The sequence below is a fragment of the Notamacropus eugenii genome, chromosome 1 (genome assembly GCF_028372415.1).
Source record: "Notamacropus eugenii isolate mMacEug1 chromosome 1, mMacEug1.pri_v2, whole genome shotgun sequence".
Lineage (NCBI taxonomy): Eukaryota > Metazoa > Chordata > Mammalia > Diprotodontia > Macropodidae > Notamacropus > Notamacropus eugenii.
The window spans coordinates 47,985,335-48,263,935 of NC_092872.1; the positions used below are offsets into that span (position 1 = coordinate 47,985,335).

General features: G+C 44.9%; 5 protein-coding genes and 2 long non-coding RNA genes across 18 annotated transcripts; 4 read left to right on the forward strand and 3 right to left on the reverse strand.

Moving 5' to 3' along the window:
* The first annotated feature begins 21,536 nt into the window (after positions 1-21,536).
* Positions 21,537-132,495, forward strand: PKD1 (polycystin 1, transient receptor potential channel interacting). 2 transcript variants are annotated; one of them, XM_072599516.1, is made up of 46 exons: positions 21,537-21,838; positions 79,906-79,977; positions 81,199-81,270; positions 82,014-82,183; positions 82,534-83,199; positions 83,594-83,777; positions 87,212-87,426; positions 87,690-87,808; positions 88,493-88,616; positions 89,052-89,299; positions 90,333-91,097; positions 91,656-91,787; positions 92,244-92,419; positions 93,022-93,155; positions 94,151-97,767; positions 98,267-98,416; positions 101,873-102,016; positions 102,228-102,507; positions 104,898-105,111; positions 105,812-105,971; positions 106,360-106,512; positions 107,056-107,200; positions 107,435-108,049; positions 110,087-110,243; positions 110,945-111,197; positions 112,452-112,647; positions 115,077-115,247; positions 115,362-115,505; positions 116,009-116,219; positions 117,692-117,818; positions 118,113-118,229; positions 118,871-118,920; positions 119,193-119,386; positions 119,731-119,824; positions 121,153-121,271; positions 121,349-121,551; positions 121,851-122,045; positions 123,098-123,237; positions 126,210-126,322; positions 126,586-126,730; positions 127,113-127,238; positions 127,723-127,897; positions 128,047-128,337; positions 128,505-128,639; positions 129,295-129,600; positions 129,812-132,495. In XM_072599516.1, exons 1-46 carry the CDS (start codon positions 21,552-21,554, stop codon positions 130,334-130,336), a joined length of 13,029 nt encoding a protein of 4,342 aa, XP_072455617.1. In that variant the 5' UTR covers positions 21,537-21,551; the 3' UTR covers positions 130,337-132,495. The 2 variants fall into 2 exon arrangements, with proteins under 2 accessions (XP_072455617.1, XP_072455619.1); XM_072599518.1 differs by lacking the exon at positions 118,113-118,229.
* Positions 132,496-132,601: 106 nt separating this feature from the next.
* On the reverse strand, positions 132,602-189,402 carry TSC2 (TSC complex subunit 2). Of its 9 annotated transcripts, XM_072599531.1 has the most exons (42): positions 189,191-189,402; positions 188,094-188,252; positions 187,531-187,617; positions 183,608-183,718; positions 182,501-182,645; positions 178,391-178,508; positions 178,048-178,096; positions 177,630-177,755; positions 177,127-177,200; positions 176,470-176,596; positions 171,213-171,356; positions 169,588-169,725; positions 168,742-168,845; positions 168,066-168,147; positions 166,443-166,598; positions 165,817-165,933; positions 160,110-160,232; positions 159,071-159,177; positions 158,494-158,647; positions 157,086-157,208; positions 155,830-155,964; positions 155,141-155,330; positions 154,369-154,462; positions 153,983-154,085; positions 153,414-153,508; positions 151,804-151,932; positions 149,602-149,766; positions 148,905-149,054; positions 146,765-146,877; positions 145,753-145,968; positions 144,262-144,477; positions 142,780-142,848; positions 140,755-140,909; positions 138,807-139,312; positions 137,930-138,005; positions 137,166-137,252; positions 136,477-136,663; positions 134,891-135,030; positions 134,544-134,622; positions 134,005-134,096; positions 133,719-133,817; positions 132,602-133,064 (listed from the first exon to the last, which is right to left on the reverse strand). In XM_072599531.1, the coding sequence occupies exons 2-42, from the start codon at positions 188,223-188,225 to the stop codon at positions 132,894-132,896; spliced, it is 5,484 nt and encodes a 1,827-aa protein (XP_072455632.1). In that variant the 5' UTR covers positions 188,226-188,252; positions 189,191-189,402; the 3' UTR covers positions 132,602-132,893. The 9 variants fall into 9 exon arrangements, 8 of the variants coding, with proteins under 8 accessions (XP_072455632.1, XP_072455626.1, XP_072455623.1 ...); XM_072599525.1 differs by lacking the exon at positions 142,780-142,848 and having other exon boundaries at positions 149,602-149,763; XM_072599522.1 differs by lacking the exon at positions 142,780-142,848.
* Positions 189,403-189,497: 95 nt separating this feature from the next.
* Positions 189,498-213,084, forward strand: NTHL1 (nth like DNA glycosylase 1). 3 transcript variants are annotated; one of them, XM_072599534.1, is made up of 7 exons: positions 189,572-189,722; positions 190,649-190,890; positions 191,454-191,624; positions 198,475-198,634; positions 207,960-208,065; positions 208,389-208,546; positions 209,244-213,084. In XM_072599534.1, exons 1-6 carry the CDS (start codon positions 189,608-189,610, stop codon positions 208,510-208,512), a joined length of 918 nt encoding a protein of 305 aa, XP_072455635.1. In that variant the 5' UTR covers positions 189,572-189,607; the 3' UTR covers positions 208,513-208,546; positions 209,244-213,084. The 3 variants fall into 3 exon arrangements, with proteins under 3 accessions (XP_072455637.1, XP_072455635.1, XP_072455638.1); XM_072599536.1 differs by lacking the exon at positions 209,244-213,084 and having other exon boundaries at positions 189,498-189,722; positions 208,389-208,661; XM_072599537.1 differs by lacking the exons at positions 189,572-189,722; positions 209,244-213,084 and adding an exon at positions 190,292-190,331 and having other exon boundaries at positions 208,389-208,661.
* LOC140498591 (uncharacterized) lies at positions 198,645-207,953 on the forward strand. The gene is made up of 3 exons (XR_011965139.1): positions 198,645-203,293; positions 205,514-205,598; positions 205,724-207,953. It is a non-coding gene; the product is annotated as an uncharacterized lncRNA (long non-coding RNA).
* Positions 209,711-240,204, reverse strand: NHERF2 (NHERF family PDZ scaffold protein 2). Its single transcript, XM_072599532.1, has 7 exons — positions 239,306-240,204; positions 230,369-230,596; positions 215,251-215,430; positions 214,615-214,768; positions 214,156-214,199; positions 213,698-213,760; positions 209,711-212,349 (listed from the first exon to the last, which is right to left on the reverse strand). Exons 1-7 carry the CDS (start codon positions 239,513-239,515, stop codon positions 212,191-212,193), a joined length of 1,038 nt encoding a protein of 345 aa, XP_072455633.1. The 5' UTR covers positions 239,516-240,204; the 3' UTR covers positions 209,711-212,190.
* Positions 230,525-232,294, forward strand: LOC140498599 (uncharacterized). The gene is made up of 2 exons (XR_011965142.1): positions 230,525-230,612; positions 231,959-232,294. It is a non-coding gene; the product is annotated as an uncharacterized lncRNA (long non-coding RNA).
* Positions 240,205-258,921: 18,717 nt separating the features above from the next.
* On the reverse strand, positions 258,922-266,566 carry NPW (neuropeptide W). The gene is made up of 4 exons (XM_072603579.1): positions 266,491-266,566; positions 260,785-260,885; positions 259,710-260,307; positions 258,922-259,263 (listed from the first exon to the last, which is right to left on the reverse strand). The coding sequence occupies exons 1-4, from the start codon at positions 266,564-266,566 to the stop codon at positions 259,190-259,192; spliced, it is 849 nt and encodes a 282-aa protein (XP_072459680.1). The 3' UTR covers positions 258,922-259,189.
* Between the last annotated feature and the right edge of the window lie 12,035 nt (positions 266,567-278,601).

Consider the following 278,601-nt stretch of genomic DNA (forward strand, 5'->3'; position numbering starts at 1 on the left):
ACTGCTGCTGGGGAGGAGGGGGAGGGTTGAGGGGGTGGTGCAGGAAAGAGTGCCAAGAGGGAAGAGAGGAGAAGGGAAACTGGGAGTTTTGACTGGGGAGGAGAGAGGGAAGCTGGACTGAAGGAAACAAGGAGACAAGGGGTAGAGGAAAGAAGTAAGTAAAGTAGAGGCTCTGACTGGGGGCTCTTGGGAGAGAGGTGTAGCTGTCTCATGTACATGGCACATGAGGAAGCCCCTAATAGGATGGGCACTAGGGAAGTCTGAGAGCTGGGAATCAGGGTCCAGGCCCCCAAATGTTTCTGTTGGTCCTGCTGAGACCACCCCTGACCCAATAAGGTTCCTTGGTGCCCTCTTCCTTCTCCCACTGTGGGCTGCATCCTGGACCTTTTCCCTCCCCTCCAGTGTTTCCAGATGGCATGTGTTGGCTTCCAGAAGGGACCAGGGGCCTCAATTGCCAAGCAAAGATGGTGCCAAGTCCCTCTCTCTCCTGGCAGGCAAGCACCTACTTTCCTCTCCCAATTTTGGAGAGCATGGTGTTCCTGTTATCAGATTGAAGACACCCTCTCCCAGGACCTGGAAAAGGGTCTTTACTGCCTTGGGGGATGAGGTTGGTGGGGCAGTGTCAGAAATCTTGCTGTTAAGGTAGCATGATGCAGGACTTCAATGGATCCAACAGCTTATTAACACATGTGCTTCTTCCAGGTTTAAATCATAACCAATCTACACCAGCTCATCATAACCATCTATACTAGCTCATTTTTGTCCATGTCCTCTTACAGAGGATACCAGAATGGCCTTGCTTGTAGAAGATACTTAAGAAATGTGTATTGAATTAAACTGGATAGGACAGAAAGGGAGTCCCAGATGATTGCCATAGGTCTCCAGTTTGTTAGCCACTTCTCACATATCAAGGATGTAGAGTTTATAATGAGTGAGGTAAAAGACTGCAGGTCCTCTGCCCTGGCTGGACCACAGCTAGAATATTGTGCAGCTCAGATTTCCATTTCAGAAGAGAATCTGATAAGTATTAGGAGGAGGACAACCAGGGAATGAAACCCTCTCAAACAAGAATCAATTGAAGCTGATAACATTTAACCTGGAAAATGTTGGTGTAATTGTTGATTCTCCTCTGCCTCCTCCCACATCCAGCTTGTTATGTCAGCAATGTGTTGTCGTCATGTCAACAATGTCTTTTGGATATCTCTCGTATCCATTCTCTCTTTTCCATTCCCACTGCTGCCACCCTGACCTGAGTCTTCATTTTCACTTTTTTTGGCTATTATAATAGTCCTTTCATAGGTGTCCTTGCTTCCAGTCTCTTCAACACTATACTGCACACAGGCTTCTAGAGTAATCTTCCTTATTGATAAGCCTGCTCTTTTCTGGGCTCAAAACCCTCCAATGGCTCCCTATTGCCTACTGAAAAAAAATCCAAAACACCTTTACCTGGTATTCAAACCCCCACCCCCACCCCAAAAAAAAGAAAAAGTAGGCTATGATCTGTCTACCTTTCCAGCTTTATCTCCTACTTTCCAAGGAATACACATATTCTTTTTTCTGGCCAAACTGGACTCCCTGTCATCCCACACATATCCCAATCTGACACCTCCCTGTCTTTACATATGCCATTTTCCAGGACTGGAATACCTTGCCTCTTTCCATTGCTACCTGTCAAAATCCTACCAATTCTTTAAGACCTTGGTCAAATGTCACCTCTTCAATGAAACCTTCTCTTACCTCTATTGGGTAACGATCTTTCCTTCATTGAACCTTACCTAGTACTGCGTTGTTCTCTTAAATTCTATTTGTAATATATTTATTTCTCTATTGCCATACCTACAGAAATATTTGTTTATAAAACCCTCTATGGGCAAGGATTATATTTTTTCTAAATCTTCTGTCTCTCCCAGCACCTAGCACAGTGCTCTGTACACCATAGAAGCTTAATAACTATTTATTGAATTAAATGGAAAAATAGGGCCAATGCCAAAATTTGTTTTGCATGTCTATACCTATTTGTAATGGTTTTTATTTTCCTTGCCTTCTCCATGGGTGGGGTAGGGGGTGGGAAAATGGAGGTATGACAAAGACCTTATTCACTATGAAGGTAAACATGTGACTCTCACCATGGGAAGGCATAAGTCACAGACTACCTTAATAGGATAGTTCCCCAAAGGGTCAAGATTTGGGTGTCCTGGTAGAATCAACAGGTAGAATGCAAACTGAATCTCAGTGGAAGGGACTGTTCATTCAAGTGATAGAACCAGGACTTTAAAACTGGAAGATAGCTTGGAGATCATCTAGTCTGGGGGTTCTTCACGATTTTTTGTGCCCTGGACCCCTTGAAGGGTTGTGCTAGAACCAATTTGAACAGGTATCCAAGAGTCGACTTTTATGAATACAAAAGAACTAGAAGAACCTTAGAGACCATCTCAGAAAGTCATCTGATGGATGAGGAAAATGTAACCCATAGTGCAGGTAGGACCTAGATTAGAATTCAGATCTCTTGTCCCTGAGGTCTGGGTTCCTCCCCTTGTCCCACAGCTTATATTTATGCTCCCTTAGGAGGAAAAGTAAAAACTGTCTGAACACAAATCCTGGTCCAGGGCCACAGGCAAAGTGGGCGTAGTGTGGTATGGTAGAAAAAGTATCAGAATGGGATTCAAGAGATCAGCTCCAACACTTAATATGTGATCGTAGGCAAACTATTCCTTCTCTGAGACTTAGCTTCCTCTCCTATAGAAACAAGATAGTAAGATTTATGACATCTACTTGACAGGTTTGTTATTAGAACTGTAAGCCTTTGCTAATGTTCGTATTATGCTTAACAAACACTTAATGTGCTTAATAAAACGCCTTTTTAATTTTGCCCTTCTGTTGTCTAGAAGGGACTCTCACAATTAGCCAAGAATGAGAGAAAATAAATTTTAGGGAACTTCCCAAGATGATAATTTTCATTTTCACTTAAAATGAAAATTCTATTTTCATTCAATAGATTTTATTGAATACCTGCTAGGTGTGAAGCCCTGTGTTCTGGGCACTGATCTGGAGATAGAAAAGATTGAGCCTTTCTTTACAGTTAAGGAAATTGAATCTAGAGAAAAGTTACAGTGCATTGCAATTAAACCGTCATTTCCCCTTTCCTCTCATCCTCTTCTTTCTCTTTTTTAATTAAAAAAAGATTTTCTTTTCACTTCCAAATTTTCTCCCTCCCTTCACCCTCTTCCCATTCATTGACAAGAAATACTACACTCTTCTCTTTTTTGCTCAAATGTTTTAAAATAAATTAAACAATAATGTTAAAAAGAAAACAGGGCAACAAGAAGGCCTTGTGCTTATAAGGGTTTGAAAATTGAGAGCCAAACTCTCTAAACTTTAAAAAATAACAGGTATTTCCTGACCCAGACAGAACTTCCCTCTACCTCCGTTTACTGCCTGCACTCCCAGCTTATTTATATTTCTAGAAAGCTGCTATGGAAGTTGATACCACTACCCCTGAATGGAGGCTGCACTCAATCATACTGGTACCCTGGAGAGGTCCCTCATCCTAGAACAAACCAACTCCCAACTCCCATTCACCTTTGGCCCATGATTTAATCACTACTTGCTATTGGTAAATATCTTATCCATCTGAATCTCTGTCTCCCTTCTATCTCTTCCTCCACAGTCCATGTCCAGGAAAGGGAGCCAAGATGGGAGAGTAAGGCAGAAACTTGACTGAATTCTCCTAAATTCACCTCCTCCAAACAACTATAAAATAATGCCTCAAAATGAATTCTGGAGTAGCAGAGTCAACAAAAGGATGGGGTGAAACAATTTTCGATACCAAGACAACTTAGAAGGTTGTCAGGAAAGGTCTGTCTCACTGGAGTAAAAAGGGAATGCAATCCAGCGCAGGCAGCAACCAGGCAAACCAGCAGCAAGGCCCCACAGCCCCATGCAAGAAATTGAAGGAAAAGAGTCCAACTTTAACATAAAGTCAAAAGTTATGAAATGAGGGAAAAAAAGAACTTAAGTTCTTTTAAACTCTTTTAACTTTTAAAAAGTTACTATGGTGACAGGGAAGATCAAAACATAAATTCAGAAGAGGACAACAGTGTCTAAATACCTACATGTGAAGCCTCAAAGAAAAAAGTGAATTGGTATCAGGCTCAAAAATAATTCCTGCAAGAGCTAAAAAAGGTTTTTAAAAATCAAATAAGAGAAGTAGAAGAAAAACTGGGGTAACAAATGAGAGTGATACAAGAGAATCATGAAAAAGGGCCAATAGCTTGGTAAAGGAAGCACAAAAAATGGAAAAAGATGCACAGTTCATGGCCTTTCCTGTCTTTTTATTCCATTCTAAAACACCGTCTTGTCAATAAACTCCCATTTATTTTCCTCACATTTGTTCATTTTCTGGTATGAACAGAAACCTACCTGGATCACTCCAGAAAATTCTGTCTCCCTGGGTCCTCCTTTCATACTCCCTGAAATGCTGGATTAGAAGGAGGAGCAGGTATACTCTGCTTCTCACTTATACTTCCAGAATATTCCTTTGTCACCATCACTTTGCAATCTCCTGTCCTTTGAAGTTCATTCTATCTCTCTGTATCACCTGACCCAGATCCTTGTCAAAGTCACATCCTTGTCGTATTCACCTGCCAACCTCCAAGACATTCTGCCTCTCACATTCTTCTCTGCCCCAACCACTGCCCTCCTTCTTGGGACTTCAGTTTACATTCTGATATCTACCTGACATCCTGGCCACACAGTTGATTAACCTCCTCAGTTATCATAACCTACATCTTTACTCAATCTAAACCACATGGAGGGATGATCACATCTTAACTCTTACCATCTTGTCCCATAACTATGCTGCCCCCCATGATCTTGAACTTAAAATCCTTCTCTATTTCTCTACCTTATTGTTCCTGAATTTATGCTTCCTCACTTCAGCCTTCATATTCTGCAGATCTACATGTAGATCATATTCTACACATCTACATGTTCTCCCCTTGATATGGCTTCTTTCCTTTCTTCACAGTCTTGGACTTCTGGTTGACCAGTTCAACCATTTTTGCTATCTCTGTTCTCTACCCTTGAAAACCTTACCCACTTGTCCTACCATTACTCATGCCTCACCAAGTCCAAACCCTGAGTGCTGTTCTCTCTATCTGCCTTCTCTGCTCCTACTCTCAAAATGTGAAGGCTGTTGGAGATGGTCATGCAATCCTGATGAGACCAGTCCTCTAACCACTACACCCCACTGTCTACTGTAAATGTGTTATCTCAATTAAGCCATCATGACTACATGGCAATCTTTACTTTCCTCTGGTTCACTCTCTATCATATTCCCCATAGAGTCTATTCCAAAGTCTTCCTTCTTCCTCATGCTTCCTAAACTACTGCTCACCCCTCCCTTTCAGTAAAGGATCTTGCCTTTACCTTATTGACAAAATATGTATGTTGTTCCTCTGGTTCTGTTTTCTTCACTTTGTATTAGTGCATGCAAGTTTCCCATGTTTCCCTGAATTTCTCCTATTCTAATCATTATTTCTTTTTGGGGGTGGTGGTGGTGGTGGTGGTATCCAAACCTGTAATTTCATTAGTTTAAAGAACTTCAGGTGTGGAAATTCCCTCCATTGCTGTAGATCAGCCCCTTGTCTATAACTGATCCTCTTAGAGAGGCTTAATGACTTATCTATGGTCACACAGCTCGTATGTTTCAGAGACAGGACTTTAACTCAGTTTTTCCTGACTTTAAGGCTCTACATCATGATGAGACATATCCTAAAATATCCATATACCATAATTTTTTCAGCTATTATTTGCTCACTGTTTCTAGTTATTTGCTACTGCAAAAAAGTGCTGCTATGAATATCTTGGCATATATAGGACCTTTCTGACCTCTTGGGGGTTAAATGTTTCTCTATGTCAAAGGATTTGAATGGTATGTAAACTTTTTTCAAATAATTACAAATTATTTTCTAGAATGACTGAATCAGTTCACTCTTCTACCAGCAGTGGAATATGTGCCTGTCTTCCCCCAGCCTCTCTCCCCCCAGCATTGACTGTTTCCATGTAACAAGATTTTTAATGCTTCTGGACTGTCTTCATCTCTGTTCCATAAAATGGTGAAGACTCCTTCACTTCTCCCCTCTGGACTATAAAGTCCATGAGGAAAAGGACTATATCTTATCTAGCCTTATACCGTTTAACCATAGTCCCCCAGCATTCCCAACTGCTCTGCATATGAAGTCAAAAAGTTATATGGTGTTTACCTGTGAACTTGTCATCTCCATAATGTCATAATGTCATCTCCATCTAGATGGTAAACTCCTTCCTCAAGGTCAGTCACCTTGCCCAGTTTATCATCTTCCCCAGTACCCTATATTGTACATGGAAGTTCTTTAGTTTGACTCAAGAGATGGAAACTCATTTTCATGTCAATCTCTAATAAACCCTCTCAGTCACAGTCCTGACCTTCATCATTTCCCAAGGGCAGCTCCTTCTTTGTTTCTAGATAAGCCCCTAACTCAGTCTGGCAATTCAAAGTCAGGGAACAGTACCTGTGGGACTTAATGAGGCAGAGCTGAGTCACTCTAATTAGTGTGTGACTAATCAGCCTTTAAAGCTTGCTGGGATAGAAATGACATGGTTTTGGTATCCTGCTGAAGCCTGATGAACCCTTTCTTTAGTAATCCCTTAAGTACAGGAAATGGGTTAGAGGAGAGAAGTTGGGACCCCTGGACCCCAATTGAGTTTGTAATCAGTGGAAACAGGAACTGGTCTGAAATATTGAGTTCTGCCAGCAGTTTTCTTTTGTCCAGTAACCTTAAAACTCATGTTGCATATTTGTTGTAAGTTTAAAGCACTAATGACCAGGGGCGGGGGAATCTGCAGCCTTGAGGCCACATGTGGCCCTTTAGGTCCACAAGCGTGGCCCTTTGAGTTGAATTTGGTCAAATGTCCACACTTGAGAATCTAGAGGACCACATGTGACTGCGGGTTCCCCTCCCTTGCATTTATTCCCACCTACTTTTTTTTGCCTATGATCGAAGGCTTTATTATTAAGACCCTCCTAAACTGAAATGTTAATTAGGAAATACTACTAGAATATCAGTTTTATAGGGATGTAGTACCTTTCCCATCAACAGAGGTTTTCAAGTAAAGGGCTGATATGTTTGGTATGCTGGAGAAGGTATTTTTTTTTCAGATCTGGCTTGGGAACAGATATTCACTACTCTGAAGTCCATGACTTTATCAGTGTTGGAGATTTCTCTCCCCCACTAAATCTCCCATGGAGATTGGGCAACTGTGTAATTTATTAAAGAAGGGTTCTTAACCTTTTTGTGGTCAGAGACCCCACTGGCAGTCTGGTGAAACTTATAGACTCTTTCTCAGAATAATGTTTTTAACTAATTGGAGAAAATACCAAACTTCGGTTAGAGATTATTGAAAATAAAAATGTATTTTTTTCCTGCCCAGGTACATAGAACCAATGAAATCATTCATAGATATCATGGGATTTCATAGACCCCAGGTTAAGAACTCTTGGCTCAGAAAGTAGCTTGGAGACATGTGTGATGGTATCACACATGTAATAAGTGTCAGAGGCAGGACTTGAACCCAGATCTTTCTCATTTTAAAGTCAGCCCTTTATTCATTTGCCCAGGCTACTTTTCTTGCATTTAAGTATGTCCAAAGGTCTGATTTTCCCTTTTGATGAGGGTTCCCTTTCTATTGATGCCAATGATCTGCTGTGCTCCCAAATGTTTCTAACCTAGTGGCCAGCCTTCCACCCATGAACCTCTCTGACTTGAGCTGAACTTGTCAATTTTTCACTGGATCCTTACTGGATCCTTTCTCCTAGTTTGGACCCATGAGTTTAGGATCTAGAAAGGGATCCTTTCTAACTTGGTAGGACTTGCTGGACCTTGAACTTCACTCTTAGAGCCTTAGAATCAAGGTTACCTTGGCCACCAGGAGGCAGCAGAGCAGGACTTTATTGGAGGCTATTTTCTACCATTTTTTCTTCATAAAGATTTATTAATCCAGTTGCCTATGCTGGGGCTTGAGGGCAGGGGGACGGCACAAGGGGATGACGAAGAACCACAAAATAAAACTGAAGAGATTGCAATTGACTTATTGAGTGTGGATGGTGGGGCTCAGGTCCCTGCTCTTAGCCTTGCTGGGATCTGGATGCTTTATCCACCTCTCTGACCTACCCACCAGCCTCTCCCCAGCTGAGCGAAGACTGCCCTCCTAGCCTCAGGATATAATTCTATTATTGACACTCTTCTCTCCACTGGAGGTCTGAATTCTCAGCTATTGTTTCACCCTCTGGCGGCTTCCTAATCACAAGTCAATTAACCAGCGCCTCAAGGGACGTGAGCAGTTTATGGGCTGACAGCAGCAGTCTGGCAGGGAATCAGACAGGATCTTAAATATAGGAAGAGGAGAAAAGTAGCGATGCCTGGGCATGGGTATCTGTCTCCTGGCTCCTTGTCAGTCTTCTTTGCTGAATCCTCAGCACATCCTGGCCTCCATGTGTGGGTGTGCCCCAGGGCTCTGTCCTAGGTCTCTTCTCCATTCTCTCTTTACTCTCTCTGGGTGATCTCATCAGCTCCCATAGGATTAATTACCATTTCTATGCAGATGATTCTTAAATCAGCAAGCGTAGCCCTCTTTTCTCTGTTACCTCAAGCTCTGTAGCTGACTCCAGCTGCCTGCTAGATATCTCTACCTAGACATCCCACTGACATCTCAAAACTCAGTACTTCAAAATAGAACTTAATCCTCTTTCTCCCAAACCCACCTCTCTTTCTATCTCTAGTTTTGTTTAGAGCACTATCCTTCTTACCCAAATTCTCAGCATTGACTTTATTATCCAATCCAATCAATTGCCAAGATTTGTGAATGGGGGGGGGGGGTGGAGAGGCAGTAACAAAAGAAAAGAGGGTCCAAATAAATTTTTTTAAAGCACAGAAGAGATCAGAAGGAAGTCCAGAAAAAAACCCCCACAAACACAGAGAGAGAGAGAGAGAGAGAGAGAGAGAGAGAGAGAGAGAGAGAGAGAGCGAGAGGGAGAGGGAGAGAGAGAGAGAGAGAGAGAGAGAGAGAGAGAGAGAGAGAGAGAGAGAGAGAGAGAGAGAGAGAGAGGGAGGGAGAGAGAGAGAGAGGGAGAGAGGGAGGGAGAGAGGGAGGAAGGGAGGGAGGGAGGGAGGGAGAGGCAGGATACCTGGAAAACTGCATGTTCCATTTATTATTTACTTAAAGAAAATCATAAGAAAAAATTAAATTAAAACTTAAAAGAATAAAAGAAAAAACTAGATGAATGTAGAATAGACTCACAGTTTTGTGATACATCCTTTTTTTTGGTTCTACTTTGTATATGGAGATGATTGTTCGATTTGGTATCTGAAGTTCAGAATTTAAAAAATAAAAGAGAGAGAATAGATCTGACCACGTCATTCCCCTGCTCAAGAAATTTCAGTGGTTCCCTATTGGGGCTAGAACAAAATATAAACTCCTCTATTTGACATTTAAAGCCCTCTATGACCCAACTTCTACCTATTTTGTATTGTACTCCCTCATGCACTGTAACTTACCCGCCAATTTGCTGGAGATCAATCTACTTGTTATTCCCTTGATATGACATTCCTTCTCCCTTGTTTACCTAGTTTTATTTTTTAAATTCAATTCATATTAGTTATTGAGTGACTGCTATATATAAGGCAGTGTCACATGAGAGATAAAAATAAACAATCAAAATAGAATGGAACCATGAGTCCACTGATGTGGGTACTTCCTCCAGTGGTGCAGATTGCAACTAATCTGCCCTTTCCCATCCTCTGCTAACTCTTGTCAGTATCTTTCCATTAAACCTCCATGGGAGTCTACCCAAAGTGCTAGAGATCATTCTATAGGACTTTCCCTTCCTCTCCATATATGTCTATGTGTGTGTAATCAACCTGAGATTGATTCAGTACTTAGAGATGCCAAACAGATCCATTATTATGACTTTAATATGTATTTCGTGAATATGTCTCATACTTTCATTGAGTAAGAGGTCTGCTGGCAACCTTCTTCTCTTTGTTGTTTGCTAATCATGAGTATGCCTACCATATCAATTTCTAGCCCCAATTTAATCTAACTTATTGAATCCAATAAAAGAGAAATAAAAATTTAATTTTCTAATTTAGTGAGTCAAATAAAAGAGAAATAAAAATTTAGTTATCTAATTTAGTATATCAAATAAAAGGGAAGTGTTTGATTCAATGTATTAAATTGAGGTCAAAATGAGGTAATATGCAACTGACAAAATTCAGGCACAATCCAAAAGAACGCTACCTTACTCACTAAGGGCCAACATTTATTATTATTGAAAGATACATCAAGAGATTTACATAAATTATTACGTTGTGGTTAACTATTTCCTTTTCTATATCAGGTTTAGCCAGTATTCAGTTAGTTTGCTGGTATAGCACAATATACAGCATTTATTAGATAATTCCTCTTTACCTATTAAGCTCTTAATAAGTCTCTCTAAAGCTTTGATCTCTTTTCTTTTCCTCTTAAGCTTTCAGCTTTCCAGAAAAGTCATCATTCACTAACTCTATATCCTCTCCTCTCTTGCCTCTATCCTTTGCAATCTGGCTTCACTCTCTCCAAAGTTACCAACAATTTCTTAATTACCTGGTCCCACAGCCTTTTCAGTCCTCATCTTTCTTAACCTATCTCACACATTTGCCACTGTTGACAATCCCCTTATCCTAGATATTCTTTTTTTTCTCTGGGTTTTCCCCTACCTATCTGACTGATCTTCCTATGTCTCCTTTGTTGGTTTATCATTCATAACGTGTTCCTTAATTATAGGTGTCCCCCAACGTTCTGTTCTGGGTCCTCTTCTGCTTTTTCAACCTTATCAGGTCCCATGGATTTTCTGTCACCTCTAAGCAAATGACTCACAGATTTATATATCCCATCCCAGTTTCTTCCTTGAGTTTCAGGCCCATACTGCCTAGGAAAAGCAGTCTAAATTCACTGTCTCTTAGATACTGCCTGTTGAATATTCAAACAGGAAGGACCAAAGATACCTCAAACTCAACAAGTCAAAGACAGATCTTTACCCTTTCCCCAAAAACCTTCTCTTTCCCAAATTTCCTATGTTTGTTAAAGGTACCACAATCCTTCTAGACTCCCAGGTTCATAACTTTGGATCCTGGACTCCTCACTCTACCTTACTCTACATGTCCAATTAATTGCCAAATTTTTTTATTTCTAACTCCATAAAATCTCTCACATATGTCCCCTTCTCCATACTCACACAACTACCGCCTTAATTCAGGCCCTCATCATCTCTTGCCTAGACTTTGGCAATGGCCTCCTACTTGGTCTTCCTGCCTCAACTCTCTCCCCACTACAAACCATCCTTCACACAGAAGTCGGAGTTATCCTTAAGTGCAAATCTGACCATGTAACTCCCCTATTCAAACAATTCCAGTGGCTCCCTATTTCCTCCAGGAGCACTGGTTTTTATGGGCTTTTCCATCTTGGTACTGATCTCTCCATCCTCATCATTCATCAATCCCATTCCTGCAGTTTGCAATCCAGTCAAATTGCCCTTCTCTTGATTCCTCGCTGCATCTCTCATCAAGTCTTTGCATTGTTGTCCTTATGTAAGCAATGCCCTTACTCCTCACCTTTGCCTTAAAAGAGTCTCTGTCTCTTCTTTCAAGATGAAGCTCATGCACCACCTTTTATGTGAAACCTTGGTATATACTGGTTGTGTAACTGCAGGCAAATCATTTAAGCTGTCAGTGATCTAATCAACTCTTTAAGAGATTATAAATTACTGAGAATCTACATTGGTAATGGGAATTTCCTCATCTGGGTATTCCCTATACCAAAGAAATACCATTTCTTTTCCCTACCTTTCATACTTGTGGGAAGCTTCTTGGGAGTAAGGATTTTAAAATTCTTTGTACTCGTATCTTCAGAGCTAGAATAGTGCCTGGCACATGGTAGGCATTTATTAAATGCTTGTTGATTGAGTATTCCTTTGGAAAGAGACCAGAGATCCACTGAAATAATCATCAGAATACATTGTTATTGGGATTAGTCTATTAGACAATCATCTCCTTGAAAGCAGGGCCTGTGTTTTGCCTTTCATTGCATCCCCAGTGCCCAGCACAGGGCTTCGAACATATCAAACATGTAATAAATGTTTATTGAGTGACGGATTGGGATAAGTAAGATTTAGAAACAAAATCATGTGCCAGTCTAGTGTTTTAATAGACTCAAGAACATCAATGACTGGGGAAGGAATATGGAACAAAACTTCTGAAGACACTATGTAGAAGCTTCAGATATATAGGGAAAGCACACTCCCCGCCCCAAGGCATCAGATCCCTAGAGCCATGATGTTCATCACTCAATAGTTCCACTGTCATCCTCCACCTGTCTCTCTAACTCCTAAGTACAACTAGCACAGAATTAACGGTGTGATTTGCCCAAGCTTCCAGCACCAGTAGAGAAGCCCTACTTCTACTTACTTTATGTGCCCAGAGCAGGCAGCCCCGGTGACAGAGAGAGGTTGGTATACTCATGAGGACTCAGCATACCAGGGCAGCTGTTGTCTTCCCACCCTCTCCCCTCCCCCAGTTTTATTGTCCTGTGGTTTTTACTTGAAGGAACTGTGTTCATAATTTTGTTGCCTTTTAAATGGATTGCCTTCTTTTTTGACATTTCTTTTTGTAAAATTTAATTAATTTGTTTTCAGTTTTCAATAATCACTTCCATAAGTTTTAAATTTTCTCTCCCTCCCTCTTCCTCCCCTCCCCAAGAAGGCATGCAATCTTATATGGGTTCTACACGTACACTCTTATTAAACACATTCTCACATTAGTCATGTTGCATAAAAGAATGAAAATGAATGGGAGAAACCATGAGAAAAAAACTAAACGTAACACAAAAGGAAATATTCTGTTTCATTCTGTGTTCTGATTCCATGGTTCTTTCTCTGGATGTGGACGGCATTTGGCCTCAAAGTTTGGGTTATGAATTGCCTTCTTGACTCTATCATCATTTAAGGTGTTATTTTCTTTTAAAATTTCTCCTGGTTTGAATTTTGAAAGAAAACAATACTTTAAATTATGGTAGGGTTAAGGAAGCTACCTGGTACCTTTATGGTTTTGTTCAGTTCAACTCAACAAACTTTTATTAAACATCCACCGTATGCCAGGAATTATGCTAGACGCTAGGGACACAAAATCAGAACAGTGCTTGCCTTCAAGGGGCTTATTTGCTAGTGATATTTAGTATGTAAGTACTTGTTAACTGAAAGGTGGTATTTATATCTTTGTCCTTTTTATTTACTGAGAGCTTCTAGTTGAATATTCAGTTTTTGTGAAGGATCCATGTATACTTGAAAAAAAAATTGCTCTCAGGTTTTGTGATGGAAATAATCAGCTCTCACCCCCACCATGTACTCTGGCTAGAGTTTGCCCCACAGATCCTTTGTGGGGCTGAATGAGTTCCCTTGGCCAATTTCACTGGGCCACATGTGCTCTGGCTTATTAAGCATAACAAGAGCTATGGGTTATTGTTTCATATTTGAAGTCTGTCGTTTAAGAATTTCTTTTTCTTGGAGGAAATAAATAGCTGTCATATATATGATCTGTGTTTCCTGTTGTTTTATTCCTTTTTGAGGAGAGCCTACATATGAGACAACTCTAAGCTTTCCATAGTGGGGGAATAAAGAGCCAGAAATGACAAGAAAAAATAGCTTGACCTTTGTCTTTACAGGTTAGACTGCTCTGGGCCTGAACAGGGTCCACATATGAGGCCAGAATTGGGGTCCCTTGGTGGAAGAGGGTTTCCCCAGCCCCTTGGGTCCAGTACCACTACATTGTTATACTCTGGGACTTGTCTGGGATTTGAGAAGCTGATTTCAGTAAACTTTGAGGGCTTGGTCCATTTTGGGGAGTTCTGTTTGGGTTCAGGGATCATATGAATTTGCTTTCTTTTTGAAGATAAACCCACTTATTCCATCACAAGTGATTTTGGCTCTGTGTTTGGAGTGTTCTATGTATTGCAAGAATATCTGGAGAAATTTGGAACAATCTGGACCTCTATCTAGATTATTCTATGCATTGGCAGAGGATCTGTTGGGGAAATACATAGGTTGCCCTATATACTGCAAGACTCATGGAGAAATGTTCTGTCAAACAGTTTGGTTTCCCAGCTGAGAGTGATCTGATTTTCAGTCTACCCCATGTGCCTAATCTCTACTGGGAAAGCCCTCCATGTGTTCCGGGAGCTCATTTGGAACTTTTCCTCTTTAATTTTCTCTATTTGTTCACTTTTGTTAATTTTTTTAAAAAAACATTGCAATTGCAATTTGAATTTTTCCTCACATTTGCTTATGTTGGGACAGTATAATAAATATTAAGCAGGTAGTAACCCATGATAAAGTTCGTAAAATTTGTCAAAATACAGTTTGAATAATTCTTTATTTTGTGATGATTTAATCTCTAGGCCCTGACAAGACACTATTAAGTTTGTGATCATCCAAGAACTGTTCGTTGAATGTCCTGCTTGAGACACTTTACATGGTCTTTAGGAGACCTTTCACTGCTGTGCCATGTAGACTTTACTGAAACTCTTTACAACAAGATATTTGGGAGACTCTTAAAAGGACAATGCTTGAGCCTCCCAGTTTCCAAATTGTTTTTCCAGAATTAGGAATGTGGACAAGTATACCAAATGAACCCTAGCTGACTTGCTGAAGATGACAAATATTTTAATTGGGGGGAAGTATATTACTGGGAACTATCCTTCCTCTCCCCCTCATGTGCTCTGGCTGGAGCGTATCCCATGGAGCATGAGTTAAGCTGAGCTCTTCCTAAATTGACTAATTTCACCTTAAATGTATTTGATGATCTCAGATTTTAAAAGAACATGTATAAGAGACAAAAGTACAAAGATGAGTGGGTAGCCCTAAGGGTAATGTCAGGAAGGCTAAATCCCAGAATGAACTGGAGCTTGTGAAGAATACTAAGGTCAACAAAAATAGGTCCGATTGCCCTAAGTTGAGAAGGGCTAGGCCCAGTGCCTGAGGCAGCTGGTGTAATGTTGACAGATGACAGAGAAAAAAGTGAATTAACTCAACCCTTAGTTTGCTTTCCTCTTCTCTATCAAGGAGAATGGCTAAAATAAACATGGTTAAGCAGGTTTTGGAACCCTAAGAGAGGGGATAGCAAGAGAGTACTTGCTTTAAGTAAGTTCAAATATTTAGGCCCACAGGAAGGAACTTACATATGTGATTGAAGAGTCACATGAATTTGAGGGATTCCAGGAGAATGGGAGAAAGGTCAAAAGACCGAAGATGGACAAATGTATTGAATTTCAAAAAGTGTCTGTAGGGGAGTAAGAGCTTGATTTCTCATTGATCCCATAACAAAATACCCTTCCCCAACCACTATTCTCCTAGGTGTTATCATCTCTATGGTGGCAGCCAGGTGGTGCAGTGGATAGAGCACCAGTGCAGGAGTCAGGAGGACCTGAGTTGAAAGCTCACCTCAGACACTTGACACTCACCAGCTGTGTGATCTTGGTCACTTAACCCTAATTGCCTCATCCTGGGTCATCTCCAGTCATCCTGAATGAATATCTGGTCACTGCATTCAGATGGCTCTGGAGGAGAAGTGAAGCTGGTGACCTGCACAGCCCTCCCTCACTCAAAACAAAGTCAAGTGCAAGTCATGTCATTATTTCTCCGACGGCATGGTCTTCTTCGGCAACGAAGGATGAACACATAACATACACATCATCTCTATGAGGATTCAAACTTCAAGAGCAGTGACTATCTCTCTTTTGTATTTGTGCTCATAGTAAGCAATTAATAAATACTTTTTTCATTGATTCGTTCATGTAATTATCCACTCAATTATTCCTGTCCGTATTTGGCAAAATTCTAAAATTCAATCCTATAAACATGTATTAACCTACTATGTTCAAGAAACTGTTGTAGGGGCTGAACTGTTAAATGAACTAAATTAATGAATTAAATAGAGTCTAGGTAATTAGAAAGGTAAGCAGTGATCGCTAGGAGGCAACAAGAGTTAACTAAGAACAACTCAGGCTAACACAGAGACCCCAGGATGATGTCTTGCATGTGGCAGGTGCTGAGTACATATTTATTTAGCTGAGTTAATTGAGAGGCAGTTTGAAGTAGCAGATGTCAGCCTTAGAGTCAGAAAGACCTGCATTTATTTTATTTTTTTTAAATTTTATTTATTTATTTTTAGTTTTCAACATTCATTTTCACAAGATTTTGAGTTTCAGATTTTCTCCCCATCTCTCCCCTCCCTCCACCTTGAAACACCATGCTTTCTGATTACCCATTGCCCCAATCTACCCTCCCTTCTATCACACCCCTCCCTTCCCCTATCCCCATCTTCTTTCTTTTCTTGTAGGGCAAGATAGATTTCTATACCCCATTACCTATATTTCTTACTTCCCAGTTACATGCTAAAAACAATTCTCAATATTCGTTCCTAAAACTTTGAGTTCCAACTTCTCTTCCTTCCTCCCTCCCCACCCAACTCCACTGAGAAGGCAAGCAATTCAATATAGGCTATATATGTATAGTTTTGCTAAAGACTTCCATAATAGTCATGTTGTGAAAGACTAACTATATTTCCCTCCATCCTATCCTGCCCCTCATTTCTTCTCTTCTCTCTCTTGACCTTATCTCTCCCCAAAAGTGTTTACTTCTCATTACCTCCCTCCTTGCATTTGCCCTCCCTTCTATCATCCCCCCACACCCCACTTATCCCCTTCAACCCTGCTTTCCTGTAGTGTAAGATAGCCTGCATTTATTTCTGAGGCAGTTAGGTGTGCAGTGGCTGGAGTGTTGGACTTGGAGTGGGGAAGACTTGAGTTCAAATCCTGTGTCAGACACTAGCTTTATGATCCATGGTAAGTCATTCAGCTTGTTCCTCAGCCTCAGTTTCCTCATCTGTAAAGTGGGAATAAAAATAGCATCTACTTTGTTGCCTGGTTATGAGGCTGAAATGAGATAACCTACGGAAAGTACTTTGTCAGCCTTGAAGCACAATACATATACTAGTCATCATAAATGCATTCTTCTCTTTACTCCCTTACCTGTACTTTGTACCAGCATTTTTGAGGTTAAGTAAAACCAGACTAGAAGTCAACTATTTGACAACATCTGTAATATTGTATACCCCTGGTTTCCCATCTCTCCAGCTGAATGAGGGAGATTCCCTTCATTTCAGTGAAAAGTTGTATTTAACCTTAACATGTTTCCATTGATCATAGTGGGCAGAAATATTCCTACCAAGCCTGAGGGTCTGACGACCTCTAAGACACTCCAGAAAGAGAGCCAATGGATGAGATCAAAGCCCTAACTCAACATTTTTCCACCTGGGGTAAGTGGGAGTAGTGGGAGGCTCACTTGGGATGTGGCAGGGGGAGGAACCCATATGATTTCTATGCTGCTGAAGGGCTGGATAGGGTTAGAGAGGAGGCTTCAGATGATATTGCTGGAGTTTCTAGGTTGTTGAAGGGGCAGAAAGTATGTTTTGGAATAAGACTGCAAGCCATTACCAAGGGGGCATGAGGCTAGAGTCAGGAGGAGACTTGTGGGCTGACACTACTCCCTGAGTGGGAGGAATGGAGGAGAAGCTGTCAGCACCCTCTAAATTTCTCACCCCACAGCAAAACCCCAGGAACTCCATCTTAGTTACAGCTTTGGGTAAGACAAACAGTTTAAATGGGACTCAAAACTTTAACAAACCAATAGCTTATTAGGTAAAACACATAAATAACAGTAATATGAAATACATATGAATAGATAAGAGGTACAGTCAAAACATTACATTTTCATGGCTAAGGTGGAGGGAAGGAAAAATCAAAGAAGGCTTCCTAGAAGAGGTAGCATTTGGCCTGGATGTATGGAAATATCAGTGAGAATGAGGAAAGAGGCGTCCCTCAGCATCACTAAGCTAGCTTATGGTGACTGACTCAACTTTCTCCTATTTTGCTTTGTCTGCTTGGAGTGACAAAACGGAGTAGGATGGAGTGGCCTTCATAATTAACTGGAAGTTCTTCTTAACCTTTTTGAGGAGGGCAGGGCTAGTGTAATTTAGCTGGGTGCCCATCTATTTCTCAGTGCCCCTGCTGCCCTCCTTCTGCTGCCCTCCTTTATGCCAACCCTCCCAGCTAAGGCCCCTCAGGCTGCCCCTATTCTATGTAAGGTGTCTCGTTCCCACATTCTTCTGTTCTTCTTGTTATCCTCCTCCTCCTCCTCCTCCTCCTCCTGGTCCTCCTGGTCCTCCTTCTCTTCCTGCTCCTTCTCCTCCTTCTTCTCCTCCTCCTCCTCCTCTTCCTTCTTCTTCTTCTTCTTCTTCTTCTTCTCCTTCTTCTTCTCCTTCTTTTTCCTTTTACTTTTTCCTGCCCTTCCCAACCCGAGTCAAAGAAAGGTGTTTGGTGATGGGGATGACAGCTGGTCTGAGCTGCTGGTATTGAGCAGTGACTCAGTGAGTCAGCATGTGCAAAAAAGAAATTATTTAGTTAGCTGGTGTCAGAAAAAAGAAAAGAAAAAAGGCCAGAGGCATATTCAGAGTATTCTAAAAAAGCCTTAGTGCAGCTTTAAGAAATATGTATAAATGAAATATATGAAATGTATACACATATATTTATGTGTGTGTGTATATATATACATACACACACACATACACATACATATATACATACACTCAGTTACAGTAACCCTTTTCCTTTCAAGAATACCTTTGTTAATTTTTTCTTTTTAATATTTTTTAATTGCATATAAAGACAATTTTGAACACTTATTTTTAAAAATATTGTTTCAAAATATGTTTAACATGATTGTACATGTATAATCCATATCAAATTGCATGTCAGCTTGGGGAGGGAGGATGGGAAGGAGGGAGAAAAACTTGGAACACAAAATCTTATAAAAAAATGAATGCTGGAATCTATCTTTGCATGTAATTGGAAAAAATAAAATACTATTTACTAAAAAAATTTTTTAAAAAACTTTTGAGTTCCAAATTTTCTCTCCTTTCCTCTCCCCTGACTGAGACAGTAAGTAGTTTGTTAGAGGTTATGCATGTTTGCTATTCATTCTAATTGGATTTCACATACACACACATATGAAAACAGAGTGTGAGTTACTAAAGCCCCAAACCTCCCTAGGGATGACTGTCCATTTCCTCTAATCCTCAGCCGACTCCTTGTGCCCAGCCAGAACTTCATTTAGATGTTAAGAGGAAACAGCCTCATTAAGTTTATCTCATGGTTGACATTTCAGTAAATGCAGTAGGAGCTTTCCTTTAAATTATACCTGTCCTTCCACCTACACATAAAGATGAGCTCCGGAGAAATGACCATTTGTGCTTCCTGTCATGAACAGGTCCTGTTCCAAACACGTCTTCAAAAGGAACATGGTGAAGTAAAAAGGACATCCCGTTAGGAGTCAAAGAACCTGAGTTGGAATCCTGCTTCTGCTTAGTCACCGGTGTGACTCTGGGCAAGTCTCTTCTGAACCTCAGTAGGCCTCAGTTTGAGTCATATGTAAAAGGAGGTACTTATACAAGATGACCTCTGACAGGTCTTCCAACTCTAGGCTCATTCTACCCCAGGGAAGCCCCCTGTGCCACTTAGTACATCCTTCCCAGTCGAACAGAAATCTTGGCTGTGGCAGCGTAAAATGCCAATTCACATAAATTGCTTAGTTGGGTGTCCTTAAATAAGTCACTTACCCTCTCTGAAACTCCATTTTATCATTTGTAAAATGGAATTGAATCTCTTGAAGGTTTCTTCTAGCTCCAAACTTCCATGATTCTTTTTAAAACACGAAGTAGCATAACCCTGGTTATGAGTTAGGTGTGTCATCTTTAACTCCTCCCTTCCCACACTGTCACCTGGTACTGATGAGTCTTTCTCTGAAATGTTTGTCCTATCCAGCCCTTCTTTTCCATTCCCATCTCCCTAGGAAACATCCCTTACAGCTAAAGGCCAGCAAAATTCAACAAGCATTTATTGTGTCTAACGAGTGAATTGGGAGTGATACAAGGATAAACACTAATCTGTGCCTTCCCTCTGGGAGCTCTTGTTGACGTCTCCCTTTTTTGAGCTCTCACAACACTGTGGACAATTAATGAGGACCTGACTCACAAGGCTCAACTGAGGCTCAGATGAGAATGTATAGTAAACCGTTAACAGCCTTATAAAAGTGCCACTTATTTTCATTATCACAGTATTGTCGTTTAGATATTTCATCAGTGTTTGTCGCTGACTCTCCAATGAGACTGCAGTTTCCGCAGGAACTGTACTTTGTGTTCGTAGGTTCACACACTCCGAGCTGGAAGGGTCTCGGAGGCCATTTAGTCCAAGTCCTGTTTTTGTAGATGAGGTAACGGGAGCTCACAGACATGACTTGCAGGGAGTGGGGAATCGAGGATTTGAATCAACTTCTTCTGAAGTTAGAGTCTCAGGACAAAGTTGCCTCCAAGATGCGGCTTGTTTCAGGGCTAAGCACAATGAATATCCTCTTGTGAATGTTTCCTGGAGCCAGAACTTGGGCTCCTTGAGGGCAGGGAATATTTTAATTTTTGTCTTTCTACCCTGGGTTCCTAGGAGGTGTTTCAAAATACTGGCAAACAAATAAAGGTTTTTGCGATTCTTGGAGAGGTTTGGACTGTATTTGGGGTCCAGGTGAAATCAGGGAAGGGTGTGGAGGTCGCTGAGCCCAGGGACAGTCGTGCTCAGAGACCCCTGCTCCTAGTCAGGGTAGGAGGAGGGTCCTGCGGCCGATCCCTGCCCTCAGAGCCCTAGGGCCCCATCCCAGGCAGGGCTGCATCCCTGTGGCCCAGAAAGCAGGGCGCGGGTACCCGAGGCGTCCCTTTCTCGGGGACAGGGACAGCTCGGGCAGGTTCCTGAGCCCAGGCCCCTGGAACACACGGGGCCATAAGGCACCAAGCTCCTTCCTTCCCTCGGCGGGAGCCCGGGAAGCCGGGAGCGCCGGGGCCGGGGCCCCCGAACCGCACCGCAGGGTCAGCCTGGGCGGCGAGGGTGGGCCCGGCCGGGCGCGGAGCCGACGCTGGCCCGAGAGGCGGAGGCGAAGGCGGCGGCGGCGGCGGCGGAGGGAGGCGGAGGCTTGGCTAGGTCCCCTCCTCCGGCCCGGCTCAGGGAGGAGCCCTAGCGACCCCGGCCCGGCACTGCACAGCGAGCGCGGCCTGGCCCAGGCGACGGCGGCAGCCGAGCCGGGAAGGAAGAGGTCGAGCCCGCCGCCGCACTCGCTGCCGCCGCCGTCCGTCCGCGCCGCTCTCCCCGCCGCCCGGCCCATGCAGCCCGGGAGCCCGGCGTGAGCGCTCCGGCCGGGCCTGGCTCCGGCTCCGGCTCCGGCTCCGGCTCTGGCTCCGGCCGCGGCTGCTGCTGCGGCTGCGGGGCGGCGGCCGCCGGGCTGGGCCGGGCCGGGCCAGGCCGGGGCCATGCGCAGGGTGCACTGAGCGATGCCGCGGGGACAGGGGCCGCCGCTCGCAGCCCCCTCCCCGCACGGTCATGGCGGCCCCCGGCCGCCCCCTGCTCCCGCGCCCGCCCCCGCCCGCCTCGCTTTCTGCCTTTGCCTGGGTCTCTGCCTCGGGGGCCTCTCCGCCGCCCCAGACCCGGGCTGCCAACCCTGCGGCCTTGAGTGCGATTGCACCCCGGGGCCCGGCGGTGCCTGCAGCGTCAACTGCTCCGGCCGCGGCTTGCGGGGGCTTGGGCCCGAGCTGCCCATCCCTCCCGACGTGACTTCGCTGTGAGTAACCGTTCCCCGCTCGCTCCGGCTTCTGGTCCGGCTCCAGCACCATCCTCAGCCCCTTGGCCTCCCTCTTCTCCACCTCCCTCCAGACCCCCAGCTCCTCCGGACCCCCCTCCACGCACAGCCTCTGCGACCCCCACCCCAGCGCTATCTGTGTTGTGATGCCCGGGACGGAAGTGGCACATCCCAGATGTCTGGGTTCACGTGGAGGTGGGGCACCCTTGCTGGGTGACACATCGTGGCTGCCTTGGGACAGGTTACAGTGTTTCAACAGGAGGTTACAGTGTTTCTACTTAGAGAGACTTTCGACTTGGAGATAGGAGGGTCTGGCTATTGCCCCCCTTCTCTTTTGGGGCACAGACCCACCCATAGGGAAGCTGTAAGCAATCTTGGAGGAGCAAGCAGATTGGGGATCTGGGTACCAGGGACCATCTCTGTACCAGTTGGCCCAGGGTAAGGGGGCCTACTCTCCCCTTCTTTCACTGCACTTTTCCCTGTTTTTTGCCAACTGGTCTTTGGCTGGAGATGCTGGCAGTGCTGTTGCCATGGCTTTGGGCCTGGAGGAAGGCAAGGGGGTGGGGAAGGACGGGGAGAACTGACTGAAAAAGTTGTGGGTAAGGCCTGACCATCTCTAAGCAGCAGGCCCGAATTCTGGTTCTGTGTTTGGTCCATGAAGGCCAAGAGAATGTTTGGTCTCCATGTACACTCCCGCTGTCTTCCCAACTTTCCCAGAGATCTAGATACAACCCCAGACAGAAACATACACACTTTGACAGCTGAACCTACATATCTATCTCCCTTCCTTACTTGGCTTGGCCATAGATATGTGGGATTTAGCATGGTTTTTTTGGGTGGAATTTTTGCAACGGTGTTTGGAAGATGGGGAATGTGTATGTTTGGCGCACTTAGATGGCAAAGACGTTATCACTAATCTGAAATGTATTTGGGCTTGCCCTGAAGTTAAGGGGGTCAAACCCCCACAAAATTCCGTTGGCACTCTTTGTCCCAGCCATCCTCTGTAGTTCACCCTGTAAAAGTGAAATTGTTATTATTTCTCTCCTAGATGGGGAGCAGGAGCTTGCCTGGCTTTGCTGTGGACAAAAAATGATGCATGTTAGAACAATGAAAACTTAGAACCATGTTTCAACTAAAGTTCAAACGTCTTTGCAGTAGAGAAGGAAACTCACAAGTCTTGCTGGGTGGAATTGGAGGAGAGAGGCCAATCTAGCATTCTGTCTAGGACTGCTCAGAACTGACTTTTCCCAAATTAGGAGATGTTTTGAGGGGGTTGTTTTAATCATTGTTGAATTGCTTCACTTGAACAACTGTCTGGTTCCTAACACCTTCCCAATTTTCAAGGTTAGGATGGTTTTGCTGTTCATGTCTCTAGTCACTTAGGAGTGTAAACTGTCCATTTGGATCCCTAGTGCCTTCTTTGAATTATGAGTCCCCAAGTCTAACATTCCCCCAGGATTCAGCCCTAGTGTCTAATGATCAGTTCTCTAGAGGTATGAGTCCAATATTCATGAGAATTATCTGTTCTGCTGCTTGAGAGATAACTCAAAGTATACTCCCTAGGATTCCTGCATCTAGATCAGTCTCATGTCTGGTGTGCCCTGGGGCCTGGAAGAGTGGCAGGTTTATCACCATTTGGCATATTTTTCATTATTTAATTATGCATTGTGTAATAGTTATTATGTACCAATTATTTGCTTATCGAATTGAGTTGTTTGCCTAACAATCACTATGTTGAGTAAAACTCATACGTACAGTTAAAAAAAAAGCCAGACCCCTGTGGCAGTGCTTAGGAGGAAATAGTTGGACATCTACCTGAAAAGGAGGCCAAGAAGGAAAAAAAATCTGCATACCTCACCTCTCTGTTATTGTCCATAGGAGCTTACATTTGTAGTTGGAAAGACTTTAGGCCAGAGGGATCAAGCTCAGGTCTGCAGGCTGCATACGTCTGGCCCCCCAAACTCGGCAGTGTGGCCTGAACCAGATTAAAATGTAACTAGGAAATGTTTAGCAAAATAAATAAAAATACAATAAAGATAATGTTTATTTATGGTTTTCTAAGTCAATATGTGGCTTTCAGGGACCTGCCTCTACTTTATTTGACTTTGATACTGCTTTAGGTTTTAGTGTCATTTTAGAAATGAGGAGACTGAGGCCCAGAGAAATTAGCTGGTGTGCACTGGGGTCTAGAAGAGTAGCAGGTTTATCACCATTTGGCATATTTTTCATTATTTTATTATGCATTGTGTAGTCGTTATTATGTACTGATCATGGAGAGTCACTGATGTAGTAAGTGATAGAGCTAACATTTGAATTCAGGACCACTGATTCCAAATCCTGGTAATAATGAGACAGATAATCTAGAAATCATTTTTGAATTTGGAATAAGTTGTGATATTTTGGAGCAGATGGACATTATGGAAACATTGTAGTGCAGTGTTTAAAATGAGCTTAAATGTTTTGAAAGCAAATGATCATGGTGTCAGGTGACCTAGAAGTATTCTGAGTAATGGAAGGTGACCTGGGACTCAACAATTGTTGTGACAAGCTACATGTGAATAACCATGAGTTGTTTGCATCAAGAAAAATACTTTCACTTTCTGGACGTTGGGAGAGAAAGTAGGATCCAAATCCCCCCTGTGCTTCAAGACTTAGAGCAAATAGTTCTTCCTTTCTAGACTACTCTCTGGCAGAGAGTCCCTTGTGATATTATTTCTACCAAAAACATGGTTGCTTTAAATTGTTATTACCCTCTGATATCATTTATCTTCGTACATATTTACGTCTTTCTTCCTAACTAGATTAGAAATTCCTTGAGGGAAGGTAATATCTCTTATTCTTCTTTGTGTCACCCAGAGCATTAAAATTAAGGATGTGAGGGGAGAAAGTTTACACGTAATGGACATGACTAAATATCGCTTTGAGTTTTTTGGGTGGGGTGTAGAGGGGAAGGAGAATAACCACCTTCTGTTGAGCCTTAGAAATCCAGACAGGAAATTTCAATTTGATTCTTCTGGGTATGTTTCTTTATGAGCATTTAATTTTCATTTCTGATGCTAATTATATGACTGAGGGAAACTCATCTCTCCTGTCCTGTGCCTCAGTTCTTTATTTTTTCAGTTAACGTTTACTTTCTTTCCCTCCATTGGGAAAAAAAAAGGAAAATAAAATCAAGTTGTGTAGTCAAGCAAAACAAATTCTCACATTAACCATGTTCGAAGATATAAATTGCATTCTGCATCTTGAGTCCATCACCATTTTGTTGAGAAGTTATCACCAGTCCCATAGAATCATGGCAGGGCTCTGCACTGACCACAGTTCTTAAATCTTTCAAAATTGTCTTTACAGTGTTATTATTGTGTAAATGGTTCTCCTGGTTCTGCTCATTTCACTCTGCATCAGTTCATATAAATCTTCCCAGGTTTTCTGAAAGTATCCTTTTCATCATGTCTTAGGACACAATAGTGTACCAGAACATTCCCATACCATAACTTGTTTAGCCACTCCCCAAATGATGGGCACCCCCTTAGTTTTTAGTTGTGCCTCAGCTTTTCAAAGCACAGCTTGTGTCACCTCATGCTTGAGCTTATTCCTGCTTCCCACCAAATAATTAGCACTCTTTCCCTCTTGAAATTACCTTGCATGTAATTTTTTGTTTACTTGTTTGTGCACTTGTTCCATCTCTCTAGTGGACTATATGCTCTTTGGGGTTAGTATGTTCCCAGTGGACCATCTCTAGTCATCCTTATCTGTATCCTGCCACTGGACCCATATGGCTCTGGAGGAGATAGTGAGGCTGGTGACTTTACACAGCCCTCCCCACTTAAATCCAATTCATTTGCAAGTCATGGCATCACCTTTCTGATGCCATGGTCCTCTTCGATAATGAAGGACAACCAACAATATCCCCGACACCTAGCACAGTGCCTTCCTTATACAGAGTAGGAATTTAGTCTGTTTTGTTGAATTGAAATTAAATTGGTAATCAATGAGCTTTACTTATTACAAATAATTGCTTTTATGATCTTCAGTTCCCTCATCTGTAGAATTCAACTAATGATACTTTTCAAGCCCTATGTCATACAGTTGTGGGGAAAAGCACTTTGCAAAACTCAAAGTGCTAGCAAATGTGAGCTTTTAAAGAGTATTTAAAACACAGAAGCCGTGGGGGCCTGCAGAAGTGCTGTTGTTGGAGATTGAAAGTAGACGGAGGAGGTTTTCATGTCTAATTCAATGAACATTTATCAAGAACCTACTATATGCCAGGTAGTGTTCTAAGCACTGAGGATACAATTAATAAAAATAAAGACATTCCCTTCCCCCAAGGAGCTTACAATCTAAAGGAGGATATAACATACTAAAAAGCAGGAAGGTGAGGAGGGGGGACCAGACATCGGGGATGCCTTGCCTGAGGTCACATTGTTGTGTGGAGTTGAAATCAGGCAGAGCAGCAAATGCAAAGTGGAGTGAGCTGAGAGTCCAGTTTCTGCCCTCTATAAAGGAAGGCATTGGAAGGACTTTGCCCTCCAGCCCTCCAATCAGAGGGTAGAGGAACCTGAGGGGGGTGGAGTAAATCAGGGCTTGAGTTAGCAGCATGACCAAGTCTCCTTCCTTAGAGTGGAGAGATGCCCTCTTGAGTTTGGGTGCCTTTGCAAAAATTGAAAATTAGAAGGTAGAGGATTCCTCATTAGGGATGGGTTGAATGGGGTGCCTGCTCAGGTGCCGATTGGACTAGCCTCAGGATTGCTTAAACTTTTTTCACTTGAGACCCCTTTTCACATTTTAGCAGTTAGTTGGCGTTGTGTGTCCTGACAGCACTCAGTACAAAAGTGGGCATGCTTTGTGTTCAGAACCAAGACTGCAGTGAAGTTGTTTGATGCAACACGGGCAAGTGCTGCCAGAAACACCTTGGATTCATTACATTTTTGATTTTTAATTAGTTTTTGGTTGTTGTGTGTTCAGAAACCTTTTACTGTTGCTAAATTTTTCAAAGTGGCAACCCACACTTTAAGAAGTGATGGATTTATGACCTCAGAGGTGTTTTCCAACACTGAATTCTAGGATCCTAGGTTGACCTACCAGCCTGTCCCAGGGTATATCCATGCTTTGAGCCTTTACATCTGGAATCATTCTTGTGTAGGGTCTCTGTAGATAGCTGTGGCATCCATCATGAGGAAGGTAGGATTTCCATTCCCTAAGGAAAGGAAAATGTATCGTGGAGAAATCAAGCAAGCTGTCCAACATCATATAAGTGAGTGAGTGAATGGATCAGGGAAAATCCAGCTGTCCAATTCCTAGTCATATTTCAGACCTTCTATACTTTCTTCTAGTGAGATCCAAGACTAAACATTCTGAAGGGCCTAAAACTTTGAGCCATAAAAAGATGTAATCTTTACTGTTAAACCTAATGATGAGGCAGTCTGGTAGGAGTGGCAGGAACTCTGGATTTGGAGTCAGAGAGCCTGTTTTAATCTTTACTCTGCCACGTAATACCTCTGTGAACTTGGACGAGTCACTTCACATTGATGGCCATCAGTTTCCTTGTCCACAAATTGAAGAGTTGATGCAAAGATGATAAAGGATGCATGTCCTGTCTGAGGGGATGGGAGATGGCAGGCACACTGCCAGTGGAGCTATCCATTGGTCCAGTCACTTTGAAAAGCAATTTAGAATTATGCTTTTTAAAAAAGTGTTTGAGATATCCAAAGCCATTGAGCAAGAGATTCTACTGTTGCCCAATACCCCATGGAGATTAAAGATAGAACGAATATCAAAATATTCATGTTAGCATTCGGTGCCTTTCCACATCTGACCTATTAGAGATAAGTTTATACTATACCAGAGTGAGAGGAGTGAACCTGAAAGGTTGTCAGCCACATTTCTCTGGCTGTAGGTATAAGATTCCCGGTGTAAGCAGACTGAGCCTGTGAGAATCGCTCTTCTCTCCTCTCCTAGACAGACGTTCTGGCCAATCCAATCCATACCAGCATCATGTTTTGGTGTGACTATAGATAGCCCTCAATGAACTGTTCACAGCCCCTCCACTTTGTATACTATTGATGCAGTTTTTAGTCCTGAGTACTTTCTCTCTGCTTGATGACTGTTTGCCTGAGAAAAGCCAATTCACTTAATTGTTTTTTAAAAAATGTTTTTTGAATGCATTTTTATTTTCATGCTGTATCCTTATAATTCTTTCCCATGGTACCCTCTCTTATAAAAGAAAAACAAAATAGTTAAGCAAAATTGGCCAGTATTAACATTCTCTACTTGTAATCCACCACCTCTCTCCTGAGAGGAAGGTAGTATGTTCCAACATTAGTAAAGTGGTGCCAGTTTTGGTTATCGTACTTGACTTGTGTTCTGATGTATTTGTGTTGTCTTCGTTTCTATCACTGTGCACCTGGTACTCCTGGTTCTGTTTTCTTCACTCTGCAGCTGTTCATATAATTCTTCCCATGTTTTCCTGAATTTCTCAGTTTTTATGATGCCATCATATTCTGTCTCATTGACACATCACAATTAGTTCAGCTGTTTCCTGCTGCAGTTTCCTCAGCTGATTCATTTTAATATTGGCTTGAGCTAAGCAGGGACAGGAGGATTAGGAGTGTCCCAAAATAGCCATATTACTTTTACTTAAATTATGCTTTTCTTCTGTGTTCCCCTTATCTAAGTTTCTTCCCGTCTCCATCTATCCAGGTTCTACCCATCCTTCAAGGTCTAGTTCTAGAGCCATCTCCTTCCTGATGTTCTCTGGACATACTCCAGTACACACCGATTTCTCCTCTTTGGAACTGTTACTTAAGGCACTTGTATTCTATACTACACACAATTTATTCCTTAATTATCTATCATCTTATATATCATTGGATCAAGGGTCTCATCAATGTAGGTATTCTTTCCTGAGGTCACAACTTATCTACTATATTCATGCCTGCCTCTCCTATGCGTCCATCCCTTTTCATAAGCCTACCCTACCATTTAATATGCTAGGGACTTCTGTCTAGTTCTTTTGGCATTGTAGGGGTACCAGCAGAGACCACTTGATCTGTTGGTAGCCTGTCCTTTGCTCTTACTGAATGACTGGCCCATTTCCCTTCCCCCCCTATGTTTCTTGGATGATATTCTTGATGCCCATTCTCCTGCATAATCCCTCTTTTCTAATTTGTTGCAGCTTGATTTTACCCACCATGTGCCTCTTCTTGCCCTTGGGTGATCCTCAAATTAAGTTCTTCAGAGACTGTGGTATTCATGACTCACAGCCATACTTCATCAGCAGAAGACTATTGCTATTACAAAGATGAACCTTTGTTTTTTGAAAGAAACTCTGGGTCATTAAGAGAAATGCAACATTTTCCAAAGAAAGACAAGTCTGCTCTCTTCCTCTTCAATTACTCTTTCTTATTATTTTCTGCTTAGGACTGGGCATACCACAGTATCCTCAAATACTTCATTGAGTCATTCATTGGTTAAAAGCAAGTAGTGATTGGTTCTTTGTTACTTTGAACTATCTAGTTCCCTGCTCCCTTCCATTACTGCAGATAAGTGAGGTATTAGTTGCTTTAAGAACACTTTGTCTACAAAAAAAAAATTAAGGAGAGGAGAAATTTATTTGATATTTATCAAACCTGTTTACTGCATTAGAACTAAAAATACCTGAGGGAGAATATTAATGGATAGGCTTAAATGACACCATTCTTTATATGTGCAATATTTACACAATTAGAAAAATTTTCACCTGGGACAAAACAATTTGGAGGGCTGCTGGTGGTGCCTTACACAGCACACAGTTGGGAGAGGTGGGGAACTGAGGTTTGCCCAAGGGATAGGGTAGGGGACATGAAGATGCAGTCTTGCCAGAAGAGGGGATGATCTGTCATTGCTTTCCTCATTCCTCAGCTGGTTCATAATCCTGCTCCCTTTTTTCTCTTCCTCTTTCTCTCCTTCTTCTATGGCTAACCTTCCTCCCTACTCCTGTGGGGAGACTGGCTAATAGACCTTGAAGTATAAAGCAAGAGGATGCCTGAATTAACACTTGGGACAAAGCCCTGACCTCCCCTCCCTAGTTATGACTTCACTTTTAAGTACACGTGCATGTACACACGTGGTTGGGATTTTTTTTCTGCTGCACATGATCTACTCTGGTGCTGAGCTGGGAAACACATCTTTCCAGACATTAATCAAAAAAAATTCTAGATCCTACTCACTACAATTTCTCTTACTCAGATATTCCTAGTGGAAGACATCGCTTGTCCTCATCTATAGCCATCTTCTGGTTGAATTCTCCTTCATGCAGCTTCCTACTTTCTCCTTTATGTCCACTGTTTTTCAGCTTCCATGCTTGTAGATATGGGCAGATATGTAGATAAAAGTTACTCTCTCCAGCTATCCTTCTCTGATCTACTTAGGTCCAGTTCACTCATCTTCCCAGGATCCTGTCTCTTGTCTCATGGGAGACACTCTGGGAGCACTTGGGACTTAGGATAGCTATTTCAGAGAAAAGAGTTTAGTATCTCTGGTTAGATTTGGTGGGGTAGATTTGAATGAGGAGGTAAAACTGAGGAGTGAAAAGGAGTGTGAAAAAAACAACCTCAGAAAATTTCTTTTGCTGAATAGGGAAAGAATTTCAGAGGTTTATAATTTTGTGGAGCTAAAGTTTTTTTTTTATTTTAATTTTTTGTTTTGAGTTTGTATTTGTAGCACCTAGTCAGTGAGCTGCACATAATAGGCATTTAATCAGTGCTAGTTGGATTGAGGCAATAAGCTGGCACAGTGGATAGAGCTCTGATTTTGGAGTCAGGAAGTCTCATCTCCAAGTTCAAATCTGGCCTCAGACATTTACTAGCTATATGACCCTGGGCAAGTCACTTAACCCTGTTTGCCTCAGTTTCCTCCTCTGTAAAATGAGCTCAAGAAGGAAATGGCAAATTACTCCAGTATCTTTGTCAAGAAAACCCCTAATGGAGTCATGAAGAGTGGGACACAACTGAAAAACAACCCAACAATGGTTGGATTGGACTTGATATCTGCTCTGCTTTTAGATGTAGCAGAGCACTAAGAACTATGAGAGAGAACCTGGGCGTATGTAAGAATGTATGAGCCCCATCTTACATACACCTAAGCCTGGTTCTGAGAAAGTGTCTGCTGAGAGTACATCAATCAGTCAGTCAATCAATGGATGGATCACAGGTGCAGCAGGAAAGGAAGAACCATTAACAGATTTATTAATTTTTTGTTTGGTTTATAATTCTGTGGTGAAGAATAACAACTTGTTCACTTAAGGGCCTGTTTCCAAGATTATGTGCTTATGTTAACTTAGCTTTGTCTTAATGAAATGCAAAGCTTGGCCTATGTGTATGTAATAGGACTTTATCAGCCAGACTGTGTCTTTTTGGCAGGCCCCCTCAAGACTAGTTTGAGGAATTTGGCTCAAGTCAACAAGTATTCAGTGAACTCCTCCTTGGTGCCATGGCACAAAAGAGAACTGAATTCACAGACAGAAGACCAAGGTTCAGATCTCAGATCCTTCCCTTATTGTCTCTTTGTGCTTTGCCAGCTCTCTCAACCTCTCTGTGCCTTCATTTCTTCTGTAGAATGCCTGAGGGGTGGGGAGGGGAGGGAGGTTGGACCAGATGATCATCTAAGGCCCCTTCGTGCTCCTAATCTGTCATCTTAAAAGAAATAGAAGATGGGATCCCCAATTTAAAAGAACAAAGTAAATGATAAAGGAGATAAAAGCAGAAGTGTCTGAAACAATTTAAAAAAACCCAATATAAGTAGATTTCTGTCACTTTCAGAATTAGGCTACAAGTGTTTTGTGAGTTCAGAGAAAGAGACGTGTTTGCCTTGTGATAGCCAAGGCGGACTTTGTGGAAAAGGCAGCTTTTAAACTTCCCCTGGAAGAGTAGGAACACTTTGGATAGGCAGAGAGGAAGGAGATAAGAATGCATTTCCTTGCAGAAGGGATAGATGGTAAAAAAGAAAAAAATGTGAATATACAAATTAGGCTGGCATGCATGCTGCCTGAGATGAGATTGTCCTGGCAGGAAGGGAGGATCTTTGTTGACCAGCAGTGCGAGAGAAGGCTGATTAGTAATAAAAACTAGCATATAGATAACACTGTACAAGTATTATCTCATTTGATTCTTACAGTAACCTTGGAGGTAGGTGCTATTATTATCCCTATTTTGTAAATGAGGAAAATGAGGCTAAGAGATATTCAATGACTTACCCATGGTCACACCGCTCGTAAATGTGTAAGACAGATTTGAACTCAGGTCTTCCTGAGTTCCTTTTATCCTATATACGACCCACTTTTCTGCCTAGCTAAGTTGAGGCCCACTGATGAAGGCCAAATGTCAGACTGAGGAATTTGGATTTGATCTAATAGGAAATTTCACTATTGTGATTTTTTTGAATAAGAGAATGATATGCTGCATAAACAATGTTTTAAGAAAATTAATCTGGAGTAGAATGTCGGATGGACTGGAGATGAGAAGAACTGGATTCAGAAAATTGCCCAGGAAGCATTTAGAGCAATATCCAGGTATGTATGTCCTTACAAAGGACAAGATAGATGTCAGTGGGGGTGGAGAGTAAATGATGGAGAGGAAAGGCATATTGAAGGAGAATCAATCATACTTGGTGACTCATCCGGTGTGGGATATTAAGGGGGGGGTGAAAGTCAGAGCCTTTAACAAGGTTTGAAGGTTGATAGAATGGTGGTGCCATGGACTAGAGTATCACAGTTGGGAAGAGAACCTAGTTTCAAGTGAAGATACTTAGTTCAGTATATAGGTTGAGTTGAGATATTCAAGTGGAAATAAAAGAATTGAAGTTGAAGGTAATCTCAATAATCATGTAGTCCATCCCTTACCTGAAAAAGAATTCTCTAACATCCCTGTGAAATAATCACCTATTCTCTTCTCTTCTTGATTGCTCCAAGAGCTCCCTCTTTTCTAAGGTGACCCATTCCATTTCGTGGCAGCTATAACTGTTGGGAAGTTTTTCCTAACATGAAGTTGAATGATATCTCTTTGGAAGGTCTGCCCATGGCTCCTCAGTTTGCCCTTTGGGGCCAAGCAGGGCAGATGTTAGGGACATCCCTTTAAAAACCTGAAGTCGGCTGTCCTCTTCCTCTAAGTTGGATAGGAGGGATTGGAGCTCAGTTCTGAAGTAGAAAGGGACGTTTGGGAGTCATCAATATTCAGGCAATAGTTGAAACCAAGAGGCATGATGAGTTCTCAGAATCATTGGGTATAGGGAAAAGAGCAAGGCACCAAGAACTGAACTTTAGGTGGCAGTTGCATGTTACCAGACACAGGAAGAACTAGTGAAAAGTCAGTGCAGTGGGAAGGAGTTTCAGAGAGAGGGAGGGGTTGGTGCAGGACATTCTACAAAGAAATCAAGGGAAATCAAGAGTGAGGTGTGAGGAAAGGCTGTGAGGTTCAACCAGTGACTTTGGAAAAGGCATTTTCATTGAAGTGGAAGATGGAAGCAAGGGGCTGGGGGGAGAATGGAGGACGTGTGTGTTGGCCTCCAAAGGAGGGAGAGAAATGGAATGACACCTGAAGGGCACAGTCAGATTAAGTCAAGCCTAGTGAAAATCGGCAAACCATTCTTTGTTTCCTTTTTTGTTGCTTGCTCCATTTCCCTAGGTTTCAGCAGTGATTTATTGGGGAAGGGGGAAATGTTTTTTGAAAAGTGGTTTTTTTCCCTAAGATGTTAAATTTTGACTTGGGTTTTTTAAAATCCAAGAAAAACAAACAATTTAAAAAATCATTTTAAAAAGACCATTCGCTTCTCTGTTTACCCTTTCCACTGATGGCTCAATCTGTCTTTTTCTTTTTTTCCCCCAGTGTTGACCCTCTCCCTGGGATCTAAGAGCACTCTCTCTTTTCTGTTGTTGGTGATAATCTGGCTTTACAGAAAAAAATGAGGGAGGCTCCAGGCCCAGTTCATGGGGGCTTGCGTCTATTCATATTCCCATCAACGAAACTGATGACGTTGAGTGTCTTTTCTGTGCTCAGCTGCTAGCTACCGTCTTTGCCTTCTGAGAACTCGTAGTCTAGTAAAGGAAGTAAGATGTAAACCCATGAAAAGCTAACCAATAGTACAAACCAGAAAAGGCAAATTAGAATAGGAGGTGTCTCTAGGTAGCAGGTGATTGATTGCCAAATCAATGGCACAGACAATAGTAATTAGTACTGTAGGAGCAGGGAGTGACCATCTTGGGGCAGAGTGCTCTGGGGCTGCTTCATAGAGGTCAAAGGACCAGCTGGTCTTAGGGCTAGCAGTCTGACTTTTTACCCCTCCCATCCCTCCCTGCCTTGGTTCCTTCTTTTGGCTTGTCTAACTTGCCTGATCCTCTTCGTAGCATCCATGAATGGCTCTGAGCTTTTTACCAGTCTTACTGGTTTTACCTTCTTTTCATTTAGTTAAGTAAGGAGAAGCCCCAACTGTGTGTTCTATTTCTAGCCTTAACAGATTTTTAGTGGTCATGACTGATTGGGTTTCCCTGGTTTTCCCAACTGTGCTCCTCACTCTTCTTGGTCACTGAGTTTTCTAGAAGATGGGGTATAATGTGTTAAGTGCAGAAGAGATACGGACAGAGTGTCGGGAGGGCCCAGAAGGAAGAACATGCAGTGGGTGGGGTCAGCCTCTCCACAGAGCCAGTGTGCAGAAGCCCAGACTGTAAGTCAGACTGTAAGATAGTGTCCCAGGACTCTAGCCATCATTACTACTTCTACTTGGGAAACGGTGAGCAGGGACAGGTGGGTCGCTTCCCTCCACATTCCTTTTCTGGGGCTCTGGCCACACAGCCCTTGGCTTTCTGAAGGATAATGCTCAGGCTTAGGCTTTCCTGGTTTTCTCTAGCCAGTGTTCACACCATCATAGGCTGAAATCTAGAGCTAAATCTAGCAGAGGGCTTTTTAGCTTGGGGTTTGTGAACTTTTTTTAAAATTGTATTTCAGCACAGTCAGTTTCCTTTGCCATTCTGGGCATTTTATTTTATTATTAAATATTATTTTTATAATATATTTTATTATTAAACATTATTTTATAATATATTTTATTTTAAAATATTATTATTATTATTATTGACATCATTAACAAGGGAGGAAGGGAATAAGTACCTATTCTATGCCAGGGACTTTACAAATATCATCTCATTTGACCGTCACAATAACCTTGTGAGGTATGTGTTTATTATTGTCCCCTTTTATAGTGGATAAACTGACAGAGGTTAAATGACTTGTCCGGGGTCACCCAGCTAGTAAGTGTCTGAGGCTGGATTTGAACTCAGTCTTCCTGACTCTAGGTCCACTGCTGTATCCACTGGATCATAATTATCTATGAGTCCATAGACTTCACCAGACTGCCAGGGGTCTTCTCTCCCCCAAAACCCCCAAAAGGGCAATAGTCCCTGATCTAGTCCAGCTGCTTTATTTTAAAGGCAAGGAAGCTGAATGTTGGTGAAAAGCACCCTGGTGGCAATGGCTCCACTCTCCTTACTGCTTTGGGTTGCTTTTAAAAGTGGGTCCTATAGTTCATATACCTTGAGGGATCTCTAAGGTACCTTCCATCTCTGAGAGTCATTCAACTTAACAAACATTCATTAAGCACTTACTTCCTGCAAAACACTGTGCCAGGGACTGGGGATGCAAAGACAGATCCAGTGAAATGCTTGATCTCAAGAAAGATTGGAAGAAAGAGCTGGGGGGAAGGATACAAGTATTCAAGTTACTGTGATATCAAGAAGAGTGACATTAGAGCAGAGGAGAAGTCCAAGTGAGGTGTTTGAGTTTCATGGAAGTGGTGACATTTGAGCGAGCAGTGACTGAGTGAATGAAAAAGCCTTTTTTAAATACCTGCTGCAAAGCAGTTTGCTAATCACCGGGGATACAAATGAAAAAGTAAGACAGGAGCTTGCATTCTCATGGGGAAGATGATAAACATGGAAGGTTCTAGCCATAAGTCCTATGGGAAGATTCCATGTTCCTTAGGACGCAGAAGCAACACCTCTTCATTAATGTCACATCCCCTAATATCAGCTATTGATATCGAATCATTTAGCAGGGCTTAGGCACTGGTGATGAGAATTTCTTTTTCTGGGATGTCAGTGGCCGTGGCTGCAGCCCCTGCAAAAGCAGGGGCTAAGCTGAATCTCCAGGGGTGTTGTTACTTGCCTAGGATGCTAGCCTTCAGGGCTGGACTGGAAGGAGATGGGTGGTTTGGGTTGGGAGATGGTGTTGACACTCCTAAGGCTCATGGGTTTACCTGCCAGTTGGTGGCAGTGGTTAGTATTTAGGGTGTTAGTAGTAGTGGGAAGGAAAGTTGAGCCCCCTCTGCGAACACTGAGGGTGGGAGACCAGCAGTATTTTTATGCCCCTGAGTAATTTCCTGATTCCGCCTAGTATTTGATGCTCCCCAATACTTTGAGTATATTTTATAATGACATCTATGTACATGCAATTTCCTCCAGAAGAATTGAAAGTCCTTAAGGACAGGGTCTGTTTCATTTTTGCCATTTTAACCCCAGTATCTTCCAAAGGCTAGGCCTCAAAATAAATATTCATTGAATGAAAGAGTGAATGCAGTTTGAATTATGAACTGAAGCACTTTTACAAAAAGGATTGCAGTTTGTTCTTAGAAGCAGGACTTACTCATTTGGATTTCTTTAAGGGCCATGTTTTCCTCGTGTGTGTATTATTTCTTGTCTCCCAAAACTTTAGACTAAGTGGACTTGGGCCAAGGTTAGAGTTCCCGTCAGACTTGCTTTGGGGCTGCTGCTGCCCATTGGAGTCATGGGACAGAATTTGAGTACCACTCCCAAACTGACATTCTGCCCCATCTCTGGACTGAAGCTGTTAAGATGGGTTAATCTGGCACGCTGCATCTTCCCTGAGGAGCCTAACAAATAATTGAGTCCCTTCTAGAAAGTGCTTGGAGATTGTGAAACCCAACAAGCAGGCGTGTAAGTGACTACATTTTAGTTATATACTTGAGAAACCATTTTGGGTAGGGATAAATGTTTCTTTCCAATACAGTTTATAACTGTCCAGTAGTTCCAGTGTAAGTACAATCAGACACACATACCCCTTACTTAGAAATGAAAACATATTTCTTCCTGTTTGGGCCCCAGAGATGTGTGTCTGAGTATGCACACACACATGTGTTTGTGTGTGTGTGTGTGTGTGTGTGTGTTCTTGTCTGTGTGCCAGAGGATGTAGGTTTATGTGTGTATACTTGTCTGTGTATGTTTTTTCTTTTTTTGGAGGTAGGGGCAGACTTGAGGATGTGTCCAAGTCTCTGTGCCAAAATGAGATCTTGGAAAACAAGGGTCATGTCGTTTATTCCTTGAACACCAGGTTCATGTTCTTTGGCAACCTCTAAAGGATGGGGGCCCAGGGCTTGAGAATGCCAAGGGGAGAAAGGGGCTTTGGAGACCTTAGGCTAGAGGAGCAAGGCCTAGTAGTATAGCCCAGTCCATCTTTGTGCTCAAGTGGAGAGTATTTTTTTTTAATGGGGAGAATCTAGAATTGTAGAATGTCTTTTGTGCTTTTAAAAATCTTTCTAGGCCATCCATTTATGTCTAGAAGAGTCCTTAAAGAATACCTAGTCTCTTCCCTCATTTTTACAGATGAAGAAACCAAGGCCCAGAGAGGCTAAGTCCTTTGCCCACAGTGACAGAACTAGGAAGGGAAGGAACTAGGATTTGAGCCTAGGTGCTCTGATTTAAAATTAAGACTTCTTTCCACTACAGCAGGAAAAGCCCTCAAAAGGTCAGTCACCTGGTCCTTCCAGTCGCTATTCTTCAGGAATCTAAGATAGATGCATGTCTCACCTATTCTTAAAGACATTCCGGGAAAGGGGTTCAGGAACCTGCTTCACTTTGGTCAAGTTCTTGTTTATACCTAACTTTTATCGCTCTTTGAATGAATTTTGTACTGATGTGCATACAGTAAATGGAAGGGCAATGTTTTTTCATTTTATAACTTTCGTAGATTTAAAGATAGTGACTACTTTTGCTTTATTTTCTTTAGAACAAATACCCTCAATTTTTAAATTTTTTTTTCTCTTTCAATTCTATTTTGGGGGAGGGGGCTATCCAGCATTCATTTTGTTTATAGTTATTTTAGGAGGATTGGCTTTGTGAATTCTGGATGCCCTTGAGAGAAGCCAAAGGGTCACACGGACTCTGTGGGACTTTCTCAGGACCAGAGAGTTCAAGAGGGGCCTGAACCCTGGACACTATGCCTCTTGACCTGGCTTCTTAGGAGTGTTCTCTGCTGTCTCCTCCATTAGAAATGTAAGCCCTTTTTTGCTTCTCTTCTCCACCACCCTCCCTTTCCTTCCCCATATGGTATGTTCTTGTGGAAAAGAATGAGGTCATTTTCCCCCCACATCTGGAGCTGACAGAGTTGATTTGCCCCCAGCCCAGGCACCCAAGAAAATTGGAGCATTGGGGAGGGGACTCTCCTTTCTGTCATATCTTTTCCCAGCTGCCCCTCTGGAGGTAGCTTGTCTGAGGCTGTGAGAAGGAAGGGAGAAGAGGAAGGCCCTGGGAGGAGATGGGCCTGAGTAGGTCTTCAATCTCTCCTCCACTCTCTGCAACGTATGTCTTTGGGCTCAGACCATTGATGCTGTCACTAAGGTTTCCCATGCTTTTAGATAGATGGGACAGGGGGATTTATGTAGGGTATGCATATGTGTGTGTGTGTGTGCATGTGTGCATGTGTGTGTGTGCGTGCATGTGTGTATGCTCAGGATTGTACCACACTAAAGAATCGGGGAGATTTTTTCACAGAAGCGTGGAAGGGGGTTGGGGGAATCTGTCTGAAGTGTGATGCAATGATTTCCTGCTGAGATTAGTTTCCATTTGGCAATTCCTGGACCTCTTCCCAGTCCTCTCTCCCTCCTAACATTGCAGACACTTCTTGTTTCCCATTACCTTCCCTCTGCCAAAAAGAGTTGGGGGGGGGTGTGTGGGAAGTGGGTGTCGATTAAAAAGCCCAGAGCCAGAGAAGTTCAGGGAGATAAGGCTTTTGAGTAAAGCATGAGGGGTTGGGAGCCACTGAGTGTAGTACAAGCCCTCTATCTGATCTCTGGCCACCAGATCCTGCAAAGGATGGACCTTAACTTTTCTGGGAGGATCTTTGCAGGAACCTCCTCTAGTCAAAACCCTAAAGTTAGCAAGTTTTTGAATGCTCTTCTCTGTCTGTCTGTCTCTGTTTCTCTCTCTCTCTCTGTCTCTGTTTCTCACCTTTCCTCCCCCACAACAAGAAGATGTGCATTTGCATACTTAAAAGAATGAATCCCCAGTGGTAAAATTTAGGCACTCGTGGGAAGAGATATTTTCAGATGAGGGGGCATTATTTTGGGCACCCTATGCCATTCCATACACCATCAGATCATAGATTTAGAATCAGAAGGCATTTCAGAGGTCATCTGGTCTATTCTTATCATTTTAAAGATGAGAAAACTGAGGACCAGAGCAGTGGAAGGACTCACTCACTGTTACACAGAGAAGTAAGAAGTGGAGTGAATGGATGATAAGAAAGTGGAGGCAACAAGTGTAGACTTAGACTACTCCTTTAGCAATGAACATATAAGACTATACCTTAAAGGGATGACAGAATCAAGGTAAAGTTTGTAGTCTAGTAGAAGGAAGGGACGCACATTCACAATGAGCTATAGTAAAACATGATGCATCCATTGGAGAAATACAAAGAGAATCTGAGTTCTGAAGGAAGAAATTTATTAAAAGGAGGTGATCTGGAAATGGTTTTTTGCAGTAGGTAGCATTTGAGTTGAATTTTAAAAGATGAGACCCATTACCGGAACATGGCTCTGGAGTAGTATGCTTTATATAAAAGGAGAATGGGATAGGAGGAGAAAAGTACAGTATCTTGTATATTAAAAAGACATTCTCATACGGAGATCTTAGAATGAGGAGAGGGAGGTGAAAGATAGTGGAGAACATCTGCAAAAAGGTCAATGCCGGCAGAAAGAAAAACAATTTTGTTGTCAGAATATACTATAGACCACCTAGACAGAAAGAGGAAATAGATGAAGAGTTCAGATGATAGATCTCACACCTGGAACAGAGACATGATGTAATGGTGATGGGGGGTTGTCTTCAATTATTCAAACATCTGCTGAACTTGTCTTTTTGCTCAAAATAGAGCAGCTTGTAATTTGACTTACCTTAATCATAGTTTCATCTTTTGAAATTCAGGGGAAGGAAGAGGGAAGCTGCTTTTCTGGTCCTGATTCTCACCAACAAGGAGAAGTTGGTTGCTGAAGTAGAAATGACCTTGAGAAGTGACCTTTGATCCCTTTAGAATTTGTGATAGGAAAGACGATGAAAGTTTGGCATAGTCTGACATGTATCCTAGATGTTCGAAGAACAGATTTCAAAGGACTCAGAGAAAGGATGGATAGGATCCACAGACTAAAAATTCTATAGGGAAGTCAGTCCAGGAAAGATTGGAAACTGTCAGGAATGAAATTCTAAAGATACACGAAGGGGATCAGTTCTGCTGAGGAAAAGAAGAGGAAGTAGTCTAAAGAGAAAAATATGGATGCATGCATTGACTAATATAGATCTTAAAAAGATTTACAGGAGAGATGTGAAAGCAAGACTAATATAGTGATGGATGAATATAATCATATGGCCCTTTAACAGTATCATCAGGGGCCCTAAAACTGATGATGAACTGAGGCTCTTGCGAACTGCTAAGGTCATCCAAAAGGGTTGTTTTTTCTTTTTGTTTTCAGCTAGGCTGGCAAGATGCAAGAAATTAAGGAAGGGGTGGGTGCACAGGGCGGATGGGATGATGATAATAAATGACAATGAGAAGTCAGAACTACTCAGATCTAATTTTGCTTCTATTTTCTCTGCCAAGGAGAATAATCTGGACTAGAAAGCAAAAAAACAAAAATGGCCATAGGGAGTTTCAAAAGGGAGTTAAAGCCAAGATGAGAAGGGAAGTAATGAGTCCTAAGATGCTCTTAGTTTGTCAGTAGTATCAGAAAAACTACATTCTGGGGTATGCTTTGCAGAGATCTCTGAAAGATCATGGAGAGTGAAAGATGTGTCACAGGAGTGGAAAAAAGCAAATACTGTTCTGAGTTTCAGAGTAAAGAGGAGAATGGCATCTGCAGAGTATAGGTCAGAAAGCTGGTCTTTAATTCCTGGCAAGGATATAGAATACTTTATTAAGAGAATGGTTATTTAATGTCTAGAAAAGAAAGCAATGTTTACAGAGAGCCAGTATGACTTCATCATGAATAGATCGTGGCAGACTAACCTTGATGCTTCTTCTTTTTTTTTTTTTTTTTGATAGGCTAACTATGTGCTAGACCAGGGAAATGCCATTGATAAAACTTACCTAGAATTTAGAAATTGGCAAAGATTATCATAATATTCTCATAGGAAAAAAATAGAAAGATGTGGACTGGGCTTGACAATAGTATAGCTAGGTAGATTTAGACTCAGTTGAGTGGCTAGACTGAAAGAGTTGTCATCAGTGGTTTAATGGCTACTTGAAAGGAGGCCCATGGTGTTAACCAGTGGGTATCATTTGCTTTAGGGATGTGGAAATGTGGTTGGGGTTTGAAGAGAGAAAAAAGTTTGGAACTATCTCTCTGAAGAATGAGAGAAGGACTTGAAAAGGTAGAGAGGATTTGATACAAAGATTTCCACCCCCCCCAATCTCCCACTTCCCTTCTTATCCTAGATGTATTAATTTTCATTTTTATATCATTAAAATAGTCTATTTTATCTTTTTAAAAAAAAGAAAGGGTAGAGAGGAAAGGAAGAAAAGTTCATTCCAAATGTTGAGGAATGATGTTGGAAAGGTGTAGAAATGAGAGAGGGTAAGTTCAGAATGTCTGACTAGAAAGTAGCACACGTGAAGGGGAGTAGTATATGAGGTATAGCTGGAAAGCTGATTAAAGCTAGCATGTAAAGGGCCTTGAATGTCAGACTAGTTTATGCATTATTTGGTAGGTAATAGGGACACACTGTAGGTTTCTGAGGAGAGGAATGCCATGATCGAAGAAGTATTTTAGAAAGGTAGCACCACAATGAAAGATGTATTAGAAAAGAGAAAGACTAAAGACAGGTAGACTAGTTTGGCAGCAGTGATAGTAGTCCAGATGAGAAAAGATGAAACCACTGACTGTTCCTCTACTATCTGTTCTCTGTATAAGGAGAGTATGAGTGGGAGGTTTCTACTGATTTAGCTCCTTGAATATGTACTGGCAACATGGGAGTCCTTTGTGGTGGTAGTCTCATGTTCACCCCAGGCACCATCTTGGGCAGTTCATTCCTCCTCACTAACTTCCTGTCCCTGAATAAGAGTGTCATCTTGGCTTAGCAATGCCTTGGTTTCCCTCCTTTGTTCCTTTAGGGAATAGTTTGGAATTGGGGAGTGGAAAGGGTCAAGTAGAAAGGTACCTGAACAAATTTCCTCGGATCTTGTCCCGTTAGAGGGACAAGATTTTTTTTTCTCTTTGAGTTACTGTAGGGTCTATTCTCTTTAGCTCTCCTGCTCCCTGCTTTAGGTTATTCTTTCCTTTTGGTCTACAGTCTTTGCCCTCGCTGGCCCTTTGCCTTTCCTGATCTGGCCAATTGGCATCTCTATGATGTACCGCTTAGGGATCCGTATTTTATCATCTTCCTTCCCCAGACTGGGTGACTTTTTTGTTTAATCTCATCAGTGCCAGAGGAGTGGCAGAAATGGGTTTGTCTGGACTCAGGAGTGCTCCCTTATATTCCTCTTCTCTTTATCTTTTGTTTTTTCTCCCCCTTTCATGAGCCTGTCTTGGAGAACCTTGGGAGCCTTGGAATTTGGGTATCCCAAAGCCACAGTCTCCGCAATTGTGGAGGAACCCTCAGTCCCTCTAATAGGTGTGTGTATTTAGATGGGCTGGGCACTCCCTTAAGGGTGAGGGAGAGAAAAGAAGGGGAAATATAAGTGGTGAGGAAACTAGGGGCATAATAGCAAGACAGAGGAGACTTGGGGAATGTCTGTGTATTCCAGTAGAAAATGGAAAACATCAAATGACAAATGCTTTGTAAATTAATAGTTGTTATCGTTGAGATGACGGTTTGGACACTTTTCTCCTCCTTTTCTGCTGGGCCCTGAGTCCTAGGAGAGGTGATTCTTTCTGACCTGGCACAAATGGAATGCTTTCGGCCAACAACCGTCCAAATAAGTTACCCTGCGGCTCTAGTCATCATTCCTGTATTTCCTCACACCAAATCACTCTTCCCTAGATTTCTATGTGTTGCCTTCCCCCTTTAGAAGGTAAGTTTCTTGAAGAAAGGGACTATCTTGCCTTTTGTATTTATATCCTCGTGTATAGCACAGTGCCAGAAATGTAGTAAGGGCTGAAAGCATGCTTTTTATCCATTCATCCATCCATTCAAATCAGATGGTGTTTTTAGTGGGTTGGAAGGAAGTAGGACCCTACGACTCTCTCCTTCACCTTTGTATTTATTTTTACTTTTCTAGAACTTAACTGCTGATTGGTTGATTGGTCCCTCAGAACCCAAAGGTGGGGATGGGAATAATCCTTCCTTGGCTGGCTAAGCAGGAGTCTTGCAGAAGCCATTTTCTAATGTCATTTTGATAACACTTTGCCCCCATTCCATGGCCATGTAGGCTAGTGAAGCCAGCCTTTGTCAAAAATGGGCAAGTACACAGCAGGAATTCTGGGATCTCCTCCATTTGTCAGAGGGAACAGAAGGGACTCCTGGCTTACAGGTGAAAATGTTATTAGGTGAGATATACAAAAGCTCTAAACTCCAGACTGACTCCAGAGTCACCATCTCTCCCACAGTCTGCCATGGAGGAAAAAAGACAGGAAATTTAGATCCTAAAGAAACTGGTTTTCTAAGAAGAAACCCTAGAGCAGGGGTTTTTAACCACTCTTTTGTGTTTTTGGTACAAATGAGATAATATTTGTAAAGTGTTTAGCACAGTGTTTGGCACATGGTGGATGCTTACTAAATGTTCCCCTTCCCTTCTCCCTTTTGCGGTTTAGCGGGACCTGTGGAGCCCTTCTCAGAATAATATTTTTAATTGCAAAAAAATATATACATAGGGTTCCAAAGGAAATCAGTTATATTGAAATAGTTATCTATTTAAAAAAAACAACAAGTTCACAAACTCTAGATTAAAGGCCTCTGACCCGGGGGACTCCAGGCTGTGCCCAGGGACAGCTTTCTCTGCCCTGGAGTGGAGGGGAAGGCCTGTTGAGTCTCACCTGTCTCTTTCCCCTATTTCTTCACCTTCTCTTTGTCCTGTGTCCTTTTCTTCTCCTCTGGCTTTGTGTGTTTCTGTTCTCCCTTGCAGGTCCTCCTGTCTCTTCCCTCTTTCCTCTGCTACTTCTCAGAAATCATTTCAGTATATTAAAACAGGGAATGCCTCAAAGGCTACCTGGTTTCTGGGACTACCCAAGGTACCTGTAGTAAATGTTTCTGGGGCAGCGTTCTGTGCCAGCTAGGCTGTTCACAGGGCTGTTCTAAGTTGGATATCTGTGCTAGGCTATTTGCTTTGGCCCAAGGCCCTCTCCTTTTTCAGTCCGCAGCCTATTTTTACTTGTGTTTGGCTGAAGACGTGAGTTTTTCTGGGTGGCTGTGGCCATGAACACTTGGGCGGAGGTAGGATATTTGGTGGGGAGGATGGAATTATTTTTTGAGGGGGATGGGGAAGTGTTGCTGTCGAAAGAGTTGGTTAAATGGGGATGAGCAAGATCTGCGTGTCAGGTCAAGTTATTGTCGTTGGAAAAACTTTTTCCCATCCAAAGCAGGTGTTCCTAACTTTTTGTGTGTGTCCTGGACTCCTTTTGTAGCCTGAAGAAGCTTATCAACTTCTTCTCAGAATAATACTTTAAGTGAGTAAAATAAAATACACAGAATTTCAAAGGAAACTAATTATTTTTGAAATACAGTTATCAAAATATTTTTTAAAAACCAATTCATGGCCCTGAGATTAAAGAACCCATGTTCTAAAGTTCTCCCCCCACCCTTACTTTTCCCAAAAGCTCCTAAGAATCACCCCTTTTCTTTGCTGGCTGGGATCAGGCTTCCAGCAATCTGTGTTTAAATGGGGAGACAGAATTACAGACCGGCTACAAAGGCTGATCTTAACCTTCTTCATTCCCCTGGGCGGGTTTCCTCCCTTTTCCAGAGGCCCCAAAATAATAGAGCAGCGGGTTCTCAACCACTACAACAGTGAATGGTTGTGTGGAGGGAATGTGGGTGGGGGAGGGGAGGAAGACTGGGCGTGTAAGAGTATGACTGTAACTGCGTAATTGTGAATTTGCATGCTTGGGTTCCGTTGTACGTTTGTCCTCCTTCAGGAGAGGCTACAGACAGAGGACATGGGGTGGAGTATATGCTCGCTCTCCCAGGTCAGGTAGCCCCTCTGCAGCTCCACAGGCACATGGCTACTGTTTATATGGGGCGTTCCCCAAAGACAATGTTTTCGGACATCAGTTTTCCTAACTTCTCTTTTTAAAGCCTTCCTCCATTCCTTACATCAATAACACACTCTCAGGAATCCCTTCCTTGGTGGGGGTGGGGTCAGGAGGGAAGCGAATCAGGAGTTGCCCTTAATAAAGGTGAGGTTTTCTAACCAAGTGTCCAGTTAGAGCCAGGGATGCCTCCTACACCTGGGCTCCCTGCTGTAAAGGTTGGACTGTCAAGTCTGGGTGTTTGTGCTGGCAGGCAGCAGTGGCTACAATAACATATGGGCCTACAGTAACCCAGGGACCCTGTTTGGTTTTGCTACTGGGGGAATGGGGGTAGGGTAGGGGGGAAAGGCTTTGCTAGTTTCTGTTATAATCTGTTTAATGGATATTTACAAGGTCATCATAGAACCAAAGGAGCCATCATATTCCTGGGGGTACTGTAAACTTGTGTGTGTGTGTGTGTGTGTGTGTGTGTGTGTGTGTGTGTGTGTGTGTGTGCGCGCGCGCGAGAGAGAGAGAGAGAGAGAGAGAGAGAGAGAGAGAGAGAGAGAGGAGGAGAGAGATCCCTTCCTACCCCCCACATACATACATAAACCTACTGCTGAAGACATAGTGCTAAATAAATATTTGCAGGGGGTTTAGCTGGAGGTCTGCTTTCTCCAGGAAGTCCTTTCTGGTCTGACAGCTCCTAATGATTCTTTTTCTCTGTCCTCTGAACTCCTATAGAATTTATTAACACAGAATCCTAGGTTTACAGTTAGAAAGCCCTTCACAGGTGTTTTAGTCCAATCTGTTCATTTTATAGATGAAGAAACTGTATAGTGATTTGCTCAAGGTCCCAAGCAGGGATCTGAACCCAGGCATCTGAATCCATGGCTCTTTCCTCTGCCTTGGGAAGCATCCCCTCCCATACAGTGCCAGATTAATCTTCCTGACATCTCACCGTCATCCTGTCACTATCTTTATTAAAAAAATCTTTAGTGCTTTTCACTTTCCACTCTTCCTAACCTTTGAGACCCTCCATCATTTGGCCTCACACTGGTCCAATGCAACAGATCAATCCAAGAGATGGTGACTGAGCATCCGTTGTGTTCAAAATCTGAGGAGCTGGGTAATGAAGGAGCAGCAGAGTTAATGTACAAAGCTACAGACTCTGACCCTGCCCTCAAGGAACTTACACTAAACTCAATCACTATGTTTGGTCCTGGGGATACCAAGACAAAGGTAAAACACTTCTTACCCTTAAGGAACTTACATTCTGTAGAGGAGATATCATGCCTGTGTAGAGATGTATACAAAATAAATACAAAATGGGTTTAGGGGGAGAGTTTCTAACAGTTGGAGACATTAGGAAAGGCTTCATGCAGAAGATGATGGTTAAACTGAGTCTTGAAGGAAACTAGGGGATAGTTAGTACAAATCAAGAACAAAAAGGGTGGGTAAGTAAATTAAAGAGGTACAGGGTACTTGTCTGTACCCTTCTGTAGAATATATGGTTGAAGGTCAATTTGCCATGCCATCTTTCATACAGGACAACTAAACTCAACTGTCAAGTCACAAAATTGCAAGACACCATTTGGCCCTTTGCTGGTTCATTCATAAGGTTATTTCATCTAAACTGTGTTCTCATAGACATGTTCTGTGATGTCCTGCTTTGTATTACTACCTAATTTTTTACATGTGTGTTGTCTCCCCAATGGGATTATAAAATCCTTAAGGGGAGAGGCTTTGATTGATTCAGTGCAATGGATAAACATTTGATGTTGAATTGAATTGTTGAAGGTTTATCTATAAATATGAGTATTTCTATGCTTGAGAAAAGATACCCAGGTGTTCCTGGATCATTAGATGACATACTGTTAACACCTCAAATTCAGCATGTCCAAAATGGAACTCATGACCTTCCCCCTCAGCCTGACCTTCCTCCAAGTTTATCTGTTTCGGTGGAGAGCCACACCATTCTTCTAGTAACCTGAGTCCTTAACTTCAGAATTCTCTTTGAATCTTTCCTTCCCATCATCTCTCATAGCCATTACTTGCCCAGTCTTGTCATTTCTCCATCCACAGCACCTCTCAAATTTATCCCCTTCTTTATTCTCACACAGCCATCACTCAAGTTCATGTCATCTCACTTGGACTGTTGAAGAGACTAATTAATTGGTCTCCTTGCTTCCAGTACCATTTACTCTGGCCCATCCCCCACAAATTTAGCTTTCTGAGGTGCAGGTCCGACCAGGTCAGTTTTCTGCTAGAAAGCCACCCTCCATGACTCTCCACTACCTTAAGAATAAAATGTAGAGAGAGCCCCCCAGTGTGGCAGTTAAGGTCCTCTGCTTCCAACTTACCTTTCCAGTCTCATTCATATTTTGTGGACTTTTCATTTTAGCTAATTTTGACATTTTGTCTGTTGTTTCTGTGTCTTTTCACAGGCTGTCTGTCATGTTTGGAAAGCATTTCCTCCTCACTACTTACTCTCTCCTGGGTTCTTCAGGTTGATTCAATGCTTAGTGCAGATATCTCGTCTTTGTAAAATGTTCCTTGGTCCTCCCAGCTGTTAGCACTCTCTCCTTCCTCAAATATTTTTGAAATTATTTAATTCTGCAAGCTGTTGTGTCCTTCCAAGACAACTTAGGATTCTTGGAGAGAGCAATTATCTCTCTCTCTCTCTCTCTCTCTGTTTGTCTCTCTGTCTGTCTCTCTGTCTCTCTCATCGTTGAATCCTGGCAAATAATAGGTGCTTGATAAATATTTGTTGCAATCAAACAAAACTTTGAAATCAGTTGCTTGGAGCAGCTACGTGGTGCAGTGGATAGTGCACCAGTACAGGAGTCAGGAGAATCTGAGTTCAAATCTCACCTCAGACACTTGACACTCACTAGCTGTGTGACCTTGAGCAAGTCACTTAACTCCAATTGCCTCATTCTGGATCATCTCCAGACATCCTGATGAATATCTGATCACTGGACTCATATGGCTCTGGAGGAGAAGTGAGGCTGGTGACCTGCACAGCCCTCCATCACTCAAAACAAAGTCAAGTGCAATTCATGTCATTATTTCTCTGATGGCGTGGTCTTATTTGGCAACGAAGGACAAATACACACAAGGTAATAAATCAGTTGCAAAATAATGGTTGGGAAGCTTTAATTTATCAAATGAGACAGTATTGTACCTGTTCTGGAGTCAAGAGGACCTGAGTTTAAATGTGGTTTCAGACAGTAGCTATGTGATCCTGGGGAAGTCACTTAGCCATAGGGGGTATGTGTGTGTGTGTGTGTGTGTGTGTGTGTGTGTGTGTGGTGTGTGTGTGTGTGTGTGACAGAGACAGAGAGAGAATATATTTGTGAAGGATTTAGCACAGTGCCTGAATATAGTCAGTGATAGTGGAAGCTAAGTGATAATGTCCAGTATAGTATACTGGTGTTAAAATGATGGCAGTGTGGTGAAGTTCTATTCCCTTGGCTAGCTAGCTAATTAAGCCTCTACTGAGAATGTGTTTGTGCTCTTCTATGTGCTGGGAGTGGTGGAGGATACAAGTGAAGTGGGAGATGGTCCCTGCTCCAGCAGAGCAGAGAAATCTAGTTGGGAAAGAAATTCATGGAACTGGATTCTATCTCAAGGCTTCCCTAACTCTTTAAGTCCATCCACTATGCCAATGAGTTACCATTACCTCCTAGGGCCTTAGTGTCTACATCTGTAAAATGAGATGGTTGGACTTGAGGGCCCTGTAAGGTCCTTTTCACCTTGAGATCTATGATGCTATGATCCTTTAAAGACCAATTCCCTTTAGAAAGCTTTCCCTGATCCCTTCCTCCCTTCAACAATGACCCCTTTCTCCTGTACCACTCAGAGCACTTTTCTTCCATCTCTCTTTTGCACTTATCATATATTATTTTGCATTGCAGTTGTCTTAGCCTTCTGTTAGATGGGTGGTAAGCTCCATGAAGGGAGAAGCCCTAGCTAAATTTTTTTTCATAGTTCATAGAATTTTATGAACTATGAGGAAATTGTGGCTCACAGAGGTAGAGTGAGTTGGCCAAGGTCACATGAATAGGAAGTCACAAAAACTGAGATTTGTACCCAAGCAGCTAACTCCAAATCCAGTGCTCTGGCCACCATCCCAAAATTATTATCCAAACTCCCAGCACGCTGCCCTGGGGAACAGTAGCTACTTCATAAAAAGAAAGACTTATTGAAACTGAACTAAAAAGAAGGGAGGATGTGATCATCAGTGGAATGTGTGAGGAAATGATTCTGACACCAAAGTGATAGAATGAGATCAACAAAAGGACGCACAGAGGAGGTCAGAAAACCAGCATGAGCAGCTCAGGTACCGTGGGCATCAAGAGAATGGGGACAAAGAAGACTGAGGTTCACTACTACTTTCAGCCCTGACCTGAAGAAGAAGAGACCAATGTGGGCTGGATGAATCAGGGAAGACTTTGTGGCAGAAGTGAGGCTTGTGTTCAGTCATAAAAGGTAGGATTTTTGGATAGGAGAAAGGGAGAAAAGGGTACCCTAGGTGAGGGAAAAGAGGATGAGTAAGAGGCATGAAAAACTCAGAGGCATTTGCAAGTCAGTGGTGAGATCAGTGCAGTAGCCGAGCAAGAGGATTCATTCAAACTGAGGACAAGGGGATGATAGAAACTTAATAATTGTTTAATCAAACTGATTTGTTGGATATGAAGGGTGTAGGTCAGATTATGGGTAGCCTTGAAGAATACTTTCTACTTCATCCTGAGGGCAGTGAAAAGTCACTGAATATTTTTGAATCAGGATAGTGACATTAAGAAAGTGATACTATGGGAAAATTAATTTGGAACCGTGTGTGAGGGAGTGTTTCCCAAGGCTGTGTTGTACCTGATACACAGCACACACTGAGTAAATGCTTGCTTCTGTATCTGTTCTCCTTTCTCTCTAATATCATAATTTGAGAGCTAAAAAATACCTAGTTTTCCCAGTCTAAACCCCTGATTTGTCAGATGAGAAAGTTGGGGGTCAGAAACTTTCAGTAATCTGCCCAAAGTCTCCTAGATCACAAGTGGCAAAGCTAGGGTAAATTCAGTAGAGATAAACGTAAAATCTTACACTTGAGGGGGCTGCTTAGACGTTGGTTTGGTGTACTGTAGTCTCAGTGAGTGTCAGGGGCGTCACTTGGCAGCCTAAGAACTTCCTTTGAACGTGGAAAGCATTAAGAGAATCCCAGCTTCCAGGATTAGGGAGGGGCTTGTTCCATGGTACAGTTCGACCTAGTCAAAGCATATCTATAGTGTTCTGTTCTGTTGCAGGAGTCACATTGTAAGAAACTGCGACTGATGTAGAGAGTAGCCAGAGGAAGATAGCTGGAGTGGTGAAAGACCTTGAGTTCATGAGACATGAATGCTAAGAGGAGTGCCAAGTGAGGAGATAGGGGTGGGGCTAAAAGACCATGAAAGGTAAAGGGGAAAATCTTTAGGTACTAAATCGGAATACCTTTATCACTTATTAAGAGGTCAGCTAGATCTTGAACTTGCCTCTATAGAGTTCTCCTGGGTTAGAGCACAGGCTGAATTCTATATCTTTGCCTCTCACCACTAATCTCTCCCTAAGACTCCAAAAGAATATGGGAGGTGAAAATGACTGAACTGAAACTAATTTCCCCAAGACATTTCCACTAAAGATCATCTTGCTTTTCCTGAAGCAGGATATTACACTTTGGGGATCATATCAAGTCAACAAGCATTGTTAAAAGCCTATTATGTGCCAGGCAGGGTGCTAAGCACTAAGCCTCAGCACTCTGCCTCTGTGAGAATCAGCTGAAGGAACTGAGGATATATTTGGAAAGAGGAGAAGACTTGGGGACTCATGAGAGCTGTCTTCAAATATCTGAAGGGTTATCATGGTGAACTAGGATTAGACTTGATCTGTTTTGCTTCCGTGGATAGAATCACAAACAATAGTGGAAATTATAAGGAAGCAAATCTAGGCTTTGGGCAGCTAAGTGGTGTAGTGGATAGAGTGCTGGACCAGGGGTCAGGAAAACTCATCTCTCTGAGTTCAAATCTGGCCTCAGACACTTACTAGATCTATGACCCTGTGCAAGTCACTTCACTCCATTTGCCTCAGTTTCCTTATCTCTAAAATGAGCTGGAGAAGGAAACGGCAAAACACTCCAGCGTCTTTGCCAAGAAAACCCCAAATGGGGCCACAAAGAATTGGACCCGACTGAAATGACTGAATAACAAAAAGAAATCTAGGTTTGGTATAGGGGGAAAGAAGTGGTAATTCTCCCTCTTTGGAGGTCCTTAAGTCAAATCTAGATGACTATTTGTTAGGAATATTGTAGTGGGGATACGTTTTCAGAAATGATTTGAATAAGATGCCCCTTCCTTCTCTATTTGGAGAGTGGGAGTAGATTAGAATAAGGGAGACCTGTTAGGAGGCTGTTATAGTAATCCAAGTAGAAGGTAATTAAGGCTCACACTGGAGTGAAGACAATAGGAATGAGGAGAGGGTGGATTCAAGGGATACTGTGGAGGTGGAATTAACCCGACCATGTGGTGACTAATCCTAACAGCATTTCCATCTAAGCCTCTGCTTCAACCCACCTGGTGTGTTTTGCTTTTCCCTAGACACCTCTTGTAATTCTCTCACCTCTTTGCCTTTGCTGTCTTCTCTCTCAATTCAGAAAGCCCTCATACCCCAAGTTCTTATCAAAATCCTACACATCCCTCAAGATTCAACACAGATGCCATCTCCTCTATGAAGCCTTCCCTGATTATCATAGCCAGTTCAGAGAAACACACACACACACACACACACACACACACGCAAACTCTAATAGGGCTCAAAAGGGATGAAACTCTGACCAAGTGATAGTTACTGAGAGCGAGAAGGGGGAGATAAGATATCAGTAGTAATGGTGCAATTACTGGGGTGTTCTAATCAGCTCAGTTTTTAGAAGGACATAAACAAAGGGTGAAGAGAAGCAGATCCCCAAGGATAGATACAAAAGAGTGGCAGGAAGCTGTAAGAACAGAGTCCAGAATCTCAGCCAGTTAGTTGAGATAACTGAGGGTAGTGTTGCATGAGCAAGGCAATGCCTTGGATCCACACTCAACAATCAATGAGAAGACAAACAAAGCTTCTCATTTGGGGAAGGCGTGATGGTAACCAAAGACAGAACAACCACTTACTTCCCATCTTCCTTCCGTTTCCTTCAGCTAGGAGCTGTTTTTCAGTGTTCTGAAAAGGTAGAACCAAAGTTGAGAGATTTTGAATCAACCAACCTTGGCTGTGAAACCTCAATGTGTCTTTAATCTCTGTGTGACCTTGGGCAAGACACTTAACCTTTCTAATCCTCAGTTTCTTCATCTGTTAAAAAATGGGGCGGGGGCAGAGGAGAGGAGAAATTGACCTCTGAGTTCCCTTCCAGTTCAAAATTCTGTGATCTTCTAAATATCACAGAGAGAATTAAAGGCCATGACAGTTGAGAAGGAAGCAGGGAAGCCATCAAGATTTATGGAAGGAGTTCATATCCCCTTTACTTGAATTCCCCAGAAACTACAAGAGTTTAATAGATGTTATCTCGGGCCACCATCACTGATCTTTGAGAACTCATGTAGAGCAGAAGAAATGACAAAAGATTTGAGCTGGGCAGATGTCCCGTTTTCAAAAAGTGGAAGGAGGTAGAAGCTGTAGATCATTAATATTAGTAATACTGGCCTAAATTTATATAGTTCTTTTAGCTCAACAGAACATTTTATACATATTATATCATTTTATCCTTACTACAACCCCAGGGAAGCAGATACTATTATTATCTCCATTTTACAGATTAAGCAACTGAGGTAGACAGAGGTTAAGTGACTTGGCCAGAGTTACACAGCTAGTAAGTATCTGAGGTCTAATTTGAACTCAGTTCTTCCAGACTTGAAATCTAGTGCTTTATCCACTGAACCACCTAGCTGCCTGGGCAGAAGATCCTTAATAATCCAGTTAACATTTGATCAGTGACTTAAATGAAGACATAGAATGTTACCCTATCATTTTAGATGATCAGAGCTGAGAGGGACAGTCCATACAATCAGGCTTCAAAAAGATCTTGGAGACAAGTCAGAAGAACACTGGGCTAGAACCATTGAGTTTAACTTTAAGAAGAGTAAATTTTTAAAAATTCAATTTTACCTTATTTTCAGGTCCATTTTCCCTCCTTCCCATCTCCTGCGCCCGTCCCCACTGAGAAAACAAGAAAAAACTCTGTTACAAAGATGTAGAGTCAAACAAAATAAATTTCCCCATTGGCCATATCCCCAAAATGAAGTGTCAGTTTGTAGTCTTGAGTCTATCACCTCTCTCTTTCAGGAGGTAAGCAGCATGTTTCATTATGAATCCTCTGGAATTGTGGCTGATCATCTGTGTGGAGCAGAGTTCCTAAGTCTTTCAAAGTTGTTTAACAGGATTAAACATAAAGTCCTGCATTTAAGTTTCCTTTAGCTTTGTTTTTAATCCATTTCCTAAGTGCAGGATAGAGAACTATCAGGCTTGGAAGCAGTTCATGTACCAAACGACCTGAAGGTTTTAGCTGACCACAGACTCACTGTGAGCCAGCAACAGTGTGATGTGGCTGCTAAAAGGACTAAGACAATCTTAGGCAGAATTAGTGGAAATACAACCTCTAAGATCCCCCAAATGATAGGCCCACTGTATTCTTCTCTGGTCAGATCACCTCCAATGTGGTGTGTTCATTTCTGGATTCTATATTTTAATAAGGAGTGCTGACAAGTGTCCAAGAAAGGACAGCCAATACTAATCGTATTCTACATACGTTGCCTTATTTGATTCTCGATAAAGCCCTGAGATGTATCTACGTAGAAATTATTGTTCCACACTTTACAGGTGAGGAAACGGAGGCTCAGAAAGGGTAAATGACTTACTAGCATGATTACACAGCTAGTGGGGAGGATGTGAACCGACATCTTTTTTGACTCAAAGTTATCTCACACTATGGAGACCATTGTCATTGTGAGGAAAGAGTGGTTTGAAGGAACAAGGCATATTTAGTACAGAGAAGAGTAAACTAAGGGGCGATGATGGCTGGATCTCTATTGTGCAGGGTGCAGAAGTGGGGTCTTTGGGTGGAGGCAGATTTTACCTCAGTGTAAGGAAGCACTTTCTAATAATTAGAGCTGTCCAACACTAGAAAAAAACCTCAAGGATTTGAGCAGTGCTTGGGTGTCTTCTGTCAAAGAGCCCCGCAGAGGGATTCTTGCATTACAAATATCTTGGACTTTTCATCAAAATCCCTCATTTTCCTAGAGCACTTTATCTCATTACTGAATCTGAATCGAGGAGACCTTAGAGGCCATTTAGTCTAATTCATACCTGATCAAAAATTCCCCTTTACAACATATCTTTCATATTGTTACCAAGCCTAGAGAGCTCTTCTCTCCCTGTCCTCTAAACCCCATCACTGCTTACTTTGTCCTCCTTCTTTGTGTTAATAGTGTCTGCTTTCCCAGTAGTAAACTGTAACTTCATTTAGGGCAAGGACCAGGCCATTCTGGGGTGGTTGTATCCCCAGCACCTTATGTTATACCTTTCACATAGTAGGCACTTAATACATATTTGTTGAATTAATTAACTAATTTTGGAATCCTTGTCTCTCATCTCTCCCATCCAGTTAGTTTGGTCAGTTCTTATCTGTAAAATGAGATGACTGCTGGCATCCTTTCCAATTCTAAATGCTCGATCCAGTGAATCTTTCTCTGCAGGATCTCTTGCCTCTATCCTTTCTTTTCCTCGACTACTGCTAACTCCCAATCTCACTCCCTCATTACCTTTGCCTTGGTCTTCTAATGCAACTTCCTGCTGTGAGTTTCTTTCTACCCGGTTCATCCCACAGAGGCTACCAAATTAATCTTCACATAGTTCTGCTCGGAGTACAGTCCCCTACTCAGTATCCTTCGTTGCCTACTGAACAAAAGTCAGATTCCTCAGTTTGTCATTCTGAACTCTCTATGTCAGACCCCTTTCAAGCCTTATCTCACATTGCCCCCTCCTTGTATTCTGTGTTGTGGCTAAATGGACTATTTTCTGTCTCCAAACATGTCCCACACTTTCCTGCCTAGGTGTCTTTTGTTAATTTGTGCATTGTGGTCATTTGTACACATTTCATCTGTACTAGCCTGAAAACCTCCATTATTGTCCCCTATTTTGCTGGTGAGGAAATTGGAGTTCAGAGAAGTTAAGTAACTTGCCAACATCATTGTAGATAGGTGTTGTGTCTTACATCCCTCACATTACTGAGAAAAGGGTCTCATGTAGGATGTATTAAGTAAAATGTGAATGAATCATTAGATTGTTGCGGTTGAGGATGGAACTGGAAGCAGAGGTACCAGTTAGGAGGCTATTGAGGTGGTATGAGTCTTGGTAAGGCAGGAATGAGAAGGAAAAGGGATGGATATGGGAGATATTCAGAGATGACAAGATACAGTAAGTTTTTTGAGTAGGAAAGTGACATAATTAGTCAGGAGCAGCCAAGAAGAACTTTTCTAGGTTTTATTTTTTCCCAGTTTCACTTGAGAATGAGACAGAAAAGTGAGATATTAGGTGGGACCTGTTTTAAGTCTTGCTACTAGGGAGGAAGGAAAGGACCTGTAACAGCTGGCAGAGATATGCTAACATCTCCAGAGAAAAGCTGTCTTACTGACAGGGAGATGAGTATTTAGCATTGTCCCTGTCGGCTATCACCTTGGGTGATTATGTAACAGACCTCCCAGAATTGTGGAGATGGAAGTAACTTTAAGTCAATAGCCTTGAAGGAGATTTCCCAGCAGTTGTTGGGAAGGGGAGAGGGAGAGAAGAAGGGGAGCCAACGACCCTCGTTCTGCCCTGGAGAACTCTGTCAAGAGAAAGTAATTTGACTATGGTTACCCCACCCCTAAATGAGTGGACTGGAACTTTGGGAAGGGGAAGTAGGGGGCTGGCTAGCAGAGACTGATCCTTGTAACAGGAGGAAATGCATGCTGCCAGCCAGATGGAAAGAAAAAGCGTCTTGGAAGTAAATTTGTCTATAGGTTTATGCCAAAGATGGAGAAGAATTGGTGTTATTTGATATCCTGGTCTTTCCAGGTGAAAGTTTACAGGAGTATGTAAAGGGAGACAGCTCCCACCTCTTCCTCTTCTCCCTGCTTCCCGGTCTGGGGGATTATGTCTTGGTTGGTGAAAAAACTGTATTTTATGTTGGGGATAAAGTTGGGAGAAGATCTTAGAATAGCTTTGTCTTGGGAACTTTGAAAGATAATTGAAAAGGACCCTTGAAGGTCATCTCGTATGGCCCCCTCATTTTACAGATTTGGAAGCTGAGGTGGGGGGAGGCTGATGGAGGAGGTATCATGTCCTAGGGCTTTGATGGTCGCTTTAAATGTGATAGTAGTAGAAAGAGTGCTGTATATGTTGATATAGTAGGTAGCCACCCAAATCTCTGGTAAGCTTGAAGAAACTTAGTTTATTAAGGTCTTTCTGAAAGCCTTTAGGGAAAACATGATTGCCCTTAGGTATCTTGTAGAAAAGGGAGATATTGAGATACCTTAAGTTAGCTTCTGGTACAAGTTAAGCCTCTCCCTACCCCATCCTTAAGTCCAGGATCCTGCTGTTGAGAAACATTGAGAAACAATTCCTTTTCTCTCGCCAAGCAATTAACCAACAAACAAGTGCTTCTTACACATGTTTTATACAAGAGACTCTGGCAGTAGAATATGGGTAGGATGGATGGATGGGGGAGAGGCTGATGAGGGAGAATCAGGTCTGCTCAGGCATTGTTATAGGCACCAAGGTGAGAGATGTGGCGGTAGGAATGAGATGAGGGAACAGAGACGAGAGCCATCTCACAGAATCGTAGAATTTTGAGAGTTAACAGGGTGCTTAAAGATCTTTTCATCCAACCCCCTGATTTTACAGATGGGAAAACCAAGACCTTGAGGTACTTCAGATGAATCCCCTCCCCCTCGGGCTTTGAAGCTATGCCCGTTCAGTTCCTCAGAGAATGGATTCTGTCATTTTTTGAAATTCTTCCCAGGTTCCATATCATCAGTCCTAATGACCTTAGACCACTTCCCAGGTGTTTTCTTTGGTCATTTGTAAAGTTAAATATGAGAGTGGTATGTGTGTGTGTGTGTGTGTGTGTGTGTGTGTGTGTGCTCGCGCGCGTTTGGGGGGGACCAGACTGGCCAATATGGACCCTGTCCTGGGACCCTGCACAATCTGCTCATTCTGATACAATTCACATTACAGAAACAAGAAGTAATATCCCTCCCAGAAGGCAGCCAAAGGGAGACAAGATTGGGAGTGCTAGATGAATCTGACCAAAGTCGAGACATTGAGTACCCATCCTCCCATACCCGTCTGGAGGGGTGGGTCTAATGGTAGTGGAGAGGATTAAAGTTAGACACCAAGAAAAAAATTCCCAGTGCCAAGGGGTACAGGACATAGGTAGGTTATCCAGTCTCATTTCTCAGAGAGGAATTTCTCTTCTCACACAGAATCATCATTTCCCCTCCATTGCCTGTGACAGTGAGGTTTGCTCTCCTGCTGGAGGGCAGAGCAGTGCCTGGGTCCAGGCCACGTCCCGGAGCCCTGCTAGTTCCTTGTCTCCTCGCCCGGAGGTGGAGAGGTTACATAACGCCCGGATGGGCTGGCTCTCTCTGAAGACATTTTCATGATTAATTTGAGGCCCTGGCGGCCCTTCCCCTGTAATAATATTTTAAACATGACTTTTCCACAGCCGGCTGCCAGCATGAGGCGTCGGCCCCTGGTGGCTGTAAACTCTCACGTCCAGGATGGTTTGCTCTCCAGTTACCACATGTGTCTGGAATGTGCAGATGTTTCCTTTGGGGGATTCGGTGGCCAATCAGCTCCAGGCCACCCCCCAAACCCCCACCGAGGAGGCGATGGCTCCCTCCACTATAGGACTCGATTCACAAAAACCCAAACACACACATGCGTGTACTCACACACATCATGGATCCATAGGAAGTTGGGGCTGCAAAGAATCTTGAGATCGTCTAGTTAGCCTAATTTCATAGATGGGGAAATGAAGGCTGAGAAAGTGATTTGCTTAGAGTCACACAGATAAGGGCAGCTAGGTGGCTCAGTAGCTAGAGCTCTGGGCTTAGAATCAGGAAGATTCAACTTCATGAGTTCAAATCCAGCTTCAGACACTTACTAGTTGTGTGATCCTGGGCAAGTCACTTAACACTGTTTGTTTCATCTGTAAAAGGAGCCAGGGAAGGGAATGGTAAACCGTCTTTGCCATAAGTCAGATAAAGAGTGGGAGTGATGGGATTTGACACCTAGTCTCCTCACTACCTCTCCAGTATTATTTCCCGCAATCACATATGCTCATCATCACACATTCACTTATGCTCCCTCGAACACTCACTCACACTCATAAATACAGACTGAAGAAGCTACTTCAACTCTAGAGCAGGGAGCAGGACTCGGTTGATGCATCTAAGGTTATGCCATGTTCCCCTGCCCCTTTGCAAACTCTGGTATGGGCTCCTGCTCCTGGACTCTCAGCAGCTCTCCTGACGTTTTAAGCTCACTAGATCATTCCCCAGTCTGTTCCATCTCTATATTCCTTCACTTAGGAACACGAAGGAGAGACATAACAGAAGTAAAGGCAGCATCAAGGCCATGAACTCCTGGGCCACTTGGCAGCAGCCTGCGTGGGGACATAAAGGTCCGAGGCCTCACCCCACTCCAAGGGCTTATAGTTTGTCATCCTCTTCATAGGAGCATCCCAGAAACAAAAGGAGCCTTCCTGATTCCACTAGGTAGTGCCTTTTGCAGACACAGCAGCCAATCAAAAGACTTTTCTTTGTATTGCAGTAAGTGGACAGGAAGCAGTCTTAGTATATTAGTATAGCACCTATTCTGAAATAGAAAGAGCCCTCCTTCACTACACCTATTTGGAATCGGGCTCCCCAGGCATACAAGTTTACATGCTCCCAGGACTGAGCCTCATTGGCCAGTCCCCCTGTTACAGAGAATATGGCATCGCTGTTGTTTACTCAGAGGGTTCACTGATACAGAATAGGTACAGCCTCTAGATGTGCTAATAGGTTCCAGGGCATGGAGACTTCTAAACCTGTCCTTGAGCAGAGTTGAGGTTGAGATTCCATTCTCCCAAGTCAAACTGAATCAACAAACATTGATTAAGTGTCTACTACGTGCCAGACGCTGCTTTAAGTTCTGAAGACACAAAGAAAGGCAGAAACAATAAAAAAATAAAAAAGGAGTCCCTGTCCTCAAGAATTTATAGTCTAATAGGGAATTCCAGTTCCAGGGATGGCAAAGAGAGAAGTAGATGCTGGTAGGCATTGAGCAGAAAAGGGTTCACTTTGGCCTGCTGCCACTCACATGGGCAGTAGGTACAATGGTGAACCAAGGCCTTTCTCTTCTGTCAGACACAGGGAAGAGTACGTATGTGTTGAATCTTATAGATCTAATCAAAAGTTTGGAACTAGCAGTAGAGAAAGAAAACTAAATACTGCAAAGGGGAGTAAACAGCATAAGATGACTGCAGAATCACCTAATAATTTATAATACTAAAAGGGGTACAGTGGTTAGAGCGCTTGGTCTGGAGTCAAGGAAGATCTAAGTTCAGATTTGGCTTCAGATACTTACTAGTTGTGTGACCCTGGTGGAGTCACGGAACTCTTTTATCTCAGTTTCCTCATCTGTAAGAATGAACTGGAGAAAGAAATGGCAAACCATTCTAGTATCTTTGCAAAGAAAATCCCAAATGGAGTCACAAAGAGTCAGACGTGACTGAAATAAATACAGCATTTTCAGGTTTGCAGGGGGCTGTACAAAGGTTATCTCATTCACTCCTCACAAAAGTGAAATGTGAAGTAGGTGCTATTATTATACTCATCTTATAAATGAGGAAACTAAGGCTGAGGCAGAATCCAAGAAAGAAGTCAACAGTAAAACGATAAAACTCTAGAATGGATGTTTCAACACAGAAGTACAGGGAACTAATTTGAATTCAAGGTGGCAAACTTGGCAGCATAGATATGTGTACATAGGAAAGACTTAGTGAGTGATATGGGACCTATGATTAGACCATGACTCTGGAATTAAACTGTATGAAGAAGGAATAGAGCAGTTAGGGGTGAGAAATATGTGAAGTAGCATTGTGTAGTTAGAAGCTATAGTAATGTGAGGAAATCCAAGAATGAGCAGGGCTCAATATGGCGGCAAGCAGTTAGTGAAGATTAGCGAAAGTAGAATGAAAAGCACTTACTTATTAAGCACTTACTTTTTGCCAAGCACTGTGCTAAATGCTTGGAATACAAATACAGAACTGAGGTAGTCTGTGCCATCCAGGAGCTTATATTCTAGTGAGGAGTGGAGAGAGACAATACCGTTAGAGGGGAGGGGCTTGGTGGTTTGGGAAGGAAGTCACCAAGATGATGAATTGAACCCAGAGGCAGTGGTAGTGTTGATTTGATTACGGTTCTCAGGGAAAGAAGGGGTCAGGGAAAGGGACAAAAAGGTCAAAATCCAGGTGACTTTCTAGGGTGAAGGTGAGGAGGATGATGATCTCAGGGAATGTAGAGCCCACAGTGGCCTCCAGTGGCCTGGTTTGAAAAGTGAAGTGGCAGCTGCAGCAGGATCCTCAGGGTGGAAAATAACCAAGGAGAAATAGAATTGATATTGTCCTGTGAGCATATACTACAGACCACCAGGGCAGAAGGAGGTATCCAGTCTAATCCACTCCAGGGAACACAGATTAAGCGCCTGCCGTGTCCAAGGTACTATGCTAAGTGTTATGGGTACAGAGACAAAATGAAATAAATGAATTTTTGGGGAACCAGACAAAATTTGGGAAACAGATCACTAGACTAGCACAGAGACACGACAGAGTGGGGGTGAGGGAATTTCAGTTATCTGGGCATCTGTTGGAAGGCTTCCTCTGCCAGAAGAAGAGTAGTTTATAAATTCTTGGCTTGCTTTAATGATAATTTTATCCTTCCAAAGGTGGAGGAAGCAATGAGAAGAACTATTATTCTGGACCTAATTCTGAAACTTGGGCTGAAGTAGAAACGATAGTAACCTTTCTGGAAGCAGGGAGGGGAGGGAAGGGGAAAGTTACCAATTCTCTCTTGAAATTCCTGATAGAGAAGAAGACAAGAGCTGGGCACAGTCTACCAAGCGCACTAGGTTTGGGGAGTGAGAATTTCAAAGGGTTCAAAGGTAGATTATGTCGGATCCAGATTCTGGAGATGAAAGACTCAGAAGGAAGAGAATCTCTCAAGAATGAAAATCTGAAACTTCAAACAAAAAATACCATTGAGGAAGAAAAGAAGGAGTTGCCTAAATATCAGATGGATGTAAATGCAAAAGAAACTCATAGGCTGACTCTGATTTTTTAAAAAGATACGTATAGAAGACAGAAGCAGAGTCAGGTAACAGATAGAATACAAAATCAGGACATGGTCTTTTAATTATAGTGTCAGGAATAGTAAAACTTGGAATGATCTGAGGCTCATGATGAATGCTAAAAGGAACAAAAAGGACTGGGTTATTTTTAACTATATTGAGGAAAAGCACAGATCAAAGAAGGGATAGCATCACTTCTCAGAATGAAGGATGGTAAGAAGCCTGAACTTGTATGTCCCTGGTTTCTTCTGTCAAGGAGAATGATTCTTGGACTGGAAAGGGCAGAATAAAAATGGCTAATATTGAGAGTTAAAGTCAGTTTTCCCTGATGAATTCCAATCACCAATCCTGGATAGACTAAATTTTAGAATACTGAACAAACTGGCCTATGTGATTGTTGATCTTGGAAAGACTGTGGAAAGTGGGAAGGGGAAGGTGAAGGCAAATCTTATTCTGATTTTTTACACCCTCCCCCCAAAAAGTACTGTCATTAGGGATAGGGACAGGACTTGTGATTTTATTGGTATAAGGAATTCCCAGAAGAGGAAACTTTCTACCAGTGCTTGTCAGCACCTTCCCTAATACTTAACGGTTTAAAACAGGGGTGTCAGACTTACTAATATCTATATATAAGGATTCGTAAAGTCATATATGGACTTAGTTTTAAAATGTTATCTTCATTTTGTTTTATTTTTGTTTGTTTTGCTAAATATTTCTCAATTACATTTTAATTGGTTCAGGCCTCAGTTGGAGTGTTGCTGACCCAGTTCTGATTTTAGAGAATGGCCTACAGTGGTGCTAACTGAAAGGTGAGGTGATTTGCAAATCTCCCAGCTAGTCTGCATTAAAGGGGAGACCTGAACTCAGAACTTCCTGGCTCTGAGGCCAGCTTTCTATCTACTACAGGATGCTGTCTCTCTATGGTTATTGCTGTTATAATTATCACCATATTTTAGGAAGAATGTTGTCAGAGTAGGGAGCATTGAGAGTCAGTCATAAACATTTATTAAGGATGTGCCAAGCTTCTCTGCTAAACCCTGGGAAGGAGAAGAAAGTCAACAGAGAGTTTCTGCTTTCAAGTCACTTACAGTCGAATGGGGGAGATAATGTGCAAATTACTGTGTACAAAACACACAACAGATAGGATTAATTGGAGTTACTCCATAGGGAAAGGGCAGTAGAGTTAAGGGGGAGTCAGGAAAGGTTTTCTGTAGAGGGTGGGACTTGAACCAGGTCTTGAAGGAAGTCAGGAGGTAAGAGATAAAGAGGGAAGGAGAGAAATCCAGGCTTGGGAAAAAGTCAGGGAAAATGCCTGAAGCTGGGAGATAGAGCGTCTTGTTTGACACGTTGCTGGATCACAGTGTCACTAGATCACGGAGTGGGTAGGCGAGGAGGACTCAAGGGGCAGGAAGAGTGAAAAGACAGGACAAAAATGGGGGAGATCAGATTTTGAATGACTGTAAACTTCAACAGAGAATATTATATTTGATCCTGGAGCTGATCATAGATCAAACCTATGATTTAGGAAGATCACTTTGGCAGCTGAGTGGAGGATGAACTGGAAGGGGGAGAGACTTGTGGCAGACCAAACCAGCAGGCTTTTGCAGTAGCTTGGGTGTAAAGGCTTGTGCCAGGGTGGTGGCAGCGTCCAAGGAGAGAAGGAGCCACATTCAAAAGACGTTATGTAGGCAAAACTGACAGGCATTGGCAACAAATTGGATACGAGGAGGTGAGACAATTTCAAGAGTCAAGGATGACAATTTGATTGTTAGCCTGTGTGACTCAACAGTAATAGGGAAGTTAGAAAGAGGGGAGGATTTGGAGAAAAGTATAATGAGTTCTCTTTGGAACATATTGAGTTTAAAACAGGAGGACCACAGTGGTTAGGGCTAGATAAATAGATCTGAGAATTATCAGCATGGAGATGATAATTGAATTCATGGGAAGCTGATGAGAACACCAAGAGAACTAGTATAAAGGGAGAGGAGAAAAAGGCCCAGGACCGTGCTGTGTGGGACACCCATGGCCATTAGGCATAGCTTTGAAGGAGATACAGCAAAAGAGACTGAAAAGGAACACCCAGATAGGTAGAAAGAGAACCAGGAGAAAGTCATGAAAATGTAGAAAGAAGGAAATACCAAGGAGAAGTGGGTGATCTAAAGAGGATTCCTGAGAGGTCAAAATGGATAAAGATTTTTAAAAAGTGATTAGATTTGGCACTTAAGAGATTGTCAGTAACTTAGGCAGCTAGGTGGCTCAGTGGATAGAATGCTGGTCCTGGAGTCAGGAAGATGAGTTCAAATCTGTCTGAGACACTTACTAGTTGTGTGACTGTTTGCCTTAATTCATTGGAAAAGGAAATGACAAATCACTCCAAGAAAACGCCGTGGACGAAGAATCAGAATTACCATATGTTGAAGTTTGGGAGCCATAATGATGAGGTTTGGGGTGCTTGGGTCCCCAAAATACCAACACACAGAGTCCTGCCAAATGAATTCAACTCAAGCCTTCTTTCAGTCAAAGTAAAACAAAGTTTATTAAAGATTAGCCATATTGGGTTGACTCTTAAGGAGCATAACCATTTGTGATGCTTGTATTGACAAGCGGGACAGATAGAATCTGAGGTAGACGGAGTCAGAGCTGGATAGGTCATGAAGAATCAGACCCAACTGAACAAGTCCCTTTGGAGAGAGCAGTTTCCATGAATGGTAAGGTTGGAAGCCATTATAACCATTACAACCTCCCTGGGAGGCAGATACTATTATTATCCCCATTTTATAAGCAGAGAGTTAAGGAGGGAGTGAGGCACCTGTGACACCTATGGCTTCCTCAAGGAAGGGACCAAGATTGTGAAGGGTTCTGTAGCTATTGTAAGTCAAGTAAAGAAATTGGAAATATTTAGCCTGGAGAAGAGAGGGCTTGGTGAGATGCTTGCTGAGAAGCTGACGCAAAGAGTAGATTTGTTCTGTTTGGCGCCAAGGGAAATTAGGAACGGTGAGGGAAAAATGAAAAGCAGATTTTTTTCCCTCCTGTAAGGAAAAACTTCCTAACAATTAGAGCCATATAATATGATGTAATGTGTATGTATGCAAATATGTGTGTATATGCATATATACATATATGCACACACATACATGTGTATATATGTTTGTGTGAATGTGTACATATATGTATACATACATACACATGTGTGCATGCGCGTGTGTTTGTATACACACACACACATAGTACTTTGCAAATCCTAAAGCCCATATGTAGGCAGCTAGGTAGTACGTAAAAAGAGTGAGGGAGAACGGAGTGAAAATTTTGTCTCAGACACTATTTGTATGATCAAGTCACTTCACCTGCCCGCTTCAGTTCCTTTAACTGTAAAATGGGGATAGTAATAGCACCTCTCTCTCTGGGATGCTGTGATGGTCAAACATGAGATCCGTGAAGCATTTAGCGTGGTAGCTGGCACCTGTTAGGTGTTTAGTAAATGCGTGTTTCTTTCCTTCCTCAGATACTTGCTGGCAGTGTGACCCTGGAGAATTCACTTCATCTCTCAAAGGCTCAATTTCTTTATCTGTAAAGTGAGGATAATTAATAAAACCTTCCTCCCAGGGTTGTTATGAGGATCACCTGAAATAATTTATGTAAAGTGCTTTCCAAAACTTAAGGCACCATATGAATATTAGATGTTATTATATGCATATGAGCTCTCATGATTATAGAGCTGCCTGAAAGTGTAATGGGCTACCTCAGGAGGTACTGGGTTTGCTTGAGCTTCCCCCAAAACAATTGAAAGACCACTTATGGGCGACATTGTAGAAGTGTGGGTTGGACTGGATGGCCGTCCTCTCAGGTCACTTTCAGCTTGAAGATCTTGGGATTCATTGACCAAAGAGGAGGTGGGAATGGGGCAGTAAAGAAGGCATCAGAATGGGGTTCTTCTTCATCATATCCATTATTGGGAGTATGTTGTGAACAGATTTTTTGGTATCTTGATCTCTCAGAAAAGAGCAGGGCTGAGTTCAAGAGGAAACCTTCTGACTGTGTCAGGTTTGTGAGACACTAAACATTCAACTTGGCAAATGTTTTTTAGGTGCTTACTGTGTGCAGGATTTTGACCTAACACTGTAGAATGTTATATACAGTGATAAATGGGAGACCCTGTCCTCCAGGAGACTATAGTCTATTAAGACAGATAAGACATGCACACAAAAAATTATGTTACAGAATAGAATGTGATCCAGTCCCCTAAAAGTGTTAGCAGCAGAGGTAACCACTGGAGATCTGAGGGAATCGCTTTGGGTGGGTCATGAAGAAGCTGCAGTTTGAACTGCACTCTGAAGGACATATAAGAGGCAGATATTGGCGGTTACATAACCTGAGATCTGGTCTAGCTCTAAGTCCATGACCCTGTGATCTCTGTTTCTTGTGAAGGGCAGATTTAAATAAATAGCCCTTTTCCCCAGCTCCCAGAACCTATCTCCTAGATCAGAAGGACCCTGAGGGCCTAACTCTTCAAAGCTTGGCTTCGAGTGAAGTTAGGGATCTGTAGAGTCCTTTGAGGTTCTGGAAGCCCCTCTCTCCAGTCACGTCACACTTTGGCTCTTCATCTTAGCCCTAGGTGACATGAGAAAGGAAGAAGTTTAGTGGTCAGTTAGCTGGTCTTGAATCTACCAGCCTTGGACAACAATATGTTGGTTCCTTCGTTTCTGATTGGATGAGATGGACTCCTTTCCTTTCTCACCCAACAAGCTTCAAGAAACCTGGAGAAATTGCCTAGCGGTAGCGACTGGTTTTTTCTATGTCAGTCTGTGGCCTTCTCTCCCATCACCAAACCATGGTAGAGAGCTGAGGGCTCTGTGCCTCCTTTTTCCCTTGTTCCTGCTGCCAGCCGGAGTTGGGGCGCCTGACTGTCCAGGCTGACTCCAGCAGGAAGCCACACCCCAAACCAGAGCCAAGCCCCAAACAACTCCCCTGCCAGACCCCCACCTCTGCTGTTCCACATTTCCCAGTTTGGTCACCTCTGGCCCAGATCTTGAGGGCCCTGAAGCGCAAGCGTGGAGATACCGAGATGCAATAAAGAACGTTGAGGACTTTGTGAGCTGTTAGGTTGAGGGGGAAAACCCAATCGTCTTTTCTTGAGATCATAATCCCCTTTCCTCCATGTATTGCACAGAGGAAAGAAAGAGACAAGATGGTACCCAAGAAAGTGCACTGGTTCAAATCCCATAGCTACTAATTTCTTGAGTGAACTTGGGCAAGTTGCCTAAGCTTTCTGTATCTCAGCTTCCTCATCTGTTAAATGAGATTAGATTAAATTACCTCTAAAGTCCTTTCTAGTTCTAACCCTATGATACCGTGGCCACTTAGCTAGCAGCCCCTTGACAGGGATCATACCTGAAGACATCCAAGCCTCAGGTGGGCAGATGTGCCCACTCCTTCCTCATTAGCATAGGCTTGGTGGGAATTTTCAAACTGATAAGTAGGTTCCAACCAGAGCATCCATGGATCTGGTGCAGGGCATTCTAGGAGAAGAGAAGTCACCCTGGGCTGTGCTAGGATGAGAGAGGGACCTCAGGAATTATGGCAAAGACCTTAAGGTTCCAGCACAATACTGGGCTTCTCTGTTGACTCAGCTGCATTGAATCTAGGACTCAAGTATTTTGAGATTTTAGAAAAGAGCCCAAGTCTTGTGTTGGTTTCCCCAGAGAAGATCAGCCCTTTCTGGGGAGTGAGTAGGTGTGCCAGAGGCCAGCTGTCCAGGAGGGTGTATGGTGGGAGAGAGGGGGTACTTTGGAGCTTGACTGGTCTTATCTCCTTATTTAACTGATAGGGAAACTGAGGCTGTGTGAGAAATTGGTTTGTTGGAATCTCAGGGATCTTGCCAGAGCTATCTTTAAAATGGGTATATGGAGAGACAGCTCCCTGTCTCCCTCCTCCCATGGCTGTCAATAATGAAAGGCTCCTCTTAGCAGAAGAATTCTTCCAGAAGCAAATCTACAAAGTGAGGGACTAGATGGGAATCAGGTAGATATGAGTTCCAGTCCAGACTAGGTGACTTCTCCCTTGGGATATAGTCTCTGATGGCCCTTCAGCAGCATGGCTCAAAACAAAACTCCCATGCCCAAACTCAATACATGGTGCTATGGGGGCGGGCAGCCAGAGAAATAGGAGACATGGTCCCTGGCTTGTTTTTGGTCTAATGGGGAAGTTTGCCATCTAATTGAAAAGACAGGACACAGACACATACTGAGAAGACATTTGAGTTTGCTTACTAGAATAAAAGAGAGGTATCTCATCATAGAGGTGCTAGATTTGGAGATGGAGAACCAGAATTCAAATTCTGCTGCTACTTCTGTAGGATCCTGGACCAGATCCTTCATCTCTCTGGGTTCCATTTCCTTGACTGTAAAATGAGGAATGTTGGACTAGAATCTGTGGCATCAAAACACAAATAGAAACGGATGCCTTTGGGCAGCATATTGACTTCGACAACCATAAATTTACATTATCCATGTTGTATTGTATTTATATTTATTTAAATACATAAATATGAAGATTTCCCAACAACATTTTGATCTGGTCCAAGCACCCTTGGGAGTGTTGGGCTGGGAGGTTTGACAAATCCAGAATAAATGGTCTCTAAGATCCCTTCTAAATCTATGAACCTGTAAGTCAGGTTCCTATCCCTCCTCTGACTGACACCCAGGGACCCTGAGCAAGTTACTTGGTCTCTCAGGGTCTTAGGCAACTCTCTGAGTTGCAGAGCGATCATAGATTTTAATTGGTAGAAATTATTTCCTCACCGAGTGTTCTCTACTCAGTGAAATCAAAGGTTGGGACCAAAACAAAACCAAAAAACCAAAAAACAAAGTTAATTGTGTAGATGAGTGCAGACTAAGTCCTGGGTTCCCACTGCAGCTCCTCCATTTTTCAAGATGGTTGTGCATGACTTTCGAGAAATCAAATAATCTCTTAAGTGCTTCAGTTTCCCCATCTGTGAAGTGAGTGTTAGTGCATGACAATTGCAACATTCTGTGATTCTGGGAATTCATAATTATAGTCAAAGAGCATACGGATAGGATGGGAATGGGTAATGAGAGAAGGTTTCCTGGAGAAAGTGAGTTTTAAATTGGACTTTAAAGGCTAGGTTGATGAAAAAATCCGTCTCCTCGACCTCTCTCATGGGGCAGGAAATGGGCCACTGCAGGCTCTGATATCAGAAACATGAAGAGAGAATGTCCAGGAACCTATAACTGGGAGTGTGCTGGTAAATGTGTAACAACCAGCTCTCCAGAGGGGAAAAAAAAGTAAAACTGTAAGACATACTGTTAAGTTTAATCTGAATTATTAACATTTTCGCCATCACTTTCCTAAGTCTACACAACCAATGAAGCAATAAATCAAGCCCAGATTTATAACATCTGAAGATTCCCAAGGTGTAAATGCTCACTCTGAAAATTTTCTTGGGAGCTGGTTTGAGTTGGTTCCAACATACTCCTACTTATAACTCAGCTAGAGCTGAAGCTGAAAATTCTCTGCCAGGGTTGAGATAGCAGTGCCCTGTGTTCTGATATCTGGTCAGTGTTCTGGAAAATCATGATTAAACCCTGAACAAGGAGAGAAAAGGCTCTTTCCTTAGTAAGAAGACAACGTGGATTTGGAAGGACCAGGCATTAACCTGATTGAATCACCTGCTTTTTCCATGGAGAGGAGTGTATGAAAGGGGGACAGTGAAGCTGCCACTGAGGGGCATCATGCCTCATTCCCCGTCATTCCTATATGACCTGTCTTCACTGGAAGATACTAGAGCGGTTTTCCATTTCCTTCTCTAGTTCACTTTTACAGATGAGGAAACTGAGGCAAAGAGAGTTAAGTGACCTTCCAGAAGATGATGGCAAAGCACTGTAAGCAGGAAGCTCCAATGTGAGCTGAGAGTGAGTTCTGTCTGCTGACCTCTCCTCGTACCAGGACATCCCTCTTCACTCCTCCCCTGTTTCCCATATAACTCACCAGGAGCTCATTTCAAGGAGAGAACTTCATTTTTTTTGTACTCCTCTCCCCAGTGTCAAGCGTTTGGCTCACAGTAAACACTTACTAAATGTGGATTAATTGACTGATTGACACCCTCAAGGCCTGGGTAAATAACTGGTTAACCTGCCTGTTGATGGGTGGGACATTTGGGCCCCAGCTCCATCCCCACCAGCCTCTGGCTTGACCACACGTGGCTGAGGGTGGTCCTGCTTCTGATTTCCTAGCAAGGCCTGGCCCAGGTTGAGGAGGAGAAAGGGAGAGGGGAAGTGCAGACTGGGGGATGGGCTGAATGAGGTTTTGAGGAGGGCTAGGAGGTTCAGTGGGGGAGGTGTTTGGGGTTACCACAGACTGCATTATCCTTATAAGTGTGAAGATTGCAGGGGAAGGGAAGGCCCTTCGGAGTCCTCCAGATTTTTTTTCAACTTGGACAGACTGGAGTGGGGTCCTTGGACAGGAAAGGCCCCCTGTCGCTGGGAGTAGCTGCTGCTGTGACTGAAGTCTGCTCCGGTTTCATGAGATGCAGTCAGTTCTGAGACTTTCCTGATTTTATTTTTGTAGCATCGCAGGCTTTACCCCCCCTTTTCCTGTCTCTGTGATTCCAAAGAACATATAATGTTAACCAGAATATGGGGTGGGGGGGTGGGGAGAGGAGGGGGAGGGAGGGATGGGCAGTGTGCTGCCAAGGTTGATGTCATGTTCCCATGACGTTATCTTGGGGCCGATTGGGCTGCGCTTTGTGGAGGCGGGAGAGTGAAGCGGAGGGAGCGGCCCGGAGAGGAGGACTGGCTGCCTGTTGCCTGGCCCTTCGGGACCTTGGCGTTCCCCCAGAACAGTGATGGGAAAAGCAGCTTGAGACATGGAAAATTGTCCATGCAGAGCAGAGGCGTCTGGCGGAGTTTGGGGATTAGTTCTGGGTGCAGACTGGCTCCCAAAGCACCGCTAAGGAAGGGAGTCCAAGGCAGGGGACTTCAGATGGCTAATGGGGAGGGGACCGAGGAGCAGATTTGGGGTGTCTGAGGGTGTAGGGGTGGGAGGGGGAGCCTCAGGTCCTGACCTAGCACCCTTTCCCCTTCTTTCAGTCCCAGACCAACCGTAGCTGGAGATTCATGAGCAGTCTCCTGGTAGTCGAGTTCCTCCAGTAACTCATCCTTTCCCTAGGAATCTGAAAGGATGGGATTCCCCACCCCCCCCTCTACCACTGCACCTCCCCATTCCCACACCATCTGCCAGACCCCTACTCTTCTTGGCATCCTGTCTCATTGGTTTGAGTTTGTGTTCCGCACAAAACAAGGTGCTATTATATGTTGTTCATCTCCGTACTGTGAGAGGCCATTTGGAGGGATGAGCAAAGTTGCTTGACAGCTAGCTCTTTGAAGTCAGTCTCTTCTGTGGCCCTGGACTCCAACCCCTTCAGAGTGAGTTGGGATAGTCCTGCTCTTGGTAGATGTCAGATAGAGATACTAGACCTGAGATTTCATTCACATTGGGAACTTCTAAGACAAGAAGCTCTCTCTGCTAGTACTGGTCAGCATTGCATGAGATAACATTTGTAAAGCCCTTAGAGTAAGTACAGTGTCTGGCACATAGTAGGTGCTCAGTAAATGTTTGTTTCCTTCCTTTTATTTTTGTCTAGAGTGGTGGTATTAACCTCAAATAGAAACAGGGGCCCCTAAACACTAGTAAGTGTCCCTGCTGGCCACGTATAGGCTTAGAAAAACCGCACGTTAACATCGTTATTGTTCAGTCATTTCAGTCTTGTCCTTCTCTTCCAGACTCCATTTGGGATTTTCTTGGCAAAGATACTAGAGAGGTTTTCCATTTCCTTATCTAACTCATTTTTACAGATGAGGAAACTGAGACAAAAAGAGTTTAGTGACTTGACCAGGGTCACACAGCTAGTAAGTGTCTGAAGCCAGATTTGAACTGCAGAAGGTGAGTCTTCCTGACTGAAGGCATGGCACTCTATCCGCTGGGACACTCAGCTGCACACACACTAGCATTATTTATATTCTATTCTATTTTTCTTTATTTTGTTGCATATTTACCAATTACATTTTAATCTGTTTTCTGTACCCTTTGCACCCTGTATTTGACAACCCTGGCCTAGAGAACTGAAAGATTAAGTTACTGAGAGTCCAGGGTTACATAGCCAGTATGTATCAGAAGCTAGATTTGAACTCAGGTCTTCCTGGCTTCAAAGCTAGCTTTCTAGCCTCTGCTTCTCATTTCTTCTCTGTCCTTAGCAGAAACTAATTCAATTCACTCTGAGTGGAAAGTAAAAAAAAAAAAATGTAACAATCCCTGTCCTTAAGGATAACATGTAATTAGATAAGTAAATAGAAAGCGTATAGAGAGTCAAAACCAGGTAATTTCAGGAGCAAGGAAAGCCTAGGAAAGACTCCTAGGGGGAAGTGTCACCTGGGCTAAGCCTTTAAGAGAAAATGGTTATATTCAAAGAATCAGAGGTGAGGAGGGAGTACATTCTAGGTGTGAGGGACAGGCTATGCAAAGTCACAAGAGGTTGGAAATGAAAGATCATCCTCTATACCAGTAGGACAGTTTGGTTGGAATTTAGGGTGCATGATGGAGAGGGAATAATATAAAATATGTCCAGAAAAGTAGGATGGAACCAAATTGAACAGGTCTTAAAGTAACAAATAGAGGAATTTTAATTTTATCCTAAAGGTAACATGGAACCCTGGAGGATTCATGAGCCTGGGAGTGATATAGTCAGACTGGAGCTTTAGGAGGATGATTTTAGCAGCTGTATGGGGGATGGTTTGAAGAAGGGATAGACTGGAAACAAGAGATCCAGTTCAGAGATGTTTGCAGTAGTCCAAAGGTGAGGAAATGAGGGATTGAACTAGAAGAGGACATGCATGAGAGGAATCATAGAGCTCTAATCAATAATCTGGCAAATGATTGAATGAATGTGGGAGGAAGAAGGAAGAAGAGTCAAGGATGATTCCAAGGTTATAAACCTGGATGATTGGAAAGAGGGTCATGTTCTTGACAGAAACAGGGAAATGCAGAGGAGATGTGGGTTTGTAGGGAAAGTATATGTCCAGTGTGCAAGGTGATATAAGGACTGGAACTCAAGAGGGGGGTGAGAGCTGGACATGGAATCATGGAGATAATTGAATCTATGAGAATGGATTCAATAGGATCAGAGAGAGAGAGAAGAAGAGAGGAGAGGAGGGGAAGAGAGGAGAAGAGAGCAGAGGAGAAAAGAAAAAAGGGGAGAAGAGGAGAAAAAGGAAGAAGAAGGAGGAGGAAAAGAGAGAGAAAGAACAGAAGAGGGGCCAGGACTGTCTTGGTGGCACACTCATGCTAGGGAGGTCAGGACATCGATGATGAACTTGTGAAGAAGGAACAGTCTGACAGGAAAGAGAAGAGCCAGGAAAGAGCAGGGTCACCAAAGGTAAGGGTAGACTGTTCAGGAGAAGGAGATGATCTACAGTGCCAGAATCTACAGAGAAGATGAAGGATCAAATGAGAAAGAATTCTTAGTGAAAGGTGGCTGCCTCAGGAAGGCAGGCAGCCACCAAATGTACCTGGGTAGAAGTAATCTTCTCTAACATGTTGGTGATACTCTCAGTGAGCTTTTATAGATATCTTGTTGGACCCTCAAGACCCTCAATCAAGAGTCAGGAGAACTGGGTTCTCATTCTGTTTCTGACACTAAGTCGTGTGACCCTGGGCAAGACATTTCACCTTTTCTGGGCCTCAGTTTTCTCTTCTGTAAAACCAAGAGGCTTAGACTAGATGAGGCAGTGTGATGTCCTGGCAAGAACACAGGATTTGGAGTCTGATGGCCTGAGTTCAAATCCTGACTATTGCCATATTGTCTGTAAAATGCAAAGTAATTTACTGATCCCTCTGGGTCTCTGTTTTCTTATCTGTACAATGATGGGTTGGTCTAATAATCTTTTCCAGGTCTCTTTAGTTCTTTTGCAATTCTGAATCTTAAAATCCCTATGTTCCTTTCCAGCTCTGATAATTCTTTGCTCCTGAATACCATGTTCTTTTTATTCCCCCAATTTTTATTTTTTTTAATTAACAAGCATTTATTTCCTCTCCCAAGTTCCACCCTTTCCCCACCTCCAGAAAAAAAAGAGAAAAACAAAACCCTTGTAATAAATATACCTACTCAAGCCAAGCAAGTTCCCACATCCCATGCTCTTTCCAATACACCACGCATAAATAAAGTATAAAGCCAAGCCAGGGTCACCAGAGACCCCAGATTGAGTTGTTGTCATCCTTTTATAGACCTTGGATCTGTACTTGGAGAGAAGTCAGTTGGAGTTTTAGGTTCTGGTTTCGGTCCCCTGGGTTCTAGCTTTCTTCTGCTTGTCCAGGATATGTGGTAAGGGCTGAAAGAGCCTGAATGGATGACTGTTGAACCTCCTCAGAGAAGTGGCTAGTCCATCGGGGAGTGCTGGGGGTGAGAGTGGGAGGGGATGCACCCAGTAGGGCTGGCAGAAAGGAAGATTGAATGCCAGAGAGGTTTAGTGATATACTTGGGGCATTGGTGACAGATATCTGGGTTCCTGTGCTGTGTGCTCTCTGTTTGGATTTGATGACTGTTTATCCAGGGAGCAGGCAAATAGGGGGATTCAGTTCTGCTCAGCGGGAAGCTGGAACATAGTAGAGCCCCAGTATTTGGCTAAGAAGCCAGTGAAGGCTCCAGCCTTTTAGCAGCAAGATAAACAGAGACTGAGGAACGGGTGACAGACAAGCTGTTGAAATACTCCCTAGGTAGCTGTGTGCCTTTGGCCTTATCTAACCTTGTAAGTGGTGTTGTGGGCTTGTCTCTGGGTTGTCTTTCTGTGTTCATCTTATTGAACTGATGGGGAAACTGAGGCCCAGAGACTGTTAGCCTCCCGTACCAGAGCTAAAATGAGAGCAGGGGTGGCAGTCATGTCATCTCTGCCTGAATTCTATTTCTATGATGTCACAGAGCATTTTACAGAAATTAGGCAGTACCCAGTGAGGAAAAGGGCGAAGGATTTCATCACCTATCATGACTTTAAAGGTGGTGGGTACCAGTCCCAGCAGAAGGAACAGACAGAATATTGGAGCTTCTGTGAGGTAGTGTCCAGGCTCTGGCATCCGTAATGGTTTTTCCAGAGAATAGGATTTTTTAAATATGATTTTTAAAGGTATTTTTTGGGAAACCTGAGCCAGGAAAACTCATTTTTTGCTGAACATAGTACATTTCTCTGATCTCCCCAAATACTGAGTGGAGGCTGTGCTGGGCATCTGACAATCATGCCACGTGGGGAACCAGGGATCCCCCTTCGTGTTTGGTCAGCCTGGGATGAGGTCCATGGGAAATGGTATAGAGGGATTTGGGGGCACCCATGAAAGGGACTATTTGAAGAAGCCGACAAACTCCTGAGAAAAGGGGTAAAAGTACCCCTCTCACCTCATCCCATGAGGGCTGTTGTACCCTGGGATGGAGGTCTCTAGTTAATGATGAAGATCTCTTTTCCTAATCTTAGGAAGGTTAGGAAGTGGGTAGAGAGAAGAGAGGAGCCAGTCACAAACATTTATTAAAAATCTGTCTGCCAGGCTCCCTGCTAGAGAAAGAAACAATCTCTGCTCTTATATACTGGCGGGGAAAATAAAGAAGTGCCTATATATCTACATAAAAAGCATGTGTTTGAAGTGAATAAATACAAGGAAATTGAAAAGGAACCTTAACCAGTATGGAAAAGCACATAACTGCATTCGAAATTGGGACCTATTCCTGTCTTCCTCCCCATCAACGTTGTTTTTCTTTAGCTTTCATCTCAAGCATCCCAATGCGAACCTTTCTGACTGTTTCTATGTCAGACATCTGAGTCCCCATCTCCCTACTTTCCAGCTTCTTATCTGCCCTGTTCCACCTGATGTGTCATAGAATCATGAATTTGGAGGTGAGAGGGACCTTGGAGGTCATCTATCCTATCACCAACCCTTATTTTTTACAGATATGGAAACAGATCTAGAAAAGTGAAATGACTTGTATAAGGTCACCCAGGTGACCAGCACGTGAACTGGGGGTCCTCTAACTCCAAATCTCACCCTCTTTCCAGAGTTCTCTGTGTCCATCACTACTTGTTTGGTGATTAGACTCCTTGGAAGTCTGATGGAAGCTCTGCTCTAGAATCATAGAATCACCAGGTGGCAAAGTTTTTTCCAGAGATCACCTGGTCAGTCCAGCCAGAGTTGCTTCTTCTTCTCTGGGCCCGGCAAATAAGGCTCTGCCTTAGGGCAAACAGTTTGCAAAGAATCAGATTCTCTTCCCTCAGCCTTGCCAGTGATTTGGAAAGTTCTTCCTTAAGTCTATCCTGAATTCCTCATCTTGCCACAAGGTAGACCCATTTCCTCCATTTGTGGCTTCCTGTTCTGTCTACTTGGCTGGCAGGTAGGAAACCAAGGGCAGAAAGTCCTCCCACCTTCCCTTCTGCCTGCCAGGTATCATCTGAATCCCTTTTCCAAGCCCCAGACCCTGACTCCTAGCTGGCCGTACCCCAGCTTCATCTTGTCAATGACAAGGATGACCACGCAGACACAGATGGCCAGCCTCAGGTTAGGGGCGTCTGTATTGACCACTGGGTTGGAGGAACAATCTGAATCCTGGACAGGGCTGTTGATGGGCTTTCCATGAGTGGATGGAATTTAGTTTAACATCAAAAGTGGGTGAGAGGGCCCCTTTGGTTTGTGTGTGGGAAAGACATAGCCTCTTCTTTCCTGAATATAGCAGAACTAAGGAAGACAGAAGCATCCAAGACATTCTCTTATTCAGGAGTGACTTCTTTGGAGACCTTAGGGATAGTCAGGGAGGTCTTCTGATTCTCCCAGCCTAGAACTTTGTCTCTGTGAAAACTGGCCTGGCTGGGAAATGTTTAACAAAAGAAATAAAAATATGATACATCATAGACAATGTTTGTGGTTTTCTCAGTCAACATGCAGCCTGCAGGGATCCATTTCAACTGGAGTTTGACACCCTTTGGACTAGATGGCCTCTAAGGTCCCTTCCAGCTCCAGCTCTGGGACATATTTCGTCAGTATATGCAATGTTAAGTGCCTGTAGTCCTCCACCTCTGCAAAGGGAGCAGATGAGGGAACCAAGGGAGGGAGGTTCATTCAACAAATATTTGCTAAAGGCTTAGGGGGGTGGTGGGATAGTGTTAGGTAGATAGAGTGCCATGCCTGGAATCAGGAAGACCTAAGTTCAAATCCAGCCTCAGACACTTACTAGCTGTGTGACCTTGGGCAAGTCACTTAACCCTGTTTACCTCAGTTTCCTTATCAATAAAATGAGCTGGAGAAGGAAATGACAAAACTGCTCTGGTATCTCTGCCAAGAAAACCCCAAATGGGGTCATATAGACTCAGACATGACTGAAAAATGACTGAACGCCAGGCACTGGGTATTGTATGAGATGCTGACTTCCTAGGGAAGGATCCCAGGGATGCATCGTATTACAGTGGAACACTGAACTTGGAATCTCCTGAAGATTCCAAATCCCAGCTCTGCCACTTAGTGCTCACATCACTTTGGGCAAACTGTTTAGCCTGTCTAGTCTTCAGTTTTCTCATCTGTCAGAAGAGGAGCTTGGACCACATGACCTTTGAAACTCCTTCTATCTCTAAATCTGTGAGCCCATGATCCCTGTGGATCATAGGGAAGAAGCCCTTTCCTTGATCCTCAAATTGGGAGTCAATCTGGTTTATTGGAAAGAATCTTGGCATCAGACCTGGATCCAAATCTCAGCTGAGACACTCACTTTGTGCAAATCATGGAATGGTTCTCATCCTAATAGTATCTAGTGTTGTGTTTGGTTGAGGTTTTCTGGACTGGATCTGCAGTTTCATCAGTGCAGTTGAAAAGTGTCTGGGGAACTGAAAGGTTAAGTGATGGTACCCAGGACCACATAACCAGCATGCGTCAGAGGTGCTCCTGAACCTGCTTCTCTGCCTTGGCCTGCTTTCAGCTAGAGATTACTTTGATAACATCTCCCTTGCAGTGCTGTTGTGAAGAAAGAGCTTTGTCCATAAGTGCGAGGTCATACCTTTTGTGCTCCCCAGGAATCTGTTCTGTCAGGGTCACCCAAAGGGAGCTCTGGAGGAGTGGGATGTCTCTCCTCTGGGCACTTCATGGGGAAATGCCTCATCCTTTTCCAAGCTACCCTGGATTCACTTTTTTTAATCTGTCACCTGGAATTTTATCTAATCCCTTTGAGAATCAGTTTGTGCCACCCCTGCAGTAATGAGTTTGTTCAACTTGCTCCTTTCAGGTGATAGGATTAGCTAAAGTGAAAGGAAAAGAAGGCAGATAGCCAGAGACCACCTTTCTGCCCCAACACACACACGTACATACACATACACATACACGCATACGCACACACACGCACAGGCACACACACGCACAGACACACACACATACACGCATACTTCTTTCCCTCTCTAACAGAAGGTTGGCCCTGGTCACTGTGGAGAGAAAGTAAATATTTGAGCTCTTTGTTGCTGTGGCGACCCAGGACAGCTGTGTCTCTAGGGAGACTCCCTAACTCTTGACCCAGGGAAGGCATCTCTTCTCTGAAGGAAATGAGAGTTCTCAGGGGAGGAAAAGAAATGGGAGCAGGTTAGACAGTGGAGGTAGCTGTAATGTTCAGGGGTACTTGGTATCGTTGCTGTTTATAAATGCATGTTTTAAGGCCCCAAAGTGGTACTTGTATTTATTGTGTGATTAGTACGGCTATATAGTCTGTCCTAAGTACAGTGAGATCTCAAATCCCCCAGTGGATAATTTTTTTAAAGCGTGCAGTTGTCAATGGTCCCAGATCAATCTGCATCAAATCAAGGCATGGATGCCTCTTCCCTTTGTAGGGCATGGGGGGAAAGCCATTAGTGTTCTCAGGGAAGGGAAGAGGTTTTGCTGCCACCACCAGAGGACCATTGTCTGAAGTAATAGCCTTGGACAGGTGCCCTTCTCATCCTCCCTGTGGGAGTGCGTCACTCAAAGCAACATTCTCAGGCCAATTGTCACTGTTGTTACAAAAACTACTTTTCTGGTAAGGATTGATACAGTCACAAAGTCTACAAAGACCAGGAAAGGAATGGGGCAGGAAAAGGAGATAGAAACCATCTTTACCAAGCTTAGGAGACAAGTCTCCCTGAGATCCCCAAACAGATGCCTCTACATCAAAGCCTGGCCCCTTCCCACTGCCCTGTAGCTTAGTCTCTTGGGGACAGGTTGAGCTGACTATGTATTGAGGCAGAGGAATCTCTCTGCTGGGACTAGTTACTTGACAATAGGAATGAAGGGACTTACCTTTAAAGAGGAAGCAACAGAGCTGAGAAGAAACATGCAGGCCTGTCAGCTGGCCCTGATCATCTGTGTTAACCAAGAGTGCCAGGAACTCCCTGTAAGAAAACTCTCTCCAATGGTGCAGTAGAAGAGTATCTGGGAACTCTGAGAGGTTAAGTGATTTGTTCAGGGCGACACGGCCAGTATGTCAGAGGTGAGATTTGAACCCTGGTCTTCCTAATGCTGAGGTCAACACTTATCCACTATAGCAGGTCCCCTGTCCTCTAGAGATTATACTTACCCACCATGCAGTGCTGTTGTGAAGAAAGCTTTATTCATAAGGGTGAGCATTTATTATAAGGATGGAGATCAAAGTGGCCAAAGGTGCTGAGGGGACTATGCCTTTCTCAGCTCCATTCATGGAACAGCCCTAGCCCTCTCTTGCTGAGGATGAGAATTTGTTCCTTTTGAGCTGCTCCATGGCCCTGGACCAAAGTTGGCTCTTCTGTGATCACCTCAGCTACCCTGGGCTCTGGACAGTAATTCTGCTTTAACCTGGGATTATTTCTATCACCTTGGGCCATGGAGGGGGTTCTTTAGCCTGCATCCTTTTCCTTTCCCTCCCTTCCTTCATGCCTCAAAAACTCACTCATAGAGAAGGATGGGCTTGAAAAGAGAACAGGAAACCTGCCTGTCTTCAGCATTTCAGAGGCATGCTAGCAGAAACCTGACATTCAGTGAAGCAGCTGTGAGCCTGATTCATGGAAGTGACCCAAGGACCTTATCCATGGTCCCTTTTGTTTCCCCAGGGACATCTCCGACAACTTCATCAGCACGTTAGAGACGGAGTTCTTTGAAAACCTCTCTGCCTTGGTACAACTGTATGTGACCTGCTCTGACTACCTTTTGTGACCACCCTCACTCTTTTCCTGTCATGCTTCCAAAACTTGTGTTGGCATCAATTCATTTTTAATCCAAACCACCCCTCAAAAAACATGCCCGGCCTTGCCTCCCCAACCTCCGAGTTCCTTAGGACTATTCTTTAGGGGTCCTACAAGTCAGGTGACACCAGGCAGTGAGATCCAACCCATTCATAAATGCCTGATAGCTCAAATGGAGACATTAACCCACATGGGATCTCTGCAGAGAAGAGCTAGATTTAGGGTTTATCAAAACCAAAAAGAGGAATTTAATTTAAAAAATGTTTTTATCAGAGTCAAAGAAAATTAAGTTAATAGTTTTTGTTTTTTACTAACTGCAAGTTTAACTCATTTTATAATTAGCTTTATTGTTTTGAGTTGGGGCATTCTTTTAAAAAGGTAACTTAATTGTTCTTAAGCAACTTCCACTCAGATCTTACTCCCATGCCTCTCCATGTCCCTTTTAAACTCCTCAAGGGTTGGGACTTTTTGGTTTTTTTTTATACCCTCAGTGCTCAGCTCAGTGATTGGCACATAGTAAGGACATAATAAGTATTTGAAGCTGATGGCATTGGAGCACGAGCCCTGGCACATCTCACCTATTAAGACACCAGTGCTCTGGACATGAACCTTGCTAACTTCACAGAGGTTCATCATCAGTGGGCTAGTTGGTGATATATTTTTTTGATCATGGCAACTCTGTGATCATCTTCTAAGCCAGAGAGAAACTAAACTGTAATCTGTCCAAGTGAAAGTAGTGCCCACTCCATTGAAAGTGGAGATCCCTGAAATATTGTGTACCTGTCCCAATGGGAGGTGATATAGGAAGAATGCACATCCCCTTCCCTTAGGAAGCCCCTTAGTCTAGTGGGGGAGACCAACCCTATACACTTGAAACAATTAAAAAAACAGAGCAGAACTGAGGATAATCAAATGTTAGATTGGTGAAAACAAATAAGTATTTTGGGAATTCATAAGTCAGTGGTATTTATTAAAAACAAGGCAGAAAGGGCTTTGACTTGCCCAAGGAAGCAGTGAGGCATTCAAAGAAGGGACCAACCAACCTAGGCCAAGCTAGCTAAGTGCTAGGCCCAAGACAGGGCCCACATCAGTCCTTAGTTCTGGGAGGGAGACGTTTCATTAGGACTAAAAGACCTTTCTCTTTCCTTTCCTGTCTTCCAGAGACATCAGCAACAACAAGATTTCGACACTAGAAGAAGGAATATTTGCTAATTTATTTAATTTAAGTGAAATGTAAGCTGGGATGATTTTCATTCAATAATGACTGGTCTGATTAGTTCAGGAATCACCCCCTCCCCCAACATGCGCACATACACACATGCATGCACACGCACACATGCACACACATGCGCACATACATGGACACATGCATACACACACACCTTTCCCTTTAGACACATGCATACACACACACCTTTCCCTTTAGACTGACCCTGAGTGCAGCTTCTGGGGGACAAAGAGGTTTATCTGCATATCTACTTCTTGAGTGGTTGGGAGAACCAACTGTGGTCTAGGCTGCAAGATGGGGCAGGGAGCAGGGATTTTGCCTCCATCTCTGGGGCTTCATGTCATATTTGAGGATTTCCTGGGGCTTCAAGTTGTAGGGTCCAAACAATAAGATTAAGCCAGTGTGGGTTCAGCTCTCCCTACATCACCCTTCTCTGTATGGTTCGGGATCCTCCAGGAATTCCCACACTCTAAAAAAATAAACAAAAGAGAGCTGTTAGCAGTATTCTCAGAGGAGTTTAGATTAGACATTTCCTGTCCACCATCAGGACTAGGTGACACTGCCTGGGAGGGTGCCCAAGGGAAGTGATGGAATCCTGATTCCTAAGGAACTTCAAAATCAGCTCTCTTCCCATTTTTTCCTCAAGCGTGGGCTACTTACTTAGAGACAAAAGTTGAATTAGGTTGCCTTTGCCCCATTTCCTCTTTGTTCGAGGTTCTCCTGATTCTCTTCCTTTCTCTTACGGCAGAAACTTGAGTGTGAATCCATTCGTCTGTGACTGCAACCTGTCCTGGTTTCCCATCTGGGTGGATGAGCAGAAGGTCAGTGTGGTTCAGCTGAGGGAGGCTCGGTGTGCTGAGCCACCACACCTGGCAGATGTCCCCATCCTCAGCATCTCCTTCTCTGATGACACCTGTGGTGAGTGGGGCAAGCTTCCTGGAGGGGTCAGTTGGCACTGCATGCTGAGTTTCCCTTCTGGCAGAATCCTTTTCTAGGTCCTGTGGGGGAAAGACAGGAGGAAGGAGGAGAGCCAGTCCCTGACTTGGGGAGCTTCTGATGTGGGAAAAGTAGGTCAGAGACAGGAAAATGAAGACTGAAAAAGCCACATAGAAACAAGTACAAATTGAGAAGGAACAAATTAAGTCCATAAAATAAGAAGTGGTTCAAACCAAGGGAGGCATGTGGATGGGGGAGGGGAAATCAAGGAAGGCTTCCTGAAGAAAGGGACCACCAACCCCTCATGCCACACGTTTCCCTGTCGCTGCCAGATGAGGAGTCCATTGCCTGCCTCCAAGATAACAGCTCAAGCACTGTGACTCTGGTCACCTTCTCTGCTATGCATGATGGCGTCCTGGCCCAGAACTTCTGCAGTGCCTTCTGTTTCTCCCTTGGCCAGGAATATGGGGGTCTCTCAGAGGAGGGCCACTGCTTCTGTGGTAAAGCACACTCCCCTAATGCCTCCTCCAGTTGCCTCCTCTTCTGCCCTGGGTTCACGGCATCTCCTGCTGCATGCCGGGTACCTGTTATTCTCCATAATGTCTTCCCTGCCTCCCTTGAAGCCTCACTTCTGGGGCCTGGGGTACCCCAGCCTGCTGGCCACCCTGTGGCCTTCAATGTAAGCACCCCACTTCCTGCCAACAACTTGCGATGGGACTTTGGGGATGGAGCCTTGGCATTGATCACTGGCCCTGCCTCATCTCACCGGTTTATTCTCCCTGGTCACTATAATGTGACTGCTGTTCTGACCTGGGAAGCAAGGACAGCCTCGCTGTGGACAGAGGTGCAGGTAGAGGCTGTGCCCACAGAACTAGAGCTGCTGTGTCCATCTTGGCTACGAAATAATGAAAGCCTTGAATTTGGTATCCGAAACAGAGGGGGCACTGGGCTCAGTGCCATCTACAGGATCATGGCAGAAAGCGAGCAGCCTGCCCGAGGTCAGTTCCATGGGAATATGCCCCTTTTTCTTCTTCCTGCTCACATTTACTCATTCCAGCATCCTGGGGTGGGATCTGAGGGAAGTGAACCCACCAATTCTGGTAGTTTCCCCTACCTTCTAGCTTCTTGGTCTGTATAACCTAATTCCCTACCCACCATGTTCTTACTAATGAGTCTAAGTATAATGGAATAGCCAGGAAGGAACCTTCATGACACCCCCCCTTGCCCTCCCCTCCCCACCCCCATGCCCCTACTTGTCTGGGTCCAGTTCCCTGGAGGAGACCAAGACATAAGGCAGAATGTCCAGGGGCTTTGGTCACTGCTATAGTAGGGTCTTCCCAGGTTTCCTTCAAGACAAACATTTACTCTTTCTCTTTCCACCCTCTTTTACAGTGGTCCACCCCCTCTGTCCCTCAGACACTGAGATCTTCCCTGGTAATGGTCACTGCTACCGCTTGGTAGTGGAGAAGGCTTCATGGCTCCAGGCCCAGAGGCACTGTCAAGCCTGGGGTAGGGGAGACCTGGCCATTGTGGGCAGCCCTGAGATCCAACACTTCCTGGTCTCCCAGGTCACCAGGTAAGGGCAGCATTCTCTCTGATTAGGAGAAATAGGATACAAGGAATCCACTTGGATTGGTTTCTGGGCCAGGGATGGGATCTCTGTTACCTAGGAGTCTGAAGGAAGGGTTAAAGTCAGTCTAAAGATCCTTAGCTCTTTGAACTCCAAATCTGAAATCTGGCAGGAGCTCCATAGACACAGGCATTCAGTTGTCAGCCCCCCTCTCCTCAAGCACTAAAGATAAAGGAGGGAGCCCTAGAGGCAGGGCCTAGTGCCATCACAGTCTCTCAGGTGTGGACTCTTCATTTGACTATCCACAGTTAAACAGACAGAAACCACTGATCCATCAATGTGAATATTGCTTCTAGTGACATAGATTGCAGCACCTCAGTGTGTTGGGGAGAATTTCTAAACCAAAACAATTTACCACCCTGTTGTCAACTGGGTCGTGATCCTTTTTGAACTTAGCTGGGCTTCTCATCAAACAATAGATAGTCACTGGACCCATATTTGGGATTTTACTAACTTGATAGAGCCTGTGCTCTATGTTGATAGATAATAGATAGACAAATAGACAGATAGATAGATAGATAGATAGATAGATAGATAGATAGATAGATAGATAGATAGAGCCTGGCATAACCTCTGGAACCCAAAGTCAAGTCCATACCACTATTAGCATCAAGGGAGGATTTGAGCACATAGATGTTGAAAAATTAGGGAACCACTTTTGGTCACTCTTATCATCTTCCCCCCCCCCCACACCTTTCCACACAATGCAAGGAATGTGTGCTTAACTATTGCCTAGTTATGAGCATTATACATCTAAGTTAGGCAGAATTAGGATGAGAATGCTTGTCTAAAATCACAATAGCACAACTCTGAAAGACTTAGAAATTTTTTTTTAATTTTTAAAAAATTTATTTTGTTAAATATTTTCCAATTACATGTAAAAAGTTTTTTTAACGTTCATTTTTTAAAATTTTGAGTTCCAGATTTTCTCCCTCCCACTCCTCCCCCACCCCTTGAGAAGGTGAGCAGTATGATATTGATTAGATGTGTGAAATCATGCAAAGTATATTTTCATATTATCTGTGTTGCAAAAGAAAACACACAAATTCCAAGAAAAGTAAAGTTTAAAAAAAGTACACTTCAGTCTGCACTTAGAGTTCATGAGTTTTCTCTCTGGAAGGGGATAGCATTTTTTACCATGTTTCATCTGGAATTGTCTTGGATCATTGGAAAGACTTAGGAACTCTGATCAACGCAATGACCAACAGCAGTTCTAGAGGACTCATGATGAAATGTGTTACCTATCTCTGAATAGGTAGGGGATGGACACAGAGTATAGATTAAGGCATATATGTCTATATATATGTGTGTGTATACATTTATAGACATATATATGTATATATACATATATGTATACAGAGAGAGATGACTAATGCTAAAATTTGTTCTCCTTGCTTATGGGGGGCGGGGTGCAGTGAGGGAGGTAGGAAGGAGAGAATGTGGACCAAAAATAAAATCAAATTTAAAATAAATCACTGCCCCCAAACCCGCAGACATATTTCTTGGATTATCCAGAACACATCTGTTCACTATAGTATGGATAATTGAGAGACTGCTGGAAAAGGGGTGGTAGGGAATTGCTAGTGGGGATTTCCCCCAAACCTCAGGGGACCAGGAAGCAGGACATAAGATATGTATACACTGGGTCTGGGGACTTTAGTCCCCTGGATGTAGTCAACTTTTGCAAATACCCACTGGAGAAGTCCAAGAGCGAAAAGGGGAGAGAATGAGAGCTGAGGTGGAAGAAAGGAGGGAGAATAGGAGGGGGCAGCTGGACTGGGCAGCTTGGTCCGGAGGTGGTTCTGTCCAGTTGGCCAGCTGCCATAGCAGGGCTATTATTGCTCTGGCCCTGGGGAGGAGAAGAACTCTTCCGGCCTGATGGCTTGCTCTTGTCAACACTACCAGATGCAGATGTTGGCCAGGGGCTGCTTTTATAAACATGTCTAGGAAAGCACACGGAATGGCCCAGATGTAGGGGTGGAGGGGTGTTTCCCAGTAGCCCCTCCCCCATCACCACCCAGTAGGGGAATCTGTTTCCCAGATGTATGGAGCAAAATGGAACAGTCCCTGGAATTCTCTGATGCCCCAGGCCCATCCTAACCTCACACTCAATATTCTCAGTGAATTTATACCCCAACCCTCCAATCTCAAGTGTCTCCTGAGGGCTCACATCCCTGGAGAGAAGAAACTCTTTCTTGGCTACAGTGTTTCTCGATACCAACTTCTCGTATTGAGTACTTGTATGATCTCTGTGACTGTGCGTCTGTCCTTTCCTGATTTCTCCCACCTTGGGCCCTGTATGCTTGAATATTCAGACTCTCTTAAACAAGTCCTGGTGAAAGCAGGTGTGACCAACTGTCTCTGGGAAGACACGCGTGGAATCACCCATTGTGAAGGCTTCAGATTTCTCAGGGAAATGAAGCAGAAATGTGGTTCCCATCAGCAAGAAGCTTTTAGTTGCTTGGTTGCTTTCTGACTGTTTTCTTCTCTCTCTGTCTCTGTCTCTCTGTCTCTCCTACCCTCCCAGGAGACCAAGAAACAAAGCAAAGTTATTTTCTAAAAGCCACTTATCCATATAAATACATGTGGGCATGTGTGTGTGTTTGTCCATTTATTTCCTAGTGATGCTACCCCCTCTCCCTCCCACTAGGACACAGAGAGGTTTTCAAACCCTGAACATCAGTGACAGAAGGGGACCTTGCATGGGAGACCCTGGGTCCCAGCCCTAAGGTCACAGCTCAGTACAGAGCTGAGCTGCTCATTCTCAGTCCATGCTGCAGTTCTACAGCTATGGGTCTGAATAGGGGAGGATTGGGAAGGGGCGCTTCCACTTTGGGAGAGAGAAGAAGCTTCCTTCCTCGTGATTCATGCACACGCCCATCCTGACGTGGTGTGGCAGGGAGTGCCAGCTGGGAGAAAACACTTGGAGAAGGCCTTGGCAGCTAGGGGACAGGGAAGTTATATGAAAGAAGAGGCCTGACTGTGACTAGGACTCTGTGGACATTAAGCTCAGAGTCCCCATAAGCACTGACTTTGGAGCTATACACCATGCTATATAGACTATAATCCTCCAGGACTTTGCTCTTAAATTAGTGACTCCATTTTTCCAACATGAGCTTTCTACCCAGGTCACGAGTCTGAGGCTTAGAAGGGACAGAGACACACAGAGTCTATACTTGGACATGAATAAGCGCCAAAGAAAAGCCGCTTCCCTTTCTCTCACCATCATGCCTTGCTCTGCCCTATGTGAAGGGAATTGATTTCCTGGTCTGGAGGACAGGAGAACTCTCTGTTTCTTGGGGCTTCTTGGGAACTTCTCACCCTTCCCCTGTCTCAAATGTCACTGGGGCCATAGGTAAGTGGACCCTAACTATTGACAGGAGCCTCGATGTATGGATTGGCTTCACGGCCTTGACGGGTCCTGGGGTGCCACCCCACGGAGAGGCTTTCAGCCTGGAGAGCTGTCAGAACTGGCTGCCTGGAGAGCCACACCCCGCCAACGCCGAGCACTGTGTGCGCCTGGGCCCCGCTGGCCAGTGCAATACCGACCTCTGTACGGCCACCCACAGCTATGTGTGCGAGTTCCAGCCCACAGGTATTCAGTCTTGGGAGATAGGGAGAGAACTCATACACACACACACACACACACACACACACACACACACACACACACACACACACAGACACACACAGACACACACAGACACACACACACACACACAGACACACAGACACACACACACTACAGGCCCCTTCTTCTCTCTGGCCATTCAAGCTATTGCTTCCTCATCTCCAAAATGGGAGACCTCCTTCTGACCCTCAAGAGCACGAAACTCAGCAGTCTCTTCTCCTTACTAGGCGCTGTGTCTAATGCAGAGAATTTCTTTGTGGGTGATGCCAGCTTGGATCTACCAGGACCCATGGTCCCCTTGGAGGAGCAGGATGTCCTCTCTGCCCCAGGACATGAGACTGTGGAGGTAACATGGAGCTTCTGCCTCTTAAATCTTTCCTGCCAATGCTGCTGAAAACTCACCTCTTCCAGGAAGCCTCAGCTGATTCACTCACACCTGACACGCGTTTGTCATCTCCCACCTCCATCTTTCACCCTTTTTTGATTGCCTTCTCGGATCTTTTTTATAAGTTCGCACCTTGTCTTTCTAATTAGGTTAAGAATCCCTCCCTAGAGGGCTGGGAACTCTTCCTCCCCAATCAGACTGGAAGATTCCTGAGACCTCCCTCCTCTCTCAATGAGACTAGCATTTACCTGACAATAGGAAGTGTCTCTCCGCCCCCCCCCCCCCCCCCCATCAGATTGGGTGTTCCCCTAGGGTGGAATCATGTTTCTTGTCACACTACAGGTTCCCTAAAGACAAGGATGGTCTCTGTCCTATCAGATTAGGAGCTCTCCTCTCCCCCCAGTGACAAGGATTATCTATACATCACACTGGCCAGTGCCTTTTCTTAGACTGGGAGTTTCCTGAGGTCAGAAATTCTTTTTCTCCCTCTTTCATACAAAGATCTCTCCATGAGTACAGATCCTCTCTCTTTCCCCTTTCCAGCTAGCTCTGAACAGAGTCTTCAACACACAGGACCATTCAATCCAGGTTGGCAACATACAGGTCTCTAGCTGTACATTGAGATTCATTTCCCTCTCTATCCAGGTGATGATTTTTCCTGGCCTGGTGCTGCAGCGAAAGGGTTTTCTCACTGCTGCTGAGTTTGGGACTCAGGATCTGACAGAGCCTGTACAAATGAGGCTTCAGGTGTATCGTCCTGTGGGAGGAGGTAAGATGCTGTCATATTTTTATGGCTTGGCCCAAGGATGGGAGGGAAGTGGGGAAGAGTATGGCTCACTAGGGAAAGGATTTAGAGGCCTGGCCTGGTCCCTCTGTGCATGACCAGTGCCCATGAGTTAGACACAACTGTTTGGATAATAGTAATGTTTATCTATTCAGAAACACAGAAAGGATGAGACAAGTCCAGCGTAATTCAGAAAGAGTATATTTGGGTCATGATTCCAGCCCATAATTTTTTGCCCCCTTGACCTCACCCACTTGGTCTGTGCTGAGACTGGGTCTTCATTATTTATTGCTTGAGAAAGATACCAAACAGTTTATCTTCTTGGGAGGAGGGCAGAAGGGTTAGTTGGGTGTGAGTGAGGTTTTCCCTTTAGGGCAAATGGGCCCTCCAGCTTATATCACCTTCTTACTCTCCTTCCAGGTATCCCAGAGAACACCAGCCAACTTTCATGCCCACCCTTAGACAATCAAACATGGGTGCCTCTTGAGTGTTTGGCTGGGGAGCACTGGTGCCCTTTGGCAAATATGTGCTTGCCCCTAGACAGTCCTTGCAGCATATCCTGTGTTAATGATTCCTCCTCTGAAAAAGACAGCCATTGGTCCAGCTACTACTCACTTTGGAGGGAGTTCCTGTTCTCCATCCCAGCAGGCCCTTCCTTGCAGTACTCAGTATGTATTCCTAGCTCTGGACCTGGGCCCTGAAGGTGGGGAGAGGAAAGAATAGAGGAGAAGGGGGAAGGGGAGGGGAAAGGAGAAAGTTCTTCTCTTCAGCGATGTCTGTTAGAGCAAGGGTTCTAAACCTGGGGTCTGTGAACTTGGTTTTTAAAAAAACCTATTTTGAACCCTGAGAAAATTTGTGATGAAGGGAGGGGAGTGGTGGTGAGGGGGGGGGGGAACCCCTGCTTCTGTAAAATGATTCTTTGAAACACAATTCACAGGACCAAAAACCCTGGAAATAACCCCTTTGTCCAAGGATTAGGGAATCAGCTGGGCAAACTAATATATGACTATGTGACAGCGATATTATGAAGAATGTGGAGTTTTGTGAGAAGCCTTACATGAAGGAATGCAGAGGGCAGGAAACAGAGTCCATATAGCAGTGTACACACTGACAACAACCATGAAAATAATAACAGAACGACCCAGAAGCAAAGGCAGAGAAAAAGAGTACATTTCTGGTCTTCATTGGTTAAAGTCAAGGCTTTTTAGAAAATTAACTAAGTTTCATGTAAAAATATATATTGGGAGGGGAAAAACTGTGTTTCATCATAATTATTTTCCTTTGTAATCCTATGTATTTTATTTTATGCTCATAAAAGTATCATTTTGAGAAGGGATACATAGGTTTCACCAAATTATCAGAGGTGTTTAGGACACAAGAAAGTTTTAAGGGCTCCTGTGTTTGAGGGAACAGACTGCTCTTATGCCACATTCCCAGGGATAGAGTCCCGACTGGGATGGCAATGAAGACATACATTGGGGGAGAAGGAGCAGTCGAGAGTCTGGGTCTGTCCTCACTGCCCTTCAGGGCAGTATCAGGGCAATAGGACTGAAGTTTTTCCAGGTCATCTTATGCTTCCTTTTGTTTCAAGGAAGGTTCTGCCTAACCCCCTTATACATCCTGGTAACTGCTTCCCAGAAATCAGTGGTGGGGGTCACTTGGGCTGGCTGGCATATCTAATAGTGCTGCTCTCCACTCCAGGTGAGCTTCAGCAGCAAGAATCTCTCTTTGCTTCCTGGGGACCTCTTCGGTATCCAACATGACGCAGGCCCAGGTGCTCTCCTCCACTGTCTGCCCCGTCATGAAGCACTTACCCACCTACACCTCCAGTCTGAGTGTTTAAGTGCCAACGTCTCCACTTGGCTGCACAGGCTGCCTGCTCACCTCTTTGGGGTGCCTACCTCCAATGGCACCACCTGTGCCCTACATCTGCTCTTTGCTACAGAACAGGTGACCCCTCTTCTTGGCCAGCCCTCTAACCCTGGGCTACAGCACCTTGGGCACTATGTGGTTCGAGCTTCTGTGGACAATGGTGTGTCCAGCCACAACCTGTCCTGCAGTTTTGATGTGCTCTCGCCTGTGGTGGGACTCAGAGTCATTCATCCTGCCCCCCAGAGTGGTCGATTCTATGTGTCTACCAACTGGACTTACTTAGTGCTGAAGATCAGTTCAGGGGTCAACTCCACAGCCAGTCGATTGGGCAGCAACCAGAGTGTGCCCTTTGAAGCCTCCTGCCCTCCAGGGGTGGCCCAGTTGACAACAGACTGTATCCGGGAAACCAATGACACCTGGTTTGCATTATTTGAACTTGATGGTCTTGGGGACGATGAAAGCCTGGTGGAGATTGTGGCAGAAAACCATGTGAGCCGTGAGAACATCAGCATCCAAGTGAAGGCAGAGGAGCCTATCCGGGGACTCAGTGCCACCCCAAATCCCCAGACCCGGGTGTTGCAGAGCACCTTAGTAGTGAGTAGGGATCCGGGAACAGATGGGTTGAGAGGATATAAGTACCATGTACTTAAAAGGATTCTTCTTTTCTCCTTTCTCAGGGGATTGGGAATAACAGCAGCCTTAGTCCTTGGCTCTTTGGGGTCTAGAATCTTGGGCAATACATTTAACTGGTCCTAAGTGGGGAGCATTTCTTCCTGATCACAGTTATAGACTGACTGGCTGGTGTTGGGGCAGAGAGGCAGGTTGGAGAAGAACTCTAGCCCGTCAGGCGGTTTATAGAAAGGACTGCATGTGCTGGTTAAGGGGGACGTCTGCAAAAATTATTTCATTTTTGACTTTGTGTCCTCATATAAGTGTTTAATGAATGTTTGTTGAATGATGAATAAAAGTCCTCATGGCTCTTACTGGAGCCAGGAGGAATTATGACCAGACAGGGTTGGGTAAAGGAGCCATAATTAGGTACAGTCTGGGATTCCCTAATGCCCTTCCTGGCCTGTTTTGGTAGGAGGGGGTCTCAGCTGGCTGCCCTCCAACTTGGGAACATGGAAAACATGACTGTATCCCTCATTGCAGAGATACAGCCCTGTAGTTGATGCTGGCTCCGATGTCGTCTTTAAGTGGACCATCGATGACAAACAGTCTCTGACCTTCTACAACATTGTCTTCAATGTCATCTATCAGAGTGCTGCTGTCTTTAAGCTCTCGGTAAATAGAAATTGGGCCCCGGCCACTTGTCCGTTCCCTGGGCTTTAGAGAGGCCGGCTGGCTGCTCTGGGCCTGGGCATCCCTGCTTCCTAAGCAGGACAGGCTGATGCAGCAACTGCTTCCTGTGATCTCACCTCTGCTTTTTTTTCTGCTTTGCTTCTGTTCCTGAAGGGTCCTGAAAAACCTAAGGGTGAGTGAGTTGGTTGGGAGTGTTGGGAGAGGGAAGGGGGAGGAGGAGAAGAGCTCTGTGGGTCTTTTCTCTAAACTTCTGCCTCTAACCTTCTGTTCGTGTGTGTGTGTGTGTGTGTGTGTGTGTGTGTGTGTGTCTGTGTGTCTGTGTGTGTGTTGCTCCATCTTTGAATTCCTGTCTGGCTTCCTTTTCTCTTACTCTCCCCTGCCTCCGCTCTGAGGACCTGGTTCAAGGTCTCTGGTCCCAGCCCTGCTTGTGTCCTACAGCTGACAGCCTCCAACCATGTGAGTAATGTCACCGTGAACTACAATGTCACAGTGGAGAAGATGAATAAGATGAGAGACCTGGTGGTGTCAGAGGTTCCAGCCGTCATTCCCCAGAATACCACGCTGCAGCTTGGTGCCAGTGTCCAAGTGGATTCAGCTGTGGAAGTAGCTTTCCTGTGAGTCTTCCCCCACAGCCATAGGGGACTGGCCACACAGGCTCTTGGATCCATGTTCCAGCTCAGCCCCTGTGCCACCCTGAGCCTCAGTTTCCCTGCTGGCCAAATGGGCACAGCACCTCCCTTTTGGGGCTGCCATTGCTGAAGCTGTGACTGGGGACATTCAGGATAGTCTGCCTTGGCCTGAGAACATGCCTCCATGAGATCCTGGGGATCTCCTCAACCAGAGTTAGGAAACCTGAGTGTAGTTGGTTACATGTTGGGCTGCAGGGGGTAGGGGGCAAAAATAGGGAAATCTGTTCAGCCTGAGCAAATTTCAAAGAGCCATATGAGCATTTTAATACCTCTTCCCCTTCCTTGTCATCTTCCCTGAGATAGAAGTGTTACCCCTCTGATCTGGAGGGAGTAGTTCCCCTCTCCAAAGTGCTGTGTATCAATTCCAGGTATTCTTGCCTCTTGGGCTGCTGGGACAGGAGGTGGTGGTGTCACCTTTCCCATGTTCAATTAGTCATGTGCTGGGCCTGTCTTATAATCTTGACCTCCCTTTTCTTGCTTCAAGCTACTTGCTCATTCCCTGACCTCTTCCTCTCCCCTTTCTCCAGGTGGACATTTGGGGATGGGGAGCAGGAGAGTGGTCACTTCAAGCCCCCATACAACGAGTCCTTTCTGGTTCCTGAGCCTGGTGTCCATCAAGTGCTAATTGAACACAATGTTACACATACTTACCATGTCCCAGGTAAGCAGTGGAGTCAGAGGTAAGGGTTTTCCTGCCCGTCCCAATTTTCCTGTGATATTTCCTAGACATGTACCCCCAAATCAGCAATTCTCTCCCTCTGGTTCCCTACTTATGATCCTTTCTGAGTTTATGGTGTTGTTGAGTCCCAAGGAAGAAACTGTTCCACCAGCATGAGGAGTGAGGGGACTGTGCCTCTAAATCCAGTGTGATTTCCAGAATTTGGGGCTCCTAATGAAACTCTAGATGTAATAACTAGTCACTTGCTTCTCATCTCCCATCTCTGTGTTTTTGCATAGTCTCTTCCCCTGCCTGGAACGCTCTGCCTCCTTACTTCTGCCTTGTAGAGTCTCCAGTTTCCTTCAAAACTTATCTCAACTGCCATTTTCTACCAAAAACCCCTCTTTCCTGACACCCCTAGCTCATGCCTACCTTCAAAACCGCCTCGTATTTATTTTGCTTACATTTTAATGTACTTGTATTTGTACTTACATAGGATCATAGAACTAGAGCTGCAAAGACCTCAGAGGCCATATAGATCAGTCACTTCATATTACAGATGAGGAAACTGAGACGCAGGGAAGTTAAGTGACTTGCCCATGGTCACCCAGGTAGTAAGTGTTAGAGGTGGGTTTTGAATCCAAGTCTTCTGCCCCCAGAGCCAGTGTTCTTTCCACTGCACTGTGTTACCTCCTCCAATAAAATAGGGGCTTCCTTTTTTTGAGAAAATTGCAGTTAAGTGACTTGCCCAGGATCACACAGCTAGAAAGTGTCTGAGGCAGGTTTTGAACTCAGGTCCTCCTGACTTCAGGGCCAGTGCTCTATCCACTTTGACACCTAGCTGCCCCAGAATGTGAACTTCTTGAGGACAGAAACTGTTTTCATTTTTGTCTTCATATCCGTAACACCTAGTATGGTGCCCGGCACACAGTAGGTTCTTAAAAATGTTTACTGAGTGACTGACTGATTCTTCTCTTTCCCATATCTCTCTCCTTCAGGTGACTATAACCTCACAGTGTTTGTGTTCAATACCTTTGAGAATCTGACCCAACAGGTACCTCTGAGTGTCCGGGCTTCCTTGCCCCATGTCACTGTGGAGACAGACAGTGGAGCCCTGGTGGTCGGCCGCCCCATCACCTTTACCCCATGCCCGTTGCCTTCTCCAGCTGGTGTTCTGTACACATGGGACTTTGGGGATGGCTCCCCAGCTGTCCTGAAGAGTGACCCAATGGTCAGCCATACCTATGTGAGCAGAGGGGTATATAACATCAGCCTGATGGTCAACAACACCGTGAGCAGTGTGAGGGCGCACCTCTTTGTCCGAGTATTTGAGGAGATTCAGGGCCTGCGAGTGAGTCCAGTGGCAGCCACAGAAAAGGGTATGGCTGTCACTGTCAATGCTTCGGTGGAAGCTGGGGACAATATTACATGGACCTTTGATATGGGAGATGGCACAGTCCTGACTGGTCCAGAGGCCTCTGTCCAGCATGTCTACCTACAGGATGAGAACTGCACCATCAAGGTGACTGCAGCCAACCCTGTCAGTTCCCTGTCCCAGGTCCTGCCCATCCACATTTTTGTCCTAGAAGTGCTGAAGATAGAGCCTTCATCCTGCATCCCTGAACAACCTGAGGTCCAGTTAACTGCCCATGTGACTGGGGACTATACACACTATGTCTTTGACTGGACTTTTGGGGATGGCTCATCTAATGCCACTGTTCATGGCCACCCCACAGTGACTCATAACTTCACCCGCAGTGGGATATTCCCTCTGTCGCTGGTCCTGTCCAGCCTTGTCAACAAGGCCCATTACTTTACCAGTGTCTGTGTGGAACCTGAGGTCAGCAACATCACTCTTCGACCTGAAAGACAGTTTGTGAAGCTTGGAGAGGAAGCCAAGCTTGAGGTCCAGGCCTTCCCACCATTTTTTTACCGCTACTCTTGGGATTTTGGGGCCAATGACTCTGCTCGCTCAGGAGGCACTGAGGTGAGCTACGCTTACAAGGTTCCTGGAATCTATCTGGTCACAGTGACGGTATCCAACAATGTCTCCTCAGACAATGATACAGCTTTTGTGGAGGTTCAGGAACCCATGGGCATCACCAGCATCGAGGTCAACAGCTCTCATGTGCTAGAGCTAAACCAGCCCTATCTTTTCTCAGTTATGGGCAATGGGAGCCCAGCAAGCTACAGCTGGGACCTGGGGGATGGCCAGAGACAAGAGGGCCTGCAGGTCATTCATGCCTACAACCACACAGGCAGCTACACAGTGAGTGTGGTGGGCTGGAATGAGGTGAGTCACAGCAAAGCACAGCTCAATGTAACAGTCAAGAGGCGGGTCCAGGGTCTGAGTGTCAACGCCAGCCGGACAGTGGTGCCGTTGAATGGCTCTGTGAGTTTCAGCACCACGCTGCAGGCAGGGAGTGATGTGCACTATTCCTGGGTCCTGTGTGATCGCTGTACCCCGATCCCAGGCTCCTCCACCATATCTTATACGTTCCGTTCTGTAGGAACCTTCAACATCATTGTCACTGCCGAGAATGAGGTCAGTTCCCTGCAAGACAGCATCTTCATTTATGTGCTGCAGCAGATTGAGGGGCTACAGATGCTGGGTGGTGGTGACGGTGGCTGCTTCTCCACCAACCACACCCTCCAGCTTCAGGCAGCAGTTAGGGATGGTACCAACATCTCCTACAGTTGGACAGTGCAGCGGGAGAGTGTCCTCATCCACACTGCCCAAGGCAAGGTCTTCCCACTGATTGTTCTTGAAGCTGGCACTTACCATGTCCAACTAAAGGCTATCAACATGCTTGGAAGTGCTACAGTCAACAGGACACTTGAGTTTGTGGAGAGTGTGGGGCAGTTGGCAGTGTCTGCCTCCCCCAACCCTGCTGCTGTTAACACATCTGTCAACATCAGTGCTGTGCTATCTAGTGGCACCAGCATCACCTATGCCTGGTTCCTGCAAGAGGGAGTATCTGTGGAAGCCACTGAACCATTTGTCATCCATTCGTTCTCCAGCCCGGGGCTTTGGACAGTCACTGTCACAGCCAAGAATCAACTTGGCTCAGTCAATGCTATAACCCATGTGGATGTGCAGGAGCCTGTGGCTGGCCTCACTGCTGGATGTGGGGAGTTAGGCAGCAGTTTTGTAGTTTCAGGCTCTGTTGTTCACTTCTGGGGGCGTCTGGAGCATGGGAGCAATGTAAGCTGGTCCTGGGAGTTGCCAGACAGCACTAGGAGTGGACAAAGAATGGCGAGTGTTTTTCCCAATGCTGGTGCCTTCTCCATCCGGCTTAATGCCTCCAATGCTGTCAGCTGGACCACAGCCAGCTGCAATATCACTGTGGAGGATCCCATCCAGGGGCTAGAGCTCTGGGCAAGCAGCAGGGTGGTAGAACCAGGGGAAAGGGTCCATTTCAGCATCCGCCTGACTTTAGGCTCAAATGTAAATTACCATCTCCTGATCAGTGGTGGAGTCACCACAGCTCTGGATGGGCCCAGCTTCTCCCACAGTTTCCCGAGAGTGGGTGACTATATGGTGACCGTGCAGGCAGAAAATCATGTGAGCTGGGAGCAGGTCCAGGTGCGCATATCGGTCCTGGAAGCCATTGGTGGGCTACAGATTGTGGGCTGCTGTGAGCTAGGTATACCTACAGGTGGGGAGAAAAATTTCACAGCCCGGGTACAGAAGGGGTCACGAGTCTCGTACGCCTGGTATTTCTCCCTGGAGAAGGTTCAGGGTGACTCTCTGGTCATCCTGTCTGGCCGAGAGGTTGCTTATACCCCTGTGGCGGCCGGACGACTGGAGATCCATGTCCGTGCCTTCAATGACCTGGGCAGCGTCAACCTCACCAAGACCATAGAGGTTCAGGACCTCATCCAGGCAGTGGCTCTCCGTCCTGGAAACTGTTTTACGAATCGATCGGCACAGTTTGAGGCAGCCACTACACCAAGCCCCCGGAGTGTGTTCTATCGCTGGGATTTTGGAGACGGGTCCCAGATCCAAGAGACCTCCACACCCTTGTCTAACCACACTTACCTACTCCCTGGGGACTACAACGTAAAGGTCAATGCCTCTAACCTGGTTAGTTTCTTGGTGGCCAAGGCCACAGTGACGGTACGAGTGCTGGAATGTGAGGAGCCAGAGGTGGAAGTGGCCCTGCCCACCCAGGTGGTGATGCGACGGTCTCAACGCAGCTACCTGGAGGCACATATCAACTTACGGGGCTGTGTCACCTACCAAACTGAATACCACTGGCAAGTGTACCGGGCAGCCAGCTGCTTACACTACAAGCCCTCTGCCCATGTGCCACTGCCTGGCGTGGATGTGAGCCGGCCTCAGTTGGTTGTGCCACGGCTGGCCCTGGCTGTGGGTGACTACTGTTTCGTATTTGTGGTGTCCTTTGGGGATACACCACTGTCACGCAGCATTCAGGCCAACGTGACGGTGACACCTGGCCGACTTGTGCCTATCATTGAGGGTGGCTCCTACAGAGTCTGGTCCAACACGCGAGATCTAGTGCTTGATGGCGGCAAGTCTTATGATCCCAACCTGGAAGACGGTGATCAGACCCTCCTCAGCTTCCACTGGGCCTGCGTCTCTTCCTCTAAGGTCAGTTAAGCTTCTGTGGGATTTCTATTCAGCATGGTCAGAGGATGGGAATGGGCAATAGGAACCGAAGGACAGTGGTGATTGGAATAGGCAGGGGCATTATCAGTGGTTTAGGACAGTTTGCCATATATATATATCCCACTGAATCTAAAGTGATTAACAGGAAGAGTGATGGATAACTAGTGGGAAACCAATTTAGCATTTACTCTCCACCAGAGACCCCTGAAAAAATTTGTGTGCACTGGTTAATCTTTATGCAGGAGACCCGAGGTTAATCTTTGCATAGTAACCATCCCCCTGTACATAGAGTCCAAATGAGAAGGGAAGTCTTTGGAATGACTCTCTCTTGGGGCAGACACCAGCTACTACTACTTGTCTTGGGAGATATTCCTCCCTAAGAGGACAGCTGTTTGGAAGAATTGCTCTTCTCCTTCTTGGGCAGGGTTGTCTATCTGATGGCTTCTCTCTTTCCCTTTCCATCCCATCTGGTGGCCCACAGAATCACCCTGGAGGGTGTCCCTTAAACTTTGGCCCTCGGGGGAGCAGCCTGATCACCATTCCCAAGGAGCGGCTCGAGGCTGGTGTCGAATATACATTCAACTTGACTGTCTGGAAGGCAGGAAGAAAGGAAGAAGTGACAAATCAGACGGTAGGTACCACTACTCTGGACCCCTCTCCAGGGAGGCAACACTCCTTGCCAACCCTATGCAAGTGATGAGTAAACATACCTAAAAAACGGTATCCAAGTCCAGGAATTAGAAGTGTATGTCCATACCCTCCAGCGTGCTGATCTCTTTCTGACAAGGTGAAAGAAGGGGGACAGGTCTTGGGGAGTATGATTTATGTTGCCTAGGGAGGAGGTGATATTGCCAAATCATGAAGAAGAAAAGGAAAACTCAAGTACGGATAAAGCCAAATGGTGGACAACCCCAAAATCTTCATTTTTCAGCCGTGCATTCAGATACAAACTCACGTTCCAACAAACACATTTCTGCTGTCTCCCCTTGACTCTCTCTGGGACAGATTCTACTTCTTTCTCAGCATAGCTTGGTGTTAGCAAAGGACCCGGCTAGATGACAAAGAAGGAAGGGGTTGTTGACCTGCAAAGTAGATAATTAAGAGATGACTTGTTAGTTTGGAGTGGGGGCTGGTGTTTCCTTGAAGGGGGTGAGCTCATTAGACTTTGCTCACATTTCTGCAGTGCTTACTACGTGCAGGCACTGTGTTAAGTGCTCTACAATTATGACTTCCTTTGATCCTCACAGCCCCCCTGGGAGATAGGTGGTGTTATTATTTCCATTTTACAGTTGAGGAAACTGAGGCGGGTAGAGGTAAAATGATTTGCCCAGGGTCACATGGCTAGAAAGTGTATGAGGTTAGATTCAAACTCAAGTCCTTCTAACTTCGGACCTGGCCTTCTAATCACTGCTTTACCTAGAAAAGAACTCAGAGCTCATCTGGTTCAGTGCATGCCTGAATAGGAATTTCATGGGACCTCCAAAAGTTCATTAAACTGTTTTCTCTTCTCCACCTCTCACCCTGCATATTTTTCATACCAACCATTACCTAGCAGTGCCCCTCCCATCCTGTCCTGGTCCCACTGATTCTTTTTTCACTCAAGTATAAATCATTGTGTTTATCCCTAAATATTTAATTTCATCTTAGAGTGTACCTGTTGTTCTGGACCACTGAGACTTTTTTTGGATCCTGACTGTCATCCAATGTGTTAAACTATGTGAGGCAGTGGAAAAGACTTGAGTTCAAATCCTGAACCACTTATTAGCTATGACCCTCTGTAAAAGTAGAAATAGTAACTTTATCACTCATTTCACAAGGCTGTTGTTAAAGGAGCACTCTGTAAACCTTAAGCTGCTTTGTAAATGTGAATTACTAATATTAGCCGGCCCTCCCAGATGCATGGCATCTTCAGATCTGATCAGTCTGCCTTCAATGCCTTCATCCAAGTCATTGATAAAAGTGTTGAGTAGAATGAGGGTAATAACAGCACCTACCTCCCATGGTGGTTGTGAGAATCATGTGAGGTAACATCTGTAAAGTGCGTGGTCCAGCTGTTATTGTGGTTCAGTCATTCCTGATGCTGTGGCCCCATTTGGGGGTTTTCTTGGCAAAGGCACTGGGGCAGTTTGCCATTTCCTTCTCCAGCTCACTTTACAGATGAGGAAACTGAGGCAAACAGGGTTAAGAGACTTGCCCAGGGTCACACAGCTAGTAAGTATCTGAGGCCAGATTAGAACTCAGATCTTCCGGACTCCAGGCCTGGCACTCTATCCACTGCTCCACTTAGCTGCCCCCATAGCTTGGCACATAGTAGGCATGTAATACATGTTTATTCCATTGTTCCCTTTATCTTTGCCTTCATCCAAATAATTGATTAAAAATATTGACTAGAACAAGGTCAAGGACCTCGCCTCCACGGAATACTTTTTCCCAGCTTGTCGGTGACCCATTAATCATTATTACTTGGGTCCATTTTTTTCAGAAACTTTGAAATCTACCTGACTGCCCACTCCTCTCTCCATTTGTTTGCTCACAAGGCTATCATGAGAACTTGTGTTGTGTGCGTGTATTACTGTATCTATAGCATTATCCTGATAAACCAACTTGGTAACCACCATGAAACCACATTAGTTCTTCATGATCACTACGTCCCTTTCTGGGTGCTCAAAAATCATCCCTTTAATAAGGCATCCTATAGTTTTTTCAGAAATTGAAGTCAAGCTCCTCTAGTCTATAGTTGAAAGGATTTACCTTCACTCAATTTGAAAATGAGAGCATTTGCTCATCTCCCATGCTCCATCATGTCCCTGATGATGGTTCAGTAATGACATCTACCAGTTTTTTCTGTACCCTGGGATCACAGAATTATACACCTTGAGCTTGATGCCATCTAATGCAATTGCATCATTTTACAGATGAGGAAACTGAGGCCCATGAGGATTGAGCAGCTTACTCAAGATCAAACAGGTAGTCAGTATCAGGGGCTGAGTCCAGAGTCTACCTTCTTTGCCTTATGCCTCTGCTACCATCTGAGCCTGTTGACTTTGAGTTTTGAAGGCAGCTGGTGACTCCCTCTGGCCAAGAACAGTACTCTAAATCTTTCCAACTCACTAAGACTTGCCCACGTTTGCCCTCTGCTGGTACAGTAGGCCTTACTAAAACAGAAGGCACCCTCCCTTTAAAAAAATTTTTTTTTTTCCTTCTTTACTATATGAAATGGCTCTATTGATAAGGGAGAGTATTCAGGTGAGATGTAAATGGGAAATGGACATGATATTGATAAAATTATACCAGTGTCAAAAATCAAAGACCAATATCAAAAAGATGCTTGTATAATTTTTTTAATGACCATAGGGTCCTTTCCACAACACAGTGGGGCTTTCAGTAAGGCTTTAGTGGAGGACATAGTCAAAACTGTGTGACATTACTTGTGCTTCCCCTGTCTTGACTCTCCCCAAAATGTTCACTTTCATTTTCCCTCCTTCCAGTTCATGGATTTCCACACAGAAGCACGGCTTCTTATTATAGAATGCTTCTCTACCATCTCATATACAATCACTTGTTTTTGAATAAGGTCTCTTCGCCCATCCATTGCTGAATTCCAGGGAAGAGTCACACCCTGCTGAGTCTCAGGGATACTACAAGGTCTCACTTTCCTCCTTACCTTAGACCAGACCTGGAGTTACTTTTCTGTGTTACCTTTACTCTGCACATTCCTACATAGATAGCAGAGGTCATGAATATCATTACTGATTCTCTTCCTGGATATTGTGGCCTGTGAATAGCTGGACCACTTACCCCGTGGAGGGTTTGTGGGAGAACATGGACAAGAGTGACTCATGAGGGGCAGGCATGGAGGGAGTACCCTTAAGGTCCATTGGGGTATATCATAATCTGTTGGCATGAATGATGGGAAGCTAATGGTACTCCCTTTCATCTGCCCTGGGGAGCTGGGCAGAAGTCCTATCATGCTTTACTGTGGATTAGCACTGATATAAAGGATAGTTTGGAGGGGAGAGACAATGGAGGCAGAAAGACTTTCAGGCCAGGGCACCTATCTCACTCTGCTGGTATCTCCTTCCTCTAGGTCCTGATCAGGAATGGTTTGGTACCCATTGTGTCGCTGGAATGTGTTTCCTGCAAAGCACAATCAGTGTATGAAGTGAGCAAGAGTTCCTACGTCTACCTGGAGGGGACCTGCCACAATTGCAGTAGTGGCTCTAAGCGCGGGGTAAGGAGCCAGGGATGAGTCTGGGACGAATATTATAGAAGGGGGCTGTGCAGTGACAGGACCTAAAATGGTTGGTTATGTTTTCTTCCCCCCTACTGGAGTCTGAATCTGCACGTTTCTGTGTGGCTGTGTGCGTACCTGTGTGTGCATGTAGCCGTCACTTGTGTATGTCTTTGTATATATACACATGGTTATTTGTCTCACCTGGCAGCGATGGGCAGCCCAGACATTCAGCAACAAATCCCTCATACTGGATGAGTCGACAACATCAACAGGCAGCTCGGGCATGCGGCTGGTTCTGCGGCGAGGTGTACTCCGTGATGGAGAGGGCTACACCTTCACCCTGACTGTGTTGGGGTGCTCTGGGGAGGAAGAAGGCTTTGCTTCCATTGACCTGTTCCCCAATCGCCCTCCCATTGGGGGTTCTTGCCGGCTCTTCCCCCATGAGGCTGTCAGGGCTCTCACCACCAAGGTCCACTTTGAGTGTACAGGTGAGAGCATTCCTTGCCCCCAAGCCATCAGCAATATTCCCCCTCAAAAGTTTTCACCCCACAAAATATTCCCATCTCTTCATTTATTGCCCTCATGTGGTCAGGAAGAATTCTGCCTGTTTTCCAAGAGACATACCGAGGCCCAGAGAGGTGAAGCAATTTGTCCAAGATCATATAGTGAATCAGGGTAATGGGTAAAGGAGAGAGCCCAGGAATTCTGATTTTCAGGTCACAAAGGACCACCTCTGATTCATTCATTCAGTAAACAAGGAGTATCTACCACATATAGGACACTCTACTAGATCTTGGGGTTATGGGGTGGGGTGTTGTGAATGCTAAGTTTAAATAAAATGAGGTCCCTGCCCTCATGGAGTTTATTGTTGAATGGGGAGATTGGGGTGAGAATAAAACACAACTACTGTAATATACAATACTACCCATTAAGTGTGTTAGATGCTATCAGCAAAGTCCTGTGCAAGCTTTTAGGGACAAGGTTGCTACTGAAAGAGAGAAAAGGCATCAAAGTAGGGAACAGTAGGAGCAAAGATGTAGAAACAAGAGAGCAAAGGACATGTTGGGAGATCAGAGAGTGGTTCATTGGCTAGAATACAGAGAAAGAGAAAGCTAGAAATGTGAAGGACTTCAGGGAGGGCCTTGAATGCCAGAGAAGGAAGTTTGAACTTGATTCAGTGGTCCCTGGATATGACCAGAGCCATGCACTCGGGAGATTATGCCAGCAGTGATGGATTAGCAGCAATTGGGATAGTCCAGATACGTTGTGGTGAGGATCTATAATAAGATGGTAGCACTGGGAAGAGAGAAGGGGTGTAGTACGAGAGATTTTACAGAAGTAGAAGCAATAGTGCTTGGTAACGGATTGGATAAATGAGATGAGGGAAGGAAGAATGAAAGGTAACCCCAGTGTTTCTAGCATAGGAGACTGCATAAAGTGGTGTCATGGGAAGAAGTAGGAAAGTCAGGAGGGTAAAGACATGCTCAGTTTTGAACATATTGAATTCCAGGTGCCAGTGAGCCTTCCAAGTGGAGATACCACGTGGTCAGTGGGAGATGTGGTTCCATAGTTCAGGAAAGAGGTCAGACTTGGGAGTTTCCTGCCTGACTGAAGCTATGAAAGTAAACGAGATTGTCAAGAAAAAGAGGACCAGTGATAGACCTGTGTTCCCCAATGTGGTCAACATGCATGTTAAGGGCCATGTTAAAGGACTGGTTAGATAAAAGAAGGAAGAATAGAGTGCGTATCCCAGAGGCCAAGAAGAAAAGAGAGTGTCCAGCTACTTAAAGATCATAGAAAGTGAGAACTGATTTTTAAAGCCATTGAGACTGACAATTAGGAGGTCACTGGTGACTGCTGAGAGCAGGTTCAGTAGAGGTGGTGGTGGAGGCAGAAACCGCACTGCTACAAACTGAGGACAGAGTGGTTAGTGAGGAAATGGAGGCAGCAGGCATGGACAGTTTTTAAAGAAGATTGATAGTGAAAAGAGAAAAATACAAGGTGGATGAATAGGGTAGAAGGATCAAGGGGAAGTATGTAAGTGGGGAGACCTGAGCATGTTTGTAGGCAGAAGAGGAGCCAGCAGAGAGGCTGAGTTGAAGACGCATGAGAGAGAGGGGAAGATGAGTTCTGGAACAAGGAGAGAATAGGATTTCAGTCTATCCAGGTTCTGAACTCTGTCACTGAGCTCCATCTTGTTCTACAATTTTTCATAGAACGGGATAACTCTACGTCATCTTATCACTGTCTTGAAAGTTTCTTTAGCTCATAATGTCACCATCTCAGAGCCAAAACCACGATGGAGCCACTGCTCTAAGAGGCTGACATTTGGGGGTTGCACTTTCTCCTTGAAGCAGTCTTACAGCCCCAGCCCAGAGGAGCCTGGTCCTCTCCCAGGGCCCATGCCCGAGCCATGATCCCCAACAAAGAGTGAACTATCTTCCGTCTCCAACCCTTCTGCTAAATTTGCCACAAGATTAAAAGTCATAGAGGGTGAAGACCAAAAAAAAAAAAAAAAAGCCATTGGAATTAATCATTAGGTCACCAGTGACTTTTGAAAGCAATTTTAATACTGAAAAGATACCCAAATTCCTAGTTACAGTTTTGATCCATTTCCTCATCTCCCCTTCCTACTCAATCTACTTCCCAGGATTGTTGTGGGGATCAAGTGAGATAATATTTGTAAAGTGTTTAGCACAGTGCCTAGCACATAGTAGGCCTTATCTTCCTTCCTGTTCTCCACCTGGGGTACTGACTCTTGTCATGGTGTACCCATGGTACAGTGTGGAGGAGGATGAGGCAGGGGGCGGCAGGATGAGGTAGGATGATCAGAAATTCCTGGCTCTGGAGGGACAATGCTGCACTATGGTTCTTCCAGGTTGGCGGGACACAGAGGACGAGGATGCCCCACTGGTGTATTCCTTACTTCTGCGGCGCTGCCGTCAAGGCTACTGTGAAGAATTCTGCATCTACAAAGGCAGTCTGTCTGCATATGGAGCTGTGTTGCCCCCTGGCTTTAAGACCCACTTCACTGTGGATCTCTCTGTAGTTGTACAGGACCAGTTAGGTGCTGCCGTGGTAGCCCTGAATAGGTAAGGGGAAAAGGGGCATTCTGAACCTCAGGGCACCAGCCTACCCAGGATTGTCTGTCAACCAGTCTGTTAGTCATTATACATTTATTAAACACCTACTGTATGCCAGTCACTATACTAAGTAATTTGAGGGCCCCTTGTGGGACAACCCCTGAGCTAGATCCCCAAGGAGCTGGCAGGGTTAGAGAGGAAGGATTGGGATAGATGGCATAAGATACCACTGGAGGAAACTTGATAATCTTTGGAAAGAAGTATATAAACAAGCCGTTTGACTTAGTGGAAGAATGCTGGTTTTTATATCTGAGGATCTGGGTTTGAAACCTGGTTCTGCCCCTTTCGATCTATATGAACTTAGCTGCCTAACTCCTGCAGACCTCAGCTACCTAATCTATTAAAATGAAAGGGGTGATTTTCATGACCCCCAGGGTCCCTTCCAGCTCTACATCTGTGATCCAAGTCAGATACATTTCAGGATGAGCTTGTGAGCATTGAAAGGATGAAAAGAAAATGATTATTCCATGTGGAGTGAGGCTAACTAATAATGGGAAGAGGTCTCTTGGAGAAGAGGGTGGGTGGAGTGGTTTTTTGAAGAGTGGGGAGGGTTGGGAAGATCTGCCCAGCCTAGAAATCTAGCTTCTCCTCCTGGGTAGTCTTTGCCACCAGGCTTCATCCTCACCCTTACCTGGCTGTCGCCTCCCAGGTCTCTGCTTATTACCTTGCCTGAGCCTTCTGCCAGCTTCCACTGTCTTACCCACTGGCTCTACAGCCTGACCGAGACAGTCCTGCCAGGGCTGGTGAAACAGGCCGACCCACAGCATGTCATTGAGTACTCCTTGGCCCTCATCACCGTCCTCAATGAGGTCAGTGCCATCTCCACCCCTACCCTGGATGGGAGACCAAGGGAAGAAGCAAGAGACTGGGCAGTGCCCAGAGCAGTTGATTGATGTCATGGTTGAAATTTAAGAGACCATTACCTGACTTACTTAGACTGAGTTCATAAAGGAGGGATCTCAATTGGTCACCTTCTTCATTCCCTGACCACCACTGTAGATCAATCGATCAATAACCATTTATTAAGCTCTATGTTAGGGGCTGGGGATGCAAAGATCAAAATGAAAAAATCCCAGTCCTCTATCAGTGGACCAGAGACTGGTTTTAAAGATCATGAATTGCTTGGGGGAATTTGAGGTATGTGTGAGATGTATACAAACTCCAAGGTTTCTCTGTGCTCTGATCCTGTCTCATCAGTATGAGCAGGTGACATCTTCAGAGGAAGAGGCCAGTCATGAGAGGCACCTCCGTGCGCTGATGCGAAGAAACATTACTGAGATCCTTGTCTCCCTTCGTGTCAACACTGTGGATGACATTCAGCAGATTTCAGCTGCCCTGGCCCAGTGCACGGTATGGCTGAGTTGCCGACTCCCTCTCCATATGCCTGTTTCCTCCCTAACAGCTCGGACCCATCCTGCAGGATGGATGCCTTAGGGAAACTGGCTAGGGCTAGAGGTAGCTGACGGCTCTTTTCATTAGTGTTTCTTTTAATCAAATTGAATCAGTGCTTCTCAGGTCTCTGATTATTTTACCTTATCTGAGTGTTAGGGTAAGCTCTTGGAGGTACAGAGGAACAAATGAAATTATGGTGAGCAGATGAGCCCACAATGGAAGAGGAGGGAAGGCAAAAATGAGGAGGGGATGGGGATGGGGAACAATGAGGTAATGATTAATAGTGTTAGGAAGCCAGGTGTGGGGGGCATATGTAGTAGTGGAGGATCATGCTGTGCATGAAGGAGATTAATAAATATGATGGTGAAGGAGGAAGTAATATAGAACCCCAAATATCCTTTTTGGAAAAAAAAAACGGCCACTTGTTTTCTCAGACATACTGGATATGGGTGGAAGGATGAGAGGAGGGTAAGCCGATGTCACTGGGCTTTCTCCCTGCAGGTAGCAAGTAAGGAGTTTGTATGCTACCCTTGCCTGAAAAAAACCCTGAACAAGTTGGAGAATATGATGGCCATCCTGCAAAATGAGACCATGCAAGGAACCGTGACCCCCACGGCCATTGCTGACAACATCCTCAACATCACTGGTCAGCCAGGAGGGAGGCCCGCCATAGGGAATGGGTGATGGCAGACGCCAGGGAAAGGGCTGGAAAAGAAATTGGGAAAGGGAAAGCGCCCTTTCTGATTAAGGGTTTCCAAAGTCAGTGGCTGTGTCTCCCACTTGCTACCCTTTCTGTTGAAGGTTCAGCTGAGTGCTTTGCATGCTAGGGCTCACACTATGGGGCTGGCACTAATTGCCTCACTTTTTTAATCTTCCTCAGGTGACCTCATTCACCTGGTGAACTCAAATACCCAGGGCTTAGAGTCTACAGAGCTATGCAACAAACCCCACACCTTTCTGGTGGCCTTCAAGGCTTATAACCTCTCATCTGACCTGATGCGAATCCTCATGAAGTCTCGAGTGCTAAATGAGGAACCACTGACCCTGGCAGGGGAAGAGATTGTGGCTCGAGGCAAACGTTCAGATCCGTTCAGTCTACTATGTTACGAGAACACCTCTGATTGCCAGTTTTCCATCCCAGCTGCTTTCAACAGCACCTTCTCGGACCTCACTGATGTTATCCAGCTCATCTTCCTCGTGGACTCCAACCCCTTTCCCTTTGGCTACATCAGCAACTACACAGTGTCTACCAAAGTGGCTTCCATGGCCTTCCAGACTCAGGCAGGGGCCCAGATCCCAATAGAACAGCTGGGCTCAGAGAAGGCCATCACTGTCAAAGTGTCTAACAACACCAGCGGAGGAGGTGGGGACCGAATCCTTTCCACTGACTCTGCCATCATCCAGCCTTGCACATCGGTCAGCGCCATCATTGACCCCCAAAACCACAATCCTGAGGCTGGTCTGCACTTCCAGCTTAACTACACTGTGCTGAACGGTGGGTATAGTGAGCTCAGCATTCTTAGAGGGTCTATGGCAGGGAACATGAGGGCTCAAGCCTGTAGGAGGAGGAAGGGCAGTGGTACATTTCTCTTGTGGGTTTTTTTTTTTATCCTTTACTACTGATTTTACATCCATTATGTTGTTTCTTCCTTTTAGCAGTCCTAGATATATAATTATCAAATGAGATAATGTAAACTTTATAAACCTTACAAATCAGTAAATCAGCAAGATTTATTAAGCACCTACTGTGTGCCAGGCACTTCTGGTAGGTGCTGAGGATACAAGTATGAAGGATGAAACAACCATTCCTTCCTACAAGAAGCACATGTCCTAATGTGGGACTACAACATATTTAAGTACACATCGAGTAACTGTGGAGAGAATAAGCACAAGGTATCAGACATAAGGTATTTAGGGAGAGGAGGCACGAACAGTTTGTGGAGGTCAGGAACCATGTTATGTAGAAAGTGGTGCCGGAGCTGTCTTGAAGGAGGAGAAGGATACTGTGAGGCTAAAGTGAGGAGGGATTTTCAGGCGTGAGGGACAGCCAAGAGAAAGATACAGAGACTGGAGATGTATTGCTGAGAGAGACGAAAGCTAGTTTGGCTGAAGTGTAGAGTTAGGAATAAAGAATTCCAATGAGGTTGGAAAGATAGGTCAGGGCAAGATTGAGGAGGACTTTAAAAGCTAGACAGAAGGGGCAAGAGGGACTTACCAGAGACTGACCTGGCCAAGGCTACACTTAAAAAGTCATGGCTGTTAACCATTATTATTAGGTTCGATAGGTGAAATCTCCATTTTCCAGATGAGCACATGTTGGTGCAGAGAGGTTAGATGATTTACCCAAGACTGATTGATTCACAGATTCATTCCAGCCAGTTGGCCTAGATCAAGAATACCGATCTCAACTCTCTTCATTCATTCTAGTGGTTTGTTGATTTCTTTGTTGTTCCTGCTGGTTTTTTAACACCACCATTTAAAAAAAAGCACCACCACCATGTTTCTGGAATTTGGCAAAAAGGCATATTTATTTTTTCCCCTGAACTAGGCAGCGTGGCACAGTCGATAGAGCATTAAACTCAGAATTTGAAAAGACCTGAGCTAACTTCTTGCCTTGGATGCTTTACCAGCTGTATGAACAAGTTTACTGAGACTCTTATCTCTGAAACGGGGATAATAACTGCACCCTATCTCATATTGTTGTTGTAAGGGTTATATGAGATAATGTACATAAAATGTTTCTTAAAATTCTATGTTAATGGGATGTGATTAATAAAGCAATTGGTTCTCCATAATGTAAAGTAACATGTATATGTATATATGTACATTCATTGGAAATGCAAAAGTAATGTCTCTTCAACTTTGGAAAGGAGAGAGACCTGCACACTCCCTTTATCCCTCTGGGCCTGGTTCCAACTTTTCCTGACTTGGCCCAGGTATCCCGGGAATCATCTGAAAAGCAAAAGGAAAAGGTAGCTAGGTGGTACAGTAGATGAAGCTCTGGGCCTGGAGTCAGGAAGAAATGAGTTCAGATCCTGTCTCAGATGCTTAACTAGCTCTGTGACCCAGGGAAAGTCACTTAACCTCTGTGTACCTCAGTTTCTTCAGCTGTGATATGGGGGTGATAATAGCACCTACTTCTTCGTCTTGTGAGAATTACATCAGATCATATATGTAAATCACTTAGCGTAGTGCCTGGAACACAGTAGGTACTTAATGAATATTTCCTTTTTTTAAAAAAAGGGGGAGAAAACTGTAGATCATTCACAGTGTTGTCTATGAAAGGCCCACTGTTCAAATTCTGACTCCCTCCCCCTCTCCATAAACACATGTCCACACTCACTCTCTCAAACCTGGACTTAGCACAAAGAAGTTGCCCCAGCTTCAGATCAAACCAGCTCACATGCTGTTCTTGGTCCTGTGTGCTGGAGGACCCAGGATCTGCTAGAGCCATGCCTCCCACAAGCCCTTGGGCTTCGCTGGGTGGCTCAGCCATTGCAAAGGTAACTTTTGTCCCTGTGCCGTGTCCCAGAGCGATACCTATCAGAGGAACCTGAACCCTTCCTTGCTGTCTATCTGCACTCGGCCCCACAGCCCAATGAGTACAACTGTACAGCCAGCAAGAAGATTGGATTGAAGGCGTTGACTGGAGGTGACCACAGGCCTTACACCTTCTTCATCTCTCCAGGGTAAGTGCTTCCTTTGTGCACTGCAGCCCTGGGAGGTGTTGTATGGAAGCACAAGTGAGTAAAAGAGAAGACGAAATCCAAATACCTCCCATTCTGAGGGGTGGTCTCAGTTTTCCAACTGTTTTCATATGATACCGTGAGGAAAAACATCATCCCCATTGCACAGAAGAGAAAGCTAAAAAGTGGTTTAGCCCTGGTAACACAGGTAGTTTGGGCTTAGAATTCGATTTCCTGATTTGCGGTCAAGTTCTTTTGTCATCTTGTCTCCCAAAGCAGAGTCTGACTTCCTTTGTGGGTTCTCATCCTGGGGCTGATTTTTTATAAAACAAGTTTAAAAACTTATTTTTAGAAATATTTTAATAGCTATTTCAGCATAATTGATTTCCTTTGGAATTTAAATGTATATGTTACCATATGCATTTAAAATATTATCCTGGGGCATATTATTCTGAAAAGCTTTGCACACTTTTGAGAATGCCTTCTGAAAAGGGGTCCATAGGTTTCACCAAGCCCCCAAAGGGGTCCATGACACCCAAAAAGTTAAGAACCCCCATACTCTAATCACATCAGAAATAATGAGGTCCTGGGGCTAAAGGTGGAGGTAAAAGAGATATGGGAGCTTTAGGACCATAGGGTGATGACCCAGGACATCTTTCCCAGGGTCCTTGATCTGTGACCCTATTCCCGCTTCTGCCCTCTAGGACTGACGACACAACAGCAAGTTACTACTTGAATATGACCAGCCACTTCCGTTGGTCCGAGGTGGAAGTGACAGTGGGTCTCTACACGTCACTTTGTCAGTACTTCAGTGAGAAGGAGATGATATGGAAGACAGAGGGCATCGTACCCCTGGAAGAGACCTCCCCCAGCCAAGCTGTCTGCCTCACACGCCACCTCACAGCCTTCGGGGCTAGCCTCTTTGTTCCACCAGGCTCCATCAAATTCATCATTCCTGTGCGTACCTCCATTCTTTTAGGGTCTTTTGCACTTAGAGCAAATGCTGTGGTTGGCCTGGGGTGGAAGAATGGGCTCCGTGGAAATGAGCTCACTTTGGTTAACCCCAAGCTGGTATGTTAGCAGTGAGTAAAAATGGAAAGTGGAAGGATGGGGGTAGGGGAGAGACAGGATTTCAGTTTGGTACAAGTCCAAAAACATTTATTAAGTACCTGCTACCTAAAAGTAACTGTGCTAGGTGTTGGGGATACAGGGATGAAATCAAAACCGTCTCTGCCCTCAAGGGGCAGAATTATGATCAGTACATGGATACAGATGAATCTGGGAGGGCAAGGGAGAATAAGCGTTGGCATAAGTGTGTGCCAAGCGTTTGTCATAAGCCTTTTTTTCACAAATATTATCTCATTCGATCCCCACAACAGCCCTCTGAGGTGAGGCGTTGTTATCCCCATTTTACAGTTGAGCAAAAATAAGTAGATACAGTCTTACCCCCAAAAAGTCAATACAAAGTATTTTCAAGAGGAAAAGGTCACTTTGCACTGGGAAGCTGAATGAATCAATGAGTAAGTAAGTGGAAAAACATTTCTTTTGCACGTATGTGCCCAGCCCTGGAATCAGAAGAAATAGTCCCAGTCCCCTAAAGCTCAATGGAGACCAAGCAACACAGAGACTTAGAGAATCCTTGCTTCAAGAAATTCTAATAAGAAAAGCTTAACAAGAGGATTACTCAGTTTTTAAAAATGTTCTCTGCCTGACAAAGGATTCACTGCAAGGCTTCTTTCAAGAACTATCTCTTAAGTTCATTTAAAATAGGAGTCTTTCAGGCAGCTAGGTGGCACAGTGGATAGAGCCCTGGAGTCCGGAAGACACTAGCTGTGGGACCTTGGACAAGTCACTTAACCCCAGTTGCCTCCCTGACAAAATCCAAAAACAACAACAAAAAATGACTAGATTGTGGGGCGGGTTGATGGTACAGTGGATAGCGCACAAGCTCTGAAGTCAGGAGGACTTGAGTTCAAATCTGGCCTGGGCAAGTCACTTAACCCTGAATGCCTCCAAAATAGAAGAAATAAAGTGAAATAGGAACCTTTTGGGGGGGAAGGGGAATTGTAAGGTGAGGTGAAGAGATTAGTGTGGCTGGAAAGTAATTAAGAAGGATGGGAACTGCTTGGGGGATCAGGGCCCTGAGCAGGTGTGATGGTCATCATGGAGCTAGTGCCAGCCTTGAGCCTGACAATCTTTCTTTTGGCACAGGACCCGGCTCCAGGTATCAACTATATTGTGCTCCTGACTTGTGCCGTGTGCCTGGTCACCTATGCAGTAACGGCTTTGATCGTCCGCAAACTGGACCTGATAGATGTCAGCCGAGTGAGCATCATCCCTTTCTGTGGGAAGAATGGTCGCTTCAAGTATGAGATACTCGTCAAGACTGGCTGGGGCCAGGGCTCAGGTGAAAGCAGGCAGACACAGCTGGACTGGTGGCAGGGGCTGGGACGGTGGGGGCTGTGGAAAGGGTTGGTCTGGACTTGGGGCAGAAAGAGGACAGCCTAGCTTCAATGCCCCAGCACAGAGTCAGTGGGGGAGTACAGTGGATGGAGTGTTGGACCTGGGATCAGAAAGGCCTGAGTTCAGTTGTCGCCTCAGACACTTAATTAGCTCTATGACCCTGAGCAAGTCACTCAGCCTTTGTTTGCTAGCTATTATTTATTATTATTACGAACCACACCTGCTTACTACCTTCTCACCTTTGCTAGACCACCTACTTAAGGACTGAGATCTTGAGGACAAAACTAAAATCCGAGTTAGAAGACACCTCGGAGGGCATTCATCCTGTGCTACTTGAACAGGAATCGCTGACAAATAATCTTCCAGCTTCTGATTAAAGACCTCTAATAATAGGCAATTCAGACTCTCCTGAGGTAGCCCATTCCACTTGCAGCTCTAATTGTTAGACAGTTTTTCCTTATTTTAAGTTGAAATCGGCCTCTGAGTAACTTCTCCCCATTGGTTCTAGTTCTGGCCTTTGGGGCCAAATAGACTCACAGCTGACTCCCTCCCTCCACTGGACAGCTCTTTAGATATTTGAAGGTAACACCCCCTCAGTCCTCTCTAGACTAAACAACCCCAATTGCTCTCAACTGATCCTTCTATGACAAAGTCCTGAGCCTCCTCACCCTCTTGGTTGCCCATCTGAACGTAATCCAGTTTGTCAAGATCATCCTTAGCATGTGGTTCCCAGGCTTGAGCCCAGAGCTTCCAGTGTGACCAAAGCAGAGTCAGGTACCGCGGGACTCCCACTGCCCTTCTTTTCCAATGCTAAATTTCTATGAAGGCTGCCTGAGATTGAATTCATTTTTCATGATATTCAACTCAATGAGTATCTGTCCACTGAAGTCCTCAGGTCTTTTCCGAACGACCTAATTGCTTAGGTTTGCTTTTCTTATTTTGAGTTTGCAAATTGATTTTTTTAAGCCATGTGTAAGATGTTATATTTCATCTTATTAATTTTAGACAACAATTCCAAACTTATTCATTTTAACCTGTTGAGATCATTCTAGATCTTGAATCTGTTATTCAACTCAGTATCTTAGCTCATAGGATCTGGATGTTAAAAAACCATCCAGTCCAACCCCTTCCTTTTACAGAGGAGGAAATGGAGGCCCTGAGACAGAGAGGCAACTTGCCTGGGTTACACAGGTATAGGTAGTGGAGCCAAGATTTAAACCCAGGTCTTTCTAAGTTCGGTCGTTTTTCCTCTAGACCACAGCAGTCTCACAGCTTTCCTAGCATCCATCAATTTGATAAGCACGTTATCTCTTCATACAAGTCACTAATAAAAATGTTGACAAGTCACACTTATGGCATTTATTAGAGATCTTTGTTCAGGATAAATGAAGTTCTCTAATGACTGCTTTTTAGGTCAAGTTGTTCAGGGGTTTATATAACTCAACTGCATCTTCTAGCCCACACCTCCCCATCCTGTCCACGAGCATATTTTAAGAGACTTGATAACAAGACTCTTTACTGGAATAAATCCAAATAAATAATACTAATGTCTTTGACCTTCCCCTAATCCAACAGTTTAGTAACCCAGTCAAAAAGGAAAATGGGCTTAGCCTGGCATGAGAGCAGAGACCCCAGGGAACACAAGCTTTCCCCGGCAAGGGAGATATGCTTCACCACTGATCCACTGAGAGGAAGCCTGAGGAAGTGGATGGAATACTGGGTTTAGGGTCAAGTGACCACAGTTCAGATCTCAACTCTGACACCTTAGTTTCCTCATCCATCCGTAAAACAAATGAGATTAGGCTAGATGACCTCAAAAGTCCCTTCCAACTCATCATTGATGATCCAGTGATGCAAAACATTGATCAGAGCTCTATAATCTTTCATTGATGTTTATTTTACCATTATATTTGTATGGTTATTGTATAAATATTCTCCTGATCCTCCTCTCTCTGTGCTCTGCATCGGTTCATACAAGTCTATGAATTCTTCATATTTATTATTTCTCATGGCTAAATAATCTTCCATTACATTGCCTAGGGTAGATCGTCATCAAATCTCAGTGATACCTGTGAAAGTATAATTCATCTTTTTGCACAAAGATCTCTAGTTTTCTTTATTATATATTTATGTATTAATAATAACAATATATTATATATTTATTATATGATTATTATATCCTGGGCTTTGGTGTGTAGAAATATGTGTTCATAAACATCATTCTTGACCCTCTTCCAGGTTCCCGTCACCTGCTGGACAGCTCCAAAGTTCTTTTTAGCCCCTCCCTGATGGCTTCCACTGTGCCTTTGCAAAAACCCTCTCCCGAGCCTCTCTGTGCTAAAGTCTCTCTACCTTCCCTCCCTCCCTGTCTAGGCACAACAGCACATGTGGGCATCACCCTCTATGGGGCAGATGGCCGAAGTGGACACCGGCACCTAGATGCAGAGAGCGCTTTCCATCGAAATAGCCTAGATATCTTCCAGATTGCCACACAGCGCAGCCTTGGAAGCGTGTGGAAGATCCGAGTGTGGCATGACAACAAAGGTGTGAGGAGTGGGCTTGACTAGATGGGACCTTCCCTCCTCTGCCTACCATGAGCTTGTGTCTTCCTCTGAGCTGTGGTCCAAACCCCTATGGCTTCCTGTTTTCTCTTCTTAGGGCTTAGTCCAGCCTGGTTCCTGCAGCACATTATTGTCCGGGATCTACAGACTGGCCGAAGTGCTTTCTTCTTGGTGAACGACTGGTTGTCGGTGGAGACTGAGGACAATGGGGGTCTAGTGGAGAAGGAAGTCCTAGCAGCAAGTAAGCTTTCCTCAGCCTCTGGATCCCTTCTTTAAGTCTTTTCCCCAGCTTCCCTTCCCTTGATTTTAGCCCTATGCCTTTCATGGTTTTTTAGATTTTTCACTTTTCAGATTCTTGGCTCCATCCAAGAAAGAAACTCCCATGTTTGTATATGTCTCTGTGTGTGTGACAGTAAGCATGTTTGTGGGTATGAGAGACTGAGGAGCATAGATTTATTGCTGGAAGGAACTTTAGACGCCAGCTGTTTGGGCCCAGTCCCCTCATTTTATAAATGAGAAAACAGACACAGTGACTTGCCCAGCATCACACAGCGAGTAAGTGCCTGAAGTATGATTCAAACCTGGGTCTTGCTGACTCCATGTTCAGCCCTCTGTTCACTACTCTGCACTGTACTGAATTGAATGTGTATGTGAGGGGGAAGCTAAGTGTATTTGAGAATGAATGTGTTCATCTCCCTTCTGACCTCGGTGCCTTTCTGTTCCCCCTTTCTTTGTGCCCTCCAGATGATGCCACCCTGCGCCGGTTCCCACGGTTACTGACAGCAGAACTCCAGAGAGGCTTCTTTGAGAAGCATATCTGGCTCTCATTGTGGGACCGCCCCCCACGAAGCCGCTTCACTCGAGTCCAGCGGGCCACTTGTTGTACGCTCCTTATCTGCCTCTTCCTAGGTGCCAATGCTGTGTGGTATGGTGTTGTGGGAGATGTCAATCACAGGTGGGCATTTCTCCTCTGCCCCCCAGCCATCTTGAACAGTAATATCTTAATCTCCAACCCCTTCCCAGTGCTGTCCCCCAAAGTGAAGTGGCCAAAGTTCATGCCAGTGGGTCCGTTCCTCTCCCAAATACATGCCCCTTCGAGGATAAACATTTCCTCACCTCTCGCAGTCTCCTGGTGGCTGTACCTGGCCCACCTCACTAGCAGAGACTTTTTTCCTTTTGGTTTTACCTAAACCTCTCTGGCCCCTGTCCTATTACCTTTTTCTCTCTCTCTTTTTAAATTTTAAATTTTTTATTCATTTTAAAATTAAACACAAAATGGGAAGAGAAAATGTACACAATAGAATATTAGAGAAGATTCAGTATAAAACCATAAATTTCCATTTCATGAAAACCTTCTGTACTAAGCCCTGTACGTTGTTTTCAGAGCAGCTCCGTTTCTCTGCACTGCTTCTAGTTTTTCTTTTCTCTGTTGTGTCCTTTTTATTTTATTTTTTTCTCCCTCCCTCTCCCCCCCCAGCTCTAGAGAAGGCTACAAATCAACGTGAATAGATATACATATACATACATAGTTATAAACATACACATATACATGTACACACACCTATACATATATGTAAGACCATACTATACATATTTCCATTTGTCACTTACCTCTCCGGAGGTAGATAGCATCTTCCTTCATAGATCCAAGTCTTTTCATGTTTTTTTAAATCAACCAGCTCATTTCCTACCTCCCAGCAGTTTCCCATCACAGTCATATCCTGTCTGAGAGACTGACTATGAAAGTTTCTTCCCAATTTTCTGCTTTCCCTCCACTTCCAACGACATTGGTTTTATTTATACAAGAAATTTTACATTTAAAATAATCAGAATTATCCAATTTATACTTCAACAATGCTCTTACCTTATAATATAGTTTAAGGTCTGGTACTACTAAATCTCTTTCCTTTACATTTTTTCCTTAATTTCTTTGAAATTCTTGACCTTTTTGTTCTTCCAAAAGAATTTTCTTATTATTTTTTCTAACTCAGTGAAACAATTTTTTAGTAATTTAATTGGGATGGCATTGAGTATGCGTTAAATAAAATTGTCATTTTTTTCTATCGTATTGGCTTTACCTACCATGAACAAGAATATTTATTTCTCCAGTTATCGAAATCTGGCCCTATTTATATGAAGAGTTTTTGAGCTTTTAACTTTTTCTTTATGACAAAGTGACTTAAATACCCTCAGAACTGGGCCAGGAATCAGGAAGACCTAAGTTCAAATTTGGTCTCACATACTTACTAGGTATGTAACCCTGGGCAAGTCGCTTAACCTGTCTGCCTCAATTTCTTCACCTGTAAAAGGGGAATAAAAGTAACACCCCCAGAGCTGTTGTGAGGATACAAATGAAATAACATGTATAAAGCACTTCCCGGTATATAGTAGGCACTTAGTAAATGCTTGTTTCCTTCCCCTTTGCAGCAATATGCCCATGTCCAGCCTGATTCCATTAAGTGTGGACACAGTGGCTGTTGGCCTGGTGTCCAGTGTGGTTGTCTACCCCCTCTACCTGGTTATCCTGTTTCTCTTCCGAATGTCCCGGAGCAAGGTAAGAATGGGACCAGTGACATGGTAGATATAGGACCTACAGGAATGGGATGGGCTGGGGGCAGTTATTTAAGACAGTGTATTTGGGGGTCAGTCGTCTATGATCTATGGACTTTGCTGTCCTAGTTCATTCAGTCCCCTGCCCTGCTCCAACTCACTAGGCTACGTCAAAGCAGAAGGTTGAATGAGCTGATCTCTAGGAAAAGGGAAAAGCAGCTGCATGAGTCAGTCAGTAAACATTTATGACGGACCTACTATGTGCCCAGCCCTGTCCAAAGTGCCATTCTTCCTACAGGTGTCAGTAAGCCCTGACCGCAGTCCTGGGGGGCAGCAGGTGCTGGACATTGAGAACTATCTGGAGACATCAGTTCTAGACAGCTCCTTCCTCACTTTGTCTGGGCTCCATACTGAGGTGATGGGGACTGGGCGTAGATAGACCTTGCCTGCCATGACTGTTCCTAATTGAGAGGCCACATGGAAAGGGCCTTGGTCTCAGAGACCTCAGAATCACAGAAACACAGAATGTTCACGCTGGATGGAATCTTGGGAGCTGCCTAGTCCCACCCGTTCCCCAGTCAGCTGACCTTAGTTCAGATACCTGCATTTGGACACTTTCTAGTTGTGTGACTGTCAATGAGTCTCCTATGAGCCCTCCATGCCTCGGTGCCCTCATTTGTAAAATGAAGATAATAATACGTACCTTGCCTGCCTTGCAGAGTTTTGTAGCCTTTATATTGTCATATATTATTATTGCAACAACTCACATTTTATGCTGAGGCTCTCTGGTTGGGTCCCAGTGACCACCCCAGGCAGAGGCCTCTTAACCTTTTGAATGTCCTGGACTCCTCCTGCAGTCTGGTAAAGCCTATTGACTCCTTCTCAGATTAATGTCTTTAAATTCATAAAATAAAACACATAGGATTACAAAGGAAACCAATTACCTGGAAATATAATTATTTTTTAAATGTTCACAGATCTCTAAGACGTTAGCAAAGACCATGATTCTCCCTGGCCAGATCATGTCTCTGAGATGCACTATATTCTTCTCCACAGGCATTTTCTGGACAAACTAAAACAGATTTGTTTCTGGATGATTCTAAAAGGTGGGTGCCCCAAGAGCAAAATCATGTTGTATTCACACAGACATGAACATACAATCGGGCATCCCGTCATGCATGTGCAGCTATCTGGATTCCATGTCTATTTTTCCCTAAGTGCCATGTGGGCATCGCTCTTCCACAGCCCCATGTTATTTGCCACTGGAGTACGTGGCTTTTGTCCTTTGCATGGGTTCCTCTGGGTATGGTCCGGTGGGGTTTGTGTATTTGTTAGACTCTCACGTGTTCCTCCGGGTGGGTGTGCTTGCTTCTCACAGCCTGATGCACTGGCAGTCCAGTGATGGCACTCTTAGCTGGCCAGACCTTCTCAGTGACCCTTCCATCATGGGTAACACTCTTCAGAGGCTGGTACGAGCCCGGGCTGGGAACACTCAGGCCCTGGAGGTCATGGAAGAAGATGGTCTCTCCCTGGGCAGCCCCCCTTCCCAGACCAAGTACTTCTCTACCTCAGGTGAGTAAGTAGGCCTCAGTTTGAGATGAAGGAGGACACAGAATTGTTTTTGTGATCATAGTACCCCCTCTGTTCTGATGGAAAACCAAGGCAGGGGTGCAGAAAACCTAGGGGAGGGAGGATTTCCTGTTTCAGCTTTCCCTGGAAGGGGGGTGTGTTTCTAGGTTGAGCCATAGGTGACCTTCTGTCTTTCTATATCCCTAGCAGTTCTGAGTCATTTGGGAAAAGTGATAGCTCACCCTTGAGGGGGCTGGGGGCTGGGAGAATGTGAGTGATGGATAGTGTCACAGGTCTTGGCCTGACCCTAACTCATGCCCAACTCATGCTGATTCTGCTTCCTCTAGATGAAGATCTGATCCGACAGATACTCACTGAGGGAGCCAGCACTATTGCCCCTGCTAGAGACACCCACCTGGAAACGGATCTCCTCACTGGCCTGTGAGTGAAGTGGAAGCAGGATGTTGTAGCATGAGGCAGAGTTGGAACAGGCAGGGAGGGGCAAGATCTTCCTGGGCCCAGCTTTTGGGTCTGTGGTGTACTGGGAAAGAGCTCTAAATCTGATTCTAATGACCAATTCCCAGCTCCTTTCGTCAAAGGAATTAGCACGTTTCCATGCAGTGATTTGGGAAGGGAGTCCATCCTGCTGTTGCTAGTCTGACAGGAAAAAATGGAAACGTGGGGAACAATCCATAGGGTAGGAGCTGTAGAAAGAACTGCCATCTACGCAGAAGACTGCTAACCCATCCACAATCACCACAGGTGTTTGCTTATAATAAGTAAATAAACCCTGGGTCTCCAAAGTGTGTGCGCATGCACATGTATGTATGCATGCGTGCATGTATGTGTGTGCATGTGCGCGTGTATGTATGTGCACGTGTACGTGTACATGTGTGCATGTGCATGCGTGTGTGCACAGGCTGAGTCAGGGACTGGGAATTCTTTACTTGCCAGGACAAAACATCATTCCAGCCTCACCAGGAAAAGTATTTTTTCTTCTTGTCATATTCATGCTTTATATATTTCCTCTGTCTCTACTTAGAGCATGAGCCCCTCACCAGGAAGGATAGTTTCATTCTTTGTACTTGTATCCCCCTATGCTCTGCCCAGAGCCTGTCACATAATACAGGCTCCTAATAAATACTTTTTGGTTGATTGATTAGATCTCTATGCAGAAGAGCTCGTCTTCTGCCTAACTGAGGCCTGGATTATGCAGAGTGAGACCACACAGACCCCAAGGCGTGAAAGGAATGTCCCCAAGCCTTGTTATAAGACTGTCATTAGGACCACTTGTGTAGGATCATGTGCTACCAAGGCCTCTTGGTAACTGGCCTCCTGAGTTGAATTCAGAAGCCTATCCACTTTGTATTGAATTTCATGCTTCAGCAAGGAGGGCTGCTGTAGGGTTCTCAGGGCCTTGGGATGCTTCTGCCATGAACGTTTCTGTTGTGAATTTTAGCGAGGTTCCTGCATCAGCATCAGGAAGGCTTTTGGTGGTGCCTTCCTTTCCTCCAAAAAGAAGTCTTCCCCAAACAATTTAATTACCCCACTGAGGTCTAACTGAGATTAGAGCCTACCCCCACTCTCAGTCCAGGGACTTGCTGACTCTGAAAGCAACTGCTCTTGAAGTAATTTCTTTGAGAAAAAAGAGAATCAGATACCTCCTCTTCCATCCATCTGATCTGATCACTCCTTCCTGCCCCATCCCCCACTCAGTGGTCCATTCTCCCTGCTCTAAGGTGAGCTCACAGCCTGTACTCTTTCCCCAGGTCTGGTTCTCTGGGGGCAAAAACAGAGACACTGATGCTACAGAGGCTGAATGAGAAAGGACTGCCCCCTGTGGACCCTCCACAGGAGCTCTTCCAGTCCACAAAGTTCCCCAAAGAAGGTAAGATTTCCAGTACCCCCTGCCCTCCCAGCCATGTGTGTGTGTGTTCTGACTGGGCTCCACATTGTCCCCTGCAGGGATGGCTGAGAGTCTGCAGAAGCGGCTGCTTCCTCCGTGGTGTGCCCCCCTTGCCCATGGGCTCAGCCTCCTGCTTGTTCTGTTGGCCGTGGGCATCTCGGGCTGGATTGGCACTGACTTCACCTCCAGCGTCGGCGTCATGTGGCTCATCTCAGGCATCTTCAGCTTCCTGTCCTCATTCCTGGTCTGGGAACCTCTCAAGGTGGATTGTGTCTCCTTTCCCCATTCGCCCCTTTTCTCCTGAGCCTTTGGCTGTTTCTCTGTTCTCCTTTCCACCTCTGCCCCTTTCCTCTTCTGTCTGTCTCCACTCACACCCACCGACAAGCCAACAGGTCCACTCACTCATGGAGGAGCAGGTGCCTGACCACCCTTCTCTACCAGGTCCCCTGCTCTGCAATGCCCTTCCTGCTGGAGCCCAGGGGGATGGGCCAGAGCAATGGAAAATTGAAAGGAAAGGTCCCATGAGCAGGAGCCTGACCCCTTTGTCGCTTGTGTCCCCAGGTCTTGCTGGAAGCCCTCTACTTCTCTCTAGTGGCAAAGCGACTCCATCCAGAAGAGGATGATACTCTAGTAGAGTGTCCTGCTGTGGAGCCCGTGTGTGAGCGGATCCCCCGAGTACGGCCCCCCCAGGGCTTTGCCCTCTTCCAGGCCAAGGAGGAGGCTCGTAAAGTCAAGCTATTGCACAGGATGCTCAAGGTGACCTTGGACTTGGCCAGATCATTTCCTTAGACCTCCCCTTGTCTCTGCATCTGCCACTGCCAGCAGGCTTGGCTTCAGAGTAGGGAGGGGAGAGGCTGGCAGCTCCTGGCGATTCTACCTTCAAGGCCTTTCCACCTGCATGTCCCACCCCAAACTCCACATGTCAGACTAGTACCATCATCTTCCTGCCAGTCTGCTCCTCCTCCAGACTTCCCCATTTCTATTAATGGCACCAATATCTTCCCCGTCACCCAGGCTCGAATGAACCCCAAGTGTCATCTTCCACTCCTCCCTCTCTCACCACCCACATCCAATCGGTTTCCAAGTCTCCTTACTTCTCTTCCTTTGCAATATTTATCACATCCTTCCCTTCCTTTCCATCCCCAAGACCCCATCCCCTACTCTGGATTGGAGCCCACATGACATCATTCCTGGACTAGCACTGTAGCCTCCTCACCAATTTCCTGGATCAAAATCTTTCCCCCTCCAAATCACCATGAACGTGTTGCCACATTATTTTTCCTATATCACTTTTCAAAAGCCTTCAATAATTCCCTAATGCATACAGAAGAAAATTCATGTTTCTTAGCCTGGCCATCAGCTCTCTTTCCAGTTTTATTTCCACATCCCTTCCCTACACATGCTGAATAACTTAGTGCTTTACACACACACACACACACACACACACACACACTCACACACACACACACACACTATAAAGCAGAATAAACATATGTACAAAGTAGTTAAGAAATAAACTCTTAGGGTAGGGTGGAAACAAGAGACCAATTTTATTCCTTATACAACTAGTAAATAAGGTCTCTTCTGGAGGTAACTGGATAACGAGAGATTTGGCTTTAGGTAGCAAGTAGAAGGCCAGAGACTAGGCATGAATATTTCCAGCTACCAGGTCCCCAGGGTGGGGGTGAGGGGGAAGGTCTGAATTTCTGCTGTGGTCTTCAAGGGGAGGAGGTCCCGAATGTCCACTGTAGCGTCTGGGGCTCTCTCAGGCCTTCGGTGACTACTCACAGCCTTCCTCACATTTTCAGAATTTTCTGGTCTACATGCTGTTTCTGCTGGTGACTCTCCTTACTAACTATGGAGATGCCTCAAGCCACACCCACGCCTACCGTCTGCAGAGCTCCATCAAACAAGAGCTGGACAGCAAGGCTTTTCTGGGGATCACCAGGTAATCACCCTGGAACAGTCTCCAAGCTCATCTTATCTAGCCCCCAGCCTTTACGCAGGGCCCCAGGAAAATCACCTAAGGCAGAGGGGCAAAGCTGTCCTAGGCATAGGGCAAAGTCCATCAGTATGAACATTTTCACTTGGGGTAAGAACAGTTAAAGTATGTGTCAGGGAGGTAGAGTGGGGAATAAAAGGGGACGATGGTGGTAGCAGTACAGACAGTTGTCCAGCTGAGGGCACAGTTGAGATGGGGGCCATCCCAGCCAGGACATAGGAACCGTGGCAGAGACTCTGGATTTTCATATGCCATTCTCCCCCGTACTTCATGCTCCACATTTGCCAAAGAGGAGCTCTTGCTGTGAATGCCTTTAGGAGAGAGCTTCCACCTTCTCCTTGGGCATCTGTTTTCTCACTGTGAGGTCCTCTAGATTTATATCAGGTTGTAACTTGTCTGTCTTTAACTACAGCTTTTCATTTCTTTCACCCTAGTAGTAAACAGTAATCACTAAGCATCTATTAGGTGCCTACTGTATCTATGCCAGGTCCCTTCCAATATAATGCAGGCATACCCCACCCAAGATTGGCCCGACGATGTCATATCCCCACAGGTAGCGTTGTTGCCATAATCTAAAAGACAGCACATGAGACAGGAAGATAGAAGTCTGTGGCATGCCAGGACACCCTGCTCCTAGAGGAGGCGGAGGCTTGAGCGTGGGAGTTCTGAGTTGTAGTGTCCACACTAAATCCCTTACCAATATAAGGAGCACTAGGAAGTAGGAGGGGAGCAGGGCTCCTCACTTGGCTGCCTAAGGAGAGTCGAACCAGTTCAGATTGGAGACAGAGCAGGTCCAAGCTTTGGAGGTAATCAGCAGCAGGATGGAGTCCATAAGTGGCCACTGTACTTCCAGCCTGGGTGAGATAAAGGATCTAGTCTCCCCTGGGGTACAGAGTGGGAGGGAGGACAAGAAAGCAAAAGTTAATGCCAGTAACTCAGAAGAAGGCACCAATCTCTCCTACTCTGAGGCTACCTATAGCCAGCCTACGGAAGGTTATTAACCCAGCTCCATGAGACCTTTGAGGTAGAACAAAGTCATTTTGGGGAGTCTTATGTGTTTCTATTGGTGTCCTTCTGGAGAATCCTTTCAAGTGAGCCATAGTGTGGTTTGCTGAAAAGGGATGATGCTGCATTACAAAGTCAAAGATAGCCATATCCTTCCTTGGAGATCTTGGCCTTCTGGACTCTCCCCCATTCTTTGAGAGTCCCAGGACCTGACAGTTATGTACTTTGATAAACGTTATTAATACATTAATTAAGCCTTCCCCTGAAGTTTGGGATTTGAACTCAGGTCTGTGACATCCCCCAGGGGTGGGAAACCCACAACCTCAAGGCCCCTTCATAAAAGGATTTGTTCTGTGAAGTTTGGATTTAGTCAAAGGGCTGCACTTGAGGACCTAGAGGACACAGTCTCCCCACCTTTATGACTCTAGCCAAACCCTAGAAAGGAAATGATTTGAGTCTTGGTTTTTCAGTATTCTTAAATACCACCAAGACAGCATTCAGCACTTTGTACAAATGCTCTACCTCAGGTATTTCTGGAACTTGAAAACAGAAGAAATGTTGAGGCTTTTGAAAACTTTTAGTCTAGCTTTTTCTTTTGTAAGTCCAAAGCCACTGTCACAATGTAGTGAAGTAGAGTTCCTGATATAGAGTTGGGAAGACCTACATTCGAATCCTGCCTCAGATGCTAAGCTTCAGTTTCCTCATCTGTAAATGAGGGTGACAGTAGCACTCACCTCAGTAGGTGGTTGTGACGTATGTCAAGTTCTTAGCAGACCTTAACGTGCTGGCTGTTATTATTGCTGAAGAAGGGAAATTGGCTTCCTGAATACCCACTTTCTAATTCCTTGTCTCTTTTCACAAATTGCTTTAGGATTCAGTATTTTTTTTTTCACTGAGATTTTTTTCTCTTGAGATTAGTGTCCCTTGCCAGTTGTGGGCAATGGATTTTTATTTTTGAGGGAAGAAAGGAGAATTAATGTTTGAAAATTAGGTTCTCATTTCTCTTTGTTTAGTTGTTTCAGTCATGTCCAATTCTGTGTGACCCCCTTTGGGGTTTTCTTGGCAAAGATCCTGGAGTGGTTTGCCATTTACTTCTCCAGCCCATTTTACAGATGAGGAAACTGAGGCAGACAGGGTGAACTGACTTATCCAGGATCACACAGGTAGGAAGCTGGATTTGAACTCAGATCTTCCTGAATCCAGGCCTGGGATTCTGGCTTCTAACCGGATCTTAAAGGTTTCAGGATTTTGGTGACGATCGAAGGGGAGGGACATGTTTGTCTCTCTTTTCATCTACCTTGAAGTCATCCTTGGATTCTTTAGCTCTCCATGTAGTTTCCTCATTACATTTGGGGAGATCACTACTCATGAGGAGGTGGCCTTTTATCTCCCTCCACCTCCCCCAAACCTCAGGGCTGCTCTTTGATGACCGGAGCTGTGAGGTCTCCATATAAGCAGCTCTGCCCCACCCCAACCCAGCTCAATTCTCTCAAGATCCCCCCAAAATAGTGTCAGATCTCTGTAAAGACCAATAAAATCCAGTTCTTTTTTAAAGTCCCATGCAGCTTTTATAGTCCAAAATGTAAACTTCCCAGGAACATAGCTCCCACTTAGAAGTGTTGCTTATGGGAATTCACGGACCCCTACATGTTTCACCAAAAGCCCTGACGCAAAACCAATCACTAGGATGAGGTGGAGCTGTGTCTGGACTGCTCATTGGTGACATCAGATGGTGTTAAGTCATGACTGGAGGAGTAATCAGAAAGCAGACCTGGCTATGACCTGCGTAACCTGGGAAAGGATTTAATGCCTTGGGGACAGACCTGGACTTTTAGGTGGCAATGAATGGATGTCACCATCTCTGATGCTGGTGGAAGAGAATAACTTCCATCTTTCTGGGTTGCGCGGAGTAGGTCGGATGAATTCTGGGTGTGGATGTCACGGGTGCTGCTCCCTTACGTCCACGGGAACCAATCTGGCCTGGAGCTGGGGCCCCCACGCCTTCGGCAGGTTCGGCTACAGGAAGGTGAGTTGAAGACAGTGATCCCTTCCCTCCCCACTGCCCATCCTTTCTCTTGAACCACTTCCTCCCCTGTTTGGAGTCCGATTTCAACATCATCCTCTCCCTCTTCCTCCAAAAGCACTCTCGCCCATTCACATTATCCCTCCTGAAATGGACAGAATGGGAACTCTTTGAGAGGAGAGAGGGTTTGATTTTGTGTGTGTGTTTGTAGCACATGGTGGGCACTTAATAAATGCTAGTTGAATGATTGATTGACTGCATTTCAGCACTCTGCCCAGACGCTCTGGGAACTGTCAGAAAAATGTGCACAACATCTAGCAGCTTCAGCACCAAGGATTATGAGGTTGGCTGGGAAAGCAGCTCCCCAAATGGGACAAGGGCATGGGCCTACTCAGCGCCTGACTTGGCAGGGTAAGAACCCAGGCACGGAGGCTTTCCACGGGAACCTCGGCAGGGAGGGTGAACTGCACGGATCCCCACGTTTCCAGGTGCCCACATGTGAACCACAAGACTCGCTGTGAAGCTGAATGATCAGTCCTGCTACCTACCTGCTCCCTGTTGTTTTTTTCTTGTGGTCCAGAAGAGGTCCAGTTTGTATAAGGAGGAAGGGACAGTTTGCATAGAGTTCACGTCCTTCCTCACTCCTCAGCTGGGAAATGTCACTGCATGATTGTAGATCTCTAGGTGACAAAGAGCATGGCATTTAAGATGAGACCCTGTGACTGTTCCATCTCCCTGGCTATATTGCCAGCCTATAGGGCTGACTCACTGATTCTCACCCTCTGTCTCCTAGGGTCTGGTACTGGGGCTACTTCTCTGTCTACGACAGTGGCGGCTACATCCAGGAACTGGGAGTCAGCCTGGAGGAGAGTCGAGAATTGCTGGGCTTCCTGCAGCGACATAATTGGATCGACAACATGTGAGCCCCGGGGGGAAGTAAAAAGGGTCAAGACCTTGCATGCTGTTGGGGCAGAAATGTGAACAGGAAATGTTTGCACCTTCTTTTACTTTTCATAGTTCTCATTTCTTCTCTCCTTCTACTCACACACTATCCCTGGAAGAGAAGGGAGTTTTTCTCTTCATTCTACAAAGAGTTGGGGTCAGGAAGATCTAAGTAGAAACCCAACCTCAGACACTTCCTAGATGTGTGATCCTGGGCAAATCACTTAACTTCTGCCTCAGTTTCCTCATTTGTAAAATGGGGATAATAACATATCCTACCTGGGGATAAAATTAGATATTTGTAAAGAGCTTTGCAGACCTTAGCAATGCTAACTAACGATGATGAACTGAGGCCCAGAGAGGGGGGCAGGGCCTGGCTCAGCCTGGGGCCTTCCTCTCTTCTTTGTGTTGGGTGTTGGGAGTCTGGTCCTCGAGCTGCGCCCCTGCCTCTCTGTCCCCAGGAGCCGGGCGGTATTTGTGGAACTCACGCAATACAGCCCAGCTGTTGGGCTCCATGCTGCGGTCACGCTGCGCCTTGAGTTCCCGGTGTCAGGACGTGCTTTGACGGCCATCAGCGTCCGCCCCTTCCCCCTGCAGCGGCTCAGCGCAGGCGTCACCCTGCAGTTACTAATGATGGTCAGTCCTTACCATGCCCCTCTCTGGGTGGTTCCCTTTCCTCTCCCATTGGATTGATGGGTCCTGACCCTTCCCCCACTCCCTTCCCCACCCCTGGTCTGCCCAGCTCACCTGGGCCTCCCCTCCAGCGAGCTGATTGCCTCCACCAGGTTTTTCTGATGCTCTTTGTGGTGTACTTTGTGGTGACGGAGGCCCTAGCCATGCAGAAGGAGGGCCAGGCATATCTGGTTCGGGCACGGGCTTGGGGCCAGTGGCTGCTGATCCTCTTGACCACAGCCACAGTGCTCATCCACCTGAGCCAGCTCAGCCTAGCTGACCAGCAGTGGGGCCGTTACCTGAAACGCCGTCCCCACCACTTCACCAGCTTCTACCAAGTGGCTCAGCTCAGTTCAGCCTTTGCCAGCCTGGCCGCGTCCCTACTTTTCCTGCTGATGATCAAGGTAGGCCTCCTTTGTCGTGCCAGGGTCCCCCCCAAAAGCCCAAGTGCACCTCATCTTTTTCCCTCCTGGACTCACCAGGGTGGTCCCTGGGAGGACCCACTGTGCCCCCTGCCTCCTTCCCCACAGAGGCTTGTCATGCTCGGTGACGGCTCTGTATTTGTCTTCAGGCCGCCCAGCAGCTTCGTTTCATCCGCCAGTGGTCAGTGTTCGGGAAAACCCTCTACCGCTCAGTGAGAGAGTTGGTGGCAGCTGGCTTGGCCCTCCTAGTGCTGGCTATAGCCTATACCCAACTAGGCTTTATGGTAAGTCATCTTTCCCTCTAGGCAGGAGAGCCACCCACCTCTCCCAAGGGAGGAAGGAAAAAGCTGATGAGGCTCGAGTACAATGGGGGCACCCTCAGTGTCAATCCCCTATCCTGGTCCCCAGTAACTAAAGGATGGAGAGGCAGGATGGGAAAATGGGAGTTTGTGGAAATCACCTTAACCCCTAGATGGTGCAGTGGGTCTGGAGTCAGGAAAACCGAGTTCAAATCCAATCCCAGATACTTCTAGTTGTGTGACCCTGGGCATGTCACTTAACCTGTTTGCCTCAGTTTCCTCAACTGTAAAATAAAGATAATAATAGCACTCGCCTGGCAGCGTTGCTGCGGGGATCAAATGGCAATGACCGTAAAGCACAGTGCCTGGCACATAAGTGTTAGCTATTATTAGGAGGAAATTTCCTAATCATTTACTTTGTTAAAAATATTAATTTTATTTTGCTTTTTCAATTATTTTTCTTTCCCATCCTCTCAAATGAAGGAAAAAATCCAGCCTTGTAGAAAATAAGCAGAGTTAAGCAAAACAAATTCCCACATTAGCTGTGTCCAAGTCTCTCCTTCTGCCTCTTCAGTCCATGCTTTCCCTTGTATGCACTGCATCCCACCCCAGGCTCACTGCTTCTCCTCTCTCCTCGCAGCTCTTTTCCTCCTGCTCCGACTCCCTTCGAAGTATGGGCTGGGATCTTTTCCTGCTGTGCCCGGCAGGTGGGGACCCCCATCTGTGTCCCTCAGAGCCCTGGCGTCTCTCACCCTTACTGTGCACCAGCCTCATGGTGCTGCAGCTGTGGGGGGCTCTACGGCTAGGGGCTGTGGTGCTGCGGAGGCGCTACCACGCCCTTAGGGGAGAGCTGTACCGTCCAGCCTGGGAGCCCCAAGATTATGAGATGGTGGAGCTATTTCTGCGCCGCCTGCGCCTCTGGATGGGTTTCAGCAAGGTCAAGGAGGTGAGTGCAGAGGAGCCCCTGGCAGGGGGGATGCTCAGAGAAGAGGGGGCCCTTGTAGGGATAGATAGCCAGTTTTCAATCCTGGCACAACTTTTAACCTTCTACATCATCAAAAGTCATTTTATGTCTTACTTCATGTCAGAGTAGGTCTGTCTAAATCTTTACCCTGGCTTGGACTGGGCTGACTGACTGACCTTTGCATTCTCCCTAGTTTCGACATAAGGTCCGGTTTGAGGGGATGGAACCACTGCCCTCCCGCTCATCAAGTGATTCCAAATCATCTCAGGATGTGTCCCCACCAAGCGCTGGCTCAGATACCTCGCGCCCGTCCACCTCCTCCAGTCAGCTGGATGGGATGAGTGTGCTGATGGGCCGAGCAGGGGGCCGAGGAGACCCCGAGCCAGAGCCCTCTCGCCTCCTCTCGGTCTTTGAGGCTCTGCTAGCCCAGTTTGACCGCCTTAACCAGGCCACAGAGGACGTGTACCAGTTGGAACAGCGGCTGCAGGGGCTACAAGGTCGGAGATCCGGTGGCCATCTGGCCAGCCCACCCTGGGTCCCTGGACCTCCCATGCCTTCACCTTCCCCAGGCCCCTCCCTAGGGACCCAGACCACTCTGCCAGCCAGGATTGCACGGGCCAGCAGAGGTATTGGTGTGGCAACTGCCCAGTCTTCTAGCTCACCTCTTGTGAGGGCATCGATTAGGGCAAAGAACAAGATCCACCCCAGCCTTACATAGAGGGGTACCTGGCCAGGGTGGAGTAGGAGCCTTGGTACTATTATGGCTCCAGCTTGAATCCCTTTATCAGACCACTTTCTAGGGTACCTCCTTTGGCCCCACTCCAACCCAGTGGTTCCTTCCCTTGGGATGTGGGCTGTAGTTTGTCCCTGGCTGCAGCCCCCTAAACCTGAAGCAGGGATGCCTCTCAGTATTAAGCTCTCTCACCCAGGGGTTCTAGCTTCCCTTCCCCCCCCCCCCCCCCTCAACAATCATGTACTTGGACCCAGGGGTTATGGGAAAGGAACAAACAATGGCACCCGGATCCCTCTCATGGTCTCTTTGGCCGGGAATCTCGAACCCTGGGTGGAGGGGCTCCAAAACTCAGCACTTTAATGGAGGCTTTCTTAAGAGGCAGGGACCCAAGTATTCCCAACACTCCAGAATAGGGCTGGGGTGAAGAGCAGTATTGGATATTTTTAGGCCTAAAATTGAAATAAGTGAGAACCAAAGGTGCGACCACCATGTGTAGGGGAGGGGAGCTCACTGTGGTGATGGTAGTTGTAGGGGGAGACAGGTCCCTTAGGATGGAGGAACGGATTCTCCTCCTCATCCTCATGTGTTTAAAGTAGAACATGGGGGTGGGGGAAGAGAGCAGATGGAGGTTGGGGCCTTGAGGGCTAAGGATTCCGCCCCTCATACCCTAATTTATTACCTGGGCCCTCAGGTACAGCGGGGCTGTGCCTGCCCCACCTCCCCGCCATGGCAGGCACCTCCTCACACTAAAGGCACCCCAGCCTGTGTCCCCCAACCCCTAAGTTATTGCCATCCCCTACACTTACATTCCAGCCACTGTCTCACCATGTATATGTATATTGTCAGTAATTTATATGGGGTTAAAATGTATATATTTTTGTATGTCGCTATATTTTCATAGCACTGGGGTGGGGAGAGAGCTATAGCACATGTAGCTGAGCCTCTCCCCTCCCCCCAATTATTTAAGGTGATGTTCCAGAGGGTATAGCCCTCACTGAGTTTGCTGTATATAAAGTGTTAGTGGTGTGTGTGGAGGCCCCAGAACCAGGGGCCTAAGGAGCTGGGCTGCTCCTGGGGCCCTATGCCAGGGCCGTGGGCTCCCCATGCCAGGGCCGTGGGCTCCCCAAAGGCATTTAAGGCTGGGGTAAGAAGTAGCTCAGAGGCCAGAGGGGCAGGACCCAGGTCGGTGAGCTGGGAGGTCAGGATGTGGAGCAGGTAACGAGGGGTTGGGTTTGTTTCTCATGGGAGGCCTGGGGGCTGGGACAGGGAACCGTTACTTCTGCTTGTTGCACAATAACCTGGCCTGGGGGGCCAGGCCCAGCCTTGGGAGGGAGGGAAGAGGGTGCGGAGATCCTTTTTTAACAAGCTTATTTGTCCTACCCACCTGTCCAAAACATATGGGAAAGAAAGGAATTAGAGTAGGAAGACCCCAGACATAATCTTGCTTTAGCCACTAATTGGGGAGGTGGGCAAGGATCAATAAGGGCCAAAGGCAAAAGTGATGGAGTTAGGTAGAGGGTCTGTGTCTGTGTGTGTATGTGTGGTGTATGCGTGCATGTGTATTAGTGTGTGAGAGACAGGCAACCAAACCCCTCGAAGAAAGACAAGCCCAGGGTGCACTGTACAGGGAAAAGGGCCTTATGCCCTGGGAAGGAGGTCAACATCATGCGTCTGCTCCCTAAGGCTGGGAGGGGGGTGCAGGGCGCAGAGAGGAGGGAGAGAGGGAAAAAAAGAAAGAGAAAGTATAAGCACTGGGCAAGGACCACAAAGACCACTCTTGGAGTGGCAAAGACAGGACAACTGCCCTCCAGTCTTGGACAGGCTGTGGAGCTGCTTGGGAGCGCACAAAGAAATGGGGAGGCAACAAAGGACTAGGGAGGAAATAAGATAAGAAGCCAAGTTCTCTCCTCAAGCTGACTGGCCACCCAGGGCTAGCGAGGCAGGCCCCCAGAGATGGTGTCTTATTTATTATTGGTTGTGTCTTAGCTACCAGGATGCAACAGTGCCCAGTTATGCCTGGGCAATCAATATACTGCTTTTCTAGTTGGGACCATGACCAAGGCCACAAACGTTTCCCTTTTTTTTTTTTAAATAAACCCACAATTACAAAAAAGACAAAGTCAAATAAATACTATGGACTGCTCCATGCTTGCCTCTGTGATTACTGTCTGGGGCTCCATCTGCTTCAACTACCCGGCACACAACACCCCAGAACAAGCTACATCATGCAAGGGAAAAGCTAAGCCCTCCTCAGTCCCAAGGGCACATCGGCCAAACCCTTTATTTCATTTACACGTATAAACAGTTCTGACTCCATTACTGGGCTAATGAAGTAAGCAGCTTCGGTAGTACTGGGCCAGGCCCGGCCAGCTCTCAAGGCAGAGGGTCTGATCTCACGGGAGAAAGCGAGCCAGTTCAAGGCTCAATAGCTGAAATGCCAACTGAGACACAGGCGGTGAAGTCACCAACACCTATAGTGTTTCAGGAACAGAACTAGAGACACCACCTTGGGAAGTGATCACAGACTGTTGTCCCCCAAGACTCATACAAACTCTGTGAAGTCATCCACGGAAGAGATGAGCCGTTTCCTCTGGCCAGTCTCATACGTGGGAGTGGAATCTGATGGAGCCTGGGGTGGGGACTTGGGGTGAGCTGATGGATGCATCTGCATCAAGGGGAAGCCAGAGTTCGGGTACTGGGTTTCTTCCCGGATCTAAGAAACACATGAGGAACAAGTCAGTCTAGAAAGAATGTGTCTATTCCTGAATTCCCCTGCATCTTCACATATCTCTTCCACAGGGCCTTCCTTGTACTTAGGAGGGTTTCAAACATCTGTTATGGAGCCACTAGATTAACTTGCTGGATGTGATGGTTCTCCCTTTGGCCAGTGTGCTCAGCAAAGTTCTAACTGAAAAAGGGTGCTTTAAATTATACTTCTCCCACCTGCCATTTCCAGGAACAAAGAGGGTTCACCCATAGCTGGAAGGATATTTTCCCCAAAGAATGTCCTTACTGTTCTGGCCACCCCAATTTTTAAGGAGACCATGTTTTAAATTTGCTTTTCGTACCTAATGGTCACTGCTCCCTATCTGTGTTTTTGTACTCTTGTCTTTGGCCTTACACCTGAAAGCAAATTTCATTTCACAAATCAAGCAAGTCATGGAACTGAGATGCTCCCTCCTTTAGCCTAGAAAAAAGGACTTCTTTGTAACACACACACACACACACACACACACACACACACACACACACACACACACACACAGACACACACACACAGACACATACACACACACACACACACACAGACACACACACACACACACACACACATACACACCCATCCTCCCTCCCCCACCTCACCTACCCTCTGCCGGAGCCGTTTAATGTGGCGCAGTCTGACGATCCACTTGGAGGGATAGCTGTCTGTAGGGTTTGACCTGCTGTGATGGACTTGCGATGCCATCTGGTTTGAAAGAGAAATCGTCACTTGCTAAGCACAGGTACATGGTGAAACATTAAGCCGGATGACCAACCCACTCCAGTCTGATCCCCTCAGATATTGGCCACAGTTCAGTCTTTGCCCTTGATTGCTCTTTTTCAACCCACCCAGATCCCCATGTAGAAGCCATTCGGAAGTGGACCACACTCACATTTGCATGTAATGCCATCTGGCGGGCAACAAAGGGCAGGTTTCGGTCTGATACAATTTTAGCCACACTGGTATCCACAAGACCTTCCATATCTAAGGGAGGAAAATTCGATGTTAGAGCATACACAAGCATTTGTAAGATCTGTAACTGCACAGCCAGGCTTCCTAGGTCTTAAGACTCAGGGTGCTCTCACATCCAAAGGCTTATATATATCTCCATGAGGTCCCTAAGTGAATGGAAGACAGGCACAAACTGCAAACATTGCTCACATGGTCCCTACTATTAGCTCTTGGCTGGGTCTCAGACATAGAAACCAATTTAAATTTTGTTCCTTTTACTAGGGACTGTAGTCTAAGAAATTCCTACACAAATCCCAAAAATTGCTGCCAGATACCGCTTTGGTCTTATAGCACAGAGTTGCCAGCTTGGTCTAGCCTTTATCAACAACCTGTCCTGGGCCAAAAGCATACCTGTAGCTAAATGGAATGGGAAAAGTTGGGTTATCCAAGTCCCCTTCCAGCAAAGAAAGGACTCTTTACCTTTCCGACATTGCAACGTGACCAAGTTACATTCATAATCCAGAGGAGTGATTATCACGTGGACAAAGTTGAACTGGCCCTGGGAAGAAACAACAAAATTCTTTCATGGATATGTGAAGTCACCATTAACATGAAGGCAGCCCCAAGCACTGGGCTACTTATCTCAGAAGAGTAAAAACTCTTTGTGCCTAGGCCAGGCCTTGGAAAAGGAGACCACAGAGTAGTCACAAGGAGATGGCCCAGTAGGGCTCTATTACCTATGCTTTCATTCTGTAACAAAAAGTCCACTGAATTTGGGGAAAGAGCGTGGAAGAGGGAAAAGGCAACGTTCCAAAGAGGATTGTTACCTTGATGGTGCCCAGTTTGAAGTCTTCTCCGGAATCATTGTAGATAATCGACACAAAGTCATTCCCCAGGTGCCTCTTCTTGTCACAGCGGTATTTGTCCAAGTCTTTGGTGGGCATCAGAGTGGCAATGTGAAAGATGGCTGTGAACCAGAACCAAGGGGATACACTGAGACTGGGGAGCAGGACAGGCTGGAGGCAAGCAGGGCATGTGAGTCAGCTGCCCAGTCAGCACCATACATGCCACTCACTGCTTTCAAGCAATGCCAGGTGCTACTGACCATTCATTGGAGCAGCTGAAGCTTGAACACAATGCTCTTATCGTAAAGTAAATGAGATGTGTTCATGGGGGCAGGGTGAGGACACCTGGTTATCCCAGGAAGGGTGAAAGAGAAGGAAAGGAAATTTTCTTTTTCTATATTCTTCCCCCTCAGATCAGTGCCAGTCCTTGGCAGAGCTGCCACCCATGGCAATCTGTGCTGCTGGATATAGATTATGCTAGGGGAAGGTGGCATCACCAAGTCATCTACTTTAAGAGGTCAGGGGCCCATACCATGCTGCTCCCTTGACAAAGTTTGATAAGGACTTGGCACCTGACCAGGAGTAATACAACATTGGGGTCTACAGGAGAACAGGATGGTCTGGTTTCCCTGCACCATGACTAGGTTCCTACCAGGAGATCCTAAGAGGAAGGGAATAAGCATTTATGGAGCACCTACTGTGTGCCAGGCATTCTGCTAAGTGCTTTACAAATACCATCTCACAACAACTTTGAGAGGTATTGCTACTAAATAGTTACTGTTTCTCTTTTACCCAGGAATCCTGAGGGTTTTCCCCTTTCAGTTTAATTTTTTTTTTTTTATTAAAGGGGTCATCCCTTGAGTAACTACTTAAAGAAGCCTATTCACTGAATGGGTGTATCTCACTCAAAGTGAGAATATGATGAGACCTTAGCCTGAAAGGGCCGGGCTCTCCCATTGCATCCTGGGCCATTTCCAGTTGTCCTGATGAATATCAGGCCACTGGACCCAGATGGCTCAGGAGGAGAAAGTGAGACTGGTGACCTTGCACAGCCCTCCCTCACTCAAATCAAAGTCAACTGCAAGTCATGTCATCATTGTGATGTCATGGTCCTTATTAAGAACAAAGAACAGTTGAGGAAACCAAGTTAAAACGGAGATTAAGTGACTTGGACATGAACTCAGGTCTTCCTGACTTCAGGCCCAGGTTCTATTTACTGTGCCAGCAGCTGCCACGGACCACCATGTTGCCCAAATCCAGCTGTGGGAGCTGAGCACAAGGGACCTTGGCAACAAAACATCCCTTAGCAAGCACCCTTCAGCCTCACCCTACCCCAACCCTCTGAGCACCTGATTCAGCTTGACTAGGAAATTGAGCAGGCCCCGAGAAGTGTGTCCCTGCAAGGACACTGTCATAACCTACCTAGCCTTAAGGCACAGATGGGCAACACTATAGGTTAGGAGGAAGCCAATGTTCTATCCTGCCGTGACTAAGAAAACTTGAACTTTGCAAGACACTGCCTGACAACCTTCCCAAGCCGGGAGACAGAAAAGAGAACTGCTCCTTACCTTGCATGATATCATCGTGCCAACAGTAGGTGAACTGGCCGTCCTCCCCACACACATCCAGGCCCCCCAGGTAGATCTTGTCTGGCTGGCAATCTTTGAGCTCAATGAGCTTCCCCAAGCCTGTTAAGAACTCCGTGTACCTGTAGGAGCCGTGCTCATTGGACAGGATGGCGAGCTCGCTGCTGCTCTAGAGAAGATAAAAGATCAGGGGGCCTTGACTTGAGCACCAGGGAAAAGAAGTGGTGGGTGATAGGACTTTCTGCCTGGCCTGTTGGACTCTGGGGTATCCTCTCCTCCTACCTCTTGGTATAGATTTTCAACATTGAATTCTTTTTTAATTTTAAATCCTGGGCATATTAGGGGAAGGGGATGCAACGTGGAGGGGGAGGGAGAGGCAGGGTGGTCAGAAGAAGGGATTCTAATGTCAGTACCTTCCAATGGATTATCCACCCTAAAGTCAAGAACAAAAGGGGACTGAAAATCCTGAAGATGGAGAAGTTCATGTGCACAGATACATATGATCTCACATACCCTCTTCCCACCAGGGTCTTAGCCAGAATGGATATAGGCCTCTCCACTGTGAGAGAAGTGCTTGCCCTTCTGTCCTCAGGCAAGGTGCCCTCTGGGGTACCACAGGGCAGTAGCTGTTACTGCCATGCATTAGCTTTCATGAGTCCAGGCCACCTTACCTGGCCTTCTCCTACATACAGGACAGCAATCTTGTGGGTATCATAGGGAGGAACCTGATCTAGGAGCTTCACGGACCTTTCACAAGTCTGCAATCAAGACGACAGTCTGTAATAAGTCCAATGGTGAGACAGAGTTCATCTCTCCCCTAAACCTTCCAACCCTCATAAGCAACCCAGAGAAGGCAGAAGTAAGGCATAAGGAACTAAGGACTGAGGCTTGGGAGGCCGGAATAGGAAGGTTCAGGTAGAAGTCTCAAGGACCACAGAATGAGGAGGATGACAAGTGGGGTGTGAATTCATTCTTGTGTGGCCAGGACCCTGGAAGGCTGAGGTCATGGGGCTCCTACCACAGTCAGCCACAAGCCTATTAGTTCACTGAGCTTTTGTTCCTTTGGGATTGGTCACAACCAAAGGTCCTCTCCTGGAAGGGGGAGGGAGAAGGGATGTCTCCATAGTGATTTTGCCTCAAGAGATAGGCTTGTCTCTCTAGGATTTGTGCAGCTGGCCAGCCTACTTCATTTTGGGCCAAGAAATTGGGAACCCTGTCACCTTGCAAGACTAAGCCCAAGTGCTAAAGGCCAGGTCCTATGACTTTCAACAGTAAGGAGACTCCAAGTGGCCCCAGTCCAGCTAAATCAGAAAAAGGAGAAGTCTGGAAACTTGACCAGTGAAAGTGTTAGGATTCCTTCCTCCAAAAGAATTAGAGGTGAGGGATCCCTCAAAGGACTAGAGGACTGTGGGAAGACCAAAGGATGCCCACTTACCTCAGGAGGCAAGAGGAGTGGCTTGTTGGACTCATCTCCAAAGAAAGGGGAATGGTAGAGCTGCAAGAACACAAAGCTACAGAGAGAAGCAGGAAAGGCATGTCAACAGAGGGTAGAGACTGGGAAAGCCTCTGCACACATCCCACAAGGAAATAGCAGAGCGGCTGCTTCCATCTCCTATGGCAACCTTTAGAGCAAGGCCAAAGCACAGTCATGTCCACCTTCAAAGGACATGGTCACAAGGCCCAAGAGCTCATGTTTCAGAAACCCAGGAGAAGCTCTTCCCTCAGGGGCCCTGTTCTTCCAGACAGTGTTAGCAAGGGCTTCAGGTACAACCATCTCAACAGTCTTAAAGCAGAGGCTACTTCTCACCTCACCTGACCTTAACTGAGGGGAGAGCCTACCTCTTTTCTAAACCCTACCCTCTAGTGCAGGGCTTCTAAACTTTTTCCACTCATACCCCATCAGGGCTTCTTAAACTGTGGGTCATGACCCGTTGGGGGTGGCTAAAAAGCACTTTGGGCTAGTTCACGCCTAACTTCCACTACAAACAAGCTACTGATTAGCCCTTGGCTCCTTCAAATAGCTAGAATGGAGCAGCAACAAGCTTGCAGCCTTAAGCCCAAACGTTCACATTGCAGACTGTTGTGCAGCTGTCCAGAAAGGCCACATGGCCTAAGACCACGCTTGCTCTGGCTCTCCAGGGGTGGGCATGAGTGGTTCAGGGCTAGGCCATGTGAAGGCTGCACAAGGCTGCTCACAGCTGCTCAGTGGACTGCCAAGATGCCAGACACGACTAAAACAAAGTGAACCAGAACAGCTGGCTTGCCCAGAAATACAAAGGAAGGGGGACCAGTCAGATGTGTACAGCACCTACCTAGGGTTTATCCCGGGCACTTTCTCTGTGTTGGAAGTGGCTGCTCTACTCTTGAAGGCATCCTTCTCCATCTTCTTGCCCCTCCTCGAGGGGGCTGAGTCAGAGATAGTGTAGCCCCGAGGCCGGAGACCACTTGGGGAACGTGGTGAGCTTGAAGATGGCACTGCAGCCTCTTGCCGGCCTGCACCGAGGCCTCTGTTCTCCTCCCCTGAACTTGGCCAGATGTTGGCTCCTTCCCCTTCTAAATTCCCTGACTGAGACTTGGCCTTGACTTCTGTGCTCAGCTTCCCAAGATATCCTTTATCCTCAGCATCCTTGAGGACATCGTGCAGGGTCTGTAACTCAGGGGAAGAGCTGGACTTGCTCAGGGTCTGAGAAGGCTGGAAGGAGTGATCTGCTATGGGCCTGCCATCTTCAGAAGAGACAGCTCTCTCAATGGGAATCCCACATGTCATGAGCTCTTCAGAGCGGAAGGATTTCTCTTCTTGACTTGAAGTGGAAGAGGACTAAATGAAATCATCCAAAAGAAGAGTTTACTTCAAAAACCCTCAATATGGTTTTAGCTACATTCAGTTCAGGTTCCTGGACTATACTCCATAGTCCAGCAGGAGAGATACGGTAGCCTCTTTCCCAAGGAACTTATGCCTTCTAGAAGCTGAAAGCATGGGGAAAGAGGAGGGGATCCTTGGGACCCTCCCTCATGTGGTCTGGGCTAGGATCTCTAAAAAGGAGCTCTGCCCTACTGGGCCACCACCATGTGTGCATTCATCCTTTGTTGCCAAAGAAGACCATGCCATCAGACAAATAATGACATGACTTGCACTTGACTTTGTTTTGAGTGAGGGAGGGCTGTGTAGGTCACCAGCCTCACTTCTCCTCCACAGCCATCTGAATCCAGTGACCAGATATTCATCAGGATGACCGGAGATGACCCAGGATGAGGCAACTGGGGTTAAGTGACTTGCCCAAGGTCACACAGCTAGTGAGTGTCAAGTGTCTGAGGTGAAATTTGAACTATCTCTATCCACTCTATCCACAGTGCTGTATCCACTGCACCACCTAGCTGCCCTGGGCCAACCACTGTAGGGTGGACAGAAAAGCAAGAGCCTACTGAAGTGTACACATGTGATGAGGGTAGTGGTGGGAATACAAGTTAGGAGAGCAATATGGAATAAAGGTCAGGAAACTGCCTTCCTGACCTGCATCCCAAACCACCACCACAGGTCAGTGCTACAGGTCTCAGGTAATAGTTTAGAAAAGAAGTAGTAGGGCAGTTATAGTCAAAGTTATCTGTAAGAGATTGGGTTGATACACAGATGATTTTCTAGTCACATGGTCCCCATGGGAAAGGGAGTTTATTGTGAGAAGAGGATCTTGTTCCAAAATCACTAAGATGTCTTTCCAAAGTTGTCCATAACCCAAGCAACCTGACCTAAGATTCAGTTCTGTTGTTCGTTCATCATGAGACCCTGACCCTTTCCAACATCTATTTCCTCATCAGCAAAATACGGTGCCACAAGCCAACATTTACAATGTTCAAAATGCAATAAGGATGAGAGACAACACTGCATTTCTCAAAAATCTACTGTCACCTTGGAATACTAAGCCCCAAAGGCCAGCTGAGAAGGCTGGGCAGGGAGAAGCTGCCCAGAATAACTATTCCTGTCTGGATGACAAATGCCTTAACACAACAGTAACAGCAAGGACTGGGTGAGGAGGTCACATGACAAATCAATACAACAGCGGAGAAACCTCAAGTAGGCCTCTATCATCATCTAGGTGGGAGTTAAACTCACTAATGGATGCAAGGGTGACATTTTGGCTTGCTAACGAATGATTCACTTTAGTTGTGCAGAAGCCAAGGATGGATGAAGACCTACAGACACACCCGGAGTGAATGAATGGTTGTTCTCCTGAAGGCCCAACCCAATACAGCCTGACAACTCACCCTGCTATAGACTTCCTGAAGTTTGCCGAACCTCTCATCACTTGCAGCTGCCTGAGAGCCTTCAAAATCCTCTATCTCTTGTGACTCAGATGGTGAATCTGTCTCTCTCAAGTCCACCTCTGTTTGGCTTCCTTCTTCAAGGACAACTGCAGATTCTACCAAGAAACAAACAAACAAAAAAACCAAGTAAGTATCAGAGCATGGACCAGACCAAGGGGTCCCCTTCTGCTCTGCAGAAGTGTCAGCCTTTTCCCTACCACAGAACTGCTGGGCAGCCATAAGAAAGTCAGCAGATGTGACCTTCGAAGGGCAAAATCAGACTTTGAACAGCACACCCTCCCTTCCTTCATAAGGTCCTTGATCCCTTCTCCTTCACTCAGGAGCCCAATGAATGGTCATACTGCCTCATCCCCCAAAATCAATCAGCTCAGCTTCCTATTACCCAGTGAGGAACACAAGGGAAGAGAAAGATCTGTCTGTCATAATATCTTTTCTGTGACTGAAGTAATGAATGGGGAGAAACAGGTTAGCCCAGGTTTATCAAAGCAACTGGGAAAAGAGACATCAGGTCTATGGCCATCTGCCTGAGTCACCCTGTATTCCTCACCAAGGCACCAATATACATGTGCCTCATCCCAGGGGTTGAGGGGACGACAAGGCCCAGGTATACTAGTCAAACTCAATGACATGCAGTTAGCTGTAGACTGGCACCACCACCCTTCTTTCTTGTGAGTGATCCTGGGGCAAACAAGTGGAGGCAGACCTGAGTAATGGTCAATTCAACCAGCTTCATGAGTTCTTCATAATCCATTAGGAATCTCGTGTATGGTAGAGAGATTAAGTGAAACCTGAGTCTACAATACACAGTCCTCTAGAACTCACAGAGTCCACTGGTTTCTCTATTATTTTAGTCCTAAGGAAAAGGCTGACATGTAAGAAGATTAAAACAAAGAACTGGAAGACCCATCTGAAAAGCTAGGATCTGCTTTCCAAAATAAAAGGTAAAACCAACTTGAGCATATTAAAAAAAAATCAGCAGAAAGTTGCTGAAGCAGCTTTTTCTGAATGGATTTCAGCTCCTGGGAGCAGTTATTTAACAGAAGCGAGTAAGGAGTTAGCGCTGCACACACAGGCCTTCTAAGAAACGTGCTGATCTGGTTAGCTGTCCAAGCCAGAACTCATTGCACAAGGCCTCGGTCATTGAGCTTTCCTAACTGGCTCAGGATCTTTCCAGGACAGCTGGAGTTTCTACATAGCCATGGAGTCATGGTGCCGTGGAGAAAAGCAAACACCCTAAGCCAGGAGGAAGCTACATGGGACCACAGGGCAGAGGCCATCCCGTGGCGGGAATGCAACAGGATGGCCTCTGCTCTGGGGAACCACCACCCATGCTCTGCTCTGGGGACCACCACCCATGCATTCTTCCCAGGATGACTGAGGTAGGTTGAAAGAGGGAGCTACAAGAGCTGCTCATCACCCAGAGGGGGATCAGAATCACAAGATTCTGGGGCTTCACTTCACAATGCAAAATTCTGATAAAATCCAAATGCAGGCCAATTTGGTTTGGGGGCTTTTTACCTTGCCAATGACCGGGCAGGCACTTATACAAGCTGAGAGGAGACAGGGTCTGCTGAGCTTCTAGGGAAGAGAAGACAACGGGGCCTTTGCTCCTTCAACAGAGGAGTAAATGAAGAGTAACTGGCAACTGTCGTTCACATCGACTAACCCAGAAGCCAGACCATTGCCCTGAGGAGTCTGACAAGGGCAGGAAAAGAGGGTCCATCTCTTTCCATTTCAGGAATGGAGCTCAGCTGAAGAACTACTTCTGAGTGGCTAACAATCGCAAATACTGTTTCTGGCATGGACTTCTTCATGCTAGTCAAGATCCCATTCACTGAGAATCATGAGACCAGGTACAAACAGGAGACATGAAAGGGAGGGTGACAATATGAGGGAAACAGTGTCTAATGAATCAGGTGTTCTTCTATGGCAAATACTTGTTTCCTTAAAGAGATAGAAATATACCTGCCCAGGAAACGCTCCTATGCAACTTTCCTTGACAACTGGACTGGTACATGGAAGAGAAAGAGGCCACTGCAAAGGGAACCACGTGAGCAGCTACATAAAAGAGGAAGGAGAGACTACACATGCACCCCCCCAGACACACACACACACACACACCAACACACAGGCATGCTCATGGTCACACATGCATGCACACAACACATGAACACACAGGCATGCTCATGGTCTCTCACACACACACTCGCACGCACACACATGCACACGCACACACACACACACACACACACACACACACACACACACACACATCACAGCAAAGAAATTACAATGATCAAGAGCCCTTAAGTCCAAACCAAAGTCAGGTACAGTAAGCTAGGGTAAGTCACCTACAGGGCCCCTCAGCCACCCCAACACCTTGTATGGGGAAGCAGGACCTTGTGTGGGCTCACAGAAGGGGTTTTCTATGGTTTGGTTAGTGTTAAGCCACGTATTTGGGTCCCTGACCACCCCATCTTTGTCCCCTAAATAAGCAAGAGTACAAATCCCTCTGTATTTGTATTTTCAAAGACAAACTTCAGAAGGCCTTCCTAGAAAAGGCTATAGAAGAGAAGGCAGAGGTTCACCTTTACAGAAAGTTCAAACTTAGTGTAACCCAAAACTTTCCAAAGCAGACAGCAAACCTGTCCACAGGTGACTGGGTGCAGTGCCCCCCCACCATGTGCCTGGAGCCCATGTGGCCAATGCCCATTTCCCAGGTAATGACCTCAAAGGAGAGCATGTTGGAGCTTGGTCAGAGACTTGACAAATTTCTACCCACTTCTACCTCACAACTACTCCTCCTCCTTCTTGCAAGCCCAGAGCCTTCAGCACAACAGGGAAATTCTGACAAGAGGCAGTCTAGAAGACCATCCATCTGACACTATTTTGGTATGTGCAGCTTCTTGAGCAGTCAAGTTCTTTTATACAACACTCTGCTCCAAAGGAGGAAAATGAAGAATGGAGACTGGAAATGAGAACGTTCCTGACAGCTTGAGTCATGTGACAGGTAAGCACTAATCTCCCCTCCTCCTGTCTTGAAGATCACAGAACTAAAGCAAACCTCAGGGAGTTACCCCCGCACATTAATCTGCCACAGTAGGTTCTGACAAAGCTTTCCAAACAAAATCTGAGGACCAGGGGGACCAAGAGTCATACAAATGCTTTATTCTCCCAAAGACTACAAATAAAAGGAGGCAATACACTCAGACACGAGCCCCTCTGGAGTAACCTCCACCCACCTAGTCCCTCCCTTGGGACCTGGTTCAAGTAGGTGGTTTCTTCAATGAAGCACCAAGGCAAGATATTCAATGAATGCGCCATGTGATCTCAAAGAGAGATACCAGGTTCATGACAGAGACTGTCTTGCTGTAGCCCCAACAGGCCTTCCCATGCTATGTCCCGCTCTGACTCTGCCCCCAGGGTCTAGCCAAGGTCTTTTCTCACCTGTATTGGACCGCTGTAGGAGAGAAGGCTTGTCTGTCCCTGTGGTAAGACTAGAGGATGGTACTGACAAGGACTTATACAGGGCTGTCTCCCGGTGCTCCTTAAAACGTTCAGCTGCCATTAATGCATTCGATAGCTCCTGTAGTGGCATGTTATTGATATCTGAAGAGAATGGACTTAGAGGGTTTTCTAGGCTCATCAGCCAGCTGGTGTTCCCTAGGAAGAAGGAGTGTTTTTTAAAAAGGAAAAAGGGTCATCATGTCCCTATACCTAGATAAACCAGCAGTCTGAGTTTGGTCAGCAAGTATCTATCAAAGAATCACAGACTCTTAGAGTTAAAAGGATAATTTGATTAAAAACCCAATCAATTTACAGAAGGGGAAACCAAGGCTCAGCAAAGTGATGTAATTTGCCCAAGGTCACAAAGCAACTTAGTGGTAAAGCCAAAACTGGAACCTGGGTCTTACACCTCCTACTCCAGGGCCCTTCCTCCTAAATCCCCCCCAACCTATTATTAAGCTGAGTCTTCTTCAGCTAATTTAGGCATTTTTCATTTTAAGCAGTCCCCATGTACCAAACTCAAAAATCGATTCACAATTTCCTCTATCTCTTCTAGCTTAATGACTAAAGAAAATGATTTGGCTACTGTCACAACGAAGCCATGCGTGGCCATGGTACAAACCTTCTATTCCCTCCAGAGACTAGTAGGCAGTAGCAAAGTGGATAAGGCAGATGGCCCCAAAGTGAAAGGTCTCAATACTCTCAGCCTACTTCAGTCTCAGGCAAGAAATTGTTTTCTCATCTAAATTGAGTGCTTAGAACCTAAACCTGGCTCAGAGTAAGTGCATCAACTGGCACAATGAGGATCTTCAGACTCAGGTCAGCTTGTGGAGGCCGGCTGGTCGGGAAGGCTTTCCTGATGTGGTCTCCCCAAGGACAAAATGCATAAAACTCCACTCGGATTCTTGCCTCTTATTGCCTAAGTTACCCTCTGCTTTTAAGAAAGGCTCTTCGTAGGCTCTACTCCTCCTAGGGGATTAGGGTCCCTGGCTGCTGGTACCCTAAACATGACAAGACCACCAGGCAGTTAGGCTTGTGGTAAGTTTCTTTTCAGTTAGTCAACTGCTAAACCTATTTTGGGCACTGAAAAAGCTAAGACCCAAGGCTGCTGCCTGGAAGTTGCTAAACCAGCCACCCAAACCTCATACCTGACCAGGGTTTCTTGGGATCTCTTCACTCACTGCCTTGTAGGTCTGAGTATCCCAGTGAATATGTGCACAGCTCCATAATAAACCAATACCTGGTATTCCAGTATCAACCCTCTTTTGGAATATTATTCTCCTAACTTCCCGGGAGGAAGCTAACAGTTTAGGGTCCTGGCAGAATAAGCTGTGACCCAGTTCTGTCAGTGAAAGAACCAACCAGGAGGCAGGCACCTGCTAATGTGAGGATAAGCCAGAAAGCTATACTTTGGCAAGGACAAGGGAATACCTGTGGGCCTCCGGACCAGGATCTCAGCCCAACCCTGGGTGAGGAGGGGCACATAGGCAGCCAGGTTGGTCTTTCCTTTCTGTAAAGGGGTCTGGGCACTGGCTGAAGCCTTCTCTGTCCGAGTGGTGGGTGTGCTCTGTAACCCTGGAGAAGCAGGACTGCTTGGGAAGTGCGAGGTTGGAGTATCCAAGGCATTGACCCGGAGAGCGTGGCCGCCTGGTAATAGGAAGAAAAGAAAAACTGTGTTACATGTCAAGAGATGAACACAGCCAACCAATGAGTGGTACCAATTTGCCAAGCAACTTCAGGAAATATATACCTTTAAATCTATTAGCCATTGCCACGCAGACAAGCACTAGGATCCCACATGCCTAGTATTCTTGCCACGCAAGAGACATCAAATTATAATGGGGAAAAAAGGAGAAGGGCCTTTCTCTCTCCATGATGGCCTATTGCTCTACTGGCTAACATTCCCATGGACAGGCTCAGGAAACCTGAGGCTAAAGAATGAAATGAAGGAAGTTGTGCTGCTTCCAGGAAAAAGGAGCACTTACAACCACAGGCCCTACCCAAAGGTTCACTTCTCAAATTACCAGAGAGAAAAAGAGAGATGCTTTACAGACCAGAGTACAAGCACATCTGAGTTTCTTTTTGCCAGAGAATTTCTTGGGAAACATCACAATAAAAAAATGAACCAAAGACTTTTAGAGCTGGAAGATGGGATACGTAGGCTGCCACACACAATGGCAGCTTTAAGAAGCATGAAACACAAGGTCAAAGGAGCCTGTCTTCATTTCAGACGGTGAAATCAGAGGGATGATTTCCCAGGAAGCACCAGGAGTTGTCATGATCGGAGCCCAATGAATTCTCAGACAATCCTTGTATCGATCCCACACTTCTTTACTGATCTTCATTGCAGCTGGCACTGCAGAGCACCCCTCTTTATGGAAGAACTGGGCATCTGCACCCATCTAAGTCAGGAAAGAAAGAAAGAAGAAAAAAAGTAGCTTACCTGACATAGATCGAACACGATCTCGAGATCCCCGGCAAACTTGCTGGCCAGCCTGGGACTCCAACTTGGCTGGTGCTTCCTTTGTCTGTCTCACTTGCAAACTGGGATCTATGCTAAGAAACATACAAACACATATGCATTATCAAGAATAAAACAGTGTAAACTAGCTTGACAGCAATTAGGTCAGTCAATCAACAAACATTTATTAAAGACTTACTGTGCGCCAAGTATTATGTCAAGCACTGGGAATACAAAGAATGGCAAAAAATAGTTGCTGCTCTTAAGGAGCTCACAGTCTAAGGGGGGAAGAAACATGTAAACAGTTATGTACAAAAAAGATATGTACAGGTAAACTGGAGAGAATCTTGAAGGGAAGAAACTAAGATTAAGGAGGACAAGGAAATGTTTCTTGTAAAAGGTGAGACTTTAGCTAAGACTTGAAGAAAATCAGAAAAGTTTAGAGGCTGAAATGAGGAAGGAATAAGTTCCAGGTATGGGACACGGTCAGTGACAACATCTTGAGTCAAAAGATGGAGAATCATGTGTCACAAACAGCCAGGAGGCCAGTGCCACTGAACAGCAGAACCTGTGGAATGTGAAAGAAGACTGGAAAGGTAGGAGGGGCTGTTAGGGAAGCTTTAAAAGTCAAAAAGAGGATTTTACATTTAATCCTGGACATAATAAGAAGCCACTGGAGTTGATTGGACAAGGGGGGGCGCGGAGGAGGGGACAACCCCTTTAGTGGATGAATGGAGGATGGGCTGGAGTGGGGAGCTGAGGCAGGCAGACCCACTAGCAGGCTGGTCTAGGCATGAGGTGATGAGGGTCTGCACTAAAGGGATGGCAGTGTTGGAGGAAAGAAGAGGGCATATTCAAGAAATGTTGCAGTGATGAAATCAAGAGGCCTTAGCAACAGACTGGACACTGGCAGGGGAGGAGGGTGGCAGAGAGTAAGGAGTTGAGGATGACACCTACGTTATAAGCCTGGGTGATGGAAAGAATGGTGGTAGCTCCATAGGAATATGATAGTTAGCAAAAGGGAAGAGAGATAATGTTTTGGACACACCACATTTAGGATGTCTACAGAACACTTAATTCAAGATATCTAAGAGGTAGCTGGAGATGCTCAACTGGAGGTCAGTAGAGAGAGATTAGGGTTAGACAAAAAAGATCTGAGAATCACCTGCAGAGAGATGACAGTTTAACCCATGACAGCTGATGAGATCATCAGGTAAAGCAGTACAGAGAGAAAAGAGAAGAGGTTCCAAGAGAGCCTTGGGGGACACCCAAAGTTAGCATATGTGACCTAGGTGAAGTTCCAACAAAGGAGGTTAAGAAAAAACAGTGAGACAGGTAAAAGAACCAGGAGCAAGCAGTGTTATAAAAACCTCAGGAAAAGAGATTAATAGATGAGAAGAGGAAGATTGGCGATATCCAAAGGCTACCAAGAGGTCAAGAAGGATAAGAATTGAGACAAGGCCGTTAATCAGATCTGATGATTTGAGAAATCATTGGTAACTTTGGAGAAAGCAGTTTCAGTTGAATAATGAGATTGGAAACCAGACTGCAAAGACTTAAGAAGAGAATGCAAGGACAGGCAGAGGAGGCAAGGTGGCAGACAGACTCCTTGAGGACTTCAGACATGAAAGGGAGAAGAGACACAGGATGACAGCTAGCAGGAAGGGATGAGTCAAATGAGGGCTTCTGGAGCGGGGGGGGGGGGGGGGGGGCGGGTGATGAGCACGTTTGTAGGTTGTAAGGAAGCAGTGAGTAGATGCGGAGAGATGGAAGTCTCATAAGAGTGAAGATAACAGAAGAGATGATCTTCTGGAGAAGGAAGAAAGGAATGGGATTACTTGTACATAGAGAGGGATTTGCCTTGACAATGAGAAGGGACAGCTTTCCCTGTAAGACAGTACACCAGAGGAGAAAGTGGGTGAGGCATCTGAGTAATATGAAATGTTAGGTGCTAAAAAGTGATCACTTCTGTTAAAATGGAAGCTTGTTGAGAGTATGCTTATTTCATTTTTTGCGTTTTTATCCCCAGTGTCTAAAATGGTGCCTGGCCACATAGAGTAGGCACTTAATAAATGCCTTTTACTCAAATGATAACAGGAAAAATGGCATCTTTCCAAGCTACCTCGATTCAGTATTATGCAGCTCCCCAGAATCCAAACCAAGCAGGGACCTGGTCCCAGTGCCAACGCTTGTCGTTACAGTTACTAGCTTGTTCCCAACCAGCCAGGTTTTGGTTCTCCCTCCAGCAAGAAGAAATTCTCCCACAGGAGACCTGTAAAGACAAAAACCCAGAGAGTATGGAAGGATATTTCCTAAAACCTTTGAGAGAGAAATTCTGTTTCTAGGGATTTGGTGTTTTGGGACTACAAGAGAATAGCCCACTCTGCAAATATAAGGTGGAATGACCACTTGTTGGTTATGTCATAAATAAGATCAAGGGACTTTTGTTCAGGTATGGGTGGGCCCCCAAATCCCTCCCAATTCTGAAGTTCAGAAGTCACAGTGTGACTACAACTACCATAATTCTCTGGGACACCTGGGCAAAGTCATCTAGATAATGCCAGTGGGACAAGTTTATCACCACTCTACTCAGAAAAACGTTTATTGGAAAATGGACTGAGTTTTAAAAGTCCCTACTACCAAGTAAGTAAAAACAATGGCATCAAATGTATACCTGTCTCTGCTTTCTAATAAGGGAAGTGGGGGAGAAGGGGTGGGGTGGTATGGCTAGATTTAGTTTTCACTAAACTAAATCACATTTTCATTTCACACATTCATTTCAATTCTGACTTTGCCAAAGACCATTTGCTGATTCCTACCTCTTTGGTACTGCTGTGAAGTTGGAAAAGACATATCTGGCCATCATATCCAAGCAAGTTTCTGTGAGTTCCAGGTGAAGGTTTTTTAGGTTATCATCAGCCTGAGCCATTGAATTCTCATCTGCAGAGCCCAAACTAGAGCTAGTGATGGATGTCTGTATCCTGCTGAAAAAAAGAGCCACAGAAGTTAAGTCAGGAGGGCAAGGACACACCATGACACACTGCCTGCCACCTGGCTTAAAGCTGTAATGCATGCATGGGCTTAGGGGGAGGGCCCTCTGGCCATGCCCATAAAGAGCCAAACCACAGGGCACACTCTCTGATTGATCCCATCTTTGCAAGTTAGCACCAACTGCATCATCCCAGAGAGTAAAGGAAAAGGCTGATCCTAGAAGGTCCAGGGACCCAAGCTAGACAACAGACTTTAGGAGAGATGTGAGGCAGGGTGTCAAATCTCAGTGAAGCACATTGTTAAAGTTTGATAATCATTTTAATCGCAGAAAGAGGTTTAGTCATGCACAAGAATCAGAACTCTGGAGTACATTCATTAACAAAAGATTGCATTCTGCACACAAAACCAGTGTTTGATTGACATAAGCAATCCTGCCTTCACCATGTCAGTGCTGAAGACACTGACAACAGGTCAGGTCACAGGCAGTGCCCATCCACATTCAGACTTAGTTCCTATACAGGGGCCTATTTCCTCAGAAGCAAAACAATGTCTTGTTTGACTCACATATCTATGATGCAAAAAACATCTTTTGCTGCCATAACTACTAGAAAGGAAAATTCAAAGATCCTTAAAACAAACTTTGCATTTAGATAAAGAAATTTCTTAGAACAGAAATTAAAATGTACACTAGGTCATTGGAGATGTTTCATCTCAACAACTTCATGCTCTTTTGCAGCACAGTAGAAAGAACACTGGTCTTTGGGAGTCACAAGAAGTGTGTTTGGGTTCCAGCTATCACACTGATTAGCTCTGTGGTTCTGGACCGATCCCTTCATCTCTGAGCCTCAATTTACTTTTCTGTAAACTAAGGCTAATATCACTTGTACTGCCTACCTCACAGAGGTTTTATGAGGGAAAGGGAAATGCTTTGCAAACCTTAAGATGCTACAGAAATGTGAGTTACTGCTTTTACCTGTATGAAGGTAGTAGAAGAGACATCATGCTTAATAACAGAGCCATACCAAGGTCTCATTCAGATGGAATGGACTGGGGGGGGGAATGGGACAGAAGTGGAAAAGGCAACAAGATGTGAGTACTAGTCATTTGTAATACAGGTTCAAATCCCAGGTCAAGGCAGTAGGCATCCCTGCAGCTCTGAGGGGGCATTTTCCACAGGAGACAGAGGAGGTAGATCTGTTCTTACTGTACCAATCAGGGCACTTTCTATTATGTAAATACTTTTGAGAAAACCTTCCAGATACCCTTCTTGCTAATCTCCCTCTGAGTGAATGTTTTTAGCCATGTCTTTGACACAGAAAGACAATGGCAGGGAAAGAACAAGCCTGGATAAAGCCCAAGTACAAAGAATGTTTAGACTTCTCCCAAGGATGTGCGTACATGCACGTATACACACGTGCATGTGCTCACACACACATGCACACACATGCATAGCTAGACAACACTACTGCTGTATCCTGCTAGGCTTATAATACACAACATAGACTTTTTTTGAACAACACTCAGAGGACCTGACATTGAGGGAAAAGGTCAAACAGCAAAGGATCAAGAGACCCCCTTTTCCATTGGACAATCTCTCAGCTGGTTGAAAATATCAAATGCTAATTCTCGCTCCATGGAAGTAGGCCTTGAAGACACTTCTGCCCAGGCCTCTGGTTCTGTGAGAGGCGGGGCCCTCCCCAAGGCAGTGATTCATCAACGTGCCCCCATGCCCATCTTCTTTTATGAGTGTTTGGAACAGAATGCAACCTTTTTATCCTTCACTGTCAGGCTCTCCTCTGCAAGAGGGGGTGCATTCTTGCTGGTAAAGCCCCAACAGACTACAGCCTGGACCATGCCCAACCACATACTCTGTGACCCTCCAGAACTAGTATCCAGGAGACCTCTAGTTTCTACCTTCTATGAAGACATGCAAGAAGCCCCCATGCACCACTGCCCCCACCCCAGCCGCAACACTTTGCAAGGGCCAAGCTCCAGGGTGTGCGCCCCCCTCCCTATGAAAGCACCACTACCTGCGAACCACATGTTCAGACACACTGATGCTGCGGGACCGGAAGGCATCAACTGCAGAGCTCTCTTTGAATTCCTTCACGGGAGGAGAGTTATTCAAGCCTTGCTTGGGGGGTTTGGCTATCCTTAAACTACTAGGTGAGGAAGCACCAAGCCCCAAAGAATGATGATTGCACAGCTCACAGGAAGGGAAGGAACCATTGGAGGAATGAAGTTGAAAGGTCACAGTTCACAGGGTCAAGATGGGGATATCCCCGAGGGTGAGGCCAACAAAACAAAGAAACGTGCCAAAAGGAAAGTTATTGCAAAAAAAGGGAAAAATACAAAGGCATAAAATACATTTTGTAACATGACCAAGGAAACACAAAAGATTGAACACATGGCATAAAAACAAATGACGTTAGTACAAATTAAACAGGCATGGGTCAGAATGAGCGATGGAATACGACACTGCACTGACCAGGGAAACATTTTAAGACTTAGGACCAAACTTTGGAGTCAGACAAGCTTTGAAGGCCCAGGCTCCTTACCATGAAGAGAAATGCTAGCACCCTAATGGAGGGACATACTGGAGTAGAAGGCTCATTAGGCTAGTTCCTAGGCAGGGACCCAAGATGACTGGAAATGAGCGTCCTGCCTTGGCTGCCCATCAAGTCACAATGAGGCCCACGCCCCTTGCCAAGCTTTATGGCTTTTAGAGAATCTTCTCAAGCTTATCCCAAAACAACCTGGTCATACCTCCAAATGCAGTATTCCAACCTATTAAGGGCAAAAAAAGCTTGGGGCAGAGAGGGGAGGCAGAAGGGAGCAGGAAGGGAATGTCGAATGAAATGCAAATGAGAACTAAAAGGAGTGGCCAAAGCCTCACTGCCAATCTGGAAGGGGGGAGAGGAGCTTTGATGACAAAGGCAAGCATCTTCCCTAGTCAGAGTAGAATGGACAGCCAGGGCAGAGAGCGCCAGGGCACTGGCCAGCTGGCCCCTTTCCAGACACATTCCAAGGCAGGGCCAAAGGGCCCGATCTGGGAACTTTTATGACTTGGGAAAGGGAAAGTATTCACAGCCCCATACGTCTTCCTTGCTCTGGTTTTCAGCTTTAGCCAGACTGGCTGTGGTTTTTCTGCATCACTGAAGAAGGGCAGGGCGGCTTTCTGCTTACACTAACCCAAGGCTCAGCCCTATGGGAGCACCTCCCATGTCTCAGAAGAGAAGTCAGGAGAGCTACCCTTCGGGCACCCCTTTATGGGGTGCCTTAGGCAACATCACCTAAGCTTTAGAAAAGCAGAGGTGGTGTGTTAGCTCAAATTGGGGGCGTTTTAACTTTGTGGCACACAATAAAATACTAGGCATCTCAGCACGGGACAATTCCCTGAGTACTGCGCTGGCCATCTTCTCAGAAGCTTCAGGGTCTCACGCACAGGGGATTGCTTTCAGTCAAACACTTTCTGCATCTCTATATATACAATGCAGGCAACTTAGATTATGATTCTCTTTTCAGGCTACTAAACACACAACGAGACGCAAAGTCACCGCTCTGGTCCTCTCAATCTATACAGAGAAGACCAGGTCACACAACGACCTCCCCTCCCCACCCCCAAGGGAGATTCCTTTACCTTTTGGGCCTCTCATTAAGGCTCGTGCTCCGAGCTCTGAAGCTGTCCTTCTCAGGGGTGTCATCAAAAGACAGAAGAACGTTGGAGCGTAAACCCTATAGAAGGAGAGCATGACTTTAACACTGACACAGAAAACACCTGATGATTGTTCATTAATAAGGACTGCTCCTCCCAAGCTATATGGCTTCATCCACATCTCTATTTTCAGCCATTAACTGCATTTTCTGAGAACACTTGTAGGTCATGGACTCTAAAATAATGGCAGCTCAGTCTGATCAGACTGTGCTAATTAAATACACTCATCAGCACTCCAACTATCCAGTTCAGAGAAGGGGAATGTGGGCCGCAGGAGGCTGAGCACTAGAGAGAACCATCAAAATACCTCAATCTGGCTCAGCAGAATTATGGCATGATACATACCCATGGGCCCTAGAACACCCACTCTTCTCAAATACCACTTTCCCATCTACTACCCCTCTCTAGCAATCCCTTAGCTGTACTCAGTGGTGTGGGCTGTTCTGGCATGGATAGGGCATTACACATACTTGGGGACTAGGAAATAGCTATACCTTGGTGATATAGGGAACAAAGTCTTTTCGGAAGGGCAAGCGACATCTGATGAACCACATAGCTATAACATGATGAGCCAGGCATACGATATACTGATTGAACCTAAGAAAGGAGGGAAGTAAGGAAAGAATTGGAGGTTAGTCTTAGCAATCAAGAATAAAAAGCATTTAAGAATTTCCAAAAGCAAACTAGAGATGCAAAAGTTATAACCAGTTTCTAAAGGGCTAAGCAGTATGTAAATTTTGGCAAATCATTTATTCTTAACATTAAGGTGGGTCTTCCAACTGTAGATACTCAGAAATGCTATTTCCAGAGAAAAAGCATGGCAGCTGAATTTATAATAGATGCACCTCACAGGCTGTAGCAAGCACAGCAAGGAACTTACTTGGAAGGGTTTGTGTATGGCAGGGAGATGGCAAACACACTTGCATACTGCTCGGCAGCAAAGTTCCTGTAGAGGTGAGGCAACCTGGCTAAAGCTGAAACATGATAGGAGAAAAAAGGGGGTCAGGAAATCTGGGCCTTAACTCATCAAATGGGAACCACAAAGCCATGGCTGGCCCAAAGCTGCTGGTAATGAGAGGATGTGTGGTGTGTACATACAACCAGTACACACTGATGCACACATAAACATACACAACTATATGCACACATCTGCACGCTTGTGATGGTGATGTCTTAGCTAGTCTTCAAAAGCCAACAAAAGTATTCCCAGCCAAGGAGGTTCAAAGTGTTCCAAAGTCATTCAGAAAGACATTTTAAAAGCATTAAGTAGAGTGTAGACAGCCCTGTGCTAGAAAAGATCTCAAGTTAGAGAAATTTCCCCTGCCCCCATTAGGCTGACAGTATAGCAAGGAGGCAACGCACAAACAAAGGTGATTACAACGCACAATACTCCACAGGTGGTATAAAGGTATAAAGGTACTACATGAAGTAAGTGTGAAAGGCTGTTCTAGACCAAGGGAACACAGGCAGGAACAGGAGGCACACCACGCATTCAGCAGATAAGTCTCAAAAGCTCTGAGGTCAACACTGCCGCTTGATGCGAGCCCTCAGCACCTCAAAAACGGATGTTTTGGACCACGATCCTGATGAACATGAGCCTCAAGACAGCATCAGGAAGACATTTGTTCTGTCCTGCTCCTCACACCACTTACTTGAAAGGAATTCCAGGAGCGGGATGGCCATGTTGGCTGTTGCTGAAATGTGAGTGAGCTTCACAATCAGGACTGGCAAGGCTTTGATGATGACATCTGGCATTTCTACACTGCACACTGACAGTGCCACAACACACTGGCTGGCACACCGGTAAATGAGACCATGCTCCAAGCAATACACCATCTCCCGCTGGAAGGAGACAGAAGGGTCAAGGACTTGAAACACAAAAAGGGAGGACATAATCACTTCACTTTTCTGAAGGTTCTTCATTTTAACAACTTCAGGCTCTCCAAGCATGTTGTAGCTAAAGGTGGACATTTTCTAAAATCAAATGGTTTTATAAAGCCAAACATTGGTAAAGGCAACATCTTTCAGGATGGGAGATTATAGTTCTCTTGCCAAAGCTGGGTTTTATCAGAAAGGATCAAGTAGTACCCATCCACCAGAAAGTTTTTCAAGAGGCAGAGGTCAACCTGTCACACAAGAGGATGGGGAGAAGGAGGGTCAGGTCCATCTGCAGAAGCAAAGGCTGTGCTTTCTAGCACCTAAACACAAAGCTGCCATGGGAACAAGTGGGGGGGAGGGGTGGCAGAGGGGAGAATGTTGGGGTTCATTTAATCTGAGCTGTGATTCAAGTGACTTTGAAGTTAAATTATTTCTCTCCTACAAACTCCATCCCATTTTGTACCTGTTTAGTTTTATCCAGATAGTTATGATAAGAGATCAATGCTGTCAGTACTGGAACCACAGCCAAGTGTAGGTCTGTCCGAGAAAAGCCATCAGGCGTGCCACAGAGTCGCTCAGGAGTCTTTTTATCTGAAAGCTAATAGGGGACATGTCCTCATTAGCGCACATCCCCCAAAATATTGATGGCACAGATTTCAGGGGTGGACAAGCTGGGCAGGGGAAAGCAGCTGGATTTTAAGGCATGAGAAGAATCAGAGCCCTAGGATATAAGTCTTTTCTCACCAAGGGTTGCAATGTTACCAATACTACCAGGCTCCAGCAGGGCATAAATTCCCTTTGAAGGGTGAGAGGTGACAGGTACAGCATGTGCTCTATCCAGAAAGTGGCTGCCAAAATCAGCCCAGAAGCAAAGATCGCTAGAAAAAGCAAGGCTCAAAAGGGAAACTTGCTAAATTGCTTTCAAACAATCCCTTTGGTCATTCTGCAAGGCAGGTCAATTTGAAGTCAAGCCAGGTTTAGGCTTCTGACTCACAGTGCTAGAACTGGAAAGGATATCTAAGGTCATCTAATCCAATGCTTATCTGAAGCTTGAATTTCCTCTATGACATAACCTGGAAAGTGTCATGTCTTTAAAAACTTCTAGGAACAGGGTACTCACTAACTCCAAAGACAACTTGTTCTATTTTCAAACAACTTTGTTAGTAAGTTTTTTACCTACACCAAGTCTAAATCTGTCTCTCTGTGGCATCCTGACAGTTCTCATTTAGTCCTCTGGGGCCAAGCAGAACAAATCTAATCCCTTTCACATGACGACCTTTCAAACTGTTTCCTCAACAATTGTTATAAATATCTCCAGGTTAAATATGTCTACTCTTTGTATTGGTCCTCATACAGTACACGTTCGAGTTCAACTGATCTGCCTCACAGTAGCGAGACATAAGCATGCTCATCTCACCCTCTGAAAAGAATGGCCTATACCCAGAGCATCTTCCTTATGATCAGAGCACCCTGGCTTATTCTGACTGCCAGTGAAGGTACTGTTCAAACAAGGCTCAAAGCCAACATAGGTCTGTTAATGAAAGCACTTGGGTTCTGAACCATTGTCTTGTGCTCCCTGCTAAGCAGCCTGCCCTCGAGAGCTCAGTCTTCCTGCTGAAGAAAAGTCATCTACTGGATCAACCTGACCCCCTCCAACACAGACCTTTCCATCAAGAAATGCTAAAAAATCTTACAGATATCTGAAATGATCAACATTACCATTGAGCAGAGAGCAGAGGAGAGCTGGTCTACATTGCAAGAAGAAGTGAAAATAAGAACTTTATATCGGAGGGACTCAGGCAGCTTACTAAGAACCAGTTTCAATACTTTCCAGTCAGTCTCCTAGGGAAGAGAGAGGAAGGGAACAGTTAATACAGAATTTAAAAAATTTTGAGAAAGATGTAATGTGTGTCATCATTTCAGGTTTTGTTTAAAGACATTAACTTAAAAATCCTGCACTGCTCTTTCTTGGTCTCACTGTGAGGTAGGCTTGCTAAAAAATCATGACTTCTGTTCTCAGTGCCCATGATCCTATGCAATGCCATACTACTGAAAGAACAAAAAGGCTTCCTGAAAATGGAACCAGGTGAGAGAAATTAGGCTATAAACCAAAAGCTCCTTATCCAATAAGTGAAAAGCCTTTTCTGACTTCCCCCCAGTCTGGCTGGACCTAGTGCTTCTGGCTCTGCCCAGCAGTGAATAAGCAAGCATTCACCTGCATGAGAGCAACACCAAGTGAGGCCCCTGCCCCAGGCCCCCCCCCCCCCCTCTCCCACCTTTCCTGCCCCTCGGGCCCTCACCAGAGCGCCAGGCCTGGTTTTCTCTCTGGCAGCAGTATCAACCAAGAAAAAGTAACAACTGGTTCCTTAGCAGCACGTAAGCTCTGAACCACAACAATGATAATAGCCATAAACAGCACTGATGCAGTCCCCACTACACGCCAGGCTGTGGGCTAAGCACTTTACAATCATCATCTCATCGGCTTCTTACAACTCTCCAAGGTAGGGTTATTATTATCCTCATCTTACAGCTGAGGAAACTGAGGAAAGCAGACATGAAGTGATTTGTCCAAGGTCACATAGTTAGTGTCTGATGCCAGTTCTGAACTCAGGTCTTCCTGACTCCAGGCATTTATCCCCTGCACCACACAGCTGCCCGCCTACTGCACACTTTGCAGAACCAAGAGTGCGCTTGGCTACTTTACAGCCATCAGAAACAACAGCGTAACTCGAAAATAGTACCTGGTAAGATTTAATTATGACCCTTCCCCTACCCCATCACCACTTCCAAACAACACTCTCTAAAAGTGTACATTCCTACACATGTGAATTCAGCAGCAAATATGTCACAAGGAATCACAGATTCTCAATGCTTGGGCCTCAGAATATCACTGAAGTCTTAGGAATGCTCTTGAGTAACGTCAAATCAATCAATTCTGTACAGTTTTATCCTGTACAGTTAATATCCAAGAAAGAACTTTGAAGACAACCCATCCAGATCACTTTCAATCACGAGGGAGCGTATTTTTATTCTGAAGCAAAAGTCTAAATTATAGGCCACACATACTCTCAACTGCTTCCTTAACTAAGAAAAGCTAAGTTTAAAGGTAAAAGGAACAGCTACTTACCTGCTTCAAACACTGAAGTAGCACCCCAAAGAACCGGGAATAGGGCAAATAGCCCAAACGGACAGACGCACCCTGCGCTGCAATGCTGGGAGGCCCCGTGGGTGGAGAGAGGGTACCACCACTGGTTTTCTTCTCAGAGCCTCTCTCAGGTTCTCTAAGGGGGAGCCGGAGAGAAGAGTGGGGAGTACACACAGCAGGCACTTACTCATTAACAAAGATCCTGTGGCCCCTTTCTTGGTCAGCCACCCTGGGGGACTCCTGTCAATGATTTTACAGGAAGAAACGCAGCCTCCTCAGGTGGCTGCTGCTAGAGTAAGATCTGCATAACTAACACTAGTACTAGCATCGATCTAACAAAGGAAGAGAAAGATCAGGAGCTTCAGAACCTGAACCTTAAAGCTACTGCTGTAAAAACCTCCTGTTTTAAGAATTCAGTTACTCAACAGACACCATCTACTCTACCCATGTCCTTTATAAAGCACAGAATTAATGAAGATGATAAGTCTAGCTAGTCACCAATTTGGGAAGGCAGATAAATTGGCATTTGAGGGGAAAGGCAACAAGATGTGAAACATACATGTTGTCACAGAGGCAATAGGGGCTAAATCTCACAACACCATCTTTATTGGGAAGGCCAAGACGATGGAGCGAGTCAGCTCGGAGCAGCAGCAGGAAGTCAAAGGCCTGGAAGAGAATCAATTGACAACTCAGAGAAGACTAATATTCAAAGACACAAGAACAAAATGGGCCACATTCTGCTGACTTCCAGGCTCAATGGATACAGCACAGGGCAAACCACCCACGGCAGGTTCATTAGTGTTTGGAACCTCAGCTCCAGGTGACAGAAGGCAACTTCAGCCAGAAAGGGGAGCTTCCATGTTCTCTTACAAGCACTGCTAATGCATTTGCCTGTGGACAAGTCACTGGACTACTCCTTACCCTTAAGTCAGCAAACTCCCATCTCTCAGCAACAGAGGATTCAAGGATCCTGCTTCCTTAAAGCAGGATCACAACTTCTGTCATGCTGACCAGTACTTCTAGACATATCAGCTCCCATCGCAGGGAGGGATGGGCTTCATGACCAGAGTTGCCTGGGAAGCCTCTGATTACAATTTCCTTTCCTATCCTCCCTTGACTGACAAAGCCTCAGCAACGACCTACTGAAAAATATAACCCCAGCCATTACAAGGGCAGAGGTATTTGTGGCTAAGGACTGCATACCTTCGAGATCTCCTCGTCTCCTCCAGGCCTCACTCTCTCTGCCACTACAAGAGTCAGCTGCTAGGTGCAACAGACACACCAGAAAGACATTTCTCATATGAAAGGGAGTGACAGGCTGATGATGCTCTATATCATCTACACCTAGTTCTAGTTATGGGATTGGTAGCAAACAGCAATTAGCAGGAAAGGGACATGGAGAAGAAGAAAATCACTTGGAACACTTCCCCCTGCTCTACGTTACTGTACAGTCCCTGTAGGCTAAGCAGGACTTCTATCTTTGAACATTCAATCATTCTTGTAGCTGCAAAATTGGACATCAGACATTCTCTAATTCATCTAAGACCTTCAGTTACCCATTTGGACTCCACCACTAACTCTGAGAGGCCAGTTCATACCTTAAGCCTGATGCTGCTGGCAATTGGAAGCCTATACATGTACTTATAATGAAGCTGAATGTGATTGACCAGAATCTCATACACTCTGGAGGCATGACTGGCCGGCAAGGTATAGAGCTTGGTCTGTGGAAAAATAACATAACAGTTAGCTAAACAGTGAGAATGTTCATCTGTTTTCATCAAGAAGGAACCATAATAGAGCCCAAAAATATTCATTTGGCATACTGTTTTGTGGGAGCAAGGATAGAAAGTATTTTCCCTTTAGATTAGTGAAATTCTCAATTTTTTTTTTGCCCACTGACTATGCTGGTGGGACCAAGGATTCTTGAGCCACCTCCATGGCCCTAGTTGTCCTGTCCCTAGAAATTCGTTCACTAGAACCTCAGGGCACCATGGGATATTTTAAAGAGAAAAAGAGAAAAATAACAGATCAACATTTGTCTCTGGAAGAAGTATAGGCTTGAGGTGGTGCACAGTTTCAACATTAGATCACGCTATATTCTTTTAGGTGATGTTCTCAAATGTTTGACACACATTATTGTTTACTTGTACTTTCAGCTACGCCAGTAACTTCTCAAATTTTCTTGTTTGTGACATATTTTTGTAATTTCTTTTTGTTGGTTGCTGTGATAAAAAAAAAGTACTGCATGCAAAAAACAATGTGGAACAAGAAATGAAGGTAGATGGTGGCTAATCTGATTCCCAGGTTTTAGAAGCCCAACAGGCATACTTATCCCACTAGTAAGTAATTGTGATTTGAGAATGAAATAAAACAATTATTTTTTTCTTTCAATTTATGTGTATTATTTTTTCAAATGGCTACTAAGTTGTTAGGACATGAGTATTTATTGTCTGGAGCTAACTACGTAATAAACAGTGCTGTCAGGCAATTTCTTTTGGCCTAAGAGTGCTGCAAAAAACTAAATAAATAAATTACTGGGACACTAAGGTGCCTTGAACCGAGAAAGTCTGAGAATCTCTGCACCAGAATCTGAGAGAAGATGAGTCTGATTTTGATGAGAATGAATAAAGTACCATCTTCTAATTAAATTTCGTGAATTATTAATTCATATCAAAAAGAACGTAGATATTCATTTCCACAAATATGTTACTGAGGACTTGCTACATGGTAGAGCACAGTGCTAGTCACTAGGAAAGATACAAATTTAGGTAAGGCACAATTCCTGCCCATAATAGAGTTTATAATCACAAAATCTGGAGATATACACAAAGACCGTAACTATGATACAAAAGTACATATCCCCACGCCATCCCCAAAGCCCTAATCCTAGCTTTTCACTGCTCAACTCATAGGAAGAGCCTACACTGGCTATTTCTACTCCCTCACCAGCTACTTACTTTAAAAACCTTACAATCTGTTTCAAACACAGCACTCTCCAAAAATTGCTCCCTCAGAGGTTAATAATAATCTAATTACTTCATCCTTCACCTTTCCTCAGTTCTCGGCCTCTGAGACCTTCGGGTAGCATTCAGTACTCCTCCTAAACACCCTTTTCTCCCCTGGCTTCTGTAGCGCCAATTTCTCGCAGTTTGCATCCTGTGTGACTACTCATTTTCCACCTCCCTTGCTGAATCATCAGCTCCTGTTCCCTAAATGTCCTCAAGATCTTGTTTTCAGACCTCTTCCCCATGTTTCTGCATTCCTTTTTTCATGTGCTCTCACAGACTCATTTATCCTCTTTCTACAGATGGCTTCCAAATCTATAGTTCCAGTTCTCATCTCTTTCCCGAACTTCTGTCTCACAACCTGTCTCCAACTGCCTACTGGAAATCTTCACTTAAATATCCTGCCAAAGTCTTAAATTTGACTACATCCAAAACCCACCTTCTAAGAAAACTTGCCCTTCTCCCAACTGCCATCTCTGCTGTGACACAACCATTCTCTGAGCCTATGGACTTGAAACCTCTCAAGTCATCCTCCACTCTTTCTTCACTAGCCCCATCGGACATCCAAGCCATTGCCAAGTTTGCCTTCTACTTCCACAACATCTTTCACATCCATCTGCTTCTCTCATATCCACAGTACTATTATTCTAAGGCCCTTATCACCTCTCACCTGGACTATATAATAACCTCCCAACTGGTCTCCGTCTTGAGTCTTGACCCAGTCCCCACTATCCTAATCCACCCTTCCCACTACTGTCAAAATTAACTTCCTAAGGCATGAATTTGACCACGTCACTGTCCTGCTAAAAAAATCTTCAGTGGCTCCCCATTGCCTCTAAGATAAAATATAAATTATTTGGCCTAGCATTTAAAAGTTCTTCAAAATTTGACTCCAACCTATCTTTTTCAGCCTTATTTCACATTCCTTCCCTTTAAATACACTATAATCTAACCCTAACTAGTTGTTCCCTAATGTTAGCATTTCATTGCCTCCTTCTCTTCATTACTAGAGTCTACCATGTCTAGAAAGCATTCCCTCTTCCCCTCTGCCCTTCTGAAGCTTTAATTGCCTTCAGTGTTCAGCTCAGGCACCATCTCCTTTGTCACACCTTCACTGATCCCCTGGAGCACCGTCTTTTCACTCTTTGGCTCTCAGCATTCCTTTCCTTGTACTACACCCATTTGTATGATACAATCCTTCCTCAGTAGAACGTTAGCTTCCTGAAAGCAAAGAACTGCATTTCTGCATTTGTATGCCCAGCATAGTACCTTTACCTTAAACATAGTGGGAATTTAATACAAGTTTTCTGAAACAATCTGAAGCTGAATAAAGGTCTGAGGAAGGAAAGATCATTCTCATCTTGGGAAGGAATCAGAGAAAGCTTCCTATGGGAGTCAGGTTAAAGTTGAGTTGAATGTTAATGGATGAGTAGGAGTTGAACAAGTTCCTTAAGTTTTATCCATTGTAACAGATGTGACGTCCCATTAATACAGGGATATCCGCAGTGGGGAGAGAATTCCAAACTTAGGAAAGAGCATAAAGAACAGCATGCTAACAAGCCTTATTTGGACAAAATAGAGTATGTAGAGGGGAGGAGTATGAAATAAGGACAGAAAAATAATAATAAATTAATTATATGTATATAGTATTTTAAGATTTACACAGCCCTTTCCTCACAGCAACCTGGGAGATAGCTAGTGGGTAATGTTGAGAAAAATAACCTGGAGAGACTTAGGAACTCTAACCATGAGATGACCAACCATGGCTCCAGAGCGCTAGTGACAAAACATGCTTACCTACCTCCTGACAGACAGCTGATGGCCTCAATGTGCACAAGGAGACATTTATTTTAGGATAGAACTAACATTTTGACTGCAAATACTTATTACCAGGATTTTTTTCTTTTTTTCCCTTACTGAGGAGAAGTGGGAAGAGTAGAAGGGATGCCAAACAAAATAAATAAACTAAATAAGAGAAGAGAAGAAAGGCCATAAGGAATCCCAAGACAAGAAGAAGAGCACTGGCAGTTACATGGCAAAGTTATCATATACTGAAAAGAAACGCAAGCCCTCCACGGAGGTTTGTAGTTTCATGTATGATTCCCTCCTCTTCTTCTACAATGTAAATGGAAATGCTTCCCTTTATTTAGTGTTTGTTAAGTTCAGAATTTTCTTTTAAAGAAAAAAATATAGCTACTGCAGAGGTGGGGAACCTGTGGTCTCAAGGCCACACATGGCCTTCTATGTCCTCAAGCATGGCCCTTTGACTGAGTCCAAACTTCAAATTCTCTTCATAAAAGGATTTGTTCTGTAAAACTTGGACTCAGTCAAAAGGCCACACCCAAGGACCTAGAAGGCCACATGTGGCCTTGAGGCTGCAGGTTCCCTGCCCCTGAAATAGGTAGCACCAACTTGCTGAAAGCCTTGAATCCCAGGCTAAGATATTCAACTTTTGCTCCACAAAAATTAGGGAACCATTTAAATATATTGAATAGATGAGTGAAATGACCATATCTATTGTTTATGGAAGATGAATCATTCAATGGTGAGAAGAAACTGGAGGAGATAAAAAGTGGATGGAGGTAGGAAGACAGGCGACATGGCTAGCTCTCATGGGCAGTTATGAGGGCATGTGACAGTGAGAATAAAGATGCAGACAACAGATAATGTGAAGGCAGAATCAAGAGGATTTGATTAAGTGGATTTGAGGAAAAAGAGAAATAAAGTTGAAAATAACATCAAGGTTTCAAATACGGAAGCATGGGTGAATGGCAGCATCTAGAAACTGTGAGGTCAGAAGCAAGAGGTTTAGGAGAAAGAAGCTCCATTTTGGTCATGTTGAGTATTCATAGTATAAATGTTACTGGAAGAACTTCATTATTATCCAGCATTTCCCAATTCAGAACAGGAATATTTGCTTTCTTGAAGGTAGGAGTAAATGATTACAGAGAGCTAAGACACCACCCCTGGGAAAGTAATATCTAGTGGAATAGTAAGGAGAGAAGGATGGAATAGCTTTGATTTATTCCCCAAAGTAATATGTAGTAGCATATCTTGGAAGATTCAGCATAACATCCTCCTCCTATATCTGTGTTTGTAGGCAGTCTAGCATCACAGACCCCTAGGGCTCTTATGATGAGTAAAAATCTTACCTCCAAATTTATGAGGTTCTGTGATCATGGGCACATCATTTAAACTCTCTAAGTCTATTCCCATGGGCTAAATGAAGTATTTACCTCATAGCGCTGCAATAAGGCTCAGTCAGATGAGGTGCACATTAAGCACTTCTGTAAATCTTCCAGCTTTCTACAGAAGTTATTACTAATTTAATGTTGCTATAGGTAATGAAAACTAAAATTCAAATGACTGATCCTGAAGTTCTTTCTGACTCAAGGAAACATATCATATTTAAGAAGTAAATACTGGTCTTTTCTAATTCTTAGAAAATTGGTGATTTGTGAACAGTAACATAATATTAAGAAGAATACTGGATTAATCAGAATAGCTGATTCCCCAGCTGTGCTGGATAACAATTGTCTGGTATTCATTAAGAGGCTAGGGTCAGGGGTGGCCACATGTGACCCTCTACGTCCTCCGATGCAGCCTCTTGACTGAGTCCAAGTTTTACAGAACGAATTCTTTTATGAAGGGGATTTGTTCTGTGAAGTTTTCAATCAGTCCAAGGACTGCACTTGAGTATCTAGAGGGGCACATGTGGCTTCCAGGTGGCAGGTTCCCCACCCCTGGGCAAGGCCATGGGCCACCGAGAGAAGAACCTAAACAGTCACTAGAATACAGATAGAGAATCACTGCTATAGAACTGGCACCTAAAACTGGAAGAGAGTTAAAGGATCCCTGTTGTACAGTTAGCACCTCACCCAGAAATCTGCTCATGAAATGGACCAACTAAACTTCCTTGCATTTGTAAAGCCAATGGGAAGGGAATCAGAAGAGACATGCATGCCGTACCCCTGAAAGCTGCTTGTGCCATCAAGGGGTGACACAAGGTAGGCACGGATCTTTCTGTCCTAGGCTAAAATGATCTGACCATGATGGTTATACACACACCATTTATCATGTAACAGGATGTTTTGGGGCACTGACTTAGGAAGATATGAGGTCGATCATCCTTGAGACTTTTTCACCTTCACAGACAGCTCTGAAGGGAAGGTAATTCCAGAGAATAAAATTCTAACCAAATGAAATCCTGAGAAAGCAGTCAGATTATCATATACAACTAGAAAACTTTTTTCGGAAAAGAATGGAGAAAGTTTCTAAAGCTTCCTTCTAGAGAACTTACCTGAAGGATAACCAGAAGACCAAGTACAGCTGTCTTCACATCTTCTAAGGAAGCTGAATATGAGGCTAAGTCTCGGTCTTCCAATTCAGGAGGAGGAGAAAGGGAACGTGCAATCACCTAAGAGAAAAAAAAAAATCTATTTTTAATACTGAACCTCACAATTCATTACTCAGTATCTGTCAAATCTGTGCTCCTAGTTACCAGGCAGATCAAGTTAGTCTTCCCTTATTTAAAAAAAAAAAGTTTCTCTCCCTCACTTCAATAAACATGTTCAAGATTTCCATGCAATTCAAAAACAAATTAAGAGAGAAAAAGAGCTAGATGAGATGAGAAATCAATGTTTTTCATCACTCCCACTTCTAGAGCTCTAGCATCAGTGTCAATAAAATCAACCACCCCTAGAGACCTTCAACGTTAGAATGGAGGACCAAGGAAATGTATTCACTGGAACTGGACCCTATGTGCCTCTGGAAGAGTGTCAATTAAGACAAGGTCTTCAGAGACTGCATAGGCATACATGCGTTCACTCTCCGGGTTTGATGTAATGTCTGTGTCAGATGGGCTTGATCTGCCTCAACCACATTTTGTTGACATAAGTAACATCCCCAATTCTGAGAAGGTCCTACCTTTTCAATGATATCCAACAAGCTGTTAAAGTGATGAGTGTGACAGCATTCGGCTAGGTCCACTAGCAGCTGAGTAGCTAGTTTTCGGACTTGATGGTCTTTGTCCTCAGGAATGTGGGCTAGTTGTGAGATGACTACCATGTTAATCAGTTCCTCCTACGACAAGACAATACAGTCAGAAGCAAAGTCTATGATGGTGTATTACATTAGCTTTTCAGGTCTCATTTACAAGCAGCATTTATTCAAGACTTCAGAAAGTCAATAATCTTCACAGAGTAATATTTGTTCTACTAGGAACCTGATGGACCCAGACAAATATTCCCAAAGCCTTGTCTTTGTAAAAAAAAAAAATCAAGATTTAAGAGAATGATGCCAAAAAACAGACAAAAAAGAATGGCATTCACAGAAAGAGTACAACATAAGGACCTCCAGAGGGCACAATGTGCACAGCCAGAAGTACCTGCTATTTCCCAAGTCACTCTTTGCAAGTGCCCTGCTATACCTGCCAGACATTCAGCAGAGGGGATAGTGAACAACCTCTTGACCACCAGACAGACATGTGATGCATAAAGAGGAGCAAACATCAAAGCCTCCAGGTTGGACAGGCCAAAAAAAGATATGCCTAGAACCAAACTACCCACATCCTTCTTTTCTCAGATTTCCACAGAAAGACTTATAAAGCAAATGTATTACAAGGTCTAAATTCTAGGTGATTACCAATTGGTATGTGATCTCCCAGAGGGTAGACTCTATATCTTATAATATGTCTTATTTATAGCTTATAATATCTTTGTGCTCTCCTTAGAGCCTAACATGTAGTATACTCCCAGTAATATTTACTGAATGGTAAATGAAAATGGTCAACAAGGAAAAGGACTAGGCGATCACAAAGATACAGTAACTCTATAACGGCAGAAACAGCACCTGACCAGAGCAATGCAGAGCCCAAGTGCCTGAGTAGAATGCAGCTGCGATCTGCAGAAGACAGCACTCAATGGTTAGATATGATGAAGGTATTAATAGCAACTAACATTTATAAAGAACTACTATATGACAGGCACTGTGCTAAGCGCTTTACAAATACTATCTCATGATATGCCTAAGAGCCCTGGGAAGCTGGTGTTATTATTCTCATTCCCATTTTACAGATGAGGAAACTGAGGTGAACAGAGGGGAAGTGATTTGTCCAGCGACACACAGCTGGTAAGTGTCTGAGGCAGGCTTTGGCCACAGGCATTCCTGACTCCAGGCCCAGTGCTCCAGCCACCGCACCACTGAGCTGCCCCTGACATGTTGTCTTTGGCCAAACTTCAACAAAGACCTGGGAAGGACCTTAACTGAGAAAGGCCAACGTCGCCCACTGCATCCTGGGCCTCACCAAGTCATCTTGACTTTGGTCTTGCCACTGGACTTTGATGACTCTAGAGAAGAAAATGAGGCTGACAACTCTGCGCAGCTCTGCCTCACTTAAATCCAATTCACTCAAAAGTCAAGACATCCCCCTCATGATATCACTCATCTTTTTTAAGAATGAAGGAGGAACAAGCAGCCTCTACTCATCATGCTCTCATTCCCATACAGCACTGTGCTGAGCTTCACTAGGAACACTGATGAAATACACACCTCATAAAACTGGCTGTTAATGCTCAGAACAAAGGACAAAACGTCCAGGACTTTGATGCGCACAGCGCTGCGGGTCTCATTCCTGAAGGGAGAAGAAGCAAGTGCAAATGAAGGAAGTTTACTGGAAGACAAAGACAAGAGAACAGATGTTCCCACCTTTCTCGTAATACAGCATACACTAACTTTCAGGAGACACATTCTAGACCTCAAGAATTCACCCAGCAGTCACCATACTACACTTGAGCATGAAGACACTGAAAGGAGCCAGAAAAGTAAAGGCAAGTATCAGACAGTCCATGTTAGAAACAGATTATATTCTGATCATAATATTATCTGCAGGTAGATTCCCAACTGCTGAATTGGGGATCCAAATTTAACAGTGGAGAAATGTATATGAACATGAATTCTGGCTAGTTTTCAAACAATGATTGTTTCTGAGTGTCCAAAATTAATGCAATGGCTTTATAAATTGAAAGCTGACCTACTGGAGAGCAAATCTTTCCTCATAAAAAAGAAGTCTTCCTTTACTGTTATTAAAAATTCATAAAACCATATTCAATATCAACATCAAGGCCCAGACATTTAAAATGAATGTTGTCATGTTCTATCCCCAAGGTCTAAAATTTAAGGATTTAAGATAAATTCTGAAAAAAACAGTTTTGAAGATTTTACCTACCTGAAGAATCTCTCCATTAATAACTGTAAATTATGAATCCAGCCATCCTTGGCAGGATGAATAGACTGAGCTCTGTATGTTATTAAGTTTAGAAGGGAAGATTCCTGTCAAAAAGAAGGATACTTTGGTATTAATAAAACTGCTTCAACTAACAAATCTTTTTCTTCTCTTAGAAGCAGCTGTCAAGTAAACATGTCCCCTTGTTGCTGATCTGGGCAGTTACACAAATTTGCCAGGTTAGATTAACTTCTTGGCATTTGCCACCACCTGTGACTCATTGAGAACAAAGGCAGTAAGGTGGCAGCAATGTAAATTAAAGGGGAAAAAAGTATGTAAAAATCTTAGCTTCAAGTTGTATATTCTCAGAAAAAAATGAATGCAGCGTGGGAAGCAGAAGTGCTAAGAGTCAGGAGCTCCAGGGTGGCAATACAATCTCAGAGCTGGCCCCTTCAACTTCCTTCACACAGGTGGGAGGAAATTGATGGTTAGGCTACCGCAATGCCCTTCAACTGACATATGATAATCAGGTTTCATAGAAATCCTGCTATAATTCCCCAGTGGAACATAAATCCTTCAAAATTTGAGTGCAGAAGAGCAGGCAGGCAGCCAAACCAATGTGCTACCAAATGTTCCTGGGCAGTGGCTCCTTCAGAGATGGGACCTCTCATCAAACTGCCCTCCATCTACCTACCTTCATCCCACCCAGATGGCCTCCCACCATCTTCCCCCTCCCCCAGAGCACACATCCTTCCAGTAGCAAAGAATCTTAAAAGAAAAGGCTCCAGGGGGAAAAAGGGCTTGAGGGAGCAGGGCTGGGAAAGAGGGATTTGGAGAAAATGGTCTTACAGGTCGCTGATCAGCACATCTCTCAACAAGTTCAAAGAATCTCTCCTCTGAGCCATGGAATTCATTCTGATCACAGAGCTCTTCTACAGTGGTCAACAAATCATGAACAATGGTTTTGAGCTCCTGGCTCTCTATACTCTGTAAGACAAAGTTGTCAAGTGGTTTATGTGGAATCAAGAAGAGAAGATTATTTCTATTGCTCCAGGACTAGTGCATTCTCGTGCTACACAGATCAAGTGTGAGACAAACAGCCCTGACATCAACTGCATCTATCCTGCACACCCTTCTCCGCTTTATGGCCCAGGCACTAATGCTGTGCTGGTGAGTGACAACAGGGCACTACCTCACGCCGTTTTCTGCTTCTCCTCCACAGCCCAAGATAATCATAAGAGATGGTTAAGCTAGCAATGAGGGAAAGAGGAGAAGAGACGACTTTGACTACTAAGGGTATGTACCACTTAAGACACATTCGTCTCCATGATAGCCATTTTCCCACATTTGGGCCAGGGATTTTGTACACAGGCTCCCTGAGAACAGTAAGGGAGCAGCCAACACTAAGTAGCAGCAAACAAATACTACTAATGCATCTAAAGAACAGTCACCCAGCGAGTGAGCAAGGCTGAATTCCCTTGGCCATGTCACCTAAAGCCTTTCCTCGACTCAAAAAGCATTTTAGTATCAGTGTTACTTGGTTCCCATTACACATAACAACACTGAGGCCTAAAGGCCTGTTTTTGTCTGTACAACTCTGTGATATACAAGATTTTTCTCATTTAAACACTAAATCCCATGCAACCACTGAACCAAAATATGAAGTGCAGCTTTAAATTACAAAGTATGACTATAAATTAATGTAACTAGTTTTGTCCATTTTTTTTCAAACACTCATTAGGACTTTTATATATGCAAATAAGTGCTGTGCCCTTCAAAGTACTCCCCTTTGGAGGTTGCAACAAAGACTTTGCTCAGGCCAGGCCTGAACTCTTTCTCGTAGTGACCTTCAGAGCCAATTTATGAATTCCACAAGAAAACCTGTTTTATTACTTTGTAATTCCTTAAGGTAGCAGAAAGAGCACTGGGTTGACTTGGAAAATTACTGTTCAAAACTTGGCTCTCCAGTTCTTGTCCAAATGTTCCCAGGTAATTCCCTTCATCTTACAGAGTCTCAGTTTCTCTACATGTAAAACGAAGGAGTTAGACTGATTCTCTTGTCTATATAATGCCAACCAACCAGGGACAGAATTCAGTTTCAAGCCCAGTTCCCAGGCACTTGGTACCTCTTTTCTAGACCTTCTACTTGTTTCAACTCATTTTTGGTCAAAAAAGGCATTTCCCAATACAATTACCCACTTAATTCACTGAATTTGGCTCTAAATGTGGCTTATTTCCAAAATTTAAATTCACTCTCAAAAGATTAAGATTTGTCCTCATAGAAAGTTTATAAAAGAGCATCTACTACAGATTCTGAAACTGATTCCTAAAGAGCCTCCAGAAACTGAACAAGAAGAAAAAGGGCAACTTTGCTAACAGCCACTCAGGGGGACAATACTCAATCATGTGGATACATGTCTATTAGAACAAATGAACACTCGTTACTTCGGCTGGACTTTTCCCTCAGTACTTACCTGCAGCTGCTGTAGTAGCCGCTCCATAATCTTCAGAAGGATGTCCCATGTGACTGCTTGTAGCTCCTTTCTGTACTTCTTCACAAGCCTGGTCACAGACAGGACTATCTCATATGACACCACTTCATTGGGACAAGTCATGGCCTAGAAAACAATTTCCTATTCAGTGTTCCAAAGCTAGCAGTTTCTACATCACCAACCTAAGGCTCCTGTAGTTATCGTACCTCAGGATTATGGGGGCCTGATCCTTGAAAAGGCACAACTCATAACTCATGTGATGCTGCATTATCCTAGACATTATCCTCTACTCTCTCTTCCTTTCCTCTCATCTCTATCTGTCCACCTAGATAATGAGGTGGCCCTTCTCTCTGCCAAAGCTAACTCCTCTACATGTATATACCCCTGATCCTATCCCCTTTCATCTTCTCCAGTAGATTACCCCTTCAATCATTCCCTAATCTTAAATCTCTCCCTATCTACTAGTTTCTTCCCTACTTACTACCTTTAAATATGCCTGATTCCCCAATCCTTAAAAAAATCTAGTCAAGATCCTACCATCCCTTCAAGCTGTAGCTCTCTTCCCTTTCTCTGTCAAACTCCTAGAAAAAGCTATCTACACTCACTGTCTTTACTTCCTCGCCTCCCACTTACTCTTCCACCCTTTATAATCTGGCTCTTAGCTCAACTGAAACTATTTTTCCTAAATTACCCAAAATTTCTTAATTGTGAAGTCTAAACTGTCTTTCCTCAGTCCTTTACTCAGTGCATCTGGCACTGCGGACCACCCTCCTCTCCTGGATCCTCTCTCCTGCTACTTGTCACATTATGCTTTCTAAGTCTCCTTTGCCGGATCATCATCCCTACTCCAATGGGAGTGGCCCTGGACCTCCTTCTCTTTTTCTCTATACTCTTCTTCTTGGTGATCTCATCAGCTTCCGTAGGTTTAATTATCCTCTCCATATAGTGGACTCACACACTTAAATGTTCAGCCCTAGTCTTTTCTCTGAGCTTTAGTCTCACAATACTAAATGTTAATTGGCTATCTCATAGGCTCTTCTCAGGGACATCCAAAATTTAAAATGTCCAAAACAGAACTCCTTACCTTTTCGCTCAGATCCACTTCTCTTCCAAACTTCCCAATTTCTGTCAACAACACTATTCTTCCAACCTCCCAAGTCTGCAACCTCATTGTAATCCTCGACTATTCACTCTTCCTCACTCCATATATACAACCAGTTACCAAATCTGGCCATTTCAACTTCCAGCCTCTTGCATACTCTTACACATTCCCTTATCTCTTCTTATATGGAGAGCCCACTAGTTCAGGCCTTCATCATCTTTTGCCTAGACTACTACAATGGCTTCCTAATTCGTTTTCCCATCTTGTCTCTCCCCATTCTAATCCATCCTCTACAGAGTAGTTACAGTGATTTTCCTTAAGCACAGATATGTGTTTAATAAACTCCAGTGGTTCACCATTGTCTCTAGTATAAACTACAAACTCCTGTTCGGCTTTCAAAGCCTTTACAACTTGGTCTCATACTGTCTTTCCACCCTTTCTCACACTCTATGGTCTAACTGTACAAGCCTTCCACCTGTCCTTCACACACGGGAGGCAATCCCCCATGCCTCAATCCCTTCTCCCCTCAAGCTCAGAGAATCCCTTTTTTCCCTCCAGACTCAGCTCAAGCACCACCTTCTAAACAAAGACCTTCTTCGGTCCCCTCACCCTACTGCTACTGCTCATCCTCAGCAATTTCCTTGTATGTTTTTTATTTATTCTGTATATCCTTATATAAGTACATCTCATCTCTCTTCTCCCCCTATAGAATTTAAGTTCCATGAAATAAGGATTTGTTTCACTTTCTTTATATCTGTGTCCCTGGGGCTGAGCCCAGAACCCTGCACGATTCCCTAGTCAATGTTCCTGCCACACAGAAGGTGCTAGTCGATCGATCATTCTGCAAATGATTTTCAGAATAGAATCTAGTTTTGAAGCCTTATCCAGAATGGGGAAAGGGTAGCTGTCACCAGTAACAGTCATTTCACAAAGGAATGGATTCTGCTGAATCCCAAAGCTCTAGATTCTGGGAGATAAATGGGTCCCAAAGCCTACATACAAAGAGAATCAGGGTGGGTGAGCTGAAAATCTTGAGCAAACTTGAGCAAATTGTTCACAATTCAACACCCCCCCACACACCTTCCTAACAACAGAGGCCAATGGAAAGAACTGGAATGGAATGGTTTCCGGTGTTCATCTGCCTTCTCTCAGCACCTTAATTTAGGAAACATTACTCAACTTCTGGGGACCTTGGCGTTTTTATTTAAAAATGGAAGTGATATCTATTAGACCTTCCTACAAAGAGCTGTTGCGAGGATCAAAAACTGATGGAAGTAAAAGCACTCTAAAAGCCATAAAAAGCAATGGAAGCTTTGATGCAGCAATGTGACAAAATGTTGGTACCTAAGTAATGTAAAAGGGCATATCATTAAAAAACAATTAGAGATGCCTGAGCACTAAGAGCTTCAGAGACCTGTCCAGGGCCACACAGCCAATAAGCCTCAGGGTGGGGACTCAGACTCAGTTCTTTTTGGCTCCAAGGCCAGCTTTCTATCCTCTATACCCAAAGTGGGGAACCTGTGACCTTGAAGCCCCATGTGGCCCTCTAAGGTCCTCAAGTGCAGCCTTCTGACTGAATCCAAACTTCACAGAACAAATCCTTTAATAAAAGGAGTAGTTCTATAAAACTTGAACTTGGTCAAAAGGCTACACCCGAGGACCTAGAAAGCCACATGGGGCCTCAAGACTGCAGGTTCCCCACCCCTGCTCTACACTATGCTGCTTCTTGTGATGGATGAAACAATGAGATGAGATAAATGGATGAGTATGAATCCATAACCAAATGAAGGAGAAAGGTAATCATAAAAAACAAACAGAATAGGCAATTTTGGTAACATAAAAATAAAAAAAGATTTTTGCACAAAATCAATATAATTAGAATAAGACAATTACTGTTGATTGGTTAAAAAAAAATTCACATCAAAATTTTTGATAAAAGTTGAAGATCTATAGGAAACTCACACAAATATAGAATCAAATAGTATCAGTCATATGAACAAAGGCTTCAAATCATTAATAGTAAAAATGTAAACTAAAATAACTCAAGTTTTTGCCACAAAGAAGAATATGATTTTTAAAAATGGCAATAATCAAATCTGGATGGACTGCAGGGAAACAGACACATTAATAATATACTACTAGTGGATCAACTATTCTGAGAAACGATTTAGAATTGTTTAAGAAAAGTTGCTAAATCAGACCTTTAGACTTAATCATCCCACTACTGGGCATATAATCCAAAGGAGATTGAGAACAATAAAGTCTCACATGTAACAAAATGCTCACAGAACTTTTTGTGACAGCCAAAAATGTGGAACAAAGGGGTACACATCCACTGGGAAATGGATGTGCGAACTGTGACAGAGAGAGGGAGAGAGAAAGGGATCTACGTATATGTGCAATGAAATATTACATCGTAAGTAATGACTCATAGAGGAATTCAGAGAAACATGAAAACTAATATGAACTCAGAATAAAGGGAGTTGAGAATGACATACAGAATGATGGCTACAATAATGTAAATGAAAAGAATGCTAAATTGCTGCTGAACTAAGGCTAACTGCAGAGAGCAGTTCTGATCCCAGATAAAAGTCAGTCAGTCAGTCAGTCAACCCAAGTATTTATTAAGTCCCTACTCTGCACCAGGCACTACAGCCACAAAGACAAAGAAAGTGAAAGTCTCTTAACAGAGGACTAAACTACATATTAAATAAATATACTGTAACTACACAACAAATTGGGAGGGGAAGACAAGCAACAAGCGGTGAGGAAAGGATTCATGCAGACAGAACTGCAGAAGGTGGCTCTTAAGTACAATGATGAAGTAAAACAAGGGATTTTAAGAGGGAGAGATAAGATGAGGGTATATTCTAAGAAAAAACAATTCATTCCTCTTAGTAAAAAGATGGATGCCTATGCATGAGGAATACTAATTTTGCTTCAATTTATCTTGCTTTATATGGTCAGATTCAGTAAGGACATAAATTTGGAAGTGATTTTGATATTAAAAAGGCAGAAATAAAAGTTACTAGGGAAAATAAAGGGAGGAGCTAAAATAAAATTTATTATACTCTTGCTGAATCCAAAAAAGTGAGCTAATTAGGTAGTTAAAAAAACAAATAAACCTCATGCTATGTAAGGTATTTTCAAAAGTACAGAAAACACTCTATTAGACTTCATTATGAGATAAATGAGTTCCAAAACGCAAGCCAGGAAAGGATAAGATAAAGAAAAAGAACTAAAGAACAATATCACTAAAGACAATTTTATAAAAAGGGGTTTGCATAAATTAAATCAATGAAACTAGAAGAAAAGATGGATTGGGAGAACATTCTGACAAAAATCTGACATCCAAATCTTGAAGGAAATAACACAAAATCACAAAGTGAAAAGATCTGAAAGTCATTATTCCCCAATAAGAAGTGGTCAAAGTATTACATAGTTATCAAAAGAAAAATACAAACTTTCAACAACTATCTGAAAAAATATTCAGAATTACTAAGAATCAGAGAAATGAAAAGTAAAACAATCCTAAGGTGTCACCTCACCCTCAAACTGGCAAATGCGGTAAAACAGGGAAGTGTTTAATATTGAGGGGCTACGGGAAGTTTGCTGTTACTCAATCACATCTGACTCTGGGACTCCATGGACTTTTTCCATGGTTTGCCATTTCTTTCTCCAGCGTGTCCCCATTTTACAGATGAGCAACTGGGGCAAATAAGGATGAAGTGATTTGCCCAGGGTCATACGTAGCTACTTAGTAGCTGAGGTCAGATGTTATCTCAGATATTCCTGACTCCAGGCACCCCCCGCTGCCAAATCCAGCTACAGGAAACCAGGCACACATGCTAATGAACTGATGATACTGTGAATGAGCCTCACAGTTTTAGAAGGTAACTTGGAATTATACAAAAAAGCTATAAAATTGTTTGGCTCTGCCTATGTCAAAACAAAATTTATCAAGTTTTAAAGCAACAAACAGTTAACTAAAGTAGGCATCTAGAGATAGCACCTCAGACACCCCAATGCTAAGCTCCCCCAACAAAACTTTTTCATTTTTGAGCAGAGAGGTACGGCGCACAGGAAAGACTGTACAAATGTAAGCCCTTATTCCTACCATCATGAGAAATACTTTACCTCATAAAAAGAAGGCAATACTGACGTAGGCGAGTTCTTGAGCGAATACAGTCTGTGCGCTCCCCAGAGAGCCATCCCAACGAAGAATACTGCTCCTCTCAGCAAAGGGGCATCTTCCATGTAGGCTCTAAAACCATTTTCCAAGCACAGAATATAATTATAATGGAGGTACAAAACACTTATGTACTCAGTGGATAGATTAGCGTTATGTTTCCTCCAAGTGCCATTACCCAACCTTCAGCAGTCTCTCTGGTGGTCACACGGTACTCCTAAGAACAGAAGCTAAGACCAGGGAAAGAAATGGGAGCTGGTCATGGCAGGGAAGAAGGGACACAGAAATGAAAGCCAAAAGCAAAGACTGGCAGTTATACAGTTACAGGTGAAAAAGGAAATAACAGAGCTCTGGGATTCAAGAATAAAAAGAACAAACATACTAGCCACTAAACAAGAGAAAGAAAGAAATCTTGGGTCCTATATACAAGTGAAGATGGAACTTATGAAACAATTAAACCAAAGCAGCAGAAACATCAATGGGTTTTGTACACTGGGGGGAGAAACCTTTAGTAATCATGCTTTCATTTTATTTATTTAAATGCTATGATCATTGGTCTCTGATTTTTCTTTAGTACCAACCCAATAAGATAAGCCTTTACTCACCTGTCCTCCATGATACGACACATGTTATATATGGCACTGTGGCCCAAATGGGTTCCCAACAGATTGCGCATGAGCTGTAGAATAAAGTGTACTTCTTTTTAGTATATGCAGATATGATTTTTAAAATGACCAGTATGTATTTCTGGGACCTCAAAAGTGCTGCCTTCTTTCCTACCCTTGCAAAAAAATCACTGCAATAAAACTAGCCAACATATCTAAGCTCTCAGTGACTTCCCATATTCTTTTGTTTCTACTTCCATCATAAAGACAGAAGCAGCAGGAGTCTCAAATCTTAGGAGTAATGCATTAAACTCAGTTCCCCAGACTGGCAAAATGCTATCCAACTTCCATCAAATAGGCTATTATGCGGCTCCTATGAAGATCCAGACTGGAACTCATTTAAAACAAGATGGCCCTTTTCCTGCCCTCAATCCATGTGTCTGGCTTACTATTTTACACTGGAGAAAAATTTTTCCCAGAAAAATAGCTTTAAAAATCCCAACCTTCCAGCAGGGCTCACAGAGCTCTTTGACATTGATGGTCCGGCACAGTGTGATGATAAACACCGGGAGGCTCTCCGAGGGAAGGCAATTGTAACAAACCACAGCATCGAGGACCCGCAAGGAGACCTGGGGCGGAAGGAAGGTGCAGGAAGACAATGAGTGAAGACCAGATCATTCCACACCTTCTCTCACAGGGTAATGGAAAGTATATGGTGTAATACCCGTGAGTAAGGAAGGTACCCAAATATTCCTGATGCTATTTCCTAGCCTACCAGCACTGCTCCATCCCCCTTCGCTTCTCACACTGCTAAAGCAGTCTGATCTGATACAACACTTAGCACTGGAAACGTTCCAATTACCCAAAGCCTGTTCTGTCGAATACAGATAATCAGAAAAATTAAAGAGCAGAGTGACTGACCTCTATGTCCACAGAAGATGCTGTGCGAATGCAGAGCAAACAGATCATGCTGTTGGGAGAAAACACCACATTGGTACCAGAACATTTTTGCAGAAAGAGGAAATACAACTCATCCTGAAAAATGGAACCAGAGTGCCATCACTAAAACTACTATGCCCAGTCACCCTTTAGAACACTTAGGCAAATAGGAAGTAGCTGCCTGTATTTCCCTGCTGATCTCTGGGGCTCTACCAACATCCCTCCCTCAGCTAGAACTCACTCAATCTACAAAGGCAGAGAGGGAAAAGCCACTCCCAAAATCATCAAGAGCATGGCAACAAAAACAATGAAATTGTTATCTTACTGGACCATTGAAGCAATATATTCATCTAGGTAACAGCTATTAAATTTGACCAGGTTCACAAGCACCAGGAGAAATTCTGATGATAAACCAATATCCATCCACTGAAGGACAAAGTCAGCTAGAAGAGATGGAAATGAGACTGGTTAGCTTCTAAGCAGCATCAATAATTCTTTCTTGTCCATCCAATTTTAATTTCTCACATAGACTGGTGTTCCTAACATCCTCAATATCACCAAATGTAGCTTTAAAAGACCAACTACATTCAGGAGATGTTAACAAAACTTTTGGGGTTTTGATGTATCAATGACTTCACCAGTGTGGGTACTCCTAGTGGAGGGAATCCCTCTAGTGGATGGCATCTCTCGCACAACCCTAAGAGGTAGGTGCTAAAGTACCCAACCCCTTGTATTCTGGCCTCCACTCCCCCAAATTCAACAAATATTGTTCCCTGTATGGTCACCACTGCCCTCTGTATTGCCCTGTTGCTAAGTTCAATGGCCTTTTCTAATTCTCATCCTTCTTAATCTCTCAGCAGTGCCTAACACTAAGGAACTAGACCATCTCTTTTTTCTGGATACTTTGTTCTTATGTTTTTGTGATGCTGCCTTTGAATTTCTCTTCCTACCATCAAACCAGTGCTTCTCTGCCTCCTTCAAGATTCCTCATCCATCTCCCATCCTCTGTCTGTAAACGCAGACCAGGGCTTTGTCTTAGACTCTCTTCTTCTCTCTCCTGGTCATCTCATCGGCTCCAAGGATTTAACTGTCATCTCTAAGCAGATATTTTACCAAATCTACAGACCTTTATTTCTCTCCTAAGCCTCAGCAGGCTATCTCCAACTACCTGCTTGACATCGCCATCTGGAGGTGCCACAGGCAGCTCAGACTCAAAATGGCAAAGACAGAGCTTCTTGTCTCTCTCTCAAACAATCCCTCTTCCTAATGTTGCTCTTTCTGTTGAGGATACAACCATTCTTCTAACTACCTAGATCTGCAATCTCAGAGCCATTCTCAATGGATCTTCCTTCTTATTTACTCACCCTTTACCCTGCATCTAAAAAGTCATCATATTCTACCTCCTCAATAACTCCTCTCCTCAAGAAGCTTCATTGGCTCCCCATTGTCTTCAGGTTAAAATACAAAATGTTTGGCATTTAAAGCCCTTCATGACCCTGTTTTAGCTATCTTTCCAGACTGATTACAGTATACATCTTTCCTTCCTTGTGCACTGTCTACTCTAAGCAAACTGGACTGCTCACTATTCTTCCTGCACAAGCCCATCTCCCATCTTTGTGCCTTTGCCCAGGCTGTCCCACTCTGGCAGAGCTCTCAGTCCTCTTTTCCACCTCTTTGAACCCAAGCTCCTTTGTAAGGCTCAGCTCAAAGAACATCTCCAAGAGCCCTTTCCTAATTTCCCCATTTGTTAATGCCCCGCAAACCATTGCATATTTTAAAATATATCCACCACTAGTAGGTGAGCACATCTACCACAGGAGAATGTTAGCTTCTTCAGGACAAGGATTGTCACTCGTATCTCTATCACCAGTGTCTAGCACAGGGCTTGGTCCATGCTAGGCTCTTAACAAATGCTCTGTGCTGATTAATAAGTATTTGTTGATTGACTGGGATAAAATTGATAAGGCACCGGAAAGCCACATTGTGAAGGCTTAAAAGTTAAATTTATTATGCATTTTAAGCTAAAGGCAAATGAGAGGCTACTGAAGATTTCTGAAGAGGAGAGGGAGGTTGGGTGTGATATGGTAGGATCTGCGCTTTAGAAAAGTCATTTTGGTAGCTACAAGGAGGTCATGTTGGAGAAGTAAGTGACCATTGGCAAGGAGATCAATTAGGAGGCAACTACTGCAAGCAAGAGGTAACAAGGGTCTGAACTAAGGTAGAAGCTCCATGACAGGAGTATAGAGATTAAACATTTGGGGTTCTTCTAGCCAAAATAAATGAATAAGTATATGTTGACCTATATGTTGACTCATCTCACTGACAAGCAAAATCAATACATATGACAAATCAAATTGCCAAAAGCAGAGTTTTCATGCCCATCCCACTATTACCACCAGCACTGCTCAAAGCAGAGGCTTTAGTGAGGTGCCCCAACAGCCCTGCTGATGCCTTGTCCTTCCACTCCTCCTCTCCCCTCACTCCATACCTCATCCACTCAGAGCCAGGCTCTGCCTGCCCTTCAAAAGTAACAACTGGCTAAAGCAATGAACAGCCTGGAGTAATGCACTAATGGGAAAATAAACAAGCTTCTGCCACACAAAAATATGAGCAAATTAAAGGAAACCCACAAAATGAAAAATCAGAAAAGCAAATAAGTGTGGTAAGGTGAACTTTTCAAGGCTGAGAAGAAAGCTAATAGATAAATGGGTCATGATCACTCTACTTCCCCATTCCTCCTCCTTTTACTCTAACTTGGGGAGTCAGGCCTTTCTCAGCTGTGAAGCTTGGAACCCACCAGCACACTGGGATCCCACATAACCCTGTGGGAGCCATCAACCTCCCATTTTCCTCCCCCTCCTTTCTGATTTCTACAATCAGAAGCTGAGGAATCACTTCCTTAGTTGTGAAAAACCTCCATGAAAGAGAAGGCTGAGCTGTAGGGCCACAACCCTACAGTGTTATGCCAATATCCTCAGTAGCCTCAGGAATACAAAAAAGGGGGAGTAAAAGGGTTCTGCTTTGAGACTGTCATTTCTGAGGTGATTATAAAAAAAGTAGCTCTTCATAAGTAGTAGTCTCCCTACCTTTTTTCTCTTACAGTTTTTTATTCTTTATTATAAGGGGTGGCACTCTGGGAGAAATGCAGGAACAACAAAGGTAAACTAAAAGCTATCAGAAACAATGAATTTTTTCAAAAAACCATTCCTCCACAAAATGGCTTCTGACTCCTGGTATAGCAGAAAAAGCCCAGGAGAATCAGGTATTCAGGCACTTGGGGTTCAAGTGACAAATGCCATCAATTTTTAACCCTGTGTTTTATGGCAGGTCCCGTAATCTCCCTGAGCTTCAGCCTCCGAATCTGTGATACGGGGATAACATATGTGTATTACCATGTCACCCGGTCATTTGCACCTATTAAGCCATAAAGTACTCTCTAAATGTGAGTTTTTCCATATTATTACACCTCACGTTTGTACAGCACCTCACAGTTTACAAAGTGATTTCCTCAGAATAACAAAAACTAGTACCAGCGCTGTTATTCTTTTCCTTCAGGTCCCAGGAAGCTAGATGTCCATGTCCAGTCAAAGACTATATATCTAATGTTTGATGCCAACCTAAATAAATTCAAGGAGGCTCATCACCAGGTTAGTCACCAGGTGACTAATTTTGTGGCCTACAATTTATGTGAAAAAGACCTGGTGGTCACAGTCAACTGAAAAAAAAGAATCCACAATAGCATGGTATGACAAGCAATTTCAGGCTGAATTAAGAGAGACACAGTGTCTCAGCACAAGGATGGTGATAGTCCCAATGCACTCTGCCATCATCAGCTATCTCCCGAGTACTACTGTGCTCTGGGTGCTGGGCTTTAGGATAGCTCTTTTCAAGGTTTTAGGAAGGACATGCACAAACAATGTGTCTGAGAAAAGCTGACCAGGATGGTGAAGTGACTCATGTCAGGATCAGATGAGATAGGAGAGAAGGAGGGTAGGGGGAGGAGAGAGGAGCTGACACACAGAAAAGGAATAACCCTTGTTCTTCTTGACTCCAGGGGCAAAGCTAGAAACGAGGACTGGAAGGTACAAAGAGATAAATTTAGACCCAATATAAGGGAAAAAAATCTAATAATTATAGCAGTTCCAAAGAAAAATGGGTTGCCTGAGTATGTACTGGGTTTTCTCTTGTCAGAGGTCTTCAAGGAGAGAGCTGATGATCACTCACTGTGATACCAGAGAGGTGCTTCCTGGTCAGGTCTGGGTTGGCCTCAGTGACTTCTAAAGTCCTTTCCAACTCCAATTACAAATTTACCCAAAGCCACCTTGGCTGGTTGATTACATCCACAGGCTCTACTGCCCTCTCCTGGGCAGCCTACCAACCTACAGCATCTTCCTCTTCATACAAGCTGAAGAAACATACAGACAGATGAACTCACCCAGTTCTTCTTCCAAGTATGTTATGTATCTCCCATTGTCAGTGAGAGCCTTGAAAACTTCTAGTCTCTCATGGAGGTCTTCATTGGAGGGGTAATTCTTGATTACCTTAAAGAGATGTGCTCTGAGAACACCCAAGCGATCTCCCTGGGGAAAGAAAATCGTCACTCCCATTCTGCCATTTACTCTCCATGGAACCTTAAGCTATTTTTCCCTTCTCTGAACCTGCTTCTTGCACTGAACAACAGACCAAGAAGGCTGGATCAGAGTATGCCTAAGGTCTCTTTCTAATTGAAATCTATAAACCCATGAGACTTCATTCCTCTTAAAAAGCAGCTGGGTTTTCTGTGCCACTGCTAATATATACGCCTAATAATTCCATAATGGCCACAGAGATCACAAATAGTAGCTATTAAAGCTGTGAGTGAAACACAGAACTAAGTATTGAAATCTTCAAATACGGGGTTATTTCCTACCCAAGCCCCATTTGAAGACCCTTCCGGAATTCTCTCTTCAGCTAGAACTCATAAGTGGATAATGCAAATAAATTTATTACAACAGTAGTCAAGCTAAGGCCAAGAAAACTACTAGCAATAGCCTTCTTAGCTGCCTTACTCTTCAGAGATGATTTCCTCTTCTATAGCTACCAAAAATACTTCCCCAAAAAGCAAGTGGCATGAAAAGTCATTTAGAAGAGTTGGAGAAGAGTTAGCTTATACTAACTCTCTCACTTCTGATAATAATAATAATTACCAGTGATACAGCAAGATTTGCAAAGTCATTTCCATATCTCACTTGATACTCAAAACAACCCTGTGAAGTACATGCTATTATCATCCCCATCTTACAGATGAGGAAACGGAGGTTAAATGGTTTTCCCTCACTAGGCTAGTGAAAGGATTCAAAACTCCAGTCTTCCAGACAGCAAGTCCAATGCCAAGCACTACTTCATATGCCCATCATCGATGACATTTACTAGGGTACTAGAAGGTCTGCAAAGTACTTTATAGTCCCTTCATAGGCTCACTCGGAGGGATAGGGACACAAGGAAGGGAACATCAGGACAAGTTATTACAGCAAGCCAATGGCCTCTTATCTGCCTGACTCACCTGACCCTGAATAATGGCCTTCAGCAGATACAGAACAGCATGCCGGGCTTCTGCGGGCCTCTCAGGCTGTAACATGTCAGCTACAGCTCTCCAGATAGCTTCTACTGCATGCTGAAAATGGGAGGAAAGGGAATGGTGGTTACTGCTCTGGTCTCAATCTCAGCTTCCACCCCGTGTAGCATAAGGACACTACCAAAGCTGCAGAAAATAGCTTAAATTGGAGGCTCTCTCCATTTCAGAATTACAAAACCAGGTTTCTCTCCTTTGCAATGGCTAGAAATCCACCTTCAATTGTGTAATGTCCACAAACCCTCTATAACTATGCTCACAAATGGAATGGCTCAAGGTAAGTTATTTTGGTAGTTGCTCCAGTCATGTACAACTCTTTGTTACCCAGTTTGGGGTTTTCTTGGCAAAGGTACTGGGCTAGTTTGCCATTTCTTTCTCCAGCTCATTTTACAGATGAAGAAACTGAGGCAAACATCGTTAAGTGACTTGCCTAGGGTCACAGAATTACTAAGTATCTGAGGTGAGTTTTGAACTCAGGAAAGTGAGTTTTCCTGATTCCAAGCCTGCATCACCCAGCTACCCATGAACTAAGCTACAGGTCCCTTCAATTCTTCAAGAAACTTTAGTGGAAGTCACAGTTCTGCCAATGATTCATGGAGTGACCCAGCACAAAACAGTTAGTTTCTCCCTCTATAAATGTGGGGATGAGACTAGATGGGATCTCTAGGATCCCTTCTAAAGATGTTCTATAAGTCTAAAATTTTTTTTTTAATTTATTTGACATTCATTTTAACAAAATTTTGGGTTCCAAATTTTCTCCCCTTTTGTCCCCTCCCCCCCCAAACACCGAGCATTCTAATTGCCCCTATCACCAATCTGCTCTCTCTTCTATCACCCCTCTCTGCCCTTGTCTCCATCTTCTCTTTTGTCCTGTAGGGCCAGATAACTTTCTATACCCCTTTACCTGTATTTCTTATTTCCTAGTGGCAAGAACATTACTCGACAGTTGTTCCTAACACTTTGAGTTCCAACTTCTTTACCTCCCTCCCTCCCCACCCCTTCTCTTTGGAAGGCAAGCAATTCAATATAGGCCAAATCTGTGTAGTTTTGCAAATGACTTCCATAATAGTTGTGTTGTATAAGACTGACTATATTTCCCTCCATCCTATCCTGTCCCCCATTACTTCTATTCTCTTTTGATCCTGTCCCTCCCCATGAGGTCAACCTCAAATTGCTCCCTCCTCCCCATGCCCTCCCTTCCATCATCTCCCCCACCCTGCTTATCCCCTTATCCCCCACTTTCCTGTATTGTAAGATAGGTTTTCATACCAAAATGAGTGTGCATTTTATTTCTTCCTTTAGTGGGATGTGATGAGAGTAAACTTCATGTTTTTCTCTCACCTCCCCTCTTTATCCCTCCACTAATAAGTCTTTTGCTTGCCTCTTTTATGAGAGATAATTTGCCCCATTCCATTTCTCCCTTTCTCCTCCCAATATATTTCTCTCTCACTGCTTGATTTCATTTTTTTAAGATATGATCCCATCCTCTTTAATTCACTCTGTGCACTGTCTCTATGTGTGTGTGTGTGTGCGTGTGTGCGTGTGTAATCCCACCCAGTACCCAGATACTGAAAAGTTTCAAGAGTTACAAATATTGTCTTTCCATGTAGGAATGTAAACAGTTCAACTTTAGTAAGTCCTTTAGGACTTCTCTTTGCTGTTCACCTTTTCATGCTTCTCTTCATTGTTGTGTTTGAAAGTCAAATTTTCTTTTCAGCTCTGGTCTTTTCATCAAGAATGCTTGAAAGTCCTCAATTTCATTGAAAGACCATTTTTTCCCCTGAAGTATTATACTCAGTTTTGCTGGGTAGGTGATTCTTCGTTTTAGTCCTAGTTCCTTTGACTTCTGGAATATCCTATTCCATGCCCTTCGAGCCCTTAATGTAGAAGCTGCTAGATCTTGTGTTATCCTGATTGTATTTCCACAATACTTGAATTATTTCTTTCTAGCTGCTTGCAATATTTTCTCCTTGACCTGGGAACTCTGGAATTTGGCCACAATGTTCCTAGGAGTTTCTCTTTTTGGATCTCTTTCATGCGGTGTTCTGTGGATTCCTGGAATATTTATTTTGCCCTCTGGTTCTAGAATCTCAGGGCAGTTTTCCTTGATAATTTCATGAAAGATGATGTCTAGGCTCTTTTTTTGATCATGGCTTTCAGGCAGTCCCATAATTTTTAAATTGTCTCTCCTGGATCTATTTTCCAGGTCAGTTGTTTTTCCAATGAGATATTTCACATTATCTTCCATTTTTTCATTCTTTTGGTTTTGTTTTGTGATTTCTTGGTTTCTCATAAAGTCATTAGCCTCCATCTGTTCCATTCTAATTTTGAAAGAACTATTTTCTTCAGTGAGCTTTTGAATCTCCTTTTCCATTTGGCTAATTCTGCTTTTGAAAGCATTCTTCTCCTCATTGGCTTTTTGAACCTCTTTTGCCAATTGAGTTAGCCTGTTTTTCAAGGTGTTATTTTCTTCAGCATTTTTTGGGGTCTCCTTTAGCAGGGTGCTGACCTGCTGTTCATGCTTTGACTGCATGTCTCTCATTTCTCTTCCCAGCTTTTCCTCCACCTCTCTAAGTTGATTCTCAAAATCCTTTTTGAGCTCTTCCATGGCCTGAGCCCATAGAATATTTAGTCTGGATGTTTGGGATACAGAGGCCTTGACTTCTATGTCTTTGCCTGATGGTAAGCATTGTTCTTCCTCATCAGAAGGGAAGGGAGGAGATGCCTGTTCACCAAGAAAGTAACCTTCTATAGTCTTATTTCTTTTCCCTTTTCTGGGCATTTTCCCAGCCAGTGACTTGACCTCTGAATATTCTCCTCACACCCACCTCGCCTCCTGATCCTCCCAGCCAGAGCTTGGGGTCTGAGATGCTGCTTCCCAGCCTCATGGCTTCCGCAGGGGCGGGGCTGCTATTCAGTGTGAGATTAAGTTCAGGTACTCAGGTCAGGGCAGGGCCACCTCTCAGGCTCAGTTCCCTCAGGGGGTTTATGCAGAGACCTTCAACAACGGATCCAGGCTCCTGCCTGCTTGGGGAGCCCTGGTCTGCACTGCGTCAGCTACTGCCTCCCGAGGGGGCCTGAGTTATGGGGGCACCCCACTCCCCTCTCGACCTGCCAAGAAGACCCTCTCACTGACCCCCGTCACCTGTGGGTGGAGGGACCCACGCGGCTGCTGGAGATCCCGTCCCTGAAGCCCGCTCAGATCTGCTGCTCTTTGTGCCGCGGCAGGGCTGGGCTGGGCTCCGCGTCCGTGCGTGATGGACCTTTTGAAAGAGGTTTGCAGGTCCCTCTGGAACAGAAATCTCCTTTGCTCCACTGTGCTGTGGCCTCTACTACTCCAGAATTCGCCGTGAGTTCCTTTTTACCGATGTTCTATGGGTTGTGGGTTCGGAGCTATGTGTATATGCGTCTTTCTACTCCGCCACCTTGGCTCCGCCAAGTCTAAAATTTTTTATCTGAAGGAACCAGAGACTCCAGGCTAATTCCCCTCTGTACTTCCCATTAAAAATGGTCTAATCAGGAAGGGAAAAAATCTAATATATATGGAAGTGATTATAGAAAACTGAAAACAAATAAAAAAAAAAAGAATGGTCTAATCACCAAATCAGAGGTTAGTAAAACAACTCCTACACCAAAGAAACACTTCTGTATCAGCTAATTTTCCTTCCTGTTTCCCCATCAGCTGCCTGTTGAGTTCCACTAGAATGTCACTCATATTTTAAATAACTTTTCTGTCTATCACTGGAGCTGGAGACATTTCAGATCTCTTCAATTCCTAAAGTTTAGAAGCTCTCAGACTCTAACAAGAGTTTGAGTACATCTCTTCACATATATCCCCCTGGGCACAAACATACCTCTTCAAATTTCTTGGTTTTTGCTACTTCACAGATATAACCTATTGTCCGAATCCGATTGTTCAAGCCACACTCTACACTGAGTTCCTGGAAAGAGAAGTTGAGAAAGCAAAGTATTCAATCATCTCCAGTCTTTTAGGTCTGTTAGGCCCAAGCCACCCTCTACCCCACGAGTCATGCCACATGAAAATCATTCTAACAGGGGTCTCTACATGTTTCCTGCAAACTTGCACTTCTGGTTTTTTTTACATGTTTTTTACACAATTTTTTCCTGAAATGAAGATTTGTCATGGACGGCTACCCTAAGCCAGTGGTAGAACCTTACTACTATAAACTTCCCATTGCTTGGGCACATTTGGATCCATAGCCTCCTAACTCATTTTTCCTGTGCCAAATCACCAGAATCCTCAAAGAGTCAGGACAAGGTAGTTTTTGCTGAATGGATATTTCTGGCAGTGCGGCTGATCACTAAGCTCCCGGGGCATCTTCACAACAAACCAAGCTCCTTTTCTCAGGAATATCTTTCTGAAATAGCAGAAAATTCAAACAGGGAGGTCACTCACCTTCAGAATTTCAGCAGTGATGATAAACTCTGTTTGCTTCCCCTCAGAGGACCTGGGAAGCCTGGATCCCAGGCCCAACAGAGTCCTGAACTTCTCCTTTAGCCCAGAGTCTTTGCTTGGGGGCTTAGCCATGGTAAGCAAGGCAGTGCCAAGGCTCCTCTGTCCAAACAAAACAGGTATGTAATCTCAGCCCTTTCTGAGCCCAGCCCTACAAGGAGGCGTATTTGCAACCCCAGAACTTCCCCGCACCGTCTGGGAGTGACTTTTCCCCCCAATTTTTGAGTCCCCCTGATCCAGGGGCTAACCACGCTTCCTACCTATGTCATGAAAGGATCTCTTTAGGTCTGGAAGCACAACCTTCCTCACCCCTCAAGCATGAGCCCACGGGTGTGCATTGGGGGATGGGAGGCAGGGAGTGGGGAGGGGACAAAAGGCAGAGAGAAGGGGGGATCTCACTGCCCGGTGAGAGGAGGAGCCCGGGGACAAGCCTCCTCATAGGGACGGCCGTGCGTCTCTAGTAACCCAAGGTTTATAAAGCGTGTGCCTCAGCTTCTGGAGGAAGGGGCTTTTACACATGAGGAAACCAGGGCTTCAGGGAAACTAGGCGGCACAGCCCATGTCACCCTGGGGAAGTTCTGCGTGGGTCTGTGTGAGTCTGGGGAGGGGGAACCCGGCCAGGTCACTGCTAAGTTCTCCTTCCCACACTAAGGACTGGAGGGTCCAAATCTCGGAGCAGACCCTCGAACCGGGCCCTCGGACTCGAGGGCGGCTCCTTCCACACATCAGGCTTCCCACGGCCAAGCCGCTTCTGATCCACGCCCCAACCAGGGACACCCAAAGGGGGTGAGGGCGGCAACGGAGCCAGAGACACGCCTGGCTCGCACCGGGAGGGAGGGGGCGTGGCGGCTGCAACCCGGGAAGGTCCGCAGACCCTCCGGCCTGCGCAGCGCTGGCCTCCCGCTTCTGGGGAGGCCCCGGGTCCAGCCCCCCGGAAAACACCCCCAACTCAGCCTCCCCCAGGCGGGCCTTGGGCACCGCTGCCTGGGGCACCGCGATCGGGAAGGGGCTCGGGATCCGGGAGTCCGGACAGGACTCACCCCAAACCACCCCTGGCACCGATTAGGGGAGCCCCCACCAGGGTGACGACAAATGCAACGACCCCAAAAGCTCCCAGCGGCCTTCCGGAAGCGCGCCCGCCACTTCCGGCAAAACTGCGGCCCGCTAGGCGCATCCCAGGCAAGGTCTGCAGGGAGTTGTAGTCCCGTCGGCTCGTCTCCCTCTCCCCCAGAAACTGAGCAAGGTGGGAGGAGATTCAAGGGACCCAGGGCGGAGCCGGGATTTATCACGTGACTGAGTCTTCCGGTCCGCGCTTCCGGTCCTCGCGAAGCTTCCTCTTCCACTGAAAATGAACGAGGTGGGCGGAGACTCGGCGCGATACGGGCAGAGGAATTGGTCATCACGTGATGCAACCGCAACGCCTTCCGGGAGTTGTAGTCCACGTTGCGTAGTCAGACATGAGCACCTCAGCTGGACCCAGGATGGTGACCCGCTGCATGAGCCGCTGTTCTGGGCAGCAGCTATTCACAGAGGATAAGCTTCCACCGTCCCTTGGCCAAGAGGCAGTCGCAGGTAGCACCGCTGTGTCCTCCCTCTACCCATCTTTCACCCTTAAACTTGGAGGCTCAGGATCTGAGTTCCAAATCTGACTGTACCACCCTTGTAACGCTGGGTTTCAGTGTCCTTCTCTGTAAAATGAAGTAGTTGGACGAGATGACCTCCAGGGCCTGTCCACTTCTGTATCTCTAGTTGCTGCCCCAGAGGAGATGATGCATGAATGTTTCTGGGGACTGAGGAGAGGGAATTGAACCCATGTTAGAATCCTAAGTTGCGGAGTAGGGGGTGGGGAGGAAGGAAAGAGAGGGAGAAATCTGAGGAGGGGATTCCGAGGGGAGAAAGAGGGACAGGACAGAATCCCCCAGACTATGAGGTAGAAGGGTAGGAGGAGCCCTGAAGTAGTAGGATAGAGTGGGTGGGATCCAGAAGCACGTGGACATCGGTTTGTTCATTTATCCAAAATTTTTTTCTATTTATTTATTCGAAAAAACCCTTTTCCTGCCTTATCTAGGATAAGGCTTCCACTAAACTGTGACAAACATAAGAGTTTGAGTCATTTCCCATTTGGAGCTGGACAGAGGCAGAGATAAGTCTCTTTGCTGCTTGGGAATGAGTTGAGCTACAGTAGGTGACTCAGGAAAGATTTGTTGGGTGGTTTGGGGAGCATTAACAAGGTAGGGGGCTTTTCTACCCAGGGGTACAGAGAGCACAGCCCAAAAGCCCATCCCATGTTATGTCATTAGCTTCGTTTTCTACCCATTCTACCAATGTCTGACCTTGGAGAGCCGGCCTGCCCACGCCACCCCCACTTCTAAAGGAGAAAACAGGAAGGGCTGGAGGGAGAGTGAGAATTTGAAACTTAAATTTTTTTTAAAAATGAATGTTAAAATAATAATGTTTTTAAAGAGTATATTCAGAACTAGAGATTGGACTCTTTGCAGGGAAAAGGGAAAGACCAAAACCTCCAAGAAGACAACGGAAGGCGAAACTTGAAATGGCTTACGAGTCTTTGGATAGAGATGGAGATGTGGAAAATGATGACAGCACTCCCAAGAAACCCAAGTGGGAACCCCCAAACTGGAGACTCCAGCTAGAGAATATCCGAGAAATGAGGAAGTCAAAGGATGCACCTGTTGATCACATGGGGGTTGAGCACTGTTATGACCAAAATGCTCCTCCGGAGGTAAAGAGGCTGGACTAGTCCTCTGCCCCATACACCTTGGTTTGTCAAGTCTCAGTAATCTCTAAGCCTGTTCTGTCTTTTAGGGTGGGAGGTACCTTTCTGTCAACTCCCAGGACACCCCTAGCTTCAAAACCAGATTCAGCCTCTATTGAATAAGAATTTTATTTTGTCAGATACCTTTTAAGGGAGACCTAGAGTCAGTGTCCTGCCAGGAAACTGACTTCAGAAATTGGCCATTCTTTTGGACCAGTAAGATGGTCTCACTACCTGGTATTGTTAAGGGTTAGCAAAATAAATTCCTCTTCCTTTTACATTCCTGTGTGATGACCGCATTTGGTACCTCGGAGGAAACCATGGCTTTAAGCCTCAGATTTTGCAGAGCATCCCTTTCATGATTGCCACTTAGCTCTGGTTCTGATGAATGCCACCAACTAGCTGGGTGCTATGTTGATCTATAGAGTCTGCTCTGAAGGTTTTTACTCATTTCATTGCTCCAAGTATCACCTACTTCCTAGTCCACTATTCCATATGACTTCTTCTCTTTCCTGGTTTCTGCCCAACAGGTGATGAGATACCAAGTGCTGCTGTCACTGATGCTGTCCAGCCAGACCAAAGACCAGGTCACAGCAGCCGCCATGCAGCGGCTTAGGGAGAGAGGCCTGACTCTAGACAGCATCTTGCAAATGGATGACAATACCCTGGGTCAGCTCATCTATCCCGTTGGCTTTTGGAGGGTGAGTTCAGGCCCAGGGGGGGTTTTCCCAAAGCTATGAGGTAGCATCCTCAGAGCTGAGAAGACCAAGGTATGACATCAGGTTTAGCCAGCTTTGGAAAGGGCACTTTCTTTGCCAAAAAGACTTTATAACTATCATCGTTATAATCACCGGAAGGGCTGGTAGCTTTCTATTCCTAGCAATTTACTACTGCTACTACTAATAATAAGCAGAAGTAGTTATATAGCATTTATTATATACCAAGCATTGTGCTACAATGACAATGATTCTTTCATTGGGAATTAGGTGCTTTTTTTAATCTCCATTTTACAGATGAGGAAACTGAAGCAAACAGAGGTTAAGTGATTTGCCCAAAGTCCCACAGCTAGTCTGAGGCTGGATTTGAACTCAGGTCCCCCTGACTCTAGGTCCATGGCTCTCTCTCTCCAGTGTAGCCCCTAGCTCCTTAACTAGGAGTTTACTGTGTTTTCTACAAAGATACCATATCTTCTGCCCCTGCCCTCTGAATATTTGCACACTGATGCAGAGAAATAAGTATATGACATATTTATGATATGTTAAAAGTAAGGGATACATTCTAAATGAAGAACTTCTATGGTAAGTGTACATCAGGGACTAGTCCCCCTAACTTGGCACAAAGAGAAAAGGTCCCTCAATCAGTAATTCCTTACTGAGCTCTCCTGATAAAGGAGACTAGTCCCTGACAACTGAGAATTCAAACTATTAGGAGTAAAAGGTCTCACATCAAAAGAAAATAAGAGACAATAGTAGGTAAGAATTGAATGTCAAAGGAACAAATTGTTCCTTTCCCAGGAGGGCAGGCAAGGAAAGCTTCATGAAAAAGCAATGATGGGGGTAGAGGGGTTTAAATGGTAGAGGACTTCTGATCTGATCTGGGTCTTGAAAATTGGCAAAGGTGGAGGTGGTAGCTTGCAACGTCATTTAACAGAAACTCCTCTCTGCAAAGTTATGGATCTCATAATTGTCCAATTAAAATGTGATTGAGGTGAAGGTAGATTACAAAGGACAAACTAAAAAGGTGCTAGAATTAATAGAAAACTCAATACACTTCCTTCTTAATTTCTCTGGAGCATTGGATGTGGTTAACCAACATCTGCTCCCGAATTCTTTCTCCTTTCTGGGTTTTCACTTCCTACATGGCCAACACTCCTCATTGCTGGATCCTCATCTGTGTTACTCCCACTAGCTGTGGGTGTCCTCCAAGGCTTTGTCCTGGATCTTCTCTTTGCTGTCTCATTTGATGATCTCATCAGTTCCCATGACTTCAGTTATCTCTATGTAGATGATTTCCAGATATATAGATCTGGACCCACTCTAACCACCACCACTACTACCCCCTAACACACATGTCTCTTGAGTTCCAGACATGTGTCATCAACTACCAAGCTGAACATTTTGAACTAAATGTCTCATGAGTATCTCAAACTCTGCATTTCCAAAATGGAACCCATTATCTTTTCTCCAAAAACTCTCCCCTCTTCCAAACCACCCTTTTACTATCAAGGTACCACCATCCTCCGAAGCACCCAGGCTGGCACCTTGGTGTCCTCTCCAACTGCTCACTCACTCTTATCCCACATATCCAGTGTGTTGCCAAACCTTGTCATTTCTCCCTGCACGACATCTCTTTGTGTTCCCTTCCCACTACTCACACTTTTCAAACTTCAGGCCTTTGTCATCTCTTGCCTAGATTTTTGAACTGGTCTTCTGGCATGGCTCCCTGCCTCAAGTCTGTCCCACTCCACAGCTACAAAATTGAAGTGTAGGTCTGACCATATTTCTGCTCCTCTCCACCCCAACTACAAGATACAAAATATTGTGCCTTGTTTGCCAAGAAGTAATAGCTGTTTCAAAGGAATACAATCTTTGTCACCACATTGAGTCAAAACATTCCGACTTAAGCAAATTGGACACCAATGAAAAACAAAGTGTCCAAATTATTGAAAAAAATCCCAGTGGGGAACAACAGTTTTTCAAGAAAATAAACTCAGAAAATGAGATGGCTACTAAAGTTAGTTTTCAGATTTCTAAAGAAATTGCTGCTGCTGAGAAGTCTTCTACTGAAGGTGAATTCATAAAGAAATATTTGCTGATTGCAGTTTCTGGATTGTGCCCTGATAAAGTGTTTTTGAGAAGTAGTTTAATCATTAATTATACCTTTACTTGGAAAGTGAGCCACTAAAAATCTATCTGCAGCCCAAAGAAGATTAGCCTCTTTTAATTTTGGCCCCTACCTACTGCCAAACTGTGCAGATCTTTTCTAGCTCCTTTGTACATGTCTTGTATGTTCTTGTTTTTTCCTCCTCCTCCCCCACCGAAATATAAGACAGGGTCAGTTTTTGTCTTTCTTTGCATCCCCAACACTTAGCATAGTGCCTGGCATGTGGAATGCACTTAAATGCTTACCAGTGGATTTACTGAGAAGAGTGAGCAAAAGAGATAGAAAAAAAGGTAAATTGGTATCAAAGTGTGGAATGTTAAGCTGAAATGTTTGGATTTTTATCTTCTAGTCAATGATGGAGAATGGGGGACATTTTTGGTATTAAGCAGGGGAATGACATGATCAGAGCTTTGTGTTAGGATAATAAGTCGCAGGATTGGGGCAGATGGGTAAGCAGAGACAGGAGGCAAGGAGACCCAGTAAGAGGCTGTTATGATAGTTGAGGCAGGAAATAATGACTTAGGTAGGAATAGAAAGGAAAAGACAGACCTTGGTACCAAGACGCTTCTCAGTGGAAGAATTGGCAACACCTGATGTCTGCCTGAATGAATCAATCAATCAGTGAATGAGACGGACTTCTAGCCAAGATGGCTGCCTGAAGAGACAGTCAGCTGAGCTCCCCAAAACCTACTTCAGGAAAAAAAAACACTAAAAACCCCACATCAGACCAAATAATAATTGGTAAATCCATGAAAACCTACGGAGACTTCATCCACCACAGAGCTGCACAAAAAAGCAGCCAGAAGTCCACAGTCAATAAATAAGAACAGTTGTAGGGTATATCAGAAACCTCAGCTCCTGACTCAGGCAGACCATGGGGCCACTTCCCAGTATGACCAGAGCCAAGCTTTCTATCCAGAGGGCCCCCCTAAGAGCCTCAGGGTGCTCAGAAACCCACAGCAGGAGCCTTTGAAGGGACCAAAAGCAGCAGTGACAAGTCCAGGCACAACAGCATGTAGACCAAGACACCAAAGGCCCAGGCTCTTAGGACTCTGTCCTGAGTACTACCATAGAAGGCCTTTTAGATCCATTGCTCTGCACTTCACAGATGCTGGAAGGTAGAGATCAGAGCAAGAACTCAGGTGATCCAAGATGAGAGCAAGAAGGGCAGACCAACCCACCTGAAAGTACAACAGTGGGGAGACCCCAACCCTTATCAGTGCCCTAATTCAAGAACTAAGGATAGAAAGATGAAGCAAAAGAAGGTACAGCCACTATAGAGAATGATCATGGATCCAGAGATGTCCAAAAATCCATCCCAGAAGGAAAGCATTGTTGTTGTTCAGTCATGACCCTATTTGGGGTTGTCTTGGTGAAGGTGCTGGAGTGGTTTGCCATTTCTTTCTCCAACTCATTTTACAGAGGAGCAAACTAAGGCAAACAGAGTCAAGTGACCTGCCCAGGGTCACACAGCTAGTATGTATGGGAGGCTGGATTTAAATTCAGAGCCTCTTGACTCTAGGCCTAGCACTGTATCCACTTTCCCACCTAGCTGCCCCCCAGAAGGAAAAGATAACTCCATAACAACTACGTGTAGTCATTGAAAGAAAGAAATGGATTTTTCCAAAAGTATGTCATTTATATATATGTGTGTGTATGTCTATGTACGTATATACATACATATATATATACACATACATATGTATATATGAAGCAAGAAATAAAAAGTGAAATAAAGGCTCTGAAGGAAAGAATTAGAAGAATAAATAGCTCTGAACAAGAATAAAGAAAATGAAGGAAGCATGCACTTATTAAGTGTTAATTATGTGCCAGGGATTATTGATAAAAATAGAAAATAAGAGTCCATAGGAGGAGACACCCCATATAGGAGAGTTCAGCAACAGGACCAATGAAAGAATCTGGTCCTGAGGGTGCATCTGCAATACCCATGGGGTCCTTGGAGTATGTAGGCAGTTCAGATGGCAGTGTGGAGGCCTGCAGGGCATGGGAGCCATTAGATGGGGATGGAAAGAAGGGACAGAAAGAGGCAAAGAAACCCACATTTCAAACCTGGGTAATTGGGAGAATGGAGGTATGTCTTGCAAAAATAAGCACGTCAGGAGAAGGGGCATGTTTTTGAGGGGAAATGATGAGTTTAGTGGAGTTTGAGGTGCCGTGGAGATATTCAGGCAGAGCTGTGCCATTGGCAGTTGGAAATGTGAGGCTGAAGGTCAAGAGAGTGGTTGGCACAAGATGCACAGATCTGAGAATCTACTATTTCTCAGTTGTCCTTTCCATTCTTCTTGCTTTCCCTACCCCCAAGCCGGCTTTCTTCACCATCCCTGTCTCTGGGCCCTTCCCTTCCTGTCTTTCAGTGATCTGTAGGACATGTCGGTCCTCCCAGTTTCCCCTGTTTACCCCATGGAATTTGTCACACGCCCCTCATCCAAGAGAAACAAGTAGATGATATTCTCAACAGCTCTCCCCACCCCCTCTCCTCAGTCCCAAATCACTGGTACCATCTCCGGCTGTCTACCCCTTGTGCCTAAGAGCCTTGCTCTTGGAAATATAGAAGCTAAATATACCCAATTCTGCTTTACTGCCTGTTCCTGGAGGAGGTACCCTGCAGGGTGGAGTCCATTTCCCAGCAGCATTGAGCGTGGGCTTTATTTTGTCAAATGTGTTTTTAAATAGTCCTCTGTGTTTAGTGCCTCAGAGGGTATATTTCCCACCCAGGTCTCTCAGCTGTGTGTCTGTAGCTCGTGGGACTGCAATAAACAGGCAACTTAGGAACCAAGCCTGCTTTGGCACAGAGAAAATGCTGCTTTCTCTCTTTATGTCCCCAAACTCAGGATGCTTTGGAATGAAAGGAACCCTGAAAGTCCCACAGTCTCCCCTCCAGAGTTTTTCCCAGGATGTTCATGGAGGAAGCCCTGTTTTGAAGCATCAGGCTTGTGGATCATACAGACCTTGCCAAAGGCCAGGCTTTGTGTGGGATATGAGACATCAGCCAGGCTGACCCTGCCCCCATGTTTCCCTCCCGTTACTTTGCAGGGGAGTTCATGTTCTAGCTTATTAGGACAAGATCACACTGTTCACAATGATGAGCTAACGGTGTCATGGGCCCTTAGCCAGAAGCTGCTATTGTGTCAGGCTAGGGGAAGACCCTGTCCCAGGCTTCCATGTACTAGCAGTGCCCTGTTCAACTTGACCCTGGCTTCTCTTTGGCTTTGTGCTCCAAATATCCTGAGCTCAAATACACACCCATCCAAACAACCAAACAAACCTCCTGTTCTCCCCTCACCTTCAAGGTCTCTGGCTCTGTTAGCTTTCAGTACACGTGGCACTCTTCCCATGAGGAAAGCCAGGAGAAAGATGTAAACACCAGGAATTTCTTACAGGCCATATTGGTGCCTCACAAGCCTGCTGCCATGTAGCTGGCCATGAATATAGGAACTCCTTTGCAGCAAGGGATGTTGGCTGACAAGGCCACGTTTCTAGGCATGGAATTCACCATAAGGGAGAACTTGAAGGGACTAGCCGCACAAGTCTCTATGGGGAACAAGGTTCTTCCTTTGTCCTTACCACTGTCCCTCCAAGCCTGTGGTCGACCTTCAAGGGGTTTTTTGGACAATCTAATACTGGCAGGCAGTGTGGTGTAATGGAAAGAACCCCGGACTTGGAGTCCAAAGACCTGGGTTCCAGTGCTAGCTGGCATTTACTTTAATGGCCATGTGACCCGCTCTGAGCCTCAGTTTCCTTGGCCATAAAATGCGGGGACTACCTTTCTCATACAGTTGGTTGTGAGGAAAGGTTACCCCCCAAACAGCACAGAACTGTATATAGAAAGAACTATAAGCTTTTGTGGTTACTTCTGGGTTTGTTCTACTGCTCCTCCTCTGGTTTCTTTATAATCTGCCATACTCTGTGGATCCCTGGGATTGCAGCACCATTGGTACCCAGATGTGAAGGACTTAGGCTCCTTTTCTAGGATCAAATAGTATGACAGGGTCTGGCAGCACCTGGCTCAAAGCCAAACCTCTAACCCATGAGGCACTCGCCTCATTCAGATGACCAAAAAGGATTGGGCTTGATTGGGCTTGTCTAAACTGCTTCCTAGTCACCCTCCCTAAATCTGGGTGGTACATGAATGTAATGGAATACCACCATCATATAAATAGGAAAACTGTAAAGTGCTCTAAAATACTAATAACTAGAGAAATGCAGATTAAAACAACTTAGAGGTAATACCTCATACCTATCAGATTGACTAAGTTGACAGAAAAGAAAAATGACAAATGATGGTGGGGATGTAGGAAAGTAGGGACCCTAGTGTACTGTTGTTAGAGTTGTGACCTGATTTAACCATTCTGCAGAACAATTTGGACCCATGCCCAAAGGACAATATAATTGTGTATACCCTTTGACCCAGTAATACCACTAGTAGGTTTGTATCCCAAAGATATAAAAGAAAAGGTTCTGCTGACCCAGACCAGGGCAGTTTGCCATGGAGAGCAGGAAGAATCGGTGCTCCAGTCTACCTTTGTTCCAAGCTTTGGCCTGCACTGAGCAGCCATGGTCTGTCGTTGGAATGGGAGTTGTGGGACCCTAGAGAGAGGCCTATTGTTATCAGAGAACAGAGAACTGATCTTAGCTTGGATCTTTCAGAGCAAAGTGCAGTATATAAAGCAGACAAGCAAGATCCTGAAGCAGCGATATGGGGGCGACATCCCAGCCACCGTGGAAGAACTGGTGGCACTTCCTGGCGTTGGACCCAAGATGGCTCACTTGGCCATGGCCATTGCCTGGGACAAGGTGTCAGGCATCGGTAAGTGGGGCATTTTACTTGCTGGTGGGTGGGTATGGTTCCTCCTTGTGAGGGACAGATGGGACAGGTGTCATGTCTCTTGTTGCCATGGAAAGAAAATTGATATTAGAGAAGCAACGGGACTTAGTATAGCTGCTATTTATGTTTAATAACCAGCATTTATAGCACTTTGAGGTTTGCAATATGCCTTAGGGATCCTCAAAATAACACTGGGAGGTAAGTGCTGTTATGGTCCTTATTTTACAGGTGAGGAAACTGAGGCAGGCATTGATTAAGTGACTTGCCCAGGGTTACACAAAATCTAGCTTGTGTGCCTAGATTTGAACTTGAGTCTGTCTGACTCCAAGTCTGGCACTCTATGCACTGAGCCACTGAATTTCAGCTGAAATCTTGGCCCAGAGTTTCACACTTCACCCTTGCTGGTCTTATTTAAGTCATTGGTATAGCAAGCACTAGATTTGAAATCAGGAGACCTGGTTTCATATCCTAGCTTAGCTATTAACGATGATTGGCTCTTCCTTCATTGGGCCTCCCTTTTCGTCTCTATAAATGGAGAGTTTGGACTAAATTATCTCCAAGGTCTCTTCCAGCTCTGAATCTGAATCCCCAACTTCTTCACCCAATCATAAGAACAGACAAAACACTGGGGAATTATTCATTCCAAAAAGTCTTTACCTCCTTAACATTTATATATGTCACCCTCTCTGCACACTGGGGGAAGGTGGCAAAAGAAAAGTCTGAGCCCTGCAGGAAATCAGAGTCTAGTTGGGAAGAAATGATATACAATTACACAGGAAAAGCCTCTCATTTTAAGAGATGAGGTAACTAAGATCCAGGAAAATTGGGGGAAGTTGCCTACAAGTCATACAGGTTTGTAAGTAACAGGGCTAGGATTCCAACCCAAGTCATCAGACTCCAAATCCCAGACTCAGTCATCAGAGCCCGGGCCTCATAGGAGGCCAGCATGATGGCAGCAAGAAGGGTGATTAGCAGCTTCCAAGAACTGTACAGACACTAAGGTTTGTAGGAACTTGGAGGAGAAAGGGAGGAGGCACCAGTGCAACCTGCATTGGTAAAAAGGGAAAACTTCACAGAAGAGGAATAATTTTATCAGGGCCCTGAAGGTCAGGAAAATGTGGACAGGCAGAGAGAATGCAGAAAGTATCATTCAGTATACTGTGTGTCTTGGAAGTGCTACATGTAGGGAACAAATAAGAAGAAAGGCCTTGCTAGAAGAGACATATGTTGGGGAGCAAAGGAAGAAAGAGAGGGTGTCGCAAAAGTCTTGGTTCTAAGGTAGAGTAGCCTTTGGGACACCCTGTAGCTGAAGAGGTAGGAAGGGACCAGACTGAGGGGGGCTTGGAAAGCCCAGCCAAGGAGTTAAGTCCCGGTCGTAGACCGTAGGGAGTCATCGAAGGTTTCTGAGCAGCGTGGGTTATATCAGGTGTCTATGAGAAAATGACTCTGGTAGTGGGAAAGATTGGAGTGCGAGGGCCTCTCCCTATCTGTCTTTATTTGTGTCTCAGAGGACCTAGGGCTTTGGAAAAAAATGAATTAAGCTTCAAACCCAAGAGAAACCTAAGTCTCCATTCCTCTGTGACATTTTAGCCATTCCCCCCCAACTAGTTTCAACCCCTAGGGAGCATGAGCCTGCCTGGAATGTTGAGTAGCTTGAATTGAGGTGAGTAGTTAACTATTAGTAATACTTTATAAGCCTACAGTGCTTCGTGCTTTTCAAAATGCTGTAGAATCTCCTATTTCAACTTTTCTTCCAGACAGCCCTGAGAAAAGTAGGTTGGACATTGTTGGAGAGACTGAGACTCAGAGAGGTTCAGTAATACTAATTAGCAATGCACATTTTATGTAGCTCCTTACTTGAGATTTACAAAGTACTTTCCTCATCGCCTATGAGGTCATAAAAAAATAGCATTTTAGCCATTTTTATAGATGAGAAAAGTGAAGCCGAAAGGTTAAATGACTTGCCCAAAATCTTGTAGCTAGTGAAAGTCAAAGCTAGGATTTGAATTCAAACCTCTCCCTTACCACACAAACCAAGATCTCCTGATGATCAGCCAATGAGCTTCAGGCTGGAGGCTTTGGAAGCAGACCCATTAGACCAGGAATTCTTAACCTAAGGGTCCATGAACTTGGATGGGAGAAAAAAAATTACATCTTTATTTTACTGTTTTACTTTACAATTTACTAATTGGTTTACTTCATAATTCCGTGTTTTATTTTATGTATTTAATAACACTCCTCTGAAAGGGGGTCTTTAGGCATCAACAGATTGCCAAAGTAGTCCAAGACACAAAACGGGTTAAGAACCCCTGCTTGGTGAACAGCAGTGATTCTTCTACATTTGTTTTTAAATGAATAACCTACAAAGCAGCCTCAGACATCCTTACAAATGTCCTGAATAAAGAGCTCAGGCATTTGGTTCTAAGACCTTCACAAGGTTCTGGACACAAGCCTTAAGGAGGGTGAGAATAGGGCTCTGAAGTCAGCTAGACTTCCTGTCTCATGAAGAGTGACCCTCTTTCTTTTATCCCAGATCTCAGCTTGGAATTATCTCTCCCATATGTCTTCTAACAGGTGGACGCTCGAGTCCCTACAAAAGAGCAGATGGTTTTGCATTTAAGATGTCTGCTGTGTCGTTTGCCTGGGAAGCCATTTCAGTGAAGTAGAGAGATAGGTAGGACCTGGGCAGTCAGTTCTTTCTCCCCTGACCTGGAGTCAGTGTTTATGGTTGGATTCTGCATGATACTACAACTTGCGCTTGAAGATTGTTTCTGACACTGTCCTCAGGCCCTCTCTGCCCAGGTCTGTCTCTCTGAGAGGTGGCTGCTTGAAAAAGGGTATGGAATTAATAGATTGATGGGAGCTTTGGTAATGAGGTATTTAAAGGGCCATTTAGAGATAGGAGAAACACAGGAAATGAGTGTTTAAATGTCATTCTCCTAGTTTTGTTCAGAGGCTGGTGATTCTGTTGCCCCAAGCTGATACTGGCTGGCACTGGAAAGATTGGTGGGCTATGCCTTCCCAAGTCCCAGGTGACAGTTGGGAAGCTCCCAGACAAAATCAGATCATCTTCCCACTGGTGTCTCAGAGAAAAAGAAGCGAGACAATTGATCCCCGAGCTAGTGTGTGAATTCTCCAGATGGAGACCACATCATAGACCCTGGAGGAGATAGGAGGAAGAGACTGAATTCATCTGAAAAGTGGATAATGGACAAACTGATCTAGATGCCTACATCTCCCCCACATCGCCTCCCCAAACACACATACATCCACCCCAAATGTGAACATTCTGGCCCTTCTGAGCACACCCTGCAGTGTGAGATCCGCCTGGGCAGCATGGCTGGCTTCCTCCCTGCCTCAGAGGGAAAAGAGCTGGCTATCACTTCACATCTTCCAGGGATCACAGTCCTGATAAGTTCCTTAAGTGACAAGAGGGGTCCATTGGCCAGCACTTTGAGAAAGTCAGGATTTGAGGTATGTTCCAGCTGCAGCCTCTCAGTCTGTCATGGACAGAAAACCCTATTCATGTCATGGGGAGAGAGTTTCAATTCCCTGGCTTGCCAAGGGCATTTGACATCCCCATTTCTTGGTTACAGTGTCCATTAGTCTTCAGAGAAATATATTAGAACATGGTTCTCTTGAGACGAAGTCAAACATGGCAGGCAAGGGGGAGGTGGGTTGGGACTGGAACATCTTATTTCATTTTCACGGAGACCTTGGTAGGACATCTTTATCTAAGGACTTTTAATGCCTGTATTTTTCCCCTTTTTATATCCACATGCTCCGTTCTCAGTCTGCCCCTGCCTGGTCTCTTTTCCACACCGAAGCCAGTTAAGCTGTCTACAATAATTCTTCCTTCCTGAGTTAACCAGCTGGTATCTATAAAGCACTTTAAGTTTTGTAAAACATTACATAAATATTATCTTGTTTTAGCTTCCCAGCAACTCTGGAAGGCAAATGGGGAAACTGAGGCAGGCAAATGAGTGACTTGCCCATGGTTACCCAAATAGGAAGTGTCTGAGGCTGAATTAGAACTACGTTCTTCCTGATTTCCAGCCATGTGCTCTTTATCCACAATGCAGCCTGCTGCCTAGCATGATATGGGCACTGGAAGGAGCAATGGGTCTGAAGTGAGAGGAGCTGGCTTCGAATTCTAGTTCTGCCACTTTACTCCCCATGTGACCTTTGTGAAATCACTTCTCCCTGAGCCTCAGTTTTTTTTTCTTTGTAAAATAAGGGGGCTGGACTGGATGATCTCTAAAATGGCTTCCAGCCCTAAATCTTGGGACCTGTATGTATCATTCTTAGGTGTGTAGCTAAGCAGTAGGAGTGAAGCAGTGGGAGCTGGACTGGGACCTAGCTCTGCGGGCAAGGTGAGTCCAGCAGGGGGCGCCCAGTCACTGGACTCCTTGGCAGGCGCTGCGCCTCACCTCCCCAGCCCCAGCCTCCAAGTTGGGATGTCCAGGGGGTCTTCCCTTGCCACAGGAAGGACACCAGATTCCCTAAAAACAGTTCTATTTGGTCAATTCAGCCAACATTCATAAAGCAGCTGTGATGCTCCATGCAAAATGGTGGAGACCCAGAGATGAGCCAAAACCTGGTTCCTGCCTAAAGCAGCTATATCAATCACTATAACACAAGGTAGAGTATCGTAAATTTATACTCGGGGCCCCAACGGTGGTGTTTGGGGTGTGAAAAGGGAGTGATCCCTTTCAGGAAGGCTTTCTGGAAGAAGGGGCCTCTGAGTGAGACCTTGAAGGACAGGGAGAATTCCAACAGACAGATTGGGAGGAGATCATTCCAGGCACAGGGTGAGAGCAGGGGGCAGAAAGCATGGGATAGGTCAGAGGCAGGATAGTAGAGCAGAAGGGGCTTTGGGGTTAAGTTAGAGACCTGGGTTAGAATCCATCCACTACTTTGTATGGTATGAGTCACCTTGGGTCCTTACTTCCTTTCTCTAGGCCTCAGTTTATCTATAAAATGAAGGTATTGGACTAGATGGTCTCTAGGGTCTATCTTTAAATACTGTCAACAGAAGAAATCAAATTTACATAGAAAATAGGGAGCATGAGATGCGATAAGGCTGGGCACATTGTGGTAGGCCTTGATTGCCAGGATCAAAGTTTTCCATTTTGCTGGGTCACCAGTGGGCCAGCATTGAAGGTGTTTGAACTAGGATTGGAACACGCTCAGAACTGTGCATTAGGAAGATTACTTTGGCAGCCTGATGAAGAATAAATCAAGGGAGGAGCCATGGGTGCTGTGAAATTTGATGTCAAAGAGCCCAAGTAAAAGTCCTGGCTCTGACTCCTGCCACCCGTGTGACCTTGGGCAGCTCAGTTGCCTAATCTCTTGGGTTCTCAGTTCCTTCATCTGTAAAATGACGGGGTTAGACAAAATGATCTATAATGTCTTTTCTTCCCCTACCTCGTGATCCTGTGACTAGATGATTTTTAAGATCCCTCTCTTCACACCAAGTCTGTGTTCTCATTAAAGGGGTGACTACACTAGTCCAGGTGAGAGGTGAGACACCTGGGTTTGAGTCCCTGCTCTCATATTTCTGTGACCATCAGCAAATCACTTTACTTCTCAACCTGTTTCCTGATCTGTAAAATGGGCATAAAAATACTATACTGCCTGTACAGGCTTCTGGGGGAAATGCTTTGCAAATCTTAAAGCGCCATGTAAATAAAGTTACACATATGGTGCTTTTTACCTATTTTCTCTCATTTGAACCTCTCAGCAGCCCTGCAAGGTAGGTGTTGTTTATTATCACCATTTTACAGTAGAGGAGACTGAGGCCTAGGGAGATTAAGTGACTTGCCCAGGATCATACAGCTAATAAATGTATAAGGCAGGAGTCAAGCTCAGCTCTTCCTGACTACCCACTCCACTAGCTGTCTGCCTCCATTATACTGTGACTTAGAGCACTGAGGGGAGAGGGAAGGGATGCTGCACGCTGGAGCTCAAAGGGACTTTAAAGGTCATCTCATCCATCCTGAAGTCAAAGAAACAGAGGGAGGAAGGGGCTTGACCAAGGGCATACAGTAAACATATGGCAGAGGCAGGGCCAGACCCCTGCTCTCTGATGTATACAAGGCTCTGTTCCTTATCGAGGTCCAAGGATTCCAGGCTTAGAGATCTCATGCTGGAAGGAATCAAGACTCATCCCCACCCTCATTTCATACTCCTTTAAGGCCCTCTCCTTGGTCCAGCCCCTTCGGTTTTCAGAGGAAACCTAATGCCAGCGACACTGTGATTTTTCCAAAGTCACAGAGGTAGTAAGTGTCATAGAGGAGATTTGAACCCTGTACCAGGCTGCCTCCACAGCATGGTACAGTAGGAAGTGCCCTGGGCTGTCACAGTAGGCACCCCACAAATGTTTGTTATCTTAGAGTGTAAGAAGCCAAAAGGGGAGGGCTTGTACCTACCCTGCTGTTTGGATAGCAGGTCTGGTTTTAACCATTTAGCTACTTCCTAAAATGGGCAGGGCTATTTTTTTGGTTTGAGCACAGGCGGGGGGGGGGGGGGGGGGGGGGGGGGGGGGGGGGAGCGGTTCTGTCTTTGGCAAGCTGTGAAGGCTGGCTTATCACAAAGAAGGAATGTCCTGGATTTCAACACATTGCCCTGCCTTGGGTATAATTCAGGTTACAGTACTGTTTGGCACTAAGCTGTGTTGGGAAAATAAATGACCTGAGGCCAGAGGGGCTCCTTGGGGCCTCTACTATTGCCTGAAGGGAAAGAAGGAAGAGGGGAATTCTGGGCTGGAGGGAGGGTCTGTTCACTAGGTGTGAAGGCGCCTGTTCCTTCCTCAAGCCCCCAGGATGGAATAGTCATGTGACTCTTTCCCTTGCTCCCCAGCACTTTGTCCAGAATAAAACCCCACTGCTGAGGAAGGGCTGCAGCAGCTGGGTGAGGAAGGAGTTAAAGTTCCATCTTGGCCCAGGTAGGAACCAGCTAAACCCTGCTTGGCTATCCTTGTGACCTTCTTGCCCTAGCCATCTTGCTTAATGACAGCTCTGTTGGCAAGGCTGGCCTCCCCAACTGAGGTGATCTCATTCCCTGCTGTAGGGATGACTGCTGCTGCCCTGATCGGAGCAGGTGGGCAGGCAGGCAGGCAGGCAGGAGCTGAGGGTTCTTGGAGGCCTGCAGATTGACTGCAAGGTTGGATCAGCTTCCTCCTCCATCCGCCTGAGAGAGGCACAGAGTGATGAGTTGTTCTTCAGCAGGGACACAGGACCAGACACCCCAAGCGTCGGTTCAGAATTCCTTGGAGTGTAATACCCATCTGGGGAGCGTGGGGCCTTTGGAAGCCTCCGTCAAGACTCTGACAAGCTGCTGACACAGCTTTTTGCACCAGATGGACCCCAGAGCCATCCACACATTGTTTCTTCATGGAAAAGAATTAAACTGCCCAGAGAAAGAGAGAGTGGGGGGAGAAAAAGGATAAGAAAGCTGATTCCCAGCAGCCTGACAGCTCTACACAGGAAGTGAAGAGGAGTTCTGTATCCGGAGAGGATCCCTGGGGTCACCTCCCCTGAACTGCTCATCCTGGCTTGGCCTTCCCTAACTCACTGTCTATGGCTTTCTCAGCTGCTGAGATGGTGAGGATGAGGCTTGAGGAGAGAGACCTGGATGTGATTAACAGGATTCCCACAGGAGAAGTGCAAAATGAGAAAAAGTTATGGGAGCTAAGATCTGAGCTGCCTTGGAGAAGAGGGAGATTGAGGGGTGACAGCATTATTCCAAGGAGAGTCATTATTTGTCACAGGGGACACTCAGGTTAGTCGTAAGAAAGGAAGTCAGTGCTCATTCGGGGCATCCCATTCTCTGGAGCTTGGTGTGAACCTATGTCAAGGATGGAGGTTTAGCATCGTGGGGGAGGATAGGGTGGCTAGGAGGTAGATGCTGAGGCAAGTCAAGGAAAGAGGGAGGAGACTTCCTGGGCTGTGTGCTGTGGTTTGCTCCCAGCCTTCTGGGGGTGAATAATTCATATTGGTTTAGCAATTCAGCAACACTGAACATTGCAGGCAAAGTAAATAGCTCTGGGCCGGATCCATTCAATTAAAAGTCCCTAAGCAGTGACTGTTGGGACTTCATTTCATTAGGTTATCCTGACATCCCTGGATAGCTGCCCTTGACTGCAGTGGGAACTGGATGGGACAGTAGGGACAGCCAACCACCCCTCTTAGGCAGGCCAGGCCCTATGGAGGGGTAGCATCCTGGCCTCTTCTTTCTCTGTGATGAGCCCTTCACTTCAAATATCTGTTGATAGAAAAAGACAAGGCATATTCCACCTGGAAAAGTCTTGATTCAGATGGTGCCTCCCCTGCCTCTAACCCTGATAGCACCAAGTTCAGCTCTGTAGACCCTAGAAGGGGTGGGGAACCTGTGACCTCAAGGCCACATATGGCCCTCTAGGCCCACAAGTGCAACCCTTTGACAGAATCTGTGAAACGTGGATTCTGTCAAAGAGCCCCACTTGAGGACCTAGAGGGCTACATATGGCCTTAAGGCCAAAAGTTCCCCACCCCTGCTAGAGACTTTAAGAGAAACCTCAGACTGAGCCAGATCGTGGTTAAACTCAAACAGATGAGAATCAATATGGCCCCATGGAAAAATTCCAAGCCTGGGAATCAGGAGACCTAAATTGTACTCTCAGCTCTGCCACTAGGAGAAAAACCTGTTTCCCCCTACTCCTCACTCCCCATTCCCTGCTCCTCTGCAGAGGTGCAGGCAGGAGGAGAGGAGAGGGGAGGCAGTCCATGGACGTAGAACATTGTATATCCCATCAGATTTGACTGGTTTTGCTGAACTTTTATTTTTTCTTTTTATATTCTTTGTTCTAAGTGATGGCTCCCTGGGTAGGAGCAAAGGGAGAGACACAGGGAAATGTAGGCGATATTGGGAAAAAAAGATATCAATAAAAACCTTTTTTTTTTTTTAAAGAGAAATAGCTCTGCCACTAATTTGCTGTGTAACTTTGAGCAAGTCATGCTACCTTCCTGGCCCTTAGTAATCCCATCTCTAAAACAGGGATAACAGTCCCTGGCTAGTCTCCCTCACAGAATTGCCTTGAGAATCAGGTAAGATAATGGATTCATAAGTGCTTTGCAAAGTGCCCTACAGATATGAAGGGCTATCACTGTTACTAAGATGATAATGGACACTCCACTGTCTTCCCCTGTGACTCTGTGGCTCTGGGCAGGGGAATCTGGCCCTGGAAATGTTCTGGGCTCAGAATAGAGACAGAAAGGGATGCCTCTACATGAGCTTAATTAATCCCACTCTGTGTCTGCCCCTGTAGCAGTGGACACACATGTACACAGGATCACCAACAGATTGAAGTGGACCAAGAAAGAGACCAAGTACCCTGAGGAAACCAGAGCTGCCCTGGAGGACTGGCTGCCAAGGTTTGTAGAGGCAGGAGCTGGCCTAAGATGACCCCTAGAGGAGCCAAATCAATTCTGATTTCTCTAGTTGAGTGCTACAGTTTCCTGTAGCACTCAGCCTTCAAACTCAGTGATGGATATGAGCAAGGAGAGCTATTTCAAAGGCCTTGGTCCTCCCTGCTCCCATCGGGCCAGAGTACAGCTAGCCTGAGAGAAGAGCCCAGGCTGGACCTTCTGCTTCAAAGAGGATACATGGGTGGGGGGCACAGGGCAGGGCTCACTCTAATCTAGTACCTGCTGGCCTGCATACTGCATTATGGAATCTTTTTTTTTTTCCCTTCTAGGCAGCTGTGGAAAGAGATTAACTGGCTGTTGGTGGGCTTTGGCCAGCAGACCTGTCTGCCAGTGAACCCTCGGTGTGGGGATTGCCTCAACCGAGGCTTGTGCCCAGCAGCACGGAGGCCTTGAAGAAGGCCGCCTCAAAGATCCCTTCAGTGAGGAGGTATGGGGGAGGGGGGAGTCAGATGGACAGCCAGCCACTGTCAGAACTCCCATCAAGTGCCTAAGACTTGTACCCACATTGGGTCTGTTTAATAAAGTTTGATGTTCTTTTGTGATTGGGAATATGGGTTACTTTAGTCCACGAGGGCGCCAGGAACTGAGGCTGAGCCAGGGAGAGATTAGCTGGGAGGTGCTGGCTGAGGAGACAGGAAATCTCAGGAAACCTCAGCTGGAATAGAGGGGACTGAGGCCAAGTTTTGGCTTTGGGGGCATCAGCATCCCCTTCTATTTACTCCATACTCCATGGAGGATAAGTGAGTTAGTGACTTCTGGAAAGGTTCTATGCGTGATGACTTCTGTGTTGAAGAGGGGGCACACAGCAGGGCAGAGCAGATGAGAACATGGGCCAACTAGTAAGTGAGGAAGTTGGGAAATAGGGCTAAAGCTAGCTTCTGGGAAGGCTGTTTGGACAGATCCCCATGGGACCCCTGGCAGCATGGTCTGAGGGGCCGGAAGCAAACCCCCATGTTATCTTTGCCTCCAGCTGACTGGCCAAACCCCACCCTGACCCAGCTGAAATGCTTTCCCCCAGGCTTCCAAGAGCTGGACCCTCCTACTCAGAAGTTAAGATCATAGATAGATCTCAAACTGGCAAGACCTTAGCTGTCTATGTCTAGTTCAATCCCTTTATTTTACAGATGAGTAAACTGAGTCCCTGAAAAGCAAAAAGATCTGTCCAGGGTCCGAGAGGTCATAAACAGCAGATCCAGGACTCGGACCCAAGTTTTCTGACTGCAAACCAAGTACTTTCCTCCACATCATAAGGTCCAAGGGCTCCTTGGGGGAACCCGTGCAGTCCTCGGGCTCTCCCTTGTGAGTTAAGACATTCACCCAACTTCTTTTCTGTCTGCAAGTCAACCTGGCGGGTTAAGAAAGAAAGAGAAAAGACCAGCAGGCATGGCTGGCTACACATGCCTGGGGCTGAGTTGCCCGACACCTGCTTTCCTGTTGCATTGTCTCAGAACTCCCAGTCACAGCGGTTCAGTGAGCCCGGGGTCCTCTTCTCTCCCTCCAAAATGGGAGAACCCAGGGGAAGCTGCTTGAAGTCTGGCCCTCCCCCCAGGTGCATGTGGTCTGGATCACACAGAAACAAATCAAGCCTGGCTTCCAGCTTCGCAGCCTATCTTACTGTACATGGCAAGTCCAAGTTTATTGTTGATAGTAACCGTGCACATTACAGCTAACAATGCCAACAGCTTATACTCGCATTGATTTTCAAGGTAAATGGAGGGAGGGGAAAGAAAGAGTTATTACTCTGATACTACAAGAAAGAGAGAGATAGGTGATCTAGGGGGCACTATCAGCGGGCAGCTTCCTTTTGCATTTGCAATCATGCATACCTGATTTCAGCTGAGGAGCAACCTTGGTTCTACCTTCCCCACTGTAACTGCCACCATAAACTCTCCTGAGGTCAGTGGGTGAGGGTGTGCCCACCAGGTTTGGCCCTTACGCAGAAGAGGAGACAGTCTACTCCGCATCTTGCTTTTTACATGGAAGGAAGACCCTGTCTTCAGGCAGGGTCACGCCCTACACCTGGAGGCTAGAGCCATACCACAGTGCAACAGTGAGTTCAACTCATACCAGGTTTTCTCTGCCAGAATCACTGTCCATTGGCTGTCTCTTCCAGAAGCACCAAACAACCAGAAAAGCATTCTCCAGTCAATGAGTGGCCCAGTTCCTCAGGGAACAGCTGGATATAAAACCCCAAAATACAAACTCTTCATCAGATCTGGGACCCCAGTGGCTACTGTGCATTTCAGACCCCTGCCCCCAACCTCACCATGATAATCCCTCATTCTGTCCTCACTCCATCTTCATTCCTTCACCCACACACACACACAAAAAAAAAACCAGAACAAACTCTACCAAAGCTGATCTGACTTTTCCCCCTAGCCCTGAGCACTTTCCTAAAACACTTCCCTTCCCCACCTACCCCCAGAGCTCAGCCCTCCCTGAATGGACTGGGACACCCTGGAGAATCCTAAGGCACCTTTTACATTTACAAAACAGTATACAGAGACTTTTCCCCAGGAGAGCCCCTGGGTACCATCTTCTTCCAGGCCAGACCCTTTTCCACAAACTGTCCTGGTTGCTCTGGGCTAAAAGGCTTCCAGCTGGCAGTGGCTTTACGAAGAGGAGAAGACCCCAAAGGCATTTTAATATTTGACCCCAATGGGGTTCAAAGGAAACATCCCCAACCCAAACATCTGTCTTCTCCACACATCAGTCAGCAACTTAGAAGGACTGGTGTATTAAAAAATAAACTCCCCAAAGGTCTGGATTACTTGCCCTCCAGACTCCAAGGTAAGAGGCTGTCCAAGGAAGAGGGTGGCAATTGCCAAGAAGGCTTGAAGCATTGAAGGAGCCAATCTGAGAAGGGCAGGAGATGCAGAAGCTGTAGATGTCTTGGTCACCAGCTCAGCCCATTCAAGAACAGGTGCTAGAGGGGTTTGTGGGTGCAGCAGCCAACTGCCCAATGAGGCTCATGCAGAGCAGGGTGGACCCGTGGCCCACCAGTGCCCAAGGCTTGACCCAGGTTCTAGGCCCACGTGGAGCAAAAGCAGCAAAGCTCATGAGAAGTCCAGGTGACAGACTAGGGGGCCCCTCAGCTCTGGGCCCCCACTTGCCTCCAGGCACCTAGGTTGGTCCCTTGAGCTATTTCCAGCATTCCCAGATGGAGCAACCTCCTGAGAGACCCCAAACTGGGCAAGGTTGGCTCAGTGCCCCCAAATGAGCTTCCTTCCCTCCCACCCACCTGCAGGGCTCATCAGCTGCCAGTTCTGGCCTTGGTCCCCTGGTCCCGGTGACTTTAACAGGAGAGGAATAGTGATTGTGGGGAGGGGAGGGGGAAGGAAAGAACTGCAAAGAGGTGTTTGTTTTGCTGCCTGAGAGAGAGAGAGAGAGAGAGAGAGAGAGAGAGAGAGAGAGAGAGAGAGAGAAAGAAAGTGTGTATCCATGTGGGGGGAGGGGAGATTCGTGGCAGTAAATGAAAACATGTGTAACACAAAAATTCCCTTAAATCCACTGGCCAATGGAAAAAAAACAGTAATAAAGGGTCTCTCTCTTACTCTGCCTCTATCTTTCTTTGTCTGTTTCTCTCTGGCTCTCTCAATTTCTCTCACTCTCTCGCTCTCCTCTCAGGGAATATATCCCCAAAGAGATAAGAACAAGCACTAGGAGTTTCAGCAGGGGTCCAGCACCCAGGGTCAGGTTTGGTTCCTGGAGCTAAAAGGACTCATTCTCTGGTCCTGCCTCCCTGAGGCTCTGGTGGGGGTAGGGAGGATGGGGAGGGAAGTGGCTCTTCCAGCAACAAGGGTGCAGACAGGCAGTGAGGCTTGGGGAGGGGAACAGACCAGGCCAAATCCTTGGGACCAAGAGGAAGTTCTTCCCTCACCCCCACCCCAACCTCAGCTAGAGGCTCTTCAGACACAGGTTGGAGATATACTAGAGCTCGGGCCTCAGGAAGGGGGTGGGGGCAGTGGAGCACAGAGCCTGTGACTCCTGGCAGGAAGTTCCCTAGTTCCCTTCCTTCAGGGAGAAGCAGGAGGAGCCACTGGCTGTGGGGGATGGGGAAGGAACCGGACTTCAGAAGTTGCTAAAAATCTCTCGCTTCTTGTTCCAGTCCATCTGCGGTGCCCTCTTGTTGACTCTCTTTGCCCGGGCCTTCTCCTTGGCCTCTGCAGCAGTGGGACTTAGGTGGAGCCCACTCTCCTGGAATGGGTCCCTCTTGGCCATGTCATTGTCCTGTGGGGGCAGAGACAAACCTAAGATGGAGAAAAGAGGGCCAAACCACTGGATATTCCCCAGAGGTACCAACCTCCCCCTCTGCAGTCCTTACTTATAGAAAGGGAGTGGAGAAATAGGCCACCTGGTTGCTGTTTATCAACATGGGATGTGCACCCACACAGAAGTTAAACACTCATCCTACAGCTGTTCATCTGTGTCATGCACTCCTCCCAGGAATGGGTGCATGCACACCTACGCACACCGACAAAGTATACAGGTGGTCTCACAGCTCATTTAGGCCATGAGCTAAACCCTCCCTGTCAGAGGATGACGGGTTACCAGCCCATCTGAACAGGGAGCTCTGCAAGAGGAGGGCAACTAGCTCCTCCCTCCAGAAGTTATCTGGCTAAAAGCAGAGGGCTCAACATAAAATCTGCTTCCAATTTTCCAGGAACTGAGTAACCGATCTGTAAATTATCTGCTACATTTGATGGCTCAACATCAGAAATGGATATAATTTTATCAACAAAAATGACCCTAAAGAAGATTGACTGCCATTTACCTTAAGCTCCCCTAATAACCCCTCAGCCTTGCCATCTGCCCAGCTGCTGAACCCTTCCATCTATGCTGTCTCCCTCTGCTAGAATGTCAGCCCCTTGAAAGCAAGGGACTTTCTTATCTTTCTCTTTGTATCCCCAATTTAACAGAGTGTTTTGCATCCTGTACATACATAAAAAATATTTTTTTAATTCATTCATTCATCTGGGTTCTCTAATTTTTTACTGTAACAGTTTATGGGTCAATGTGGGGTTGCCCAAAAATCAGATTCTCAGAATTGAAAGGGACTTCAAAGGTCACCTAGTTCAACAAGAGTTCCTTCTAGAACAGACAAGCAGTCATCTATACCAAAGAACTTTCCATATAATGAGATAGTCCCTCCCATTGTTGGACAGCTCTCCAATCTTGCCCTCATCCCCATCTTCTTTTTAAGATATCTAGGTGTCAGTCTATGGGATTTTTGCCAGTGGTTCTCTTGAGCAAGGCCATTGGCCCAGACCATACGTCTGACTCAATGTCCAGCGGTCAAAGCAGAAATGCAAAGAGCAGAGGTGAAGCAGACAGAGGGATGAGGATGGATGAAGGGAAGAAGGGAACTGACAAAGACAACTCCTACAAAGCGAGGATCAGGGTCAGTTGTGGAGGTTTAGTTTTGGGAATGAAGGAGAGGGGGTGAGCCTGAAAGATGAAAGAAAAGGAAGAAAGTCCAGAGGTGAGTGAGGGTGAGGGTGGCTAAGGGAGGGAGGGTATTTAGAAAGGGAAGTGGCAGAGGCTGTGGTGATTCCCAGGTGATCAACTGGTCAGTTACCTCTGTGTCCTTGTCCACATTCTGGAGGTCACTCCGAGATGAGCAAGTTGAGCCACCATTGACCTGGGGAATAGAGGGGTTAATCACTCTCAGGCCTTTCCTTGAGTCCTAAGAGTTGATGCTGAGTGTGATTTCCCCAGAAACACACACACCAAAGCTTTGCCCTCCTAAAGGCCCATCAGGAGGTAACTCTAGAGATAGTTCCTCTGTTCTGTGGGAAGGACAGGTGAAATCTTACAGGGGAAATGTGAGCTGAAACGAGGATCAGGAAGACCCTAGCATCCAGCCTCTCATCCTTTGCCCCATGGCATATACCCACTGTAGATTCAGGTGGGGTTGAAATCCTAAAAGGCTATGTTACCCAGGTGCCCAGTGTCTTAGACCTGGCATTCATCTCCTTCCCCCTCTCCCTTTACCACATGCATTCCTCTTGGACCTTTGGTCACTTGGTTGCTCACCTGGGGTGGGCTCATCCCATTGGTAATCAAGGAAGGCAGTGGACCTGCAGAGGCCAAACAGAACCCATCATTGAAATGCAGTTAGCTTTGGGAGGCTCAGAACATTATCCTCACCCAAAACACTCTAGTATCTCACCTATGAGGAACCATTCCCCAAATACTAGAAATCCACAGGATAGAAAGAGATATGATTGGGAGTTCTCAGAATGGAAAAGATCAGTTCCTAAGGATTCCTAAGGTGGCCAATGCAAAAAGCTTCCAGGATAGATGAGCCCAGGGTTGAGGGCACCCAGAATAGATGAAGCTAAGTATCCCCAGGACAGATGGGATGAAGGATGCTCATAGAAGAGACAGGGCCAAGTTTATCCTAGATAGGACTGGTGGTCCCTGCGAGAGATGATAATAGGCCAGGGATTGGGTTCTCTGACTCTTTCCTGTACTGCCCACACACACCCATACCCGTGACATGTTCTTCAGTGGGCACCACCCGAAGTCTCTTGAAGTAGGCATCAGTCTCAGGGTCAACCACAAGCAGCCGCGCCTCATCTTCATGGGCCTTGATGCTGGACACAACTTCAGCATGACGAAGTCCCTCCACATTGCGGCCATTTACCTGTGGGACCAGGGACAAGACTGAGGCCAGATTTGGGGAGTGAAAAAGAAGGTAGGGGCCTTAAACAGAGATCTTCTACACTCAAGTCAGTCAGCTTCAGTGCTGCAGTTATGGATATAAAATCAGAGCCTTTCCCCCGAGGTAAAGGCAGAGGAGAGCCGAAAGATATCAGGTGAGAAGAGTCAGAGGCTAGGCGTACTCCACCTACCCTACTTCCCTGGGACCCTATTTATCACCTCCCCCATCCCCAGCACCAGGTTCAACATCAAATATTTATTAGAGCCACCAACGCAGCCAAGGCTATGACTAATGCCACGCAGCTCAAGTTCCTAACACAGCAAGTCAGCCTCCTCCTCCCCCAGCTCCTCGAACAGAGACCCAGAGATACGGGCCCATGCACAAACGCACACACAGAGACAGACCCACAGGAACACCCGTGGTTCTGGATATTAGCACAATCCCTCAACTGGCCTTGAGCTCACCTCGATTAACCGATCCTGGGCTCGAAGACCAGAGTGGGCAGCAGGTGACCCAGCATCCACAGCTCGAATGTACTGCCCAGGCCGGGACTTCTCACTGTGCAGATTGAAGCCATAGCCATTGGGACCTTTGTGCAGGTGGCAGAGACGTGGCCGCAGCTCCCGGGGAGTCCCAGGCACATCCTGGGGAAAAAAAAAATGGATGGACAAATGGGGATGCCTTGAGCATGGCCTCAGACACAAGTCAGACCCAGGAACACTCCAGATCCCATGGTTCACCCCTCAGCTCAGACCCATGGTCCTTTAGCTCTTCCATGGCTCAGAGTTATGGTCTCTGAAGCTACCTAAATATTCCCCTATACCCAGACCCACAAGATTCCACCCAGCTCTGACTTCTGAGATCTATGCTTTCCCATGGGATAGGTAAATAGGCATCTCTCTACACCCCACTCCACTCGCAATGGCTGAGAACAATGGACAGGCCCCAACCTGGCCTGAGGACTATCCTTCAGGTCTCTATCCCTATCACCCCCCCTCCACACACACACACACACACACACACACACACACACACACACACACACACACACACACACACACACACACACACACACACACACACACACGAGGCCAAACAGCCAACACTTCTCTTGCCCAGGCCCTCCTTTCAAAAGGTCAATAGAGATCTCACCTCCCTTTCTGCTATCCCAGTTGTGCCCTGGTCCCACCCCCACCTCCCTCCTTCCTGCCAGGAAGCCCCTGCTACCTAGGAAAGACTCGCTAGTTGTCAGCACAGCCTCCCCTCCAGCTGTCAGCATCTGGGTGCCTCTACATGCACATACACCAGGACAACTATGCTAAGGAATGCAGGGTCACAGGCCAGGGCAAGGGGAGGGAAGGATGCCTCTTGCACTCACTGTTTTGTGGCCTTTCCTGGGTTCAGCTCTTTCTCCCAAGTCCAGCAAATTTTCCCTTACCCCTACTGGCTCCCTGCCTCATCCCTTGATACAGGCTCTTAATAAGATATGGTCAGTTCTAAGCATTTGTCCATCTGTCCACATTCATGTGGGTAATGAAGAACTGTGTGTTTTTCTGTGTGTAACAGCACAAAGAGGTGGAAAGAGTCCTCAACTCTTGCTCTCTCCCCTCCCAGAGCCTCCCTTTCCCTGGGTTTGAAATAAGGGGGATGGACTAGATGGTCTGTATATCTCTTCTGGCTCTGACATTCTACAGACCCATTATGCATGTGTATGTATATGTGTAAGTGGATCCGTGTCTGTCTGTGTTCATGTGTGTTGGAGGGAGTCATTTCTGGGATCCTGGCTCTGGACCTTTGGTTGTTTTTTCTGAACATTCCAACAGCAGACTGAGCCTCCCCCAGCTGACTTAAGCTGGTCAGTTCCCCCCACCCACACACACACAGAGCTCACCAGTACCACAAGCCTAGAGATAGAAAAAATGTGGGGAAGAGAGGATCTCCCAGCATAGCATGCCCCTACCCTCAGGACCCTCTGAGTTCCCCCAACCTCTGGCCCTAACCACTCCTAACTACCCCTGCCACCCAAATCAGCAACAGCCCCTGACTTGCCCAGACCCTAGTCTATCAGATCCCAGGAGGGAATCTGGAGCCCAGCTTATCCAAAACAACGGAGAATCCAAACATCATAATTGGCACACATCATAAAAGTTTTAGGCATCAGATCATCAGATTTACCTTCCTCATGATGTCTGGCTTCCTTAGACAGATGGATCAACAAGATGGTGGTCAGGGGGACCGAGGCTTGGAGTACTCAGAGGCTGAGGGATGCCATTTCAAGGGACGCAGCATTTAGTTCAGAGCAACAAGAGTGCAAGATACCACCCTAACTTTGGAAAGCCCCCCAGGGAAGGGGGGGGCAGGGCCTCCCCCTTCCCACCCCTTGGCTCCCCAAGCAAGCAACAGTGGCCTCAGCTAGTTCAGAGGCAGCAGGGCAGGTGCTGAATTAAACATCGAGGTGTGGCCAGGAGACAGGGCCAGGGCAGGCCAGGTGCTCCGATTTCTCCGGCCAACTGGAGGGGGCTGGGCAGAGAGAACAGGTAGAAAGAGGTGGGGGTAGGGGGAATACATCCCCAGTCCCTCCCCCTCCAGTCACACACAAGGAAATTGAGGCTCAGAAGGAGAGGGATTGGGCTCACTGGCCCAGCCTGGAAAAGGAGCAGTGGAATTTTAATTTCCTTGTCTGTAAAGCTGAGGGCTGAGCTATACGGAATTACAGCAACTCATATTCCTTTGCAATGTTTAAGGCTTTCAAAGCATTTTCCTCACATCAGCCTTGTAAAATAAGTATTGTAAGTAGAAGCCTGTCGCCCATGTTACAGATGTGGAAGCTGAGATTCAGTGAGATTAAGTAAAGTGTAATAAAAACATTCATCAGTGTATATATAAGGCACTGTGTGTGCTAAGTGCAAAGAACGAGACAATAAATGAATATATCCTACTAATGAACTGACTTGCCTAAGGTCACTCAACTAGTGAGTGCCTGGATCTGCAGTTGGATCTCATGTGCCTTCCACTAACCCACACTGCTCCTGGAGGTAGGAGAGGGAGATTCTCCAGCTGTTGCTAAAAGAAGGGGGTTGAGTCACTTCTAGGCATAGACAGCTGAGGAAGGCAAAGCTGGAGAGAAAGGTTCCATACACACCAAAATATTTATAGCAGCACTTTCTGCAGTAGCAAAGAACTGGAAACAAAGTAGATGCCCATCAACCAGGAAGCCGCTAAACAAACGGCAGTATGTGAATGTAACAGAATGTTACAGTGCTGTAAGAAATATGAATACGACAAATATCGAGAAGAATCATGGGAAGACTGATGAGAACTGATGCAAAGTTCAGTCGACAGAACCAGGGAAACAATAAACATAATGATAGAATAATGTAAATAGGAAGAAAAAATCAAAACAGAACACTATAATTATAGTGAACCAAGTTTAGCATTGAAGATGAGCGAGGAGCCTTCTCTCCTCCCTCCCTCCTTCACGGAGGTGGGGACGGTGGGGACGGAACACCACAGTCAAAACTCAGTTGATTTGTTGGTTAATGACCTTTTTTTCTTTTTCTTTTTTACTTTAAGGGATGGCTCTCTGAAAGGAGTGGACAGATATATTGAGAAATGAAGTTGATTTAAAAACAAATATATCAATGCACATATTTACATACATGTATGTATGTGTGCACATTTGTGTGTATACGCATGCATATGTGTATATATGTGCATGAATAGATACACATATGTACATACACACATATACATAATTCTGATCAAGGCTTGTGGCATAAAGCCATATCTTAAAGGTTCTTTAGAGAATCCCAGACACCCATGAACATAAACACACATGTTCATGGCCAAATAAACAACCAAAGAAACACATGCACACACCTGCATTGCAGACATACACCTGACAACTTCAGGGCAACCCTTTTGTTCATCCCTACTAAACAATGCTTCATGGTAACTGTTCCAAATCTTTCTTTAGCCTACCACTCCACCCACCCTGCTCTACCTACTCTTTCATGGCCTTCTCTTCCCCCTCAAAGTTTCTCCATAACTTCACCCAAACTCATGGCAAGTTGGTGGGGTGGGAAGACCTTGAGCAAGTCACTAAACCTCTATGGGCCTCAGTTTCCTCATCTGTAAAAATGAGAGGTTGAGACTAGATGGACCTCTGAAATCCCAACATTATCCTATGAGCCTTTCTCCTAATATCCACTCTCAAGGTTAATTATTCATCCCGTCCACCCCTTTCCTCTTTTCTAGGACCTTACTCCATCAATTATTTCTTTTCTCTTCTACATCTTCAATCCCTCCCTCTCCATTGGCTCTTTCCTCTCTGCCTATAAACACACTCATGTTGTTCCTGTTAGAAAAAAAAAAATCTGCATCCTCTATTACTCTCACCCCATTTCCTTCTCCTTTTTTTCATGGCCAAGCATCTCAAGAGTCATTTACACTGTTCTGCTCACTCACTACCTGCCTGCTTACTCACTCCTTACCACCCACTTATTTTTCAACTGCCAGGAATCTGGCTTCGGTCCCTACCACTTGACTAAAGCTGTTCTTTTATGATAAGTACATAAGAGAGGCACAAAGTGCTTGGTGTATTGAATAGAGAGTCATCCTGGGAGTCAGGAAGCCCTGGGTTCAAGTCCGACTTTGGGCACATACTAATTGTGTGACCAAGGGCAAGCTGGTTAACTTCTCAGTACTTCCCTTAAATATAAATTACAGAGAGGATGTTGATCTACATTGCTGGAAGAAGTTTTGACAGCAGGAATTCCTTACATGGTTGAAATTCTAGATCTATATGACCTCAGAAAATAGGAGCACAAATGAGAGATACTGCACAGAATAGCCATGTGAGTAGGAGATAGGATTTGGTGTCAGGAGATCTGGGTTCTACTGCCACCTCTGACATTTACTGTGTGACCTTGGACAAGGCTCTTAACTTCCCATAATCTCTTTTCTTTAAAAGTGAAGGTAATAATAATTCCTTTATCTTCTTCATAAGGCTAGTGTATGAGGAAATATCTTTAAGGGTTATCTAAATGTCAGCTATTACTGTTATTCAACTAGGTCCCAATTAATGGAATGATGAATCTCACCAAGTGGTTACATGTATTTGAATTTGCATTACTCAAAGTTATACATGGATACAATAGAGTAAATGGTTCCAGCCCAAGGAAATATGCAGTGCAAATCTGAATAATATGGCCCTTTCACAAATTCATTAAGACTCAAAATTTACATTAATTGGGGCCTAGCTGTAATTATTTTTTGGGGGGGGAGGAACAAGTCAAGGAAAGGAATCAAGAAATATTTCAAGGAGAATGTAATGCCTGAGTTAGTCCTCAGAAGATCAAAGGGCTTTGATAGATGAAAAGGAAGGGCCAGGGAGGATATTTCAGGTATGTAGAAAGACACTTATGAGTGAAATTGAGGGAAATGTTCAAGGAATATGGAAAGCTTGGGGCAGATCAGATCCATAAAGTTGTCAGAACTACAAGGGAAGAACCAACAGTGGAGAGCTTCGAAAGTCAGGCTGAAGAGTCTAGATTTTATCCTGCAGGCAGTGGGGAACCACTGGAAGGTTTCTGAGCAGAGGAACACCCTACTCAGAGCTGTGCATTAGGAAAATTAACCTGGCAACTTGCACAGGATGGCTCAGACTAGAAGTGACTAGCAAGAAAGAAAGGCTAGAAATCTCATGCCATAGTCCAGACCAGATGAGAGATGAGTCTAAATTAGGGGTAGGGGCAGTAGCAGCGAAATGGGGGAACAGACACTAGGAAAGGCCAAATGAACAGCCCTTGTCGTAGAATTCTTTCTAAGCAACTGGGGATAAGTGACTTGCCCAGGGTTACATGGCTAGTAAATGTTGAAAGCTGGATTTGAACTCTTTGCAGTATTTGATGGGACATGAAGGTGGAGATGTCCAGTCATTAGTTGGAGACTCAGGGCTGGAGTCTGGGAGAGAGATTAGATTTGTATCCAGATCCCCATGAGGATCAGAGGTGATTACCTAAGCTATAGACATGGATGAGGTTGCCAAGGCAGAGAAAGTATACAGAGAATGAAGTGAGCGCTTAGCACAGTCTCGTTGCAGGATACCTACATTTAGGAAGTAGGAGACAAGATGATGAACCACTGAAGAAATCCAGAAGAAAGACAAATAACCAAGAGAGTGAATGTCACAGAGACAGCATGGTGCAGCTGGACCTGAGTTCAAATCCCACCTTTGTCATTTACTATCTGGGCAATCTTATCCAAGTCATTCAATCTCTCTAAACCAGGGGAGGGGAACCTGTGGCCTTGGGACCACATATGGCCCTCTGGGTCCTCAAGTAGAGCCCTTAGTCACATTTGAGGACCTAAAGAACCACGTGTGGCCTCGAGGTCAAAGGTTTCCCACCCTGCATCTAAAAAAACCATAATTTCCGCCCCTATAAAATGAGGGGTGATCTCCCAAGATTCCTCCCAGCTCCAAAGCCAAGATCCTGTAGTACAAAAATAAATAAGAAGGGAATATCCAGAAGAAAGGGGTGAAGCAACAATAATGGCTAACATTTGTTTAAATTGACTTTTGGGGTTTGCAAAGTACAATGGATACTTTATCTCATTTGAATCTCACAAAAGTCCTAGAAGGTGTAGTGGCTAGCCCGCTGGACTCAGGTCAGGAAGACCTGAGTACCAATCTTGTCTCAGATTGTATCTCAGATTGTAGCTGTATGGGGACAGGGACCAGCTATGATTCCATGGATGTAAATGGAACTCCCCACATAAGGAAACTCCCTCCAGCTGTGCAGGTCGGCCCCTTCCCCTCAATTTAAAATTTTAGAACTTTACCTAAAGCAATAATGTCAAATTCAAATAGAATCAGGGCCCATCAAGAGGATCTCTGTGGGCCGCACATCAATTTCATTTTAAAATGTAATCTATTGTCTATGTGTTGTATTTTACCTTTTAATCTGATTTCTATTGCGCTCAAAGAGGGTTGTAGGCTGAATTCAGGCCCTCTGTTCAGGTCAGTGTTTGACATCTCTGGCCAAAAGCCATGAGGAGGTTCATGACTTGAGTACCCAGGGGTCATTCAGCCAGTATGTGGACTTGAGCCCAAGTACGCCAGGCTTCAAGGCCAGATCTCTATCCACTACACTATGCTGGCTTTCTACCTCATTGGACCTTGGACAAATCAGCCTCAGTTTCCTCATCTGTACATTGGGGATGATAACACCAGCTTTCTCACAGATTTGTTGTGAGGAACAACAAGAAAAATGTACGTGGATTGCTTCATAAAACTTAAAGTGTCATTCAAATGTCCAGCTGTTGCTATGAGTCGAGATTCACATAGCAATACATTTTGCTTTACGTCTCATTGAACTGTAGAAATTATCCTGACTTTTTTATCCTCCTTCCTTTTTTTTTTTTAAACCAGATTTGAGATTTCATTGGTACAGGGAACTCCCAATGAGAAAAATCCTTCTATCAGTGCAGATAGCTACTCATTCTTCTGCTTTATGATACTGGGGAGTTGCTTGGGTGCACTGAGAGGTCAAGTGCTTTGCCCAAAATCATACAGGTACTACGTGTCAGATGGAGGACTTGAACCAGATGTCCCTAACTTTGAGGTGGATTTTCTACTCACTATTCCAGGAATCCTCTCATAACCCATTTTACAGATGAGGAAACAGACTCAGAGATATTAAAGTAATCATTCAGCTCAGGTCAGGAGCAGAATTTGACCTCTTATCTCTTTTGTCTCTAGGCCCAGGGCCTAGCACACCACACTGACCCTCCAGTCCATGATCCAGTGATACATAGGTCAAGGAGAATGAGGACAGAGAAGTGCCCCACAGATTCCACACACATGTGCAAACACAGCCCCCACCCACCCACCCAGAAACTTTCTCACGGCCTCAGCGGTCTCTTCCCCTAGTTTATGCCTTAGAATAGGGGAAACAGGAAGCCAGGGTGCATGCAGGGGTCAGTCCTTCCTGGGCTAAGCTGGCTGGGAAAGCTACAGGGATAGAGGGGGAGGAGATGACTGTCCAAGGAGTATACAAGCCCTAACATCTCTTCCTTCCAGCACGGAGGTGGTGGGGAATAAGGATGGACAGAAGATGGTACTAAGCCAAAAGGGCCTCCACTCATCATGGCTATTTATTCCCTTCCCTCAACCTTCCTGGGGAAAGCAAACTCCATTTCCCACCCCAATATTACAGAGCTGGTAAGTCTTCCTGTTGTCTGGCCCTGAAACCTCATACTCCAAACTACTCTCCTGCCCTATTTCAGTTCCTGGCTATGCACACATAAGCACCATCCTGGAACAGCCCATCCCAGAACAAGAAACTCAGAGCCAACTGGTGCCATCAAGGGATTGTCAGAGTAAGGCTTCTATACCTGCATCTCCCCTTCTCCAGAGACACGAGGAGGGGTTGAGCCCAAGGCTAAATGAGCAGTGGGCAGTCCCAGTTTCATTTCCAGCTTCCTTCTGGATGGTGAAGGCTGGGAGAGAATGCAGCAGGAGGGAGTGTCCCAGCCAAGGCACATTACTGACATTCTCCTGGCCTAGCTCTGGCTCTGACTCCTAGCATGGAAGCCAGTTTCCTGCTGAACAGAGAGCTCAGTTGACTGCCTGCCTCACCCTCTGCCATCCTGGCCAGTCTGATCTGGCCCTGAAGACCTTCCCCAATGATGTCTCTCATCCCTAGTTTCAGTCCCATCTGACAGACAGGCAAGCTGAGGCCCAGGACTCACTGAAGTATTCCCCTTGTCTCCACTCCAGCATCATTCTGGATTCTTGTATGGACAGCTGTGTGCCTGGCAGGAAGGCGGACCCAGCCTTGAACACACTGGGGCAACCATTGTCCAAGACCTTTGACTGTGCCAAGGAAGGGACAGGAGGCTCAGTATGACAGCATCCCACCTCCCCTAGGGGCATGATGACTCACAGAATACCCATCCCAGGGCAACAGAAAAGCCCTCATTGTCACTCCACAAGGCATCCCCACCCCCCAACACATACACTCAGTCTGCATGGACACAGGCAGAAGGATCTAGACTTGGGACACGCACTTCCTGAATTGGAAGGGGAGGTCAGCATCATATAGTACACTCCTTATTAAGCCACCAGTCCTTGAAGAAAAAGAGATCTCTCCCTGGAAAGAGAGTGGAATAATTTTGACCCCAGTTACCCCCTACCTCTAGGAAAGCAAGAACAGGAACAGGTCCAAAGCAAAAAGAAGACACAAAGGAGACAATGCTTAGGACCCCTGCATGGATATTAAGGCTCCCTAAGACTTCTCTCTCCCTCTCTGTAAGGATCTCAGGGCTCATACAAAGCAAAGCCTGAGGGACAAGGAATAGGACAGTTAAGATCCTGATCCTCAGCCCTGAACCCAGGCACAGAGAGAACAAAAAACCATCCCTAGGATGCACAGCAGAGCCTAAAGCTCAGCCCCCACCCTCTACCCCTTGCTCTCTCAGGTTTCAAAGGACTCTGTGAATACGGTGCACAGGAGGCAAAGAAAGAGACACAAGATGCCAAAGAAGGTTTAGCTTCAAGAAGATATGGGCCAGGGTGGCTGCAGAGAAGCTGATGATTTCCCAACCACCACTGCAAATCTCCCATAGTCTGAACCAGCTGCCCCAACTCATGTTGTGGCCAGCTTGGGAGACCAGTCAGATATATTCCTCTCCTCAGAGTTCCCAGTCCCAGTTAGTCTTGGTTACTCCTAATCTCTTATGGGCAAACAGAGGACCCCAGCCATGGATCTTTTTCTGCCCTGGCACTCCTGGTCATACATGCCCCTGGTTGAAGAGTTCTACTTACACATGTCTGTTTCCAAGCTCAGGTATGTCCCTTACCCTAAGGTTCCTGATCACCCCCACCCCAGCCCAGAGTCCTGGTTACACATGGTACTCAACCCCACCTGACCTGTATGCCTGCTCCGGGGGCATTCCTTGGAGGGGCTCTGGGAGGCTGGGTAGCAATCTCAGACCGAGCCATCTGGACAGATACACGGACACAGCTGTCCCGTGGGGAGAGAATACAAGTGAGCAAGTTCCAGCCTCTACCTTCTGTCCCCGATTGAGCACAGACAGCCTCTTATTTACCTCCTCCCCCAGGCCAGGGATCCTGGGGGACCCAGGGGACTGGGACAGGCAGGGCGGGGGCCAGACCCTTTGTCTGAGGAGAGGCTGGGAAAGATAACAGCTGAAAGGGTGGAGGGAATGACTAAGTCACTTTGGAGGAACTGGGGGGCTTTGGAAGGGGCATCTGAGTCATTTGGAGGGGTCTGATAGTCCAGGGCTCTGGGGCCTGAGTCACTTCAGGGGACTTGGGGGGAGGGTATGGATTCACCTCTCTCACACAAGTCAAATATCCCAGGCTTGGTCAGTGTAAATCTGGCAAACTCTCAAATCTTTGAGCCCAGAGCCGAACCAACTAGTTACAAGGCAAGGAAGGGACTTCATAGTTTGAAGTACGGGGCCTTAATTTCCATCCCCTCCCCAAAAAGGAAAGAAGCCACTGCCCCAGCTCTGTTCCTGGATAAAGTTTCAGGAACGAAAGGTAGTGAAGCATCAGCTTCAGGGGTGGACAATATATATCTCCCATCTTGTCTCCCTCCATTCTTCACCCATGGGGCCCTCTTAGGGTGATCTGGTGTAGTCCCTAGTTCAAGCAGCCTAGAGATATGGAAACCAGAATATATGGCCCCTCCTTGGGGCAGCTCTTTCTGTCACCCTCAAAGAGCCCAGGGATTTCATAGAAGGGTATCTGAATATTACGCCATTCTGAGATATGGGCATGGCTAAGCTCCCTCTTCTGAGTCTCTGTCAACTCTCTCTCATACCTTACCTTGGGATGGTTTAGCCCTAAACCCAGCCTATGGGGATCCTGTGGTGAGGGAATGAATCCCTTCCTGCTCTCCTTGTCTCTGGCCATCCTCCCTATGGGCTTGAAGTTGGTCTGGAGTACAGACAGAAGGGAAAGGACCTACTCACTCTGGTTAATGCTGCTGGGTCTGTATCTAGGAAATGCTTAGGAACTGATTTGGCATTAGAAAAACAAACCCAGGGAAACCTTTAATCCTATTCACAAGGAGACCCCGATGGAGAAAGAGGAAACTACTCCCCCACCTCCCATCTTGCCAATGCAGTGAGATACTCACATAACAGATCTGCTGATAAAGTGGTGAGGGTCACTTTGACTTAAAAAGCATTTCTGCCCTTTCAGGTTGGGTGACTCTCCCTTCCCTCATCCCCATCCACAGACATTTCCTAGCCATGTGACCTGAGGAAAGTCACTTAACTGTCATCTACCTCAGTGTCCTCAACTGTAAAATGGGAATAATGATAGTATATACCTTTCAGAGTCGTTAAAGTATTTAGCATAGTGCCCAGCACAGAGTAGATAATTGAATAAATTCTTGTTTCCTTCCTTCCTGAGGGACTTTTTTTTTGTGGGGGGGGGAGGAAGTGGGTGAGGTCTCGTTTAGTCTGAGAGCCTCTCTGGAATTCATAGAAAATACCGACTGTCTCCCATCCCTAAACCTATAACCCAGACATACCTCAAGGGATGACCCTGATACACAGCTCCTATCTCTATAGGCTATCCCCAGCCCTGACCTCCCCCTAGAGCTACTGCTGACAACAGATAATACCACTACCCCTCCCTTATTAAAGACAGCTTCCACCCTTTTTCCAAAGGCCAGAAAAGCACCTTTGAAGGCAGAGAGAAGAAAAGACAAACACTGAGCTGGACTCTGGCTGGCCTTGGGGCATTTGAACCCTCATCCACCCCAACTTGATAATATATATCATATATATTATATAATGACAATATATATTTTACTATTGAGTTTTGATTCTTCCTCTAATTCTTGGGGGCCCCACCACTTCCCTCCCCCACCACTTCTCTCCGTCCCCAACCCCCCCCCCGACCGGGTCTAGAATACCTAGGCCATTACAATTTACCCAGAGAGTAGAGGAAGCTGAATAAGAAGGAATTTGCTTAGCTCATCATTACCTTACCTTAACAGCCCATTTTCCCTTAGATAGACAGGAGGCTGGTTGCCAAGGCAATGGCTACTCCTCCTACCCTCCCATCCTGGGAGGGGTAAATAGAGGCACACGGAGATTTCACGTCTTGGCCCCACCCAGAAAACAGGGTCAGAGTTAATACTGTTTGGCCCTTCTGGTCAGATGTGACTGCCCAAATTAGCCCTCGATTATAATCAGAAGATATCAGGGAAGTTGGGACAAATTAAAGGCAGTCTCTGTCTTCTTGGGGTCCAAAAAGGCTGAAGACCCACTGGATCCTGAGACGCTGAAGAGGGATTAGCTCTAACAAAGTCAGGGCATAGCAGGACCAATTGTAAAACCTTCTACCTATATATAGCTGGGCTGTGGTGATGATGGTGATCTCAGCCTTTAAATCAATCCTGCCTGAGGCAGGTCCCTCAGCACTTGGCCCAGTGATATCTAAAGGGCAGAGGTGGGGTGGCTTGAGTCACTCCACTCCTGTTCCACACTCAGGGATACCTATAACTCAGGGCCCCCTCAGGACCCCACTCCTCAACATGGAGGTGGAGAGGCAATATCCTTGACCTATGTCCTCATCTTTGTAGCAGTGGGAGGGACCAGGATGACTTTCTCCTGGGATGGCCTGACTCTCTAGTCTAAGGAGCCCCACACCCAGAATCATTGTCCTGCCCCACCCCCTGCTCCCAGGTTTCCTCCCCTAACACTTCCCCCACCCCCATCCAGACCCAAGGCTTCACGAAAAAGGGCAGAGGGACCCCGTGCCTTTGTGCTGCACTAAAAATACTTGGGAGGAAGCACCCCCGCCCCATGGCTTCCTGAGACTTCAGAATGACCCTGTGCCTTCTCACACAGCCCCAGCTGGCCAAGGGGTGCTGCCCTCCTGGCAGGGACTCTGGAGCCTATAGATAAGGTCTGAACAGCCTGGGCTAGTGGATTTTTCCACAGGAAGGTGAACCCAGGAACATTTATGTCCAAATAAATTGGGAGAGGAGAGAGATTATATTTTCCTCCTCCTTAAGGGCCTAGAACCTGCCCAGGGTCATGTGCTTTATGAGGGGGAGCTAGCTTTAAGGGGGAATCCTGAAAAAGCCCTTCCAATTCTGGTTCCAAGAGTCCCCAGACTTTTGCCACTCTGTCCCTCTAACTATAGATCTTCCTTATACCAGGATTTCTTTCAGAGGTAGATTGGACTATGGAAAAGAGACTTTGACTATTTCAAGAGACCTGGGCTTCCCATCTCTCCTCTATTAGTCATCTGATAAATAATTTGGGATAAATCATTTTCTCTTTCTGAAACTCAGTCTATGAAGGGATTGGACTCAATGGTGTACAAATTCTCTTTCAGCTCTAAAGTTTTATATTCCAGATTCTTCCCCGGGAGCACCCAACCCCTATGCCCACCTATGATGTCAGGAAACAGCAGATAAAGGTTCTGACCTAGCTAGCTATACAGTCTCAGGGAAGAGACAGGAGGAGCAAACTGAGGCCCTGCCGTCAGAGGACTCATAACCAGGAGTAGGGAGAACATAAGGACTGATGAGAGAACAAGAACAGGGCAGTTGTACTTCCACGCTGAAGGCTCTAGGAGCTCTGAGATGGGAGGTCAGTGGCATCAGGGAAACCTTCATGGAGGAAGTGGGGTTTGGGTGGAGTTTGACTAAGCAGAAAGGAAGAAGGGCTTTACCTGTAGGAATGAAGTGAGTCTAATGGGGGGGGGGGAGGAGGGAGCAGGTAAGACGGGGCTTTAAGGAATCTAGTTTGACTGGAACAGAAAAGGAATCCAGGAATTGGGAAAAGTTCTGAGGTGGGGAGAGGGATTTGAAAGACTGATAATGTGGTGGAGAGGAGCTAGTAGACATGTTTCCCACCCATGGCACAATCAAGAACCCATCTTCAGTCAGGCATACCCTTACTGACACACACATACATAAATAGCTCTCTATTATCATGCCTTCCTGGACTTAGTAAGGACAAAATCCTTCCCTCCTGGCTCCAGTCTGAGAAGGAAGAAAGAAGAGATGAAACTAGAGGCTGGAAGCTTTAAGAGAAGGCACAAGGGAGACCCTCACCTGACAGCCAGGTGTGGTCAGCCTGGGAGGAAGAAGGCACCCAGAAAAGATAATCAAGAGAGCTTCTAAGTAGGGAAATCAGTGCCCTGGCTCTTGAGGGTGCGTCTAGGGTGGGGCCCCAGGAAGCTCAGGCCTGGTTTCCTGAGAGTTTGTTATGGCCTGCCCTGGGAGGTCTTTCATCTCACAATGGAGGGGGGAGTTTCCTTCAAAGTCCTGACCCCCTTTCTTGAACAATAAGGACCAGGAAAGGAAACTTGAGGGACTGTGGCAGCTGAGAACACAGTCCACCTGCCTCAAGATGACTTCCCTGGCTGAGCCCAAACTGAACCACAGCTGGATCCTAGCCCCCAACTCCAGACCATTGCAGGATGACTGCCAGCATCCAGACCCCCATCCCTAAAAGGATCTCTGCCTAGAACAAAGGTCCTTAATCTCTTGTGTCACAGGGCCCTTGGGAGTCTGATGAAGCCTATGAACTCAGATTGCAAATTATTTCACCTCAACTATACTGAAATATAGTTATCAAAATATTTAAAGTTCCAAGTTCACAGACCCCCTCCCTTTCAACCCCCACTGAAATCCATCCATTAACTGTTTGGAGATTGTGAGCCTCAGGTTAAGAACCTTAGGCCTAGAGCCATGATTCTCCCCACTCCTCTTCCTCTCAGCTTTAGGTACATCAGGAGCCCAGCTTTGAGACCCATTCAGCTGGGGGAGGATAGTACACTGGGCTCTGAGGAGGGGATAGGGGTGGGAATGAGGCAGGGAATCACTCTGCCCAGACTGTGCCCATGGAACCACTCCCTCCTTACAGAGAGTATGTGTAGAGGAACATGTAGACCAGCTCTCCTCCTCACAGTACACACTGCCCCCAACACCCCGAAGAAGAACCATCGACTCTCACTCTCTCACATACCCCCACACCATCTACACAGAGACTGGCTATGAGTAGCCTCCTACCGCCTGCATTCTTCTCCCACCCCCATGTGGCAGCCATTGCTCTGGGGGCCAAGGCAACTTCTACTGACATCTGTCCCTGTGTGTTTGTTGTAGAGGGATGGGGGTGGGAGAACAGCCCCAGCATTAAGCTTGGCAGCTCCCAGTGGAGAGGGAGCTGCCCAGCTCAGCAGGGACTGAGAAAGCCCAGAGAGAGACTGCTGCCCCAGCAGACTTGGCACATCTCTGGAGAGAGGATCAGAGGGTTTTAAAACTAAGCCTTAGAGATCATAGGCTCCAAATCTCCTCATTTTATACATTAAGAAACTGAGTCCCAGAGATGGGACATGAAGCTTGTAGCAGGAAGAAGGGGCATTCCAAGTTGGGTCTCCTGAATCCAAACGCATTATTCTTACCACTCCATCCCCTATCTCCCCAGGAAGAAACCAGAGATTGTGAGGGTAGAGACCAGGTCATTGACAGGGGCTAAGACATCACAGAGCACTCCCCTCCTGGAGGAGTTTTGTCCTACCTTCTGGCTGCTGAAGCTGCCCCCAGTAGCCCTTGGGGGCCGGGCCTCTGGGTGGGGCTCCCACAAGTTGCCATTATCCTGGGGGCATATGGAAGCTGAAGGAAGAACCCCATGATGTGCCATCTCTTCTGTGCAAATCAGATGCAGGCCAGCCAGGTATTCGTCTGTCTCCTTGTCCACCACCAGGAGCCGGGTCTCACCCTCTACAGCCTTGATCCTCTGTACTACCTGAGGGAGGGAAGAGGTAGGTTAAAGTCTAAAGGCTCTTTACTGGCCTAGAAGCCCAGCTGGTCACCCACCCAGTCCAGGAAGTGGCTAGAATATGGGCAGATGCGCATATGGACAGTCATTGTCCACGCCTTGCCCAGCTCCCAGGGCAGAGAAGATGGGTGAGGATTCCCGCCTGGCCATGACTGGCTCTACCCTACCCTGCCTATGAGGACTGAGGAGGGCTCCTTTCCTCATTTCCCCCTCCTCCTGGCTAGGCCAGTCCCCCACTCCCACACTATGAAATGTCCTTCCCCTGCCAGAGCACTGGAAAGAATGGTGGCTGGAAACCAGTGACTAGAAGCAGCTTTAAGGACAGAAGGGGACAGAGCCCTGGGAGTTCTGCTCACCTAATCTATGCCCCATCCAGGGATCTGCTTACTTCCACCAAGTGACCAAGTCTATCCCTGAAGTCAGGTACTTTAGTGTACAGACTCCCCTCCCTCTCCCACAAATATATAGCATAGTAAAAAGAGTACAAGATTTGGGTACAAAGAAACTTGGTTCAAATCATCTGCTGCTTACTGCCTGGGTGACCTTGGGCAAATCTCTCCCCCTCTCTGACCCTCAATTTCTTTAGTCTGTAAAAGGGGACCAGATGATATCTAAAGTCCTTTCTTCCTCTAAAATCCTATGATCCCTAGGACTCTACCCTCTTGGGGTACCTCCCCCCATTTCAGAGAAGCCTCAAAGGCCCAGGCTTGGCTTGTCCCAGTGTGGTCAGCCCTGGGCTGCATTCCCTAGAAATTTGATGGAACAGCTTCCTGGGAGGTTTCCTGAATACTTTTTGAAAAATTTCACAATTTATCTAGGTCTCCCCTTTTCCCCTGGGTCTGTCAGAGTTGGTCCCATCTGCTCTTTCTTGTGAATGTTCTAAGGCTTAGCACATAATCAACGATTGTTGACCAAATGAGTGACTCTACCCAAGCTGGCCCCTCCTTTCCTAACCTGCCTTCGCCTCAGAACACTCCTTAGATTTCTTTCTCAGTAGGAAGCATCATCTGGAAAGCATATGGGACAGCAGCCTAGTTTAGTGAAAAGAGACAGAAGACCCTGGGTCCAAACTCTACTGTCACTTACAGCTGTGTGACCTCATTTTCTGGGCTAGAGTTTTCTCATTGGTAATAATACTGGGTTTGGGAAGCACTTTATAGATCTCATTTAATTTTCACAGTAATCAGTGAGATAGATATTATTATCATGTCTGAGGTAGGAGTCAACTCATCCTGACTCCAACCATGTTTAACACTCTAACCACTGAGCCACCTACGACCTCTAAGTCATATTTCTACTTATCTTGTGATTTTGTGTCATTCCCTACAGTGTGTGGATGGATGCCTCCATATAAAACTGTTCCTGGGGAAGGTATATGGTGCAATGGGTAGAGCACATAGCCTGGCTCAGAAAGGCCTGAGTCCAAATCCAGCCTCAAATACTTACTGTGTGACCCTGGACAAGTCACCTAACCCTGTATATCTCAACAACAACAACAACAAAAGACTGTTCCTAAGGCCTGACCAATAGGACACCTTGAAGATTATTGGTCACTTCTGAAACATTCACCCAGCTTCATCAGTTGAACAAGGAAAAGAAGAAATCAGGCTTGGTCAAAAGGATATCAAGCTGAGAGGATTAAAGTTTGTGCCTTTAAAAGGAAAATGCTGGTCCTAATCTTTTTTTCCTGATCTAGCCCCAGAGATCTCAGTGCCAGAAATTAGAGGAAAGTTGGGCAAGATGGAAACCAAGGCTGGGGATTCACAATTGGAGCACAGTAGTCAAGCTTCCCTCCCACCAAACACACAGAATTGTGCTTGTATACAAGCACACATGCACACGTGTTGGTGGCTTCTCTCATTTAGCATACATGCCAGCTGCATGTTAGACTCTGTTCAAATGCTGGGGTTAGACAGAGGACAGAACATTATCCCGGCCCTCAGGGAGCTCCCAATCCAGTAGTAATAACAACATCCCTTAAGCAATATACAACCACAATCATAAAGTAGCTCCTCACACTATCCCCCTATGTGGGAGGCTGGGCAAGGATTGCAATTCCCATTTTAAAGAACACAATTCTGAGGCCCAGACAGGGCAAGAGACCTGTCCAAGGGCATACATCGAGTCAGCGGCATTGCTGAAGCCAAAGCACAGGTTCCTTGGCTGGGTGCCTAGCCCAGCCCAGAGTAAATAAGTCATCATGAGGAAGCATGTGACAACGGGAAAGGGCAGCAACGATAGCTAGCATTTATAGAGCACTTTAAGTACTACAAAAATATTTTAACATTAGCTCATTTTTTCACAACAACAATTCTGGGAGCGAAGCATCATCATTATTCTCATGTTTACAAATGAGGAAACTGAGATACAGAGTTTCAGTGACTTGCTCAGTCACACAATAATAAGCGCCCAAGGTGGTATTCAAATACAGGTCTTCCTGATGCTCAGTCCCGTGATCCAGCAGGTGTACGCCAACTAGCCACCTCTAGGTGCTAAGAAAGTTCAGAGGAGGGACTTGGGGGATTGGGGAGGGGAGAAGATTGATGGGTAATAATAGCTAACATTTATATAGCTCTTGCTATGTGTCAGGTTCCTTACAATTACCTCATGTAATCCTCGCAACAACCCTCACAACAACAATCATCCCCCTTTTACAGATGAGGAAACTGAGGCAAACAGAGGTTACGTGACTTCCCTAAGGTCACAAAGTTAGTATCAGAGTCTGGATTTCAACTCAGGTCTTTCTGACTCCAGACCCAATGTTCTATCCACTATCTGAATGACCCATGAATCCATGGGTGCAACAGAACCTCAATGTATACATCGTTGTATACGATGGAATAAGGGTACAAACAAATCTGCCTATCTATGTGGAGGTGACAAAAATGATGTGAATATAGGGTGCATTTAGGGGGAGGTAAGATAGCATGGGAATAAGCATGCATGTCCTGGTAGGGTGCCATCCAGACAGTGTGTGACTGAACTCTGGGGTCCGTGTGGGAGATAGGATGAAAAAGGAATCCTGGAGGGAAGTCCCCAGTGGAGTGTGCCTCAAGGATCTGTCCTTGGCCCTGTTCTGTTAACGGCTGTACAAATGATTTGAACAAAAGCCTGGATGGAACACTTATCAGAGTTACAAATGAAGCAGATCCAGGAGAGATAGACAACCCAGAACAATCAGGGTCCCGAAAAAGAGAGGGATACCATAGAACAATAGGCTTGCATCTAATTAAGTGAAATGGAACAGAAAGGCCTAAAATCAGATTTTTAGAAAACTACCTAAGCATGGAATGGAAGAACCATGGTCAAAAACAATTCATGTGGGGAAAGGGGACAAGATTATCATGGGCCAGTAATGATGGGAAACGACAACCGAAAAGGACAGTGTGATCTTATTCTTAACAGAAGCAAAGTAGACAAGATAAGGGACATTGGAGGCCCACTGTCCTCAGTTTTGGTCAGACTATCTCTGGAGAGTTATGTCCATTTCTGTGCATGACATTTTAGGAAGGTCACAGACAAACCGGCAAGCAGGATGATGAAAGTTCTACAAGAATGGACTGAAGGAACTGATGATGTTTAACCTAGAACATCAGCCATCTCCAGGCTGTCAGGTGGGAGAAGGATGAGATTTGTTCTACTTGGCCCCAGACAGCAGATCTGGGCTAAGTTAAAACTTCCTAACAATTAGAGTACTCTCTCTGTCTCTCTCTCTCTCTCTCTGTGTCTCTCCCTCCCTCCCTCTTTCTCCCTCTCTCTGTCTCTGTCTGTCTCTCTGTTTCTCTCTGTCTCTCTCTCTGTGTCCCTCCCATTTCTCTCTCTCTGTCTGTCTTTCCATTTCTCTCTGCCCAGGACAAGTGACTTGCCCAGGGTCAGACAGCTAATAAGTGTCTAAGGCTGAATTTCACTTCAGGTCCTCCTGACTCCAGGGCCAGCACTATAACTACTATACCACCTAGCTGCCCCAATTAGATCTATCTCAAAGAGGAATGAGCTATGCCAGAAGATAGAGCCTCCCATACATACTTAGGTGTTCCGGCAGAGGCTGGATGTCCACTTGCTGTGGAGGGAATTCTTGTTAGAGCACAGTGGGTGCCTTTCCGTGTACTTCTGTGAGTGCATCTTGGTTTCCATGACAAAAAAAGCATGCAATTGTGCATATAAAGGTGACCAAGTGAATATTTGTGTGTGAAGCAGAATGACAATGTAAACACGAGCGTATGCTTGAGGAAGCTAATGACATAATGCACATGCACACTCTTGGCACTTCCTGAACACTCACTCACTAAATTTCCCAAGCAGACATTCAGGGAGGAGCAGTGGTCAAAGCAGCAAGGGTCTTCCCCACAGCCTGCTCTAGGAAACCTGAGCTCCCAACCCTTCAGACACTTACTCACTTTATGACTTTCTGGGGGGCAGCTTATCTTCTTTGGACCTTAGTTACCCCATTTGTAAAATGGGGATTGTATGTGGTTATGTGTGACATTAGCCGAGGCTCCCACATGATAAAGTGGGATTGTCCAAGGGGTGGGGACCCAGTACGTAGACCCTCCTAGGAAGAAAAAAATGCTAATAAGTAGGGACCTAGGGGAGCAGTGGTGGAGACTTGCTTGATGAAATATCAACCCAGCATTGAGCAGAGGCCTAAATCCTAGCACAGGGTATGCAGAAGACCCTTTTCTGGCTGCTGAGAGCATGCTCATAGTGGGATCGTTCATGATACAGTAGAAGGAGCACTGATCCTAAAGTCAGTGGATGTGAATTTAAATCTAACCTCTGACCCTTCCTAGCTGTGTGATCTCGGGTAAATCACAACCTTCGTATTTTTCTCATCTGTAAAATAAAGGGTTTGGACTAGATGGTCCCTGGGTCTCTTTGAGTTCTAGAGCTATGATTCCATTAAGGATTCAAAACAAACCTTGTGAGTATGAACCCCCACACACATACATACGCACATTATATACAAGCATCCCTATTACCGTCAAACCTATTCCCAGGCCAACTACTGGTTTGATGTCCAAAGACTCAGGCTGGGATAGGTTCCATGGCAATCAATTAATCAATATGTAGTAAGTGCCTACTATGTGCCAGGAACTGTGCTAATACATATCCCATGGTCCCAGGAAATGGAACATGATACTCCAACTCTCTGCCTCTCTTCACCCATTCCTATTTCTACCTTTCCTAAAGGGACTTAGATAAAATTGAAGAATTCTGGATTTGGTTCTAGGAAACCTAATCTTCAAACCCATTTGAGACACTTACTCACTGTTATGACTTTCCCTGGGCAACTTATCTTCTCTGGACCTCAGCTTCCCCATCTGTAAAATGGGGATTATGTGTGGTTAATTTCCATAAAAATAAGTAATATTAAAGCTTCAGTGATTCAAGGGTCCATGAGTTCATCAGCATAAGAGCTCCCTCCATCAACAAGGATTTCATCTTGTTCTATGCCTTAAAAGGCTACCTTAGGGGTTGCTATGGCTGAAAAATTCACCCTGCAACCCACCTGGTCACCAGCTTTAGCAAAGCTAAAGCTGATCCTTAGAGGAAAGATAAGCAGTCCATTGCCGGGCTGTACTCAAAGTCTTCCCAGCTTGGCAGAACCTGCTAAAACTCGCATTGTGTTAGAATAACCCCAGAGAACCCCAGGGCATCTCCACACCACAATGAGCCTTCGGGGGAGGAGAATAATTAATACTTCAAGATCTGTAATTTTGTCAGTATGGGTAGTCCTTCTGCCTAACATAGGTTCCCAACCTTTCTAAAACCTTAGTAAACGGTTTTGGAGAGTTGCTAAGGCAACAAGTCAGCGAGATGGTGTAATGGATAATTTGAGGGGCCTGGAGTCAGGAAAACCTCAGTTCAAATCCTCCCTCAGTCACTTGCTAGCTGTGTGACCCTGTGCAAGTCACTTCACCTCAGTCTGCCTCAATTTCCTCATCTGTAAAATGAGTATAATAATAGCACCTACCTCCCAGGGTTGTTGTGAGGATCAAATTTATAATAATTGTAAAACACCTAGCACATAGTAAGCTTTATATCATTGTTAGTATTTTTGTTATAAAATTTATCACCCTGTGGCCGACCTGGGAATAAGAGGTGTGCTCATTTTACAGCATGGAAACTGAGGTCCGGCCACAGAATGATTAATTGACTTTAAGCAAATCATGTAACCACTCTGGCTAGGCTTCTGTGTCCATATCTGTAAAATAAGAGGGTTGGGATACATCAGGGATTTTTAACTGAGGATCTCTGAACTTGTATATGTGGGTATGTGTAGGCATATTTATATGTATGTATGTATGTATATGTATATAGATATATATGTATGAGTATATATCTATTTGTATGCCTTCATATAGACATGCATGTGCATGTATACATATATGCTTGTGTATAACTATATTTTTACACATGTGTATTATACATATGTATATAAATATGTGTGTATATACATGTGTATTATATGTATACATACATATATAAATATACATATGTATATGTGTATATGTACACTTGTTAACTGCATTTGAATATAGTTGATTTCCTTTGTAATCCTATTTATTTTCAGCATTTAAAAACATTGTTCTGAGACGAGGTCAGTTAATAAGAGGTTTTTACCAGACTGCCAAGAGTGTCCTCCATACAAAAAAAAGGTAGGAAACTACTGGACTACATGGTCTCTAAGTCCTTTTCCGGTTCTTAAATCCTACAATCACAGAATTTCAGAGCTGGAAGGAACCCCATCAGCCACTCAATCCAATCCCATACCAGAGATACAAGGCCACCACACCACAATGGACAAGTAGTCATCTAGTCTATTTAAAGCCTTCCACTAGAGTTAGCCCACTGACTTTGCCACAGCTCTCATTGTTAGGCAGTTTTTCCTTTATTCAAGGCTAACTTTGCTTCTGTAAATTCTGCTTCTACAATTTCTACCCATTGCCCTGGTACTTTTAGAGCCAAACAGATCTATCTAGTCTAATTTTTCTTCCATATGACAGCCCTTCAGATACTTGAAAGGGGCTCTCCTGATCCCTACCCCAGTCTTCTCTTCTCCAAGTCAAATACCCCCCAGTTGTTTCATCATTCTTTGATTCTATAAGGCAAGCCCCTTACCCAACCTTCTCTCCCTTAGGACTGATGGAGAGATGCACACAGAGCCCAACCCCACCCCTGCCCTGCCTAAGATTGCTGCAGTTTGCCAAGACAGAGCAAGCAAAAGTATAAGGCCCCAGCTGCAGTCCCAGGGTGTGTGTCTGGAGCTTTAGCTTCGGAGCTAAAGATTAGACTATATAATACATTGTCTCACATATATTGAAATAAGCACACATATACACACACTGTGCACACAACCAGGAAAAACTAAGATAAAACAGCTTGCAAATCTTTCCTCATGACATTCCCGTGAGGCCAGAAGTCCTAACATTATCATCCCCATTTTACAGATAAACAGGGAGATAAACTGTTTACCCAAGGTCACCCAGTTAGTAAATAACAAAACAAGAGCTCCTGAATCCAAGTCTAGTGTTCATACACCCATATATCCTCTTCAAAAATACACACACAGATACAAACATACATACACATGGGAAACACAATCTACAGAGAACTGTACTACCCCTACCTTACTAATGAGTCATGGTGCCAGGAGAGCCTACAGTCCAAACCCAAGAGCTCTCCTCTCCAAACAGAGCCAAGTTGCAGGACAAGGACCCCCATCTCCAGGACCCACTGACAGTGGCTAGGACACCCATCCTAGGGACAGGTATTTCCTGATTCCTGATACTTTTCTCTTCCTCATACAGGGAGACTTTCCCCAGGCGGATGCTAGAGAGAGCTGTGAGCTGGATTAGATTTGAGGACAACAATGTCTTTCTCAGTGTTCAACACAGTCTCTGACACCCAAACACAGATACAGAGTGTGAATAGACAAGAAAAGTCTTACAGTCATATACAGATAGTGTCACAGTTATACACATTGTCACATCACACTGTCACACATAGATCTACAGTATCACACAGTGTCATATATAATGTAACATACTAGTACAGGGTCATGCAGATCTACAGCGTCCCGTAGTATATACATATATAGCATCACACAGTGTCTGTATGTCTATATGTGGTGGATTATCACACAAGGTCACACATGGTATCACACGATACACTGTTTACATAGCTAACTATACATGATATCACATGGATACAATATAATGCAGTCACAGCTACACTTAGCTACACACAGTGTCACAGTCATATACAGCTACACCGTGTCATATATGGCTATATATAGTATCACCTGGATACAGTATTTTACATCAAATATAGATACAGCCGGGAATTCATCATCAAAATAGTGACCCACACAATCACACAGAGCTGGCTAGCTACACATACTATATCACCCTCCCAGCTCCTGACAATTTCCCCTTGCTCCCTTCCAGACCTCCACAAGGACATACAATATCCCCTAGTAATACACATATAGATACAGAGCGTATCACCATATAAACACAGTGTCACACAGGCACGCAATATCACATTATTGAACCTTGACACAATCACGGTATGACAACACAGGCTCGTACAAGAGTAGTTCGATCACACAGACACAGGATGGACCCTCTGTGTCCATCACACACACCCACAGGCACACAATCTCGGGCCCACCTGGAGATGCGTCTCCTTCTCCACGTTGACCCCATTCACCTCCACCAGCCGATCCCCAGCGCGCAGCGCCGCCGCCTCGGCGGGGGAGCCCGGCTCCACCTTGCGAATGAATTGGCCACTCTTGCCCTTCTCTCCGTGCAGGTGGAACCCGTAGCCCTGCTCCCCCTTGATCATCCGGCACAGCCGGGGCCGCAGTTGGTCCTTGGCCATGGCGCCGCCGCTGGGGGCGCGAGCTCAGGGGAGGGGAGGGGGCGACTGTGAGGAACCCCGAGTCCTGGGTCCTGGGGCTGGAGAGTTCGGGAAGGGGTCGCAAGACTAGGGGGGTCTGGGACCCGGAGGGACCGAGGATGTGGTACGAGGAAAATGAAGGGGGGTAGGGGATGAGAGCTGGAAGAGAGGGAGGAGGGAGGTCTGGGGGGATGGCGGGGGCAAGGCTGAGGGATCCGGGGGATGGAACTCCGGAGTGCAGTGCGGAGGGGTTCAGTTGCTGGAGATCGGGGTGCACGGCGGAAGGAGGCAGAGAAGTGCAGAACTTGAGAATCCGGGAAGTCCGGGCCGCAGTTCAACTAGTGTAAGGGAAGCGGGCTGGGGGGCAGGGACGCCTGGCTCCCAGGGACCTCCGTCGGGAGTCCTTCAGAGGCGGGGCTGGACGCTGCACTGGGCCGGGAAACCACTGAGACCAGGGGTAGGGGCCTCTGCTGCCATGCTGGGCCGGACCAAGCAGGACCGGACCGGACCAGAGGCTGCGATTGCTGCCGCCTCAAGGACGGGTCCAGGCTTGGAGCTGGAGCTGGAGCAAGGAGACAGGCGGCTGCTGGAACCAAGCGGCGGTGGTGGGTAAGCTACGCTCCCGCTCCGGCTCGGGTTCGGGATCGGGCTCGGGTTGGCTCGGGCTGGGGTTCCTGCTCGGCACCGCCCCCGCCCCGCCTCCTCCACCCCCTCCTTTTCCTCCGGCCCACCGGGACTCGGGTCGCCCGCCCAGTAGCCCCCCGCCGGGTGGGAGGTCCGGGGGCGGAGCCGCAGGATGGGGGAAGGGGACCTGCCTGGAGACTCCGGTACCCTGTGGAAAGGACTTGAGGGGTCGTTTGGCCCGTCCTTCTGCCTCGGAGCAGGCCAGTCCCTGAGTTACACGGTGTCGGGAGGGGGTGGGGAAGGGGTACCCTACTTCCTAGGTTTCCAAAGCAGGAGGAAAGGCTGATCCCTCGATAATACTCCTAACACTACCCCTCCCCTCTAATAACACCCAATCTGTCCTCTATCAGAAAGCCCTGTCCTGCACAGGGGCCAACTGCTCCCCGAAGGTACCTAATCACAGGCTGCCTGGTATGTGACTTAAAACTTAAGGTCCTTTTTCCAGTTCTGCTGCTTCAGCCTTGCGGCCTCCTTTCACCCTAACTCCATTGACATCCCCTGATAGGTTTCCCTGGTATAAAATTCTCCTTCCCAGAGGTCTTTTCTTTTCCTTTACCAATTCCTGAAAGAAATCCCCACCATCTTTCAGGAAGGTCCCTGAGAGTCCAGATCCTCTTAACCCCACCCACCCTGTCTCCACGAGCCCATTTCCCCATTCCTTTTCAGTACCCCCACACTCCCTGACACACTTGTATTCACACACACACACCCAGTCCCTAAATCATTCTAAAATACACTTGCTGGGGCATTTTGAGGGCTGTTTCTTTCTTCGTGCAATGCTAGTCTCTTATCTCAGACTTCATCCACCCTCCCCAGCTGGGGAATAATTCAGGCTGTGCCCCTCTCCCAACCCTACCCCACCTGCTTCTTCTGACCTTTCATCTCCTAGGGATTCCCTTCCTAGGATCATTTGGCAAGTCCCCTTGTAATCTCCCAGCTCAGTATGGGAGCGGAAGGCAGAGGGCCTGGTACACTCTCTCTATGCAGAGCAAAGCAAGACTTCTCTTTTCTGAGAAAGAAGCAAATTCCACAAAAAGGAAACATTTCTTGCGGGTAGTTTTCTTGTCAGACGTAAGGATCTGCTCAATCTTCAGGAGAATTCTCCACCTCTGCTCACTTTATAATAATGAACGGAACAGTCCCATCCTAGAGGGCTTTAGCATTTATTTGGTCTCAGAAAGGATTGGAGAACCTCTCTGGATCGTGGCTAACACTGCTCTGGATTTGAGCAAGGTAGGGTCCCTAACGGGAATAAATTGCTCTGTCCATGGCCACTACGATTCAAGATCAACAAGATAGCAGTCTCCCCTCTCCTCTTTTCTCCCCCTCTTCCTCCTGCTACACTTTCATCAGCCATGCTCCCCCTTCAGCCAATATCCCATCACTCCCTTCTACTCCTCCACAGTTCTCAGTTTGTTTATTTTTTGCTCCTCAGTCCTTTGGAATGGGCCAGCCTTACTAGCTAAGTCTGCTTTTCAGGTCAAATCTTGTTCATTTAAACCTAATAATTAGGCTTTGAAGATTGCAGGGATCCCACTAAAACTGACTTAGGAGAAAAAGCTAAAGAGCACTTAAAAGAATAAGGGTATAGACTTTTGGTAACTAACTTTGGTTGTCCAAAGCCCAGCGTCACTAAGTTCAGAGGTACTCATCACCAGATTGGTTCTAGGGAGATGCGTATTTTGGCCACAGTTTTAAAAGTTGTATTGCAACCTTTTGTTTGTTTTACATCATCTTCTGAATATACCCCTCCATCCTCTTACCCATTGAGCCATACCTTGTGACAAGGAATAGCAAAGGGGGAGGAAGGGAAACCTTGGTAAAACTAGCCAAGACATCAACCAAGTCTGCAATTATTTCCCCACCTATAGTCCTCCAGGTCACCAAAGAAGGGAGAAAGGGAGAGGTGCGTTTTCTCATCTCTTCTTCAGGCTGATGAAAATTTTCAAAGATGGCCACAAAGTTATGGAGAAATTCTCTTGAGATTATCTGCAATTTACCCTTTACACATCTTATTTGCACATGTTTTTTTCATATTGTCTCCTTCCATTAGATTGTGAGCCCCTCAAGGACAGAGACTAGTTTTGCCTTTCCAGCTCTCTCCAGCACTTAGCACAGTGTAGACTTGATTTGAGTTCTGGGTCATTGGTAGGAAGAGTGTACCTTAAGAAAATCATAGACCCTTGAGTAAAAGTGGCCTCTTTCATTTGAGTTAATATGCCCCCCAAGGGTAAAAATTTGCCTTTCTGTATATGTTCTCATCTTTATTAAAGGAAGAAATGTTGGCCCCTCAGATGAACCCTCCAAATGGATTTTTATGAGTGCTTGTGGGTGAGTGAGAGTAACCCCTGACTGTGTGTTCATAGTGACAGTAATACCTGCTGTGTTAGGAGAATTTCTTTAACCTCCAAGCTCTTCTCCAACCTTTCAGATTTGCCCAGGAATTTTTTCCACCTGGGGAAAGCACAGAAAACAAATGAACTCCAGAGGAGCTCACCCAGGCCCACCATCTGAAAGCTTCTTAACCTTGACTAATTTATTCCTGCTAACCAAGTACTGACCTCTGTTATTTCTACACTGTCCAATAACCAAAAGAGCTGTTAGCTGTTAGCACCCTCTACCATCAGTGGTACCCTGGAGCAAAACCCCGGTTTCCACTCCCACCACCAGGGGTTCTGTCTTTCCCACCTGTGTTACATTCTTCATACTCTCAGGTTCCCTTCCTCATTGTCTCTCCTTTCTGTAGAGGCCTCTGTCCACCTCCTTTTCCTCTTTAGGCCTCTATCCCACAGCCCCCAAGTTATCTCTCTTCTCCACAGGTTTTCCCAGGATTTCCCAGGATTCTCTGGCTTCTCTTCGGGGGGTCCCCTTCCTCCTTTAGTTCACAAAGATACACAAAGCCAGATATGCAGAGAGAAAAACACACTTACCAGACTCGAGGGTGTCCCACAAAGCAGACCCAGCCAATTCCCCATGAAGGCAGAGGATTAGAGCCACTTATCACAGCTGCTCCTCTCCAATGGAAAGACTAACCAGAAAGGGCTATCCCACAGCCAACCTCAGCATCATTGTTTGTCTTATTGGTCTTGGATCTTTAGGCATCCCAGCAACAATTTCCCACCCCTTTTTCGGGTTATTCTCCCTGGCTAAATGGACTTCCACATGGTACTTCCTCTCCCACACTTACCTTGGCATAAAAGCCACTTAGGCTAATGCTGGTGGGACGTTAAGTCATCAATTTCTCTCTGGCCTGGTCCAATGAGTTTGTTTTCAGATGGACCCTGATTCAGCTCCAACATTTTAACATTAAAGCTGAGAAGGACCTTAGGTAACATCTCCTGCCATGCTACTTCATTTTAGAGGTCCAGAGAACAGAAGGGATTTGCCCAAATTCAGATAGGTAGTAAAGAGCACAGCCAAGGTTTGAACACAGTTCTCCTGGGTCTTTTTTACTTTGGTTCCCTCATACTACATTGTCTATAGGGTCTGTCTCTCTATGGGCTATGTCTCTCAGTCCTGGCTTGTATTCCTCTACCTGGTCCTGGGCCCCTCTAGTACATGCCGAGCTAAAATGGGGAAGGGGAACAGAACAACAGGACCTGGGACCCCAGATACTTGAGTTCAGGGCCTGTACTCCTGTGATGACTCCTGCAGGGCCATTAGGGTGGAGTGAGGATTACCTTCTGACTGCTGCCTTCTTTACCCCATACCTCACTGAGCTGGTACTAGCTCCACCCAGGTCACTCACTGGTGACTGGAGCCCATATCTTCAAGGTTTAAGCTAGGTTCAGTGATGAAGGTGGAGTCCTCTTGGAGAAATACCAGGCACTATGGCCTCAGTTCCACTGCATCTCGACCTCCCCTCGTTCTCCCCCCAATAACTCCCTTTAAGGCTCCAGATTCTTTCCTAGGTCAAAAATCTTTGCTTCTGCTCCTTCATCCCTCTATCATTTCTCCTGAGCTGTGTCACTCACACCATCCCTCTGGGGATGAAGCAAAGTAAACTCCTTCTCTCTATCCTGTTCACAGTATATTTACTGAACCCAGCCTGCCCAGCTTAAGGACCCACCCTCTCTCCCTGGCTCTCAAGTAGTCATTTCTTCTCTAAACCCAACCCTCTTCCTCCCTGTCAACCCTCCCAGAGCCCTAAGGCACAGGTAGTCTCTACTTCACTTCCTCCACATGCCAAGCTCTTCTTAGAGAAAGGGCCTAACCCTATCAAGGCCTGTCCTATCCTCCCTCCCAACTTAGAGTAGGATTTTACCTTTGGAAGATACCTTAATTGAAACCCTTCATTTTAAAAATGAGGAAATGAAGAAGATTCAGAGAGGGGAAGGGATTTGTCCAAGGTCACCCAGGTAATAGCTGGCAAGGATAGATTTTGGATCCCCAGTCCTCCATCACCAAATCCAGTGCTGTTTCTGCCATGCCACCAGGCCTCTTAGCCTCCCAATCTCCATCCTAATCCTACTCCTTGTTGCCAACTGCTCCCTTTGTCATCTTCACCACACCTCCAATCCTCACCCATTGTTCAACTTTCTCTCAAGAGACTCATCCCTTGTTACTCACTAATCACCTTTCCCTCAAGACATCAGAACAAGCCTGATTTTCACCTTTTTTGTAACTCTCCCATGTTTCTTCTGATTTGTAAAGGCTTTCAAACATGAGAAAATCAAGGCCCACAGGTCACTAGGCAGGGAGTCAAGAATTGGGTCACAGATGGAAGTATTGGGGTCAAGGTAGGCACAGAGGAGAGACAGGGGATAGAGTGTTGAACCTGGAATCCAAAAGACCCAAGCTTGGATCTCATCTCAGACGCTTCCCAGCTTAGGTGACTGATCTTCGGTTTCCTCAGCTCTACAATGATAACCAAAGTGTCTGCCTCCCAGGATTGTTGTGAGAATCAAACAAGATACATACATACATACATAAAGCACTTTGCAAACCTTGGTGTTGTTAGCTTGACGGCAAGTAATTTCACCTCTCTTGCCCTCAGTATTCATATTTGTAAAATGCAAGGTTGGACTGGACAAGCTCCAAGATCCTTTTCAGCTAAATCCTATGATTCTGTAACACACAGAAGAGACACATGAGACAAGTCACAGCTTCCCTTCTTCCCCTGAATAGGGATTGTCAGGGCTCAGCAGAGGCCACTGGGCCAGAACATTCCCTGAGGGGGTTCTGGTTACCATCCCTGCTTCCAAACAAGAGCTCTTTGTCCCCCAGTTGAGATTCATGGGGAACCAAGATCTCTCCTACAATCTGGGGAAGGGTAACTGGTCCCTCCAGTCCAAAGCGGTAGTCCTTCACACTGTGTACTACCTCCCCTTTCCTTGTCCCTAGTCTGAGGGTGGGGGGAGGGGGAGGAATCTGAAGTCTTTTGAACTGAAGGCAAATGTTTCAATAATGTGGTAAGGGGAGAATGGTGTGAACCAGCCCAGGCTGGGCGTAAGACTGTGTATCATTGTTTGCTATTGTTTGGTCATTTTTCAGTCACATATGACCAATTCTTCGTGACCCCAATGGGGTTTTCTGGGCAAAGATACTGGAGTAGTTTGCCACTTCCTTCTCCAGATCATTTTACAAATGAGGAAACTGAGGTAAGTAGGGTTAAGTGACTTGCCCAAGGTCATACAGTACTAAGTATCTGAGGCCAGATTTGAACTCAGGGAGAGGAGTCTTCTTGTCTCCAGGCCCAGTGCTATATCCACTTCGCCGTCTAGTTTAGGTCACTAATTGTGTGTTACATGTATGTTTGTAACTGTGAGATTGTATGTATATGATAGCACATAACTGTATGTCACTATCGGTGGGTAGGATTTCATATGAGTGATTGTGTATACTCAAGACAGTGTGTGTAATTGCGTCTGTATGACTTTGCTTATGTCCATATGACTATAGATGTGTATGTGTGTGATTACATATTTCTGTGTGTCATATCCAATTGTATGACTATGTAATTTCAACATCTGTGAATGACTTTAGGTGTCTGCAGTTATTTTTTGTGATAGTAGATAAGTACATTATTAATGTCTTTGATTATATGTATGAGACTGCATAACTATGTGATTCTATTTGTGTGACTATGTATGTGACTGGGTATGAATCTAACTGCATATTCTGTGTGTTGCATGATTGTGTATGTAAGATTTTGTGGGTATGTTGTGTTGGCTTATATATCCTGAGAAGTAGCTTTAGACTGGGGGGACATAGAGACTAGAACCCTTTGTATATCTGTCCTCATTCCAGCTGAAGGTTAGACCAGAGGCAGGGGAATAGACAAGGTGATCTTTGCTTTCCTCCTCCACTGGGGTCCTGGAGTACTTCCTCCCTTTTTTTAAGGAATGTCAGTGTGTTTGGCAGCTGCCAGGAAAGAGCCAGGCTACCTGAAACATAAATGGAGTGGGCAAGAGGCCTAGCCCCATTGTCCTAATCACTCTAAAGATCTTTTCAGTTACACCTCCCAAGGGTGACCAGCCAAGTCATCTCATCCCAGGATGGTTTGTGTAAAACTTTCTTATAGAGTAAAGAATTCGTCCTCACAGTCCCTACCACTGTAAGGGGAACCACCCACCTAGGCTTTTGTCCATTAAGAACAAAAATAGGCACTTGAGAAAGGTATGTGTTCTGGTGTGTGTGTGGAGGGGTGTGGAAAGGAAGGTCTGGTCTCTAAGCACTGTCCAGATGCTGTATTGGGCAGGGGGAAAGCAAACTCTGCCTGTTGTAGGGGAACCTTGAGAGAAGGGAATGTTTTCGGGAATTCCCCCCACACTAATAGAGGAAGCTGAGCCAGGCTTCCTGCATGGACTGGCACTGATGAGTACTAATTAGCCAAGGTGCAGGAAGCCTCCACTCTAGGGAGCAAGTACAAGTGCATTGAGAGGGAGAGAGGCAAGAAGAAAAGCAAGACAAAGATAAAGAAACAGAGACTAGGAGTTGAATGAAAAAGAGACAAAGTCAGAGACAGAAAGCAGAGAGACAGAGAAAAGAGGAGATCATCAGAGAGAGAGGAGAGAATAAAACAGACCAGAGTGGAAAGACAGGTTGAGTCATAGGAGAAAGATGAAAAGGGAAAGGAGAAAAAAATTGTCAGAGACAGTGAGACAATAGAGAATGAAACAAAGACAAAAAAAGAAAGATTGATTCAGGAGAAATAGAAAAAAGGAGAAGCTGTCAGAAGAATAAACCCACAGAAATCATCAGCATTTCTATATATTACCAACAAAGCTCAGCAGCAAGAGATAGAAAGAGAAGTTCTATTTAAAATAACTGTAGACAATAGAAAATACTTGGGAATCTACTGACCAAGACAAACCCAGGAACTACAGGAACACAATCACAAAACACTTTTCACATAAATAGAGTCAGATCTAAACAATTGGAAAAATAGGAAATGCTCATGGGTAGGCTGCGCTAATATAATAAAAATGACAATTCTACCTAAATTTATTTACTTATTCAGTGCCATACCAAACTACCAAAAATTATTTTATAGAGCTAGAAAAAATAACAAAATTCATCTGGAAAGACAAAAGGTCAGGAGAATATCAAGGAAATTAATGAAAAAAATACAAAGGAAGGTGGCCTAGCCATACCAGATTTAAAACTATGTTATAAAGCAGTAATAATCAAACCTATTTGGGACTGGCTAAGAAATAGAGTGGTGGATCAGTGGGATAGATTAGTACAAGACACAGTAGTAAATGACTATAGTAATCTACTGTTTGATAAACTCGGAGACTCCAGCTTCTGGAGTAAGAACTTACTATGTGACAAAAATGCTAGGAAAACTGAAAAATAATATGGCAGAAACTAGGTATGGGCCAACATCTTACACTATATACCAATATAAGATCAAAATGGTTACATGATTTAGACATAAAGTATAGTACCATAAGCAAATTAGGAGAGCACGGAATAGTTTACCTGTCATATCTATGGAGAAGGGAAGAATTAATGGCCAAACAAGAGATAGAGAACGTTATGAAATGCAAAAGGGATCATTTTGGTTACATTAACTTAAAAGTTTTTCCACAAACAAAATCAATACAACCAAAATTAGAAGAAAAGCAGAAAGATAGGAAACAATTTTTTACAGCAAGCATTTCTGATAAAAACTTCATTTCTCAAATATATGGAGAACTGAGTCAAATTTATAAAAATACAAGTCATTCCCCAATTGATAGTTAAAGGATGTGAACAGGTAGTTTTGAAATGAAGAAATTAAAAGCATATGAAAACATGCTCTAAATCACTACTGAACAGAGAAATACAAATTAAAATAACTGAAGTGTCACCTCCAATTAGCCAATGACAGAAAAGGAAAATGATAAAAATTGGATAATGTGGGAAAATTGGAACACTAATGCATTGTTGGTGGAGTTGTGAACTGATCCAACCATTCTGGAGCGTAATTTGAAACTATGCCCAAAGGACAATCAAGCTGTGCATAGCATACCCTTTGATCCAGCAATGCCACAACTAGGTCTGTATCCCAAAGAGACAGTTAAAAGGGGGGAAAGGACCTACATGTACAAAAATATTTATAGCAACACTTTTTGTGGTGGCAAAGAATTGGAAATTGAGGGGATGCCCATGGGGAATGACTGAACAAGTTGTGGTATATGAATGTAATGGAATACTATTATGCTATAAGAAATGATGAGCAGGTAGATTTCAGAAAAACCTGGAAAGACTTACATGAATTGATGCTGAGTGAAGGGAGCAGAACCAGGAGAACACTGTATACAATAACAGTAACACTGTGCAATAAACAACTATGATTGACTTAGTTCTTTTCAGTAATACAGTGATCCGATACAATTCCAAAAGACTGGATGGAAAATACTATCCACATCCAGAGAAAGAGCTATGCAGTCTGAATGCAGATGGGAACGTATTATTTTCATTTTGTTTTTTGTGTGTGACTTTTCCCTTTTGTTCTGTTTCTTCTTTCACAACATGACTAATGTGGAAACGTGTTTCCATGACTGCATATGTATAACTTATATCAGATTACATGCTTTCTTGGAGAGGGGAGAAGAGAGGAAGGGAGGGAGAGAAAAAAATTCAAAATCTTATAAAAATGAATGTTGAAAGCTATCTTTACATGTAACTAGAAAAAATTAAAAAAAAAACTATTGTTAAAAGAAAGAAAGAGATTGTCAGAGACAAGAGAGGAGAGAATGCAACATCGGAATGGACAGATAGAGAAAGGTAAAGAGACAAAGGCAGAGGCAGAAAGAGATTGACACAGAGAGATCGGAAAAAAGAACTAGGGAATCAGAGAAAGAGGAGAGAATGAAACAGACCAGAGCGGAAAGAGAAGCTGAGTCACAAGAGAGTGAGAGACAGAGAAAGAGATCCTCAGAGACAGAGACAACAGGGAGAGAGTGAAACAGATCGGAATGGAGAGACTGCAAGGAGACAGGGAAATAGACGGAGACAGAACGGCGGAGACCAGAGATCCGGGGCCAGAAGCTGTTGGACAGCAGCTAAGGAGGAGAATAAGAATAAGGGGCCCAGTCCCTGCTCCAGAGCAAAGGGGTGAGGGAGGAGGGGTTGGGAGGGGGGCGTCTAAGAGAGTCTGAGAAAAAACTAGCAACTCCGCCCTTTCTTGCCACAAAAAGTGACCTCGGGGCGCCCCCTGGAGGCCTCTGTCCAGAGTGCGCAAAGACCAGACCCTCCTCCCTCCCGCACTATCCCACCTCCTCTCCTTCGAGCCTCCCTCCCACCCCCATCCGCCACTGCCTCCCGTGCTTCCCAGCCTCAGGGACCAAGGAGGAAATTTATCTGGGAGTTTCTTCCTGGCTCAGTCAGGGCCATTGTGCCTATAGTGGGGAGGGAGTCCGGGACAGACTGGGTGGGGGCTTGGGAAGTTCTCTGGACCCTGGAGGGGGGAGGGGGGAGAGCAGCATCCTCCCGGGCCAGCCACCGCCCTTGGGGCAGATCAGTTTTTGCCCAGTCTGTGGAACTGGAAGAGAAAACAGAAATCAACCCCCAGCTCCCTAATCCCTCCATCCCCGGAGAGACTCAGATCTGGGACTTAAGTAATAGTCATGAATAATAGGGGAAATTTTTATTAAGTAAGAATCTATTCTAGATAATCAAATCATTTCAGTAGAGAAGAAACTCTAGATTGTAAACCTACTAATATTGTTTAATTTTTAAAAATTCTATAATCAAATAAATGATCTATTTTCCTCTTGACCTTCTGGAGACTCCGCTGTTTGAGAAGCTAGAAAGTACTTAAATCTGAACTCCCCATTTCTTTTCTCATCAACTCTTCAGTCTGTCCCCACTGGGTCGGAAGATTTGAAGGTTATCTACCCCTATCTCCTTTCCCCTCACCTCCCCTTACCAGCCTTGGAAGTCAGGAGAAGTTAAAGAGGTCAGATTGTAGATTATAAGAGAGGATTAATGTGAGAACAGATCCAGCCAAGTCTATGCAACTGTAACCTTTCAAGTTTGGCACTTCCTTTTGTTTGATGTGATTTTCCTCTCTAATTCCCTAGTAAGCCTACCTGAATGCTCTTGGATATGTCATTTCTCTCTGAACTTCGATTTCCCCATTTGTAAAATAAGGAGGTTATACTAGTTTATCTCTAATATCTAATAATACTAGGTCACCTCCAATCTAATAATAAATCACAAGTGCCTTTGAAAGTCTCTTTTATAAGTATTGAGCTAAGACCCACTGTGTGGTCCTGGAGCCAGTTCAAACTAGCTCACAGAGACAATTGTTAAATTTTCCAAAATTGGCAAAAGCTGCAAATCAGGGCTTCATTTATTGTTTTATTGATTTTCTATACATAAGAAAATGAGGGTGAAAACGTTAATAATGAAGCTTAAACTTAAAAGCATGTGCCAGTACAATTTTTTTAAGAGAGCTGGCACAAAATTTTTATTTACCAGTACACCCCTGGTTGAGAGTAAGGTAAAATTTTTGTTCTCTGTGACAGTAAAAAGACTTGGGATCTGGGAACCCTCAAGGCCAGTGTATATAAATCAGGTATTTCTTACTTCCTGGGGGACTTCTTTTACTGAGGTCGCCTGATCCCACTCCTTGGGGATGAGAGTTTCCTAAAACCAAAGACTACTATTAGCTTCTACTTTCTACCTCTGATTAAAGACTGGAAACCTGTTAGAGCTAAATGAATTTTCTTCAAGTTCAAGGTCAAGTGTGAAAATACAGAGAGAGAGAGGAAATAAGATATTTCAAATAATAATTGCAGCAAAGCAGAATGTTCAGAGCTAATGTACAAGGCTGGGAGAAATTTGTGATGATCTAATTGACTCCATGTTTTTTCAATCCCCCACTTTTCAAAAACCCATGCCCAAAACCTTCCCCCTTTCCTCCAGATAGTTTGGAGGTACTGGCAATTCCCCATTTCTCAATCATGCTTCCCCTTTCTAATCATACAAGTTCAATGAATGGATTAATTAACAAGCATGTGTTAAGCGATATGCTAGGCATGGGTGCTAAGTTTCAATCCCCTTACTTTACTATATTCATGGAACACAGAACTTTAAACAGAACACTAACACCCAGGTTCCATCTACAAAATCTTTGAAATCTGTTTCCTTATAGCTAAGCAAAGACTGGTGGCAATCAACAGCCAATCAGGACTAACATGTTAAGGAGTCAGGAAACCTCTCAGGGGAAGGTCTGGGGTCTCTGTTGGAAAAGCCAGTTCCTTCTCTTCTAGGTATTTCTTTACGCAAACACATTTCAACTTGAGTACTCTCCTTCTTTCTCTAGGCCTATTAAAATCCTTCAAGTACCTGCTCAAGGATCTCCTCCAGAAAAATTTTCCTGATTGGTACAACTCATGCTACTGTTCCATTGAGCTCTTAGAGATCCTATTGTCTACATTGGATAATGTGGCCCTGAATCACATATTCTCAAGTGTATTCTATAACTCACATGGAAGCCTTCTCTTGCCCTATGAATGGAGCTCTTTGTGAGGAAAATGTCATCTTTCCTGAACTTGGGGGATGATCTAGGTGTCAGGATGAATTGTTCTGATTTTGAAGGTAATGGGGAAAAAATTATATATGATAGTTCTATCCCATTACTTCCTTTGAACAGGAGGAGAAACTTATTATAATTGTTATATTATATAATTAAACTTATTATTATGAATTATTATATTAGAAAGTGAGTAGAAATACCACTAGACCACAATGCTATTAGGAAGGAGTGAGCCTCAAATTGGAAGAATGGGCCAATGGACTTAATCCAGAGAGCCCAGATGTGTGAATAACAACATTTTTGGACTGAAAACCTGAGGAGTGAAATTTCACTAAGGTAAGGTGGGGCTCCTCTTCTAAAAAGGACCATGGCCATATAACCTGAAGCTCTCCAGTTAAGAATCAGGTTAGAAAGACTAGACACTATGATAAGGTAGATTTCTTCTAATAAATTTCCCTACCATGTTATGTCTGATTTTACATACAAAAACAACTTATATTTACATGTAGCCTTAGCATCCATTTAACCTGAAGGCTACACCCTGGATCAGGGGATTCTTTGGGTCAACCTCTAAGAACCATCGCTCATGGGCGATGTCTGTCTGGAATCAAGAAATGGAGCATCTTGTGCAAGGAGGCCAGTGTCACTGGACTGAAGAGAATATCGATGAGGTAGAAGGTGTAAGAAGACTGGAAAGGTGGAGGGAGACAGAATGTTTTGTTTACAAGGAAGAATTGTCTAGCAGGAAGTTGCATTCAGAGGTCAAGTCACTGGCTGGGGAGAATGCCCAGAAAAGGGAAAAGAAATAAAACTATTGATGGCTACTTTCTTGGAGAACAGACATTTCCTCCCTTCCTTTCTGATGAGGAAGAACAATGCTTACCATCAGACAAAGACACAGAAATCAAGGCTTCTGTGTCCCAGCCCACCCAATGGGCTCAGGCCATGGAAGAGCTCAAAAAGAATTTTGAAAATCAAGTTAGAGAGGTGGAGGAAAAACTGGGAAGAGAAATGAGAGGGATGAAAGAGAAGCATGAAAAGCAGATCAGCTCCCTGCTAAAGGAGAACCAAAAAAATGTTGAAGAAATTAACACCTTGAAAACTAGCCTAACTCAATTGGCAAAAGAGGTTCAAAAAGCCAATGAGGAGAAGAATGCTTTCAAAAGCAGAATTAGCCAAATGGAAAAGGAGATTCAAAAGCTCATTGAAGAAAATAGTTCTTTCAAAACTAGAATGGCACAGATGGACGCTAAGGACTTTATGAGAAAGACAGATATCACATATAGCGAGAAGATTGGAAAAATGGAAGATAATGTGAAATATCTTATTGGAAAAACAACTGACCTGGAAAATGGATTCAGGAGAGACAATGTAAAAATTCTGGGACTACCTGAAAACCATGATCAAAAGAAGAGCCTAGACATCATCTTCCATGAAATTATCAAGGAAAACTGCCCTGAGATTCTAGAACCAGAGGGCAAAATAAATATTCAAGGAACCCACAGAACACCGCATGAAAGAGATCCAAAAAGAGAAACTCCTAGGAACATTGTGGCCAAATTCCAGAATTCCCAGGTCAAGGAGAAAATATTGCAAGCAGCTAGAAAGAAACAATTCAAGTATTGTGGAAATACAATCAGGATAACACAAGATCTAGCACCCTATACATTAAGGGATCTAAGGGAATGGAATAGGATATTCCAGAAGTCAAAGGAACTAGGACTAAAACCAAGGGTCACCTACCCAGCAAACCTGAGTATAATACTTCAGGAGAAGAAATGGTCTTTCAATGAAATGGAGGATTTTCAGGTTTTCTTGATGAAAAGACCAGAGCTGAAGAGAAAATTTGACTTTCAAACACAAGAATGAAGAGAACCATGAAAAGGTGAACAGCAAAGAGAAGTCATAAGGGACTTACTAAAGTTGAACTCTTTACATTCCTACATGGAAGGACAATATTTGTAACTCTTGAAACATTTCAGTATCTGGGTACTGGGTGGGATTACACACACACACATGCACACACGCACACATACATAGAGACAGAGTGCACAGAGTGAATTGAAGAGGATGGGATCATATCTTAAAAAAAAATGAAATCAAGCAGTGAGAGAGAAATATTGGGAGGAGAAAGGGAGAAATTGAATGGGGCAAATTATCTCTCATAAAAGAGGCAAGCAAAAGACTTATTAGTGGAGGGATAAAGAGGGGAGGCGAGAGAAAAACATGAGGTCTACTCTCATCACATTCCACTAAAGGAAAGAATATAATGCACACTCATTTTGACAGGAAAACCTATCTCACAATACAGGAGAGTGGGGGACAAGGGCACAAGCAGGGTGGGGGGGAGGATAGAGGGGAGGGCATGGGGAGGAGATTGCAATCCGAGGTCGACACTCATGGGGAGGGAAAGGATCATAAGAGAATAGAAGTAATGGGGGACAGGATAGGATGGAGGGAAATATAGTTAGTCCTATACAACACAACTAGTATGGAAATCATTTGCAAAACTACACAGATTTGGCCTATATTGAATTGCTTGTCCTCCAAAGGGAAGGGGTGGAGAGGGAGGGAGCTAAAGAAGTTGGAACTCAAAGTGTTAGGATCAACTGTAATGTTCTTACCACTAGGAAATAAGAAATACAGGTTAAGGGGTAAAGAAAGCTATCTGGCCCTACAGGACAAAAGAGAAGACGGAGACAAGGGCAGAGAGGGAGGATAGAAGAGAGAGCAGATTGGTCACAGGGGCAATTAGAATGCTTGGGTTTGGGGGGGGAGGGGATAAAAGGGGAGAAAATTTGTAACCCAAAATTTTGTGAAAATAAATGTTAAAAGTTAAATAAAAAAAAAAAAAAGGAAGTTGCCTAGTGTTCCTAAAATTGTAGATTGCCTGTAAATGGAAGAGGACACATAACTGCTGGAGATAAAGGCTGTTTGATGCCAGCGATGTTAACAGTTTCTTCTGAATAATTAACCAAAAGTCAGAGGCAGAGGGCTGGACTAAATGACTTTTTGGAGAGAAGAAACTAAACTTATGCAAAAAAAAAAAAAAAAAGAGTCAATATCCAACTGAGTTAGGTCCCAGGAAGCACTGTGAGTACCTCTACCTTGGGTGGGTGGAGCGGAGGAAGTGTAGGGAGGATAGAAGGAAGTAGAGATGACTTTTTTAAAGATTTTCTTTAATCTTATTTGTGGAGTCCAGCATAGGAATTGGCCTCTCCAAAGTAAAGACCATCTCTGACTGTGTTCTGCACCTTCCTTTAAGTTTTTCTCATCCAGGTAGGCCAGGACTTCTTAAACTTTTGCCGCTTTTGACCCCTTCAGAAATTCTTAAACTGTGGTTCTCAGCCCCATATGGAGTCTAGATCAGAGTTTCTTCCAGGTCAAAAAGTACAAGAAAGAGGGGTTTTCTAAGCACCTTAGAATGTTAATGATTTATTGTCCCTAGGGACAGATCTAAGCACTCTCCCTGCCCCCCCATAAGGATAGGGGATAGGAAGGGAAAAGTTAATGGGAGCTTCCTCTCCCCTCCCAATCCGGGAAGAGCAGGGAGAGATCAGGATAGGGATGGATAAGAAAAGGGGGGTTGACTCCTTAAGGCAGATTGAATCAGAGAAGATGAATGAAAAAACAACTCCAAACCTATTTAGATTTGATCTACTGAGTTTAGCATCTTTCTTTTGGCTTGATCTGAGCTTTCCCTTAATTCCCTCCCAAAGTTTAGTTTATAATTCCTCCTAGGAAGGAGGCATGGATGAGAAGATTGAGAGAAGAATGGCCTTCATCCTCAAGGAGGCCAAAAAGTTTGAGGCTAAGAACCCTGAGAGAACTGGAGGTCTTTCAAGAAAACAGCTGAGGGGACAGGCAGCGGAGTGAGCTAAATGAAACTGAAATCATGGAACAGAATCATGTGATTTTACACTGTGCAGATGTAAAGATTTTTTAGGGCACTTGTCTGACAGAATGAGACACCACAGCAGAGAAACAGACTATAGAAAAGGGCAGACACAAGCACCTGGCCTGCAGCCAAAGCCCACAGGCAGTCAGAATAGGTATAATTATAGGTAGACTATATATAGGTAGAATACCACAAAATCTCTGAATCTCAGAGCTGGTGGGGAATTAGGGGTCGTCTAGTCAAAGTCTAGAATAAGGATCTTCTAGTCTAGTCTGAATAAGGATCTCCCTCTCAAACATATCTAGCCAGTAATTATCCAGCTTTTCTTTACTCAAAGATCTCCTGTGGCAGCCTATCCCATCTTGAGTAGTTCTACAAAGCTGCTCCAACAGGGACTCCCTTGATCTGCTGGACTAGGGCATCTCCCATGCAGCTGGACTCTTTGGCTCCATGGTGAGGAACCAATGACTCCTAGGAAGAGTCTGGAAGTCAGATGAAGCAAGACTGAAGCCAGCCTAGATGAAGTGGGTGATGTGAGGCACTCAAGGATCAAGACAGGGAGGCAAGAATTCTGGAGGGAAAAGGGTTCATTCTTTTAGGTCATAGTCTATGGCCCAAAGAGCAAGCAGTTTACCCTCCACTTGGAATATATTCCCTTCATGAAAATGGAATATTGCCTTCTAGAAATTCTAACATCTTGAGAGGCCACCTCCCCCAGGAGATTTTCTCTGATTCTCCTCAGTACAGTAGTATATGATCTCTCCATCCCTAGCCCCATAATTCTCATTGAATGTATGAACAGTGCCTTGTTCACATTTTGAGGTTCTGAGATGTCAAGAGAGACAGTATAGGTTGGGTACCTGGAGTCTCAGAGCTCTAGGCATCTGACTAAGATGACAAATTACAGAGGAGACACAGGTTTGCATCAATGAGGGAGTTTCATAGATTCAGTTCCTGTCACTATACTTATTCTATGAAGCAAGTGGCATAGGTAGATCCTCCACCAATGCAGGTGGCAACCTTCTTCACAATTTAGTCAGTGGTTTCCATGAATTCTTGCGGCAGAACAAAACCATCACTCTCTGGTTGAACAATTTTGAAATTAACTAGGCTGGTCCTCCATAGATGACCATACAGATGAACACTGACAGGACTGCACTCACAGACTTTCCAACTTAGTGGGATCTGCCAGAGGCTTTTCCTCTGCTAACGTAGACTTCACAACCCCAAACCAATCCCTGAGCCAAGATGAGACACACTGCAGGAGGAAGGTCTTGCCCATCCACGGGAGGTACCAAATAAACGTTTGAGGAATGGAATCATTGCATAAAGCTAGGTGCATGGCACAGCCCTGGTTCTGGAGTGGGAGGATCTGGGTTTGAATCCTGCTTCTGACTTACCTTGAACAAATCACTTCACTTTTCTGGGTCTTAGTTTCCTCATCTGTAAAATGTACTTAGAGGAGGAAGGGCCTTAGACAGCCTTTAAGGTCCCTTCCAGTTCATAGATTTATGATATTATGAACTATGTTTGTGTTTTATCCTCCCCCTTGGACTGTGAATTTCTTGTGGGTAGGGCCTGGGTCTTTCCAAAGACCAAACCTTATTCATATGCATTCTCCCTCCTCCCCCCATCCTCAACCCCAGGCAAAAGGAATCTGCACACAGCAGGTGCTCAGTGAAAGTGTTGAATGAATGAGGAAAGAAGTCCGGTGGGCCCAATGGGATGGACACCAGCCAGTTAGCATCGGGTTCAGTCCCAACCATTTCTGCTTTCAGATACCTTGTTACAAGGCTACAGATTTAACTCTGCAATGAGCCCGCCCCCTGTGGACCAAAGGTCACATTGTTCAAATGTCATGCTGGAGCTGGAACCAGGGCATGAACTCCCCAAGCAGATTTTCATGAGGATGCAGCGCCCTCTTCTGGAACTTTCTGGAGGGTTTTGGGGAGACCTGAGACAAAAATGTCCCCGAATTTTGGAAGGGAAGACAGTGAAAAATACCTGGGGAGTGAGCTGTTGTCTTCTTCCAGTGCTGCCTCTAAGTGTGAAAAGGAGATTAGCGTGACCTGGGGGACAGGATGGGGATGGAATAGGCAAGAATTTACTAATTACCTGCCCCAATAGGCAATAGAGGACCCTCAGGATTAGCTGAGTAACTCTTGGACAGAGTTCCTTTCTGCAAGTCAGTGGGGCTCTGGGGAAGGAAGACTGAATGGAGCTGAAACTCAGGGAAGGAAAGCCCAGCTCTGATTATATAAACCTCTGCTTAGGCAACTCTAAGAGGCTTGGGGGTATAGACCTTTTCCAGAGGGGAAAGAGACAGCATAGCCTGGAGTGGCTGAGTCCTTCCAGGAGCAAAGAGGGAGGATTCACCCACCTGGGAAGATGTCATCCGCATGCTTCCCTCCAGATCCCCTGACCAGCTGTTAGATCTCTGCCCTGACAGGACAGACATGCTTGGTCAGTGCCCCTTTGACCACCCTCCCCATCTCCCTTCTCTGGTTCAGTTTAGAACAGAAAGAGACCCAACCAGCATAGAAGACGGAGAGACAGACGGAGAGGCAGTAGTTAACCAACTTAACCACTACCCTGAGTAAGAGTTGGGAGAGCAGAATTGAATTTTTCCCCAGGGAAGAGGGGAAATCTGCAGAGAAAGGGGTGGGGGTTGCTGACATTTACCAGAACACAACACCACTATTTACACTGTAGGGTGATATACCAAAGTACACAAGAGACTGGGAAGAAAGAACTCTGGATTTCTTCCCTACTGGCCTCCTCCAGAACCAGCAGTAGGGTGGGGGTGAAAGCAGCAGAGCAGAGAAGGTCAGATGCATTTAAAATCGTCATTTTTAATGAGAGCAGATTCCTACAGTGAGAAAGGGAAGGTAGACCCCAACAGAAAAAGGTAATGATTCTTCCAAGGAAAGGGAGAAAGGGAGAGAAGTAAGTATAACTGGAGACCCCAGTAAGTGTTCAGTCACTGTCCCTGAGGGTTCTGTGATCCGTCTGCTCCTACCCTCTCAATCTCTGCCCCACAACAGGCCATAACAGCTGCTGAAATACAGGCCCTGGGATCCAGAGACTTTCAAAAATGGGGTCAGGAAGAGGTCTGTAGGTTTGGGAACGCCACGGTGGGTGGAGGGCACAGGTGTCGTCTCCTATTCGAAGTCTCTGTAAGGGAAGGAGCAAGGAACTTGAGCTGAGTAAAGAGAAGACCCATGTGCCCCTCCCCTCCTCCAGCTAGAACCCACTGGAGAGGAAGGAGAGGATTTCCCTAGGTACCTGCTTCCAGGCAAACATTTATTTCATTCATATCTCCAGGCCTCCCCCTTCCCAAAACCCCATTCTCCAGGTATCTATATCCTCTGCCTCTCTGTCTCTGGTAAGTCTGGGGCTCAAGCAACGCTGAACATCCATGGGACAGTTGGGCAGACAGGCTCATAGACATATCCTTGGAGTGAACTGGGGCTGCGCCTATCCCCACTAAACCTGCAGTCACACTTTCACACGATCAGGGACCAACACACTCATACTAATATTCTCTCTCCCGGGTTAGCCTGCTCCCACCCATGCCCCCGGCCTCCACCAGTCCCACCTCCCTTCTGAGCCTCAGGTACCTGGAGGGTCGGGATGGGCATACAGCCGCGAAAAGTCTCTGATTTGGCCCCGAGGCGCTTCTGCAGGTGCAGTGTCCCCAAGCCTTTCCTTACCAACAGGTCGGCTCGAACTCAAGTTCCCAGTCGGGAGTCCTCCTCTTAGCTCCCTGCGGTTCCTGCGCCGTCCCTCGGAGGGGCTTCCTCGGACACCCGCCAAGAGCCTGGTCCAGGCAGGTGCGTTGTCAGTCCAAGCAGAGAGCTCCCGGTCCGCATCTCTGTTACCCTGGCCGGGGCTCGAGGGCACAGTGCGGCGCCACATGTAAGGTGAGCGGCGAAGGCCCATGAGCAGCCCCGAAGCCCGGCCCACTGTGTGGTAGCGGGGGTTTGCCACGTGCTTGTACCAAGCACCGGCCGGCGAGCTCAGGAGCAGCAGCAGCAGCAGGAGCAGCGACCTCCAGGACGCCCCGGGAGTGGCCAGGGGCCCTGGCCCGGTCCTACCCACCAGGCGCGCCAGGGCGTCGGCTCCTCCTCCCCCAAGCACCGGTGAGCCCTGCTCGGGACCTGGAGGCAGAGTGGACTGCAGTCGCTGGGGAACCAACGGGTTCCGCAGGAGTGAAACCTAGGGATGCCCTGGGTCTGCAAGGGGTGTACCTGGGCTCTGTCTTGGGTGCGCAAGGGATGAAGCTAGGGGCTTCCCCGGGCTCTGCAAGGGGTGTGCTTTAGAGCAGCCTGGGATGGGGAGGGAAGTGAGGCTGAGATAAGCGCTTCCCTAAGGTCCACAGGAGGTGAACTTGGGAGCAGTCGTAGGCAGGGAGTGAGGGGGAGAGCTTCCTGGGATCACAAGGGATGCGCTTGGAAGCTTCCTGGAGTCTGCCGGGATAAGTCTGGGGGCCGCCTGGAGTTGGTAGACGGTGCAGCCTGGCTCTTTCTCGAGTCAGCAAGGGGTCTCTCTCAGAGAGGGCTGGGGTCCGCTGGAGACCTCGCCTGGAGCCAGCTTGGCTCCGTCAGGGGTGCAGGTAGGGTCTAATCAGGGTCGTGCTGGCCTAGGTTACAGTCTGAGGAGTCGGGACTGGAATTTCGATGCCAGGGATCAGACTGCTTCTTCAGCTTCTGATGCTGGAGTAGGCTCAGCTGACAGCAGGGGAGCAGAAGATGCCACTGTTTGGGATCGGACTCGGCTCAACTTATAACTGAGCACTGAAAGGGGGAGGGGGTGACATGGCAGTAGAGGCACGCCCCCTCATACTATCTGTTCTCTACTATCTTATTTCTTTTTGAGCCGCGATCTGGAAGATGGAGAGTCGCGCCGGGGGTTGGGGAATATTCCGGTGAGAGGGGAAGCGGTGAAGGACTTGAAAGGGGGAGGTGGGCGGCTTCTCATTTCTCTCCGTCTCTTTGTCTCTGTCTCTCTGTCTCTTTCTCTCTCTGTCTGTCTCTCTGTTTCTCGGTCTCTCTGTCTCTCTATCTCCTCCCCCTTCTCCTCTCCTTTCGCCCCTCTCGTTCTTACCAGTGTTAATAACTTAATTTTAAAGGGCTCAGTTCTCCCCTTGATCTCCCCTCCTTTCAGTCCTTAAACTAGGTGAGGCTGAATTTCCCTGAAGCACTGGAACCTGGCCCTCATCTCCCTTCTCCTTCTGATCCCCTAGTCTGTAGTTGTGGCCCCATGTACCTCTTTGCTTCTGCTCCAGGCAGTGGCATTTCACAGCTGTTTTGGCTGCACGGTGCTCTCGGCTTCAGATAGTCAAAGACCTAGGCTGTTAATTTGAATCAAACATTGGTTAGGAAGATAGGATGTCCTTACAGCCCATACTATCTATCTATCTACCTGCACACACACATACATACATACTATATATTTACTATGCCATACTGTATATTACCATACTGTAATAATATAGACCATATATTACTTATAATTCTATATATAATAATGTAATTATTACTTAATATAATGTAACTATGTAATAATCTATACTATGTAATATATTATATGTAGTCTATACTGTGTAATTTTATATAGGGTCTTACCTTTTTCTGGGTCTTGATTTTCTCATTTGTGAAATGAGAAGATACTAAACCTAACCTTGGTGCTAGGAATTCCCTCTAAATCCTCTAGGGGCTCCTCAAGGACAGAGGTGTTGAAGTACCAGAGGAGGTCATTTCTCAGTTATTCACTTCACTGAGGTCTAGACATTTTCCTTTCAGATTAGATCAATTTCCCTCAAGCTTAGTCACTGTCCCCTTTGACCATGATGCATCCCCATGATGCATCCCTCTTCCAAGAAGGATGTTGTTGACTAAGACATATCTACTATGAATTCAAGAAGATACCTTGTAGCATATCTGAATGGAGAGTCTGTGGCTCAGGCCTCCTCTCCTATAGGAAGAGTTCACAGGGAAAATTATTCTCTCCTCCCAGTTCAGTCCCAGACTTCTCTACTGAATTCTGAACCAGTTGGCTCTTTTAAGACACCATAGGAGCTGGCACTTGATCAACACCCAATGACAGCATCAGTATCGTTGGGATGGGAATGGAAGCCAGGAGCTTCAGGGCACATGGCTGCTTTGGGGCACACAGCTTGTGACATGCTTCCTCCCTAGGCCCTAGTATCTCAGAATGTGTCACCAAACACTGCCTATTCTACATAGTCCCTGCCTGACACAGCAATCTGTCACCTGCCGTAGGGGAAGGGTTCTTATTTGTCCCTCATTCTCGAAGGGGACCATGAGATCAGGAAGATGTCAGAACTTGAAAGTGAGTTGGATTTAAGTGAGTGAAGGCTGTGCAAAGTCACCAGTCTCACTCTCTCCTCTGGAGTCATCTATGTCCAGTGGCAAGATATAGTTCAGGAGTACTGGAGATGGCCCTGGATGTAGTGGGAAGCCTTGACCTTTTAAAGCTAAGGTCTTTCCCAGGTCTCACTTTGTCTGATGCAAAGCCCATTCAGTGATTAAGGCTAGGTAAAAATGAGGCAAAGAAGGGGAAGGGGAAGGGAGTGAGTAAGCTATTAAATGATTCCAATACTGTTTCTGCACCAGAGGTCCCAGGGATCAATTAGTCCCTGCCTATTGCTCCTCAACCTGACATTTTATAGGCAAGGGCAGCGGGAGGTGGGGTTGGGGATGGGGGGGATGGTAGGAGAAGTAGGGGGGCAGTGTGTGGGGAATAGAGGAAAATTTCATGCTTGAGTTCTCTGGGCAACCTTTCTTTGCTAGAATGGAATTCCAATTGAAGAATGAGCTCTTCCTCAGCTCAAAACCCACCTCTTTAACACACACACACACACACACACACACACACACACACACACACACACAGTGTGTCAGGCTTGGGGAAGATAAAACAATTCAGCATGTCAAACTGCTTTAAAACAAAATCCCAAGTGTCATATCTGTCACTTGGAGGGTAACAGAAGCTGTATACAGACATCAGCCTCAGGCTACTGCACAAGCAGATACTTACATGCACAAAGCACAGGCAGCTAGCCAGACACAGAGAAATGCAAAGAGATTTCACAGAAATATACTGACTCTATGCTGACCCAATATACACACACACACATTCATTCTTTTCCTTTTTACTTCTTCAATAGATCTCCCTACTGTCCCCTTCTTTCCACCTCCTTCCTAGTTAAGCCCTCATTGTTTCTTCTTTTTCTTCTTCTTCTTCTACTACTACCACCACTACTACTACTACTACTTCCTCCTCTTCTTCTTCCTCCTCCTCCGAAAGATCCATCCCAAAGATCCCAGTGAGTAGCACAAGAGTTTTGACCAACTCTGTTTCTAACCTGGCCCTGTTCACCCCCTCTTTATGCAGCCTGGTGGCCCACTACTCACCATGGATCACTATATTGGTGCTAGACTTAGTGTTAATACCCAATCAGTTTAGACTAAAACCCATTCAGAACTCCTGAGCTCAAGCAATCCACCAGTTTAAGCTTTTTCAGTAGTAGAGACTACAGGAGTGAGCCAGGAGCCATCACACCCTTGCCTGTCCTCTTCTAACTGGCTTTGCTACAACTTTCATGCCTTCTCCAATCATCATTACACAGCTTCCAAAGTAATTTTCCTAATGCAAAAGTCTGAGCACATTCCTAATCTTCTAAAAACAAGTCTTCATTGGCTCCCTATTGCCTATAGAATAAGGTTCGGAGCCAAGTTGGCAACCAAAGGCCTCCACAGTTTGACCCTCAACCTGCCTTTCCAATGTTATTTCTCTTCTGGGATCTTTGATTCAAGAAACTAATCTCCTAACCTACTAATCTCCCTTGCTGGCACTATCCCCCCTGCCAGAAATGTGTCAGGTAAGAGTTTGGACTAGAGGACTGATGGGGTATAGACTCTGGAAACCTCCTTGAACTCTCCTTGAATATTACTTAATCTGGCTTTTCATACCCAAATCTACCAAATCATACCCTTGGCCTAGCCTGGCCCTCCATTGTCTGTTACCTCTGGATTGTCCCCACCTACTTCTCACCCCAGCCTTCCACTGTCTTATTACCTGCCTATTTGTTTCCCATCCTTGATCAGTCACCCCAGCCCCATCATGACTACTTGGCCACCTCTAGATCTTTCCCGTTGTCTTTTTGTATATAAGTTCCCTCTTGCCTCTACTAAGGTGCTCAGATTCTATCTAGCTCAGATTCTATCCGACCCACTTGTTAATAAAAGCAAGGTATGATAAGGGTCAACCCAATATAGCAAATCTTTAATAAATTTTGTTTTACTTTGGCTGAAAGAAGGCTTGAGTCGAAATCATTCGGCAGGACCCAGTGTGTCAGTATTTTGGAGTCCCGAGCCACCCCAAAACTCAACATTATGGTTTCCTGACCTCAACAGGGCCACTGAGCTTCCATCTAGTACTGAAGTTATATAATTCTACCTGATACAGTTTGGGGTACTGAGAATCCCAAAATAGAAGGATACAGGTCAGGGGTCTGCCTCGAAAGAATTTGACCATTCAAGCCTTCTTTCAATCCAAGTAGCAAATTTATTAATACATCAGTTGGGTATGCCAGACTCCTACTGAGTCTTCGGTATTTGTGACACCAATACAAGTGGGCCGGATTTTAAAAATCTGTACAATTGATGAAGGTGAGATTGATACTTTATACTGGTGGAAATGTGTGGATGGGATTAAGGTGTGGCAAGTAGCCTGGAGTGGGGCCAGGTGCAGACAATGGAAGGAGTTAAGTGGAGGGAGAGCCCCAGTGAAAGGGTAGTTTAAAAGGATTATTGAGTGGGATGGGCCGGGTGCCTCAGGCAAGCCCCCAAGATCTCAGTTCAGGGACTTTGGGGTCCAGGTACCAAAGACATGTTTTTTTTCCATTTAGAGGTCCAGCTCAAATCCCATCCTCATCATATCTATCAATCAACCAGCAAACATCTTATGCTGGGCACTGTGAACTGGCGAAGCCTGAAAATGAGATAATGTCAAAGATAAGGTCTGAGAATCAGAGCACCTAGGTCCTGGCCTTGGCTCTGCCCCTGGTCGACTGTGTGATTTTGGGCAAATTGCTTTTTTTCTATAAGCCTCAGTTCTCCTACTTAGAAAATGAAGGCATTAACTAAATGATTTCTAAGTTCCCTTCCAACTCTGACACCCTATTCTAACGTGGTAAAAATGAAAGCTGCAGAAAAGAGTGGGGATGATCTTTGGTGAAACAAAGTCCCAAAGGAGACAGGAATAGAAGTAGAGGAATTAACCTTAGGAAAAGCATCACCTCATTCTCTGAGACAAGAGAGGAGGAAAAAATGGATGAAGATACAAATGTTCTGAGGTCAGGATAAGAATAGAGGGTATGTCCTAGTGTGTATATGACGGATCTAGGAGAGAGTTAAAAACAGGAGGGGAGCCCCACTGCCCCCCTCCTTCCATTTTCAAGGACTCTAGGGAAGTTATGTATTACCTACAGCCAAACCCAGAGTGAACTCAGAAAATCCATTAACATCAAGTGCCAACCCACCACCACTCTTCACTGACAATGGGCCTCTCCTCTCTCTTTCCTCCTGCCTTTGGGACACAGAAACCTTTTTGAGAGTCTATGATTAAGGATGATGGCTTGGGGCAGGTGAGGAGGCAGGAGAAAGGACCATCACGAAGTAATTACTGATAGTACCCCTACCTCCCCTTGGGCTGATTATTAGCATTCCAATGGTCCATTAGTGAATTTGCTAGTCCATCACCATCCTCTATGGTTGTGTGGGGCCCTTTCTATTTTTTTTTAATGTTCTCCAAAAAAGTTGTTCAAATTTTCTTTTAGTTTTAGTGCAACAGAATATTCTGTAACTCTGTGACTATGATATTGATCGTAGGGAAGAGGAGGAAGGACAAAAAGGTCAACAGTTTCTGGGAGCATCTATTCTCTTAGGAAGAGTAAAACTGTGAAATTTTAATTCCTTGTAATTTCTGAGAAATGTTTAGACACTCGAGGCATCTCAGTACTTTATTTTATACCTTTTTATTTCATGTAATTGCAGGGAGGCTGAGGTTTTTGATGGCAAAAATGTGAATCAAAGTATTCAAGTTTTGCTACTGATAGATATGTATAAGACAAGATCTTGGGAGTGTGTCAGATTGTCTGAACCCTTTTGTTAAACATCTATATCTGAAGGCTGTGATCTCAGGCTAGCACAAAATCACAAAAAGGAAAGACTTGATTGATCTTAACCTGCTACCTGGCTTTTGTTAGCTGGGTTTGGTGACTGTCTAAAGATCTATCAGCCTGCTCTTATCAGGGAGAGGTTTGGGGCTCTATACCCCAGTGTGGCAGATCTGATCTAGAAAAGATTATGGTACCAGTGAAGCCTATGTGACGAGCAGAACCTGCTAGAGCAATGTGGTCCAGTGAAGAAAGGCCTAGCAGAGAAGCCATGTCCGGTGAGGAAGAAGCCAAATGAGGTCAGTAATGTAGCATGTGTTGATATCACCAGAAGACTTCATGGGTCCTGCAGTGTTGTTGGTATGAGTTTCTCTTTCACACAAATTTCTTACCTTTGCTCCCCAATATGTGAACTCTATGTAGCATTATCCCTTCCACATTTCGACTTTCCCCATCCATGCTTCAACATATGATTGGTCAGCATAAGAAATTAAATGGAAATTTTGGGGGAGTTTTACAGAAGCCGCAGACAGCACATAAAGGCCAGTAGACAACACTGCATGTAATACCAAATACTTAACCCAAATTTTACAGTAAGGCAATTTATTTTTTAAATTAAATTGTTTATTTATTTTTAGTTTTCAAACTTTTATAAGATTTTGAGTTCTAAATTTTTCCTCCTCTCTCCCCTTCCCCCCACCCCAAGACAACACGCAGTCTGATAATAGGCTATATATGTACAATTATTCATTAACTATTTAAAAACACCTACCCTGTGAAAAGGCACTGCTCTAGGCTCTGAATATACAGTAAGGGGTCTGTGATTGAGCCCCATTTGTAAAATGCTGTAAGGTAGAATATATCCCAATTGTTAGGTAGAGATGTGCCCCCAGGGGTTGCCTAGTCCTTAAGGTAAGCAGCTAAAATTGTAGCTACAGGTATTTAGAAAATTGCCTTACCTGCAGCAAGCACCTTCCTTCTCTCCTCCACTCTTTATTAGATTGTATGCTGTGTTGGGGTGGGGGACGGGGAGAGAAGAGGAAAAATTTAGAGCTCAAAATCTTGTAAAACGGAATGTTGAAAACTAAAAATAAATAATTTAATTTAAAAAAATAAATGGTTACTGAATTGAGCAACAAATATTATTTCATCAGGTATTTGGTTATCTTACCTTCCATTGCTCATGATGAACATAAGCGAAAAGACGAACGTAAATATAACTGCAGCCCATGCGCCATCCTTTACAGATGCTCAGGAATGGAGACTTTCTATGAAGAAGGTGATAAAACCCTCTCAAATTAAGTAACATATACTGTAATATTTTATAACACTGATGCACAGGAAAAAATGGCCAAAACAAACATATTAGAAAATATGCTTCAGGGTCAAGAAGGAAAATAGGTCAAAGACCTGTAGATTACATAGAAGTCTCAAACCTATACTCAGGAATATTTTAAGAGTGTTAGGTGACAGACATGAGCAAACATGAACACCACACAAAATGAAATTGCTATTTAATTTTTAAATTTCCTTTCTTTTTATGAATTTCACAAACAGGAACATTTTCTTATACAAGGAAGAGAAAAAGGAGGTTGTATATAACACTTTGAAATTGTATTATATCTAGCTGTTTTTTTAAAGTACACTTTAAATTTAACTCAGTACTACCTGGGTTCCCTTCAGAATTTCCTTTTGTTTGATCTTTTCTATGTATGTTTTAAAATATTTCCTTAATTCTGTATTTCTCTTTTTTCTTTTTTTGCTCTCACTGTCTATATCCTAACTCCCTCCAATAAGTCTTCCCCCCAAAAACAGAAATAGAAAACCCACCCTTGTAAGAAGCATAACAAGTCAATACTTTGGCGCTATCTGATAATGTAAGTTATTCTACACTTTTGGTTCCTGCCAACTGTCATTCTTTGGATAGAACTCTACTATGGCCCCAGGAAGTCTTGCCAATAGGAAATTCATCATCCTTCAAGATTTCATCAGCTTTGATACTTACACCTCATTAGGACCCTTAAGACCCTCTACCCCTCTGATGGGAGAGCAGCACAAAGAACTCCCCCCAAAGCATTTTTGTTTAAAGAAGGCTTCAAGGACAACTATTTTTTTATTTCCCACTGGCTTGCATTCATTTTGTGGGAAACAAGGAAGACATTCTGTTTCCCCAGCTTTGAGTGATCAGAGTTGTGACGTAGCATCATCAAACTAAAGGTCAGAAACTTGTTCCAAGGATTGACAAGTTGTTTTGAGGGAGAGCCTATCAGAGAGAAAAACATGAAATCATGTGGCCAGTGAATGGTGTAGCTATGAGTCCAAAATTCAGAACAGTATAAATGGCTAACATTGGTCTGAACCAATCATAGTCTTCCTGTAGCCTTACTTGGAAACTACCCATTGACTGAGGGGGAATGAAAATAGAAGGTACTCCCTCCTTGGAGTGGAGTCAGCTTTGGCCAAAGTGTTTGATTCCTCTGAACTCTACTATAATAAATTTTCCTTGATACCTTTTTGTGTGTCAAGCATATCTCTAACACTTTGGACTGGACTCCATCATGTCCCTAAACCTTAGGTGCCTTCCTTCCACTGCTTCCCCATCCCTGCTTTTCAGCCTCCTTTGTTTATCTTCCCCCACTAGACTATAACCTCCGTGAGGGCAAAGATTGTTTTTCTTTGTCATAGTTGTATCCATCACTCTTCTGGAGTCTTCATTGATTGTTCATTGCCTTAATCATAGTTCTTACATCTTTCAGGGTGTTGTCTTTTATACTATTGTAATCATTGTATAAACTGTTCTCCTATTTCTGCTCACCTCGCTTTCCATCACTTTGGATAAGTTCTCCCAGGTTTCTATGAATTAGTCCCTTTTGTCATTTCTTATAGAACATTAATATTCTATTACACTCAAACACCAGTCAAGAATTCTCCAATTGTTAGACATTCAACTTATTTCCAGTTTTTTGCTGCAGCAAATAGTGTTGATATAATTTTTTTTGCATGTAATCCTTTCCATCTTTTAAAAAATCCCTTTAAGACGTATTAATATTAGCTTAATATTGGTATTGCTAGGTCAAAGTGTGAATAGTTTGGTGACTTTGGAGTACACAGTAATTCCAAAATGCTTTCAAGAATGGCTAGATCAATTCAGAGGTCTACCAGCAGTTCATTAATATTCCTATTGTCCACCTATCAGATTGGCTAACATGACAAAACAGGAAGATGATAAATGTTGGAAAAGATGTGGGAGAGTTGGAACACTAATTCATTGTTGGTGGAGTTGTGAGCTGATCCAACCATTCTGGAGAGCAACTGGAACTATGCCCAAAGGGCTACAAAAATGTGCATACCCTTTGACCCAGCAATACCACTTCTAGGACTGCATCCCCAAGAGATCATAAAAATGGGAAGGGGTCCCAAATGTACGAAAATATTTATAGCAGCACTCTTTGTGGTGGCCAAAAACTGGAAATCAAGGGAATGTCCATCAATTGGGGAATGGCTGAATAAATTATGGTATATGAATGTAATGGAATACTATTGCTCTATAAGAAATGATGAACAGGAAGACTCCAGAGAGGCCTGGAAAGACTGATAATCTGATGCTGAGCTAAAGGAGCAGAACCAGGAGAACTCTGTACACAGCAACAACCACAGTGTGCAAGGATTTTTTCTGGTAGACTTAGAACTTCATTGCAATGCAAGCACTTAAAAAATTCCCAATGGTCTTTTAAGGCAAAATGCCTTCCACATCCAGAGAAAGAACTATGGAATTCAATCGCAGAATGTAGCAGATCATTTTCTTTTGTATTGTGTTTTGGTTTGTTTTATGATTTCTCCCATTCATTTTAATTCTTCTATACAACATGACTATGGTGAAAATGTATTTCACAGGAATGTATGTGTAGAACCTATATAAAATTGTATGCCCTCTTGGGGAGGGAGTGGGGAGGAAGGGGAAGAAGGGACAGGGAAAATATCTAACTTATATGGTAGTGATTGTAGAAAACTGAAAATAAATAAAATAAAATTTAAAAAATTCCTGTTTTCCCACAGCCTCTCCAAAATTTGTCATTTTTTTTTGTCATTTGCCAGTTTGATAATTGTGAAGTTTTGTTGATAGGAGTACAGGTCTCATATTGACTATGATAGGAAAATAACTCACTTCCACTGAGGTACAGGCATTGCCCAAGAGTCCTATTCCTGGTCAGCAGCTCATGGATCTAAGAGACATGATGGAAGGGGAATTCCCTGTCACTGAGCCCTGGTCAGTGACTGATGGACCCAAGGAGAAAGATGGAGTTTCATATTGCTGGGGCACAGAGTTCAAACTCTCAGCCCTTGCTCTCTTCACTGAAGGCAGGAAGTCCTCCCCAAGAAAGTGCTGTTCCTGTTAATCTTTGTCTCAACCCTTATCAGCAACTGATGAGCCAAGGAAAGGCACTAGACTCCAAGCTCAGTCTTGGGCAGTAGCCCATCTCAGTAGAGGAGAAATAGGAACTCTCAGAAAATGGTCTCAAATTTTTGGCCACACCTATTTCCTACATATGTGATTCTCTAGTCATGTACCCTTGCTTGAAACTTAAGTTCATTTTAATTCTTGCTAGATGTATTTGTGGAAGAATATGCCCAAGGTTTATAAGGGAAATGTATCTCCAGTATGCACTTAATCTGTCTAACTATTCTCATCTTGACTTTCTTTAGTGTCATGTCCACTTGCTTACGGAGACACTGAAGACTGAGATGTTAGAATCCAAGTCTGGTGGCTCCACTGTCATCAACAATGGATGTCTGATCATTAAAGATAAACAAACACATCTTTCCCTTTTCTCAGGGATTTGCTTTTTGTCACTCATGCAGTACGTGACTGTGTTAGGAATTGTTTTCCAGTGATTTATGGAGGACTAATAAATATTTTATGGCATGAGTTTTCCTATTAGTTAATTTTTTGTTGGTGTGACTCAATTAAATACTTTGTATTTGATTTCTGGTTGATTTGTCTGAGATGTAAATAGAGTCTGCAATGGATGGGGGAAAGATTTCTCTTTATCCATTTTGAATCCATACATATCATGGGGAAACCTAATGGAGAAGGAACACAACAACCGTGAGAGGTAGTTATGAGAAATATAAGTTTTTAGAAAGCTCGATGTAAGACTCAGTTAAGCCAGATCATCTCAAGAGCACTTAAAAATGAAACCAAGGGGACAATAACAAAAAAAATTGCAAAAGATACATCACCATTGTATATCAAACCATTTCCTTTGTTGATGACGGTGGAGCCGCCAAACTTGGATTCTAACATCTCAGTCTTCAGTGTCTCCGTAAGCAAGTGGACATGACACTAAAGAAAGTCAAGATGGGAATAGCTAGGCAGATTAAGTGCATACTGGAGAAATCTACACACAGTTTTGAGAGTGTTGAGGGAGACATTCTCAAAATATCTGAAAAAAGGGAAGCTACCAAATGCTAGAAGAAAAACATGTATATTGTTACTCCTTTACAAAATATTTTGTGCATTCAGTCTTCCCAGCTTAACCTTGGTCTCACCAGTTCTGAAGACTGTGTCCTTAAACAGACATGCAGTTAGAATCATTAAATATTTGTTTCTTGGTTCCTATCCCTTTTCCAGGGACCAGAGTTCTCTTGGTTTTCCTCATTGACTCTTCATCCTCCTTCAACCCCATACACAGGGGTGTCTCCTAAGGCCCTGTCCTTTGCTCTCCTCTTTCTGCACACTTACCCTTGATGTTTTCATTTATTTTTACCCTTTAATTTAACTGCCAAATGAATGAATGAAAAGCATTTATTAAGTGCTTACTATGTGCTAAGCACTATGCTAAGTGTTAAGGATACAAATACAAAAACAAGGAGTCCCTTTCCTCAAAAAGCTTATATTCTAATACAGAGAGACTATACATATAGGACAGCAGTGACTAGAGAAGGGTAATTTGTCATGGGAAGTTGTAGGGATAAGGAGCAGAGGAATAATGAGTTAGTTGATAAATCCTTTCCAATAGCAATGGTAGTACTGATTTGAACTGGAAGGGGATGGGGTTGAGGAGACAAACATAGCAGTGTTACCTGGTTAAAAAAAAAAAAGCTACTTAGGGGGGCAGCTAGGTGGTGAGTCAGGAGGACTTGAGTTTAAATCCAGCCTCAGACACTTGACACACTCACTAGCCGTGTGACCTTGGGCAAGTCCCCTAACCCCAATTGCCTTGCTTTCCTTCTCCTCCTCCAAAAAAAGAGACTGCTATGGAGTGAAGTATGACTAGGGCCAATCTGATTTAGTGAGCCATGTAAGCCATTCACCCATCAAATCCGGAGGAAGGGAATGGAAGGGTAGGAATTCTGGAACTGAAAGGGTTAAATTCTCAAGGCATGCTCTCTGGTCCAAATGGCAGGATTATCAATCTATGCATATGATTCCTAAATCCATGTCTTAAGTTCTGACCTCTAACCTGAGCTCCATTCTCAAATTTACATTTGTCTGCTGGATATCCCCATCAAGCACTTCAAACTCTGTTTAAAACCAAATTCATGATTTCCTAAAGACCTGTGGTTCCTCCCAACTGTCCTATTTCTGTTAGCCTAGGCATCTTTTCCTTTACCCAAGCTTGAAACCTCTGAGTCATTCTTGACTTCTCCCTTTTCCTCATTCTTCACATGCAATCAGTTACCTAATCCTATAATTTTTGCCTTCCAAACACCTCTCTCATCTATGCCCTCATTTCTACTGCCACTACTTCTGTCAAATTCAGTATCTTCTCATCTCTTTCCTAGGCTATTTTAATAGTTTTCTAAATAGTTCCCTTGCTTCCATTCTTTACCTTCTTCAGAGGTATGTGAGTAAAGGATCCCATATGTAGGAAATAGGTGTGGCCAAAATATTAAGTCCATTTTCTGAAAGCTCCCATTTCTCCTCTACTGAGATGGGCAGTAGACTGAGCTTGGACTTACTAGTGCCTTTCTTTGGCTCATCAGTTGCTGATAAGGGTTGGAGCAAGGACTCACAGCAGCACCACCTTCTTGGGGAGAACTTCCTGCCTTCAGTGAAGAGAGAGAATTTGAACTTTGTGACCTAGCAACAGGAAACGCCATCCTTCTCCTTAGGTCCGTTAGTCACGGACCAAGGCTCAATTGCCAAAACCATCTTCCTAATGGCCAGGTCTGACCATGAAACCACCCTGCTCAAAAAAAAAACCCAAACAACAAAAAACAAACAAACAAAAAAAGTCAGTGATTTCCTGTTGTCTAATAAACTTCTTAACCCAATCAGCATGCTTGTGCACTTTGGTATTTCAGGGCTCCACATATTTATTGATATTGTTCCAAATGGATAGTATTTGTACATATAAAAAGGATTCAAGGAGATATGTGTTAATATATTTCTCAAATTTTGTTTTGATCCTGAGATAGGAAGCAACCCACATTCTGGTCCCAGGAAACCAGTCCTGCCCTGGTTAGAGTACTTAACGGGGTGTGGTATAGCATTAGGCTGGAATGGTAGGTTAATGATAGTTTGTGGAGAGCCTTGTTAGAGTCTGGTCTTATTTCCCTGAGTGTGTTTGGTCCGGCTCATCTGTTGTTGCTGTCTTTGATTTCTTTAATATATTCATTTCTTTATGCAGTACACTGGGGCTTAGACATTAAGAGTTCAAATGTGGTAGGCCTACTGTCATTGAGGAAGACAATAGTTTGTTATACAAACAATGGCTGATCTTTTCCATTCTATTCCGATTTCCTCCCAGTTTCATCTATAAATGCTGATTCCAAGTATCCTACAGAAGCCGGGGATGACCCTGTTTTATATTCAGGTGAACAGAGAACTAGACCCCTTCACAAATATATCAGTCTAAGACAAGCAGATCCTAGGAAACTGACTACACCAGTCATTAGTAGGCTGGATAAGAATGCATACAGAAGATGGGAGAACTCCTTTGATGTTCAGGAGCTATACCTAAGGCCACATTAGTCACTCTAGCTAATTTTATCTATGCATCTTCCCACCCATCTAGAAGAAAGGGCCTATTCTGACCAGACTGTTTTACTTGGCTTTGGAAGCCCTCTATAACCTGGCTACAACCTATCCTTCTAAAATGTCATGTATTTTTAGTTCCTCTATGTTCCAACCAATTTGAATTTCTCATCATCCCTTAATTTCATCCTGCCTCTATACCTTTTTTCATCATATCTCTCAGGACAGGGACCCAAGTTTGGAGAAACTCTCCCACTCCTCATTTCAGTCTGTTGAAATTCCTCCTTCCCATCAAGGTCCATCTCTGGTGCTACTTCTCCATGAAGTCTTCCCTATTGCCTTTACCTATATGTGATCTATCTCCAGAGTAGAGATCCAGTATCATTAGATTTAGAGTTTCTGGGGTGGGGGGAGGTGAAGAGAAGGGATATTAGCAATCATCTAGCTCAGCCCTCTCATTTTAAAGATAAGAAACTTGAAATCCTTTTTGTCTTTCAAGGCACTGGTGAAACACAGATTCCTCCACCTCTCATAGCAATTTACCAGGACATCTTTGTAACTACACAATTATCTTTGTGTTGTCTATTCTTGTGTATGTCATCTCCCTTACTAATGTAACTCCCTGTGTACTAGTACAGCACACACCTCCTGTCTGGTCTCCAGCCTCCCCCAGAAGAAAAGAGCCATTCTGCTGAACAAGTTGTGATATGTGATGATGATGGAATACCATTATGCTACAAGAAATGATGAGAAGGATGCTCTCAGAAAAACCTGGAAAGACTTGCATGGGCTGATTAAAAGTGAAATGTACTTTATACAAAGATACAGCAATATTGCGAGATAATCAGCTGTGAATGACTGAGCTATTCTCAGCAGTACAATGATCCAACACAATTCCGAAGGACTTACGATGAAACGTGCCATCCAGCCCCAGAGAATGAATGGAGGGTATGTGAATACAGACTGAACCATACTTTTTCTAAAACTTTATTTTTCTTGAGGTTTTTTTGTCTATATCTTCTTTTGCAACATGACTATTACGATATGTTTTGCATGACTACGCATGTGTAACCTATATCAAATTGCTTGCCTTCTCAGTGAGGTGGGGTGGAAAGAGAGGAAGAGAGAGAATTTAGAACTCAAAGTTTTAAAAACAAACATTAATTGTTTTTTACATGTAATGAGGAAAAAATAAAATACTTTTAAATAAAAGCTAAATAAAGTAAAATTAAAATTAACAAAAAGAAGGGAGAGAGAAATAGAGGGAGGGAAGGATAGGGAGAAAAAAGAGTCCCCCTTCCCTCTGCAATTATCTCCAGTTTGTCCTTATTTGTACACAGTTAGTTACACGTTGTCTTCTCTGTTAGACTATGAGCTCCTTGAGAGTAAGGATGGTTTTTTGTCTTTTTTTTATTCCCAGCAATTAACACAGTGTCTGGCATATAATAACCCTTAAAAAATTCTTGTTGACTAATTGACCTCAGTTTACACATGAGAAAACTGAAGCCCAGAGATGTTAAGTGACTTGCTGGGGTTATACAACTAGTTAGCACAGTATATATGTAATATGTGAAAATGTATTGCAAGGTAATTTTAGGGGGGTGGGAGACACTAGCACCTGGGTTCTCAAGAAAGGAAGTGATATTTGAACTGAATTAGGCATTCTGAGAAGTGGAGGTAAAAAGAGAATGTGTTTCTAGGCTCAGGGGACAGTTTGTACAAAGGGACACAGGCAAGGAAAGTTGGGAGGGGGAATGGTCAGGATGCTAGTCTGGCTGAACCGAAGCTAAATGAGGGGAGGTCACATATAGTTTGAGTGGCAGAGACTGGTTATAACTGCATTTAATCAAGTCTGGAGCATTAAAAAAAAATCCAAAAGTTCTTCAAAATAAAGGGAGATTCTTTGGAAGGAGGGGCACAATGAGAAGGCAGGGCTCAGTTACCTCTGTCCATCATGGTATTACAGCATCATAGAGCTAGGTCAGCTCTTACAGATGATGTAGTTAAAAAGAGTCAGAGGTCCTGGAGTCAGAGGCTATGGGTTCAAATCCCACCTCTCACACTTATGATGTGACTTTGGGGAAACCATTTCTTCCTGGGATACAGTTTCTTGATGTATAAAATGAGGGGGTTCAGTTGATAAATGGTCAAAGGATTATGAACAGGCTGTTTTCAGATGAAGAAATTAAAGCTATCTATAGTCATATAAAAAAAGACATTAAATCATTATTGATAGAGAAATTCAAATCAAAACGACTCTGGGGTACCACATCACGTCTATCAGATTAGCTAGCATGACAAAACAGGAAAATGATAAATGTTGGAGAAGATGTGGGGAACTGGAACGCTAATGCATTGTTGGTGGAGTTGTGAACTGAGCCAACCATTCTGGAAAGCAATTTGGAACCATGCCCCAAGGGTTATAAAACTGTGCATGTCCTTTGACTCAGCAATACAAATTCTAGGTCTGTATCCCAAAGAGATCTCAAAAATGGGAAAAGGACCCACATGATCAAAAATATTTATAGCAGTTCTTTTTGTGGTGACCAAGAATTGGAAATTGAGGAGATATCCGTCAATTGGGAAATGGCTGAACAAGTTGTGGTATATGAATGTAATGAAATACTATTGTTTCATAAGAAATGATGAACAAGTGGACTTCAGAAAAACCTGGAAAGATTTATTTGAACGGATGGGGAATGAAGTGGACAGAACTAGAACATTGTACACAGTAACAGCAATATAGTATGATGACCAACTTTGATTGACTTAGCTCTTCTCAGCGGTATAAGAATCTAAGACAATTCCAAAAGACTCTTGATAGAAAATACTATTCATATCCAGAGAAAGAACTATGGAGTCTGAATGCAGATCAAAGGATACTATTCTCTCTCTCTCTCCCTCTCTCTCATTTCTTCTTTCTTATGGTTTTTCTCTTAGGTTCTAATTCTTCTTTACAACATGACTAATGTGGAAATATGTTTAATGTGATGGTACATGCATAGCTTATATCAGATTGCATGCTGTCACAAGGAAGGGGGAATGGAGGGAGGGGGAGAAAATTTAGAAGTGAATGTTGAAAATGAAAAATAAATAAATTTTTTTAAAAAAGAAAAGAGCTATTCTATTATACCAGTCTCTGGGTGCTATGGTGAGAGAAGAGGGCATCAACCTACGGCACTTCACGTTTCCTTCAATCTCCAGCCTCCTGTGAAGAGAAAAGCCATTCTAGTCCCCTCCTGCTATGGTGGGCAGAGAGAGAGTGCCATTATAGTCATTCCATCATGGCCTCTAGTATATTTCCTTCATCCTTCTATAGAAAGAGGAGAAGCACCATTCTATCACATTTCCAGCCTGTTCTCCTTTCTTAAAAGGAAGTAACCATTTCTTCTATTCCAAGTAGTGATTCCCTCACCTGAACTGCCCAATGTTCTGAAAGACTCTACCCTGAGGCCACAACCATATGAACATTAAGTATCTTTCTAAAATTTTCCTTTATTAAAATTTCCCAATCCTACCTTCTCTATCACAGTGATTCTGAACCCCTGTAGGTCATCATTCTTCTTCCTTTAATGATCTCATCAGCTCCCATGGATTCAATTATCATCTCTCTGCAGATGACTCTCAGATCTGCTTGTTCAGCCCTAACCTCTCTGGTGACCTTTAGTCTGGGATCTCCAATTGCCAGTAGACACCTCAAACTGGATATCCTGTAGCCATCTTAAATTCAGAACGACCAAGGTTAAATACATTATCTTTCTCTTTGAATCCTTTCCTCTTCCTAACTTCCCCATTATTTTCAGGGACCTCACCATCCTCCTAGTCCTCTAGGCTTGCAAAATAGGTCTCATTCCCTACTCCTCACTGTCCCTCACTCCCCATATCCAATCTGTTGCAAAGACTTGTTGATTTTACCTTCACAACATCTCTCTCATACATCCCCCCTCTCCTCCAAAACTGCCATCACCTTGATGCAGACCCTCATGACTTCACACCTAGACTACTGAAGTAATCTGCTGATGGTTTTGTCTGTCTTTAAGTCTCTCTCTACTCCAATCCATCCTCCATTCAGAGGTCAAGATGGTCTTCCTTAAGCATAAGTCTGACGATGTCCTACTCAGAAAACTCCATGGACTTTCTATTACCTTCAACATCAAATACAAAATCCTTTATCTGGAAGTCAAAACCCTTCATAACCTGTCTCCTCCCACCTTGCCAGTTTTCTTACACCTTAAACCCTGCCTTATATTCTGTGATCCAGTGACAGTGGCCAGGCTGTTCTTTGTATAATACAGTCCATCTTCCAGAATTTTCACTGGTATGGTTC

Bases quoted from the DNA above. Each gene is read 5' to 3' on its own strand.
- PKD1 (XM_072599516.1), top strand. From the start codon at position 21,552: ATGCCGCGGGGACAGGGGCCGCCGCTCGCAGCCCCCTCCCCGCACGGT. The intron at 116,220-117,691 runs GTGGGCATTTCT...TCCCCTTTGCAG, and splicing joins GTGGGAGATGTCAATCACAG to CAATATGCCCATGTCCAGCC. The intron at 127,239-127,722 runs GTGAGCCCCGGG...CTCTGTCCCCAG, and splicing joins CATAATTGGATCGACAACAT to GAGCCGGGCGGTATTTGTGG.
- TSC2 (XM_072599531.1), bottom strand. From the start codon at position 188,225: ATGGCTAAGCCCCCAAGCAAAGACTCTGGGCTAAAGGAGAAGTTCAGG. The intron at 178,097-178,390 runs GTAAGATAACAA...TTCTCCCAACAG, and splicing joins TATATTGCTTCAATGGTCCA to CATGATCTGTTTGCTCTGCA. The intron at 146,878-148,904 runs GTAGCTTGGAAA...TATGTTTCTTAG, and splicing joins CTGCATAATACTGAATCGAG to CATAGATCCCAGTTTGCAAG.
- NTHL1 (XM_072599536.1), top strand. From the start codon at position 189,608: ATGAGCACCTCAGCTGGACCCAGGATGGTGACCCGCTGCATGAGCCGC. The intron at 189,723-190,648 runs GTAGCACCGCTG...GACTCTTTGCAG, and splicing joins TGGCCAAGAGGCAGTCGCAG to GGAAAAGGGAAAGACCAAAA. The intron at 208,066-208,388 runs GTTTGTAGAGGC...TTTCCCTTCTAG, and splicing joins CTGGAGGACTGGCTGCCAAG to GCAGCTGTGGAAAGAGATTA.
- NHERF2 (XM_072599532.1), bottom strand. From the start codon at position 239,515: ATGGCCAAGGACCAACTGCGGCCCCGGCTGTGCCGGATGATCAAGGGG. The intron at 230,597-239,305 runs GTGGGCCCGAGA...TCCCTCCCTCAG, and splicing joins AGAAGGAGACGCATCTCCAG to GTAGTACAGAGGATCAAGGC. The intron at 213,761-214,155 runs GTGAGCAACCAA...TCTATTCCCCAG, and splicing joins ATGGGATGAGCCCACCCCAG to GTCAATGGTGGCTCAACTTG.
- NPW (XM_072603579.1), bottom strand. From the start codon at position 266,566: ATGGCTTCTCTGCTAGGCCTTTCTTCACTGGACCACATTGCTCTAGCA. The intron at 260,886-266,490 runs GTACCATAATCT...TCCCCCTTTCAG, and splicing joins TCGTCACATAGGCTTCACTG to TGCTCAGTTATAAGTTGAGC. The intron at 259,264-259,709 runs GTACCTGAGGCT...CTTCCCTTACAG, and splicing joins TGCCCATCCCGACCCTCCAG to AGACTTCGAATAGGAGACGA.